Below are 288,358 nucleotides of genomic sequence, written 5' to 3'. Positions count from 1 at the left end.
ACCTCATGTGTTCACTTAGCCAGCGCAGGCCTGACTACACACCTATGTGTTTAGTGTGGAAATACAGTAGTAAGGAAAGACAAGACACTTGTGGTTGAGGGAGGAATGTGATTGGGAATTAATAAATGAGAAACCATTATGGAATCCAGCCATGGTGAGTGCTATAAAACGTATCAGGCACGATGGACGCACACCTGTAACCTCAGCAGTTCGGAGGTGGAGCCAAGAGGATGGAGAGTTCAAAGTCAGCCTTAGCTACCTAGCAAGCTGAGGTTAGTGAGAACCCATCTCAAACAAATACACAAATAATAAAAACCATACATAAACTGAAATAAGCACTGGGGGACAGGCATGTGGAGCTATAGTCACATGTGCACATACACTACACACACCGGTACCATATATATATATATATATATACAAATTGGGGGAGGGGGAAGCTGGTGCAGATGCATCTGAACCCCAGTACTGAGGAGGCAGAGACAGGAGGATATCTGGCTTTTGCTGGCCAGCCAGACCAGGCAATCTTCCATCTCTAGGACCAGAGGGAGACTCAAAATCTACTCTACAGAGATCTATACAGAGTGGAGAAGAAAGCTCACCCACCTTGGGGTTGCATCAGCCACGACAGAGAAGGCATCACTGGGAAGTCAGGGGTCTACAGAGGTAGACTCCAGGAATGCAGAACAGGTTCTGGGCAGAGCAGGAGACGTAGCCACTGCAGGGCTGTGTGGAGACTTGACTCTAGAGCAAGCATGAGGATTTTGTTACTACCTTTTCAAGCACACAGAGCTCTGTGACGCTATTAAAGGAGTTAATGACAGAGCTTGCCCTTTAAAAACATCTGCAGCTCCGATCTGAGACACTGTGGAAGGGCTCAGAGTGGCCCTGCTGGAGGGTGACTGGCCTGCAAGACAAATGCTGAAGGGATGGCAGAGGCCTGGGAAGGTCTTCCATGAGGGAAGGTGAGGAGTCAGATTCTGAACTCAGCCTGCCTCCCTCACTAACATGGCGTGGCAGCTGCAAGGTTGCCTGTGTGCTGATCTGCCTGAGGGTGATCAGCCCTCCCGTCCTAGTGTCTGTCCATGCATGGCCCTCACCAGATGTTTGAGAGACAAGAAGTGCCCTCTTCCTAGAAGATACACCCAGTAGTTTTGGGTGCTGAATCAAGACTTAGAATTCGAGTTTTAACAAATTCACCCTTAGTCTGCCCAAGCACCCACAGGCATTGGGTTTGAGGAAGGGCTGTCTGAGTGAACCTAGAAGAGGGCCTTTCTCAGGCACAATTCACTGTATGAACAGATCGTATCCCTAAAAACCTTCTGTCCTGGTCATTTGGTTGTTCTCAACTCAACACAGGCTAGAGTTATCTGAAAAGAGGGAACCAAGGTTGAGAAAACACCTCCATCAGACTGGCCAGTAGGTCAACTGGTGATTGATGTGGGAGGGTCCAGCTCACTGTGGGTGGGAGCACCTCTGGGCTGGTGGTCCTGGGTGATGTAAGAAAGCAGGTTGGTAAGCCATGGGAAACAAGCCTGTAAGTAGCATTCCTCCATGGCTTCTGCTTTAGTTCCTGCCCCCAGTTCCTGCCTTGGCGTCCATAGATGATAGAAGCTATAAGATGAAATAAACCCTTGCCTTGCATGGCCTTTGGCCATGGTGTTTTATCTCAGCAACAAAAACACTAACCCAAACAATGAGCTATTCTGAGTCCCTATCTTTGAGAGCTGGAAGGAGATTGATCGGGTACTTCATTATCCAGTCAAATATCTGACAGAGAATGGAGGTCCAATTAATAAACTGCAGAAGAGGGGCTGGGAGATGGTTCTGTCCATACAGTGAGCACCAGACAAGCTGAGACCTACCTCTAGCACCTGCGTGGAAGGCTGGGTGCTGGGGCAAGAGAGAGCTTGGTGCGTAAAGTGCTTGCCGCACAGTCATGAGGACCTGAGTTCGGGTCCCAGCACCAACAGAAAAAGCCTGGCATCCTTGGATGTGCCTGTAACCCCAGTTTTGTAGAGTGGAGACATGAAGGTCAGTGGTGCTAAACTGGCCACCAACCTAGCTTTAGGCTCAAAGAAATAAGATGGAGAGTGACAGAGTTGGACACCTGATACTCTCTGGCCTCCATGTCTGTGCCTGTGTGCATGCACCCACACTCACTAGTACACATACACTATATATATACCACAGTGACACACATATACACACAAATTAGAGAGAGAGATTGGGGGGGGCTGGTATAAATGCATCTGAAACCCTGGTGCTGGGGAAGCAAGGACTAGAGGATGGATGTCTCAGCTTGCTGGTCAGCCAGCCTAGCCAATCTTCCATCTCCAGGATCAGTGGGAGACTCATATACGACAAGGAGCTGGAGAGAAAGCTCTGTGATTAAGAGCACTAGTTCTTGTAGAGACCTGGATCCTCCTGGACATAATGGCTCACAGCCTTGGGCGACTCTAGCTCCTGGAGATCTGGTGTCCTTTTATAACCTCTTCTGCAACAAGCACGCACAGGGTGTACATACAGAAGTGAAGGCAAAACGCTCACACATAAAATAAACCTTTAAAAATAAACCAGGTGACGTGATTGAAACAGACACCGGATGTGGGTGGACCTCTGGCCTCCACGTGCCCCACACATGTATACACACAATGCACACACAGAGCCCCGGCAAAGCAGGGATCTCTGGAAAACGTGGTCACCTCAGGAAGAAGGGAAACTTGAAGGATGTACTGTCTTCCCCACAGCCTTTCTACCTTCAGTCAGATATTTTCTTCCATCGCTCAAATTACCGAAGAGCAATCACTGGAAAACAGGAAGCAGACCCCACCACCAAAGACACTTACATTCCTAAGGTTTTGGGCTTACAGGCAACGTCCTGAAAATATCCCCACCGCGATCACATGGGTGACTATTTGGCTTCACCCAGCAGACCACGCCCAGGAAATGGTCCTTCCAATGGGAGGCTCTACCCAGGTGCTCATTAAAAATGCAGACACTCCCAGCCCAGACCTACTGAACCAGAACCTGCGTTTTAGCTGAATTCACGACCCAAAGTGACTAATACGCACATAAAAGTCTGAGACAAACCCCTGGATTTTTACCTCACAGTGAGAATACAGTCCTTTACAACATGATCACGCCTGATTGCACATAAAACTGAAACCAAGCTCTCGTGAAGCAGTGCTTACCGTTATTTTATTAGGAAAACAATGTGTTTGGGGGTCTGAAGCTACATTTCCGAACCCCCCTCCTTGTTCTCAACGGAATTATGAAGGCCCCGGGAGCAATGCCTAGAAGGTGTGTGTGTGTGTCGGGGGGGGGGTGCTTGGTGGGGTATCAAGGAAAGTGGTATGTATAAGCACTTTCTAGCTGGCTTTGCAAAACGTGCACTTAGTCACTTCGGAGTTTGACTTGGAGCCGGGACCTCGGGCGAGGGGGTGGGGGTGCCTGGGAGAGCTGCAAGGGGGCAGCTGAAAGTTTGCACAGTCCTCTCAGCGGCCTTGATTGGTGGCAGGAGGAAGGCAAGGGCTGGAGCTGGAAGGCTCTCCGGCGGCGAGAGGTCCTGCCCAGCTGTTGGCGAGGAGTTTCCTGTTTCCCTCCCGGCGCCCGGGTAAAGTTGATGAGTGAGTCACTCGCGCGCACCGACCGACGACACCCCCCGCGCGCGCACACGCTCGCCTAGGGGACGGAGACCCAGCCTTCTGCGCAGCTCTCCTCGGCCGCCCGGGGCCTCCTCCGGGCCTCCAAGCTCCCGGGATCGCCGACCACATCTGGCCCGCATCTCTGCCCGGCGCGCTCAGGGCAGCCCAGGCACCCTGAGAAGACGAGGAGTAAAGGCGCAGCCCGGGGTCCCCGAGGCTCGGTTCGCGGCGCCCCAGGGGCCGGTCTATGACGAGCGACGGGGGCTACCATGGGTCGGGGGCTGCTCCGGGGCCTGTGGCCGCTGCACATCGTCCTGTGGACGCGCATCGCCAGCACGATCCCGCCGCACGTTCCCAAGTCGGGTGAGTGAGTGACCGTGGCGCGAAGCTGGGGGTCCACTAGGGCTCCCCACTCCTCCTCCAACCCCCAAGGCAGGGATTGACAGTCGGCCGCGGGTCCCAGCGAGAAGGCGGAAACGGGAAGTTTGTAGCGGCCCGAGTCGTCCCAGCGGCGGGGATCCGGGGAAGATCTCTCGCGAAGGAGGACAGTTCACTTGCGGGAGACTTGGGGACGCTCTTGACCCCTTTGTGCGCGCACGAAAGTCTAGGGCGGCCGCTAGGGGCCTGCACCCCCCGGAAAGGGAAGTTTAAGAAGTTGGGGCTTGGAGGAGTCGCGGCAGGGGACTGGCCGCCCAGCTGTTGCACACCTGGGCCGCGTACTGTCCTAGACACTCCGACTGAACCAGACTCTCGGTTCCCAATTCTACCACCTCGGGAGGGATTCTGGGCCCCGACTCACTGGATACAAGTTTGAAAAAAGAACTGCTCTCCAAGGGCTGTCATCTACCCCGCTGGCCTGCCGGCATGGGGACCCAATGAGGGTGGTCAGCTTGAAGGCTGATAATAATTTACTGCGTGCCTACTTAGTCCTGGACTCCAGAGTCGTGCCTGGAGCTAAAGATCTCAGCAGTTGCCATTTAGTAGAAACACCTAACCTAGGATGCCCACCAGGTCCCATAGCAGGGCGGCAGTTATGGCAGAAAAGCAGGAGCCAGGACTCCTTCCTAAGGACTTGCCTGGCAAGTGCAGAATCACTGACATTTTAACCCAAAAGTTAGAGTTGTTGCAGCTATTTGTGGTCAATGCCACGGTTGGAGTAAGTCACGTGACTCCGGACCTCTGTACCTTTGATATCTCTGTGGTTCAGTTTAAGTTTGCTTTTTTCATCATTGGCTTTCCATGCCCTTCTCTGGCGTTTTTGGTGACTAGGAGATGGCCAGGGTCACTCTGCGATGTCAGAGTAGGAGAGGGGATTCTGAGAGTTAAGGATCATGTTGTAAACAGCGGTGGAGCACTTCACACAGCACAACAGCAAACATCCTAACAGGGTTTCAACTCTACACTACAGTTTCTTCAACTCTGCTTTGGTTTTGCTCAGTCTCCGTTAAGCTGCTGCATCTGATGTTACCCTAGCCTCTTAAAAACTGACATGGGTGACTGGAGACTTGGCTTCCTGGATAAGAACATTTGCTGTGCAAGCTTGAGGAGCTGAGTTCAAATCCCCAGCATCCGTATAGAAAGTTGGGCGTGGTTCCTTGCCAATCTGGTGGTAGTGGGAGAAGACTGGAGGCCCTTTGGAAATTGATGGATGCCAATCTGGCTCTAGGTTGGGTGAGAAACCCTGACTCAAGGGGATCATGTGGAGAGCGACAAAGAGGTGTCCCCAACCCACACATGCACATAGACCCTCCCCCAACACATATAAACACAAAAAATTTTAAAAAGAAATGAAAAGAAAACCCGCTGGACGGGACACTCACCCTCTTTTTCTGTGTACGTAAAACATTTGCTTTAGACTGGGAAAGGACAACACTCAAGAGGCCCCAATTTAACTTTTGTTTACAAGATTAAGGTTTGTGATTTTCGAATCCAGGCTCTGTAGCTCATGAGTCATTTACACACACAAGTTTAAACAATTAGCTGACAGGCCTGCTGGGTCTTTTTAATTTGGGCTTTAAGTAGTTTTATAAAACTGAGACTTTTCACATTTCTATAGAATCGCCATTCTAGAATGTTTGGACAATTCATTTTGAGTTGTATCCATGTGGTCAAAAGTTTTCAGAGATGGTTTAGAGTTGGAAGACAGCTAGCTCCCAGAGAAAGCCTGCATGGAATTCCACTTGCCTTTTCATTTTCCACACAAGGGAAGGGTGTTGGGATTTCTCTGACATAAGTGGTAAATTGTGAGAACAGTTTTCAAGATAACTTGATGCAAAATAACATGTGAAGGAATGAGAAATTGTTTACAAAGTCTTACTAAGTCCTTAAAAGAGAAAATTAAATAAAACTCGTCTTATGCTTATCAGCCTGCCATGTGAGCAAGCAATTTCAGCATAAGGTATATATAATCTTTTTTTTTTCCCTTGTGTGTATCTGTGGGTGCTATACCTGAGTACTAGAATTGACTGAGCATGCACTTGGGAACTCATGGGCGTGGGAGCCGGGGGTTGACATCAGGTGTCTTCTTCAACGGCTCCACTGAGTTCACAGAGGCAGGTTTCTGTGATGGTGCAGGGCCTCTAGCTGAACCCAGAGTTCACTGTGTTGGTTTGTCCTGCTAACTGGCTTGCCTTAGGGACCCTCTGTTTCTGCCTCCTGGGTGCTGGCACCGAAGCTGACCATCCTCCTGGCTATTTATGTAGGTGCTGGGGATCTGAACTAAGGTCCCCACACTTGCCTGACAAGTGCTTTATGAGCCAAGAAACAGACAAATTTTAAGATGTGTGTGTGTGTGTGTGTGTGTGTGTGTGACTGTTCTCGTGTCAGAGAAGTCAGAGGACAACTTTGGGAGTTGGTTCTCCCCCTCTACCATGTGAGACCCAAGAACTCAGATCTTGGAGCTTGGCTGCAAACATCTTTACCAGCTGAGCCCTCCTGCAGGCCTCAAAAAATTAAAATGTTTGTTTTTGATGTATTACATTCACATTTGTAAATGCTCAAAAATCAGAAATGACTTTTAGAGAAAAACAAACTCTGGACATGTCAGACATGGGAAGCTTCAGACCTCAAAAAATAGGGTTTTTATTTTTTAGGTGTCTACAGAAGGGTCCTCACAGAGGACTAAACCTTGGTCCTAGTGTCCCAAGGATCACTGGTCTCTGCAGGCTCTTTAAGGATTAACTTACCTTGTCTAGACTGGGGACCAGAAATCTTTTAGTCTTGGAGTTTAATCTTTGGGCCTACTCTGCAGCCCGACCCCCCACACCACCCCCCACATCCCATAAGGTACATTTTCACCTCCAGGGCACTTCCTTTAATGGCATCTTATTTTTACCAAGTGGCCTTAATGTGGTGCCTCTGTTTTGACTTAGTGCCCCACACGAGAACTCCTCATTAAACACTCATCCTCTGTAGGTCTTCCGGGACATCCATGTCCGTTTCTTCTTCTGTCGTCAACCTGCCTTCTTTACAGTTTTCTTTACATTTGTGACTTTTTATTTTAAAATTTGGTTTTGTTTATTTGATCATATGTGACTGTGAGGCAGCTGTGGGATAGACATGAGAGTGTACTTAATGCAGGTGCCCACGATGACCAGAAGGTGTTGGGTCCCCAGGAGCTGGAGTTACAGGGGGGTTGTGAGCCTTCCAACACAAATGTTGGGAATGGAGTTCAGATTCTCTGCAACAGCAGTACGTGCTCTTAACAGCTGAACAAGCTCTCCAGTCCTTGGGAAAGGCTCCGTTTCCTTAACATTAATGGCGCCTCATTACTGTTATCTGCCAAAGTGCCTTATTAGTCTTCCTTCTCCATAGTATTTATTGAGTACCTCCTTCGAAGGCAGCAGTTCTCAAGCTGTGACCAACCCTTTCATAGGAGTTGCCTAAGGACATCAGAAAACACAGAGATTTACATTACTATTCATAATAGTAGCAAAAGTACAATTATGAAGCAGCAAGGAAATAATTTTTATGTTTGGGGGTCACCACAACATGTGGAACTGTATTAAGCGGTCGCAGCATTAGGAAGGTTGAGAACTACTGTTCTAGAGGGTTGTTAAGGCCCAGAGGACTCTACCACAAATGAGTGAGACAGACCCATTCTTACTCACTTTCTTTCTTTGAGCTCATACCAGCATTATGTCACAGACAGCACGGGACACTTCAAGGACTTAGAACAATGTTGTCTTGTTTGACTTTCTGGTCTCCATACCCCAAATCCCTCATGTTCTGCGGAATGCACCGAGAGGGTGTGCACATTGGATAGTTGCTTCTTGGAGCCTCTGCATGTGGTTTTCATTGCTGTGTTGTTAATTCACTGTCTGTCCAGGTTCAGACGAACCCTAGAAGAACCGCAGTCCTCACTCATCCTCTTAAACAAGCTGGACCAAGTGTGTCTAGCCTGACTTTCTGTTGGATGGGCTGGAGGTAGAGTGAGGGCCACACACTGAAGATAGGGTTGTCTTGAGTTCCAATCCTGCCTCTCCCTTACTGGCTATGCACCCTGTGAGTCCTTGGCACTCAGCTTGTAAAACTGGGATGGTAGATTGAGATAGGATGGAATAAAATAGTACTTTAAATGCTCAGCCCCATGTTCACGCCCTACAGATGGCTCTGGTCATTATTAACTCCAGTCACACGAGGCAATGGCTTCACTGACCCCTTTCAATCCGACTTTGCATCCTACCAAAGCCTAGAACATGCCAGGCCTCCATTTAGGTGGCTGTTCCTCCATTCACTCTCTGCTATGTCTCTCTACTGACTACTTTTTCTTATCTTTGAAGACCCACCTTGGACCTCATGGGGAAACCTGCTTTGAATGTGCCAGGTGGTCCAGTTGCCCCCTCCCCCACCCTCTCTCTGCTCCTAACAGTCATCTTTGTGTGATTTCCTAGTCCGTTGAGCCTTGTAGGCCCTCAAAGGCAAGCAAGATCTGTCACTCAGAGACCTAGCTCCAGCTTCAACACCTCCCCCCCACCCTCCCTGCCCCCACCCCCACCCCCTGCCACGCCACATCACTGGCTGATTTCAGGAAGGGCTGACCTGAGCCCGCCTTCGTCCTGCTGGGGAAGTGTGACTGGGGCCAAGCCTTTACCACCCAGGCAGTCCCTGTGTGTTGGGTTTGGTCTTGAATGGTTAGAGCATCTGATCAATGAGGCTTTGGGTCTGGTTTTGTAGCTGCAATTGAACCCAGAGCTTTTTGCACACCCCATCCCTCTCTTGACTCTGTATTTTGTAGCAGGGTCTCATGAAGTGGCCCCTATCAGCCGGAAGTCCCCTGGGGCAAAGCAGCCCCTTGGCCAGGTGTTGCTTTGCCTCAGCCCTTAACAGCCAGGCCCCGGCTGGGCCTCCCGTCCAGCCTGGCTAGTTCTTTGCTATGTCATTGATTCCTATATTCTGACCAAAGATAGAAAATGATGTTTTGACTTCTGACATATTCTTAAACTGGTATAGAGGCTTCAAAACCATGACACTTTAGAAAAGTTTTCACCTATAAAATATCCTGTGAGTGCCAGATTCTCTCTCTCTCTTTCTCTTTTTTTTTCCCCTCTAAAAGATTGTAGAAAAGAGACAATAATTGCAAAATATAATGCTGAATTTAAATGCAGGTTTTGTCATTTTGGAGTGCTGTTCTTTTGTTTTTGAGACAAGGTTAAACTGTGGCCTAGGTTGGCTTGGAATTTGCTTTATAGCCTAGGCTGTTCTCACACTCATAGTAATCCTCCTGTCTCACTCAGCCTCTCACATGCTGCCATTACAGGCATGAGCCCATCTTGAGTTGAACGTTTACATTTATTTTTCCACCCAATCTCTGTGTTTTGGTGTCTGAGCACTGTATTTAAGGGAAGCATTTCCCCTCAACACCAGCTGTCTATCACAGAGCATCCTCAGGATTATTTAGGTCAGATGCAAACCAATAAGGCACTTCAAAGTAGGCTGAATGGAATGGTACTTCCTGGCCCCAGCTCAGCATATTCAGCCAAGTGCTACATAAAAGTTTACCCTAACACCTGGCTGGGTTCCCTGCTCTAGCTCTTATGGATCTTTGGATGGCTGATTCATGGTTTTCTGAACCAGCCAAGCAGATAGATGAGCAGTAGTAGTACAGTGTCCGTGGCTTATTTTGTCCTTCCTCCTCCCTCCCATAGGCGCTGGTGGCTTCTTACGGGGCAGGATGTGATTGATCACTGTGTTTTTGTGTGGGGTGTGCTGAGGCATTTAGAAAGCTACATAGACAACTGGGCTCACCTCGAGGAGCAGTTAGAAAGATGGGTGACATTACTTATTTCATTAATCATAGGAAGAGACCAAAAGATAATTCTTACAATTCTCCATTTTTATAAACGAAGGCTACTCATATTCATTTAATGCGTGTGTGTGTGTGTGTGTGTGTGTGTGTGTGTGTGTGTGTGTGTGTGTGTTTGTGTAAGTGGGTCTCGAGAGAGAAGCTGGAAGGGCCAAAGAGATGTCATATTTGAGAGCAGGGGAACCTTCCCACCTCAGATACCCTCAGTGTGTCGCTCCTAATTGGTTCACATTCTTTTGTGATCTGCCATCTTTTTTTAAAATTTCATTTTGTACTTCTCCTTATGCATATCCATTGTACATAGTACTGTTGGTAGAAGGACATTTTTCATGGAAATATGCATTGTACCTCTTGATGATCTTTGAACCACAGAAAATCAAAACAGGAACAGTGTTTAGCACATGGATACTTTACTGTTCCTGGCCTGACGGTGGCATCATGGTAGTGAGAACCAGGATGACCTGGGCTTTGATATCCATAGCAGCTCAGCTGCATCATGTTCAATAAAGTTAATTATAAAATTCAAGTTCCAAGCATATAGGACCATCACATAGGCCCAGGGCTCAAACAGCTGCTGATGATCAAAAGCAGAATAGATTTGATCTGGCTTAATGAAGATGGGAACATTGCCTTTGGAGGTCCAGCTCACTGAAAGCCTGTAGATGGGTAAAATTCTCGTTTACATTGAAGCTTGATGGATTGTGACCTAGGTCCTCCTTCGCCCCCTTCTCCTCCTTCTTCTCTTGAGTCAGGGTCTCTTGAAGCCCACACTACCCTCCGATTCACTATGTAGCTAAGGTTGACCTTGAACTCCTAATCGCCCTGCCTCTAATAACTGAGATTACAGTCATGCTGTATATTATACTCCTGGTTTATGTGGTCTTGGGATAGAATCCAAGGCTTTGTGACTCTAAGCCAGCACTCTACCAAGTGAGCATCCAGATGCCCACCGTAGAGCAACTGTCCCTTGGGCTGCTGTTGACTCAGTCAGCCTCTGGCCTCCTGCCTAGGTCCTGAGGGGGACCTGGCATCTGTGTGTGCTGTTCCAAGTGCTGGAGCTGTAAGCCATCAGAAGAAATTAGTTGCAAGGCAAGAACTTGGTGAGATACTTACTACCTGGGAAAGGTCAGGCATGCAGGCTCGCCCTCTCTTATCTGATGGAATATTTTCTTTCAAATTCTTTCAGCATTGCAATTAAAATATGAGCCTGGTATATGAGCAAAAGGAACCCATGTCCTCAGGCCATGCCTGGGGAGGGACACTCTTCAGATTTCTGACCCTTGCTTTGCTCCCTTTAGGATCATGTTTTGGGTTATCTGGATTGCCAAACTTCTTTCCCCCAAACCTACATCAGCAACCTACAAGGATGCTTGGGTCATTGTGTGAAGGCCTTCCTAGCCTCTGGTTGGACATCTTATACTGTAGAGGGGTAAGAAATGAAGAGGGGCTTGGGGAGGGAGCATGAGGGAGAGAACTCATTAGAAGACATAATTGTTTATCTCAATGTCTTGCTTTTAAAAATTTATTTTTATTTATGTGTACATCTGCATGCTAGTATGCACGTGTACATGTGGGCACCTGCGAAGGCCAGAAGAGGGTGTCAGATGCACTGGAGCTGGAGTCACGCGTGGTTGTGAGCTGCAATTATAGTGTCTTAGTTAGGTTTCCATTGCTGTGATAATCACCATGACCATAAGCAATGTGCAGAGAAAAGGGGTTATTTTGCTAATACCTTCACTGAGGGAAGTCAGGGCAGGGACTCAAGGCTCTTAGGAACCTGGGGGCAGGAGCTGATGCAAAGACCATGGAGGGGTGCTACTCACTGGCTTACTCCTCATAGCTGCTCAGCCTCCTTCCTTATAGAACCCAGGGCTACTTGCCCAGGGATGGCACCCCCAACAGCGAACTGGACCCTTCAACATCAGTCCTCAATCAAGAAAATGCACCCTAGGCTTGCCACAGGACAATCTGGTGGAGGCATTTTCTCAGTTTAGGCCACCTCTTTCCAAATGACTTTAGCTTGTGTTTCATTGACATAAAAACTAGCCGGCACATGTAGTAAGTCTGTTAGAGGATTTGGTTTGGGGATCTGAACCCATAGTTCTTATGGCATACTGACTCTAGATGGACTCAGTCAATACTAGCAGTTCTCCACCTGTAAGAATTAAGAGAAATAACTATATCTTCAATATGTTTCTACTGCATCAGCATTTAAAATATAGTATCTTGTTTCATTTCCTTAGTGAAATAAAATAATGCCTGGTTCATGTACCACGTATGTCACCTGACAAATGGCCTTAAGGCGAACATGCACCCTGTACTGTAAATGCTGGACGCTAGCTGGATCCTGGAGGAGTTACACACCAGGAACACTGGGTAACTTTAGTAAGATGGGTGCTGGACTGGGAAGGACTGGGGAAGGGCAAGGCTGTAGTGAGTAGTTGAGGTTACATGAGGTAAACCCAGCAGGATTTGCCATGAAGCATTTTAAAGTTAAATTCACGTCTCTTGCCTGGTAGAAGCCCAGCTCCTGGTCTGGCACTGTGGCTAACAAGTATCATTAACGCAAACAATAATTAAGAAACCTTGCAAGAGTTTTGTTTTCCTAAGTCTGGAGGCAAACCAAAATATTTATATGGTATTACCTATAATGAATTATGAAATGGAAAGACAATTTTATAAATTATGAAGGAATAAATAATCAAGGGGTTGGAGACATGGCTCCAGGACTGCTCTTCCAAAGGTCCTGAGCTCAGTGCCCAGTACACATTTTTGACAGCTAACAAATAACTCCAGCTCCAGGGAAACCTGACGCCCTCTTCTGGCCTCCACAGCTTCTTCACTCACATGAGCATACCCACACAGAGACACATGCACACCCATAAAGTAAAATTAATTTTGAAGAGATAATAAACAATAAATTCTTGGGGTCTTAGGGGAAGGATGGAAGACTTTTTTTTTTCTTACAATAGAATATATAACAAGATCATTGGGTAAGATGATCAAAAAGCATGCACAAAATGTCAGAAAAATATTGAGAAGTTTGTCAAGTCACTGGTGACCAAAAATATTTTTTAAAATATTTCTATTCATGGGACTTGTGATTCTAAATAAAATATTCACTCTCACAGCTAAATTTCTATTCTTAATCATGTGTTAGTTTCTCAATAGAGTGCCTCTAAAATGTATAAACATCACCTTCCTCAAGACTTGAAGCTATGCCTAATGGTATTGTTCACTCACTGGCTTAGGAGATATAGTTAAGAATGCCCCGCTCTGTCCCCCTGCTGCACACATGCTGAAGTCTGCACTGTGGCGTCAGCAAACAAAAGCCTTCTCCTCACTTCCCCGCTCGGGTTTGGCTAAAACCCTTCATCACTTGCCTCACTTTCCAGCCCTGTGCCAAGGAGAAACCAAGTTGGAAATGTGTAATTACTACAAGACCTTGATCTTAAATGAGAGGTAACCCAGAACTGACCCTTATTTTGAGATCAAAGGGACAGACAGCAGGTGGGGACTGAGGCACCAGGCCCAGGAAGGTGTCCGGGCCGACCTGCTAAGTGTTGGCTTTACTGAGGCTTGTTCTTAATTATTTGTGATGAGAATTGGACAAGATGAGATTTTCTGCTTTTTTTTTCCTTTTCTTCCCCTTTCTTTTCGTGTGTGTGTGTGTGTGTGTGTGTGTGTGTGTGTGTGTGTGTGTGTGTGTTTAGTGTCAGAGACTGGTCCATCACTTTCCTTAACATGCTCTTAGAGAAGACAGACAGTGCCATGGCCTGGCAACTTCTAGACTGCTGTTTTAGGCAGGGAAGAGCTGCTGGGACCTGTAATTGCATTTCTGTTCAGTTTGCAGACACTTTTTAGGCACAAGGTATGGATGTGTGTGTGTGTGTGTGTGTGTGTGTGTGTGTGAGAGAGAGAGAGAGAGAGAGAGAGAGAGAGACAGAGACAGAGACAGAGACAGAGACAGAGAAAGGGAGAAGACAGACAGACAGACAGATAGGGAGAGGGAAAGAATCTGTGCACAGGTGCACATGGCACATGTACATGTCTGTGAAGGCAGGGGACAACCTTGGCTTTCATTCTGCAGGAACCATGCATCCACCTTGTGTTTTTGAGACAGGGTCTCTCACTATCCTGGTTGACCAGTGAGTGCCAGGCATCCACCAGTCTCTACCTCCTCAGTGTTGTATTATAAATTTGTGCCATCTAATGGCTTCTAGGGGTAGAGAGGGTCCATTTTCTTTAAGGATGTGGCTCCTGGTAGTTCAGCCGCACTCCAGTGGATGGCCCCATCCCCAGATGTATATGGACAACACCAATTGAAGTTGATGGGTTATGAAAATAATTTTGTTAAAAAGAGAGGATGAGGTTGGGGGGGGATAAGGAGAAGGGTTAAATATGATATGGAAGGAATTAAGGAAAAGAGTTGGGGTCAATGTGATCAGAATACATTGTCAGCAAATTAATCAAAATATTTAAAATTAAATTAAAAAAGCATTAAAAATGAACAAATAACAAAAGAAACCCAAATGCATACCATCATGTCCAGTGTTTTATATGGAGCTGAGACACAGCTCAGGTCCTCACATTTCTGAGGGAAGTACTTTATCCACATAGCCATCTTTCACCTCCAAGTATAGGACTCTCACGTGACCATATATTGTGTTCATATTTTATTCTCTAGAACCTATATAATGCTTGGAGGAAACAGTCATTTTGATATCATCTACTTTGCAAAAATACATACAAAGGAAAAGTGAACCACAACCTTTGAGTGGCAGTCTGGAATCTCCAAAGTTATGTGTTCTAGATGGAGCCCCAATCTCTCAGCCCATTATTTTTACCAGGACTGTTGTTAGAGAAACTTCTGTGGTCATCATTCACAGGGCCATTCTCATGACCTGCTTTTCTCTTCTGGAGGAGGGCAGGGGCCAGTCTGTGTGCGGTCCTGTTTTCCTGTCCCCTCCATCAGTGGCCTGGCTTGTTCTCCATCCTTCTGCAGCCTCCTCCCTCCCATGAGTTCATGGGTCAAGAGCTCTAATCTTGATCCCCGGGGCTTCGGCATTGAACATAGTAGGCTTCTGTAGTGGGTAGCCATTCCAGCTTTGATCTGGAAGTTCCAACCCCGATTGAGGCTTCGGGAACTGTTACACCTACAAGGCAGGGCCGAGAGAGGACCCTGAAGACCCGAGATCCAGATGAGCCAGCTCTCTTGGTTCTTGGACCCTGGACGCTGGAGGTAGACCGAGCAGAGTTCTCAGAGAACACCGCCGGACTGCGCTACACCTTTCCCAGACCCTGCAACCTACCCCTTCATTTGTAAGTTACCCCACAAAATAAACCTCCCTTTTAACTACGTGGAGTGGCCTTAATATTTTAACCAATAGGTGTCTGTTTCTTATTGCTGGTGGCAACTAAAGATTTTTCTAATGTTCACTGTTTCTTGTGGTCCAGCAGAGTGGCATCCCTGGGAATCTTGAGCCCTTCCCCACACCTACAACCTTAGAGTTTACATTTGTCAGGACCCCCACAAAACATTTACCAAGAAGGGTCTACTTGTCTGCGATGATTTCAGTGGGTCCCCCACAGGCTGGATCCACCACTCAGGAATGGGAGGGTTCTCAGGGGAGCTGCCCCCAGTGTCACCAACATCTTTCACAAAGCTTGTGCCCAGCACACTAAGCTTGGCAGGGGACTGTGCTCTGGCTAGCTGCCAGTCAACTGAGGTAGTTTCTGTCACTGGAGCCTCCCTGGGCTTTTCAGCCACCAATGCCCATCTCACCCAAGGATCTGATTCTCTATGAAATACACACCATTAGTCATGTCACCATCAAAGTCTGCCTTGACACATGCAGGCTTTATTCCATGCTGGGGCTCTTTGTACCACGGCATCCCTTAAAATGTGTGGCTTCATCCTCCATGCTCAGTGCCAAGTATGTGCATGCCCAACAAATTAACACATTCATGGCAGTTATTTGGGGAGTTCTTCTCAATCTCTCAATGTCATTACTTTTGAAATTATTTATTTACATAATTTATATAATAAATATCTTCTCTTTACACATTTATTATTTATTTATTTTGCTTGCACATCGGGGAGAGAAGAGGCCTGTCATGGAGAGCATGTGGAGGGGGGAGAGCACTCATGAGAGTGAGTTCTCTCCTACCGTGAGGGCCCCAGGGACCAAACTCAGGTCTCCATGCTTGGTGGCGGGTGAGCAAGCACCTTCACCCACTGAGCCCTCTCAGCAGCCCATCCCCCATCCTTGTCTAATCTTCCTCTTTTGTTTTGAGGAACTCAATTTGCTGAAACTCAGAAAGGACCCACTAGACTTTCCCCAACGCTGGGCATTGACTTCAAGCCTCTCTGAGTGTGCCCCTGGCACCAGCTTCTGTAGTTTACTCAATCCTGAGCAGTTTTTCAGCCCTGGCTACTTTCATCTTCTAGAATTCTCAGTTCCTGTTAGTGATTAACACCCCTAAGTAACACTGTAACAACACACAGTTCTTAAGACTAAGTTTCTGACCTTTCCAATTGTTTTCTCACGTTTTTTTAAATCCTTTGCCATCTGAACTGTACTTGGCATAGAAGAAAAAAGAAGAAAACATTTCCACTGCCTTCTCTGTCTCATACTGCTTCCTGTTGCGTCAAAACGCAACTTCTTCACCAGACCGACTTGCGATCCTTAGTGCCTGGACCCCTTTAGTGAGATGTGTGTTTACAGCAGAAACCTGGTGATGTGAACGCAGGGGTGCTTGCTTTCAGTTTTACTCTCCAGCTGAGCGGCCACAGCACCAACTGTCTGTCCTCGAAGACTCTCCTCCTGGGCTGCTCCTTGGCCACATTGGATTGTCTCTAATCAGTCCGCAGATATTTCTGTCAATTGAATCTCCCTTGACCGAGCCTTCTGGGGTTCTCTCCCTGAATCCTCACACATATGTGAGGTATGTGTGAAGGTGCATATGTGGGAGTGGGGATGTGTCTATGGTATGTGTGAGGGTACACATGTGTGAGGTGACCACATGACTTCCCTTTCCCAGTGAGGTCAGAGACTTCTTCTGTGAGCTGGATGCACACACTAGACAGTGCCTTGCAGATCCATTTCATGAGAACATGCACAGATCGGACAGGATCTCTCTCACAGCCCATTCTACTATTGCATACTTCAATAGTATGTCCTGGCTCCTATTTAACTAATTCATTGTTTTTTGGTGTGTGTTTATGATATCTATAAGGATATACATTTATGTGTATATTCACGGTATGTGTGAGGGTACATGTGTGGGATTGGGGATGTGTCTATGGTATATGTGAGGGTACACATGTATGTGTGTGTGTGTGTGTGTGTGTGTGTGTGTGTGTGTGTGTGTGTGTTTTCCTGGTATGTGTGAGGGGGTGTGTGTGTGTGTATGTGTGCACATGCATGCATGCTTTTGCTTGGGCACACTAGAGAACAACTGGACAACTTTGGGTATCATTTCTTAGATGCTATCAACTCTTTTTTTAAATAATTAAAACATTATTGTAAAGAACTTTCAAATAAAAAGGATTACTCAGTGAGATTAGCCAGACCCAAAGTTTATGCATCTCAATGAACTTCTGTAGATCTCTTCTCTATGGGCCTGATTTTGCCAAGTAGAGTGGCCTACCTGGCCAGAGTCTCACATATCTTCCTGTCTCCACATCCCCAGCAGGGGGTTATCCATGGAGGTCACTAATGGTTGTGAGTCACCATGTGGGTTCTGGGAATTCAACCTGGGTCCTCTGCAGGAGCAACAGTGCTCTTAACCATTGAGCCATCTCTCCAGCCCCTGGGCCACATCTTTAACTCCTGTGAGCTCATTTAAATCCCCCACTTCCTCCTGCTCACTGCCTCTCTTGGAAGCTCATTCACACAGCCTCTCACCAACCTTTGGTGTATGCCTTCTCACCTCAAGATGAGACTGCAAACTCTCCAAGGGAACGCTATCCGTGTCTGACTCTCCCCATCTCCACAGTCTCTCACGTGCTCATTTGTGTGCTGTGTAACTTGCTACTTTCAGTTCACTGCTTACAAAGGCAAAGGAGCAAGCTTGTGAGCCTAGAATACTTTCCTCCTTTCTATCAAGCACTACTGCTAGGGCTTCGCTACCTATAGCTACAGGTATGCTTCATAAAATTCTGGGCTTGGAGTGAGTTGGGAATGATCCACCCTGTTGCTGTCTACAGTGTAACCACCAGTCTTTCATTTTGTGAGTCTGAGGGTGCTGCATTGGGTGGAGAGGGTTTTAAGGCTTGTTATTCTTTCATACATTGCATTTGTCGTTGATATATTTATTCTTTTGTCCATCGCTTCAGACAATATGATTCTGGATGCTCATGGAACTCATAAAGTCAAAAGCCATATTGTTTAGGACAAATACTGGCCCCTGCTACCTTCCTTTGTATGGACTGTGTGTGTTGTCTTCTGCCACTGGGATTGTTGAAGAAGGAAGGGATGGGAGACTGTTGAGGAAGAAGAGAGAGTTAGGAGACTTCCTGTCTGTGCAAGTGTCCTTATCACAAAGGTGACTCTTTCTGGAAAGCCTTGATAGAATGACACATTCAGAACAATTGAGTATGAAGCCTCCTAGTCATACGCATGCTTAACAGGAACAAGCCGTGAGGGTGTTCTGGAAAGCCTTTAACCCTCTCCTCCACCACGGTGTTCTCAGCTCCATAAGGCAACACCAGTGCACATGCAGCCTGGGCACCAGGTGCTGCATGTTTCCTGATCTGCATGCAGGCAGATCACAACCCAGTTCCATCTGGATCATCCCTGTGATGTTCCCTCTCTGAGGAAGGCCTGGAGTAGCCACTAACATCATTGCATCCCTCAGGCTTGGTGTGAGTTAGTTTTTCTTACCACTGTGACAAAAATACTACACAGAAGCAACTTGAAAGTAAACAGATCCTTTGGTTTGGGTCCATTGTAATCAAAAGGCATAGAACAAAGGCCATGGCCACTCTGGCAGGGAGCCTGTAGCAGGACTTGTTCACATCTTGAAAAGATATGGAAGCCGAGTGTTGGTGGTGCACGCCTTTAATCCCAGCACTAGAGAGGCAGAGGCAGGTGGATCTCTGTGAGTTTGAGGCCAGCCTGGGCTACAAAGCAAGTTCCAGGAAAGGCACAAAGCTACACAGAGACACCCTGCCTCAAAAAACCAAGGGAAAAAAAAGACATGGACAAAAGGACAAGGGAGCAGACAGCTCAAGCCAGAGCCAAAAGCAGCTGCCACCTGCAAGGCTCTCTCTCTCTGTGACTTATTCTGCTAAGGTGGCTATGGTCTTGAAGATGTCATCATCTGGAGATAGTGTTCAAACATGAGCCTGTGAGGGACATTCCACATTCAGAGCAAACAGCAGGTGTGTAGGCAGAGGTTTCTCTGTCCAGCCAGCAACTCCCAAATACCCAGCAGCCACTTCCCATATAATTGACTTAGAGACTTATTATTACTTATAGATGTTTGGCCGATAGCTCAGGCTCATTACTAGCTAGCTCTTAAATTTACATTAGCCCATTTCTATTAATCTGTGTTTTGTCACATGGCCCATGGCTTACTTGTTCTTTCACATCTTGCTTCTTAGGTGATTCACAGAGTCTGCCCCGACTCTGCCATCCTTCATCTACCTCTTTAGTTTGAATATACTGCCTAAACTTATTCTGCCTGACTATTGGCCAAAGCAGCTTTATTTATCAGCCAATGAGAGCAACACATATTCATAGCATACAGAAAGTCTATCCTACAGCAGCAGGTGTGCACCACCCGAGCTTTTACCCACTCTATGGAGTCAGAGGAAAGGAGAGAAAAGTTAGTATCCTTAGTCTTAATAGTTTGACACTTTTCAGAAATGGTTGAGAGACAAGACTCTTAATTTGACACTTCATTGGTTAGCTTTTTAAACTGCTGAAAACATTTGTTTTTCAAGATTTTAATGATGGTTTTGGTGAGGTACTTGTGGCCATCATGGAATCACTTACACTGTTCTGGACATTACCAGGCATTTTCACAAGCTTACAGTGTCACCTCTCACTCACTTACTAATGCGATGCCTGGAGAGTCCCTAGGGCACAAGGACACCCAGTTTCTTTTTAATAATGATTACTTTTGTTATTTTACGATTTCATAATGCATATAATGTGTTCTGACTACTTCCTCTTTCTGTCCTCTCTTATCTCCCCCCTCTTCTGCCACCCTTCCCTATCCCACCAGTACGTGACTTGGTTTTGTGACCCATTTAGATAAGCAGGGCCACCCATGTGACAGTTGAGTTGGTGGCATCCAGTTTCTTAACAGTTCATTGTTATCTTCTTGAATCACAACTATAACTTTAGCTCCCATGAACCAAGTCCACTGGTTTTGTCTCTGCCAATGTTTAATAACAACTTCCCCTTCCACCTCTTCTTTTTCTTTTGGTGTACATATGAATGTGTTGCATGTATGTGTATGTAGTTCATCTCTCTCTCTCTCTATGTGTGTGTGTGTGTGTGTGTGTGTGTGTGTGTGTGTGTGTGTGTATGAGTGTGTGTGATGTGTATATGAATGTGTGTGTGTATGTGTATGAGCATGCACAAGGAGACCAGAAGTCAATAGTCAATGTTGAATGTCTTTTTCTATTGCTCTCTCTCTGTATATATATATATATATATATATATATAAAACTATTATTAATATAGAGTCTCTCTCTGAACTTGGAGCTCATCAACTGGGTTAGACATGCTGGTCAGCAAACCCCAGGGATCCTCATATCTCTACCCTCCCAGTGATGGGATTGTAAGGAAGCACTGCCATGCCCAGCCTTTTTATTGGACTGCTATGAATCTTAACTCAGGTCCTCTTGCTGACATGCAGACACTTTACTAACTGGGTCATCTTCTCATCCCTTGTAACTCTTTGTATATAAAAAACAACTGGCTTAGGTATCCAGTGTCTATGTGAGTCAGGCTTTGCCAATCAAAACATCTCTGTTCTCTGAATATTTCTTCAGATGTTCATCTTTTACAAGTTCTGGGAAGGGAAATGAAAAACAATATGCAGCGCCTGATACAAGGTTAGTTGTTATGACCAGTGCGGTATCAGGCTGCAAGAGGGGCTTTGTGGGCAGCCCTGGGAAGCTTGGGTGCTCATCATTGACAATGTCATTTCTAGTAAATCTTCACTATGTTATCACCAGGGTGTCAACTATTTGGCTCTTGTGCTCTCTGAATGGCAGGGTGTAGTTGAAGAGCTTCTCTCCAGGTTCCAACAAGCCGCCCCCCCCCCCCCCCCCCCCCCGGTCCCATAACTCATGTATAAAATAATCATACAGACATTTATATTATTTAAAATGCTTAGCCATTAGCTCAGGCCTACCATTGTCTAGTTCTTACTCTTATATTTAGCCCATTTCTGTTAGTCTATACTTTGCCACATGGCTTGTGGCTTACCGGTGTCTTTACATGTTGCGTCTCCTGGCAGCGGCTGGCAGTGTCTCCTCCCAGCCTTCCTTTTCCCAGCCTTCTCCTCCTCTTCCTTGTCCCGCCTACCCTATCCTTCCTGCCTGGCTACTGGCCAATCAGCACCTTATTTATACAGAGTGATATCCACAGCAGCAGGGTTCTAAAGTCAGAAGAAAATGGAGAGACTAGAGGGTCAGGTGACATACACTGGTTCCAAGCAGAACTTAGACCAAATTCCAGAAGGTCAGTGTGCACTCTGTTGGGAGTAACTGGGACACAGCAGGGCCACTCTAGCGAACTTCATACCTCTATTGGTTGTTCTTATTGCTGTGACAAATGTCGGAGACAGAAGCAACTCAAGGAAGGAAGGCTAGTTTTGACATACAGTTGGGTTTATAGTCGATGGTGATGGAGAAGACATGGCGGCCGGCGAGAGCATAAGGTGGCTGGTCTCGCTGACCCACAGTCAGGAAGCAGACATTTGCATGCTGATGCTTGCTTGTCTTCTCCTTCTCATTCAGTTCAAGGACCCAGCCTGTGAGATGGGACCTTCACATTCAGGGTGGGTCTTCCTGTTCAGTTAAATATCTCTGCACACACACTCACAAACATACCCAGAGTTGTGCTTCCCTGACTCCTCTAAATCCAACCAAGTTGACTGTCAAGAAGAGTCGTCTCAGTGCCCGTGTCCCGCTTTGTTCCATATAATCTAGGAACACATCAAATGTCTTCCACTGTAGAACAGGTAGAAATGAATATTAAAATAAACATTAAAATGAACTGATGAATATGAAAATGAACATTAAAATGAATGATGAATATTCAAATCAAACCCCTCATGAGGAGTGGGAATACAGCTCAGTAATGGAGCACCAGCCTAGTGTCTGTGAGGCCTGAGTCTCAATTCTCAGCACCACACACACACACACACACGAAAACGGCCAAAGTGGTTATTTATCCACCTCTCTAGTGGTGGGAAACCAGTGCCAGGAAAGCAGGGCAGAGAACCAACTTGAATTTTTTTCTCAGTGAAATGGGCAAAGAACAGCAGCCAGGCTTGGGAACTATTGATAGGTTTGAAGACACCCTATTGACCATCCCTGGCTGTGATATTCTGTACTTAATCTTCTGCATGAGTACAACACTTTGTTAATTAAAAAATGTGTTTGCTTGCATGCCATTTTAAATCTCAAAACTGCCCTCTGAGAGGGTATAATTCTCCATCCCATTTTACAGATGTGGAAATGGAGGTCCAGAAAGATGCTCCCATCCACCTAAGCTGTAATAGGACCATCTATCCACTGAACCGCTGTAACGTATTTCGAATTTATCTTCTCATCTTTCTAGTATTTGTAGTTATTAAGCTCTTTCACTGCTTACTTTATACGTAAGTCTAAGATAAAAACCTGTGATCTGGGGCTGGAGAGCTGGCTCAGCAGCTGAGAGCACATGTTGCTCTTAAACAGGACCTGAGTTTAGTTCCCAGCATGCACACAGGGCAGCTCACAGTCATGCATAATTCCAGCTCCAGAGGATTCAACACCCTCTTCTGGCCTCCTTGGGCACTGTACTGGTATGCACAAACCAATTCACAGACATACACATGTGCACATAATTTAAAGATGTCTATGTCTATCATATTTTCACATACTAGTAGCTAAACTGTAGGTGAGGTGGGGGAAAACCTAGTTCTCTCTTTGAAAGTTAGAACGCTGGAGAATTTCTTCTCTCAGGTCACACTTCTTTGGGGATTTTGCCTCTCCACCCCAATCTCAATGGAATTCACTGTGCAATGTGTCAATTTTTTCTCTGTTGCTAGTGGGAGCAGTCTCTCTTCTGGGCTTGTGGCCTTGTTAATCCCACTACTGAGAATAAGACCACCACCACAATTTAAAGCCAAATGGAGGCAAACTTTAATTAAATGCTGGCCAGGTGGATGGGCTCTGGCCAGGCTGATACCCAGTTTCCCAGGAAAATGGCCCTGAGTCACGGTTTGCAGGGGCTTAAGTATTTCCCATCAGGTCCAATCAGGGGGAGGTGTACATCCTGATGTATTTCCTGCCTGTGAACCTCCCACCCACATGTAATTAAGCACAGCCAGTGCAGATGGGTCAAACGAACTTGTTTAGGGGAGTGAAAACATGTGGCTTGTTATTGCCTATCAGCAAGAGCCTCCAGCATTTCAGGAACTATCTGTCCTTGGGCAAGGAGCTTGCAGATAAAAGACATTTTTGTTTCATGGATTTCTAAGACATAGTAACTAAAACTTAAAATGTAACTTATGCTCCCACAGTCTGCCCTCTTCAGGCTCTATCACCACTCCCAGGAAACACATGTTGCCATTTACAAATGACTGTGTGTGCGCCATGCTGGCAATGGTGGGACAATCCTAGAATCCCAGCAATTGAGTCATGGAGAAAAGAAGGGTCAAGAGTTCAAGTTCAAATTCCTGGCCAGCCTGAGTTACAGGAGCCCTGTCTCAAAATATCAAAATAAATAAATAAATGAATGAAAACATAACAGACAGCTAGTTGCTGTGATTCTTTGATCCCCCCTTTCCTGGAGCTTCAGGTGCCCACACATCAGTGAACACAAGCATCTCTATATAAGAAGGGCAGGTCTTCACCCTGGGGACCTAGAAGGCAATTATTTACTTTGTGTGTCCTTCCCATAGCTGCTTAATCATGCATCTCTGAATAAAGGTCTGAAGAAGAAGGAGAAGAAGAAAGGTGTTTCATCATCAGGACAGGAGTAGGAGAGATACGCAATGTGTCATCAGACTGCTTGGATAGAAAACAAGATGGACTTGGGAAGGTGGCACAGTTTCTGTACAGCTGTGGCATTTCCAAAGGACTTGGGATAAAGAATGACCTGAGAGACTGGGGAGATGGCTCAGTGGTTAAGAGCACTTGCTGTTCTCAAGGACCTGAGTTCAGCTCCCGGCACCAAGTCCAGTGGCTCACAACCACCAGCTCTAGGGGATCTCATGGCATCTTCTGACCCCCCTGTCTGCTTGCACACACACATCCATAATAAAACAAATCCTCTTTAAAAAGAATGACTTTGGCTAGCAGACAGTGCGTGGCCTGCCAGTTTACCAAGCTAGTTGGCACTCCCAGTTTTCCACAGATTGCTTGGCTAAAGCGTTATTATAAAAAAGGAGAAGTTGAGTCATGACATTTCATTTAATTTGGGTCAAAACATGAACTAAATGAGCTCTGATGACAGTGGCTTCATTCTCCCCTGTCCCACTGGTCCTCAGCAGGGTGAGTTTCATGTGGTTGGAGTGAGCTGGAGGGGCCTCGTGATCCTCCTTCCTGTTGCAGATTTTCCATTAAGGTCAGGCTTCATTAAGTAATGACTGGATTAATGGATTTATTTTAGAACTGGCAAAGTCTTCCTCAAATTCTTAGGGATTTTTCACTGTTATGTTTTATGTACTTCCTTCTTTAAAAAGACTGCATATTTTTTAAGTCTTCTGGAATAACCCTTTTTATATAATCCTTTAAAATTGTATTTTTACATACTGATTCTTGTATTAAGGAAGAATCTACTGTAACAACAACAACAAAACCCTAAATTTGAACATTTCAGAATGACCCTTCTTCAAATTGGGATAAAGAGAGCGCACAAAGGCTAAGGAAGTGAATGAAATTGCAGGGATATAGTGCCTTAAAATGCATCATGTTTGTGTTATATCTGTGTAAACTTGCACTTTTTCTGAATGACAAGTTCATTCACAGCTGTCACATCTGAACTGAAGGACCATTTTCTGTTGAATAATAGGAAGGTAGTAGAGTCCATGGCCAATATGGCAGGTTGTGTGGCAACAGACAGGCAGGTGTGATTCTGAAGTAGTAGCTGAGAGCTAATGTCTTGAGACAACCACCAGGTAGAGTAGATCTAACCCATCCCCCGAAATACCTCCTCCAACAAGGCCATACCTCTTAATCTTTCCCAAACAGTTCTACCAACTGGAAACCAAACATTCAGACCCTATGGGCGCCATGCTCATTCAAATTACTGTAGGGTCCCAAGAAGCCCAAGCAGGCCTTGAACTCTCTGTGTAGGTAAGAATGACCTTGAATAACTGTTCCTCCTGCCTCTGCCTACTGGGTGCTAAGATTACAGTCTTGCCCCCACGACCAATTTCTTGGATGCTGGGGATCAAAGTCAGAGCTTTGTACATGGTAGGCAAGAACTCTACCAGCTGAACCACATCTCCAGACCTTAGGACACATTTTCATTTTTAAAATTATTTGTATTTAATTTATTTATTTATGTGTGGGGCTGGTACACATGTGTCCACATGCATGTGTAGGTCAAAAGACAAATGCAAAACTTTTGGAAGTTAGTTTTACTCTCTTCTTTTGCTATCCTCCCTGGTACTTGAACTCAGGTCATCAGGGTTGGAGATAACCACCTTGACCCACTGAGCCATCTCACTGGCTTAAGAGACATTATAGAAGTTCATCTTTCTCGTGGATGGAAAGGGACTCACAGGGCTGCATATCTATGGAGAAGCTAGGGGCAGTTGATGACTGCTGGGGTGGTGAAGTTGCTTTCTTCAGGACTGAGACCCATGGTAGTTTTTCCCAGGCTACACAGCGCACAGCCCAGTATCCACATGCCTTCTGAGACCCATGGTAGTTTTTCCCAGGCTACACAGCGCACAGCCCAGTATCCACATGCCTTCTGATCCACTAACTGGCTATATCTATCTATCTATCTATCTATCTATCTATCTATCTATCTATCTATCTCTATATATCATCTATCTATCAATCTATCTATCTCTATATATCATCTATCTATCTATCTCTATATATCTTCTATCTATCTATCTTTCTATCTCTATATATCATCTATCTATCTATCTATCTATGTATCTTTCTATCTCTATATATCTTCTATCTATCTATCTATCTCTATATATCTTCTATCTATCTATCTATCTTTCTATCTCTATATATCATCTATCTATCTATCTATCTATCTATCTTTCTATCTCTATATATCATCTATCTATCTATCTATCTATCTATCTTTCTATCTCTATATATCATCTATCTATCTATCTTTCTATCTCTATATATCATCTATCTATCTATCTTTCTATCTCTATATATCTTCTATTTATCTATCTATCTTTCTATCTCTATATATCTTCTATCTATCTATCTATCTATCTATCTATCTATCTATCTATCTATCTGAAAGTGGACACAATGTAGAAAAATGGGGGAAGGACTTAAGAAGAGTTGGAGCACAAGAGGTGGATTTGACCAAAACAAGACACATGCATAGAAAATGAAAAAAACAAACAAATAAACAACAACAAAACAACTAAACAGAGAAGTTCAGCTTCATCAGGACATTTTCCAGGCCAGTCTCTCCAATGAATCTATTTGTGTCCTGCAGTCTCTGTGAGGACTGGCTAAGGAGTTCCACCATTTCAAAAGGTCACAACTAGCAGAACTCATTCTGAAGAATTTGCCTAGATTTATCTTCTTCAGAGAAGAAGAATGTTCACAGTGGGAAAAAAAAAAAAACAGTCCTGGAGTCATGTACTTATATTACCTGCCTCATCCTCAAACAGGATTAGAGACTGAGTCCTGTAGGAAGACACTTTGGGTTAGGCCAGACCACACCTGCATAGAACTCTGGAGGTGCTATCCAGACACTCAGAGAAGTACTTGTAGGCAGCTGCTCACTGTCCAGCTCTGATGAACTTCCATCTGTTAAATTCACCACTCTGTAGAGACTGTCTTTCTCTCCCTCCCACCTATGTTTTTAAATATTATTGTTTTTAGATTCATCGATTTTATTTTATGAGCGTTGTGTCTCTGTGCATGTATGTGTACCATGTGTGTGGCTGGTGCTCAGGGAGGTCAGAAGAGGGTGTTGGATTCCGTGGACCTGGCGTTACAGGTGGTTGTTGCAGGGACTAGAACCTGGGTCCTCTGCAATAACAGCAAGTGCTCTTAACTTCTGAGCCATCTCTCCAGACCAACTTCCTAGTGTGTATATGTGTGTGTGAACATTTGGATATACATGTGTGTGAGGGTGGGTGTGCCTGCTGCACATGTGTGTTCATTCCACTTCAGGCCAGAGAACAACTTCTAGTGTCTTCCTTAGAAATGCCTTCTACTTTCTTTTTGAGACAGGCGCTTTCATTGGCCTGGAGCTCACCAAGTAAGGTAGACCGGCTAAGAAGTAAACCCAGGGGGCCTTCTGTTCCCATCTACAAGCCCACCCCACCATGTCCAGCATCTTTACACAGGTTCTAAGGGTCCAACTCAGGTCCTTGTGCTTGCAGAGTGTAACCAACTGAGCGGTCTCCACCCCAGCCCAAGACTGTGTCCTTTGCTGAACTGTATTTAATTTCCAACCCTGGCTGTACATCTAAATCATCTGAGAAGTTTTAAAGTAATCGTACTGCCTCAGTCAACCCCTAAGTTCTGGCTCACTGGTTTGAGCAAGGCCTTGGCTGCATCTCAATCTTAAAAAAAAAAAAATCCCTAGATGCTTCTGATGTGCAAGCCAGGATTAAAAACACTGATTCAGCCAAACCCAGTGAGAGTACAAATAAATAAGTATGTGTCCAGGAATGGCAAGGTATTTAGGCAGTGTCCCACAGTAGAGAAATACCATTTCCTGGGTTCAGCAACTCCCATTCATTAACATTCTAACAAAAAATGAGCAAGGCTTCAGAACAGAACTGTGCAAGAATAAAGATTCTTTTATTTTGGAGACATCCACAGAATGGCGGCTTCCTCAGAGATGGGGTGTAGCTCAGTTGTCTAACATGTGTGAAGCCCTGAGTTCCGTCTCTAGTAAGGCATAAACTGGGTGGGAAAGCAAATACTTGTAACCTCAGCTTTCTGGAGAGTGAGGATTCCAGGATGAGAGGTGATCTTTAGCTGTAGAGTGAAGTGATTTCCTGCTCTTGATGCCTACCTGGGAGATCTGCAGGAGGCAGAAATGGGGGCAGGGTCTCTAACTGAACCTGGAACCTGCTGGTTCCTTTAGGCAAGGCTGGCTGGCCTGCTCACCCCCAAGAGCTTCCTGTCTTTGCCCCCCCAGTGCTGGGATTACAGGCATGTACTGCTGTTCTTATTTAAGTGAGTGGGTGCTGGGGATAGAACTTGGGATCCTCATGGTTGCAGGACAGGGGCCCTACTGACTGAGCCATCTCTCCAGCCCTTTAAACATTGTCTGAAAATGACAACATGTAACCATTGGCTATTGAAATCTTTTCAAATCTCACTCTTCTTAGATCCTAAGAGGGTATGAGAGGGACAGATTAAATTCTTTGTTCCTCTCTCTTCCTGTGTCCTAAACAATAGACAGCTTCTGTCTGGTCATCTAAGGTGGACAGTGACATGGTTGAGTAATACACTCTAACCGTCCTGCTTTTTTGGAGGAATGAATGTCCAGCCAGGACATGTAGGACTTTACCTGGGGACTGGGAAGGGCTCTACAAACAGCATAGAGGGACAGGGAGATGGCTCAGTGACTCAGTGAGTTAAGAGTGCTTGCTGGTAGGCTTGAAGACTTGAGTTCAAATCTCTAGCATCCCTGTAAAAAGTCTGGGTGGTGGTGAATGCATGTGTTTGGAACCCCAGTGCTTAGCAGAAAATGGGGGATCACTGGGGCTTGTTAGTAGGCAACACACACACACCATAGCATACCACACCACACACATGCACATACACCATACCACACATACATGTACACACACACCACAACACATACACATATACACCACACATACCACACACATATACACCACACACTCACACATATGCACCATACACTCATACATATACATATACACCATACACTTATACACAGTCACACACACACATACACAAACTTCAACACACACACCACAACACACATACTCACATATACCACATATACCACATACACTCACACATACACATATACACCACACATTCACATACACACATATACCACACACTCACATATACATATCTATACTACACATACACACATGCACAACACCACACACACACAACATCATGACACACACACACACACACACACACACACACACACACACACACAGGTAATAAAAAAAAAACAGCATTGTTTCGTGGGAGTGGAGTGTGCGTCCAATCTCAGCATCTGCCTATAGATGGGGATTATGGAATTATAAACAGCTCCAACTCATCCTGGACAGAAAAGCAAAAGGTTGGAACAGTTTGGGATGAGAAAGAGTCCAGGAAAGGCTGTGGGAGGGGATGGGTTAGAACAGGGCGGGGTGGCCCGATTGCATGAGAAAGCCATGATGAAACTCACAGCTTTGTATATTAACTTTAAAAACCTGTCCTGGAGACACAGGAAAGGAGGGAAAAGGTTGTGAAGGGAAGGTGGAGACATCTAGGGCTGAAGAATGCCTGCTTTTAACTGGGCTTGACTTCTATCAACTTGTCCTGCAGAGAATTGGCTTCCCTGGGACCTTGGGGTTTTCCCTGTGAGGTGCTCACCTCTCTTTCTGTCCTGGGAGCTCACCAGCATTGGCAAGCTGTGGCTGAAACCCTACAAAAAGCCTTGCACTTTAAAAAAAAAACAGACAATGTTTTCTCTGAAATATTAATTTCCTTGCTCTAGGCTGCCATGGACTTTGACTGGAAACTTAATCCCAGTGCCTCAGCTCTGCATTATGTTTCTGTCATTGAAATGAGGCTTAACAAGAATTACTTGATACCTTGGCAAGCCTCCCTACTCTAAACAGTCTTTTATCTTGGGCCGGGGATTTGCATTTGGAGAGGTTAGGCCAGCTGACTCTAGCCCTGGCAGGTTGTAACTTGTTGCATTGCAGATCTTGCTGGCCCATTTCTCTCACTATTAGAACCTTCTGGCCATGCCGCTCTGAGCTTATGGGGTTAGCAAGGAATGGTAGTCCCTGTCCTAACTGTCTTCTGCTTTTGCTCCACCAGGGACACCAAGGTCAGGGCCATCAAACCACCTAATACAAGCCACATTCCCCCAGAGGCAGCACTTTACAGATGACACCCAAAGCAGGAGCAGGTCTCTTCCCCCCTCTCCAGAATTCCGCTCCATTCCCAGTCCTGCCCTACATCTATGACCTCTCTTCTTGATGTCTTTGTTTATTGTTGTTTTGTTTTGTTCTTGCTGTTTTTATTTGCTTGCTTGCTTGCTTGTTTGTTTTGTGACAGGGTCTCATTCTGTATCCCAGGCTGGCCTGGAACTTCTTGCCTTCTGCTTCCCAGTGCTAGGATGACTACCAGAAGTCATTTTTAACCCCAGAGAGTCTTCATTTTCTGATCTCCCTGAAAACTGAGGCTACTAGTTTGACAGTTCTTTGACTGACTGAGAGATTGTGTAAGTGGTTGTAAATGTGTACACATGTAGATGCACATGTGTGCAGTTGTGTATATATGCGTATGCGTGTACCTGAGCATATGGAAGTCAGAATTAAAACCCAGGAACCATTAAACCACCCTGGTCCCCTTTTGGAAGGCATGCCACATTGGGCTAGATTGACTGGGATCTTCCTGGATCTCTCCCCTAGCACAGAGATTACCATCAAACAGGAGGTGGTTCTTTTCCTCCTTCTTTCCTTCCTTCCTTCCTCCCTTCCTCCCTCCCTCCCTCCCTCCCTCTCTTCCTTCCTTCCTTCCTTCCACTCCTCCTTCTCCTTCTCCTCCTCCTCCTCCTTCTTCTTCCATGGATTGTGTGGACTGAACTTTGGTTCACATTCATGCAAAGCAAACACTTGACCCCGTGAGCTGTGTCTCCAGCCCCGTGGGAGATCTTTTCCTGATGAAAATCTCTCTATTATTGACCACATGTGACAATTGGCTAGTGTGATACAGAACTGAATATGTGATTTTATTTACCTATTTATATTTATTTGTTTTTTAACATTGACAGTATTGGGGATTGAACCGAAGGCCTCAAGTGTGAGAGGTAATTGCTACCACTGAGCTACTGTGTCCAGCCTGATTTTACTTATCTTAATCTTAAGTGTAGTTTGATTCAGGCTGTCTTGCAGCTTGGGATCCTGCCCTTGACCTCAGAACTTCAGGAAGGTGCCTCTTGCCAGAAGCTGTTCTGATGGCCCTCTGCTATCTGGCTCCAGGGCCTGACCACTTCATGGCCAGCTCCCGAAGGAAAGAAACTCTCCTTGACTTCTAACCCAATGTTCTCTCCACTGCTAATTTGAACTGCTTAAACCTTGAGCTTCTTATCTTTTACAGATTATTTACACTCTTGTATCTGGATTTAACACCACCACCACCACCCTGCCATTGTCTCATTTCCCCTGTGAACATATTCCAGTTCCTTGGGCAACAACTATAAATACGATTTCATTTATTTTGAAGATCAGATGAATTTGGCAGAAGAGAAGACTTTTTTCCTGACACCTGAAGATATGGGGGGAGGTTTCACTGGACTTGGGGTAACAATCAACAAGTGTGCACTAAGAGGCTGCCAGGGCAGGACGGCCAATGTTAGAGAAGCCCGGAATAGCTGGTAACTAAAGCAAGTCTGTTTAAGCTGAAGAATGGACTCAAGTCAGAGGCAAATTTAGTGGGAAGGACCATTTAGAAGGGTTTATCAGGAATAGCCTGGGGCCATGACTCACCCTGTAAGTGCTCAAGCTTTGGAACCCGGTTTCTGCTTCCCAATGCACAAAACTGGGTGTGGCAGCTGAGCCTGTAATCCCAGCCCTGGAAAGGCAAATGCAGGAGGATTCCTGGGGCTTGCTGGCCAGAGAGTCTAGCCAAATCAGTGAGCTTCAGGATGGGAGAAACCCTGACTCAAAAGTTAGGTGGAGGGTGATAGAGGATGGCCCTAGACACTGACACCCAGCCTGTGCATGCATGCATGAGAATATATGTACACACAGGAGAATATCTGTCCACACAGGAGAATATCTATACACACATGAGACTATCTATACACACATGAGAATATCTGTACACACATGAGAATATCTATACACACATGAGAATATCTGTACATACATGAGAATATCTGTACACACATGAGAATATCTATACACACATGAGAATATCTATACATACATGAGAATATATGTACACACAGGAGAATATCTATACACACATGAGAATATCTGTACATACATGAGAGTATCTGTACACAGAGGAGAATATCTATACACATATGACAATATCTGTACACACATGACAATATCTATACACATACAAGAATATCTATACACACATGACAATATCTGTATACACAGGAAAATATCCATACACACAGGAGAATATCTGTGCACACATACAACACAGGCACAAGAATTTAAAGTAAAAGAAGTGAAGAGCAGCCTATGTGGTAAGGTTATACTTGAGCAGAGATTGGAATCAAGGTACAAAGAAGGGGGGTCTTGGAAGTGAGAACACTGCGGTGGGAGGGAAAACAGGATGTGCGCCCCAAAGCTGTGACTTGTCACCTCCTGCCTTCAGCCCACTCTCTATGGGCTTCTTTTTGCATGTATTGGTGCGTGTTTTTACAAAGGACTTCTCAAGAACTGGGATCTAGGCGGCCTGACTGGTCTGGACGAAAACATAATTAGGTTAAAGTTGATAGAACACTTCCTACCCAAATACATTCCTTAGTCACCTTCCAGTCACCTGGAAGGCCTCCCTCTCTCCAGCATGAGGTAGGTTTCCTGAGCAAGTTGTCTGAATGAGTGAAGAGGTCAAAGTTAAGTTGATGGTAGAGCTTCCATTGAAAGGCTTCTTCAGAGGTCTGAAGCAGAGCTGGGTGGTAGCTCAGTGGATGGATAAAGTGTTTGACATGCAAGCATGAGGTCCTGAGTTCAATCCTCAGAACCCATGTTAAAACAACAATAAAAACTGGGTGTGATGGAATCCTAGCATTGAGGCAGAAACACGTGAATTTCTGGGGCCCATCAACCAGCCAGCCTAGCCAAAGGTGAGCTTCAGGCCAGTGAGAAACCCTGTCACAAATAAGCAGGGAGGGATGTCATCTGAGGACAGCCACCAGGATTGTCCTCTGTCCTTCATACATGTGGTTACACATGTGAACAGGTATTTACAAGCACACAGGTGCCTCACAAACATTTCCATTCTTTGTTGTTGTTTTGTTTTGTGTTTTTTGTTTGTTTGCTTTTTAAGACAGGGTTTCTCTGTGTAGTTTTCGTGCCTGTCCTGGATCTCGCTCTGTAGACCAGGCTGGCCTTGAACTCACAGAGATCCGCCTGCCTCTGTCTCCCAAGTGCTGGGATTAAAGGCGTGAGCCACCACCCGCATGGCTCCATTTCTAGTCTTAATAAATGAGCCAGCCTTGGGTACTTTGCCACCACAGCTCAAATGAGCTAAAACACCAGCTTTAGTGAAATCCTTCTGGGTTGTTGCTGTTTCACTGTTTTGTTTGTGGGGGTGGGGGTGAGTAGTTGACTATTCCTGTCGGAGGGCAGCCTCCTGCAAGTCATACTTGCTTCCCTCAGAGAGACCTTTATGCTGTATATTGCAAATCATCTTCCTGTCAGGACAATGAATAATGCCCAGGGAAGTCAGCCGTCAGCTCACACTTTCTCATCTAAGCACTCTGTGAGAAAACAAGCAAAATCGCCCAATTTAAGGGCAGATTCTCAGATTTCATTTCAAATTTCCTGCCCTTTGTTGTCTTTTCTTGACGTCTGAACAATGCTGGAGACTCAGTTCTTTTTCCTTTCACTTCCTCTGCTTAGAAACCACACAGGGGAAGGTTCCAAAGGCCCCCGTGTTATCTCAGAACCCAAGGGGAATCTGAACTGCAGTCTGCCTTCTGAGGCCAGCCCGTCAAGCAGAGTTTGACTGCTGGAAATGACCATTGTCTTAAAACCACTCCAGGGCTGCACAAAGAACTGATTTTGCTCTCATTTCCTGAGAGAAGACTGCATCTCTGGCCTTTGATTTGCACTGAGAGGAGGGAGAGCAGCTTGACTCAGTGGTATTCACGAACAGGATTCACGTCCAGTTTTGACTTTTTTTTTTTCCACTATAAGAGTTTATTAGGGGAAGAAGAACAGAAAGGATGTGCTTGGGCCTATGGGAACGATTGTGTGGAAAGAGCAAGAGTTTGTGGGATTTTGGTTTGTTTTGGCTTGGTTTTTGTTTTGTTTTGTTTTTCAAAACAGGGTTTCTCTGTGTAGCCCTGGCTGTTCTGGAACGCTGTAGCTCAGGCTGGCCTTGAACTCAGAAATCCACCTGCCTCTACCTTCTGAGTGCTGGGATTAAAGGTGCGTGCCACCACTGCCTGCAGTTTTGATTTATAATCGCACTGGTGTTTGTTGGACAGGCTGGGGATGTGGCTCACTGGGTAGACGGCATCCTTAGCACACACATGAAGCTCTGAAGGTTCAGAATCACTGGAAACTAGATGTGAGTAGGGGCACACAAGCCAGGGACTCCAGCTCTCTGGGGGTGGAGGCAGGAGGATTAGAAGTTGAAGGTCATCTTTGCTCTCTAGTGTGTTCAAGGCCAGCCGGAACTACATGAGACCCTGTGTCAAACAAAGCAAAGCAAAACAACAATAACAACAAAAATGGGATGTCTGGGTAAGATGGCTCAGTGGGTAAAGATGCTTGCTGCCTATCCTGTTTCTGAAGTCAGCCTTCATGAAGGAAGAAGAAAACCAAATCTCACAGTTGTGTTAGCACTATGGCATGCATGTCCACATGGACACACAGTAAATAAATGTTTAAAAAAAAAACAAAAACAGAATCTAGACCTTAATACTAAAAATATATTGAGCCCATATGAGATGTGGAGCCAGGGCTGGAATAACCATCATTTCCCAGGAGTGGACAATCCTTCCTCAGGATGCTTACAACTGGTTGTCTGGGCCAACTTGAGCAAGTTGCTAAACCACACCCCCTCCTCTGGGAAACAAGAGAGCAGACATCAATGTTCTCCAGCCACTCATCAAACATAATGAACTCATTGATTATGAACTAGATGTTTATATGCAATCACCCCTGGGCTCCATCCTTCCTTATCATTCAAGTTGAAGCCACACGGCATCAAGTAGACGCTGACACTTCTAAGACTGAGGGTGTTTGAAATCCTTACAGTAAATGACTGACTCTAAACTGGAGCATCCTCCTTTGCCCTGGACAAACAAAAACTAAACAACACACACACACACACACACACACACACACACACACACACACACACACACAAATAACAAAACAAAACCAGAGGAAATGTCTACAGCTTCTGTGTGGAAAGTGGTCCTTTGTCACTTGGAAGAATTTCCCTTCCTCTGAACTCATGATACCAAATGATATGTGACTTCAGTCTTGAGAACATGCTCAGTTGCAGTGATTCAGTTTGTACGTGAGTCTTGGTGAGGGTGTGGATGTTGTAGAGAGGGAGTCTATGCAACAAATAAAGCAAACACAACAACATACAAGGACTCACTTGGGCTCCATGGCCTCCTTTCTTCTCGTCTGTGTATGTGCGTGAGTTAGTGTGTGCACATATGTGCTCTCCTGAGTAGAGGGCAGAGGACAGCTTTGGCAGTTGGCTCTCTCCTTATACCACGTGGGTCTCAGCAACTGAACTCTAGATGTCAGGCCTGGTAGCAAATGTCTTTATCTGTGGAACCATTTTGCCTGCTTCACTTGGTTTCGTGAGTTTCAGCTTACTGCTTCAGTAGGCTGGCTGGCCCAGCAAGCCCTGGGGACCTGCTGTCTCCACCTCCCCAGGTTTTGGGACTATAAGCTTGCACCACCACACTTGCCCTTTTTATGTGGGTTTTAACAACCAAACTTAGGTCCTTCTATTTACATGGCACAATTTACCCACTGAGTCTTCTCCCCAGCTCCAACCTCCCTTTTCTTACAGGCTAATCCACAGCATCCTATTCTGTTTGGCTGGGGCTGAAACACTTATGTTTCCTAGCTCTTGGGAGTTGAATTGAAAATGTTGTCCAAAACAAATAGACCTTGAAGCTCCTCCTAGACAACTGACCTGTTTGGTTCATGAAAAGACACAGAAAGTTGAGTGGCTAATTGCTCAAGCACCCAATGCCCGGTTCGGAGCCTTTTCTACTTTAGTCTGCTTGTATTTCCGGGCTGCCCCTCTCTCCTCCAGGGCAAATCAGAAGGCAGTATTATCAGTTAGCCTCCATGCAAGGAAATGGCTCGATGAGAGAGTAAGGAGTTGTTTTCTGTCTATCTGATGAGCAGAGCCCTCTTCCCTGGATACCCGAAGGTGAACTACTACCTATGTCACCTGAGTTCTTTTCCGATTCTCTCATGGGCTGTGAATCTGTGTGTGTCACTTCAGTATTTCAGAATCCCACCATTCAAAGGTGCATTATTGCCTTGTCCTGTTTACATTATCAAATTTTTTTTTTTTTTTTTTTTTTTTTTTTTTTTTGGTTTTTTGAGACAGGGTTTCTCTGTAGTTTTGGAGCCTGTTCTGGATCTCACTCTGTAGACCAGGCTGGCCTCGAACTCACAGGGATCCACCTGGCTCTGCCTCCTGAGTGCTGAGATTAAAGGCCTGCGCCGCCGCCGCCGCCGCCGCCGCCGCCGCCACCACCACCACCGCCCGGCTTTCATTATCAAAATTCTAATGAGCATGTCACTAAGCAGAGGAGTTCTCACCCGATAAATGTTCGAGAAGTCAGTAGAGGACCTCACAATTGATGGTAGCTCTTAAGTTGTCAGTTCCAAGCTGGTTATGAACAATCTAAAGAGACAAACAGATGCATCTAGGGACTGTACTCAGGACCTCATGTGTGTGTAAGGTGAGTGCTGTACTACTGAGCTGTGTCACACAGTTCAAATCAGTTGCTTTGGTTCTAGAAGGGTTGTTTAAAAGTCCTTGCACACACTTATTATTAGAACATAGAGGCTGCCCCTTGTAGAAGGGGCCAGGTGTGCCTTATGTTCTATCTAGAACTTCCCCTATGCTGCCAGACTCCTAGCATGTAGCAGCCCCTAGACAGGGTGGGACTATAGGAATAGTTTCCTAAATTATGATTTTTATATTCTATTTTAAACTTTCATTAATCTGCTAACCTCAGAGACTCCTCCCCTCCAAGCTCAGCCACCCCCACCCCCCAAGCTCAGAGTCCCCTTCCTCTCCAAGCTCAGCCACTCTACCCTGCTACAGTCTATATCAAGGTTCTCTGGGCTGTTGCTAGGTCTCTTGTCTCAGCCCCGCCTGTGGGGGATAGCCAATTTTACTGAAGGAGATTCATTTGAAATCCATCCAAGCACATTTTTCTGTTGAAGCTGGGAAGAATCTTTATAATTTATGGTTTTACCTGTTGAATGTATTGAAGTACAATAGTAACAGAACATGCTATGCCGCCATTGTCTGTCCACTCAAATTCCCAGAAACATTTGTCAGGGTCCTTAAACTGCTGCTTTCCATTAACATACAGTGACAGATTTACCATGCTCTTCATTATCTTGTCATTATTTTTTAATTTATTTATTTATTTATTTATTTTCATTAGTATGAGTATTTTGCAGCACGTACGTAAGTGTAACATGTGCATGCCTGTACCTGTGGAGGCAGAGAAGGTCAGAAGAGGGCATCAGATCCTCTTGGACTGGAGTTACAAATGACTGTGAATCATCTTGTAGATGCTAGGAATCGAACCTGGTCTTCAAGAACAAGTGATCTTAATCACAGAGCCATCTCTCCAGCCCCCTCTGGCCATTTTTCCCTATAATTTTCCTCATGGGGGGACTATTATATGGAGCATTGTTTATCCAAAGAGAGAGTTGAGGCATGCTTAGCGCCTTCTCACATGTTCTTCTTGTGTGTTCTCCGTCTTAACCCTGAAAGGTGCCTTGTCATTGCTCAGGAAATAGACGTTGCAGGAAATTGAGTGATGCTGTCCATGGCCCCACAGGAAGTCCAAGGCTGAGCATGAAATCACCCTTGGTCTAGTTAACTTTGTGGAGTTGACACAGACTAGAGCCATCTGAGAGGAAAGCCTAGTTGAGTAACTACCAAGATCAGGTTGGTCTGTGGGCATGCTTCTGGGAGATTGTCTTGCTGTTCACTAGTGCTGGAGGGTCCAGCCCACTGTGATGACAGCATCCCTAGGCATGAGCCTGTGTGAAACATCATGCATCCTCCTCCATGGTTTCTGATGCGAGTGAGTTCTCCAGTCAGACTCAATGCTGCAGGGAATAGCAAACAGGCCTGCCTTCACACTCCTGCTTGGAGTTCTATCCCGACTTCCCTCAGTGATGACTGTGACCTGGAAGTATCAGATGGAATAAACCCTTTCCTCCCCAAGGTGCTTTTAGTCAGTGTTTTAGCACAGCAACCTAAAGAGAATTAGAGCAGCCCTTTGTCCTCAGAGTGCCTGGGCTTCATTCACTGTGCCGCTCTGCTACAATCACATTGTAAAGAAAGTGAGGTGATGACCAAGGATTGATCCCTTGTCTAAGAATCCCACTATTAGGCTTGGGATTTAGTCTAGCAGATAAGAGTGCCATGGGCAAGCAGGAGGACATAAGTTCAAATCCCTAGCACCTATGTAACAAGCTACACTCCTAAAAGTCATTTTTTAAAACTTCTCTCTGTTTCTCTCTGCCTCTCTGTCTCTGTCTCTGTCTCTGTCTCTGTCTCTGTCTTTCTCTTTGTCTCTCTATCACTCTCTTTCACTGTGGTGTGTGTGTGTGTGTGTGTGTGTGTGTGTGTGTGTGTGTGTGTACAGACCAAAGGTCAGTATTGATTGGCGTACCTTAGGAACCATCCACCTTAAGAGTTGCTTTAAATGTTTCATGTTTTCCCCATTATGGTGTCCTGATTTGGGAACCTGTAACACCAAAAGGAGAGAGAAAAGGAGGGAGGAGAGAGAGAGAGAAAGAGAGAGAGAGAGAGAGAGAGAGAGAGAGAGAGAGAGAGAGAGAACAAGAAGGAGGAAGAGGGAGAAGAGGGAAAGAGAGAAAGATTCTCCTCAAACGCTCAGATAATCTAAATCCCTTTATTTCCCAAACCAAGGGAAAGCCAGGAAACTGTACTGCGGAGGTCTTGGAGTTGCTTGGGTTCTAAACAAGGAAGGAGGGAAATGAAACTCCAGTTCAGTTATTTGATGTTTGGGACTTAAAAGAAAATGATCACTTTTCCATTCACCTAGTTTGTTTTATTTTATAAATGGCTTCTTTAAAATGTCCTTGTCAAACATAGTTTTAAAAATCTTCAGGGACAGCCAGGGTTTCCCCTGAAGTACCTATTGGATTCATCCGTCTGAAATACAGATAATTATTCCTTAATCCCTAAATTTACTTGCTTGGTGAATGCAAATTTGTGTTTATGTGCTTTTCTTGAAAGAGCTGTAGAGACTATTAAACTCACGAGCTATTAATGGAAGTTCCTGAAACCCTCCCAGCCAAATTCTCTTGGTAGAAGCAGGTCCATAAGCCTGGAGGCACATGCAGAAGCGACTGCCCCTCTACTGATCCCCTTTCCAACAGCCTGTATCGTAGTGGGTTTTAGCTGGAGCCACAGGAAGGTGGTTTACATGTGGTGTATTTATCAGCCTTGAACTTGGACATTTTAAACCAGGCATAGAGTTTATACAAATCTGTCTACCAACAACTAATGAATTGTGCTTTTGAGATGGATTCGATCTGGGATTCTGCCTTTGTTATTCTACTTCTCTTGGGGCTTTTTCCTCTTCCCTTCCAGTCTTCTTGCATTTTGTAACTCTGATTTTTGCCCACAGTCAATCCTGTGAGTAGTGGGCAACCCTAAAGTATGACCTTCAGGTGAGAGACTCAGCCAGCCGGGGACCCTAGCCCAGGGATGGAGCTAGGCAAGGATGCTCCAAAACAACTTGCCATTGCCTCTGGGTAAAGTTATTGCGTCTCCCCATTGGCCAAACTTCCAGAAAGCTTGAGGATAACCAACAAGTGAGCATAGTCCAATGAAGAGCAGCCTCCTGCAGCATAGAGGCAGGATATGGTGGTGGAGAGCACATCTCCAGGGCAGCGGAAGCTGTCCAGCCCAGGTGTCCACTCTGTACCCCTGTCTGCATCTTGCCCTGAGTGCTGTAGCTTAGGCAGTGCCACTTACAAAGACAGAGCTGGCTGGGCGGTGGTGCACACCTTTAATCCCAGCACTTGGGAGGCCAAGGCAGGCAGATCTCTGTGAGTTCGAGGCCAGCCTAGCCTACAGAGTGAGTTCCAGGAAAGGTGCAAAGCTACACAGAGAAACCCTGACTCGAAAAACCAAACCAAAAAAAAAAAGACAGAGCTATCTCCTGCTTTTGGTCCAGTCTACTCTGTTGTTTGTGGGGGCCTTGTACATGCTGCTGTTGCATTGAAACTGTCAGTGAATGGACCGCATGCCTAGAAGTGAAAGAGCCAGGTGAGAGGCTATTTGCATTTGCTCTTTTCATAGATACTGTCAACACACCAGGAGTATAGGCCTACACTCACTCTGTGAGGATGTTTCTGCTCCACACCTTGGCCAGCTCACTGTGGGATCTGGGATTTGATTTGCTCATCTTTTCCTTCTTCATCTCCCTTTCCCTCTTTCTTCTTGCTTATTCTTTCTCTTTCTGTCTCCCTCCCTCCCTCTCTACTCTTCCTCTCTCCCCCCTTCCTCCAATGCCCCCCCTCCAATTTTCCTCCCAATCTTCCATTTCCTTCCCTCTGCTCCCCTCTCTCTTTCTCTCACTCTCCTTAAAAAAAAAAAAAAAACAAAAACATTTTTTAAATAAGGTCTCGACCTCTAGCCCAGGCTAGCCTGGAACTTACTATGTACCTCAGGCTGTCTTCAAGTTCACAGCACTCCTCCTACCTCAACCTCTTAAGTTGGGAACACAAGCACGAACCACACCATGCCAGACTTGGATGATCTTTGCCAGGACAGGGCAAGTGTGGTCGGTGCCCAATGTAGCCTGAGTTTCTCTCTTAGTTATGTAGTTCAGAGGCTTTAAGTCCTTACTCTCTGATGACAGCAACATGGGCTGCTACTAAAACATTTCCCTTTCACAGCAACAGGAGAGAGGAACAGCCCCAGTGGGCTGGGCCACTTGTTTTTAATGACCCTCGATTCTTGCATTATTCGTTAAGATTGTTTTACTTACAAAGCAGGAAACATAAGGCACTAGTATTTCAAATAGATTTTAAAGCATTAACTGTCATCCTTGCAAGGTTTTAACGAAGTGTTAATAAAGTATTTTGCATGTGTATACATACATGTTCATGTGTGTATGTTGGGAGCAGAAGATAACTCTGGGCCACATTCTGTTACTTTTGTCTTTTTTTTTTCCCCAGAGCTGAGGACCGAACCCAGGGCCTTGTGCTCTACCACTGAGCTAAATCCCCCAACCCCAGGGCCACATTCTGAAAGAAGGCCATCCACCTTTTTTTTGAGACAAGGTCTCTCATTGGCCCACAGATCACCCAGTAGGCTTTGCTGGCTGCAGATCACCAGTAGGCTTTTCTGGCTGCAGATTACCCAGTAGGCTTTGCTGGCTGCAGATCACCAGTAGGCTTTGCTGGCTGCAGATTACCCAGTAGGCTTTGCTGGCTGCAGATCACCAGTAGGCTTTGCTGGCTGCAGATTACCCAGTAGGCTTTGCTGGAGGCAAATCAGCCAGTAGGCTTTGCTGGCTGCAGATCACCAGTAGGCTTTGCTGGCTGCAGATCAGCCAGTAGGCTTTGCTGGCTGCCAGCAAGTTCCAGGCATCTTCCTGTCTTTGCCTCCCAGTACTGGGATCAGAAGAGTGCCATTGTGCTCTGCCTTTGAACATGGGACTTAGGGTTGAACTCAGATCCCCATGCTTTGCAAAGCAAACACTTTACTGACTGAGCTGTTACTATCTTCCCGGTCCCCTTAATAAAGTTCTATGACCACAAATCAGTTGTGCAAGAAAGTGAATGGATGCCACTGGCCACTGGCTGCTTCCTGCAGCCTCCAAGGTTTCCCCGCAAGCTAAGTAATAGCTGCCTGATACCAGTATCTAGGGAATCACAGGACACTGTCACCTGGAGAAATGTGCTCCACTCTCCCACATCAAACTATTTTAATTATACAGGGAAGTGGAGTCAAACACATTGTTTTTAAAAACTAAAACTCAGTGAGGAGGCATTTTTGCATTTGTTGGATGGACTTCAGTAATTGGCCACCATAGTGGGTAGAAAAGGGAATTTTTGATTCTCACTGACTTGCTTCTTTGCTCTGGGTGGGAGGTCATGTGACTGGCCAGTGGACTGGTCCACCTGGTCTCCTGAGCCGTGGGTGTTAGCTGCCTGCATTGCAAACCACATCTCTGTCTGCCTGGGTGTCTGACTCTGAAATGCCAGCTGCAATTAAAACCCATTCAGAGAGTGAGTCTTTCAGTGTGGGGCCAGATGGTGAGCTGGCCTCTGGGCCTGGGATCACTTAAAGAGGCCGAGCTCAAGAGAAAAGCAGATGGAAAAGCTGTGAGAGGAGACCCGCCTGAGAAATACGAGGAATCAGTCTTCCATTTTGTCAGCTCCAAAATCCACAGAGAAAGGGGGAAATGGCGAGTCTCCATGTTGCCTGCAGTGATCTCCTACCCCAGAGGAGAAGAACTTCCTGTGTGTGTGTGTGTGTGTGTGTGTGTGTGTGTGTGTGTGTGTGTGTGTGTGTGTGTAAGCCAGAACACAACTTAAGGTGTCATTCCTTAGGTGACAGACCTACATTAAAATAAAAATTATTGTTTGAGATAGGGTCCCTCATCCCTCACTAGTTTGGAGCTTGCCAAATAAGCCAGACTAACTGGCTAGTAAGCTCCATGAATATGCTTGTCTCCACCTCCCAAGTGCACTTGCCCACGTTTTCTTTCCTTTCTTTCTTTCTTTCTTTCTTTCTTTCTTTCTTTCTTTCTTTCTTTTTCTTTCTTTCTTTTTTGTTGTTGATGTTGTTTTCTTTAAATCATGGGATCTGGGGACTAACTTTAAGGCCTATGCTTGCTAGTCCCCCATTTCCCATTCAGCTTTAAATGAAACCTGAGTCTTGGTGCTGTCATGAGGCTATTTTGTAGATGTGATTGGCAGCTGGAGTTGGTTGGCTTTAACTACAGAAACTTGCCCTCCATCATGTGACTCAGTTACACACTAGAAGAGTGAACACTGTGGTTTCCTGGGGAATAACTCTGCTCAGAAACTTAAGCATGAACTCCTGTCTAGTTTCCATCCCTCCAGTCTACCCTACAAATGTCTGGTGCACCAGCCCCTACAGCTCTGTGGGCAGGTGCACTCCCTACACAGGCAGATCCAATGCTTCCCTTGAGGGCTTTTATGCATATTAATATTTGACAAGCACAGCTTCAAGGCACAGTAAGTTCTATTCATGGCTTGGTGCGAGTTATTCTTTGAGACGCTTCGCCTTTCTTTAACTGCATCAATGGCAATGATATTCTGAAACATACAGCACCGGGCCAAACATCACAGGTGTCTTTGGAGTAAATGAGCTGTCAGCTTCTCCCCAAACTGGGCTTATAGTAGTGCATGAATTCCGAGTTATATGAATGAATAGGGCTGCTGAAATGGATCATTGGATATAAGTCCTGTACAAACCCAAAGATCATAGCTAGATCCCTGAGACCATGAAGAACTAGAAGAGAGAACTAAGCCTACAAAGTTGTCCTGTGCCCATGCTAGGACATGCTGTGTGCCCACCTCCCATTCACAATTATAATCAATAAGGAGAACCAAGTTTAGTGACATGAACACATGTCTGGCAAAATGTTAAGCAGTCTTGGTGAAGTCCTGATTTCCCCCAACCTCTCAGACCACCGGTAGACACCATTTCAAAGACATGGACCAAGAAATCCTACTCCTAACTGAAAAATCTGACGCCTCCTTAGGCTGCTCACCTTAGACTCTTAGACAACAGGACTATTCTAGAAGTCAATGCCGGCATTCAGGGCCAGAACTTAGTACTGCAGGCAGGTTGTTTGGGGAAAATGTGAGAGAACGATGGTGTAACCTGGGGTGAAGGTTTTGATATTACTTAAGGGCTTGTTGGAAGAGAAGTGAAATGTGGTGGACCTTATGAGTCTGTCACATGTGGTGGCAGCTGTCCCTGTTTGCAGGCCAGAGTGAGGCTTTCTAAGTGAGAGAGCCTCTCACTGGAACTTCTTTTTCGAGAACATTTTGAATAATTAATTTGACTGCTAAGGGTAGAAAACTCCCTAAGGATGGCCAGCTGCTAATAAGAGGATCTGTAGCAATTAAAATGTGTTGCCTTAATATTAGACTGTTTAACTAAACACAGGAGAGTAATTCAGCTATCAGATTGGAAAGCATTTTTAAATTTGGTTAGAGGTTGTTGAAGAGTAAGTTAGGTTGTCTTGGTGGTGGCAGCTACTTTTTAGTGTGTGCACATAGGAGGTATACAGGCATATGTAGGTAGACATGTAGTGTGTGTGTGTGTGTGTGTGTGTGTGTGTGTGTGTGTGTGTGTGCAGGGCAGAGGATAACCCTGGGTATTGTTATTCAGGCCCAGTTCACTTTATTTTAGAAGTGAAAGTGAGGTCTCTCATCTCTCTGGATCTCACCAGTCAGGCTGAGTTGGTTGGCCAGTGAGCCCCAGGATTCCAGCTGTCACTGCCTCCCAGCACCAGAGTGACAGCTGTATGCATGCCATCATCCCAGGTTTGTTGTTGTTGTTATTGTTGTTGTTGTTGTTGTTGTATTGTTTTGTGTTTTTACACGGGGTCTGACGTTTGATCTCCTCAGGTCAGAAGTTTCTTGGTGATTCTAGAATTATATCTTTGTTCTGAGCTGTTTTTCTAGATGCAGTTCCTTCCATTTGGCCCCGGATGCATCACAGATTAAACATAAGGAATTACTGCCTGATGCTGCAGGGTGTGGCTGATGTGGTTTCTTCCTATGGACTGGGATGGGCAGTATGACTGTCTCCACTCATCCTCATGAGCTTACCAGGTCTTTAGGGATACTTGAGGACACAGAGAGAGGCTTGGAATTCCTCACTTGCTGCTTACAGGCTGCCAGGCACCTGTGGACCTTTTAAAACCATGAATAAAAGCTGGTGTTTCTCTGCTCCCTATCCCAGAGTGAGTTCATAAAGCTTTTATCAGAACTTGAGACTATCACAGATGGTGAATCATGTTGTAGTCTGAACGGATCTGTCTTACTACACAGTTTCATGAAGGCCCAGAGGGCTGCTGTCACATACAGGAGAGAGAAAGTTGGCCTAAAGAAAAGTTTGAAGGTTTATTGGCTTCTGGGGGCTGATGTTATTGTTAAAGTGGGCATGTCCTCTCTCAGCTATAACAGGGTTACTGGGTTGAGGTGAGTTGTAGCAGACGTGCCTCAAGTTAAGTTTACAAAAAGGAAGCCAAGGAGATAGTAAAGGAGATTAGGAGGGAAGAAAATATCCTGGGCAAACCTTGACAATGGTAGCTTTCGCTTTGTTGTAATGGTGGGAAAAAGCATATAAAATAAAAAGCGTGTCCCCAGCCAGATAGTGAGATGGTACCCTGTAGCTCCAGCCTATTTCTTACAACACACAGTGCACCAAGCAAGCACACATTCCCCTTACCCACCTCCCTCCTTCTCCAAATGCCTGTGCTTCCAAATGTGAGGTGTGGGCTGCTGTTTGCCTTCCCCCCAAATTCAACAAAGATACTGTCCCTTGGGCCTCCTTGGAGGGCAGCATGCATGCTGCATCTGTGCATGTCTAGGCCCTTGTCAGCTCAGACTGGTGCAGAGAGAGGGATGCATCAGAGAGGGATGCATCAAGAGTGGTGTGTGTTGCTGTCCTAGGCCCCTCTCCTCTGCTGCCCTCCTCTTCCTCCTCTTCCCCATCCTCCAGTCTCTCTCCTTCTTTCCCTTCCCCTTCCCATTTTCCTCCCCCCTCTCTCTTCCTTCCATGTTAGGTATGATGTTTTCCAGGCCCCAGACCACCTCCCCTCCACCCCTCCCCTCCCACAACCCTTCCCCCCCCACCCGTGTGGTGGCTGTCATCAGTCTCATCTGCTTTTCTTGCCACTGTGTCACTCCTGACTTTTGTCACTTCTCTCCCACATCTAAGCTTTTGCTAGCCAGGAACTGGCTAGCCTGGGAAAGGAGATGAGCATGAGCTAACCTTGTCTTTGCAGGCTGTTTTCCCAGGGGAACTCTTCCCGGCATTGTTGAGAGGCTTTCCTTTAGCACCACATACATTGTGTAACTGTTTGTAGGTTTTGCTTTTGGTTTGGTTTTGAGACAAGGTTCATGGTGCCCATGCTGGTCTTGACTTCCCTGTGTGACCAAAGGATGATCCTGAACTTCTGACCCTCCTGCCTCTACCTCCAGGGTGCTGGGATGATAGGCATGTACCCATGTGTTGTGTTTATGTGGTGTTGGGGGAACCAGAACTTGAGCCTACTACCAGCTGAGTCAAGTCACAGACTCGGTCCCTTGTTTGGCATTTGTTGTATACTTTCCCCCTGACTAATTCTGTCTCAGTGATCTTAGTCTCTGCTGCACATCAGAATCATCTGGGTAGCTTCAAAATCTCCCAAGCCTAGGGCTGGAGAGATGGTTAGTGGTTAGGAGTGCTTAGTTCAATTGCAAGGGCTGGAGTTCACTTCCCAGAACTCATACCTGGGATCTCACAACCACCTTTAACTCCATCTCCAGAGGGGCTCCAACTCATTCTCCCAAAGGTAACCAACAGCCACATGAGCACAGAGACTTTTCTGTTGCTGTGACAAAACATCATGACTATGGCAACTTATAAAAGAAAGAGTTTAATCAGGCTTATGGTTTTAGAGGGTCCGAGTCCATGGCGGTGAAGCAAAGACAAGGTGCAGGAACCACCGAGAGCTCACATCTTGATCCACAAGTAGGAGGCGGAGAAAGAACACTGGGAATAAGGTAGTTTTGAAAACTTCTCTGCCCCAGTTTCTCCAGATTGAACTGAACCTCCTAACCAGTCCAGTTTCACCAAGTGGAAACCAAGGATTCCAGTATACAAGCCTGTGGGGGTCATTCACATTCAGCAGACCACACCTAACACAAAAAATAAAATCAATCTTCAAGAAAAAAAACTAAAAATCCAAAACTCAATAACCAGGCTACCCTTCAGAACCATTCAATCAGGACATCCGAAAGCCACCCAAGACTTTGTTGTTTCTCCATCTGTGTTGATACTGCCCTGCCAAAGAGAAAGCTGATAACCACCCTAAGATCTTAAAATGCTAGGCTGAATTCCATCTCCTAAATATTTGATTATCTTTTGAGGAGACCACCAGAGCCCCCTAACCAGTAAATAATGTGTTTTTAGAACAGAGCCAATACCAAGAAAAGAAAGAAAAAAAAACCTGACTGTAGAAAATTCAGTCTTCTACTTCTTTATTGTATTGTCTTATAGGGAAATCTAAGGGATCAAATGCATTGTTTCACAAGTGGATTCGAACATAACCATTGCTGGGAAAAGTATACCCATTGTTGTGTTGGTACCAAATTTAAACAAGGCTCAGGGCTCTTGATGCCTATATTTTTAGCTAAGCAGAACAGTCTGGGAGACATTGAGGATTTCAAAATAGCTGCTTACCTAAAAATACACTTCCTGAAATGAACCAGAGGCCTGAGAGGGATGAATGGGCTTGCCTTTCCCTTCTGTGTTTACTGTCACCACAAAAAAGCAGACCTGAACTACACAAGCTTGTATTTTTAGAGACCCAGGAAGCAGGTGTTGTGCCCAAACAACAAAGAAGGTCACAGGGTGAAACGCTGAGGACAGAAATCTAAAACTCACATCAGGAGAGTGACAGGGGGCCCCTGAAGCTGGTACCCTCTGGGCAGGACAATCGAGCACGGGGAGAGTACATGGCGCCCTTCTCAGGCCTCTCCCAGAGGACCTCTTGGAGAAGCCCCTCCCAGTTCCTCGGTGCCAGCATCTGTCCTACAGCCACCTACAATCCAAGAGGTCTAGTCTCAGTGCAACAACAGAGAACACTAGTGTAACAGAGAACACTAGCCGATCCCCCTCTGTTTGGTTGAATCCTTAACAGCTTTGTCTTACTCCATCAACTCTGAACCATGTTTCTGATAAGCTCCATTCCTCTCTGCTTACTGACTTCACACATACCTGACCAGCTGCCTCCCAAGTCCGCTGCTGTGCCTGCCTCCCCGTGCCCCCTCAAACTGTGAGCCTGAATAAACCCTCCTTCCTTAAGTTGCTGCTTGCCAGGTATTTGGCCAGCAGCGAGAAACGGAACTGAAGCAGATGCTGTCTATATGGCAGGTGTCCTGTCATGCACCAGAGACACCGTGTTTAAACAAGGCCGACTGAGACTCCTGGAATTTCCGCATTGGTGGATAGGTTAGAGGGAAGTGTGTGACCTAAGAGCTTGGCCAACAGAATCCTGTGGTTGTCACTAGTGGTCATTTTAGGATGAAGGGTGTCATTTAATCAGAGACCAAAAAAGGTGACAAAGATGTGGAAACAGACACTAAAAGTTAAACTAACATTTTCCTAAAGGCTGCCATAGCCTCCAATGTAAGGAACAAGGGGTGAATGAGCGGCAGTGTGAGGGGATGTGGTCAGAGAGGTACTGGGCCACTAGTGGATCCTTAAGGTGCAATCAGTTTTCCACATAGGAGCAGTGGAGGAAGGGCAGAGGGCAATGGAGGAACACAAGATGGAGCAGGCAAAGTGTAGGGAGTATAAATCTAGGAAGACATAAGACCAGCCATTTTGTTCCTAGCCTATACCTCAAGAACTGTTAGGGCCTTTGCACAAGGGATGGTTCCACCACTGCCTTCTGCCCTGCTCCACTGTCTCTAGGTGAACTCACCTCAAGGACCTGCTAGTGGCCTGCCACCTCTCTAACCACAGGCCCCCACGCCAGCTCACTCGCCCTTCATTCCTCACCTTGGAGGATGTGGCAGGATGGGAGCACATCAGTTCAATCCTTCCTTCGTTTCTAACACTTGGTGTTTCACTTTGGTGGTGACCTCTCTGCCCACTCGGGTGATGACCCTTCTCTGGTGCCTCTGTCTTATGCACCCACCTCCATTTTGTTCCCCTCACCCTGGTCTGTTTTATTTATTTATTTAGTTAGTTACTTAGTTATTTATTTAGTTAGTTATTGAGTTAGTTAGTTTAGTCAAGGTCTCATATATCCTGGGCTGGCTTCAACCTCACTATACAGCAGGGGATAACCTTGAACTTGTGACCTTCTGTCCTCTACTTCCTAAGTGCTTTGATCATGGGTGAGCATCAACCACGCCCAGCTTACACAGTGCTGAGGGTGGAACTCCAAGTTTCTTGATAGTTGGGCAGATACTCTAGGAACTGAACAACATATCCAACCCCAGCAAAATAAATTTTCTTCAGAAGAACTTGGAACACCCAGGGCAGTGGGCCAATCTGTGTCTTCATTGATAAGGTTTTTGTAGAATTCATGCTTTATGCCCATCATGGACAAAGCCCAGAAGCCACTATGCATCCCTGTCACCATTCCCATGCAATGCACATTACTCCTTGTATGTATCTTAGAATTCTAATCTGATAGGGGATTACTTTTTTATTACTTTCCCCCATATTCTTTCTTTTATTACTTTATTATGGAGGGTGCATGCACATGCAGTTCAGGAGTTGCTTCTCTCTTTCACACATGGGACCTTGGGACCTAACTCGGGCCATCAGGTGCGTGTGGAGAGGGATAACCCTTTGCTCTTTCTTTCTCTGTCCTTAGTTAATAGTGACATGATGACCAGTGACAATGGTGGAGCAGTCAAGCTTCCGCAACTGTGTAAGTTCTGTGACGTGAGATCATCCACTTGTGACAACCAGAAGTCCTGCATGAGCAACTGCAGCATCACGGCCATCTGTGAGAAGCCACACGAAGTCTGCGTGGCTGTGTGGTAAGACGGCCTTCAGAGAAAGGGTGTCTTGCTTTTTGTATTACCTTACATGACCCTGTGACCAAATACCTGGCCAAAGTGGCTTTCGTTCTGGCTAACAGTTCAAGGGGGACCATCATGGCAGAGAAAACATGGCTGACAGTCACATGGTGTCAGCATTTAAGGAGCAGAGAATGAACCAGCTGGAAATCGAGTTTTCATACACTTGAGCCTATTGGGTGCATTTCACATTCAAATCATACACTTTGTCTTCCATCTTTTTAAGTCATGCACACTCACGGCAAGAGTCACTGTTTGCATCCCTTGAATACAGATACCGATATTCATGTCCTCCCTGTCAATTATGAAATCTGATTCCCAGAATACTTCTTATCTTCTTATTATGGTTTGAATCTGAAATGTCCATCTGTCCATCTGTCCACCCCGCTCCCCAGAGGCTGGTGCATTTGAACACTTAACCCCTAGGTGGTTCAGTTCACTTCTCAGCACCCACATAGTGGTTTATAACCCTCTGTAATTCCAGTTCTAAGGGATCTGCCACCCTCTTCTGGCCTCTGCACTAAACACCCACAGGTACACATAAGATTAAATCAATTCGTTTTTAAACAAATACAATGTACATGTAGAGCCAATCACCTGTGCATTTCTCAAAATGTATACCATGCCATTTATTCTTTAATCTCTGGGCCAAATTAGTCTCCAAAAATGTAGATGGCAAAAAGATAATCCATTTCCAACAGCATAAACTTTCTATTTTTCTGTTCTGGAAAGGTGGAAACCCTGTCATTTTCTCTACTGCTTTAATTATTTGTTTTCTCTCCCTGCCCCTTTCTCAAATTTCAGGAACTTACATTTTTTTCAATTAGGATCTTTCTTCCCATGTTGTTTTTGGAACTAGTTGTTGGCATGAAGTGCCCCTGTCTCCCCCTCCCCCCACACACACACGCACCCACCCCCACCACACAGAGTGACTTGTGGCCAGCAAGCAGGAAAAACAGATGATCATGGGTGATCCCTCTCCTCTCCATCCTGGGTCTTCCGCTTCCTCCCTCAGCCCCGCCTTGTGGGCGTGACCATTACCTAAGCCTCAACAGGGCTTGGAACTTCTAGGCCAAGGCTGGGATGGCTACCCACTATACATGGGCTTTAGAAATGGCTTAGTCAGTAAAGTGTCTGCTATATAAGCATGAAGATCTAAGTTTGATTCCCTGAAACAGCCAGATGTGGTGACATGCACCTGTAATCCCAGTACTCTGGAGACAGAGACAAGAGCATACCTGGGGCTTGCTGGCCAGCCAGCCTAGCTGAATTGGCAAGTCCCAGGCCAGACAGAGATGCTGTCTTAATAATCAAGGTGGACATCTCCTGAAGAACAGCACTTGAGGTTGACCTCTGGCCTCCACATGCACATGTGCAGATACACATATGTGCACACACACAAAAGATTAAAAAAAAATCTACCACTATGTTCCTAGGTAGCCTCTTAACGAACTCTCTAGTTAGACAGGACACCAACTCTGCCACATATGCCAGAGGCAGAAGGCACAATGTGAGCCTATAGTGCCTCAGGAGTGGGAGATTTAAATGAACCAGGTCCTCAGGAACCCGCTTTCCATACGTTTTCTGTATAAAGATTCCAGTAAGGCTAATGCTTGAGTTTTCAGGTGGAGATCCCCCAAGGAGAGCTGTCTTGTTTATAGTCATATGTGCTCTGAGATGAGCAAAAGGTGAAGGGAGATAAGCAAAGTTGATGCAGGAGAGTACTGGGACAGCTTAAGAACATTGGAGAACAGGAAGTGACTGCTGTTAGTGGAAACTACTTCCTGAGGAATGGACAGACTTGACTGTTCTATCCAGAGATTCTCCATTCATTCTCTTTCTGTCCTTCTCTCTTCCCTCGATGACCCTCTGTACCCCAGGAGGAAGAATGATGAAAACATTACACTGGAGACCGTTTGCCACGACCCCAAGCTCACCTACCATGGGTTTGTGGTGGAAGACTCCACTTCACCCAAGTGTATCATGAAGGAGAAGAAAAGGCCTGGTGAGACTTTCTTCATGTGTGCCTGCAACGTGGAGGAGTGCAATGACCGCATCATCTTTGCAGAAGGTGAGCTCTCTTCTCAGGTTGAGTCCTCCAGGAGAGCAGCAGTCAGAGCTCTGGGGCATGCTGAGAGGTGTGTCCATTCCTCCAGGGACAGAGCTCTCAGATTTAATTCCCCGGGGTTCATCTCGATATCCGGCCTCAACGAGTAGTTTCTTTCTCCTAGAGCAATGGTTTCTCAGGGCAGCAAAAACAGCAACTGAAGATTTGCTAGAAATGCAAATTATTATTATTATTTAAATTTTTTTCTCTCTGTGTATGCACAGACATGTGAATATGTTTCACCTGTCTACCTGCTGCACGCTGGACCCTCCAGAAGAAGGGACAGATTACAGAGAGACTTTGTCATCTAGTCAGAAATCCATCCAGCTATGAATACAGACCAAAGCAGTATCATAAACTTACATAAAACTATGTGCAATGTGCTTTTGCAATTTGTTTATTATTTTACTTGGTGTGTGACTGGTCGTGTGGCTCTCCAGTGTGAGCTTTGTAGTGTAGACGACAGCATGTCAAAAGGCTAGGCACGCCTGGAAATGTTAAAAAGCTGATGTCTTTGCTTACACTACCATCATCCATGAGGCCAGGCTTTGTGAGATGCCTGGAGGCTTCAATGCATTCTGCACTGGCCAAGGAGGAGGAGGATGAGAAAGTCTTTAAAATGTAGGGAGCAATACCCTGAAAATGCCTAGTTCTCACATCTGCCCATCAGCACATCTCCCTTCCCAGCTTGGAAGATCTCTTTAGATGCAAGATCTGAGAACCTACAGTACTCATCTAAATTCAGAATGCAAATTAGAAGAGGAAGCATTATGATGGCCTGGTGACAGCCATCCATCAGGCAAGACATGGTGGGTGTCGGGACTGAAGTGCTGACTACGGCGTAGGAAAGGAAAATGTTTTCAAGAGCAGCTGCCTAGTTCCTGGGAGATGGCATGTCAACTTTGCAAGACATTTATCTATTTCGTTTTTGTTTTGTTTTGTTTTGTTTTCTATGTGTGTATGTGGGACCTGTGTGTGTGTGTGTGTGTGTGTGTGTGTGTGTGTGTGTGTGTGTATGTTTATGCATATCTACACGTGTGTGCACTTGTATGTGCACCTGCATTCAGAGGCTCAAGGTTGACACTGGTTGTTTTCTCTATCACTTTCTACTTTGTATGTTGAGGCAGACTTATCCTCAACTCAGAACTCACCTTTGGGCTCATCTGCTTAGCCATCTCACTCTGAGGACTTCTGTTTCTGCTTCTAGAGCACTAGGATTCCAAGAGGGTTGGCCCAGCCACACCAGCTGACTTTTCTGTGGTTCGGGGATCCAAACTCTGGTCCTCGTGCTGTGAGTGTAGCAAGCACTTTGCCTGCTGAGGCATCTCTCCACACCCCTGCAAGACACCTACTGATCATCTCTTGGTTGAGTTCATTAGTTCCCTTCTTATTCCATTCCTTCCTTCCTTCCTTCCTTCCTTCCTTCCTTCCTTCCTTCCTTCCTTCCTTCCTTCCTTCCTATCTAGATAAAATCTTATGTATCCCAGGCTGGTTTTGAACTCACTATATAGCAGAAAATGACTTTGAACTCCTGGTCCCCTTGCTCTACCTCTCAAGAACCAGGATTATAGGTGGGCACCAAACCTACCCAGCTTTTATGAGTCTATTAGTGATCTGAACTCTAGTCCTTAAGTTTCAGCACTGTATCAAGCCACCACCCAGGCCAGCCTTGCTTTTTGAGACAAGGTCTCTTGATGGCCCAGAACTTGCCAAGGAGTTTAGGCTGCAGTGAGCCCCAGGGATCCTTCTGTCTTTGCTTCCCTGATGCTAGAATTCTAAGCATGTTGTTTGGCTTCAGGTCTATTCTGGCATCTGGTTCTACAGCTAAGTTCTGGCCAGGCCCTGCCAACAGAGCATCCTGATGTGTGGGTACCACACCACAGCACACTGGAAAGGCTTGCTTTGTTTTAATATGTGCTTCTCTCAGTCTTCTCTTTTCACCCCACATACCTTCCCCAGTCAAAGGGAGCATGCTGGCTGAGTATAGGATTTCTAATCAAAGCTAACCACAGCCCTTACGTTGCTGGATAATATTACAAATCAGGATCACAGCAGGAAACTGTTAAATAAGAGTGGAAGGTCTTGCAGGGCCTTTCAGATCAGTGGCTGGAGCAATCATGCTCCGGACCAGGCCCTCCTGCTTCATTACTGCCACAAAAAGCTCGCTCAGGGCTCCAGGGCCTTCTCTTGGTGTGGCCATGCCATGCTTTTGAATTTGTGTTGTAATGGCATCTTCCGAGTCCCCAGCAGCTGCCTCAGAGCCCATCTGTATAAAACAACTGTCCTAGTTAGGTTTCTGTTGCTGTGACAAAGACCATGACCAAAAGCAACTTGGGGAGGAAAGGGTTTATTTGGCTTACATTTCTCATCATTAATTCATCACTGAGGGAAGCCAGGGCAGGAACTCATGGCAAGAACCTCAAGGCAAGAACTGAAGCAGAAGCCATGAAGGAATGCAAGTGTACTCAGCCTGCTTTTTTTTATATACCCAGGACCACAAGGGGTTGCATTGTCCATGGTGGTGTGGTCCCTGCACATCAATAATTAATCAAGACATGCCCACAAGCCAGTCTGATGGAGGTAATTCCTCAGTTGAAGTTTCTTCTTCCCAGATGCCTCTTTCATGTGTTAAATTGACAAGAAAAAAACAAAACAAAAAAAACAACAACAACCAAACTACACAACATAACGTCTCTTGGTCCAAAATGAATGAAACTGTTTGTTCTGAGGCAAGTAGGAGTGGGCATGGTCTGGAAACAGATTCAGGTGGGCCTGGAGAATACGCTCCACGGTGGAAATGGTTACATTAGCCTTTTATAGTGGTAGCACAAAAAGTAGTTAAATATAGAGACATTTAGTAACTACATTGTTTGGAGGACACCAGGCAGGCTGGTTCGGACACAGCAGAGAAACCTCTCCAGGTGATTTCATGTTCTATGTGTTGCCATTCTTACCTTCTGGCCTAGTGGAACCCAGGAGCCTGCTAGCTGCTGAGCTCATTCCAAAGGCTTCATCTGATCCTCAAAGGATGCTAGGTCAGATCCTCAGGTGGGTGACAAACAGTGATTAAAGGGAAGCAAAGATAGCCAGAGATAATTGTCAGTCTGCATCTGCAGCATTTTATCTCCACCATGAGCAAGATTGAATGGACTACTCAGTGGCCCTTCTGATCTGCAGCAAAGGGGTATCTTTTCTAGAAAACTCCAGCTTAGCCAGGCAGTGGTGGCACATGTCTTTAATCCCAGTACGTGGGAAGCAGAGCCAGGCATATCTCCATGAGTTTGAGGCCAGCCTGGGCTACAGAGTGAGTTCCAGGAAAGGCACCAAAGCTATACAGAGAAACCCTGTCTCATAAAACCAAAAAGCTAACATGCCAGCCTTACCCATGCTTGGTAAGAGCGTGCTTCTAAACAGGACAGACTAGCTGTGTGACTCCAGCATCTTCAGCATCACAGGGCCTCAGGGACACCGAAATGTCAGAAACACTTAGAGGTAGAGGGGGGGGGGTGTCACTGAAATGATGGCTCAGCAGTTAGGAGTGCTTGCTGCTGATTCAGAGGACTGGAGTTCTGTTCCCAGTACCCAGGCCTGGTGGCTCACAACCATCTGTAATTGCAGTTCTTGGGGAGCAGCCACCTCTGGCCTCTAAAGCACCTGCACCCATGTGCACATACACATACACACATAAATGAAAACAAGATCTTAAGATAAAAGAAGCAGCAGGGGAACTCACCCAGGAAGGTAGAACCGGAGAGGGCTTTGCTAACATCATGCTCACTAAGGTAACAAGATCCAGAGCAGTCATTTGGGCCAAAAACAGAACAAAAAATACCCCTTCATTTGGTCCAGTTGGGTAATAGACTAGAGGGTGCATATCATGGGTAAACTCTTCAACTGTAAACATGTAAAAAAAAAAAAATGGGATGCCTTTGCAGTAAGCATTTCTACAGGCACTTCAATATTTCCCAGAAAATGTATGTGTTTGTGGCACGCATGATGTGTGTGATATATGTATGTATGACCCTATGTGTGTGCAGGGATAGGCATTGTGTGTGCACACATGGAACCTGGATGTTAATGTTTGATGTCTTCCTCTGTCACTTCCCTCCTTATTTTTGAGACAAGGTCTCTGATATTGAACCTGGGGCTTACTGTTTCAGTGAGGCTTGTCAGCCAGCAAGTTCAAGGAGTGCTCTGATCCCATGACCCTGTGTTGGGGTCATAAATGCACACCTCCACACTCAGCTTTAACCTGTACCCCTGCCGCAGTGCTGAGGTCATAGATGCACACTTCCATACCTACATTCTGTGTAGATCCAATCCCCCCATGCTGGGGTCATAGATGCACACACCTCCACACCTAGGTTCTGTGTATATCCAAACTCAGGTCCTCATGATTACACAGTAAGCAGTTTACCCACTCATCCACCTCCCCAGCCTTACCTTAAAATATTTCAATAGTCGTAGGAATTATACATATTTGGGGAGCAATGTGATGCGTTGTGTGCGATGTGACATTTAGATTACAATATATCACTTAAGTGCATGTGTAACCATCTTCAGTACAATTGGTGTGTCACTTACTACAAACATTCATCACTTCATTGTGTGAAAACTTCCAAAGCCCTCTTTAGTAACTATTTTGAAATATCCAATTAGTTTTTTTCAACCTAGTGCCTCTACTGTGTATAGAACATTAGATACCATTCTTCCTACCCACTGCTCCCCTGTGCAATTGGCTGGTCTCTCACCACACCCTTCCCAAGCTCCAGAATCTACTACTGCTGAGAAGTTAACCTTTTAGTTTTCGGGTGGAAGAATGCACACATTTATCCTTCTGTGTCTGCCTTATTTCACTTACCATATTTTTAGCACCATTCACACTACTGAAAATGGGAGAATTTCATTTTTAATCACTGAACAATGTTCCACCCAGAGTGTGTGTGTGTGTGTGTGTGTGTGTGTGTGTGTGTGTGTGTGTACATATTGTTGCATGACTTTTCCCAATAAGAGGAAAAGGCATCAACTACAGACCAAAGTATGATTCTACCAAAGTCCATCTTGGCAAAGCAATGAATGTATCAGGCTTGTCTACAGAGCACTAGTGAGGGGGAACTTACAGGATCATGGGTGACCTCCAAAGCAAAAGTGTAATCCCCAAATCTCTCCGCAGTATGGATGACAACTTCCTAAGACATACAAAGATGGACACCCCCACTTCCACACTTTATATGTAGCATAGACTTTAGTGACTCGAAACACTGAGACCCTGTGCAGTTGGAGTGGATGGGCATATGGAAAGAAGTGGCTGAGATCTCATTCAAGGGCTCAAGAACCATTCCCATTTCCTCCTTCTATGATGGAAGTCAATAGGCTCCATCTTGAGTTAGTGATGGCCTCTTAGGTCATCACAACTTCTCTGTTGAATGTAGGGAGGCTGGCATTCCACAACATAGGAATACTCATATTCACATTTTGCTCATCCATTCACCCATCACAAGACTCTTAGTTTCTGTATCTTGGCCATTGTCCATAATGTTACAATGAAGATGGGCATGAGTGTTCTCCAAAGCTCTTTAGAGATATTGGTTATGCTACCACTGGACTAATGGAACATATGGAAATTCTATTTCTAGTTTTATGATGACCACCATGCTGCTTTTCATGATGCCTATGCCAGTCTCCTTTTCTACCAGCAGTGCATGACAATTCTCCTTTCTCTCAGTTTAGCAAATATTAGTTTTGTCTCTTTTTCAGTGACAGTTATGTATTTGTGTAGGGGAGATGTTCACTGCCACTGTGAATCAAAGGACAGTTTTCAGGAGTAGCTTCTTCCCTTCTGCCAGGTGAGCCCTGGGGATGGAACTCAGGTTGTTCTGCTTGGCAGCAAGTACAGGTCCCAGTGCTTGCCTTATCTTTTTGTTTCTAGTGGTAGCCCTTCTCAATGGGATGAGATGGTATTTGACTGTGCTTCCGATCTTCATTTCCCCCATGATTAGTGATAATGAGCATTTACAAATTCAGCAAATACAACTCTTGAGTCTTTGTTTGTGTTCCTTTACCTGTGAGAATGCTTCTTCTATTTTCTAATAACAGAGGACATCTAGGCATGTCTTCAGGCTGCCCTTTACAAGCTGCTCTGCTGACTTAGATCTGCAAGAGAGATGCTTGTTGGCCCAGGAATCTCTCGGGATGACACACTGGTACTGAAGAGAGTGCTGAATTGTGTGGCTTCCCAGTGGTTTGTGATGTATGTTGCTGGGTCTTAGGATATGGAGAACAAGAAAATGAACCACAAGGCAGTAAATGAGGTGGCATCTAGAAGCTTCCAGATCCTAGTGACTATTTCTGATCACTCTACATTTGCTTCTCACATGGAAAAAAAAAGCTCATTATTCTGAAACACAGTCTAGGCACTGTGGGCATGTAGGAAAGGGAGTAACATTGGAGGTGAATCCTAGACATTCAATGAACTGGGTGGAAGGTGAACCCCTCTGTGCAGATAAGACAGAACCATTCCCAAGGCCCAGACTAAGAATGTGCAGAACCATCATGGTGATGAGGGCTTTGCCAGGTTGGAGCATCCTGTTCAGGTGTTCAGTGGGGCAGGTCCCTTTCAGACTTACCTTGTTTTCCAGTAGTGACTCTTCTTTTGGAGACAAGGTCTCCTTATGTAGGTCTGGCTGGTCTGGAACTCACCACATAGACCAGGCTGGTCTGAAAAATCACAGAGATCCATTTGCTTCTGCTTCTAGAGTACTGAAATTAAAAGCATGTTTTAAAAGCACCATTCCTGGAAAAATAATCCTTTTCTCTTTAATTCTTTAATGAATCAGCCATTTGAGACTAGCTATATTGGCAAGCTCTGGATGAAATTGAGAGACCCTGCTGTATAAGGTAGACGAGTGATGGAGGATGGTTCCTGACATCCACCTTGGGCCTTCACGTGCGCAGGCATTCACACATATGTACCCTTCCAAATACTTGCAAACATCTACCTTGGACCTTCATATGCACGGACACCCACATACATGCTCTACCTCACAGGCAAACATGGATACATACATACACATGCACACATGCACTCACACACACAGAGACGAGAATGGTGAACTTGAATGGGGTGCTGTGAGGATAACTGGGCTGTGGACTTTGAGAATGTCCCATAGCAGAACAAGCATACCTGGAGCTATGTACAGTTCCCATTTGGTCACTTGGGGTGCCAGCAGGTGACTGCAGACCATCACAGGTCATGTGTTCTCCCTTGCCCTGATGTTTTCCCATCTGAGCTGTGCTAAGGTAAAAAGGAGGGCGAGCATCCCAGATAGTCCTAGCAATGGTTTGATGTCCCAGAGAAGGCTGTAGAGGATGCTGTTCCCTGCAAGACATTAACTTTTGTTAATGTCAGTTTTGGTTTGTTTTTTGTCTTTTTGTTTGTTTGTTTGTTTTGACATTGCAGTATGGCATTGTCATTTATAGACTTCATGGCTGAGAACATTTCTGTGGAGTTACAAAATTAAATTTCAAAAAATAAAATTTCGTGATGGAGCCTGGGGACATAACTCAATTTTGGAGAGTGTTTGTCCAGCATGCATGAGGCCCTGAGTTTAATCCCCAACATGATGTAAACTCAAGGATGCTGGCACTCACCTGTAATCCCAACACTCAGGGGGTAGAGGCAGGAGGATCAGAATCAGAGTTCAACACCAGCTTGGGCTACATGAAACCTTGTCTCAAAAAAAAAAATGTAAGTGGATAATTTAGTATTGGGATGCTCATAATGGCTCTTCTTCACTGCATGTGGTCATACCCATGACTAAAGGTTGGAAGCTTCTCCTATGAAAGCCAGGAGAAGTTCCACACACTCTCTACTTGGGAATATTTGTTCCTCTTTTTTAAATAATAACTTATTTTTTGAAATTACAACATAATTACATCATTTCTTCCTTTCTCTTTCCTCCCTCCAAATTCTCCCGTGTACTCTCTTGCTTCTCTCTCGTTCAAATTTCAAATTTCTTTTCTTTAATTTAATTGTTGTTCTAGGAGCATGTGCACACACAGGGGCACATGGACACACAAAATGAATAATTATTTTTAAAGAAAGAAACCAGGACTTTCCAAATCACTTCTGACTCCAAGTACAGCCCTTCACAATTCTGTAAGGAAGCAGACCATTTCGTGACCCAGCTGTGTGTACTGTTGACCTCAAGCTGCCTGCAGGCTTTAGTAGTTAGCATGGAGACACATATGAGCTAACCTGAGATGCTGAGAGAAGGGTGGAGAGCAAGGACTCCTAACCACAATACTTCATTCCTTCCTCTCTCGTGGTAGATTTCTTTTTAAACTAAAACAGCTTTTTGGTCTGTGAGCCTTGCTCTAGCAGGAAGACAAATGATTTTTTTCTTTTCATTCTTTTTTTCTTTAAACAGTATCAGACATGTGGTTTCCTGTCTATGTTTAACTTTGTTAGCAGTACATCTCAGCCAGCTAGTTCCCTCTGGGCCCTTTGCAACCTTAATGGTGGTGTCGTCCGCCATGCAGTCAGTCCGTTCTGAGTGCACCAGATGCCTTGCACACTTTACTGTGTTCCAGTGCCTTTCCAGTGAGAGAGGTTTGGAAGTCCTGCCCCCCCTCCCCCAACTATACTCCCTGGAACACCAAGCTCATGGTGGGGCTCTCCAACTCCAGTACTGGGCAACTGGCTTCTTAGAAGAAATTCAGGGTTTTATGTTTGAGTTTTGTTTTGTTTGTTTTATTTTGAGACAGATTCTCATGTAGCCCAGGCTGGCTTTGAGTCTTTTACACAGTTGAGGATGACCTTGAAGCCCTTATCCTCTTGCCTTTGCTCCGTGCATGCTTAGATTGCAGGCCTGCACCACCATGCCCAGTTTATAACCTGCTCAGAAGCTAGCCCAGAGCCTCTCAAATGCTAGGCAAGTCCTCCCAGTCCTGACCTTGACCTTTCTGCTTCTCCTGCCTCCGCTTCTCAAGTGCAGAGATGACTGATGTGCTCCACTAAGCCCAGCGTTTGGGGTGCTGGGGCTGGGGATCAACTCAGGGCTTCCTGCCTGCTGGGCAAGCAAGCAGCTGAGCTGCATCCTGGTCCTTCTAGATCTTGCATGCATGCCACGAGAATAATAAGTGGCCTCGTGGCAACCCTGAAGACCCTACTCACATGTTGCCTTTGGATTGTACACTCAGCCCTCAGAATAGCTGCTTTCCAGCTGTGCACATTTGTTTTGAGAGGAAACAGGGCAGATTTACTTTCTAGACTAAATACAGATTTAAAAAAAAAGAAAAGAAATAGGTGTGGAAATATGGTTGAGAAAAATTGTTACAATAAGAAAATTATGGATTAAAATTGGTAGAGCTGTCTCCCAGAAGACCACTCCGTCATTTGAGTGGTGACTCAGAGCTGAAGGATCCTTTGGTTCTATATAAACTTGGACTTGAGAGTATATTCCAAATCCTTCAGTACAACCTGAGTCTGGACAAAGAAGAATCCGAACTGCATTTGGACTCAGTCAGGCCTAGCATAGGAAGTATTTGAAGTAACTTAAGGTAAAGCAGCTCTCTTTTGTAAATTATCTTTTTCCTTAGCAGGTGTTCTGAAGCTAGACATGGTGGGAGGTTGTGAGTGTATACTTATAGAACCCCATTCTCAATGAATAATTGCAGAGCGTGTCCAGTGTGTGCACCGCCTGCCCTGGATTCATATGCTGGATATGAGTGGCTGCTGCAACAACTGGCCACGAGGGCTGGTACAGCACTGGCTGCAGGTTTATGTCCCACCCAACTTGCCCATGTGTTTCACAAACTCCACACACAGGCCATGGCAAATGGTTGGTGTAAGACCATGCTTGCTACTTTTAGAGAGTCTCATTGTATAATAGGTTTAAAAAAATACTCCAAGAAGCTGGCATACTTTGTGAGCTGAATTTTATTTCTAACCAGGCTAAATTCCAGAGACTGCACATCTAAACTTCTCTCCATACGGCTACCTGGCTTTTGAAAGTCTTTTCTGAGAGGAAGCCACTACTCCTGCCTACTGTTATGTAACCCCCTTTTTTCCTTTGTCATGTCAATCATTATATCTATCATAAATGCTGATAACAAGGCTGGGGAAGATGGCTCAGTCAGTCAAATGCTTGCCTTGCAAACATAAGGACCTGAGTTGGTTGGGACCCTGGAATCCACATTAAAACGCCAAGTATAGTAGTATTTCCTTGCAATCCCAGCACTGGGGAGCACTGGGGAGCACTGGGGAGCACTGGGGAGCAGAGACACGAAGGTCCCTGGGGCTCACTTACCAGCTAGCTTATTCCCCAAGCTCAGGCCAGGGAGAAACACTGTCTCAAAAACAAGGTGGGCAACTCTGGATGAACACCTGACACACATTTATGCATGTGCCCTGGCTCACACACAAATATGCACATACTGCCCCCACACATAAACATACTCCAGAAATGTTGACTTTTAATAAAAACAATTTGCATTTGTCCTTCTGATTTAAGGAAAGCTATATATGGGGCTAGAAGGATGGCTCAGTGTTTCTGAACACTTGCTGCTCTTGCACAGGACCCAGGTTCAGTTCCCAGCATCCTTATCAGCTGGCTCACACCTGCCTGTAACTCCAACTCCAGACAAATCTAACATATCATTTCATACACCATGGATGTCAAATTCAGGTGTTAAATTTCTATTTTTCCAGGCCAGGCTGACATAACTGCCTTGGTGGCCATGCACAACCCCCAGGAGCTCTATAAGTTCTGCCTTAGCTACGCTTCCCTCCTTCAGGGTCTGGCTTAACTGCTCTGGGACCAGATATCAGGAGTGTTTACTAATCCTCCGAGATAGCCCAGTGTGTAGCCAACACCAGAACCACTGGACTGCAGAACGGTTGTTCTGCTAGACTTTGTGTCTATCTTCGTGCTCCCTGCGTAGCCTGGATAGAGACATTAGTGGACCAAGAGCATCTCCACAGCGGAGGTCAACATTCAGTTCAAGACTAAGGAGAAAGAAAACAAACCTCACGATCTCGAGAAGAACAGGATGATGTTTTCAACTAACTGTAAAAAGTTAGTTCAGGGAGGCCCCTAGGTCTGTGGAAACCACGCATCAATGGCTTTAGAACAAACCTTAAGAGTGTGAGTAAGAGGTAGGATGACGAGGATCCAGGAGGCAGGGTGCACGGTTTATGGTGGTGGTTCTAAACCTTCCTAACACTGTCATCCTTTAATACAGTTCCTCATGTTGTGGTGACCCTCAACCATAAAATCATTTTCATTACTACTTCATAACTGTAGTTCTGCTACTGTTGTGAATAATAATGTAAATATCTGATATGTAGAATATCTGATATGTGACCTATGTGAAAGAATCATTTGACCCCCATGTTGAGAACCACTGGTTTAGAGCATGACGTATCAGGCTAATGCATCTCTGCCTTTAGGATTCCTGAGCACAGGCAGGAGACTGGCAACCAGAAAATAATGTAAGGGCTGGAGTTCAAGGCAGCTGGGTCACAGTACATTCTGGGTCAGGAAGCTGAGGGAGATGACCCGCAGTTCTCAGCTCGCTTTCTCCTTCAAATTAGCCCATAGAAGCGTGGCTCCTACAGTCAAGATGGCTCTGCCCACCTCAGTTACTCCAGTCCAGAAACCACCTCACAGACATACCCAGAGGTTTGTCTTGTAGGTAGTGGTAGAGCCCGCCAAGTTGAAGAGTTAACCATCACAAGGGATCACATAGAGATAGGATGGTGCAGGCTTCTTGGCATAAATACTGTGGACTAGCCAGTGAAGAAGTAGCCATACTCTATCACTGTTGGAATTACCTCTATGGTTAGTTAAAGGATTTTCTGTGTGACTCCTAACCTGGGCATGTGTGCTGTAGGTGGTGGGGAATATCTCTTGTTTTCAGGTAGCCTTTTAGCTTCAGGCCAGTGATCAGCTGCCCTTCCATGGGGTCAGCTTTAACCTTATGGCTCTGATCCTCAAGCTGCTCTTGCTCATATTTTAACCTCACAGTGACAAGCTGTTTGAGGTTCTCTGGCCGAAAGACTAACAGTTCAAAGTTTTAAGCTGTGCCCTGGAGAATCTGCGTCTTTTCTCAATTCCCTAACTTCTTGCTACTCCAACACCAAAGATCATGCTGCACAGCAGAAGCCATATTGAACTCAACATAAAGAATGGTGTGTGAGTGTGTGTACATGCATACATGCATTGCTGAGTGTGTGCATGCATGAATGGAGGTCAAAGGACAATATCAGATGTTATTCCTCATGCACTGTCCGTCTTTTCTTTCTTCATTTTGGTTTTTCAAGACAGGGTTTCTCTGTAGCTTTGGGACCTGTCCTGGACTAACTCTGTAGACCAGGCTGGCCTCGAACTCACAGAGATCCACCTGCCTCTGCTTCCCAAGTGCTGGGATTACAGGCGTGTGCCACCACCACCCGGCCCATCTTTTCTTTTTGAAATCAGCTCTCTTACTGGCCTGCAGCTCACCAAGTAGGCTAGGCTGGCTGGTCAGTGAACCCCAGGGACCCATGTGTTGCTGTCTCCCTAGTGCTGGGATTGGGAGCACAGCCCACCATTCCCAGCTTTTTAAATGTGGGTTCTGAAGGTTGAAGTCAGGTCTTCTGGCTGATAAGGCGAGTACTTTACTGAGTGAGGTACCTCCCCAGGACCCATAGTGACTTTGAAATATCCCAGTATTTGAACTTTGTGCCAATTGTGGCTAAAATGGCGGACCTCTCCATTGTAGCTCTCAACTTGAGGTTTTACCCTCACCTTTCAGGAGTAAACCAGAAGAGGCAGTTGCATTGAACTGAACTTTATGCAAAGTAGAGTCAAGAAGAAACCCATGCAAAGGAGACTGTTGGGTAGGGAGGGAAGCTGGGGGATAGCTTAGCTTTGAGAAATTTGCAGTAGGAATTAAAACAAAGCATGCAGAGAGATAGCCTCTTCCCTCATTACAGGAAAATAACTATTCTCAAAATCTACCCAGAATGCTTAGCAGCACTGTCACCATGGTGCCAGTTAAAGTTGTCCTGTGTCTCCAGCCAGCTTACTCTCCTGTTGTTTAATTAAAATAATCTTTAATGGCTTGCTTGCATTTGTTTGCTTTTTGTGGAGATGATGAATGGGGAATCCTATCTCACTCCACACTCTTCTGCTGGTTAATTGACTGGAATGCACTTGTGGACTGTTTGCTTGTTCACCAGTCTGAACACAACTGTGCCAGCACTCTGCCAGTGATGCTACTAGGAGACTTAGTTTTAGGAATGCATCGTCTCTGGCAGAATACCAGAAAACCTGCTCTAGCTTTGTGAGATGGACTTCTGAAACTTTAAGGTGTGAATGAGCTACCCAGGGAACATCCAATGCACACTCTGATATAATGAAAATTTAGAACTGGGGCAAAGACTCTGCTTCCCAGTGAGCTCTTAGGTGATGTGCACTCATGTTGCTGGTCTGGGGACCTCACTTTGAATGGCAAGGTACCAGGAGATTCGGCACCATGATAACAAGATGCTTAAAGATCCAGGCAGCAAGATATGTGAACTCTAGAACTGTCAAATATATCCAGCACCATTACTGAGCTCACTCTCTTTCCCTCTCCCTATCTCTCTCCTTGTCTGTCTATCTGTCTGTCTATCTACCTACCTACCTGTCTACTTAGCTACCTACTTACACACACCCCCTCACACAAATTTATACACACAGACAAAACACATATGTGAGTATGTGTGAGTATACACACACACACACACACACACACACACACACACACACACATACATACATACATGGATATTTATACATAGAGGTACTTAGACAGAGATACATTAGTAAACTGAGCAGAACTGTTCTGGTTTGATTTCTAATGTGTGATAAATACGTAGCTGAAGCAACTTGGGGAGGAAAGGCTTTATTTGGCTTATACTTCCAGGTCATGGTTCACCACTAAGGGAAGTCAGTGTAGGAGCCCAAGCAGGAACTAAGCAGAGACCGTGGAGTGGTGTTGCTTACTTGCTAGTTCTCTGGGTCATGCTTATCTAGCTGTTTCATACAGCCAGCCACACCTGCCTAGGGATAGTGCTGCCCACAGTGGCCCCTCCCACATCTATCGTCAGTCAAGGCAATGGCTTACAGACATCGCTACAGGGCAAACTGATCTGGGAAGTTCCTCGATTGAGTTTATTCTTGCCTGGTGATACTAGATTGTATCAAATTGACAATAAAACTGACCAGGACAAGGCCAGAGCATTTCTTTTGTAAAGACACTTTCAGTTGGGCATGGTGGTGCACATCTCTAATCCCAGCACTCCGGAGGCAGAGACAAGTGAATCTCTGTGAGTTCGAGGCCAGCCTGGTCGACAGAGGTAGTTCCAGGACAGTCAGGACTATACAGAGCAACCCTGTATCAAAGTAAATATATAAATAAGTAAAAATTTAAAAAATAAAGATACTTTCAGAATTTATCTTATAGTTTCTTCTCAATTATATGTGATCAGATGCTCTGTAAGGCTCAGACAGGTTTTTTACTAAAATTGTAGGAAGGTTTTTAGAATTCCTCAAGAATAAAAATTCTACAACATTCACTCAATCCTGTTAGCACTGTGAGAACTGTGCATGCACACTTTGATGATGAAATCATAAAACAAAACAAAATAACAAACAAACAACCCTCAAACAAGTCCTAGCTCTAGGCATGAGGAAGAAGAGTTACGTTTTGAGGGGAAAGGGAGGCAGCTGTCTGAAGGCAAGTTGGGGATCATGAAGAGGCTTGCGGGGTGCCTGGAAAACATGTTTTATTATCAGACTGGTGGTTTTAAGATTGTTTGTCTTACAATAGTTCACTGACCCTGACACCTGTTTTATATGCTTTTCTGCGTTTGTCTCACTGGCCTGAAAGGGGGGTGCAGAGAACAACCAGAACAGTAATTTACAGAAGACAAGTTTCATTCCTGGGCTAAGTGTGTTGTTTGGGCCACCCTTACGTTCTAGTTTCACTTCTGTTGTAGTGATAAAATGCCTAACAAAAGGCAGTTTGTAGGAGAAACCTTGTATTTAGCTCACAATTCCAGGTTACAGCCTATCATGGGGGGAGATGATCTAAGGAGCTTGAGACAGCTGGCTGCATCATGTCTACAGTCAAGAGGGAGAGGAATGAATGTGTGTGTGCTCATTGCTCGGTTACTTGTGCTCAGCTCCCTCTCTCCATTCTCATATAGTTCCGGACCACCTGCCAAGGGAATGACACCACCCATAGAGGACCCGGTCTTCCCACAACAGTTAGCTTAGTTAAGACAATCTGCTACAGGCATGCTTGCAGATCAACCCTCTGTAGAGGATCCCTGGTGGAAGATATATTTTTCATTTTCTTTGGTTTTGCCTTAAAAGACAAAGATTAATATGCCATAAAATTACTCAAACTGACAGAAAAGTCAGGGTAGAAAGCCATGGTGTGCTCTTTTGTGCAATGCTTGAAAAGTAAACAACTTGTTTTCCAAATAAAGCCTTGTACATACACACACACACACACACACACACACACACACACACACACACATACACACACAAGATAGAAGCAAATGATCCCAGGCTCCTTATGTCCTCTGTCACGCTCTCATCTGATGCAAATGGCTAAAAAGAACTTAAAACTGAAACTCTGATTGTTTTGAGTCAAAGTGACTTAGTAAACACAAATAAGGAGGTTAATTAAAGTGGTAACAAAAACACTCTAAATGGAGGCTTGGGGGTGTTGCTCAGTTCATACAGGGCTTGTTTAGCATGTCCTGAGGTCCTAGGTTCAACCTCCAGCACCCCAAATTTAGGTATGGTAGTGCAAGCCTGTAATGCTACCACTTTGGAGATGAGGCCAGAGGATCAGAAGTTCAAGGTCATCTCCAGTTGTATATAGAATTTGAGGCTAACCTGAGCTATGTGAGACACTGTCTCAAAAACTAAAGCAAAAACTAAAACAAGCAAAAATTCTAAATGGATTACGTCTTGACAAAACCCTGATGATGAACATAGATGAATTTAAGAGATGGGCTCCTATATTAATATTTAAAGTAGTTGAGCAATTCTAAGGAAGGTATTTGGAGTGTAAATTCATTAGTGTAACTGTACACTAGGAAGGGATGTGGGTGGCAGTTTTCTGCTCACCTTGGTGATCTGGTTTGTATGTTAATGAAAATTACATGACATTTAGAGAGATCCTTGGAGAGATGTCCCTGAGTCTCCAAGTGCAAAGATGTTCATGTATCACCATGATCATTTGGAGCCACAGGATATATATGCAATTGTCCAGGAAGGAAGTGGAGCTAGAATGAGATACACTGTGGGAAGGAAGAGCATCCTGTTCCAAGTCACTGCCTTAATTGGGACTTTAAAATTGACAACGTTCATTTATTCACCTAGCACCTACTGGAGGAAAGTGCTGTAGGGACCTTTACTAAGTAAGCATGGCATGAGAAGGCCAATACCTACCTCCACATCATAGGAAAACAGAACCTGACTCAGGACTGCTGTAAGCAAAGCATACAGTGTTTGGGGATGAGTCATTTAGTGTCCTATCTGCCAAAGCTCACTGTCTGCTGCCTGTCTTTCTTGAGAAGAAAAATACAGCATGGAGCTCCTTCTCAGACTCAGAAAACTGTGAGCAGAAGCCCCAGTTGCTTATGTGGAAAGCCATGCACCAACCTAGGCAGGTCTACCAGTGGCATCTGCTACCCACATGCCAGGGTGATGGATCAGTCTTAGACCTGCTGTCGGAACGCTGTCAGAGAGGCCAGCACTCAGATACCTTCCTTTTTCCAAGGGCACTTTGTTTTTTGTGCATGTGCACTATGGAATAATTGAAGTCAGATGAAGCCTGTAGAAATGCTGAGAGACTTGTAAACACGTGTGAAATATTACCATTCTGAAATGCAATGATCTCATATTTTTATAGATGAATATGTATTTCTATAATAATGCTTGTGTAGGATCTAACAGCAGATCTGAAAAGAAAGAAAAACCAAGATGTCTAAGTGATAAGTAAAACATACATTTGCCAAGATATCTCTTCCAAATATACTGTGGTATGAACATGTCTATGATTTCTACTGGTGACATAATTATGGTACACTAAACACTTAGAAATGATTCAAAGTACTTCTGGGGGCAGGAGTGATGGCTCAGCAGCTAAGAGCATTTACTGCTCTTGCAGAGGACCTAGGTTCATTTCTCAGCACCCACACAACAGCTCACAACCATTTGTAACTCCAATTCCAGGGTATCCAGTGCTGTTTTCTGACCCCTGAGGACACTGCACACACATAGTGCACATGTATTCATGCAGGAACACACACATACACATGAAATAATAATTATGTTTAAAAATAATAAATGACACATTTTAGTTGAAGGTGAGGGAAGCTGAGGCCTTTGGCTCATTAAGTTCACAGAACCACTGGATTCCACTCACAAAGCCCAGGCTAAGAACATTTGCTATTGTAAACATAGAGCCTCATTAAAAAAAAAAAAAAAAAAAAAAACCTAACTTCAAGAAATTCTACCCAGAGCTATCCCTAATTTTATGTTACATAAAAAACTTTGCATGGAAACTAGTCACACTAGTTTCACAAGTGTGACTTGAGTGTCTATGTATGAGGCCCTGGAGCAGGCTCCCGAGTTCCTCTCTCATGTTAGAACCTTTCCTCCTAGCAGGAAAAAATGCCTACTTAGGAGCAGTACCCTGCTGTGGTTCGGAACTGAGAATGAGAAATGGTCTCTGTGCCTGTGGCATGGCCCTTTAGTCACCCCACAGAGAACTGACAGTGTGGCCCAGCTGCTTAGAGCAGTGGCTGCTCTTACAGAGGTCCCGGGTTCAATTCCCCGCACCCACTTGAGAGCTCACAACTATCTATAACTCCAGTTACAGGGGATCCCACATCCTCTTCTGGCTTCCATAGGTACCAGCCATGCATGTGGTGCACATATCTTCATGCAGGCAAACACTCATACACATAAAAAGAAAAATAATTGATCATATCACTGAGCAGATGGCCACCAAAATGCTTGGTGTAGCCTCCATGAAGACATGCACTGTATTCAGTTGAAAGGTTACTTAAAGCCATTCTTCACTGGCTCCCACCAGTGTCACCGGTGGGACATTCAGACACCATGCCATGCAGCTAAGCTCTGTTCCAACAGAGCTTGTGGCAAACATTGCTTATTGCCTGAGTCAGTCTTGGGAAATTAAACAGTATGAACTTCAGTTTTCCTCTCTGGGACATGGGTCTTAAAACACTAGCAGTTTCTACCCTGCAGAGTTTTCTCAGCAATTAAATACAAGAATTATGTAAGTCCTGTGAACCCAGCCAACACATGGTATGTGCTCAGTTTGGGAGTTTCTCTTATTTCGAGGTTGGCAGGAAGAAACACTTTCTGTGACTTTGGGCCCAGGAGACCCCTGTGTGCTCACATCTACAGCTCTGTGTCTGACAGAGAAGCCCAGAGGCCAACACGGGGCACGCCTGGGCGGCCCTTGTTTAGGTCCAGCCACATTGCAAGCTTCCTTCCGGCCTGAGTTGTTACTGTGACTCCCTTTGCCTCCTCTTTGAAGTTTCTAGATTGACAGATGCTACTCAGTCACTCCACACTCGTGCAGCTTTACGTGGAGGTTTAAAAAAGAAAAGAAAAAGGTCACAGGAAACTGGAGGGAAAGTGATGCTTGGTTTCTGACCTTAAACCAGGGGGTTTCTAGAACCTTCTGCAGTCAATGTCACATGTTAATTACAAGTTGGGTGCTCGCCTGTGACTTAGAAGAAATGGAAATGAGTGAGGAAACCTTTTCTCTAAGTAGCTAGGAATTAGACACTGATCAGTAGCAAATGAGCAGCTTGTGCAGACGTTTTAATGCATTGGAGAGGCAGGTAATTATTGAAAGTCTGAATTGTATTTCCTTATATGTAGAAAGCAATATTCACAACAGACCAAAAGTAAAGTCTCTCCAAATTCTTCCAGTGTATTACAGGGTATTAAAAATTACATTTATGGGATAGGGGGTACTGATTTTTTTCTATAAAACAGTACCAGATAGTAAATCCTTTTGGCTTCACAGAGCAGAGCTGATCTTTATAGCAGGAAGGTCTCTATTAAGAGAATCCACAGATGGCTTCTCTCTCCCTCCACCAGCCCCTCTGTTTAACAACCATTGAAAGTGTGGGAGTGTCTTCATCACAAGGCTGTATGAAAACTGACTAAATCTGCCTGCTTTGGAACATAAGGCAATGCTCATCTGGCAGCACAAACAGGAAATCATGGTAGTAACCCAGCCTGTGCCAGTGGCCAGGATATCTCCGTGGTACCAGATGACCTGACCATTGCACCTGCAGAGCTCCCATTGTCCTGAGAGGAACATTGAGTCAATTAACCAAACAAGGTGTCTTGTGTAGAACTTAGAGAAGCAAGCCTTCCCTTGTGTACAGGTCCACAGGCAGCAGGGATACAGGCTGTCATTTGCTGTGGCACCTAAACAGTATTTCATCTGTGACTTTAATTTTGCCATCTAGGATTTTGTGTGTGCTGACTATCATGTAATTACCGCTGCCACTCAATCCCTGTCCCAACACCCACATTGGGTATCAGAATTACCCTATAACTCCAGCTCCAAGAGATCTGATACCCTCTCTGGCCTCTGAGGGCACCTGCACACACACACACACACACAAACACACACACACACACACACACACACACACACACACACACACACACAATAAAAAATAAAATAAATGTTAAAGGGTTTATGTTTTGAAGGCTCCATTACCAAATTATATATATTTTACTATTTTTTTAAAAGATTTATTTTACTCTTTTTTGTGTGTATGAGTGTTTTTCTTGTGTGCATATATGTTCACTGCATGGTGCCCATGAAGGACAGAAGAGGGTGCTAGACCCCCTAAAACTGGAGTTAAATTGTAAATTGCCATGTGGGTGTTGGGAATTGAATCCAGGTCCTCTGCAAGAACAGCAGGTGCTCTTAACTGTGGAACCACCTCTCCAGCCCTCTTTTTCCTGTTTCTAAAGTGCATTGATGTATCTCTTCAGAAAACTATGCTTTTCCCACCCTGTTCCTGGAATTCTAAAGTTTCAGAGTTGCTTTAATTTTGAGTGGTAGAATTCTGGCCTTGGAGTTCAATCAGAGAATTCACAAACATTTCACTTGAAAGCTGGAGTCACACGGGAGCTGATCATTCCATGTCTCCGCATTCCCCTTCTTTGTGCAATGTCCCCGGAGTGATGGTGTCACATGCCAGTTAGGGACCAAGTTCCCTCTAGACATCTTTGTCATCATCTTGGCCATCTGGCTTGAATAATTGCCTCTCCCCTAACCCCAATAACTGAAGTAGCTGAGTATTATCAATTGAATAATTACAAATCTTATGTCTGACATCAAATCCGTCTCAGTTCCCTCTACCAACCGCTTCCCTCTCTGTCCCCTTATGGAGACATTCTGGAAAGGGTCCTCAGATCCGTCATGTATTTCTCCCTCCCATGACATTCTTTCTGTGCCTCATCGGTGGTTCTCACTGTCAGAGAACAACTCAAAGATATCCGTGCTCCTGTACCTCCCAAGTTTCTCTGATCTTCCTCATGCCCCATCAACTCACACATTGTACCATACACTTGGCTCCCTTCTGGAATGTCATATATTTTGCTCAGCTTTTGTGTGCATGCCCTAACTCCTCCGCTGGGTAGTTTGAGGACAGTGGCATGCCAATAGTAGACGTTCAGGAATGCTATGACTGTACAGTCAGAACCCAAGGCCTGCTCATTAAGGAGTGCTTCAAGTCCAGGTGAACAACACATGCCTAGAATTCTGGCATTCATGTGGATGTCTTCAACTACTCTCTGCCCGTTATAGGTTACTAATAATGTCCTTTTCCCAAGAGAACTAATAACACATGATCAAAGCTGGCAGATGAACTAAAGTTGAATATAAGACATTGTTAGGTCTCGGGTATGTTGTCTCCACCATAAGCATGGCAAAAAGAGGGACATTGAGTGGCCAGGAGACTTCCAGAGATCACGTCCAGGCCCAGAGCTGGTGTTTCAGAGTAGTCTGAGAGGGAGTCAGAGTGAGCAGAGTGAATTGGAGGTTAGGGTCAATAGGGACAACAGGACTGTGGCAGTCTCGGCAGCAGTGGTTCCCAGCCTCCCTAATGCTGAGACACTTCAATATAGTTCCTCATGCTGTGGTGACCTCCAACCATAACATTACTTTTGTTGCTACTTCATAACTGTAATTTTGCTACTGTTATGAATCGTAATGTAAACATCTATGTTTTCTGATGGTCTTAGGGAACCCCTGTGAAAGGGTCAGTCAACCCTTAAAGCAGTGGCGACCCACAGGCTGGGAGCCACTGCTCTACAGTTTTACCAGGTTCTATATGGATAGGCTACTTTTGCATTGCTATGACTAAATGACTTGACTAGAATTAAGGAAGAAAGAGTATTCTGTCTTGCAGTTTGAGTGGATACAGTCAGTCACGGGGTGAAAACGGGGTGGCAGTACCTGACCACAGCGCATTCATAGGAAACAGAGAGCACACTGAAAACAAAGTTACACATCTCAAGACTCGCCCTTAAAGACCCACATCCTCTAGGGAGTGAGGTTCCACTTGGTGACGTTTCTATAAGCTTCCAGAACATCACAAGCAGTTGAGAATCAAGTTTTCAAGCACATGGCAAGGCGGGGGAGGGGGCCACTTAACGCTAAATCACATGACTATGTAAGCAACCATTTAAAAGCAGGAGTCATGTCCTTTAATCTCTATCCCCATCTTCAACCTTAGTTATTGTTCAGAACATTGTAGTTACTCAGCTCTGACTATGCTGACATACATGAAAACACAGCCACAGAGGAAGAGCATAGAAGTCGTGAGATTATATAACATAAGGCACTTTACTAAGTTTTCTCGGCTTTTCTTAGAGAGTTGCATTTAAGCTAAACTTTGAAGAGTAGGAGATATTTGAGTGGATGATCTCAGACAAGGATTATATTTGTTCCTTCCCATGATCCCACCTGCTCTGTTGCACATCCAGGCCATATGTATGTGTTTGTGTCTGCAAGGTACACAAGTGTGCAGATGTTGCATGTGGATGCTAATGGATTTCTTAGGAATGACACATACCCCTTCTTAGGACAGGGTGTCTCTCTCCTTTAACCTGAGACTCACTGATTTGGCTGGACTGTCTGACAAGTGAGCCTCAGAGAGCCACCTGCCTCCATTTCCCCAAACCTGGAACTACAAGTGTGTGCATTTTTACATGGGTTCTGGAGCTTTAGCACAGGTCCTCATGCTTGCAAGGCAGGGGCCTTACTAACTTCGCCGTCTCCCCAGTACCGCCTTCCTGTACTCGATGGCTGACGAGGAAGAGACTTGGAACCAGTATTTAACAATGTCCTATGTGTCAAACTTTGGTTGATATGGTATCCTTGATCATATCTGATTTGGTTTTACCTTGGAAAGGACATGGATGGTGTGCTAGTGTGTAGCATCCCTGGAAAGAATCACTTTCTAGTGTCCATGGACACAGTTCAGATGCTACTGTGTGTAAATGGTAATTGTAGACTTGCTTCCTAATGGCTCACACCTCCCAAACCTAATCCTTCTCTCCTGCTTTATCTTGACATCAGAATACACCACCAGCAATCCTGACCTGTTTCTGGTCATTATCCAAGTGACCGGTGTCAGCCTCCTGCCTCCGCTGGGTATTGCCATAGCTGTGATCATCATCTTCTACTGCTATCGTGTCCATCGGCAGCAGAAGCTGAGCCCATCCTGGGAAAGCAGCAAGCCCCGGAAACTCTTGGAGTTCAGTGACAACTGTGCCATCATCCTGGAGGACGATCGTTCAGATATCAGCTCTACGTGCGCCAACAACATCAACCACAACACAGAACTGCTGCCCATCGAGCTGGACACCCTGGTGGGAAAGGGCCGCTTTGCTGAGGTCTACAAGGCCAAGCTGAAGCAGAACACTTCAGAGCAGTTTGAGACCGTGGCCGTCAAGATCTTCCCCTATGAGGAGTACACATCATGGAAAACGGAGAAGGACATCTTCTCAGACATCAACCTGAAACACGAGAATATCCTGCAGTTCCTCACTGCTGAGGAGCGGAAGACAGAGCTGGGGAAGCAGTACTGGCTGATCACAGCTTTCCACGCCAAGGGCAACCTGCAGGAATACCTCACGAGGCATGTCATCAGCTGGGAGGACCTGCGGAAGCTGGGCAGCTCCCTGGCCAGGGGCATCGCTCATCTCCACAGTGACCACACGCCTTGTGGGAGGCCCAAGATGCCCATTGTTCACAGGGACCTCAAGAGCTCTAACATCCTCGTGAAGAATGATTTGACCTGTTGCCTGTGTGACTTCGGGCTGTCCTTGCGCCTGGACCCTACACTGTCTGTGGATGATTTGGCCAACAGTGGACAGGTAAATGAGAGCTGGTGCTCCCGACCCTGACCTCACACCTGGCATCACCTCTACCCCTTTCTTTTATTTTCTTTCTGAAAAATTTCAATTAGAGATGTGTGTGTGTGTGTGTGTGTGTGTGTGTGTGTGTGTGTGTGTGTGCAGGTGCACATGTATGTCAGTGCACATAAACATGTATTTATTTGTATGGAGCCCAAATACATTCCTCCGTTGCTACTCACCTTGTTTTGTGAGACAAGGCCATTTGCCTTGAAACCGGAGCTCGTCAATTTGGCTAGGCTGGCTGGATACATAGCTCCAGGAACCTCCTGTCTCTGCCCCTCTCCACACAGTGGTGGAATTACAAGGGTGTTCCACCACAGCCACCTTTAGTATAGATCCTGGGGACTGAAAAGCTATCCTCTTGCCTATGTGGTAAGCTCTTTGCTGGCTGAGCCATCTTCCCAGCCCAGTGATTCCATTTTTGAAGCATTGTCTAAGATCCACATGGAAACCCTTTGACTAAAGTGCACTGGAGGATTTCCTTCCCAGGTGACAGCTGGTGACTATCACAGTGGGCCCATCAGGAGCATTGCTATTTTCCATAGCTGGCAAACAGAGCACACTCTAAAACCCTCCTCGAAATGAACAGAACTTGTGAGGTTTCTGCCTTGTCAGCAATCTGTCCACAGCACATGCAGTGTGGAGGTCATCTTGCGGAGACACAAACAAGTTAATATGTCAGGTCAATGACTCACAGAGTGCTCTGTTAAAAAGAAAAATGTCTTCTAAGACATGCCAATAAGAACTATTCTTTGGAACAATGGCATCAAATTATTTGACCTCTGTATGACAGAACAGTGATTGACATTGGATGAACTCGTATATGCTGCAGTATCAGACATTTCTGTTTGAAAAACTTCCCTTAGAAATAGCTTTCCCTTTTCCCTGTGGGCCCTGTGTTTGTTTAATGTCAATCATAAAGTTGATCACAAGCCTAAATAACCAGAATACAGCCACACATCACATTCATGAAATCTATATTTGGTCTTTTCATATGACTTTAATTTAGCAGAGATTTATGAAATTATGTCATATGGGTCACAGAGTAAATTAAAATTAAATGGTCATTAAGTGACCCAGATGGGTGGCAGTTATTTTCATCATGAGTCTTAGAGTTTCAAGAATGAAGAAAAAAATCTGATTTGTAAAACCAAAACTGAACAGGCAAGGGTGTGGGGAGATGACTTAGCAGCTAAGGGCACTTGCTGTTCTTACAGAGTGTTAGACTAGGAGTTTTGATCAGGTTCCTTTGCTCTGTCAGTTAAAGAATGAAAAGATAGGAAAAAGTCTTGAGGGTGAAGGATAGGACTGGAGAAATTGAACAACAGCAAACAGGAACGGGAAGAATCAGCAGTTGAAGAAAGGTGTTTATTGGACTGAGAAGACACAGACTTGTAGCAGACACACAGCAAAAAGGCCTGCAGAGCATAGAGGGGATGTGGAAACTGAAAATCCAGGCTCTTCTTAAGGACTGGGGGTTTGTCTTCTCTGAAGGGTCTAATTTAGGGTTGGTCAGTTTGAAGAAGGATAGAACGGCTGATAGAGTCAACTGTTAAATAACATGTCCTGACTGGGCCTTGAACTTGGTGACCCTCTCCATCCGGAGGCCTACCTTTGGGGGAAAAAAATTATGAGGCCTTTGTTTTAAGCTGCCAGGATCTTGTGTCAGGTCAACAGGTTGAGGAAGAAGGCAGCCATTTTGGAAGTTCACCACCTTTATTACTGAGCCATAGCTCCTCTCACTCTGTCTGCCTTGAATAGACTCTGTCCGATTCCTAGTCCCTCCAGAGGACCTGGATTTCTTTCCTTCCCAGCACCCACATGGGAGCCCACAGTTGTCTGTAACTCCAGTTCCAGGGGCTCTGGTGCCCTCTTGTGGCCTCTACAGGCACCATTCACACATGAGGTGCATACAAAATACTCATCACAGGAAATAAAACTAAATAAATTATTTAAAAAATTTAAGCATCTAAAATATTATAGATGTGGCCCTTGAGGTTATCTATAAGTATGTTGAATAATAGGATGGCATATGCAGCCAAATTAGTGGCTCTGGGTGGCGACACTTGTCTGAGCATGTTTGGTTTAGAGTCTTTGAAGAGTTTTCAAAGAGAGAAAATAACAGTATGTGTTGTGTCTGCCTGTGTAATTCTCATCATTTAAAACAGCACTATGATTTCTTTAAGAGAGTATCTGGACAGGGCTGCTGATGTAGCTCAGTCAGCAGAGTGCTTGCCAAGTGTGCATGAAGCCCTGAGTTTGACTCCTAGTATCACATAAAGTGGATGTGGTACTATACATCTATAGTTTCAGTACTCTGGAAATGGAGGGGGGAAGATCAGTGGTTCAAGGTGATCACTAGCTATAGCGTATGAGGCCAGCTTGGTCTACATGAAACTGTGTCAAAAAAGCAAAAGGAAGGAAGGAAGAAGAAAGGAAGAAAGAAAGGGAAGGAGGAAGGGAGGGAGGGAGGGAGGGAGGGAGAGAGGGAGGGAGGAAGGAAGGAAGGAAGGAAGGAAGGAAGGAAGGGAAAGGAGAGAAGGAAGGGAAAGGAGAGAAGGAAGGAAGGGAGGGAAGGAGGGAGGAAGGAAGAGAAGGAAGAAAGGAAGGAAGGAAGTGAGGAAGGGAGGGAGGGAGGATGGAAGGAAGGAAGGAAGGAAGGAAGGAAGGAAGGAAGGAAGGAAGGAAGGAAGGAAGAGAAGGACAGGTTAAGAAGATAGAAAATATCACACGTCAGGCTGAAGAGCTGTTGCCACTTGATGGCTGCTGGGGGAGAAGGGAGAGGAGCCATGCCCCTTCAGTGGTATAGCCACTGTTAGTTACCCTGATCTTGGAAAGCCCCCACCAATGCTTTTATGAGCAACACTAGTCAAATGCAATGGATCATTTAAAAAAGACAAGGAAGTAAGCAAGGGACTTGTTAGCAAGAAAGGGTTCAAGAAGTGGACAGGAAATAAGAGAAGACAGTGGGGGTGAATATGATCAGAATACATGCATGAACTTATCTAAGAATAAAAGAAGAAACTTTGGGAAACAAGCAAAACATCATCTGTGTATGAGAAACCTCAAGCTTAAGTCCCTTTAACAAGTTCCCTCAGAATTAAATTATGCGCTTCATTCTGTGTTGTTTTTTATTTTGTTTGTTTTTTAAAGGTGGGAACTGCAAGATACATGGCCCCTGAGGTTCTAGAATCCAGGATGAATTTGGAAAATGTGGAGTCCTTCAAGCAGACAGATGTCTACTCCATGGCTCTGGTACTCTGGGAAATGACATCCCGTTGCAATGCGGTGGGAGGTACGTACTTGGTGACAGTGCAGTCGGAGGTGGGTCCCCACTCCAGATGATGTAATGGTGTCTGTTTCAGGCATAATTCCAGGGTTCGGCACAGAGCAGTGAATGCCACACTGAAAGACAGTTGAGATCATGTAGTGCATAGTTCTTCCAGGATTACTCTGAATAGCCAAGGTTTCTAAGTGGAAATCACATTGGGAACATAAGGCTCCTTTCATACAGCTATTTAGAATTACTGTTCTCTCTACAGATATCTTAATATCTTGCAGGAGGTGGTCACTAGCAGCAAGAGTAAGAATGATTTCTATTTACCTAAAAGACAATAGTCAGATGGGCATTTTGATTTAAAGGACTGAAAAAATACTTGACTAATAAACATTTACTCTTGTAGACATGACTTCTTTTCCCCAAAATTAAGCAGGGTGGTTTGATATGTCTGTTTGGATTTTAAAACTCTGAGAACACTCATTGAAGATGATAGCTAGCCCCTAAGACTTCTCTACCTTTCCTCTGGGAACCCTAGAAGTTACCCACAGTCAGCCTTTCCTTCTTTTTCTTTGAGCATTCTCCCCAAGCAGAGTACCACAGCTTTCCCAGGTTCCCTTGCTCTCATTTCTGCATGCTGTCAATCAAGTCCTTCCCATGGTGACAGACTTCCTTAGGATTTCCACCACTGTGATAAGATACTGACCAAAAGCAAGTTGGGGATGAAAGGCTTTATTTCATCTTAGGGGTTCAGGTGAACAGTCCATTTTCCAGGGAAGTCAGGCAGCTCCTCAAACAGGGCAGGAACCTGAGGTGGGTGCTGATGTGAAGACTGTGGAGTAATGCTACTCACTGCGTTCCTCTTCACGGCGCTTCTTCTGCTTTCTTAGAGCCTTCAGGACCACCTGCCCGGGAGTGGCACTGCCCCCAGAGATCTGGGCCTCCCAGATGAGTCATCAACCAAAAAGATGACCCCACAAATCAGTGTGCTGGGGGAATTTTCTCAAGTGAGGTCCCCTTTTCCAAAAGGACTTCAGCTTGTGTCAAGTTGACATAAAACTAGCTAGCACTGAGGCTGCCATTGCCTTGACCTTGAGACTATAGATAAGAATGGACATCCCTTGAATGTTCCACTCCTACTTTATCTTGGGGGTATTGTTTCCAGATGGTCAGAAAGAAAAATTGGTGGTTCTCTACGTTCTGTCTCCATCACCCATTCTCCTCTCAATAGTTTCCATCAGGTCTCACCTGGAAAACGAGTGTGTCCCAGCCTTGTCTAGATGAAGTCAAGCTTGGCTTCATTCTTCTTGACTTTCTGTTTTATAAGAATATTAGACTTACAAAACAGCATCAAGAAGAACACAGAGAGCTAAGGAGGTGGCTTAATCACTAAAGTCTTGCCACACAAGCTTGAGGACATGAGTTCAGATCCTCAGCACCCGTGTTAAAGGAGGGTTTTGTGGAGGGCGTCTGTAATCCTCGTGCTAGAGAGGCAAACTCGGGATGGCTAGGCAACTGACCCCAATCAGTTTGCTTCAGGATGAGTGAGAGAAAGCCTGTCTAAAAACATGAAGAATGATGTCAGCCTCTAGACTACACACACACATCCCCTCACAAGCATGTCCACATACATATTCTCACAATTAAACAATCAAACAAAAAAATTTATCAAAGATCTAGGTGTGTAATTCCAGCACTCAAGATGCTAAGGCAGGAGGATTGAGGCAAGTTGTGGGTCAGCCTAGGCTATGTCGTAACTTACAGGCCAGCCTGGACTGCAGAGAAAATCTTGTCCTAAACACATAAACCAATAAACAACTATAACAACAACAACAACAATGCAGAGACTCCAGCCCACCCACCCACCTTTAGTCCAGTTTAAATTTAGCCTACATTCAAAAGAGAAGAGACGGTCTAACTCTTTTAAAGCCAGGACATTAACGTTGGTGCAGTGTTCTGTGTTGACCCCCTAGACCTCGCTTACACTCCAGAATCACCAGGAATGTGCTTTCCTGGAGGAGGACTCAGGTTAGGATTTGCATGGAGCTATTTCTGGAGTCTTCTATGACCTTAATACTTGTGAAGTTGAAACCAGCACCTCAGAGCCTGCACCTACTTTGGGTTCTGCTGGTGTTTTCTCATTAGATGGAGATGACATGTCTGGAATAAGCACACCACAGACACTGTGGTGACTTTTCTGCACATGGAACCAAGGCCAAGGTGGCTGCTGTCAGCTAAGAGGTCTGACTGTCAGGTTCCCCTCTGTAGAGATGCCATTTTCCAATTTGTAATGAGCACACACAAGGGAAGAGACTCGGGCTTGCCTATAGCCTCACCTGTTAATTTGAGGGTCTACTGAGAATTCCCACTTTAAAGGATCATCACTGTGATGTTGGCCTCATGCAATGTTTTTGTTTCTCTTTCCCCTTGTTAATTAGTGGATGTTTTACTCTGAGGGAATCTCTGCTCTTCCTCTCACTATCCCTTGGTATTTATCCATTATATCAGCTGGGGACAATGGGCATTTCTTTCCTTCTGTGGATGTCCAATAATGTTAGTACTTATTTTGTTGCTCAAATTGTGACCTCTCTGGTTACTAACCCAAACTTGCCATACCAACTGGACCCATTACTGGTTCTGAGTCTCATCCCTTGCAGAATATGTTTGGCTCCCCATAACCTCAAGGAGGATCTAGGTCACCTTTTCCTCATCCCTTATTGAACCACTGTCGTCTATATCTCTGACCTCTGTGGAGATGGTGATTCCTATCTGGCTAGCACAATTCTCTCCTGGTTTCCTGCCTAAGAGGTCTTTCTTCCATACTCCTAAAAGTAGCTCTCTCTCTCTCTCTCTCTCTCTCTCTCTCTCTCTCTCTCTCTCTCTCTGTGTGTGTGTGTGTGTGTGTGTGTGTGTGTGTGTTTTCCTCATAGTTAAATTTGTTTAATCAACTACCAGCCATTGTAAATGATTTTCTGCTTGGAAGCTTCGACAGCTCCAAAACGGTTCTGTAGTCTGATAGGAGTGGAGTCAAAGATAATGCTGTCCCCGTGCTCTGGGAGCCGCCTTGCTTCTGTAAACAGCCCCTGAGATCATGTCTGGTCTCCAGTTCTAACAAGGTAGTCAGCCCAAGGCTCTGGTGCGTTCTGCTTTCATTGTTGTCACTGACAAGAGCCCTTTCCTGTTGATATTTGCTGAGTGAGGAAGAGCTGAGGCACACATGAGGTCGAGCCAAGCTCGCCAACTTTTATGGGTTCTAAAAAAAGCTACGGGATAAACAAATTTCCCCATGGAAGGAACTAGGATCCATTTTCTTCAGTTCATCTCAGAAAACCCCATTACAACCTTTTGTGGTAAAAACGGGCAGGAACTAGAAGGAACGCCTCCTGGCACTCCTTCGTTTCTTGGTAACTCCCCACCCCAGATTCTCCAGTCTCCACTCTGGCCCTATCCACCCTCGTGGACATCACTAGATTGAAGCGTGTGACATCATGTGGCACGTCCCTGAGAGCATATCAGCCTCTTCTAATCATATCAGATTTGTGTGTGTATGTGTGCATGTGTGTTAGTGTGTGTATGCACCTGTGGAGGCAGGAAGCCAACCTCTAGTGTCTTCCATGGTACTTCTCTGCTTTATTTGAGAGGGAGTCTCACTGAACTTGGGCCTATCTGATTTGGCTAGGCTGGGTGGCCAGTGAGCTTCAGGGACCCATCTGCCCTTGCCTTCCCAGGACTGAGAGTACAAGTGCATGCCACCATGCCCACCTTTTTTTTTTTTTTAATTGTGTGCTGGGGACCCAAACTCAAGTGCTCATGGCAACTGAGGTATCTCTTTATTCCTTTACGTCATTTCTTTAAATGTCTTTTAAGACCGTTTAAAGACCTTGACGATAACTTGGTTAACCCAGGATTCATGACAGAAACATTTGTTTGAATGTGATTTTTATACATGGAAAGCACATGAAACATGAAATGTGTTCCCTGAAGGCACAGGCTTCTGCATCCTCAACTCTCCAGAGTCACAAGTGGACAGGCAGGTCCAACTGTCACCCCAGAAACTTGGAGTCTGCTAGAAAGATTTGCACTTTTAAAAAAAAGCACATGCTTTTTAAATATGTACACATACATATTATATTTATCACCTTTCTAATACAATAGATAACAAGTTATTCTACTTGCTAGGGGACTTTGATGTGTAAGTGTAAGAGGGGAACTCTAGCTGATCCTTCTAAAATTTGACCTTTACTGGCATGATGATGTATGATTATTCTTTTCATTAGCTGTTGAATTCCAAAGAGGAAGGGTAATAATAATAATAATAATAATAATAATAATAATAATAATATATTTGCAATAATAGTAAGCAATAGTAGTAGTAGTAAATGCAGGGCCTTTGAGATGGCTCAGGGGAGAGGTGCTTACTGATGATCTGAGTTCAATCAATCCTTGGAACACATGTAAAGGTGGAAGGAGGGAACTGATGTTACAGAATTCTGACCTCCACATACATGCCAGGGCACCCCCCCCAATAATAATAAGTGATAAATTTAAGTAACAATGCAGACTATGTTTCCTTATTATAGCGATCAAAGATTTCTATTTTATCCCACAATTGAGTCAGCTAATATCCCATCTACATGAAGCAGGATATTTGGCATCATGTGACAGATGTCCTGGGAGAATTAAGTCCTTCCTGCCTTACTTTAGGATTCTGTGATGATGATGAGTGTGACTTTCCTGTGGATGCCAGGCCCTGCCCCTTCATCACCTTAGGCCCCTCCTCCCTTCTCTGGCCCCCGTCTCCATGCTTTATCTTCACTCTGAGGATCTCACCATCAACTCCTTCCAGGACTTGCCTCTCAACTCCATTTCAAGCAATTTCTGTGACTAACACTGTGGCATGAACTTCCTTGAAGTGAGGGGCTGTCAGTTATAGCAACAACTGTTAAAGGAAGGGCCCAGCAGGAGACAGGGAGCTAATGTGCAGGCCAGCCTAAATCAATGGATGCTGAGGTAGGAAGGCCCATGAGGAGCAGTATGGCTCAGGTGTCCTTTTGTAAGGCTCCTCTCAGCAGCCAGCCTGGACTCTGTGCAGAGCAGCCCAAGGGAGGAAGAAGCGCACAACACAGCCCTGGGGGTGTTCCTCTCAGCCTTACCAGGAAGACAGTGTAAACAGAGGATAAATAGTTAATTCTGAAGCTGAATCTCAGCTTCCTTTTGCACGCAGTTCACCACAAAGCTCCACAGATGATCACAGTAAGGGAATAGTGGTCTGAAGAGGAGGAAGGTTTGGTCCAGGTTAAGAAAGCCCCGGGGAAACACAGACACCATTGCCAAGGCAGTCACTTCATCATCAGTGAAGTGAATCCCCCAGAATCGCATTTGGGGCATGCTGCAGTCAGCCTCCCTGCACAGATGAGAAAACCAATGTCCAGGAGTGGGACAACCATGGAGCCAGGAGCCCTGCAGCCACAGGCCCCCCTTCCTGGGACAGAGACGGCCTGATTGGTGGAGAACAGGGAGAATGAATACCCAGAGTAGTGTGTGGGGTTCAAAGTCCCTCTGTGCATCCTGCACTGGAGGCACAGCTCTTGAGAAGTACTGGATGAGGTGGTACTCCTTAGGGACCTCACTTCTGAACGTCTGTATCCCTGAATTGTCCTCTCTCCCTTGATGAATTCCTGAGTGTGCATGCATGTGTCTGGGTCTGTGTGTGTGTGTGTGTGTGTGTGTGTGTGTGTGTGTGTGTGTGAGAGAGAGAGAGAGAGAGAGAGAGAGAGAGAGAGAGAGAGAGAGAGAGAGAGGGAGGGAGGGAGGGAGAGGTGGGGTGCTAAACCAGAGGTCAACCTCTGGTACTGTTCTCAAGCAATGTCCATTTTTTTTTTTTTTTTTTTTTTTTTTTTTTTTTTTTTTTGACACAGAATGTCTCATTTCCCTAGAACTTGCCAAGTAGGTCAGACTGACTGGTCAGCCAGCCCCAGGTATGCACCTGCCTCCACCTCCTCTGGAATGACAGGCATGTGCTGCCACACCTGGGGTTTTTAATTTTGGTTTCTTCTGATGAAATCCAGGCCCCAGTATTTGCAAGGCAAGCATTTTACTGACAGTCTTCTTCCCAGCCCTCAGATCCCAGTTACCAGAGCCAAGGCTGTTAGCCTCTGTGCACGGATGCCTTAAAATCTGACTTCTTTATACTGCTTTCTCCAAGTATGTAGTCCTTCATACATTCTTCCACTCATCCATTCATTCACTCACTCAGGTGACATCTAATGAATAACTCTGTTTCCCAGCATTCTGCTCCCTACTGGGGACAGGAGTCCATTTTTAGGTTTGAGGCATGGTCTTGCTTGAAAGCTCACAGAGGTGTCACCCTCACAACTGCCTCAACTCAGCCTCCTGGTACTGGAATGTCAGGAAGAGCACTACACCTGGCAAGAGCAGAGGTCCAAAGGCTCCCTCTCTCGAGGTGAGCAGATCTAGTGAGGAGTGAAGCTGGGATAGGTCAGCAGCAGGTCTGGTGTCCAGCAAGGGATGGGTGTATGTGATCATCTTAGGAAGAAAATTACAGCAGATTCCAGACACTTTGAGCATTTCAAAACATACATAAGAAAAATGAAGAGAGAAAACTGAGTTGTTGAAGGAGAAGAAGATGGAAAGGTGGTTGGTGTGCCTCTGCTTTTGAGATCTCAGCTGGGCAACGGTAGAACTGAGATTGACTCTCTTTCACAAAGAACCTCTGTCCCAGGCCAGGCAGTTGGCCTGGGGTCTGGGTGAGCGTTTGCACAGTGGTGTGTGGGAGGCGGATGAGGGAGGTGTCTAAGGCCCCTCTGGGGAATACAGCAGGTACTGCATGTATTCATCCCCAGCCAGCACTGGCCCACATGCAAACCGACCCAAACCCTGGCCGCCAGGACCTCAGCACAGAAGCTGACACACAGTGATCAGTGAGCAAGGCTCTGACACAGACAGCTCCTTTTTGAAGAAGTATCAAAAGAACAATGGGCCAAGCCGAAAGGAAAAGGGAAAGAGGCTTGGAGAAACTTCAGGAAGACCAGGATGGAAACCATTTGCTTTGACTGGACTCCAAGGCAGCACCATTTGGAAAGTAATATAAAATCAGAGGAGCACTACCTCAGGGGACACTGTCCAACTCCAGCCACAACAGCTGTGGGCCAGATGCTGAGGGTCAAAGCCATACCAATGCTGTCTTGGGGACAGGTCTGTGGTGATGCAGAGAAGAGCAGGCTGTTTCCCTTCAGCGGAGATGGGGGACTTCCTGAGAGCAAGGAAGAGAGCTGCAGCTGGTCCTCAGCCTCGGCAGCAGGGGGAAGGGGAGGAAGAGACAGTTCTAGGCAGCAGTAAAACAAAGGTCTCTTAGAGAAGGTGTGTTTTGAACAGTGTGGGGACACAGGGCACTCAGTCTGAGAACTCTCAGGATGGGCTGGTTTAGCTGCGGTAGAGACATCTGCTGTAGTCTGAGCACCCTGGATCCCGCAAAGAGGAACCTGAGTAAACACTGTACTGGTGCCATGCCAACCCCATCCTCCTTTGCTGTCTGTGGTTAAAGAATGGGACTGTCTTGTTCTTTCTCCACCCCCAGCCTTACCACTGCCCCACCTTTCCCAAAGCCAGAATACACAAGTGTTTGGGTGCACTGCAGGGAAATCATAACAGTTAAGGGGATTTCTTTTTAATTAGTAGTTTTTACACAACTTGTTTAGAAATTACTAACTGTCTCTGTCTAGCAGACCCTAAAGAGCCCTTCCTGAGGGCCTATGCTAGAGAGGACCTCGCCAAGGTTGGCAGGGAGGGAGACATTTGTCAGATTCTCAGTGGGTGGAGTATTCCCTAGCAATGCATGCTGTGGGCAGGATTGGAGGAGCACTTTCTGAAATGCTAGGTGGAGAGAAGAAAGTCTAGCAACTTCTTAGCAAGATAAAGCCAGTCTGCAGGGTCCCTCAGACCCCAGGAGCAGCTCTGAATCCTTTGTTTCCCAGCCTCACTTTGTTTTTTATTCTCTCTCTGTCTGTCTCTCTGTCTCTTTCTCTGTTTGTTTTTCAAGACAGGGTTTCTCTGTGTAGCCCTGGCTGTCCTGGAACTAGATCTGTAGATCAGGCTGGTCTCGAACTCAGAGTATTGCCCCTGCCCCCCACCCCCACCTCCAGGAGTGCTGGGATTAAAGTCTGGCCCCACCACAGCAGCTGAGCCTCCCTTTTCTTAATGGTGAACTTCAGGTGTTGGATCACATCTCTCCAGGCTGCTCCTCAGCATCCTCTGCCTGGCTCTTTGACACTCTTAAAACATGCTGAGTCACCTCCATGCATTTTCCTTTACCATGCCCCAGCTCCCACTGCCCTGGCACATTTAAAGCCAATGTGCCAAAAGTGCTTGTTTCAGACCTGCTATTAGGATAAGGAAGGAACCCAGAATGGGTCTAAGTGACTTCACATTTTATGAAATTATTTATCGAGGAGGCACACATGTGCCATGGGGTGCTTGTATAGATCGGAGGACAAGTTGTAGAAGTTGGCTCTCTCCTTCCACCATGTGGCTCTCAGGATGAGACTCGGGACTTCAGGGTTGGCAGCAGAAACCCTTACTCACTGAGCCATCTCACTGCTGTACTAGGTGACTTCAATAGCAATGCGGTATAGCTAAAGATGCCCAACTGGCTTCATTTTTCCCACAATTCATTTCTGCTGCGCTTTGCTGAAGCCTCTCTCCATTGAACTGAGGGCAACTCACCCGGTCTTTTATGAAAAAATAAATTGAGAAGTGCTCACTTATAACCAAAAAGGTAATCTCACCGAAGCCACCCTGGTGAAAGTGATGAGGGAGATTGGGTTTTTCTAGAAACTTTCATTTAGTGATTTTTGTGTTTAAACGATGCACATTTTTAAAAATATTTTAAGCGCTGATAGGAAAGATAAGTAGATGGGCAGATTCCATGTGGGTTTAGCTTGCACTGAATGGGTGGACTGCAGTCTTCCAGCTGGAGATACCAGGAGCCAAAGTGGTTCAGGCCACCAGAACGCTGTGAGTCCTCCACACTGCTCCGTTCCTAGGACTATTTTATGTATGGCACAGAGTATGAGATTCCCTGGAAGGCCGTCAGGGCCCACGAACCAAGCATAGGATCCCTGCCTGAAAAACTCCTCCCTCCGAGGTCTGCCCTCTGTCCTTGTTTCTCAGAGTTCAGATTTTAACTCAGGGGTCTGCTTTCTTGTTCATAGTCAAGGGTAGACCTCTGCCAAAACATGAAGCAAATTTAGAACCAAGGAGCATTTAGAAAATCTCTGCAGGAGGGAATGGCCTTCCATGGTTCTCATGTAGGTTCAGAGAACAGCAGATGGGATCACCTGAATAGCCACAAAAGAAGTAAGCAGGACCTCTGCTGTAGTGCCCAGAGCAGGTGCTAGACACATCGGCTGGTGGCAGGGATCCACACAGCCAGAAGTGAGGCATCTCGGAACACTTGTGGGACACAAGAGAAGAGAGCAAGGTCAGTACTAGGGTGTTCAAAATGAGGGCAAAGATCCCAGAAAGACGAATCAACAAAGCCCATGATAAGAAAAAAGTCTAGCCTGTATTGTTATGTGCTGTGGAAGCGTCGTGGAAGCGTATAGTGTGCAAATGTGGCATTTTCAGGGGTTAAAAAAAAAGGTCAGTTTGAAATGTGTGCACAAGGATACAAGATGGCTCAGACAGTGGAGGCACCAGCCGCCACGCCTGAGCTCTTGAGTTCAAGTCCCAGGACTCACGTGGTGGAAGGAGAGAATGAACAACGGCCACAAGTTGTCCTCTGACCTCAAGAAGTGCACCCCAGCTTGTGCGCAGCTGAATAAATAAACAAATTGATGTGCTCACTTCCAATCTCCCCCCACTCCTAACCGGAGCCATTACTGAGTGATGATTGATTGACTAATTTTTGAAAGGGTCTCACTTGTAGCCCAGACTGTTTGCCTAGAGGTCTTGTGTAGTCCTAGCTAGCTTCAGTTTTACAATGTCCCTCTGCCTCAGCCTCCCCAGTGCTGAGATGACAGGCGTGCATCATGGTAGCCTCTGAAAGGTCACTGTCAAGGGACAGGCACCCACCAACTTGAGTCACATGATCTTCTTTGACACCCTCCCTCCACTTTTCCATTTTAAACTTAGAAGGCAGCATGGCCTTCAGATCCTCCTGGTGTGGCACAGACAGTTGTCTCTGCCAGCACCTTGCAGATGAATGACCCTTGACCTCCCTTCCCCATTTTAGCTGAAGAGAGGAAGTAGGACTTTAGAGCACAGGAAGTCTCACAGTTCCCAAGGTCTCAGGAAAAACAGGGGAAACTCGGTTAAGTTTCCCCTTGCTTTGGGAAAAAATGTATGCCTTATCTCCTTTTCCTCCTAAGCATCCATTACATCATCTCCACAGCCACCGTCTCCCATGCTCCATAGAAGCCTCCTTTGGCCCTCGCTGAACTTAATCATGAAAATAGTGCTGTGATTGACAGCTGTGGCCAAAGCAGCTTAAGAAGGGAAAGGTTCATGTAGATTCATAGTTTGAGGGGCCAGTCCATCATGGATATAGGAACATGAGGTGACTGGTGGTCACGTTGTGTGTCCATTGTCATGAAGCAGGGAGGGAATATATGGATTCAACTGGATTTCTCCTTTGTGTCTTTTGATTTACTTTAGGAGTGGAGTCCATTGGATGGTGTTGCACACACTAGAGCAGGGTCCTCTCTCCTCCCTGAACCTCAGGGACACACCCAGAGGTGATTCTCCCACATGATTCCAAGTCAGTCAAGGTGACAATGAAGATGAGCTATCACCAATTACTTTGAGGGTTAGAACTTGGAGTGGAATAAGCCAGCTCAAGTTAATGACTCAGCCATGGAAGTGTTTGCTCTGCTCCTTGGGCCTGTTGGCCATGAGGTGGACAGTGGGCCAGAATGTCATCCTGATATTTCCTCTCATTTGTTGCAATGTCCTGCCTGTCGTTTCTGAGCATGGGCATGAGATTGTGGCTTCTGGAACACTCTCTAAAGTGTTCCCTGGGAAGGAGAAAGCAAGGAAGCCTTCTGGACAGGCAAAGGCACTTCATCAGACCCCCATATGCTGTATGGTTCTGAGCATCCTTTCTATTTCTCAAGGAAGGGCTTTGCAAGCTCCCTCATGGTGGAGTGGCAGTTATCTTCATATAGGAAGCTAAGCAGACAGAAACCAAAAAAGAAAGATGGAAGCTCTTCATGGACAGCTGGCTTGGACCAGCATTGCCAAAAGTAGGACCCAAGTGAAGATTTGCGGGCCATTGTTTATTGAGGATCAGGTCTCATGGGAAGCAGGGGCAGTCAGGGAGAAGGAGCTGAGCTGTGATTTCTACACCATTCAGAGAGCCTGGCCTCTGCCTTGTCTCACAGAAGCTCTTAGAGTGGCTTGCAGAGGCATGAAGAGGATTGGACCAGTCAACACACATGTCACTTTGTGGCATGGCTGCCACTGGCAGGTGGGTGTCATGTCTAGGCATCCACAGGCTGGGGTATTTCCATCAGCCTAGTACAATTCTTCAGAGAAAGGGGAAGGATTGAGGCCCATGGGCAGCACTTGAACTGCTCTAGAGGACTTGGCTTGGTAAAGGGTGTCTAGTCAGGCAAGAAACACAGTTGCAAGAGCAGTGGTGAAAGAGTTAGAAATGGAGGGTCTGTGGCCCAATGCAGCATAGACTGAGCAATTTACATGTCACACAAAACCCGTGCCATCTTGACCTTTCTGTCTTGGTGTAATGCAACCAGAAAACATGCTGTTGGGTTGGATTGAACCACCGTGATAATCCTGAAGGGACGATGATGGTCTCTCGGGTCACTCCATTCACTCCATAGGAAGAAGAAGGTGATGAGCATGGTGTCTCATCTGGAGCTTTCTCTGACCCTCCTAGCTTCTGCTCTTGCTTGAAATCATCCCAGTTTGTGTTTACTGGGTGCTGTCTGTGTATAAAGCAAAGTTGAGAGCACCAAGCAGAGAAAGACATAAAATCCCACCTCAGTCTTGAGCCTCAGGATCAACAGTCTGATGGAGGACAGGGAATGGGAGAAAGAAGTGGTGTTCACCCTAAGACCAGTGCAGATTAATTTCTTGGGATGTTTGAAATCAAAAGGGACAAAGGGGGTTTGTGTTCATCTCAATGTCGTAAGTGCAATTGCATTCTAAAATATAATAAAAGTTAAAGATCTATGAAAAATAAGCTACTAAAATACCTGGGGGTATTGTTAACAAAGAAGGAGAACATAAAGTTAGGAATGGGAAGGGTCACTGGAGAGAGTTAGAGAGGTGGATGGATCAAAATACAATGTATAAATGTAGGACAATCTCAGAGAATAAATAAGAATACTATTTTTAAAAATCAGCAAGCAAATAAAACAATAAAACAAGGTCCTGACAGCTTTTCTACTGGGGTGAAGCTGAAAAAGGCAGACACAACTCCTGGGAAAAAGACAGAGAAAAATAAAACAGGCTAGTCCTCTTTCAATTCCATTTGACCATGGAAGCATCTTCGTTTCTTAGCACAGAAGGCGAAGTACTGATATTTTTGCTCATTAAGGAAAATTATCTTGAAGTTAAAGGCCAAAGATCCTGCATACTTTTTGGGGAAATGTGGAATGTAGCCCAGCCTTCCCCTTCCCCTTCAGTACTTTCTTCTCTCTCTCTCTCTCTCTCTCTCTCTCTCTCTCTCTCTCTCTCTCTCTCTCTCTCTCTCTCTCACACACACACACACACACACACACACACACACACACACACACACACACTTTCCTTCAATGGTATTGATGATTGAACTTGAACCCAGGACCTTGTGCATGCTAGGCAAGTACTCTACCACTGAGCTACATCCCAGCCCCAGAGCTTTCTCATCTTCCCCTCTGAAACTGTATACTGACTATAAGTACTAGCCCCACATTTCTATCCCTTCTCCCTGACATTCATCTCCTAACCCCTAGATAGACACCATTCTTTCTTCATCTCTGTGAATTTGTCTCTAAGGACATTTAGCCCCTTCTTACTGCCATAAAGCAATACTTGTGGCTGAGTCAGTATTGATAGAGGAAAAAGCTTTCTTTCGACTCAGGGTTCTGGAGACAAGGAAATCCAGCTGTGTAGCCTGATGCCGCTCTGCTCCCCACTACAGGGTGAGGAGACTGCCTGGTTTTGTCTAGATAGGCTCTCCTTATATATCCCAGGCTAGCCCTGCACTCATGACCCTCATGCCTCAGCATCCCAAGTGCTGGATGAGACCTTATACTTCCACAGTAGCTTTAAACTGGCTGTAATAAAAGACGCACTCTCCAAACAACCCATGGAGGCATCAGCCTGTTAATCCATGAGGAGACTTATTATGGAAGAACCACCCTCAGCCAACTAGGAAGGTCCCATCTGGTGCCTCCTGATGATGCCGAATCTTCAGTGAGTTCTGGGGAGACATTATGTGGAACCACATAATATTTACCCTTTAGTATCTGACTTACTTCCTTTAGCAATGTCTTCAGGAACCGTACAGGTTGCAGCCTCTTTCAGAATTTTGACATTTTAGGGCTGATGTTCCCATGAAATTGAACACATTTTGTTGAATTTGTTGAATTACAGAAGATTTGTAATACATGTGGCTTTTAAAAAGATTTTATTTTTATTTTTTTTAATTATGTGTATATGAGTGTGTGCCTGTAAAGGTATGCACATGAATGCAGTTCCAATAAAGGCCAGAAGAGGGCACCAGGTCCCCTGGAGCTGAAGTAAGTGAGACACCCAACTTGGGTGCTGGGAGCCAAACTCTGGTCTCCTGGAGGTGCATATGCTTACTGCTGAGCTCTGTCTCTCCATCCCACAATATGTAAGGTTTTTCTACCACCAAAGAACCCGTTTCCTTCCTTAGAAACAGTATCCCTTCATTGAGCATGCCTGCATTGATGGGAAAGCTGGGTCCCTGACTGCCTTATTCCCTAGGTATCAGCTATCAGCATGATGCCTGGAAGGACTAAACCATTATCAGTGCAATATTTCCCAGCATTCTTCCACCACCACCCCTTCCTTCTCATTTTATCCACTATTGTTAAAAGTGTTCTAGCAATGACAGATTCATCCTGCCATATTTCCTCATATTATCCAGCCAGGCACTCACCAAGCCCATGTCTCTCAGCCATGTGCTGCCCTGTGCTCAACTGGCCTGTGTCTTCCTGTTTTCTTCACAGAAGTGAAAGATTATGAACCCCCATTTGGTTCCAAGGTAAGGGAGCACCCCTGTGTGGAGAGCATGAAGGACAATGTCCTGAGAGACCGAGGGCGGCCTGAAATCCCCAGCTTCTGGCTCAACCACCAGGTAAGGAGTGCTGGCTTTGAAAGGTCAGAAGGTGCATGCAGAGAAGTCTGCTTGTGGGCCATAGAGAATTCTGGGAGATGGAGCTTAACTCTGAGTACAAGGGACCTGGTTCTCTGTAACCCTGTCACGTTTGTGTCCCTAAGGAAAATTTCAATATAAGTGGATGACCCTGTTCTCGTAAGTTGCCATCACCAGGCTTATACAGCATACTCAGAGAGCTTTCCGATGACTACTGTAAGACACTGGCCGTTCCCAAGCTCTCTTGTTTTGGTGTTAAGATACTTTGCTAGCTGTGTCTGCTGTCTACTCCTGTGCCTTCACACCAGGAGCCTAGATCTCATTCCCCCTGGGCTACGACTTTATTCTGCTGGGCTTCTTCAACTTCACAAATAAATACTTAGTAGTTGGAAACAAGCAGGGTTGTTGGGTAGCTGATGTGCTTGTATCTTCTGGCTGTTCATGGAGATGAGAGGGAAGCGTGTATGAGCATGGGTGGGAGGCCAGGAAATCAATGAAGAGGAGCTTGCTGGTAAAGGAGGAAAAGTTAAGCCTGTTGAGTGACATCCACACCACTCTCTGTCATTCCTTCCAAAGAATTGGAAGTTAAGACTGCTCATAACAGAGGTTGGAAGAGAGGGGAAGAAAAATTCAGTTGTGAATGAGAGACAGTTGACCACATGTGTGATATACTCAAGGAAGAGTCTCAATGAAGAAAGAGTGTTTTTCTATCTCTCTGGAAGAACAATTCTTTCCCACCCAGCAGAGCCATTTATCACTCTCTTGAAGTCCTTCATCCTTGCTGGCCATGGGTGCATAGGTTTGCCTAAAGGGACAGGGAATTCAAGTGAGAACCAGAAACAGTAAGCCAGGCTCAATCAGGAAGACAAATTAGGGCAGGAAGCCTGTTCAGAAGCCAGTCCTGGCCCAGAGCCAGCCCTGTGATCAAGGAGTAGGTGAGCCAAGCTTCCTAGGGTCAAGGTCTTCACCAGACTCTCTGACAAATTGTCTTTGGTTCTAAAAATGCAAGGCTTTTTGAAAAAACTCAGGAATTGGAAGGTGCAGGAATGGTGTGTTCTGTTGAAACTCAGTCACCATCTCTTGAGGTCTCTCCTGTGAAGTTCTTTTAATGAAGCTGTTATTCATTATGATAAAATTCTGAAAAGAATTTGCATAATACATTTTTTTTCTCTTAATGAGATTTGTTGCCCTATTGATTTCAAGGTAATGCTTAATATTTAATTTAATTCACTGCCTGTAATTACTGTGTCAAAACAAAATAAATGTTTCTGGTATAGCAACAATAACACTCTACTCTTAACAGGGCCATCAATCAATACCATCAGTTAGGTGAATTAGGCAATTAATTCCACATCAAGAACTGGGGGTGGGGGAACTCCCCAGATGTTGTAAAAATTGCTGGTATTGGCAGGCAAGAGCCAACTCTCCACAAGAGTGTTAGATGTATGTGTCCTGTCTGGAGGTCACCAGGGGCGATGCTGGCCTCTACATGGAAGGAGCTGGTCTCATTTCTACCTCTCAGACTATTTACTTATCTTCTGATTTTCTGAAAGGACTTAAGATAGTAAGAGAAACCTTTCTGATGCAAGATGAAACCCAGCCTGTGGAAGAACACTTTGCTATCTGGACCACCTTTCCTACTTGGGGGTGAGGCTCAGTGGGTGTAGCTGTCTGGGGGAGGACAGGCTATAAAATATCTTATAGTCAGGTATATTTGGAATACAAAGACAGCCATGTCAAAGGGCCTAGCTTAATGTCACTAGAGATGACTGGGACATCTTGGGGTCACCCTTGGCAGTCCTGGGAACAACTTCTGAGTCATTCTATGAGCTATAGACTTTACAAAGTGAACCCAGGCTAATGTCTGTCCCACTCTGGGCTTGAGTGTTTAGCCCTGCTCAAACAGAAGAGTACCTATGATCCAGCCATGTTACATTCTGAAAGAGTAAAACTGGAGAGATGGCACAGTCAGTAAAGGGTTTGCAAATGAGCATGTAAACCTGAGTTTGGATCCCTGGTACCCATGTAAAAAGCTGAGTGCCGTGGTGTGCACCTGTAAGACAAGTATGGAGGAAGACATGACAGAAGGAGCCCAAGTCAGTGGGCTCAGGATTCAGTGAGAAACCCTGTGATCAGTGAGCTCTGGGTTCAGTGAGAAATCCTGAGATCAGCTAGCTCTAGGTGCACTGAGAAACCCTGTCCCAAAAACTAAGGTGGAGAGTGACCCTTTGACACACATCTGCAAACTCATGACCACTTAGAGAGACTGAGTCTTACTCTGATAGGACATCATTTGATAATGATGTATTGATGCTAATTCCATGGAGACCACTCACTGATGATGCCCTTGGGACCCCTCCCTTCCTCTGCAGGGCATCCAGATCGTGTGTGAGACACTGACAGAGTGCTGGGACCATGATCCTGAGGCCCGCCTTACAGCCCAATGTGTGGCAGAGCGCTTTAGTGAGCTGGAGCATCCAGATAGACTCTCTGGGAGGAGCTGCTCCCAGGAGAAGATTCCAGAAGATGGCTCACTGAACACTACCAAATAGCTTTTTCTGGGCAGGCTGGGCCAACCCTCCAGAAGCTGCCCTCTCACCAAAGACCAGAGGCAGTGGGATGCTGTCTTGACTGATGCTTCTGGGAAACCAAGGACTTGCTCCCTTCTTCCCTGATAGCTGCTCCATGTTCAGAAACAACCGCAGCAACAGCAACAGCAGCAGCAGCAGCAGCAGCAGCAGCAGCAGCAGCAGCAGCAACAGCAGCAGGGGCTAAGTGACAGAGAGCATTCTATGTCTTGGACTTTGTCATGGCATAAGCTGTATTAGCACCTCCTCAGGAAATGAGATTGATTTTTACAACAGCCAATAACATTTGCACTTTATTAATGCCTGTATGTAAATATGAATAGCTATGTTTTATATCTATATATCTATATATGTCTATATCTTTCTATCTATAGCCATACTCTGCATGGAGACAAAGAAAAAGATCAAATGTTCCCGGGAAATTACTTTTTATTGGAGAGCTCCAGAATGGAGCAGAAGGGGCTCGGGACAGCATTAGCACTTGACAATCACACATGCAATGGTTCCCTGAATGTGGGGTTGAGGGGACAGCTGCATGAGAAGGATCCATGCCTCACAGACTGTTTTGGCCACAAAACACTTTGTTTTGCAATAATCACCCTCTACATGAGGGTGCTTCCTAGCCAGGGAGCTAAGTTCCAGTCCACCACTATGTCCCAGGGTCTCCCATGTGCCTTGCTTTTCATTTTATCATGGACATTCAAGCCTAATATCTGACTTGTGAATCTTCAGGCTTAGCCTAGAAACTTGGCCCCATCCTTCCACTTTCATAAACTACCAGAATCAAAGAAGGCAGTTTCCTCACCTATGAAATTGTCCCACCATCTACTAATCGATTGTGTCCTTTGATTTTCTTCTGTGCCTGAGTTATTATTATTCATTCCCAGCTGTTACCATTTTTTATTGTGTCATACCCCACATCCAGCACCGCTGGCTCATTGTGTTTAATTTTTCTCACTCTCCTGCTGGTGCTTCTAGCTTGCCATGGTAGCAGCAATGGGTTCTATCTTCCCAGGTTCCCAAATAGCAGACAGGATTTGAATGACACACACTGCCTATACTGTAAAACTGTGTCTGGGGACACTTTGAGACCATATTTTGCTTGGTCAGCACAATGTCTGAAAAAGTTGAGCTTCATTTTAAGTATTTGAGATGTAGCAGAAAAATCTTAATTCTAGGAAGGGATTCCTGGGTCCCTCTTCAGAGGGCATGATTTAGAGCAAGAAGGTATAACTCTGTGACACACAGCTGCTTCATTTCTCACTGGCAAGCAGTCAGTCTTCACATTACCCACACTCACCCCATGAAAACAGCCATGTTCATTGGAACACACTTTTAATCTCAGCACTGGGAAGGTGAACATCCCTGGGAGCTTATTGGTCAGCTAAGAAGCTTCTGTCTCCAAAGCAAGGCGAACAAATAACATCTATCTTGACAAACAACATCTATCTGACCTCTGACCTCCAGACATACATGTACCACATGTGCATCCTCACATGCATACACACACTAGAAATGTGCATTCATGCTACCTTGCTTTGGTAACATACTTACCTGCACATACCTTGTCTGATGTTATGATTTGAAGCTGACCATGAATTGGACCTCAGAGGACCTCCTGTGCATGATTTCCATTAGGTCAAGTCTCTTTTGTATGCATATTAAGCTCTGTTTGTCTCTTCATGGGAAGCTCTCTGCTCTATGAATCTTTCTTTATCGTTCTTGGTCTCTGCATGGTCCTAACCTTTGCAGAAACCATGAGTGAGGATTTGAATAGGGGTCATACAAGAGTCCCATGAAAAGTCTGGGAATATGTGTCCACTTGGATGAGAGCAAAGAATGTGCTTTAATAGGAAGCTTGTTAATCCACCAACAAATGTGGATGTTGCAAGCAACAGCTTCTTTTTTTAAAGTGTGTTTTTGAAGCTACTTATTTTCAACCAAATAGGAACATGATTGAAGGACCACCAAGGAGCCTTTTGTTCTGTCTCGACCATGGGATGCCTGGGATCACAGGGTGGTTTAGATACATGGTCAAGTTGGGGGTGAGACAAAAATCTATATACTCTGCCCCATGGAAGTGTGCTGTGGAACACCTTGGGAATCTCCCACACCCACTTGCACCTTAGGGCTTGCTGATGCCCTCCCAATAGCTGTTGTTCACCTCCCTCTAGTGGTCAATTTGTAGAATACCGGTCCACTAGAGGGATTTCTAGGGTTCAAAAGTGATCTCACTTCCGGGTCATCATCAGAAACTGGAACACAGTATCATGTTACTGTGGCTTGTTTTGTTTATGTCATTTTTTTTTATCTTATTCAAGAAAAAGACCAAGGAATAACATTGTTGTCATTCCTAAAAATGTTGACTTTTGTTCACTACTCTGCATAAAGGGAAGGTTTTATTCTTTTATTGAACACTTCAGCCATACTCATGTATTAAAATAGGAATGTGAATGCACAATATTCTTTTTATATCAAAATTTAAAGCACTTATTTTCATTCTATACCATTTGTCTTTTATATAAATAAAAATTTCTAGTAGATCAAATAAATCAAAAGTTCATGGACGAGCTTGGTTGGCCCTTGTTGCTATTCCCAGTAGCTGAACCCACTTCCCACACTGGATTATTCTGTAGCATGGCAGCAAATGTCATCGAGAAGTCCTCCCTGACTTTTTCACACAGGTTGTCTTGTCACAGTGTTGCGAGTGCATTTTTCCTGTGCACTTGCACACACCGTGTCCTGTCTGCTCACCTCAGATTACGGCCCCAGTGACAAAACAAAGTACTGATCTCATCAAAGGCCTAATTGGCGAGCAAGTGAGCTAGCATGCTTACTTATGGAGTGTGGTACAGGGTGAGTTAGAGGGGTGCAAATGCCCCACCAAAGAGTCTCATCCCTGCATGAATGATGGCTTCCCCAAAGCTGCATAGGTTGAGCACCCCCTCAGTTAACCTTCCTCCATCCATATACTCTAGCACATCCTGAGACCATGAGATCACTTGCAATTTGACCAGAATTACATACATCTGGGAGGGAGGTAAAGGAAGGAGTGGACAGACTGAGGAAAGGATTTGATAACCCTCCCCACGCCCACTTCTGTGAGGGGATGGCAGCAGGCCCAGTCTCGAAGGTCTCTTGAGGGTAGTCACAGCCACTCTGATGAAGATGGCATTGGCTCTTACATTGTGGGGGAGCATTCTACAACAGACTCCTCCGGTCCCTTTATAAAACAATCTGGGAGAGACAGGGCACTTATACAAGCACAAGGAAATGAGTTTGGCCCTCAGATTCCAGGCAAAAAAGCGACAGGTGATGTCACATGCTTATAATCCCAGCTGAGGAGGCAGAGATGGGCTCCTTGGGGCTTTCTGGTCAACCAGCCTCTCCTAACTGAGCCCCAGGTCTTGATGAAGAAACTATGTCAAGGTCTAAGGACCAGCACTGGAGGGTTACCTCTGGCTTCTCTGCCCATATCTGCATGTGTATACACGCAAGCACACACATAACTAAAAACCAATCCCTGACAGAAGCTCATTAAGAGATGAAGCAGTAGGGGTTGGCAGCCTGCTAGCCCTTGTCATCCCTGTGTCCAGGCATGGTGGCTCTTGGTATGCCAGCATGGCCTCTCTCCCCATCCCAGGAACTGTTTTGGCCCATATGCCTGTTAGTTCCAGGACTTTCACAGAGGGCTTCTTTAGAGAATGTGCCTCTGCCGTGTGTGCTCCATCCTCTTACTAGCATGCTGGTGACTGCCCATGGTGGTCCACACAGAGCTTTGCATTTGTGTTTTGAACTTGGAGAACCTTGCCTGCATCTTGGCAGATATTAAGTTGCTACTTAGCATAAAAGCAGGAAAAGTCTAGATACAGCATTAAAAACAGAGGGAAGGAGACATGTGGTACAGGCCAGGGGCTGGAAAGGATCTGCTTACCTGAGTGTTGGCAATATGAACAAAACACTTTCTCAATGATCATTAGCCCTGGTCCTCCATCAGGCCCAGGAGGAGGGAGCATGCCCATCTCCCAGGGGAAGAATTGAATTGCCCATGTACAATCAGGGGCAAAGCCCAGTTATCCAGGAACCAGAATTTTGAGTAACTGAAATGCTTGCTTTTCTGTATTTCATGTTGTCTCCTGATTAAAACTGACCAGCCCAGTGGAACAGAGGCCACACCATGGGGTGTGGTTGTCATTTACACTTCCATCTTGGTATCTACCTCTGCATGTGTCTGTTTGCTCCAGGAGAACCAGAATATTCTTTCTTCTCCACCTAATCTGCCTAGCATTTTGCTAACAAGGTCTGAAGAAATTCTTGCTGAGAGAAGGATTGTGGGGGTGGGGGGGGGAATGAGTGGCTGAGTGCACATAGCTTTTCTTCAGGTGTAAGCCATGTGCTGGTGCCTTAGACGATTTCAGTCTGCCAGCCATCAAGAGCATGGTTTGTTTGGTTGTTGTTGTTGTTTGTTTGTTTGTTTTTAGCAAATATGCCTTTATTTCAACAGGTATTAGAAAAAGTAGAACTTGAAGCCTGGACTTTCACAAATGTTCTTTCTTGGATGATTCATGAACAAAGAACTGGCTTTGTTTTTTACAGTCTTGGGAGATAACAGTACTTGGGAGATGAGTTTAGAGGACTGTCAATTCTTGTCTAAAAATAGAGACAGCTTATTTAAATCAGGAATGGAAGTGCCCTTGTGGGCTGAGGAAAGAGCCCCCAGAACCTCTGACCATCTGCTCTCTGGTCCTTTACAGGATCCTCATAGTCCTTGCCTCTCCCTCCTGAGGGGCCCCTCCTCACCTCAACCTTACTCCCTGCACATGCATGTATGTGCATGCTCTGTTCCTTGGATGAAGCCCAGGTAAAGATGAGCTTCTAGTTTTTCTTTGCAAGCTGGCTTCCTTTGTATGTTCATCTGGATGTTTCCATTCAGTTCCCATTCCAATTACAGGAGTATTCTATGATGACAGCAGCCAGGCTCTGGAATCAAACTGCCCTCCTCTTAGTGAGGCTAGAGCAGCAAGACAGGGATTACTTTTCTGGTTGCTGGGATCAAATATCTGACAAGCAGGGAGGACAGGTTTGCGTTTTCAGTTCAAGGTGGTATAGTCCATTATGGCTGGCAATGAACACTATAGGAGAGCCAAAGTTAGGTTTTAAGTTTTAATTCCTGTGCCTATGAGATCCATGGTTTCATGAATGACTCCAACCTGCAAGCCCCTTGCCCAAGGACAGATACTTCTTGAAATGATGGAGGCATTTGTTTTTGATCTCCCTAACAAGTTCATTTGGCTCAACTGCACTGGATGTGTTTGATCACATGGAGGCAGGAGGTACATGGACAGGAAATATGTCAGGATGTATGCTTGCCCCTGATGGGATGTAGGCAGGAGGTGCACAGGCAGGAAGTATGTCAGAATATATACATACACTGAACCTGGTGGGAAATGCATGGCATTATGGGTATGTCTTTTTAAGATTCTGCAAAATGTGACTCGTCACCATTTTCTGGGAACTCAGGAATGGACCTGGCCAGAGTCCATCATCCTGGTCAGTATTTAATTAAAGCTTGCTTCAAATTTCTTCAAATTTGGCTCAAAGTTGTTTTGAGATTGTGGTCTTACTCAAATCCAGTGGGATTAACAGATACAGCAGCAGGAAGAGGAGGCGGGTGGTCACACTGTGTCCGTGATCATAAAGCAAAATTCAGATGTGGAACCTTGCTACAAAGCTACAAGTGGACCCTTGATGACCCACTTCTCCAGTGAGCGTGCCCTCCTCCCTGCCCCCACACATGCTAAAGTTCCACAACTTTCGGAAATACCAGCACCAGTTAGGGCTCAAGGGCAAGCCTCAACTCACGCAAACCACAGCACCAGTCAAACAACAGAGGCTGGCGGGCACAGGAAGAGAAAGTCTTGATTTGGGGGTTTTTGTTTTGTTTTGTTTTGTTTGCAAATGCACAAGGTCTCTGGGCTCAGACACAAGAGCTTCAGCCCAAACAGGAGCCAAGGTCTTCTGACCTTCCTTCAGGCTGCTCCCACCAGTCATTTCAGTGCTGGATACTGGAGGTCAGGAGTATTGGCAACCGCCCTCCAAACACCCTCTGCAGGGACCCCATCCCTCCTGCCAATCACTGTCTTTTCAAGGCAGGGCTTGCTGGCTCCCAGGAGTTCCTGTTTTGTGGTGACCTTTTCCTTTTTATAAAAAAATCTGTGTGCAAATGACATGCTAATGGCCTCATCTTGAGGGAACTTGTTTTCCCAGGTGACAGGCAGGGAACTTTTCATCTAAGCAAGCTTGTCTATCCTTTTCCACAGAGGCTATCCCAGTTGACATCTGCTCATCTTGTTCATTTTCCCCCTGAAGTAACTGCCTAATCATTGCTTATCATATTTCTAATTAGTTTCTGCTTGCTTCATACTATATGGGTTGGGGGCCATGCCTTTCAGGCCTGCTTTGCAAACACTGCTGAACAAGACAAGATTGTGAACTTCCCACATTGCAGGGCCTGCCAATCAGTCGCACATGGCATGATCTAATTCTATATACCTCCTGATATTTGCCACACTTAAAAATAACTTGTTAATCATCTTCCGATTCTAATGAAGCAGAAATCGCACCGTTATTTTATCAGACTTTTTGAGAATTTCATGCATCAGTACTGTTTACATTCTCTCCCCCACCCTCTTCTTCCAGCCCCCCCACTCCTCCTCAACTCCATAATCTCTTCTTTAATCATTACCGCTACATTTTCAAAATAGTCACCTCAAAATAGTCCAAATGCTAAAGAGATGTTTGTGGTGTAGCATATTCTGGACTCCCACAGTCATTTTTAGGGTGACATTCTGGTCACCTACACTATTCAGGCTACATAGTAGGACAGGATGACTTTAGGCTAAGGCTATTAAACAGAAACCTAGGGAAATCCTTTGAAATTCCATATCATGTGCTTCTGAATGTCCCCGGGCAGTCTATAAGGGGCTCTGAGTCAGAAGACAGAAGGCAATGTCTGTCTTGAACACTAGTGAGCATCCAACTGTACACACATTATGATAACTAACAAATTTCTATTGTTGATTTACAAACAAAAAAAGGTAGGTGATGGGATTGAAGATGCACATCAAAAATGAAGAGCACTGGCTGCTCTGTCAGAGGATCCAAGTTTGATTCCCAGCACCCATGTTTGGCCCTTATGAATCATTGTAATGCTACTGACAGGAGATGGAGGCTCTTTACTGGCCTCTGTGGGCACCTGAACTCCTGTGCACAAAGCTGTGACAGACATACACACATATACATATACACAAAATAAAAATAAAAGCGGGGAATGCAGCACAAGCCCCTGAAAGGAAGCTTTTGGTAAAGTGGTAGCTAATCATTTTCAGAGTAATGTTTGAGACTGGGGCAGCCTCCCTACCAAGAATGTACATTAAAGCTTTCCTATACATAACAAATAGATATGTTGAAGTATTTGAAAGTAAATAATGGATCATAATAACTATAATTCATGTTCTGAGAAATGCTTTGTTTTTCCTTTCAAATCCCCACTCATGAGCACTTCAAGTTGATAAACACCTGGAATGCAGAGGTGGTGGTTTCTAGATGAAATCCCCGAGCTTCTCATGCTCCACACTTGAACTTGGTTGGGGCTGAATGGAATCTTTGAACAATGTCTTCTAAAACCAAAGAAGCAATGGCTGTACCCTGGCTCTTCCTGGTTGTGGGACAGACCCTAGCTTGGGGACAGAACTACATTTGTTGGAATGCCTCTTCAAAGCTGTGGATTATGCTGAGTCATGGACACTACCACCATGTGTCTGAGTTTGACACAAACGCCCCAGGGAAACCTGCTGATTTGAGTTCTGCCTTGTGCTTTGGTCTCACAAGACAAGCATTGCTTTAAGAAATATAACCAGCACTGCCTGAAGGAGTTAAATCATCATCATTGATGTCATCCATCATCACTAATCCACACTAAACGTCGTTTTTCATAGTGATAGTGCTGTGTTTAAACAGTGAGCATGCAAAATTGTAACAGAATCTTTCCCCCACTAAGCTGACATTGTTGGAGTATTCTTTCTCAGTTATAGGGAGGGTAGCAAAGACACTTCTCTGTAAGGAACTTGGCAGATTTCTCCTCCTTGTAAGCTGTGTCCCAAGCTTTTGCCTTCTGCTTGCTCCCCCTTTCTTAACCTTCAAATTTGGTCTGTGTGATCTCACCCAATCCTGTGACTATGTTGGTAGATCTGCAATTCAAGTCTTTCATCCCAACTTCCTCCCTGAAGCTGATATTCATAATCACCAATAAATCACCTGGGCTTGCCTGATTTATAGGCAGCTCAAATCTTGTACAGCCTACATCAGGTGACATTATAAATGTATTTTCTCATTTCAGGAAGTCACAACTCCTTCTTAACAGTTGCCCGACCTAGAGAATATGGAATTGTCCTGAATTCTTCCTTGCTCTATGGACACTCTCTACCATTCATCAATCCTACTGTGCCTTGAATGTGAGCCACCCTCTACAGGCTCTTACACTGGGAGGCTGGTTCCAATGACAGGCTTTGGAGCTGTTTGGACAGATGGAGTCTAACCTAATTGCTGTATTAATCCTTAACATGAAAAGATTACTGGAGGGAGAGGAAAATGAGAGGAGGCACCTGACAAGTGGCTTACTGTGGGTGTTACCTTTTGAAAAGGTTTACTTATTTATTTTTATGTGTACGAGTGTTTGGCCTGCATGTGTATCTGTCTACCATGTCCTTGCCTGGGATCTGTTGGTTAAATTATGGATAGTGGTGAGCTGCATGGAGATGTTAGGAATTCAACCCAGTCCTCTGGAAGAGTAAGCAGTGCTCTCAACCACAGAGCCATCTCTCCTACCAACTGTCAGTATATTCTTAAGAACTACAACTTGACCTTTCTGTATTCTTCCTTTTCCCTCTGCTCCCTGAGATGATCTGTCTTCTCCATCATGAATCCTTCTAGGAATGTTCCTCCCATGAGTCATTCTGCCACAACAGTGAGCAAAGTCACTAATATGCCTATCAATCCACCTATAAAAAGAAGCTTCTAGAATCAACCCACCAATCACCATTTACTCTGTAATAGCTCTAATATAAGTGACCAAATTTGCTTGCTCGAACTGTTTTTGTAGCCAAGAACTACAGTATGTCTAAAACTGAATTTAATAAAATCACTTTATAACAGGGAAAAAATTTGGGAGTGACCATGAGCAAATATATGAAACAAATGCCAAATTTTATCAGAAAACTGCATGGCTTAAGAATGCAAGATATCCTGGAATATACCTGTCTTAGTTAGGGTTTCTATTGCAGCAAAGAGACACCATAACTATAGCAACTCTTATAACGGAAAACATTTAATTGGGGTGGCTCACTTACAGTTCAGAAGTTCAGTCCATTATCATCATGGTATGACCTGGTGGTGTGCAGACAGACATGATGCTGGGGAAATAGTTGAGAGTCCTACACCTTGCAGTCAGTAGGAAGTAGACTGAAATACTGGGTGTTGTCTTTAGCATATATGAGACCTCAAAACCCATCTTCATAGTGACACTTCCTCCAACAGCAAGGCCACACCTCCCTTTATTTCCACTCCCTTTGGGGTCATTTTCTTTCAAACCACCCCAACATCTATGAGTATGTACACAGGGATATCAAGGCTTCCAATCTTCTTCTGAGCTACAAGAACCTTGAGCAGGTAAACTTAGTATACTATGGACTTGCTTATGTGAACTATCCAGACTGTAAAGAGTAAAGATCCCCAAAAATGCTAAGATGGCACACTAGAGTTCACCATCATTGACACACACAATGGTGTGTTCCCATCATGATGTGGGGATTTGGAAATACTTGGTTACTGCATGATCCAGTGGCTCATGTTATCCTCATTTTCTTTGAAAGGATAACTTGAAAGATCTTAACTGTGTTAGAGATTTCAAAATCAGATATAGAGATAAGGTTGCAACTTTGGTGGAGAAATGCACTCCTGGAAAACAAACAAACAAAACAAGCCAGATGAAATTGCTAAGTGCCTGGAGGTATGAAATTACTGAGCTACACTGGAAAACATCTTAATAGAAATTTACATGACATTCGTTTGCAAGGATTAAAAGCTATAGGAAATAAAGATGAGGGCAAACTGGATTTTAGTGCTGTGGAGACAGAGGTGTGAAGATAGATACAGCCTCAAAGAAGCTGGGGGAAAGAAGTAGAAGAAAGCATGATGTGTAGTGTGGAACACACAGTCAGATACATAGTGGAAGACACCATCCAGACTCAAGAACCAGAAGACAAGCCCAGAAGTAAGTGAGGTGCCAGGAACGGAGTTTTTTTCTATTCATTTTATTGTTTTCCTTCCTTTTCTAGTTTATTTTTTATTTTCATGTGTGTTTTGTGGAGTTGGAGTAATAATTAATCAGCCATGTTTGGGGGTTTTCTTTTTCGAAAACCAAATTTTATTAAAATTTATTAGAATTTGTTCTTCCTGTATCTGTTCCTTCCCATTTACATCCCAGTGTCCAAGAGTATGTTGTATGCTTCTTCTTACACTCATGTCAAATAGTCTAGTGTGCTTCAATGTCACTCTAGATCCCACCCACCCAGGTCTGTGTAACTGCCTTCCAAGATCTTCTTTGACTTAATCACATGCCAGTTATTCCCAACATTTGCCCCTGTCAGTTAGGTCTGCACTGGTCCTTGGATATATTGTGGATGCAATCATACTCTGACCTTCCTACCTCCTCTATGTGGCTCATTCTTTCCCAAGAAACTCTCTCCCATACTTGCTTAAACCCTCTGCTTAACAGTTCAACTATCAGAGGCTTGCCTGATCAACTGTTCTACAATTGAGTGTACACCCTACTCCCTCCACACTCTAGCCTTTATTCTCTGTTTCTCTTCATAATCTCACTGCTGTTACCAGACAACTGTCTGGGGTCATTTTGTTCCACACAGATGGAAATCATAAGTAGAAAAGGAGTACCTGGCTTTTCAATGCTGGCAGTCTTAGAATCTCTAGTTCAAACAGTTTTGGAATGAGCTAGCATACAGAGGCTCATAGACCCAAGCCCAGAGACGTAGAGGTTGTCAGCTTTAGAAGTTAAAGAACTGAATTCTAGATGTTCATGTCTAAGACTTCTTTCTCTGGGCTATACCAACTCTTGGCCTAGCCCTCAGTGTTTAGTACAACCCTCCGCTCTTAGTAGAAACTAGCAATAGTAGTGCTTGGCACCAGTTCGTGGCACAGCTCCAAAACCTTGGGCATTAGGACCCTTGACCCTCCACATAGCTTAAATTATAGCTCTTGAGCCTTGGAGCTCTAGATAGGTAGCCCTTACGACTTGACTATTCCCTGATGTCTTCAAGTAGCCAGGGCCTACAGTCTCCCATATTTGTTTTAATTGAGCTTTGTGCTTTCTGCTAACTTGTTTTTTTACATTCTCTCACTGTCTCTATATGCCTACCATCCTACACCATTTCTCTTCCTCACTGTCTCTGTCCTCCTTCCTCTCTCTAGAACTGTTCAGCTGCCTTCTCCCTACTGCCATGGCTGCTGCCACTACCTCAACAGTGGCAAGTACCACCACCTCTTCTGGCCCTGTGGTCTTCTCTTTGCATGACCAACCCAGCCTACACTACCTGTGCTGGCTAGTTTTCTGTCAACTTGACACAAGCTAGAGTTATCTGAAAGTACGGAACCTCAGCTGAGAAAATGCCTTCATAATTTCCCATTAGTGAATGATGGGAGAAGGTTCAGTCCATTATGGGTAGTGCCATACTTTGACTGGTGGTGGTAGGTTAAAAAAACAAACAAACAAACAAAAAACAAAACAAGCTTTTCAAGTCATAATGAGCAAACCAGTAAGCAGCACTCTTCCATTGCCTCTGCATCAGCTCCTGTTTCTAGGTCCCTGCTCTGTTTGAGTTCCTGTCCTGACTTCCTTTGTTGATGAATTACAATGTGGAAGTATATGCCAAATAAACCATTTTCTCTCCACTTTGCTTTTGGTCATGGGGCTTCATTGCAGCAAAACTAACCCTAATGAAGACATGATAAAGATTATAAGCAGGCAACTAAAACCATCTTGTGAGAATCAGAGGGGGAAACACAGGGGTGTTTCCTAGATGGCTAGAAAAATAAGCCAATCAGCCAAAGAGGGAGTGTGTCATGCAAATGTAAGACTAATTTGCACCAATCATAGCTGCTTCCAGTTCCACCAATCATAACACTTAGAAGAGAAGGACCTGTCACTGGCCTCAAATGACACCAATCTTGAGCTTTCTGTTGGGTCACTAGGGGAATGTGCTCCTTCCTGGTCTGACATTAGAAAGTTGAAAAGCTTCAGGGTTAACAGGGTCATTGAAAGTCACCCATACAAGTCACCTGCAGCCATTGTGGCTGGAGCACAGTCTCAGGGGTAGGAGGGTTTGCTGTAGCTTCAGTAACAGTGGCCCTTGCACCTGGGAGACAGTGTGTATGCCTCCTGGTGAAAGCAGCCCAATTGCTATGATGTTAGTCCTGCCTGTCCTAAAAGGGATTGCTCTTTTGTTGGCCTTTCTCTTTCTGGAGGCAACTTGACAACAGGAAGGTTCTGGCCACTGTCAATGAGTCAAACTGGTAAAACCCACAGCAGCTTAGCTCATTTAACGCCAGCATTGAAAGGTGCTTAAACAAAACCTCTTACTCCATTCTCAGCAGAGTTTGACTTTTGGGTAACTGCATTTGCCACCACTTGACTTCTTTGGCAATTCTGTCTTTTCCAGAATGAAGACTTTAAAGACAATTTCATCTGTTCTGTCCATTGCCTATGTTTTGGTTTAGTTTGATTATACTTATTATGTATTTATTTATTTACTTGTTTATTTATTTGTTGACATTGTTTGAGACAGAGTATCTAGTAGATAGGGCTGTCTAGCTCAGGGATATGACTGTCCCTGTCTGCCCAGGGCTGGATTACAAGGGCAGCTCACCACCCCAAGCCTTTTTTCTTTGTGAGTTCTGAGGGATCTGTCTCAGGACTTCATGCTTCTAAGGCAAATGTTTTACTGAGTGAGCTGTTACCCTACCCTTTCAAATGATTATTCTTATAACCATTGAGCCAAATGCTTGATTGATAGTGTTAGCAGAATATTTCAAGAAACAAACAAAAATAATGACATTGTAAATGATCTGATCCCAGTGGTATTTCCCATCAATCAAAAACCTACCACGTCTCATCAAAGGCACAGTGGGACCTGAGCTGTGGCTATCGAGTTTCCTGTGATTGCCTAGTAGAAAAAAATGACTAAACAACCAACCCATACTTCACTGTACATTCTTTTCCAATTTTTTTAGGTGTTGAATAAGCCAGACCATTTCTAGTTTCTCCCGTTGTTAAACTAAATTTCCAGTTGAACCCAGTTCACTTCTTAAAACTGTATTGATACTATCTATAGACGAAGAACTAACAGAAAAAGAACTGCCAATCACACACGGTGCTGACACGGCTTTTATTTCAGGACATACAACTTATTTCAAGCATTGGTTTTAGGAGCATTTTGTGTAGACAATTTTTAAAAGGCAACAAGAATCAAATCATGCCCAGATAGATCCCACCACCAGGGAGGTTGAAGTAATTCAGAAAATGAAGTGAAAACACCCTTGATGAGTAGAAATAGCAAAAGACTGTGCACTCTCCAATGAAAATGTTCAGTGAGCACTATACGGGGCACATCTGTTTCTCAAGATGTAAACATCATAAGTTAGTGATACAGTACAAGGTGGCGATCACAAGTCCCACACCTGGACAACTCTCAACACACAGCCTTCATTCTACACCCTCATCTCTAAATCCTGTCCGTTTCTCAGTCAAAGGAAATAAATCTAAGATGGTGGTCAGAGAAAGAGTTATAATCATCTACTTCCATTAACAATGGAGGACCACCATGGAAAGGTCTCTGATTCTAGAGTCTCTGCCAAGAGAAAGCACCAAACAAGTCTAAGTGGCATTTCAGAGTTTGAGGAAGAGAATGCTATACAGCCTTGGACTTCACCTCTGCTCACTTATTCTATTCCCTAAAAAGCCAAGAGTTAAAACAAGAAATGCGTTTGAAAGTCTAAAAAGAGGGACAGAGACCCACACAGATGTGCAGTGTTTGTTCTCACCCAGGGACATATTTGAAGAAATGGATTAGTGCTCATGTATCACTGATCAAAAGGACATACTACAAAGTGTTTGCTTTTTACCCCAGTCTCTAACTCAGATAAATTAGGATAGATAACAATTCACTTTAACTCCTTGGGGTGGGGGGAACAAAAAAACTTCAGCCCAAATAAAAATACATCTTTAGGCAGTAAGAATCTTGCATAGTCTCTCTCTCTTTGTGTGTGTGTGTGTGTGTGTGTGTGTGTGTGTGTGTGTGTGTGTGTGTGTGTGTCTTTGACATGTTTCAGGCACTCTGAACATCTGTAGTACAAACACCACAGTTGTATTCTTCAAATCCTGGCTAAGGGACTACTGAAATATTACATGTCCTTTTTCTGGCAAAGCATGGGTAAAGGTTTTTCCTGGACCATTATTTCTCAGATTTTACTGTGCATAAGACTCACTGACTGGGTTCACTAAAACTTGGGATGCTAGAAGCAGAGTTTCTGGTTTCGATGGTGTGGGGTAAGGCTGGAGAGTGTGAATTTTTAGTAAGTTCCTCGGTGCCGCTCTTGCTGGTGGCACAGGGGCTGCACTGGGAGGTTCGTTGCTGTAAGCTCTAACTGTGTGTTTCTGTTCCTTAAAGAACAATGGGAGCCTTTACAATCCAGTGTCCATCCATACGGCAGTGACTAAAGTCTTCTCAGGGTTGTTCCCAGGGGTAAAATTTGGGGGAACAGTTTTTTTTTTTTTATCACTTCTGCTTTCTCCATTCTATAAACAGTAGAAGCAGGCAGCCAAAGAACCCTTAGGACTATTCTCTTAGCATTTGGGCTTTCTGGTGGGAGTGGGGGTGTTTGCTAATCTCACCAGAAGGATTGTCATCTACCTAGTATGTCTCCAGATACACTGGATCTGTGTCCCTCCCCAGGACAGGATTGGTGCCTCTTGGGGAATGAAAGCCACGGCTACATATCCCTCCCCAAGCTGTCTATCTCATCTAGCAGGAAGTCCATGTCTTCCCGGCTCACTTGAGGGCTGATGACCACTTGGCGGAAGAAGTTGACCTTCCCTCGGTGGGGCTGGTAGCCCAGCATGAGACTGCCCTTCTTCATCATTTTCTCCTTAATGGCTGGAGCCACCTGCAAGGGGGAGAGGGCACAGATAAAACCAAGTGTCTTAGCACTTCAACTGACCTTCAGTCAACTGGTGTGGATCTCAGTTTTGTCTTCAAGCCTGATGTAAGAATAATTCATTGAGAACGTTATAGCATATATCCACCAAATCAAGTGGCTGAGCTGTGTTAGTTCACCTTTATGACACCATAAGGAGCTGCTGGCAGCATGTCTATTTACAGATGAGGAAGTCAGGCACACATTAGTCTTCGAGTTCTGTCTGTTGCTGGGATTAAATACCGTGCTCAAAAACAATTTAGGGTAGGAAGGAGTTTACTTCAGCATACAGATTACAGTCTTGCATCAAGGGATGTCAGGGCAGGAACTCAAACAAGAACTTCAGGCAGAAACAATGGAGGGATGCTGCTTGATTTCCCTTTCTTATACAGCTCAGGACCATCTGCCCAGGTATTGTTGCTGCCCACAGTGGCCTGTGACCTCCCACATCAACTAACCTCAGGACACTCTCCCACAGATATATTCAATATGATCTGGGAAATCTCTCAATTGAGACTCCCTTCTCAAGTGACTCTGGGCTGTGTCAAGGTGACAGTGAAAGCCACCTAGGGCATGGGGTCCCTTACTGAATCCGAAGCTTGCCATTTCAACTACACTGGCTGGCCAATGAGCTCTCAGGATCTGTCTGTCTCTGCCCCCTAGTGATGGCGTTACAGGTGCATGTGGCTGTACCTGGCTTGAATATTGTAGTTGATTCTTGGTGAGTATAGTTTATAGAATGGTAATGGGACCTTGAATCATCTTTCCTCCATGTAAGAGGAGCCTGAAGATTCTAAGCATTTGAAAATCCTCAATCTATGGACAAGAAAATAAAACAAAAAACCTTTCCAGGAAAGATGAGGAAATAAATTGTATATAACTGTGCAAATATGATGGGAAAGTATTTAAATGTAAAACATAAACATTATGTATGAAAATGTTACATGATTATGTGTCAGGGTTTTATGCTTTAGCTCATTAGCCCTCAAGAATTTGAGTAGGGGACTTCTCTGCTTAGATAGATGTACACAGATGTGCATGCATCACATATGTATGTAGGTGCTCACATAAGTAACATGAACTTCTTCTCAGTCATATATCACTGCGTGCTCTTCAGATCTCCCCATCTGGTCACCAGGTACTATGGAACCATGGTCTAACTTAGGCTCATGACAAAGCCATGTTTTATGTTTTTCTGTTTGAACAAATTGTTCCTGGCCTCCTGTATGTAAACTGGGGCTGTGAGGGAAATCCCACCATGGTGCCTGCAGTGATCAGTATTAGTAAGGCCTTGTTCACATGTCTGTCAAGGAGAGCCACAAAGCATCAAATTCAGAGCTTGCAGCTTGCAGTTCTGAGAACAACGGTTCTGTGATCACTTCCATACCCATTCCCATCGCTTCCAGTTGCATAGCACAGCACCAGCTCCGGCTCTGCCAATTTTAAATTGAAAGCAGGCATGCTCTTGGCTCCAGCCTCATTGGCATGTTTGTGCCTGCTCACTTTCAGAACCCCTATTTTTTTCTCTCAAAAAGGGTGTTTCCTGCTCCACCTATGGAAGGCCTTTGGGACCTGACACCAGCTTCTGACATTCCCAAGGCTCAGTGAAGCTATTATCAAAATGAATCTGCCAGGCTGTTGTGGTTCATAAGCAAACCAGAAATAATTTTGCTTTAATCTTTTTCACATTTTATTTATTTATTTTGGGGGAGGACAGGGTGCATGTCACTACCACATGTATGGAGGTCAGAGGACAATTTGTAAGAGTCAGTTTTCCGCAACCATAATCAACTTAGGTTTGATTTTCTAATGTCACAAACTGCAAACATAAGAGGCTATGTTTTAATAAAAAGATGTTTGAGAAGTTTAAATTCCTGCTGTTGTGTCTGGCACAAAAATAAACAAGCTTCCACAGGCAAAAACTCGTAAAGTAAGAAAGAAACTTCCTAACTCCAAGTTTGTTACTGGTTCTCTGAGATTACAAAGAAGTAATCAAATGTCTCTGGTCTCAGAGAATGAACGAGTGAAGGTTTGACAGTGTGCAGCAGGGAATTTATTAACCTTTCTGTGAACTTGAAGATCATTTCCTACAAGTCACTACTATGCACATAGTAAAAGGCTTCCTCTCTCTAAAATATCAAGTAGGTAAGAAAGTCCTGAGGACCTGCAAAGCCAACAACTTATTGAATCTCTAGCACAAACCATCCTTGTAACGGTAGCAATTATTATTGCTAATGAATATTTTGTCAATTCTTTGTGCTCTGACAGCTCATTTCAGACTAATTTGAAAGAGCCCTTGTTAATAGTGTAAAGACCAGGGTTGTTTTCACTAACAGGCAGATTATCACCTTTGCACTTAAAAACACCAACCATTTTCTGTTTATAAGGCTGCGAGGCAAGCTCTGTCACTGGGCAATTCGGACATTCTCTTTTCCCTAGCAAGAGCAGAGAAAACAGGCCTAATCCAGCAGGATGGAATATTCACAGGGGAAAGAAAATATGCACAAACTAAATGTAAGTACACGAGTCTCACGCCTAAATGGAGCATGCATGGTGGAAAGCAATTTGGCAAGGCTGAGATTGCTTTCCGGCTCTCAATTATTTTACCGCGGCATTTCCTTCAAATTGTAAATCAAATTCTTTCCTTGTGCCTCTGTGCGCTGGGTTCCTGAATCTTAAGTGGAGGCAGATCCTGACATTGCTATTTCATTGCACAGCTTCCGCTCCACATTTCCATAGGACTTCTGTTTCCCCCTTAAATGACAATCCAGTAATGACTTGGTCATTTCAATGGCTTTCTGTTGTCATCGCACTACAACATACAGGAGCACTGAGTCTTTAAAAGGTGCTTAAACAGAAGGGGACACAGTAAAATGGCTCTCTCTGCCCAAGTGTAGCCCTTTGATAAGCAGCTGGCCTAGCAGCACCTAAACCTTTGAGAAAGAACAATGGTCATGTCCAGAAAATATCTTTCTTTTGAAAATGTGTTCATACTTAATGCTAATGGATATATATCCCTGGGTGGAGTAGTGCATACCTGTAATCTCAACATTTAGGAGCTGGAGGGTGAGGATCAAGAATTCAAAGCTTACCTAGCCTACATGAAATTCTGTCCCTCCTCCCTCCCCAAAGAAAATCAAAATAAGAGGCCTGGAGAGGTGGCTCAGTAGTTAAGAGCACTCAGTGTCCTTACAGAGGACCCAGATTTGGTTCCCATATGGCTGCTCACAACCATCTGGACCTCCAGTTCCAGGAAGATCTGATGTCCTCTTTTGACACCTTTAGACCCCTGCACATTAATTCATAGCAGACATATTCACATAGATTTAAAAAGCAAATAGATCTTAAATCTTATCTTTGATTGATAACCTCTCATGAAGGAAATACTTGTTTTCTCCAATGGAGTCTTACTGGCCAAACAAACCACACTTAATGCCAGGTACCACGGCCAGCAGTAGATGACCAACACAAAATGGACTCAGTGGTAGTTTTGGAAATTTTTTTGTCTCATAGTGCTTTGTCTGGGCATTTTTAATGAAGCTTTATACATCATTTGAATATATGTGCAGATGATATACATATATAATATACATATCATCTGCATATATAAATATATATATATATACATACATACATATATGTGGTGATTGTATGTGCATGTGTCTTTTCCACAGGAAAAGTCAGACATCTGGATATGGGGTGTTGCCATGACAGCCTCCGTACAATGTCTGATAATAAAACTGTTACTTTTGAGACGGACTATCCAAAAGACAGGTCATTGAGCTCAGAATCTGTTAACACTCCTATTAGGAACTACATCACTAATTTCTTTAAATTAACATGCTTTAAGTCAATTATAGTTTGTACCTGGTCCCCTGCCCCCACCTTTTTCCCCATCTATGAGCATCTCTTGAGATCTGAATCTTCGGAAGTGCTGTGAAAACCACAACTTGTGACTGATTCTTTCTCCCCAAAGCCTCTACTGCATCTCTCTGTTCGTAAGACAGCCTTTGCTTCTTAGTGGTTTTAGACATGGAATCGCACACCTCACGCATGCAGTGACTGCATAGTCTTCCATTCTGGTGCCAACTTTGCCTCCAGCCTGGACAATGTGAACTTATTTGTTCCTTCAGGAAGTTGAACTGTCATTGGTTACATTAACACTGAAATTTATTATGGAGAGGAATGACTTTCTCTGGTTTTCTAGAAAGGTCTGTGTTTCCACAAGTTGCCAGAATAGTTGTGGGTGAACAAATTGATTTGTAGATAAACCAGCTATTTGTGGGTTGAAGAAATTCACAGAGCCCAAGTTCAAGAACATCTGTGTCTAGGTTTCCCCAGTTACTCTGTAGTCTGCTGCTCATCTTGCTATCACATGAAGCTTGAGGAGCAACATTGGTGTTGGTGTGTCCTACAAGTATTTTAAAGCTACAGGTCACCTGGCTTCAGACCGTCATCAGAGGAGCTGGGTTTAGATTTGAGTAGTTATGCCTGGTGGTCTGGAAATTTACAAAGGAGCTCAAACATTCTCTCTACCAGTTTGAGAAGCACCAAATAAAGAAGTCTTGCTGCTGGGTGTCTGTGGAGGCAGCAGTGTGGTAGATGGTGGGGAAGGGGGGAGGATGCATTCTGGGCAGGAAATACAATCTAAGGAGAGCAGGGGCGGGGATGAACCCTCCTCAGCTTGGATTGTTTATCTCAATTTTCCACAAGAAGAACTTTCCAAACCAATGACCTTTGGAGAAGTTAGCCAAGTTGTTGTCAATGGTAAAACTTGATAAAGTATTCAAAACACTTAAACATGCCCCAGAAAACAATAAGCATTTTCATTCTGAATGCTTGCAGAGTCCATTTTCTCCTTTCAGTGTGGTTTCTGCCCACATTTTAGTATCTGCCCTGCTTTAATTTTTTACCTGTCTTCCTCTTTGGCACAGTGTACTTGCCCTGATACCCCCGCCCCATAATTTAGAGTTGAAATATATCTGTGTAAATCTCTCAAGCTTAAGTGATATAAAATTGGTAATCTGTAGCCCATGAAATCATATGCATCTAAAAGATCGATTCAGCTTGGCAGAACACAAAGAAATGGCGACATTTCCTCTCTAGACACGCCTTTTTCAACTATGAATATTTGTAGCCTAATTTCTCTCGAGAGGACATCTGAAAATCAGAATGAAGTGTGCCTCCATTTAGAAGAACTGCCCTATTCATGCTTTCTCTAACACAAGTGAACAAATATCAAAATGAGGAGTTTGGAGTCTTGGAGAGTGAAGGAGGCAGTGAGCGTCCCTGGTGGTGTTTACACCACAAAGACAACTATGGCAGACGGTCCAATAAAACTAATGCCGGCCATATATTTGAGGCCAGCTGAAATGAACAGTCATAAAAACAAACCAAACTGAACTGAAAGCTTTAGCTGAAGAATGGACACAATAAACATTTTACACCCTATATAAAGCAAAGCTTAACACTCTGTTGTGTCCCAAGCAGCCAGTTGAGCTAATAGCAGCTGAAGAGCTGTTTGGAGTCAACACCCACATTTCAGCCCATGTTCAGAGATGTCCTTTGTGTGCCAAGAAGTGAGGTATACTTCAGTGAATTCCAACAGAGGCAGAAGCAGTGGCACAGGGGCTTGTTAAAGCAGGTCACGGGGCTGGGGGAGAGGATTAAGCGCTTACCACAAAACACCACAAGGACCTGAGTTCAAATCCCAGCACCCACGTAAAAACCAGCTGTGGTGGGTGTGCCTACAATTTCAGAAACTGGGAGGCAGAGACAAGTGGATCCCTGTTGCTTGGTAGCAGGCTGGTATTGTAAATTTGGTGAGCTCCACACTTAGTGAGAGAATCTGCCTCAAAAATAAAGTGTGGCACAACATCTAATGTTGATCTCTGGACACACACACACACACACACACACACACACACACACACACACACAGCACATCAAGCCATTTAACATTGCTGCAATGACCATGAAATGCTACTTGCATTTAGTGTTCCCAAGACCACGGACATTAAATAACTCAAAAGGCTTGAAGTAACCCCACCCATGGAGGAATGTCCACACTAAAGTGTTAACTGTTAAATATTAAAGCGTCCTGTTCAGCACCGCTTTTCAGTAGTCCTGTGATGCCCCAAGCCCTGTGAGTCCTTGTTTTTCACATGAGTCACTAAGCTTGCTGTGGACCCGAGAAAATAATTAAATGTGAGGGTCAGCAGAAGAAGTGGGAAGCTGAGAGTTGAAATGGATTTTCATGTTTCCTGTGGATTCCTAAATGATCACTCAGAAAAGATCACTCCTCCGGAAAGTGAGCAAACAAGAACACACTCCCATTTCTGTCTGGATCCTGTGGGGAATGGCCCATATCTCTGCATCCTTCAGCTGGCTATCTTAGCAGAGACAAGGGCTTTCTTCCCTGAACTGATTGATGCCTGATACAGTAAGTGGTTCATTGCAAGGACAGCATTCAAGCCTCACCTGTAGAGCCAGGGATGTGGTTCAGTGGCTGGATGCTTGCCTAAGACAAATACAGCCCTGGGTTCAACTCCCAAGGAAGCAAGCAGACCTCAGGGACAGAAGGACCATTTGAGGAGCGTGCTAAGGAGGATGAAGATGCTGAGTCTTCTCACAGATTATCTCAGGGCAACTTTCTCTGAGAATGATACCTGCCCCCATCGCTTGGCATGAAGCATCCTTGTGCTGAGATTTCAGTGAATGATTTATATTCCATGCCAACAAGCCTCTGACAGCAACTGAGGCTCTTTGGGGGGTTAAATGCAGTGCCTCTGCCTGGTAACTTAGGAACAAACCTGGGACCATTTAGACATGAGCCAAAACAAACTCTTCCTTCCTTAAGTTGCGTGTTTCCAAATTCCTGACCCACAGGGCACAGAGCAGAAAACAACCTTTAAACATGACAACACTTATGGAAAGCAGCTCCCAGGGGAAGGCGCCTGCCACCAAGCCTGATGACCTGAGTTTCATCCCAGGGACCAAGAAGGTACATCTGGAGGACAAAGTGCTACAAGTTGTCCTTTGACCTCCATTCATGCACTGCGGCAGCTGTGGACACACCTGTGTACATGCACATGAACACATAAGTGACTGTGATAAAATAAATTAAAAATAATGGCTACCATTGATAACCTATGTAACAAAAATTGCATCAGGCACATTAAGTTCAGGTTTGTATTATTTTTTGTATAAAAGTTTTACAATTTCCATCCTCAAGTACTATCTTTTCTTTAGGTTAGCTCTTAGTTATACAATAATATATAGTATTACCATATATATATATTAGTAAATATATACATACATTTTTTAATTATTGTAATGAAGTCATTTGGACTTTTGGGTTGCCAATTTCTTGCCTCTTGTTCTTACTCTTTGGGTAAGGAAATGCTTTCAGCCATCAGCTTTGTATGTTGATGATGGCAGACTTCTAAATGGCATTTTCACTCACTGCCCTTCCATTTTACACACACACACACACACACACACACACACACAGTCTGTAATAAACGTGTTTAGCATTTTTGCTTTTGAAGTATTGTAAGGCCCATGTCTCCCACCATCACTGTGTGGGCCAATGCTACATTAACTCCAGCAGACACTGCAGGCCCTCTTCATTCACCATTGATTTAGTGTGGAGGGAAGCTTTTCATATTGCACATATATTAACCCAACACATCACCCAAGCAAACCTCAGCAGGTACTGCAGGTGACCTCTCTGCCTCCTGTCGGGTTTGAAGGTCACTGAATGTGTATGTTTTAAGTCAGATTTTCTAAGGATCTCATTCTTTCTTCATCTACAGAAGTGGGAAACATAATTTTGGATTGTATTTTTTTTAACATGTTCAAAGACAGGTAGAAAAATGATGAAAATTGCATTTTAAGGCTGCTTTTGAGTTGGCTTCTAAAATAATGGATTCTATTGAATGAAGCCCTAAAAATGGGACCTGAGTGGGACACAGTATGCAGCAGAGGCCTGCCGATCCATCTCTCCAGTGCCCAGAAAACCCTACATAAATTGCTTCAACCTGGGTGAGTGGATTATTGTAAGATTTCTAAACTAATCCTCTCATCTTTTAACACATCTCTGACCCAGTTTGGGAGAGTACCTTTAATGCATCCTCCTGCTTCACTGCCCTCCAGGACAATCGGTCAGACATATCTGCATTTCACAGGCCACTTTCATCCTGGGCTCACAAATGGGGTCAGTTTTTCTTTCAAAAGGAAATTGAAACTTATACTACTAGGCAGCATTTCAGGAGATTTTGCCTTCTATTTTATAACCAAAGCAAATTGAAAGCGGAGATATGAAATAACAGACATGTCTTGGAACAACACATTGATTGGAGTAAAATGGAAAAGCCATCACTCGACCTGGGTTTACCTCGACGTGGATGATTCGCAAGCCCTAGGTTCTCACTCTAGACGGTAATACAGAAGCATATGGTAGATGGCGTGAGACTGGGTTGCTGGAATAAAACACAGGGACAGCCCAAGCAGAGAGAGGAGGGAAAGAGGAGGCCTTACAGGGAGTGAGAACTCTGTGTGGGCCCTGGAAGACAGCTATGGGCAAAGTGCTTGCTGCTCAAGCAGGAGGCTCTGAGTTCAATCCCCAAGGACCTACCTAAAGATGGGGTGGAGGGAGCATGCTTGCAATCCCAGTGCTGGAGGGGCAGAGGCAGGAGGATCCCTCCCAATGCAGGGGGAGCAGAGGAAGAGGCAGGAGGATCCCTCCCAATGCAGGGGGAGCGGAGGCAGAGGCAGGAGGATCCCTGAGCTTTTCTGGCTAGCCAACCTAGCTAAATTGGAGATCTCTAGACTCCGTGAGAGACTTTATTTCAGAAAATAGTGTGGAGGTGTGATTAAGGAAATGCTCTTCATATTTTTAATGATAGAAAATTGGTGAGTGGACCAGTTTGTGAAATCTCTAAAACTGTGCATCACAGCTTTGTCCCATGTAGACAACAATTAGCAAATAAAACTCCAGTGCTCCCTGTCATATGAAGAGGCTCTTGGGTTATATGATGATCAGTCTTGTGACTGATTTGACTGACAGGAGTTTTCTCCTTCTTTTGCCAAGCTATGAACTCATATGCTGTTCTGTGTTCTCTTGACTATCTTCTCTCTTGACTAATCAGGTACAAATGTGGCAGTCAGCTTTCCATTACTGTGACAAAGCACTTGAGGTGGTTCTCTTTCCAAAATGCTGAGATTCCTCTCCCTACATCTTGCCCTCTTGGGCAAAATAATGACCTAAGTCTTTAAGAACCACATTCTCTTCATGGATGACACTACCCCCGTTATCAGTCACTCATATGATCTTAATATAGGTGTGAACACTTCCTCTAGTAATGACGTGAACAGAAATGGGGACATCGTCTTCAGCAGCATATGTTGGTGGGATCGAAGAGACCCAGATCCACCATACAGAGAAGGTGCTGTGGCTTGAATGGGAAATGTTCCCACTGGCTTGTGTGTTTGAGGCTGTCCACAGTTGGTGGTGCTATTTGGGGGAGGTTATGGACCATTTAGGAAGTAGGGCCTTGCTAGAAAAACTGTGTCACTGGAGATAAGATCTGAGGTTTTACAGCCTGGCCCCACTTCCTGTGTGGGGATGGAGATGCGAGCTCTTGCTCCCCACTCCCACCATACCTCATTCAGAGCTGTCAGGGACTCTCTTTGGAAGCATAGACCAAAGTCAACTCTGTCTTCTCTAAGTTGCTTCAGGCCATGGTGTTTGATTATGACAGAAGGCATCATTTGTATGGTAGGTAAGGTTCCACAGAGCTGACAGTTTTACTTTTTGCTTTTTGTTTTTTTCTAAGACAGAGGTTCTCTGTGTAGTCCTTGCTGTGGATATCACTCTGTGTAAATAAAGTTCTGATTGGCCAGTGGCCAGGCAGGAAGTATAGGCGGGACAAGAGAGAAGAGAATTCTGGGAAGTAGAAGGCTGGGGAGAGACACCACCAGCTGCCGCCATGAGAAGCAACATGTAAAGACACTGGTAAGCCACAAGCCATGTGGCAAAGTATAGACTAACAGAAATGGGTTAATTTAAGATAGAAGAAGTAGATAACAAGAAGCCTGCCACGGTCATACAGTTTGTAAGCAATGTAAGTTTCTGTGTGCTTTCTTGGTTGGGTCTGAGTGACTGTGGGACTGGCGGGTAAGAGAGATTTGTCCTGACTGGGCCAGGCAGGAAAACTCTAACTACAAGTCCTGGCTGTCCTGTAACTCACTCTGTAGACCAGGCTGGCCTTGAACTCACAGAGATCAACCTGCCTCTGCCTCTTGGGGTGCTGGGATTAAAGATGTGCATCACCACCGCCCAGCTGACAGAGGTTTCTGTGTACTTACACACAAAGGGAAGAAACCAAGAAATGACAACACTCATTATCTCAATCCACTAACAATGGCTTTAAAGAACATGATTGGAGCCAGGCCTCAGACCATCCCGTGAACTATTTCTAGAATGTTTACAGGTAGTGTTGGCCTTACATGGAGGTGGCATGGAAGTCTTGACTTCAGAATCTAGTCATTGAAAGCCCGGTCCTACAACCACTAAGCCCTTGGACCTGGAAGTTCTTTCTAGCAAATTGATCTACACAGCAAGTAGGCACAAGGTTTTCACTGTCAACTTCCATGGGAGGGAACAGCATGGAAATAGCCTGAGCTCATCTTTGGACAGTGAAGAAACAGGAGAGCAAACACATTGTGTGGGAAGCAGCATCTCATTCTACTTTCTACTCTTCCCTCATCTGAGGGGTATTCTAATCCCTGTCCATCAGGCTTCCTATGGTCAGGCATGCCAACAACTAGAAACAGCACCTCAGGTGGGGTGCTGCATCAAAATGATTGGGAAAAGATGAGCTACATTTATCATACTATGGGAAACATTTTCTGTAAATGTGGTGCTGTGTTTTTCAGTGTTCTTAGTGGCCCTCAATGCAGGGGAGTGGAAATGTAGTAGTATGAGATTTTAAAAAAGATTTATTTATGTGTCTCTATGTGTATACCCTGTGTGTGTGTAAGTACCTGCAGAGGCCAGAAGAGGGTGTTGTTGGGTCCCCTAGAGCTGGAGTTGCAGTTAATTGTGAGCCAACCAATGTGGGTGCTGGGAACTGAACTTGGGTCCTCTGGAAGAGCAGTAAACACTGCTCTTAACCACTGAGCCATCTCTCCAGATCCCTGAAATAATATCAGTTTGAACACAGAAGGACAGAGGAGTCCTGAGACATTATGTGCGGAAAGAATGCTCCTTGGGTTAAAAAGTTTCTCCTCTCAATCCCCATAGGCTTTTTTTGGTAGTATGCACATAACCTGTGCTTCAGAACAAGTGTCTATAGCAGATGCCTTTCAGATCCTCCCAAGTTTGTCTTGCACCTCAGACGGGCCTTATCACCACAGGACTGAATTAAGTCACATGACAAGCAGATTATAAGATAAATCAATCAGAACCAAGCTTTGTTCTGTTTATGATGACAGACAGACCACAGCCATAAGCAAGCCATGTTTAATCCTAGGATTTTAGCATTCAAACTCTCAGGTGGTGTGAGACTTCTTTCCACAGACAAGCCTCTGGACATCAAGCACATTATACACACACACACACACACACACACACACACACACACACACACAAACAGGACAGACACACTCACACAGACATACACAGAGACACACACACAAATGCACATAGTATGAGACACACACACACACACACACACACACAGTCTCCTTGACTACTAACAGCCATGAATCAACTATGCATAGACCTGTCAAGACGATGATGTGTTCGGCTATCTAAATAAGAAAGAAAGGAGGGGGAGAAAAGAGGAGAGAAATGTGGAATTAAATTGAATTGGAAGCGCACACACTTTTATTCATACCGGCAAGTGATAAAGTCATATCAATTCATACATTGCTTTGGACTTTTTTTTTTTTCAAAAATCTTCAAATCCAATTTCTCCTGAAAAGACAGCCTCTGTTATATTTTTTGAATCAATGAATGTGTGGGTATTAAAGAAAAGTACATTATATTATCAGTTGCTTCAAACGGAAGGTTCTAGACATTAAAATGTGGACAAAATATTCAAATAAAGTTCAGGGTTTAATTATTTCCACAAATTTATCTCTTTTTAAAAAGATTTATGTGCATTTGTGTCCCTGTGTGTATATGTATGTATGCCATATGAGTGCAGGTAATCACAGAGCCAATAGAGGGCGTTAGCTCTCCCTGGAGCTGGAGTTCCAGGCAGTTGTGGGTCCCTGACACAGGTGGTGGTCCTCTGGAATGTCAACAGGGAGCCATCTGTCCAGTCTCAGATTTATTCTATTTTATATTTCCTTTCTCACCTATTTGTCCTTTCAATCTAAAATCTGAATTTCACACTTGTCACGATCATGGCCTGCAGTTGGGACTGACTGTTTCCATTACAGAGTCAGAGTGAATCCGCTCCTGATTCACAGTGCCAGCTAGGTCACTGGGGTCACTAATGATGGGTCTCGCCAAACTTCCTGCCAATCACACAGAACCATTCTATGATTTAAGAATGCTTCCTGTCAAGAGCCACCTCAAAAATATTTATAAGGACGGCCTACCAAATTCTCAGCAACATGCAGACCTCATTACTCATGTGCAGGCAGAAAACAGAGAGAGTGGAAGAGAAATCAGTCAGGAGGGATGGTTGTGTGTCTTCCTACCTTCCCCTGTTCCAAAACAATGGCACAGAGGCTATGGATTGCTTTGGAACGCCATCTAGTGAGGGACAAATGGAAGTGCAGAGATGTAGAGAAAAATTCCAAACTCAATCCTGAGTCTATTGTTTCATGCTTCCCTTGGGACTACTTTAACTAGTTCTGAAAATAATGACACGTCTGACATTGATGGTATATACCCATTGTCACAGTTACTCAGGGGGCTGAGGCGGAGGGTCACAAGGTCAAGGTTAGCTACTGAATGAGTCCAAGACCTGAGTGAGTGGGCAACTTTGGGAGACCTTGTCTAAAATAAATAAACGCACAATTAAATAAGCAACCAAATAATAAAATGTGTAGGGATGTGGCCTGATGCCAGAGAACACTTCCGTAGTATTTACAAGGTACTAGCTCCAATACCTAGTACTCTTCTACCCACAGCAAAAATGATGGTGTGTGTGCGTGCGCGCGCGCGTGTGTGTGTGTGTGTGTGTGTGTGCGTGTGTGTGTGTGTGTGTGTGTGTGTGTGTGTGTGTGTTGCACACGGCACAGGTACAGTTCAGAAGGCACACCTTTTGTTTGAGACAGGGTCTCTCATTGGTTAGAATTCTCCACACGAGCCAGGCTGAAGGGATGGCCAGCCTCTGTAGACTCACCTATACTGCCACCCACTTCACAGCACTAGGATCCCAGGCACAGGCAACTTACCCAGCTTTCTACCTGGGTTCCAAACGCAGTTCCTCATGCTTGTTGAACAAGAGCTTCACTGACTGATCCATTTCCACCTCCCCAGCCCTGGGAGGTTTTTAAGTTACAGGTAAGTCACAAAGCACAATGACCAGCACAGATCCAGCTCATTATCCTACCTGCCTCTTGGGATAGGAAGACCAGCAAGCTCCCTGGCTTAGTGCTCTTGCACGGGGCTTCTCTGACATTGGACATGTCATAGTCATAATTTCCTCCCACAGGAAAGTCAGCCCCTGTGACATGAATGACACCCAAGGGCCTGAGAAGCCAGACAGCACGGTGCAGGGATTTTGAGGCAAACATCTGCCAGCCATGGTGTTCTCTAGCTAAGTGGTTGGTGCATAAGAGGTCCTACCTATCACAAAATTAAAAATTGTCTAGACCTCAATAGTTTTTATCACAAGGAAATCAGTACCAACAGCAACTATTTTTCAGCATTCTGCACTCAAAGGGCACTCAATAAAAACAACACTGTTCAATAACTTGAGGTGGCAGATAAAATTTTTAACCTGGGAAGAGAGCTGAATATAATTCGGCTATTACATTTTTTTTTCTGTATAAAGCCGAGTCACTCATTTCTTTCCTTTTTGAACCTCTCACCTCACCTTTCAATGTCATCTCTCTGACTCCAGGTTTGTGCTCTCTCTGAACTGAATAAATGATATGTGGTTTTTTTTCTCAGATTCTCACTGGAGCGAGGCAAGTGGGCCAGGCTGGCTGGTCATGGAGCTCTAGGGATCTTCTGGTAACTTACTAGAGTGCACAGTGTGCTTGGCTGCTTTGAAGTAGGTGTTGGGAACCAATCAGGTTCTCATGCTTGCAAGCTGAGCATCTTACTGACTGAACTCTCTCTCCAGCCTTCCCATCCCCAGCCAGAGCTATTTAAGTTGACTTCTTATGTTGCTAGGTCCTACTTTTTGTGTGAAGCAAGCAAGGGTCCATGGTTCTCAGAGTCTCCACCAGAGCTTACAGGAAGCACCAATTTCTTCCTATACTTCATTCTTTCTTGCTTTACTCAGAACACTAAGAGAAAGCTGGTGTCTCTCACGCTTCCTTCTTTCACCAGTGGCTAATTAGATACTGTCTTTAATTTGATCACACATTTTCTACTGCATTCTTACTTTCAACAATAAGTACATCTTGGGGCATTTCTTCTGGAAGTCAACATTTCAGACCATCAGAAATACTCTGATCTCAGTGGTTGGAGAATGTACAGATATGTCAATGGAGGGAAACACCTGGGAAGATGTTAGGGCTGGCGGAACAGCTTGTTCAGTGTCTCTGAGCTCTATGATCCACTCTCTCGAGCTTCACCTAATCACCTGATGCAGAGTACCACAGTGAAGGGTGATTTAACCACGACACTGCCTAGGAGAAAGGATGAAGCCATGTGACAACCTCTATGATTTAAAAGGAAATGGGTTAAACATCATCACTAAAGAATACAGCTCAGTGGAAGAGAATTGGGACAGTGCTTAGGCCATTTGACAACATGGCTAATCTTTATTGTCAACCTGACTGGATTTAGAGTCACCTGGGAGGCACACCTCTGTGAGGGCATTTTCCAAAGCAATTTGCTGAGGGAAGACTCAGCATAATGTGGGTGGCAGCACCTCTTGGGCTGGGATCCTGGACTGAGTGAAAGGGCAAAAGAAGAAGACAGCTGTAAGCTTCCTTCACGGTGCTCTCCTTCCACGCCTCCCCCAGCCTGGGCCTGGCTACACATTCCTGTCGTCATGGCCTCTGTCAGTCCTGTCCCTCCATGATAGACTCTCACAAATCCTTCCCCTGATGATAAGTTTCTGTTTGTCACATTTGGTCACAGCAATGAGAAAACCAACCAACATTCCACGTGGGAGACTGCTGTGCTTTAGACAAGGGTTTGACACAGTCTGACACAACTCTGTCTTACAGAAACCTTACTCTATTTCAGGTTCAAATCTAGGACTTGCAAGTAACTCCTACCCCATCTTTCTTTTCCTTCAGGGTAAATTATCCCATAATACTCCCCTCACCCCTGATCTGACATACTTCAGTGAGTGGGAGAGTGGGGTTTAAAATTGCAGTCAGAAGAATAAATAATTAGGGCTGGCTTGTCCAAGGCAGTCCTGATTTATATGTGATCCTGCTCTCAGGGTTATAGCATCCACTTCACTTCTGAAAGTGTCCTGAGTTGGACCATTAGCACACTGTGTATTTAAAAAATTATTTTCATGTTTTCATTGTGTGTGTGTGTGTGTGTGTGTGTGTGTGTGTGTGTGTGTGTGTATGGGCTTGTACTCTTGAGTGCAGTGCCTGTGGAGTCCAGAAGAGAGTGCTGGATCCCCGGAGCTGGAGTTACAGGCAGTTGTGAGCTGCCTGACATGGGCCCTGGAAAGAGAGCTCAGGTCCTCTGCAAGAGCAATACTCACTCTTAACTGCTGAACCCTGTCTCCAGCCCCAACCCCTCATCTTATGGATGCTTCATTGATGGACAGAGTGAAAGAGTAGGCATGCTACACTGTGGGCTTCTGCTAGCCCCACCTCACTGTTGACCTCCTTCTCTTCAGCTCTCCTAAATTCCAGTTCCACCTGCTGTACCAACATCACCCACAGATGAATCTGTGTGAAATTTCATCGGAGACATCATGTGAATACCAAACGATGCATCCAGCTGCTGAAAAGATGTCCATCCCTCCCTCCTTTTCCTTTCTTCCATAGCCAATCTTTAAACATAACTGCTAAAACTAATTACAAATATCAGCACACCATATACATACACACAGGCCAGAATCATCCCATGGTTTCATGATGACTGAAATCCACATGGACCAGTTTATTTTAATCTGACTCAAAAGTTATTAATTCTGGGCTGAAGAGATGGGTACAAGATTAAGAGCATCTACTGCTCTTTCGGAGGACCCCAGCACCCAGTCAGGCTGCTCACAACCTTCTCTAACTCTAGCTCCTGGGGATCTTATACCCTTCCAGCCTCCCAGGACACCTATGCACATATGCACATATGCACACACACACACACACACACACATGATAAATAAATCTTCAAAAATTACTAATCCATTTGCCCAATTTAGCAATTCTCTTTTCATTTATAGTGAACATTATGACCCATGGGGCTGGTAATCAGTGGGGCATCATATTATTTTATACGTGACTGGGAATCATGGGAAAGTATTTGACCCGCAGGGCAACCTTGGACATGTGTGGTGTGCTGATATTAGTAATTAGCTGTAGCAAATTAAAAAAGAAGTGTGCTCTGAGACAAAGAAGCAGGGAACCTTTCCATAAGCAACTGAGGGCATCAGACAGAATCCTCAAAGCCCCCAACCGACTGGAGGTCTTTGCAGAAGACAGTCTAAGACAGAGATTTAAAGAGAGACAATTTGAGAGAATGTCTGACATGTTTACTGGGTTATGCCCCCCACCTCCATATGCTCTCTACTAAATCTGTGACTCAGTGACACTGAGGAAAGTCAATTAGATTTCTGTTTTGCTGGTGCCTCCCAATGGTCTCACCATTTCCCTGAGTTTAGGTATTGGAGAAAAGGCCTGTGAAAACCTCGGCACGGATTTTCACTGGTGCTTCGACACAAATGTAAAAATCAGTAAAGCAAAGTCTTTTTTCCTTCTTCCACTTCCCAAACACACACACACACAAACACAAGCTCATTTTTTGCCCTCTGTTCCCAGTGACTGGAAAGGAGTAGTGTTAAAAAATAGATACATAAAAGATTCAATGATGGTTGTTTGCATAAGGAGGGCAGGGATGCTGAGGGGACAGAGCACCTGTAAAGGGTGCCAGACAGCCAAGCCCATCGCATTATAAATACTGGCCAGGCTTCTCACGGCCTGCATAAATAGACACTGGAAGGGTAAGCCTTGGGTTGTCTACTTGGGGTTTAGAATCACCATGGAAACAGACCTTTGGGTGTGCACAGGAGAGCATTTCGTGACTGAGTTAACTGCAAGAGGAAGATCACCTGGGCAGCACCATCCACGGCCGCGTTACCAGACTTCACAAAAAGGAGAAAAGCGGCAGAGCACCAGCATGCACAGCTCTCTGCTCCCTGACTGGGGCTGCAGTGTGACCAGGACCTCAAGCTCCTCCCGCCATCCCTCCCCTGCCATGGGGGGCTGGACCCTCAAACCGTGAGCCAAAATACTCTCTGGTTTTCTTACATCGCTTTTGTCTCACAGCAGAACAGCACCTGTTCACAGGCTTCAATTTCAGGACTGTCTCCAAGGGTTTCCTCCTTCCAATGTGACAAAACTGAAACCAAATACACACCTGGGAAAGCCTGAGAGAAAGCCTTGCTTTTGTTTCAGATGCTACAGGGCTTGGAGACGAGAGTGAAAATGGCAGGAAGAATGTTCTAGAAAAACATCTCCTATCCCTCAGCTTAGTTGTGTGTAGTACGAAGTGCCAGAGTCCAAAGGTTTGTTTGTTAATATTGAGAGGTATCCATGACACACTAACGCAATCTAAAGCAATAAAAGGGCTTGCACTGGCAGGTTGCAGTGATGTACAGCACACCTTTTGTTTCAGCTCTCACTTGGCAGACAGGCAAGTGGATCTCTGTGAGTTCAAGTCCAGCTTGGTCAACATAGCAATTTCCCTTCCCCATAGTGAGGCCCTGTCTTCAAAAGCAGTACTTGTTCTATTTAAGTCAATGGGACGATTATTTCTGAAATTCTCAGATACCTAACTACTAAGTTATAGGTCCTACAGGTGTGCTGGCAGGGCCTTGGAGTCAGCTAGGAATTGGGATTGTTGCTGTGGCCAGCCCTAACCACTTCTGAGCACTCCGTTATTGTGCATATAGAACTATTAATGTTAGGTAGCTTCAGATGTGTAAAAGAGACATCTTAATAGTCACCTTCCCAAATCAACTTCCTTCTAAAAAACAAAAGATTGTCACTACCCATAAATAGTCACAGTGTCTCCTCCCGTGGGTGAGGAAGTAACTTACGGCCCTGCTGACTTCAGTCTCCCCAGGTGAACTGTCCAGAGTCACTCTGTTTTGTCTTAGTTTTAGGACAATCCATCTTGTGCTTCACTCCGCTGCTCCCAGGCCTGCTGACCAGCTGAGCACATCCCACTGAGCAGACCATTCTCATGCAACCGTACCTGCAGTTTTAGTTTTTGGGGGTCCATTGTTTTACAACTTAAAGCAAATTATTTTCATCAACTGATCGCAGCTTTTGAAGCCTTTGTAAACAGAACCTTCAGGCTGCTTGGTCTGACTCTAGTGTGATGATGCATTGTGGGGTTGGGCCTTATAAGGCACAGCCTGCCTCTCCAGGTAGGTAGTTCCTTCTGGACTGAACCTGCTCTCACCAATCCAACCTTCACTGAGCACCATTCTTCTGTGTCTCTCATGGGTACACAGAGTGACCTGGTAAAGTGTTAAGCACACTCCAAAGACCCCATCTCTGGTTGCAAGCACGTGGCCAGAATCACCTGAGGACTGAGTGAGTGAGTGAAGACCGTTCCAATTTACATCACACGCCCTGGATATAATAATATTTTCTCCCTCTGTCAGTTATTCCTTCAGTTCAAACTTCCTTCCACAAAAGATGTGTTTGGATCCCTGGTGCCATCTTTTAAAAGATCAGTTTCTGTACAATGTGCATTTAGCTTGTTACATTGCTTAATTTGGTTTCTGCTTATTGTTTATTTGAAATTTTCTACATTTTAACTTTTATAATTTAACATTTCTAAATGTGTAGAAAATGTCTACGTCTAACTTTTATAAGCTATTATAATGCTCTATATTAGTTCCTTTTCTGGAATAAACAGTGATAACCAGAGAAGGTTCCACTTCCTGAAGGTTCCACAACCTCCCCAAACAGCACCACCAACTGAGCATTAAGTGTTCAAATGGGGGCCATTTCTCATTCAAAACTGATGTAGTCTTCTGGACTCCACATTCATGCGCATGTGTTCACACACACACACACACACACACACACACACACACACACACATACACACACACATGGGGAGATGCCTTCTCATAACAAGGTATCTAATAGCCTTCCATACCAATTACTGCTGAATTCTTCCACTAAAACCACCAGAGATCCTCAGACCCTGAAAGAAAGCCATCGGATCTCCTCAGAGTAAAAATCACCCTCTCAACCATGTGTTTTGGCTGTTGAGATTTACAGGGGGTCCCCACTGACATTTGGCCAATATGCAACCAGTGGCCCAAATACAAACCATGCTGAAAAGCTATTTTCAACTCTACCTGCCTCTTAACTCTCAGACTCCACCAGGCAAGCATTCTCATGAAAGTTGTCTCTAAGTAATGAATTGCAAGGGGACTGGCAAGGCTTTCTCATCCTGTCACCCCATCTGTGAAGTGCATCACTCAGTTCCCTCACTGAGTACTACAGGTAGAATGGCTAGAAACTTGATGCTCTGAGATAAGGAAGAATGGCCGGAAAGGACATCTGGAGGTCACATCTAGCTAGGGACTGAGAGCCATTTGCATGTCCAATTTTATTTAGTATCTTCCTCCCTCAAGTGATAAACCCAGTTTGTGATGCACAGGGTTTTCTGAAAAGTTCTTGCTGGAAACTATGGCCTCCAGATGCATAAAGAGCCTTTACTTATTTTACTTGTTTTATGAGTGTGTGTCTGTCTAAATGTATGCCACATGTATGCACACTGTGAGTGGAGGCCAGAAGAGGGTATCAGAGTGCCTGGAGCTGGAGTTACAGCAGTTGTGTTTCATCAGACCCAGGCACTGGGAATCAAACTGAAGCTCTGTGGGCAAGCTGGAAGCTCCCCTAACTGCTGAGCTATCTATCCAGCCCCAGTAAAGTTCCTTCCAATAAGAGGCAGAGAAAGAAGTGTATTGGTTTGTCCTTCAAGTGTGATGTTCTCCTTTTACATGTTCTCCCTGGGTTACAAAGACCAGTGTAATGCAGGGTAGAGAGTCTATTGTTCTATTTTTATCGACATGTAAAGAGAACCCCACAGGGAAGTGTTGTGGAAAGCAAATGGTAATTATGTCTGAATGATAAAATAAGACTTTCCATGTAATAATAAATCTCTCCAGGAGAGAAGGGGGCATTCTGTGGCTTCATTTTCAGAGTTACATGGCCATGAGAAGCAGCACAAAGCCTCCATCCTAAATGGATGTGGGAAAGAGCCATTCCAAGGCTGTGGAGGGCCTCCTGGAGCATCAGGGGCATAGGGTCCAGATTCCGAAGCTAAACTGATGGACAACAAGGAGTGTGTCACCTCCATGGATAAATACTTAAGCTTCATAGAGTAGGAGATATTTGAATGTAAATGAGCCAAGAATACCCCCCCCCCAAATTTTAAGTGTCTATAAAATTTTACTGCCCAAGAGCTCTGGTTTTGTCAAAGTCAAGGCTTATGGAACAAATTAAGCTTCGACTTGTTTGCTGTGGTGAACAGACAGACACCAGCAAGTAAAGAAGTTTAATTATTAAGTATTTTTACTAAAAATGAACCTTCACCTTGCTGAGGGGCAACAACCATAGGGTAGTGGTGTGTTTGCTAGCTTGCTTCCTTCCTTCTTCCTCCCTTCCTTCTTCTTTCCTTCTCCCTTCCTTTCTTCTTCCTCCCTTCCTTCTTCCTTCCTTCTTCCTCCCTTCCTTCTTCCTTCCTTCTTTCTTCCTCCCTTCCTTCTTCCTTCCTTCTTCCTCCCTTCCTTCTTCCTTCCTTCCTTCCTTCTTTCTTCCTTCCTTCCTTCTTCCTCCTTCCTTCTTCCTTCCTTCTTCCTCCCTTCTTCCTTCCCTCCTTCCTTCTTCCTCCTTTCCTTCTTTCCTTTTTCCCTTCCTTTCTTTTGAAATACTTTTCTGAAAAATAGTCTGACATGTGCTTTGAGAGCACTTAAAATTGCTAACAGATGAAACATCAAATATGGACAACCCAAGAGGCTTCCTTGAGAAAGCAGAGGAGAGCCACTCCAACATCGCTGTAAAAGATACTAGAAAAGTTGTCTGCTCTAGCAAGAGTCTAGTGAGTTATCATTTGTACCAAGAGTGGACCCTCGCCTCAGGGTAGAAAAAGATAGGTATCATTGCATAGGATGACCATAATAATGCACTGACTATCTAATACCACACAGTTTGAGTTTGAAGTTCCTACACCATCAAAAAGACACAGTCTATTAATAAAGTACACCCTAGTCTATTCCTACAGTACACCCTAGTTTATTCCTACAGTACACCCTAGTCTATTCCTGCAGTACACCCTAGTCTATTTCTACAGTACACCCTAGTTTATTCCTACAGTACACCCTAGTCTATTCCTGCAGTACACCCTAGTCTATTCCTACAGTACACCCTAGTCTATTCCTACAGGACACCCTAGTCTATTCCTACAGGACACCCTAGTCTATTCCTACAGGACACCCTAGTCCATTCCTACAGGACACCCTAGTCTATTCCTACAGGACACCCTAGTCTATTCCTACAGGACACCCTAGTCTATTCCTACAGTACACCCTAGCCATCTTTGCCATGTAAACACCAAGAGATGATTGTTTATTGGCTGAAAGATCCATACAGAGACGCTGGCCCAATGAAACCATCAGCCTGATTCATTAGAGGGGTTAGATTTTTATTATTAAAATGACAAGAGAGTCTTGGAAGAAGATGCTATTATAAGAAATTCAGGGAGGCTGGTGAGATGGTTTCATGTGTACAAATGCCTCTTGTACATATGAGAGTACTAGAGTTCAAATCTCCAGCATGTAGGTAAATGCCAGGTGGTGATGGCAGCCTGTCTGGAATCCCAGCACCAGCAAAGCAAAGACAGGGGATCCTTGACCAAGCTGGCTAGCTAGATGAGCTGAGTCAGCCAGCTCTGGGTTCAAGTGAGAGACCCTGCCTTGATATATAAGGCTAGGAGAGATGGGGGAGACACCAGATGTTAGCACTGTCCTCTACACCCACATACACCTGCATACACACATACACATAACACACACACATAAACACAAATGCATTTAGGATTTGTTGCTTGCTTGTTTTCTTGAACTCTCTTGATTTTTTTGGTGCTCAGGACTGAACCCAATTCCCACGGGCTAGATAAATGCTCTACTGTTGAGCTGTATCCCTGGCCCCCAAATTTAGAATTTCTATGTAGAAGAAAAATGTTAATAAGCCCAATTATTCTCTATGCCAGCATTAGATATGTAAAGATAGCTCAAATATATAATTGTATATTAATATCATTAAATATATTAAGCTAGGGGGGTAGATGAAGATACCTCCTTCCCTCTGGCAACTTCTTGGGCCTGTACTCTGAGAGATACCTCCTCTGCAGTGCCATTGAGACAGGATACTATGCATTCTCTCTTTAAGAATGGCAGTGGTGGAGACTGCCTGCTGGGAAGGCCAGTAACATGTCTGTCTGCATTCTCCATTTGACCAGAAGGAAGGGAGCCCTTCTCATCCATAGCCTGGCAGCCTGGATAATCTCAATACAGATTTGACACATGTGTGAGTGAATGAAATGGAAAATACTGTTCAGAAATGTTACATTGTGACAGAAAAAGTTTAATTGTTTTTTAAGGCGCTCCTTATTCCTGGTAACAATGGAACTAAGTTTGAGTTCTGACTGTCTCCAGATTTGGAGTTGCTTGACTCCTTTGGATCTCTGTTTCCTCACATGCAAAATGCGAATAATAAAAACAAATGTATAGGACTCTTACATGTAGCCACTGAGATGGCGGATATGGAAACAATTGTCAAGCTACAAAATGCACTGTGTAACGTTATAAAGTGAAGTCTTCAGAGCACACTGATTGCAATCACAGTATTGATTATCTAATAATTTTAGTTGCTTTCATCATGCCTGTGACCAAAGGCCTGGCAAGAAGCAGCTTAAGGGGATGAGAGGATGGCTTAGCATCTAAAGGTACAGACTGCCCTTCCAGGGGACCCAAATTTATTTTCCAGAACCCACGCTGGGCAACTCACAACTATGTAACTTCAGCTCCAGGGAGTCTAACATCCTCTTCTGGCCTCCATGAGCACCTGTATTCACCTGAACACACCCACACATACACATCATTTTCAAACATTATTTTAAGAGGCAGCTTAGGGGAGGAAGGGATTATCTGGGCTCATGGCTTGAGAGGTAGAGCCCATCATGGTGAGGAAGGCACTGAGGGATGTGAGGCGGGGCTGGTCACACTGCCTGTGCACCTGTGCAAATCCTGGAGCAAGGGTAAGAACCACAACACGATTTTCAAATTCCTCCATGAAGAGACATCACAGTCTCTTCCTCCACCTAACCTGGGTTGGTTTGCAGTACACTTCAACCCATAGAAATCAGCAGAAGCACTGCTGTGTGAGTTCTGAGTGCAGACCTCAGGAATTCTTACAAACATCCCCTTGCTCGCTGGGGGCCCTTCCTGTTCCGAGACCACCAGCCTGGATTCCCTGTCAGAGGGTGAGCATTTGCACAGCTGAGAGCTGGCTGTCCCAGCTCAGACCCCAGCAGTCCAATAACAACAAAGCTTGCCATCTGACCCACAGGCAACTGCAGACATAAAAAACCAGGTCAGCCCAAACCAGAAGGACCACCCGGAAGATAGCTAGAAGACAAGACCTCTAGCAAATGCTGAGTGGGGTGCCTTATTTGTTCTGTGAAATAATAGCTAATTTATGGTTCCCCTATGAGTGTACCTTGAAATTGGTTCTGGAAGGCAGGGTGACACAGCAGAAGGTGTTTGTGTGTGTACATGAGTGTGCGCGTGTGTGTGTGTGGGGGGGTATGCATGTGCATGTGTGTGTGTGTGTGTATGCATGTGCATGTGCGTGTGTGTGTGTGTGATGAATTATTAAGGGTATGTTTCTGCTCTCCCCTTCAGCATCTTGCAGCTTTCCCAGAGCCGTCTGAGGCACAGCTGTAGGCTGACCTCAGTACCAGAGCTGAAAGCCTCCCCTCTCAGCAGAAAAACTGCCTTCCTTCACAGAACGCTGGCCATGGCGCAGTTCTGCTTCCAAGACACGTTTAAAAGGAAAGTAAGAAATGACTTCCTGGCCACTATCAAATCTCTCTTTATGTATGCCATTCCTTTCAAATATAGCTTCTGAAATCAACCTAACCTGTCTGACATTTAAAACGCGGCTGATATGAGAAGTCAGGAAAGTATTAGTTAGCAAAAGTGGACAGGGGAGAAATGAGACGCTAGCTCATCAGAAGCCCATAAAACCGCAAATGCACAGGGAAATGTGCATTGGAAGCGGAAAGGGGATTTGAAAAGAGATGGAAGGGCAGAAGGTGTATGTAGATGGCTGAGTCAGTAAAGTGCTTGCCACACAAACATCAGGCCTGATTGCAGAGCCCTAGCACCCACATGAAAGGCTGAGTGTGGAAGCATGCACCTGTAATCCCAGCAACCTAGCACTGCAAGGCAGGGAAATGGGAGATCCCTGGAGCTAGCTATCCAGTCAGCCTAGCCAATCAACAAGCTTTGTGCTTAATAAGAGCCATGGTCTTGGAAGAAAATAAGGTGGGAGTGACCAGAGAAGACACATCAGCTTCTTGATTCTGTATGAACACACATGCTACATGCATAGAACTAGAACACACATACATATCACACATACATACACATACACACACACACCACATACACACACATACCACACAATACACCATACACACACACACACACACACACACACACACACACACACGATAGCAGCAAAGTTGTTCAGACAAATCATCAAAATTGAGATAAACACCTGAGCTTGAGGCAGCAGGGCTGGTAGCAAGCCACAGAAAATGCAGGTGACTTTTATAGCCCGCTCTGCTGTGTACTAAGACGGTTTTCGTTGTTTGTTTCAGAGCCAAGAGTGAAATCAAATGTGGAGAACGGCAGAGAACTCTTCCCTTACAACTGTTTGAGCTCTAGCTAGCCCTCCGCCCACACGGCAGACTTTGCCTCTCTACCCAGCGCTTGTTGACAGTTTCCCCAGAGCAGCATGCATCCTCTCTATGGTGAACCCTTTCTTAGCAGGTTAGTGGGACACTCTGACCCCTGACAGGCAGCCTTGCTGATCACTTTTCTCTTCTTGGCTTCCTACTCTGGCGCTGCCTTCTTCCAGATCTTGGTGTCTCGTATGACACTCCATGTTGTCTGTTTCCTTTTCTCCTCTCATCTCCTTCATCTCACCCAAAGCCACAGACCCTGGACGTGACAAGTTGAGGATAAAAATGGTTCTGTCACTTACCCACTAGCTAACAGGAAATGTGGGAAAGTAACATCCCCTTCTGGGAATAACAATACAATCTACCCCAGGGGTGTGGTGGAGATGGAAACGGTATGTGAATAACACTGTGCAAGGAAAAGGACAAATGATCAGAAAGTGTCACAAAGAACACAGGCAAGTCCTCCATGGACATGCGATGGGAGGAGAGAACGCTTTTCCTGAGCACGTGCAGGCAGGTACGTACGCGCGCGCGCGTGTGTGTGTGTGTGTGTGTGTGTGTGTGTGTGTGTGTGTGTGTGAAGACAACCTGGGTGACATCCCTCAGGACCTGTACCCCTTATTTCTTTGAGACATGGTCTCTCATTGGTCTGGAGTCTATGGATTAGCCTAGGCCCAGGGTCCCATGTGTCTCCACTTCCCCAGCCCTAGGATTACAAATACGTGCCTCCATACCAGCTTTTTATAATGTGGGTGAACTCAGGTTTCCTAACCAAGCCACCTCCCCAGACTTTACCTTGGGTTTTCCTCCCTGGTGACCCTGTTTAAGAGAACCTATCCTCTTTAACTTCCATCAGTTAATTCTTCTCCATATTTGCTCCTTGCTCTAGAGGTCTTAAATCACTTTCACAGAGTACTTTGCCATCCTTGTCAAAGGCAGACCTTCTGAAGACCTGGTACTGATGCCAACCCTTTAATGAAGTCTTTTTCTGAGCCTCTAGTGGATGACATTAGGGTCTGGCTCAGCATTTCTCTGGCTTCTCTCCAAAATATCTTTCAGTCAAGTGTAGACATTGCTACAAATTTCTTTGTAGCTAAGGGATCTAACATGATTGACAGCTGCCTTGTTATTAATCCACATGTCATCATTTCTGAAATACGTGGGAGAAGCGCATCAGGAAGGAATACACTTTATCTAGTGCAGAACATGGCAGAGGTTGGGATCTAGGACTGGCATGTCTTGGAGCACAGACAGAGTTCAGAGGTGACTACAGATTCAAGTGGGAGGAGCTTGCTGGTCAGCCCAGTGTGGGGTATGCTTTTGAGTCACTGACCCTGTTAGCTTTCTGAGTTTATGTCTTTTTTTAAAAATTGATTTATTTTTATTTTATGTGTATGTACATTCCAGCTGGTCTGTATATACAGCATGTGAGTTCACTGCCCACAGCAATCAGAAGAGAGTGTCAGTCCCCTAGAACTAGAGCTGCAGTTGATTGTGAGCTGCCATGTATGTGTTGGGGATTGAACTGAGTCTTCTGCCAGAACAGCAAGATTTCTTAACCATTGAGCAATCTCTCCAGCTTACGTTCAATCTTTTTACTGATATACATGATGTCCCTGCTAGATAAGGATCCACATTTGTGATCAGAATATGTAATCTTACCACTAACAGCATTTTTCTAGTTCTTTTCCTATCAAACACCATGATCAAAAGCAATTTAAGGAAAACAAATTGATTTTGACTTATGATTCAGAGGGCTAGCATTCTTATTTGTTGGGAAAGCTTGGCAACAGGCAGATATGGTAGCAGCTGGTAGGAGCAGGAAGCTGAGAGATCACATCTCAATCCCATACAGGAACCAGAAAGAACAGGAATTGGGATGAGACTACAAACCCTGAAAGTCTGCTCCCAGTGGCACATTTCCTCTATAATCCCACACCTCTGAAGGGTTCATAACCTCTCCAGATAGTACCACAAACTGGAGACCAGGTGTTCAACTACATGAGCCTGGGGTGGGGGTGTGGCATAGATCATTCAAACCACCACAGACAACTGTCTATAGGGGATTTTTTAAAATTCCATGTTGTAAAAACCTAACCCCAACAGCATCTTAGTGTGTGTTTGGTTTGGTTCCCTTTCAGAACTATCATTTCTTCACTTCCATGGCAGAAATGCTTTTCACTGCACCACTGACACTGGATTTTACCCTATGGCTGGTTCTGGCTTTCCTGAGGGGTACAGCATGATCTCTACAGCCTAGCTCTGGCTCCCATAGGGTGGGGTGTACACTCCACAATCATTTAATGTTGGGCTCAGCTAGCCAACTTGCTTTGGTTAATTAAGTATTAGTAGTTATGAGATGATAGAGACTTGAAATGATCTTGTCCTTCTGCCATGTCCATCACAACCCCCTTCTCATGTGCACAGGTTCAAGGAAGGGGGTAAGAAGTTCACACAGCGCCATGCAAGGAAAGCCCAACACAAGGTAACCACCCAACATTATCCCCTTCCCTGCAGAGAAGGAGTGATGCAAGCTTGCTGCTTTGTGATTGACAATGCCACAGTGTTACCATGACAATAAATATTGCTTCTGGAAGACAAGAAAGGAAATTCTCTCCTCCAAAAAAAGGTTTGCTGTATTAGAAACAGAAGGCACAACTTGTATCAAAAGTTAGACACTGCCCAGCTCCTCTCTTCACACTTGGCTTCCTCTTTGAGAAGTCAAAGCCTTCTCCCCCACCCCATCCTACCTGTAGTTCCTTGAAATCATTATGTAGGTGAAAATGACCTCAGAACTCCTGGTCCTTCTGAATCACCTCCACCCAGCAGGGCATGTCTCTTGCGTTTCCACAGCAGCAGACATTACCAGCGCTCTATCTCTTTTCCAATATCTCCTTCAGCACTCCAGACTTTATCTACAGGTGCTCGCTCCTCTTCCTCCAGCCTTGTCTCCTTTAGTTACCACTTGACTTGAATCTCTCTGTGTGCAACACTCCACTCTTAGCCCCCTCAAGCTCTAAATGTTCCCTTCAGCCCTAAACGTTGTGTTCCAGCAGCGAACAGACCGCACCAATCCTGAGTTCTTCCTAGAATCCCTTACATGGATGGAATGCCCAGAACCACCTCCCTCAATGTCTCCAGATTTGTTCCACTATCTCTTTCTTCTGCTAGCCAAGTACCAGGCCAACCATGCACACACAAGCTCAGTGGTCAATATTTGTCCCTCACCAAGGCACACACAATTAATAACTATGGAACTTTTGGCAGCTGTAATGGCTGTGGCTTTGACAATCACTCTGTGAATTATTCAAGTTATGGAGGTTTCATATTAAGGAATGCTAATTTGCCTAATTTTGAGAAGCAAAGAGTAACCTTGATAATTAGACTTTGCACTGAATACATGCATTGCTTTCAAAATCCTACTATACTCATTATGTTAAAAAATGAGAAGTAAGGGGCCTGTGGGCAGATGCTAGAACCTCACCTCCACTAATAGAAAGGAAGACAGTCATCTGATGATGCAGAGAAGACACAGGGAAGCTTCAGCCACTCCTACTTCGGTTAGCAAGATTAGAGGCTGATTTCCCATGCTGCCCTACTCAAAAAATCAATGGCTAGTAAAAATGTGAACATTATTAATTCAAACTGGCCAAACAAGGATTAAACTGTACCATGCGGAACACAGCCCATAAAAATATTTTGCAACTAGATTTCTTCTTCCAGTTACCAAGGATACAACATTGTTTTTCCTGTAGGCATTGCAGGAGGAGCCTCTGATCACAGCCGGGATGTAAATCAGGTATCGCATGGGTGCTTTACTCACTTTGTAGGGCCCAGCTTTCTAAACTGGCTGAATGTTGACCTCTTTGTCCATCACTGAGAGATGCTGTATTATGGACTGCCACAAGAATTCTGAGCAAAGACTCCAGGGAGAAGGCAGCTAGAGTCCACCCAAGTTCCTTATCAAGCTGTGGAGTTGATAGCTCAGCCAATAGCTCAGTAGGTAGTCACACAGCATGAAGACCTGAGCTGGACACCCCAGAACTCAGGTAACAGGAGCCATGTGTTGGCACATGCTTCTAACCCTAATGCTGAGGATGCAGAGACAGCTGAATCCCTGGGATTCAGAGAGAGAACCTATCTCAGCTAACCAGAAGAATGGCATCTTGAAGAACAATGCACAAACATGTATGTAACACCACAAGCATGTGCACATACCAGCACACACACACACACACACACACACACACACACACACACACATTGACATTGACTCTGCATAAATTCATTTGGTGGATTTTAGGTATGAAAAAGTTTACCAAATATAGATGATATCATTAACAAGATGGGTGGACTGGGATCTCCCTCTAGCGGGCACTTGTTGTTAGGAAACATACACACACACACACACACACACACACACACACACACACACACACACACATTTTCCCATTCCAGGAAATGAACTGTAGAGTATGGGCTGCTATGTGTTTATTTTACATCATGGTGTGTTTTGCACATGTTGAGTCTACGTGTACGCACATGTGTACAAATGAAACCTGGATAAACATCCTTCCCTGATGCTGTACCAGATTCTTGCTCCTTAATCCATAAGTTTCGATCCTAGACCAAATTTTATCCCACTGAAAATATCCAGATTGAGCAGACCATAGAGCTCAAAAAGGGCTGGGAAGAGCTTCACATGGGGTGTCCGTGTGAAGGAGTGGACCAAGAGATAACTTATTTCAGTTAAAAGATTACACCACCACTCATGATGGTGATACTATGGTTAATGTCTTGCAAAGCAATGCAGAAATGGTACAGTTCATAAACATGCTATATGTTCCATACTGTACAACATAAAGCTCACATACGTGTGTGTATGTGTGACTTTATTTTCTACATATGTAGACACAGGGAAAATAAGATTGTAGAAGGAGTGAGGGTCTAAGAAAAGGAGGCTCCCATCACTGAGTCCTAAGGAAACTACTCAGATTCTGTCCACACATCTGGGTGCCCTAGTGGAATCTCACAGGCAAAGACCATGAAAGCATGGCTTCAGGAGGTAGTAAAGGCCCTAAATGTCTCAACTGTCCTCCTTACTGGCCTGCACTCTACAGAAAGGCATGGTGTATCCTTAGAAAAGTGACTCCAGTCATGTCTCTAAAGAACTGCTGGCTGTGCAGACACCTTTGGACACCAACCGACCTGGGTGACATGGGCTGTGGCAGTAATCTAGGCAGGTAAAGGAGGTGTCTGCCAGGCACTGTCCTTCTGGCTGTGACCAAACAGCTGACAGAAGCAACTTACAGAAGGAAAGATTTGTCTGGGTTCACTGTTTGAGGGTGCTGTCCATTGCTGGTGGAGGAGCAGGACTGCAGGAACAAGAGGGTACTGTCCATTGTTGGGGGGAGCATGGTGGCAGGACAACAGGATGGTGACACTGCATTGACACAGAGAGAGATGCTCGCTGCTACTTGGCTCATTTTCCCCTTTTACTTATTTCAGGCCCAGCCTCAGGGTGATGCTGCTGGCATTTAGGATGCACTTTCCCCCTTCATTAAAGACCCACACAGACAGACCTGCCCACAGGTGTGTCTCCTAGGCAACTCCAGACCCAGTCAAACTAAGATGAACAGTCATAGAGAAGAGAACACACTCTGAATACAGATTCCTTTCCTATTTGGTCCTTCAACATGTGTTCAAAGTTCTCATGGGATTTTTCTGAAACTTTTTTTATACTGTATAAAAAGAAATCAGATGAAACATACCTGATTTCTACAGTGTAAAAGGCTAACACTCCCTCCTCCTAAATCAGACACCATACATTTAAAAAGACTTTTGCAAGCCTATAAACACATTTTACTCAATAGACTTTCTATCTCCTCATAAAAAGGTATCTGTATGTCTATGAGTATGTGTACATATATTCAAATTTATGTATAATTGTATATGCTTACACATATACACAGGCATGTATAAATGTAAAAGTATTATCAACTTTCAATTATGATATTAAGAAATCTGAAGGAATAAGAAAATATAAAAATAATAATAATGCAGACAGGAGAAACCAACTTCTTGTTGATTTTTTTATCTTTGTAATCAAAAGAATGAACATTTCAAAGGCTATTCCTAGCTAAACTTTAAACTTCTGAGTATGGATAACAAGATTTAAAGCATATTCACTACACATTGTATGCTAAAGAGTGTAAAAAATTTTACTATAATAAATGTTTTATAAATATGATTTATATTAAATGTAAATTAGTTTGCATTTATATTAGAAATATATTAATCTTTAATCAATCATTAAAGCAATTTGATGTTAGTCTTTGTACCAAAATTGAATTAAAAATGAGTTGTTGGGGGCTAGAGATATAGTAGAGTGCTGACCTGGTAAGGTTCTAAGTTCAATTCCCAGCATGAAAAGAAGACCTGCTTGAGAAATGTTCAGAGTTATCTCTCTCAAATGATGACCAAGAATATGAAGGCAAACAGTCCTCTCAAAAGAGTTACAGCATGTGATTACAAATCCAAGGCATTTTCTCTGCCCAGAATGTAAGGAGATAAACCACAGGAAGTCATTTCTAAGACATGATTTGATGGAGTCTAGTGTTTAGGCTAAAACAAATCAGAGCTCAGTTTTGCAACATTTCTGTGAGACTATACTTACACTATAACAGTGAAACCAAGTGAAAACCGCAGGACAGCTATCACAGCCAGCTTTTTCCTAAGTCTGATTAAGAGCCATTCAATGTGGTCTTCATTTTTCACATTGTTCATAAAAGCACAGACCATAATGATAGTTTTCCTAAGCCTCCTGATGAGCATTTTATTAATGAAATTACATGATTAGGGCAAGGGTCCAAGTACATAGGCAGTATTTAATGTTTGGTTTTTGAGATAGGGGTCTTACTATGTAGCTCCAGCTGTCCTGAAACTGCCTATATAGACCAGGCTGGCATCAAACTCACAGAGGTCACTTGCCTCTGCCTCCCAAGTTCTGGGATGAAAGGTGTGTACCACCATGCATAGATAAATATGTTTACTACTACTACTACTACTATTACTACTACTATCATTATCATTATTATTATTATTATTATATCATTATTATTATTGTTTATGCGTCTATGTATGGGGGTGTGTATGCATGTGTCTATGCATACACATAAAGCCCAGATGAATACCTTTCTCATCATTCCTCAAGCCCTGTTGATCTTGATTTTTGTTTTTAAAGTGTTCATGTTTAGGTATGTTCATATGTGTACAGATGCATATGTCTGTACACAAGGATGTGGCCAGAGGCTGGTGGCAGACATCGTTCCTGATCATTTCTACCAGATTTACTGAGACAGAGTCTCTCAAACCCGAAGCTTACCACTCTGGCTAGTTTAGCTGGCCAGTGGGTCCTCTGCTTTTGCCCCTTGAGTTGGGGTTACAGTCAAGCTGCCTCATCTGCCTGGTTTGATTGGTTGGTGAGAATACCAAGTCTGTTTACACAGCAAGTATTCTATCCACTGATACACATCTCCAACTCTAGCTTGTTTTGTGAGACAGTGTCTCTCGCTGACCTGAAAGTCACTGGTTAGGGTAGGCTGTCTGGTTACTGAGCACCAAGATCTGCCTCTCTTCACTTCTCATGTTGTGAGCATATGCTGTCATGGTGATGTCTGGCTTCTTCTTCATATGGCTTCTGGGAATCAACCTGAAGTTCTCATCCTGCATGCCAAGTACTTTACTGACTGAACCATCCCCCAAGACCTTCCTTCACACTCTTGTTTGGTTGATTTTTGATACAGGAGTCGCATTCAGCCTAAGTTGGCCTTGAACATCATATATATTCAAAGCAGGCTGGTCTCATAGTCCTCCAAATCTAAAGTACCTGGATTCCAGGAATGTATAATTGTGACCAGCTTAATTTCCTCATGATCTTTTTTTAAATGTATATAAGATACTACTTTTTATTTTTATTATGTGTATATGTGAGTGGATTTGAGTTTGTGCATGTGAGTGCAGTTGGAGCTGGAGGGAGGGAGCTGGAGCCTCTGGAGCTGAAATTATAGGCGGTTATGCCACGTAACATGAGTGCAGGGAACTAGACTCTCCTTCTCAGAGGGGGCATCTAACTCTGTTACTGCTGAGCCATCTCTCCAACCACCACTTTTGTCATGTTCTCAATGAAGCCATATGGATAAAGAAATGCTTAGTAACTACCCAGGCCATGCAGGATCACATCCAGTGAATGGCAGAGGTACTGGAGCGTCCATTCATCTCTAGAGCCTGTAACTTAAACTCTGCTAAAATTCTTAACAAAGTTTCCTTTAAAAAAACACAAGAAAACCTTTTAAAGTTCTAAAATACATATGCCAAAAATTAAAAACTCCTCTCATGGGGCTGGAGAGGAGACTCAGTGGTTAATAACAAGTGTTGTTCTTGCAGTGGAGCCGGGTTTGATTCTCAGCAGCCACATGGTGATTCACAAACATCCACATCTCCAGTTCTAGGTGATTCAATGCCCTCTTCTGAACTGCACCAGGCACACACAGTGCACAAAGGTACTTGTGGGTAAAGTACACACCAAATAAAATGAATAAACCTAATGTTAAAATATTAAAATATCATATTTCAATAACCCACTTTACAATAACAACAACAAAAAGGTAGTTTGAACTGATTCCAGATTATATAATAAAGCAACATCCTTCAGACACCCATGGTTCTTGACCCCAAACCAGAAACACAAATCTCTAGAATGGATTGGGGTACCTAGAAATAGAACCAAGTATTTCTTAAAAACATAATACACAGAAAACACCAACTTTGCTAATGATATTAGTGGGAAGAATTGTTTAATAAATTGAATTGAAATATCAGTGTACTAATTTGGGGGAAATAATTAGATTGAATTAATTTTTTACTCTGTATACAAAAATACCCTCCACATGGATGAAGGATTTAAACACAGAATATTGACTGATGGGAAGTCAGCAGGAGATGGATTAGAATATTTATCAGGTTCATGAAACAACAGTAACTTCAGCTTTGAAGCCTTGGAATAAATCATGAGGAAAAAGACTGACAGATTTGAATACATAAAAAATTCAAAACTTCTGTACAGGGGAAAAATCCAACAAGACTAAAATAAAAAAGGCATTGTGATGAGGGCAATATTTGCATGCCAGGTGACAAACAGTGTTCTCAAACCCAAGCTATGTACACCCTCATTCAAATTTATCAGGAAATATCTGATTTCAAAATATGAATATGTAAAATATGAGAAAGCTAAATACATAGAGAGATACAATCCATCAAGAGGGGGGACAAGAAAACCATTTGGCTGCCAAGAATTAATACAATATACAGTAGGGCAGACCCAAGACAGCACCACTTCCCCTCTCTAAGTATACCCTCCACTGTCCACCAGTGATACCCAGTGTGGCCACAGCTATGTGGAAGGCTGTGTACTCTCTTCTGACTTTCAGAATTGCAAAGGGGTCCAAACTTATTAAAGATTAATTGCACAGGGGCTATAGATAAGGCTTACTGGTTAAGAACACATATTGCTCTTGCAGAGGCCCTGAGTTTGGTCCCCTATATCTATGTCTGGCAGCTCATAGCTCCCTTAACTCCAGAGGATTTAATTCTGTCTATTGTATATTCACACACACAATTTAAAAATAAAAAATCTTAGAATAATTCATAATGCATATGCACAACCAGGCTCAAAAGCCAGTGGCACATGCCTTTAATCCCAGAACTTAGGAGGCAGAGCCAGGCAGATCTCTGTGAGTTCAAGGACAGCTTGGTCTACAGAGTGAGATCCAGGACAGGCACCAAAACTACATGGAGAAACCTTGTCTCGAAAAACCAAAAAAAAAAAAAAAAAAAAAAGCCACACAAATTCCAGTCAGCAGCTACGCTACATTGGGGGCAGTTTGCACTATGGAAGTAGTAAAAATCAAAAGTGGATATGAGCATTCCAGGACTCAAGGCTGGGATGCAGCTTATTTGGTAGAGTACTCTCTTCACATATACAAGGCCTTGGGTCTGATGCACAGTACTGCATAAGTTGGTTAGAGCCACAACTATAACTGGCACCTGGAAGGTGGAGAAGCAGAAAGATCCGAAGTCCATTGTCTTCCTTGACTACATACCAAGGCTGAAGCCAACTGAGGCCCATGAGACCCAGACTCAACGGAAAAAAAGCAGTAGCGCACGCCTTTCATCCCAGCACTCAGAAGGCAAAGGCAGGTGGATCTCTGAGTCTGGGGCTAGCATAGACTAGAGAGAGATCTCCATGTGATCCCATCTACATAGTGAGACCCTGACCCCCCAAAAAAAGAAGGAAGGAAGGAAGGAAGGAAGGAAAGAAGGAAGGAAAAAAGGAAGGAAAGAAGGAAGGAAAGTGGATGCCAACATGAAGATGCCCATCAGTTGTTGTTTGCAGTGACAAACTATTCACGGCACCAAACAGCACACTTTCTACACCTATGGGGAATTGTCAGCTCTATCTATGGGATTTATTATAGACTACAGCATACTGTTAGCAGTGTTTGTGCCTTTTCATTCTAGAGTTTCATCTGATAGGATGGAGAGATATAGATATCTGATAGACAGACAGACAGACAGACAAGACACAGACAGATGGACTGGTAGTTGGAACTTGAGGGGGCACATCAGGAAAAGAAAATCACATCCCCATCTACACTTTGTCCAAGTCTGGGCACGTCTCTTAGTTTTGGTGAACAATGTATGAGATGGGGAAAGGAGAAGCATTTGGGAAAGAGGAGAAGAGAGAGAAGGTAGGAACTGGGGTCAGGACAGAAGCAGCAGAGAGCAGGCGGGAGAGGGGGTCCTGAGTAGGGGTGCAGCCCTAAAGGCAAATGAGGAAAGGAGACAAGGGCATGGCTTTCTCTGAGTCCAGAGGAGCACAGAGGCACAAATTTACATTTCTAGGGAAGTGAAGGAGCAGGTAGATCCTTCGAGAATTCTATCCACTGCCTCACTAGGTAGTCTTGGTGGCTGTCACCCTCAAATTCTGTACATTGTTTTCACAGGGCTTGCCAGCTGAGTGTCCATTCCCATCCAGGAACAAAGCAATGATCAGAACCGCCAGCAGAGGGCAGCTTTGGTACTGGCAAAGGTGCTTCAAAGATAATTGGGGAAAGTTTTTTTTTTCTTTAACCCAGGGTTCATTCTTTATTCAGCAACAATAAATTCCTCATTGTGTCCAGTGCAATTTCCTTAATGGCTGTGTTGTGGGTATGAATGTTGTCCTGTAAACTCAAGAGCTCAAGAAATGTCACAACACTTTATTTCCTCTAAATCAGTTCATGCCACCGTTCTAAAAGGCCAGGCAGAAATTCCATCCTCACTAATGACTATGGTTCCCATGGCCCCCAGGGGTCCTTCAGAGGCCTCACAGGCTGTGGTCCCTTCTAGGACTTAAGATGACTTCTCCCTCAAGTGGTGCTTGTCCCCCTGCAGCCCTGCTGCCTCCAGACTCCCTGCTCTAAGTAGCTTCACACATTCACCTTGGACTTGGAACTACCCAGGAAGAGAGAAAATCCTCAGGGTAAGCAAGCCTGAGGAGCAGCAAGGAGCCACGTCATCCAAGGGATGGGGAGATGAGGAAATACAGTGAGGAGATGCATCCAGATGCATCACAATCCAAAACACAGTAACTGGGTATCCCATTATCACAGAATATGATTGAAAGAAAATCAGAAGCAGAATTCCCAAAACTAGGAGATGTGCAAGTTCTCTTGAACACACGTACACTTGCATGTGTGCACATGTGTGCACACAAGAATACATTAAAGCAACCAAAAGATGGTCGCTAAAATGCCACTGGTAGATTGGAGAATGGAGTCTCAATGCTTGAAGTATGAAGGCACAGTGAGGACCTGAACAAGGCATGCCAAAGACCCTTGGAAAATCTGCCACAGCACTAAGAGGTGGCCTGTTTGGACATCTGTGGGGCTGCCCAGCTCATGCACCCTCCTCTTAAAGGGCTGCTCATTGAAAATCTGTTGAGGCAACATGGATTCTCTCTAAGGACATCTGGAGTCATCTGTCAAATTATATCTACAACTAAGCAATAAAACAACAAATGTGTAAAGGAAAGCCTAGAAAAACTAATTCTTCAGTGACTGAAAAGAAGGGACATTGCCAGAAATGGTCAGCATTAGTATTGAATCTGCATGTCAGAAAATCAGAACAGGTTGTTGTAACCACACAGGAGTGCAAAGGAAGGTGTGTTAAGTCCTTACAAGATGTTAGGATTTTGTTCATGGGACACAGACTTTGTAAATGAAATGTCCACAGAAAAGGATATTTTCATTAGAATGTTAAGGATGAGGCAAGGGGCCTGTTTCTCCTTTGTCTTTATATCCTATTCCCAAATGCCTGTCCTCAACTGGTCTTTCTGGGGCAGCTCCTAACCAACACACAATGAATAAACTTACTGTAGGCAGAGCTTGGCTTCTCCTCTCTGTTCTTAATCAAGCACACACACACACACACACATGATTTTATACACACTTAATATCTGTGATGGTCAATCTCCACTGTCAACTTGATGGGTTTAGAATTACCATGGAAAGGAATCTCTGGGCATCTCTATGAAGAACTTTTTAAATTAGATTAATTGAGGTGGAAAGGTTGTATCATTCCATGGGCTAGGTAGGATTCTAGACTGCTCAAAAAGGAGAAGGGAAGTGACCACCTTGACTCTGGATACAGTATGACTAGCTGCCCTTGTCCCTGCAGATACAATATGACCAGCTGCTCCCTTGGTCCTGTGGATACAATGTGACCAGCTGCCCATGTTCCTGTGGCTACAATGTGACCAGCTGCCCTTCATCCTATGGATACAAATGTGACCATCTGCCCTCCATTCCTGAGGCCATTGTCCCCCTTACCATAATAAAATGTATTCTCTTGAACTGTAAGCCCAAATCAAACCTTCCTCCCTGAAACTGCTTCCTGTCAGGTATTTCTTCATAGCAAAGGGAGAATAAACTAGTAAATCTCTGCTCCCTCTACATCATATACACATAAGTATGTATATATGTATACACACAAACACACACACACACACACACACACACACACACACACAGAGAGAGAGAGAGAGAGAGAGAGAGAGAGAGATCATTATATATGAACATAATTTTTCAAAATTGGTATGCTATAGTAGTTGATTTGGAAATTGTTTTTCCTAATTAATGATATATTTTAATTGTTTGAACATTAAATTTACCTATAAGTTATATACTAAAATTCAACTAGTTCCCTAGAGTTGGCTATTTAGTTACTTCTTAGTATATTGTTATTTTGAATAGCTGTGAAACTTGAGTATATTTTTATTCCTCACAATTCTGTTACTATTTGTAAGGGAACATTTTAAAGGTTGAAATTGATAAAAGAAAATGTGTGTAAAATTAAGATTTTCATGTATTTTATGTCACTCCAGTAAAACAGCAGATTTATATGCCCACAAGAAGCTTAGAGAATGGGCTGGGGAAATGGCTTAGCCATTAAAGTGCTGACTTTGCCAGCATGAGAGACCTGAGTTTAATATGCCAGAAACCACATGAAAAATCCAAGTGTGATGACAGGTGCCTAGAATCCTAGCATTGGGGAGGTATAGGTAGGACGACATGGACTCACAGGATAGACTGCCTATCCTAACTGGGTTTAGTAAGAAGTCCTGTATCAAAAAATTAGATGGAGAGTGATAGAGGAAGACATCTGATATAGAAGTTCTGGCATGCACATGCACATACCTACATGTGCACATACCACCACCCCCCACACACACACATAGTAAAAACAAACAAGCAAACAAAAAACCCAGAGGACTCAGCTGCTGCTTAATCTCAGGCAGCAACATTTAAAATGGCATGTGGGTACACACACGTGTAACACAAATTCCTAAATGGTCTTTTAACAAAAACCCAGAGCCAGAATATTGGGGTGAATGTTGTAAGATCGGAGAGACAAAGGAATAAGCAACCTCTTAACCTCTGGGACTACTCAACCTGAAAAGGCTCAGCCAATAGGTCTCTAGCCAAATGAGCTTCCTCAGCTAAAAGGCTTCTAGTTCTTATCTCCTCACACCTTATACACCTTTCTCCACCAACTATATCACCTCAATTTTAGTGCTGGGATTAAAGGCCTGTGACTTCCCAAGCAAAGGCATGAGATCTCAAGTGTTGGGATTAAAGGTATATGACTTATGAATATTGAGATTAAAGGTGTGTGCCACAACTGCCTGGCTCTGTTTCTCTCCTAGACTGAGTCAATCTTATGTAGTCCAGGGTGGCTTTGAACTTACAGAGATCCAGACTGATCTCTGTCTCCCAAGTACTAGGATTAAAGGTGTATATCACCACTGCCTGGCCTCTGTGTTTAATCTACTGACTTGTTCTGTTCTGTTTTTCATGCAAATTTTATTAGGGTACTCAATAGATCACCACATTTTCCTTTTTTTTTGTCTAAAATAATAAAATAAGGTTATAACTAATATAAGAAAAACTATATACAATAAGTACAGTAAGTATATACAATATATACAGTCAAGAATTACATTAATATTTGACAAATTCAGAGAAAATACTCCATTATTTATCCTACTTTGGTGAGTACAAAATGTTGTACCTAATTTACATTCTATCCTAACTTGTATTACCAACCCAAAACTGTCTTTTGATATCTTTCAAACTTATACACTTTATATCTCTTTAGTGAGCTTCTTTTCTGAATTTGTTAACAAGGAAAACTATAACTATCTAATCTTCAACTCCCTCAGAGATCTGAGAAGGAAATAATATTTACTGAGTAATCAGGAAGTGCAAATAAGAGACTTCCAAAAAAAATGTGAGAAATGACAGAAACAGCTGACTGCCTGGCCAGTCACCCAAGATTCCCTTGCAATGTTGGGCTATCCATCTTTGCCCTACAGGCCTAGCATAAATGACAGACTCATTTGTGAAACAGGATTTTCTAAAGGGTCTTCCTACTTTGCCTTGGCAAGAATTGGCAGTCCTTTTTTTATGTCCTGCTTGTCAATTTTCACAGCATACTGTAAGCAGTTGAGGCAAGGGAACTTTCTTGCCCAGTGGCTAACTTTTGTCACAAAGAAAGTAAACTCTATATAGAGTTTCTTCTATGCTCATTATTTTCTCTGAAGTAGATTGGTGCTGCCAGGAGCAGATATGTCTCATTGTCATTAAAAAAAAAAAAGAATCTGTGTTATTAAAACATCTTAAATGCCATATTCTGTAGATCTCTGAAGTGTTTAAAGATGACCTGTCAGTATCTAAGATATAGCTGTTTGACCTTGAAAATACACCTGACTACAAGTCTGATTATAATAACTAATTACTAATTTTCATTTCTTTATATCCTAATTAGTTGGTAATAATAACTTTCAAAGACTAGCAATTTGCATTGCATTGTCAAATGAGTTGTATAGGTACAACTTGAACAAGAATTAGAACAAGATTAGAAATGTATGTACAGTGTGTTCCAAAATATCAAATTTGTATCAATATACAAAATTTATATATAATATACAAAAATCCAATCCAATGTAAAATACTTAAAATTAGCAGTTGCTTTCTAAAAGGAGGTTCAATAATCTACCTTTTTAGCTTATCATATCCAAGTCCTCCCTTTTTTCTTTTCAGAGTAGATTCAATAATCTACCCTTTATCTTATCATTTTTATATCTTTTTTTCAGAGTGGATTCAATAATCTTTTATCTTATCATATCTATAGCCTCTTTTTTTTCTTTTCAGAGTTTACTCAATAATCTATTTTATCCTATCATTTCTATATTTTTAGAGTAGATTCAATAATCTATTCTTTTTATCCTATCATTTCTATATAATAATTTTTGTATCACATATGCATGCAGATGTATGTCAACATATGTGTAGAGGGCAGAGGGGAACCCCAGGTGTCAATTCCCACCTTTTAATTTAATTTTATTTTAAAAAAGTAAAAAGTCATTGGCAAGGTCTCCTGCTCTCCTGGAACTCACTAAACTGGCTGGCTTGTAAGCCCCAGGGATTCCTCTGTCTCTGCCCCTCCAGTGCTGGGATGCCATGGCTTTCTTCTAACATGAATTTGGGGAAGCCAGTTCAGGTGCTCATGCTTGCACACAATCAGTTTACTGACTGACTTTCTCCTTAGCCCCTCTATGACCATTAAAAATTTTGTATTACATTCATTTGTGTGTGTGTGTGTGTGTGTGTGTGTGTGTGTGTGTGTGTCCCACGTCATCAGTTTTGGCCAATAACCCTCATATGCTATGCCATCTCACCAATTCCTGCATCCATTTTTAATAGATGGCATTTTTGACTTCATGTAAATCAAGAGAAGAAGTATTTTCTTCTAAACAAACTTGTGTGCTGTTTTTTGAGAATGTTGCCACTAATACTATATCATCCTTATTATTTTCAAGACAGATATTACCTATTTGTAGTGTTCTGCCTTTGTGTATGGATCACACTCACTGTACTTCTCAGAGCACAGACAGGAATTTTATAGAGTCCAGGTGTCTTCAGAAGCTGCCATGCACAAGTATTGGTGTGATATAATGAAATATATATCTAATTATTAACAATTTTGTTCTTTCATGGCATATAAGTCCCCATTTAGCCCTTACAGAATTATGTACATTGGTGTACCACTTGGGAAAACAAAGGGAATACTAACAGTATTTGTTGTGAACAGTGGCCATTGGATCTGAAGGAGAAAATAAAGGGAATACGAACAGTATTTGTTGTGAACAGTGGCCATTGGATCTGCTGGAGATGATGGCTGCTGCTGCAGAGAATGGGGAATAGCTCTAGTCTTGCAGTATGCCAGTGCTAATGCAGCAGGACTAGAGTTGAAAATGTGCTGGGAGGAATAGAAAAAGAGGAAGGTGGCCAGGTGGTGGTGGTACACACCTTTAATCCCAGCCTTCAGGAGGCAGAGCCAGCAAACCTCGGTGAGTTCTAGTCCAGCCTGGTCTACAGAGTGAGATCCAGGACAGGCACCAAAACTACAAAGAGAAACCCTGTCTCAAAAAACAAACAAACAAAACAAAACAAAACAAAAATGAGAGAGAGAGAGAGAGAGAGAGAGAGAGAGAGAAGAGAAGAGAAAAGGAGATGTCAGGAGGTAAGATAGATGCAATCTAGGCAGGAAAGTAGTGAAGACCTGAGATACAGTACTGCATGGAAGGGGTCAGAAGGAGACACATCCGTAGAGGATGTTTGAGAACGGAAGTCACACTAGCCTGCTGACTGAACATAGTGACACCAAATGGCTGTCATAGTCCTGTGTTCTCAGAAATAGCCTCCCTCCCTCCCTGCCTCTCTCTCCCTCCCTCCCTTCCTCTCTCCCCATCTCTCTCTGTGTCTGTATCTCTCTCTCCCCCTCCCTCTTCCTCCTTCTCTCTCCCTCCTCTGTATCTGTCTCTCTACCTCCCTTTCTCCCCCCCCTCTCTCTCTCTCTCTCTCACACACACACACACACACACACACACACTCACACACACTCATACCCTATGATATGCCAGATTCATTTCTCAATAGCTCCTCTCCCTCCAGCTGCCAAATGAGCCCCATCACACCAGCAGTTCTGTGACTTGGCAGCTCACCCAGCTAGTATGACCAGAGGAGCAAAAACAAAAACAAAAGCCCCCTTTGCCTTATTTATTTGTTTGTGGTTCCCCATCCAAGATAAATGAGGAAATAAATTCCAAGTGTGCTTTAAGTGAGCTCCAGATTATAAATCATGCACTTACACTCTCATACTACAGTAAGCACAAAATCAGAGGGATCAACAACAGATACATATGCCTCACCTCTCCCTTTCCAAATTCATCTACAAACACCCATGCAGAGAGAGAATAGGATAACTAAGAACCTGAGGCCCCATGACAACTGCCTGCAGCATACGCATCACTAGCCAGAAACAATCATGACAAAAGGCATAATATTAAACCAGGCAAACGCAAGGGTGACATCAGAGGCAAAGAAACATTTGTTCTTTTGTAAAAATTCATTTCAATTTCTATGTGTGTGTGTGTGTGTGTGTGTGTGTGTGTGTGTGTGTGTTTCTGTCAGTATATGCCATGTGTATATGAATCCTTGCAGAGGCTAGACGATGACATAAGAACTCCTGCAGCTGGAGTTACAGTTTTGAGTTGCCTGATATAGATGAACTCAGATCCTGTGGAAGAAAAGCCAGTGCTCTTAACCACTGAGCAATCTGTCCAAGCTCCACCAGCAAAGACTAGGCAGTCATGGATACTAACTATCCCAAAACAAATGTTGGCCATTGTTGGGGATAAAAGAGAATGCCTTAATGTGTGTTTGATTTCCTGTGAAAGTGAGAAACACAGAGTATATGAATTTTCTGATTTTAACTTATATATCTGTGAAGTTTGAAATGAGAAATATCCCTTTTAGGTTTGTATATTTGAATACCTGGTCCCTAGTTTGGGAAGTTATTGAACTTTTAGGAGGTAGATAGAGCCTTGCTGGAGGAAGCTTGCTATGGGTGGGCTTTGAGACTCTATACCTTCATTCCGCTTCTAGTCTGCTCTCTCAGCTTCCTATGTGTGGATGAAGACATGATCTGTTTCCTGTGTGTGGATGGACATGTGATCTCTCAGCCTCCAGTGTGTGGATGGAGACGTGATCTCTCAGCTTCCTGTATGTGGATGGAGATGTGATCTTTCAGCTTCCTGTGTGTGGATGGAGATGTGATCTCTCAGATTCCTATGTGTGGATGAAGACATGATCTGTTTCCTGTGTGTGGATGGACATGTGATCTCTCAGCCTCCAGTGTGTGGATGGAGACATGATCTCTCAGCTTCCTGTGTGTGGATGGACATGTGATCTCTCAGCTTCCTGTGTGTGGATGGAGATGTGATCTCTCAGATTCCTGCTCTGGCCCCTTGCTACCACACCTCTTCACCTTAATGGACTTTTGTCTGTAAGATGCAGTTGGTCATAATGTTAGCATTCAGGCATCTATATAAGTCAGCCCGGGGTCCTACAGCCACACATGAGTTGTCAGTATCCGGCAGATGCCTAAACAGCCCAGGGTCCTAAGGCTGTAAGTCACTACATAATCTATGCACATCTGCTGCCTGGCTGCATAGTCTCTATACACATGAGCTAAGCCCCCTTTAAAAGCAAACCCCCTCTCTCTTCCCACAAGGCTGCGTTTTCATCCCCTTCTCTTCCTCCTTCCCCTCTTTCTTCCTCTCTTCACCTCTTATCTCCAGAGCATACTCTGTGTCCCTTCGTCTCTTCACCCAATAAATTCTCTGGGTGAGCGCTGTGTCTGCATGGTGTGTGTGTCTCTCTCACCCTCTGTGGGGCCCCCTGCATGGTATTTTTCATAACAAACAACAGTAATCAGGACAAGATCCATGATTGATTTTTGGTTTTCTCAGAGTAGAAGCAAAGGGGAAACACGGCAAAACCAACGCTACATTCCAGGAAACCATTTAGTGTTCTTCATCTCTGTCTGTGCTGGGGCACCGAGTCAAAGAGACACAAATGTCACATTCCATATAAATTCTCTTAGCAACCAAAAAATGATCTTCAGGCCTGTGACCATCTCTCTCAACTTGAAGCAGTTTCTCTTCAGGCTCTGCCCAACAAGCTCAGTCTCCACCTATCAAAGTGAAAACCCTTTGAATCCTCACTCAGATTCCACCCTGTATGGCCCCATTTCCCTTCAGCTTTTTTTTTTAACCATCTGCAATGTATTGCCACAGCACTTTCCTATTACACTCTGTGACAGAAAACAGACAGACCTCAAGGCCCGGGGAACCTACTGAAATGAGGGGGGAGTGTGAAGAAGCCAGGACATGGATGCCACCCTGACTTCTGTCCATCTGCACTCCTGAACTGCTCTCTTTCTTCTTGTGACTAAACCGAGGACAAGCAGCAACTTAAGAAAGGGAGGGTTTCTGTTGACTCCCAGTTTGGGGGTACAGTCTACTGTGCTGAGGAAGTCATGGCCTCAGGCTCCCGAGGCAGCTTCTCATATTGTACCCACAGTCAGGAGTTGGAGGGAGATGAATGCTGGGGCTCAGCTCACCTCTTCGTTCAGTCTGGACCCCTTGCCCAGGGAACGGTGCTGTTCATATTTAGAATGGGGTCTTCCCTCCTCAGCTAGATCTTTCTGGAAATGCCCTTACAGATATCCAGAGGTGTACCTTGCCAGTGACCTAGGTGTTCTTTAATTCGTTGAGTTAAAAATTAAAATTAACCATCATTCCATTCAAGTTAAAAATTAAAATTAATCTCCACTCTTCCTGAGCTCAGGTTTGACAGGAGATACCGTATGTATATATTGGTTAACCAGTGTGCCACAGTACATGAGGCATCAATGTGTACTAAATAAGAGAAATGGTTTGAGCTGAGAGTTCATGCCATCAGGTAAGGTCACAGAGGGTCATAGTTCATAGGCCATGAAATGCTTTCTCTCTCTTAATTTGCTTATGGAAAAAAAGCTCCAGCTCTGCTCGCCATCCTCACATCCATCACTGCCCCTTCCTAACCTGGGGCACGCCCCCTTCTCTTGACTCTTAGGATCTTCACATTCTGAACTTCTGTAAGATCTATTTCTTCTGGTTGTTTGCTTCCGGGCATCTCTACCATGCAAGACTGCACTCCAGTGTCACATACTGAAGCAGAGGTGTGCCCTCTGCTTTTGCTGCAAGCAGAGCTTATCCTCATCACTCTTTCCTCGCTATATCCCTGAACATGAACGTGTCAAGGGCATAGACCAAGTTCTTTTGATATTTGTCTCCCTAGTGCTTAATACATCCAGCCCTCAGTAACTGTTTACTGCTGTCTGCTTGGCAAGTCTTTTCCCTTTCTTTCAAAGGGCAAGTTGAAGGGATATCAACTGTCAAGAGCTGTTTAAATACTTAGTATCTCCTCCTGTGAGAGGAGGAGAGGGATTGCAAACCAGAGCTTTTATGAACTTGAGATGAAGTCTTCTCCATTTGCCTTGGGAGGAAAGATACAGAGGGAAGAGGGGATGACCTAGTTTTAAAGGTACCAATACATCATGAATTCTCACATGCCTGCTATATGTCCAAAACGCCCAAGTTAATTTTCAATATGCAGCTGGGAGAAGGGATGAGGATGTTGGCTAATGAGACTTCATGGTCCTTGGAAAGCAGGATAAGAGGCAGGATTTTATGTTTAGGGCCAGGTGAAGAGAAGCATGGATGAAATAGAAGCAGCCCCTGGGGCCAGGGGCTTCTCTACATCAGCATCTCTCTGCAGCTACAGAAGGCATCTATTTGTTTCCAGGGCTCAGTCTGTGACTCAGGGTTTTGAACCCATGAGGAAATGATAGGCACATGCTTTACTGCTGAGCTATCCCTCAAACCCCATGAAGACACATTCAAGCATGTTTTATTCAGTTGAAAAACCAGACTCAGAATCCTTTTTTTTTTTTCCTGAAAGTCCCTTGGGTATGTGGTACAAGGTTTTCTGGTAAGGAGAATAGAATATTGCTCACTGGGTATTGAGCCGGGGTAGGTGAAAAGTGAGATGTGAGGTAACAAAGGAACACAGCAGTTGGATATTAGCAATGATGTCTCTGGATGGTCAGCATGCTCCTTTGTGGTTAAGAATTCTTGAAACTGCAGTTAGCTTGTTCACTCTTCATCAGAACCTAAGGCCCCTGGCATTCTCCCACACATCATCATGTTCTTTGTGGCTTGATATGACCTGATTTTGTAGACTTTTCTAGACAGTCTACAAGGGATATTCTAGTTCATCACAATGAGGGAGGGCAAAGGGTTCCCTCATCCCATGAATATACCACCAATCTCATAAATATTCATTTAAAATGTCTTTAGAATATGCAACACAGAATTGAATGGACTCCCCCTGACTACCTTGGGGTAGCCCAGTCTAATTTCTCTTTGGAGTGTTTACTTACCTAAATAAATTTCTGCTCAGATTCTCCCCACCCCCCTATCAAGTTCTTTCTTTCAAAAACACAAGAAGCCAGAGACACCTTCCCCAAAGTAACAGTGTCTGATTTAGGGTTTTGCATGTTTTCAAGTGAGGTGACAGAGTACTGAGATGGTAATGGCATCAAACATTGATCCCACAGCTGTGAATGAACCCTGCAACCCCCTCACACTTGCAGAAGCTCATAGGGAGGTGGGGCTTCTCAGAGAGTCTACAGGTATATTGTGCACAGCATAGCTGTTTCTGCAAGTGTGTGTATGGACCAGGAGAGTCAATGTGCCAGATGTAAACACAGTTTACAACTGTTGGCATGTCATTCAGTTCTCCTGAGAGAAGTGCCAGAAATTAAGGTACTTCTCTGGGTCTTTAAGAGGAAATCACATACAGAGTTACCCACAGACCAATAGGCATGTGCACTGAATCCATCTCCTCAAAAGAAAAAACACAACCTACTCATTACTTACCAAGCTAAGCTTTTTCCAGAACTCTGGTCCCTCTTCCATCTCTCTGAGACTCGGTGGAATGTACCAAAAGCAAACATTGGTGTATTCAGGCTGAGGATTATATAAAAAAAGTAGAATAAGAAGAATGCTGGTTTTTTTTAACCTTCAGATTCATCTTAGAATGCAATTAAACAAAGACTTATAAACTCTATGCTAGTCTCTTAAGAATCACCAAGTGAGTATAACTTATAAAACAGCCAAGCTCTTGCATAGTAGCTCTTTATGACTTCTGACAATATTTTATCAGAGTTTGGATCTAGAAGGTTCTCTTTCTTCTACATAAGGATGGGCTCAAAACCCAGCACGCACATGTGCATGCACACACACACACACACACACACACACACACACACGCACACACACATGCACACGCACATGCACACACACACACACGTACACACATGCACACATACATACACACATGTACACACATGCACACACACATAAGCACACACACATGCATATACACTGTAACATAGACATTGTCACAGGATGAATCTCTGTCTTCATTGGAGCACAATGTAAGACAAAGCATGCCAAAGACCATCAAAAGACATGTACTCTACCAGCACTGAGTATATTTTGGGGTGGACTCTCAAGTGAGACACAACTCCGTTTACTCAGAAGTCATTGCAGATGATAGCCACTTTCTTCCCTGGACACTCAGCACTAACAGTTATTGAGACATCTTTGATACTTTCTCACTACAAATGTAGTTTGTAGCCAGTAACCAATGATTGTGGTTCTTAATAGCTCCTGGGTTGTCAGCACTCCACTATGAAGTCTGTGGTACTTCAGAAAGAATAAACAGCCAGCTTCTCATATCTTAAGATCAAGACTAGTACCACATGGAGTTCTGCTGTCGGTGGATTTTTAAATCATCGCTGAAAACCGAGGGATGTTTCCAGCTCACCATGATAAGTTCTTGATCCACTCACCCTTTCATCTTCGAAATTTCTAACATTCTCATTGGATTTGACAAAGAGAAAGAGTTACAAATCTTTAAACTATAGAGTAGTTTTACAAAAGAACTGCTGTGCAGTTCAGCTCAATTTCCACACCCCTTTATCATAAGACAATGCTTTATATGTTTTATAACACAAATCTACAAAATTTACATTTGGGCACCTGATTTATAGTAGATTTAGTTCCTCTAGATAGACTGTTCTGACCTTCTAAATTCTGTCATCATTTAAAAAGAATACATTTTTTCAAACACTAATTAGAAAGAGGAAGAAAATAATAGTTTGTTGGCATTTGCTTCTAGGAATTAATCTATAAATCAAAAGCACCCAACCCCAGTACCACTGGCATCAATTAGAAATGTATTAGCCTTCACCTCCAAGCCCACCCATTTTTGGTACTCCACAATAATGATGGTGGGCCCTGTAAACACTGTAAATGTTGCTAGATCTAATACTATATGTTGTCATCAGTGGGTGCTGGAGGGATGCTAAAGAAGAGGTGGTTCTTCCCCGGTCACTCTGTCCACTTCACGAGTCCCATGAAGAATCTGGATTGATTTCAACAGCCCTGAGAGTCCAAAAGCAAGCAGTTATATCTGTAGGAACATCACAGCAAAATGGCAGTTCTGCTTCCTGGCATACTGCCCAGGCAGGTTTGGAGGGTGGGAGTTGTCACTCACCAGCCAGACACCTTGCCCCAGTGACTTGAATGATGTATCCCATGAGTAGTCTGCAGCTACTTCTAAGCCATCACCCCTGCAGGAATATGGCTTCCTTCAGAAAGTAGAACATAGATTTCTCGTGAGTCTTGCCAAGGCAACATTTCAGGGAACTTAGCCACACTCAATCTGCTTCTCAGCCCTAAGAGGGAGTGGCCTCTTTTTCCTATGTTCCATCTAGAAGGGCTGAGGTCAGCTTTATCTGTACAGTTTTAGGGAACTATTTCATTCCTACAAGATCACTTCTCATGCCCCAGGTCACTGCTAATTATTGTATGTATGTATGTATGTATGTATGTATGTATGTATGTATGTATATATGTATGTATGTCCAATGTGTGTACAAATATAAATGTATGTGTGTATGTATAGGTGTGTATGCACTGCTGTAGCTATGTATCATATCTATCTGTCTACCCACCATCTATATATCTACCTTCCCCATCTGTTTATATATTTATCTACCTATATTTTTCTCACTTCAAGTTCCTGGGCCACTTTGGTTTTTCCTTTTGAACAGACCCTACTACACCATCAATTTTTATTCACTGTTATTTATGTGAAAGTACTATAAAACATGCCACAGCAGCTTATCTGTGTGGCGTACCATCTATGTCTCAAGTCAGGCCCTAGGCTGTTCAAGTCGGTTTCCTTGTGCAACTTTCTTTCAGCTATTGTGGTGGTAACATTTTCCACGGCCCCTTCTGCTTGACATTCTCTTTGAATGGCATGGCTCCCTCAAGTGAAAACTGACACAGTGTCAAGCCCTCCGACACTTCACTGGAGGACATTTGATCCTCCGTTTGGTGGCATAAACTCACTCTAGTCATTTTCAAAATGAGTGAGTAGGACAAAAGTCTTTGCATGTTCACAAAGAACATCCTTGAGTTTCCTCCTGTTTGTCCTTCTGAAGCTTCTGTTGCATGCAGTGACTTTCTCAAGGGTGTCAAAGCACCAATGGCCATTTTCAGAGCAGACTCATACAGATGCCACTTCCTTTTCATTCCCTTCATGTATGAAAGCATGACCTCTGACCTCTGACACCACAGGAGTACCCTCAGTCTAGAATGTCTACAAACCACAACGTTTTGAAGGCACATAAAGGTAAAGAGTGTGTTGTCTGAATCTTAGATGGTCTTATAATAATAATAATAAAATAACCTGGAGCTAGATATTGGGGTGAAAGCTGAAAGATCAGGGAAGCAGGACAAGCCATAGCTACCCCACCTCGCCATTCCTCAGATGATCCTGATTCCTCAGACTGAGAGCCTCTGAGTCCTGACCCAAATGGATCTAGCTGAACTACTTTAGTTCCTGTCTCCTCACACCTTACATGCCTTTCTCTGCCCTGACTCACTTCCTGAGATTAAAGATCTGTGTGCTTCCCAGTACTGGGATTAAAGGTATGTGCCACCACTGCCTGGCTCTGTTTCCAGTGTGGCCTTGAACTTATAGAGATCCACATGGATCTCTGCCTCCCTAGTGATAGGATTAAGGGTGTGTGCCACTACTGCCTGACCTCTGTGTCTAATCTAGTGGCTGGCTCTGTCCTCTGATCCTCATGCAAGTTTATTAGGGTACACAATATATCACCACAGCAGTGGAAAAAACTGCCCCACATGGCATGCATCTGCCCAGCATGTTTCCCTGCACACATTGGATACCCTCGGAGGGCCTCTACGTAATAAATCATAACAAATGGTAGCAACAAGGACATTATCAAAATCTTTTAAGGGTCACTTCCATTATAGTCTAGTTTTCAAAGAGAAAAACAAATAAGGGTTTTGTTATCAATACTAGGAAGGGTTATTGATGAATTAGTGGTCACCAAGAGTTATTAAATTCAATGTCTGTAAAACAAAGTTATATCTGTTCTTTTACACTATCTTTCAAACAGAATAACAGTAACATGATATATTTTATTAAGTATAAATGCAGACTCTGTAACCCAGATTAAAATAATCAATTATGCAAATATAGAATGAAGGAGAAGCTGATAAGCAGATTTCAAAAGACTTCATATTCCTGCTTTAAAAAACAAGATTGTCGAACTAACAACTGTTTAAAGATGGCATCAGGGATAAATCCTAGGTTTCAGAATCACAAGATTGGAATTCCAAACTCACCAGGTCACATTCTCATGTGTGTGTGTGTGTGTGTGTGTGTGTGTGTGTGTGTGTGTGTAGACCAGAGGTCAACTTCAACATCATTTCATAGGTACCTTCAACTTCTTATTTGAGACAGGGTCTCTCACTGGTTTGGACTTTGCCAAGTAGGCCAGGCTGTCTGGTCAATTAGCCCCAGAGATCCATCTGCCTATACCTCCCTAGTGCTGACATTACCAGCATGCATTACACATCAAATATTTTACATGGGTACTGGAAATCAGACTCAGGTCCTTTGGCTTGCACAGTAAGCATGTCACTGACAGCCATTTCCCCGGTCCCTAACCATGTCTTGTCTTAGACAAATGCCACATGTTCCAGGCCTCTGCTTTCTACACTGTAATGTGGGGGTGACACTGTCTGAACCATGGCATCAGCTGGATGAGCAGAAAGAGAATTTATTTCCAGTGGTTGGTAGCATATCTGCCACACAGCAGGCACTGTGTAAGGTTAATGACTATTCCTTAGGGCCATCCCAGTAGAAGGAGATGTCCTTTTCAAGTGGATGTACAGCCTCATTAAAATCTGCACTAGCTGAGACAAATCACTATGAACATTTCTGGATACCATATTTGAAAGGAAATCCTAAGATGTATTGAGTATCTCAAGAAGGCCAACCAAATTGCTCAGCATCAGAAGCAGGATTTCTATGTTGTAGAAACTGGAGGAGAACTTAGAATGAGAAAATGACTTCTGTCATATGTCTGTGCCCAGAAACTCAGAGACTCCTGAGGAAGTGGGGTGGAATAATCTGCAATGAATTTGTGTTATCAAAAGAGATTTCTTATATTGTAAGAAGTGGATAGTGCATCAGTGGACACCAGAGTCTTCAGAGGACTGAAAAATAGGAAGAGTGAGCAGAGGGCAGAGTTTAATGGCAAGAAATTAAGCTGGCAATAGAAACAAGACTTGCTTTGCAATTGGTTTCTCCATATGCCATGCTTGGGGGTACTCAGCTTGATTCTGGAGGCAGTGTGGAGTCACGATAGAATGGCAGTCTAGCTACAACTTACATTTTGGAAAAGCATTCAAGCTGTGGTGTCTAGAGATGGGCTAGAGAGGGTGTAGGCGAAAGCAGAAGACACTGTCCACCTGAGAAGTGATTGGCTCTGAACCAAGACAGGGAGGAGAAGAGCAAGTAGATAAGCAGAAGAAAAGGGGTGTGGTGAAAGGTGCCATTGATAATTTTGCCTGGGCGGATCATGCTTCTAATAACCCAAAGAAAATGTGAGTTTTTGTTAAGAAAAATGGTTACACACCAGCTTCCAGAAAGGTGAGTTGGAGGTCAAGTTTCTATGGAATCTAGGGGAAAGTACAAGATGAGCAAACACAAAAGTCGAGGGTAAAGCCAAATACAATGATAATGGATGCCAAACACAGAGGACAGAATCTTTCAGGAGACTGCTGATGGAATAAAGGATGAAGGACAAAAGAGTAGAAAAGAATATTCAAATGATATTAGACAAAGAGGACCTCACAGCAAGGCTGAGAAGAGAAAGTCATTAGGAGAAGGACAAAGAAACTATGGCAGATGAGAATATCAAGTTGGAGTGGGAAACTATGTAAAATATAGTAGAAGTCCAAGAAGTCTAAACGAGATGTGTTAGACTTCAGCAAATAAAGAGGTCACCATGATCACATCAAGCTGTGTGAGATAAGTGATCTGAGGTAATTCATAAGGTGCTGGGTACACATGGGGGTGGTAAGCATCCATAGCTAGAACATGAGCATTCAGAGCTATCTGAAAGAAGAACCAGTGAGCTCTCCATAGTAGGAAGCTGTTTGAGTATAGTTTGATGCCTGTCATACAGGCTCTAGGGTGAGGCTTCCTGCCATGCACAGGAGGTTGGCAAGATGTCCTTCATGCCTCTAAAAGTCTATGAATCCCAATAAGACTTTCTAATGTAGAATTCAAGAAGACAAAAACAAAAAGGTGAATAATACAGACTTCCCCATGAGATTGAAATGAAAATATGAACAGGAGTCTAAGAAGGAGTGTACCTCTAGGAAAATAACTATCAGATTTTAGATCCAACACAGAAAAAAAGACAGGACAGAGTTATGGTTTTCAGGGGACTATGAATAATGCAGAATTCATTTGAAATGATAACTTTCAATCATCTTCAAGAAGACAGACATTACTTTAGTTCTTTTTAGGAAAAGACATTCAAGTGCTGGCTGCTGTACTTTCCTATGCTCACTGACAATTTCTAATGTTGTACTTAGTGTCTCTCTCGCTCTCTGTCTCTGTTTCAGTCTTTCTTACTCTCCTCTCCTCCTCCTCTCCATCTCTCTCTTCCTCTCCATTTTAAAATTAACTTCATACTTAACATGTGAAATTCAAGGACTAATTCTACTTGATTTCTTGAAACAAAGGAGACAAATGAAAATCAAATATAAAAGTCCTTACAGCAGGGCTTGGCTGGAGCCCAGTGGTCAGGCACATGCTGTTCCTGTGGACTCAGTTTCAGTGCTCAGATCCAGTAATGAAGAAAACCCAAAACCCTGTAGTAGAAATTCTGGAAGGGTCATACAGGAAGCCTCCTATCCTATAGGAGCCAGCTAGCTTCCACAGAAAAAATAATAGTCATGGGTTTAAGGAGATGGCTCAGCTGTTAAGAGCATGTACACTTGTGGAGTGTCTGAGCTCCAGCATCTTTTAAGGGCAGCTTACAAACACTTATAACACCAGCTCCATGGGGTCTAACACCATCTCCTGGCCTCTGTAGACACTACACGCAGGTGCACATACCCACACATGGACACACACACACACACACACACACACACACACACACACACACACACACACAGAGAGAGAGAGAGAGAGAGAGAGAGAGAGAGAGAGAGAGAGTTAAAAAATTAAAAAATAGTAAATATTTTTAAAAAAATGCAGAGCCAAAGCCTACCTAACAATTAAAGCTCACCTTACAACAATATGAATTTAATTCTCCAAAGATGGTGCTAAATGCACCTCCCTCCCTTTCCAGGCCCTGTAGGAAGACATTATCTGTGGCATTTAAACACGTCATCTTTTCCCTCAGCACTTTTACTCTCAACCTTACAAAAACAAACAAAATCCATCATGCAGTTCCAAAGTGCATAGTGCTTTTCCTGAGTACTGTGGAAATAAAGCAACTCAAATTTGGGAAAATAAGTGGTAAATTCAAAGTCAGGAAAATATAAAACATGACTCTAACTTAACTTAAACCCACAGTGTGACCATTGGTTCTCCTTTGTGTGTGTGTAGATATTCATAAGATACAGAGCCAGCCAAGAGATTCACCAACATGAAAATAGCTAAAGAAGACAGGATGTATCTGTTCATCTGTAATGAATGAAATGATATTTGCAGAGGAGAATGGGTAGAACTAGAGATCAGTATGTTAGGCAAATGAGGTGCTTAGAATTTTATTGTCCACTTGACAGCCTGTAACTCCAGCTCCCAGGGATCTGACACTATCTTCTGGCCTCCCGAGGCAACTACCTGCACTCATGTCCCTAAACCTTCGCACATGCCTGTTGGCATGTCTGTGCGGTACTGTTTTATTGATGGTTGATGTAGGAGGGCCCATTTCACTGTGAGCAGTCCAACCCCTAGGTAGATGGTCAAGAGTTGAATAAGAATGAAATCACAAACATACACATTGTTTAAAAAAAAATACAGTCCAAATAAAACAGGGTTCTTGGGCTGGGAAGATGTGCCAATGGGTAAATGTACTTGCTCAGGAAATATGAGGATATGAGTTAGGATTCCATCACTCAGGTAAAAAGCCAGGCATGGCTAAGCAATCCTGTATCTTCAGCATTGGGTGACAGAAACAGGCAGATTCCATGAGATCTAAGAACAGTCACTCTGGTTGAAAAGACAAGCTACTAGTCCAGTGAGAGACCCTGTTGCAATAAGGTAGCACATTTTATAGAGGATGTCTTGCTCTGGCCTTCTGCATGCATTTGCACATACTCATGTGTATGAATTCCGCCTCCTCTGTCTCTCTGTCTCTGTCTCTCTCTCTTTGTCTCTGTCTCTGTCTCTCTCTCTGTCTCTCTCTCTCTCTCTCTCTCACACACACACACACACACACACACACACACACACACACACACACAAAGAGGGTTTTTTATATTTCTTTACTTGATATTTTAGCAAAAAACATTCATCTTCAGAATTACCTGACTTCTTATACACAGCATGAGATCCAACATCTACAATGAAAGATCCCATTTCCCATTGCTCTGAAGCTCATGCGTGCTCATTATTCCATCAAAAGAGAGCATGTGTGCATGCTTAACCCCCCCTCAGTTGGTCTTGCATACACAGGCACAGTATTTACAACACAATCACTGCGCAATTTCTGTACCAAGAAAGAGGCCATAATTTATTCAGTATTATCCCAGCTAATTATTATTGAGCATTTTAATTTTCAACACTTAAAGGCAAGTACATTCTCTGTGAATCCAACCAAGGAAAAAAATGTTCACTAATATGGTAAATTAACATAATGGACTGTATGAATTAAGCTAATGACTTGTTTCTTAGCCTGCAACACAAAACCAACACAATACAACAAATTAGACAATGACTGCCTTCATCACTGTTGACTGACAAGGCCAGGAGCACAATCCCACAAGCACTTACTTCCATTAGTAACTTGAATCCTTCTCTTTTCTTTATTTCATCTACCAGGTACCTAAAATTAAAACAATGTAATTTTAAAATAGTAATATTGATACTGAGCAATCCCCAAATACTGTGAATTGACTTCCGTGGTGGTATTGTGTTCCCTCAAATACTGTGCACCCTAATAAACTTATCTGAGGTCAGAGACAGAACAGCCACAATATTAAACATAGAGGTTGGCAGTTGTAGCACACGCCTTTAATCCTAGCATTCCAGAGGCAGAAATCCATCTGGATCTCTGTGAGTTCAAGGCCACACTGGAAACAGTTAGGCATGATGACACATGCCTTTAATCCCAAGAAGTGAGCCTTTAATCCTAGGGAGTGGTGGCAAAAACAGAAAGGTATTTAAGGTGTGAAGACCGGAAACTAGAAGCATTTTGGCTGGTTAAGCTTTTAGGTTTTTGAGCAGCAGTTCAGCTGAGATCCATTTGGATGAGGATTCAGAGGCTTCTAGTCTGAAGGAAACAGGACCAACTGAGGAAATGGTGAGGTGAGGTAGCTGTGGTTTGTTCTGCTTCTCTGATCTTCTAGCATTCACCCCAATACCTGGCTTCAGGTTTGATTTTATTAACAAGACCATTTAAGATTCATGCTACAGACTTCCATAATCCAAAGCATGGTTTCTGCTACAGAACTGCAGCTTGGGTCCACAAGGATCAGGCAGAGCTATATATGTGGACAAATCTCTCTGAGGACATCTGTAGAACCACACTCCAGGTCTCCCTGGGAGGACACATCTTGTTAAGGAGATGTGGTCAATCTCACATTCTAATATGAGCTTCAACTCTGGCATGAAAGTCAAACAGAGTGAGCCACATCATATCCCATTTCTTTAAAAAAAATTTTTATTGGATTTATTTATTTTATTTTATGTGTATGAGTGCTTTGCCCACATGCATGTATGTGTTCCATGCAGTTCCTGTGGCGTCCTGAAGAGGGTATCAGACCTCCTAGAACTGAAGTTATGAATGTGAGTAGCCATGTGGGTGTGGGGAACTGAACCTGGGTTGTCTGCAAGTGCCCTTAGCCATTGAGTCATCACCAGCCTCAGTTATATCCATCTCCTTGATGGAATTCAACATAGATATTTGAACAACTTTGCTAGATCACAGGGAGAAGTTCTGGTGTGTCACGTTTGCTTGGACTTTAAATTTAAGGTCAAAGACTCTAAACTGATCATTCTATGGCTAGAACAGAAGGCAAGAAGTGCAGTGATCAGCACTGAGTCATAAGCAAGGCGATGAGGATAGAGCTGCGGTGTCTGTGATGGCCCATTGAATATAGAGAACACCATTTTATGATAAGCAAAGACTTGGGATACGATCAGAGCAGTAGTACAATGATACCGAACAAAGTGAATACTAATGCCCAACTCTTCTCCTGTGGCTTGGTTTTTATCTACATTTAAACAGGGACATGTCACAAGGTCCACTCCTAGGTAAAGAGCTACAGAGAGGGGAAAGCTGTTTTCTACAGGAAGAATCCCCAGATAGGTTATCTAAGTCCAAGTGGTCATCCCTAAACACATGTATATATAAGCAACAGTAAATGGACTTGGTAGGGTGTGTGTGTGTGTGTGTGTGTGTGTGTGTGTGTGTGTGTGTAACACTAACTGAAGAAAGGGAGGTCATGTTTGAGAGGGTGGACATAGGAGAAGTCGGGGGTAGAACTAATACAAACACCATACTCATGTATGAAACTCTCTGAAAGAATAAAAACTATAAATGTAAAATCCTAAAATATTTGATCCTGGAAACGACTGATTTGGTCATATGCTTAAAAATCTCAGTGTTTGACCTAGCATTTCAAATTTAGGGTTCAAATGCATTTAAGAAAATATACAAAACTTTGGAAATAATAGTGTTTGCCAGAGAATTATTGTACTCTACTCTAAACAAAAAATGAGGGAAAAAAGGAAAATAGAAAGAGAGAAGGAAGTAACACACTCATCAGCAAGAACTGACTTCACAACTTATGAACTCACCATGTAGCCACAGCAACCTGAGCACAATATTAAATTACATATATTCAATTAACTCTTGGGAACCTCCCCACAAGAATTTTGCACTCAAGTCTCATTTGATTACTTCAGAAACCAAACTAATACAATTTTTTTTCTAGTATGGAATTGTCACAAGTCAGGAAAGCCTAGAATCCATGTGAAGGGGGGGGGGTCTTGTTTGTTTGTTTGTTTTTATCATTAAATTACTTGCTATAGACCATTAGACTGTGGATACTAAGTATTAGTTTATAAAATTTGGTCTGTTAGTTCCTCTCAGTTTTATTTACATATATATTTACTGAAGATAAAAATATTGATCCTTGCACATAGATATTACTTTTAAATATACAAAATTTTACAAAATTCCATTGTTCACTAGTCACATAAATCTTTTATTTTGCACAGTTATGTTGCATGCACACACAGAGAGTCACAGTTGGATTGACATTCTACATGCATATTCATATCCCTGAATATTGTTTTCAGGACATGGTGTAAAGTAGCCATAAAGTCTTGGAACCTTTAGCACACAGCAAAAAACAATTCCAGTCATCACTAAGTACCAGGAAAAGTGCTTAAGATCATTTAAGAGCATTGGCTGAGTAATCATGAAGACCAGAATTCTGATCCCAGTACCCATGTAAAAAGGCAAGTATGATCCTGCGCATGCCTGCCACCCCATCTCCAACAAAGCCTGAGTCAGGAGGACTGCTGTGGCCTGCTCGCTGAGAAACTGAGAGCTCAGTGTTCAGGGAAAACTTTGCCTCAAAGTTTTGAGCGGAGGGTGATAGGGGAGGGGCACCTGGTGCTTCTGGCATCCCTGAGCACTCAGGAATGTATACTCCCCCAGCACATGTGCCCACACACTCACATACATACACTCATAAATGAATAAGCAAATCTGTTAAAAGTTAGATAAAAACAAGCCCTATCTACACGGTCTGCATGAAGATACAAGCATGGAGTAAAATTCTAAGGGAGGTGTCATATACTGTTCAAGATTGTGTACTTGAATGCGGGAGAAAGGACACAGTAGGATTGGGAGTTATTCTATTCATTTTATGTCTTTGGGCAAAGTTTCATGAGTAGTTTAATGCCTAGCTTCTGAAAAGGAACTTGAAGGAAAGATGTAAGCACACCAGAGAACAGCTGCAAACCTCTGTCTATACCACAGAAGATTTGAGAATCATTCCTTATCTCAGTCTCCCAAACATAAATGCTACACTCAGAATGCTGGGCTATGATCACCCCAAGTCCCTGTCAGAGCCTGTAAAGTGTCATGGTTTAGCTGAGCCTGGGGACTAAGGTACCATTGTGCCAACAGAAGTCTAACAGCAATGCTCTCAAATATGAATCCTGGAATACCTGGCTAACAGGGTTTCCATAAGAAAGACTTCCATTGTCGGACTGCTTCGAGCACTGCCGGGGGTAACATGCTGATGCATTGGTCCAGAATGAAAAGCCCCTTACCGGCATTAACTTACTCTGTCACTTCAGTTATTGAGGTGGCGAGATGGCTGCATAATGTTAACTGAAAACCAGGCACTGGCTAACGTTCACTGGCTGCACTCAAAGTGTGAGAAAAGCATCTTCCTGTGCTCACAGGGCAGCCACTGTGGCAGCATGCATGCCATGCTTACACATATATGTCCCCAACAGGGACAACCAGGCCTAGAGCAGACATTCTCTTCATGCACCGGGCCCTCCCTGTGTAGCAAGACTACCTTCCCCCAAGGCCTTATGGAAGTCTTCCTGTGTCTTATTGGCTGAGTCACAGACCCAGCTCTGCACTAATTGTTAGCAAAATAATGTTCTCAGCCAGAACATTGCTCCCTCAATTACGTCAAGCTCCTGTCATCAGTGTCCCTGACTGGTGGAGGCTGAGTGAGGAAATCTTTAGTTACAGACCTTCCAGAGCCTTCCACATCCTCATAGGCATATGACTCCCCAGGGGAAGAGTAGAGAAGTACATCTTGCCCAAGCAAGTTAGACCATGTTGATGGCATTTTTTTTTCTGACAGATCAACTAGTCATAGCTCCTAGATGCCAACTATCTCATGGAGCATGGCTTAGAGACACTGATTTAGAAGCACTTCTATGAGGAACCTGGATCTTCTTCATACATGAAATGGGGTGTCAGAAGAGAATCCCAATAAGTTCTGGGTCATGTCTGTCTGCATTTATGAAGGTGATTTGTTATTTATAACTCTTAAATATATGAAATCAATCTAAAATTTATAACATGTTTTTTATTTTTTAGAAAGCCTATTATTATATGGAAGAAGCCAGATAAGAGATATACATTCAGTTTGGAGCAGATGCCTTTCTACTAGGATCATACAAGCAATCCTACTTCAGAAGGAACCCCAATTTCAATAACTTCATTCTTGTGCCTCACAGTAAGTTTGGCATAGAAGTCAGAAGAGAAAAGATTTATACATCAGCATCAGGGCACAAAGCTTACTGTAGTACTCTGGCTGGATGCTGCGTTGTACAATAACCAGAATCATATCTAAAATATTGCTCATTTTATGGAGGCATGCCTTCCTAGTGCTATATAGGTCTTCTACTCTCCAAGCTGTTACATTGAAATATTTGGCTTTGGGGGTTGTAGAGATGGCTCAGTAGTTTAGAACACTCACTGCTCTTCAGAGGACCCAAGTTCAGTTCTCAGCACCCACACAATACCTCACAGCTACCACTAACTGAAGTTCCAGGGAATCTATCAACCTCTTCTGGCCTCTAAGGGTTCATAACCATCCATAATTCCAGTTCCAAGGGACCCAACACCTTCCGCTGGCCTCTGTAGGTATCAGGCATAGAAACAATGCACATACGTACATGTAGGCAAAACACTCAGACATATAATGTAAGAATGAATAAAATTTACATGCTAGTATTTTACTTGTCCTTCTAGCAGCCATTATTTTTTTCCTGAAAACAACAATTCCAGCCTTGTTCTCAATTCACCAGCCACTTAAGAGTTTCCCTGAAACACTCCAGGCTGAGTTTATCTCTGGGTGTCTCCTCAGAATTTCTTCTGATTGATACATGGAGGTTCCCAGAGCTCTGGTGATTTCTCCATCTGTTCTCTGTATGCTTTGGCTCTAACAGAATATATATCCAAGCTTCTGTGGGGGTACAGCAGTCTCATGCTTGATTCTATTGCCACTGCATTTTCTTCCAAATTATCAAGTTTTTTTTATTATTTGTGTATGTATCTGTGCGTGTGTGTGTGTGTGCACGCGCATCCACACTCGAGTTTTTTTTTTTTTTGTTGTTGTTGTTGTTTTGTGTGTGTATGCCACATATATGTGGGTTCCTACAGAGGCAAGAAAAGGATGTCAGAGCACCAGTGCTAGAGTGAGCCATCTAAAATAAGTGATGGGATTAGAACTCGGGTCCTCTGAAAGAGCAAATGTTCTCAGGCTCAGGGCCATCACTCCAGCCCATTAAATGTTCAGAGAAAATAAATATGACAATGTTGGCCCCTCCAGTTCTGCCCTTCCTTCTGACAAAAGCCCCAAAACACTAGGTAGCACCTCTGGCTTTCTCCAGACAGGAAATGGTTAATCCCCCAGCATTCACACAAGTCTATGAGTCGGATTCTGCCTGAGAGACTACAGATTGTGTGTCAAGGGGATTAATGAATGGCACGCTGGAGACCCCATAAACCAGCAGAATGGAAGCCTCTGCAGCTTGCTGTTGTTGTTGAGACTCACATAAATGCTTCTTCTAGCATGCCTTAAAAATTGCCCCCCAGTGAACATCCATTTAACCAGAATGCCGCAGCAAAGGCCTAGGAGGGGCTAGAAGCAACAGGTAGCCCTGGCTCTAAAACAGGGCTGGCTTCTCTAGACAGGTATCAGAAACACATAGTCATCCACTCCTCACACTCCCTCCCTCTCCCTCCCCCCACATGAGTATATGTGTGTGTGCATGTGTGTATGCATGTATACGCATGTATGTGCACATGTGGGGATGCATTGTGTGCACGTGGAGGTAATAGGTCAACACTGTGTGTTTTCTTCAGTTGTTCTCCACCTTAATTTTTGAGACAGGATCTCTTACTGAACCTGGAGTCACTGATTCACCTAGACTACCCGGCCAGCAGCAATTATAGGACCCTCCTGTCCCAGAGTCCTTAGCCCTGATTACAGTATAAACAGTGCACCTGGCTTCTTTTTCTGTTCATTTAAAAAATATGTGCATGTGTGTGTATAGGGGGGGGGATGATATGTGCACACATATCTATGATGTGTGCATGTGCCTGAAGGCCATAAAAGGGCACCAGATCACCTGGAGCTGGAGTTATAGGCAGTTGTGAACTACCTCACAAGGGTGTTAGGAACAGACTTCTGATCCTCTGCAGGATCAGCAAGCACTCTTAATATTGATCCAGTTCTCCAGCCTTATGTTGACATTTGATGTGGGTAGTGGGTCCTCATGCTTTTATAGACAACACTTTTCCTACTTAGCCATCTCCCAGTCCTAGAAGAGGTGATGTTAAGCCCCATCCCCACCCACCCCCAACTCAGGGTTTCAGTAATGCCCACACCTTGCTGCTTTGGGCTCATAAGGCACTGATTCCTCAACAACCCAAAGAGAAGGGATTTGGAATCACTGCTATTTCTGGAGAGAAATGCCATGTTCCCAGTCGGAATGGGAGGGTCACACGGAGAGGAGAAGAATCCCTAGCAGTGGTCCCCTTCCCTTCTTTCCAGATTTCCGATAGCCCACGTGATCAGAGTCCTTCACCTTTTAAACATATCTGCTCTTCAAGTGTCGGAGAGGACTGGGACGAAACAGTGTGTTCTAAGCACTACGTGCCCCGTGCCCCGATGAACGTGCAGTAGCTGTGGTTGCTGCACAAGCCAAGTCAGCCACCATTCCAGCATGGGTGAGGAAAGGCTTCCTGGCTGAGGAGCTCCTGAGAGCTGAGGGCTGCTGGGGAAGGATGGTCAGTTTTCCTTAGGGGTGTGGCCCTGGTTGGGAGCCCATGCTGGTAAATAGTTGTACACCTGTGCCTTCATGGGCAGCACTAATTAGACTCGGTGGGTTATTAGAAAAAGAAAACAAAACAAAACAGGAGGTTATGAAGTGGGTACGAGGATATGGCAGAGATGCAAGAGGAGTTGGAGGGAGGGAGTGTGAGATGAATATAAACAAATACTATATTGTACATATGTAGGAAATGATCAAAGAATAAATAAAAATCTTGTTTTAAAATGTATCATCCTTGCTTTGCCAGGGAAGGAGAGGTAATTATTTGGACACTGTTCTATCCAAATCTTGTCCTTCCATCTTAAGGCAAACATACCAATTTCAGAATGAGGCCCTGTTTAGATTCAGGAATGTGGAAGGGTGATTATGGCTGGGCTGGGCAGGGAAAATGCTGTATCTTCAGTATCTAAGACACCTGATCGACGGCCTGAGGAATAATATCTTAGGTACACCAGAATGTTAATGATGTATATGTAACACAAATTGCTAAATGGTCTTATTAATAAAAACCTGGAGCCAGATATTGGGGTGAAAGCTGAATGATCAGAAGAATAGAACAAGCCAGCTACAAGTCCTTACCACTAGGAAATCCTTAGCCCAAGAGAGCTATTGCCAGTATACTCATGCCTTATATACCTTTCTGTGCCCTGCCATCTTATTTCCTCTCTCCGCCCAGATACATCACTTCCTCTTTCCGCTCAGCTCTATTACTTCCTGTCTGTCTGTACAGACCTCCAGGCCTCTATGGTTAACTAGTGCTGGGATTAAAGGCGTGCACCACCATGCCTGGCTCTGTTCCCTGTATGGCCTTAAACTCTCAGAGATGCCAATGAATCTCTGCCTCCTGAATGCTGGGATTAAAGGTGTGTGCTACCACTGCCTGACCTCTATGTTTAATATAGTGTCTGGCTTTGTCCTCTGATCCCCAGGCAAGCTTTATTTGTTAGAGCACAAATAAAATATCACCACATGTATGTGCCTCCTCAATTTGGTCCCCTCATCAGGCCCACCTTGCTGTAATCTACTGGGGGATGTTAATTGCTCTTGATGGTAAAATAGCTGACTTTACTCAGAGTAGAGTAGAAACAGAGAGAAACAGAGCTTTCTGAACATGCACGATATCAGGTAAACTCTGGACTGAATTCCCATGGGCTTACAGACAAACAATATCAGAATTTTTAGTCATGTGATTAAAGCAATAATCTGACTCTTGTCATCAATGAGTTCTGGGACCAGTTTGGGGAGGCTGATGAGAACCCACTGCTGAGTGTAAGGGATTCTGAAAACCCAACTCATGGTAGTGTTTAGTTCCCACAATAATGATATTTACAACACTTTAAAAGGCTGTGGTGGTTTGAGTAGGAATGGCCTGCATAGACTCATGTAATTGAATGTCTGGTTTCCAGTTAGTGGAACTATTTCAGAAGGACGAGGAGGTGTGGCCTTGTTGTAGAAGGTATGTCACTGGGGGTGGGCTTAGAGGTTTCAAAAGCCCATGCCAGGCCTAGTCATGCACTCTCTCTGCCTCCAACTTTGGGATCTGATTTGTGCTTTCAGCTACTGCTAGAGCACCATGCCTTCCTGCCTGTTGCTGTGTTCCTAGTCATGAACTAACTCTCACAAACAGTAAGCAAGCCCAAGTTAAATGCTTTCTTTTATTCACTGCCTTGGTCATGGTGTCTCTTCACAGCAATAGTAAACCTAGGACAAAGGCAGATAGTGTTAACTGAGGTGTTTCTCCTGACAGCCAGTCTATCTGCCTTTAATCTCATGGTTCACACCCAAAGAATACACACCAGAATTGAGATAATAGCCGACTTTAAAAAAAAAAAAAAAAAAAAGGAAAACAAAACAAAGCAGGGCTACAAGCCAATCAGCAACTTCAGAAAGAAATTAGACCAGGATTCTAAGATTCTTAATCCTAGAGAAACAGTCTCCAAGCTTGTCATTTCACAGTCATTTGGAGGAAGGTGAGGAAAAGGACTCTGTCCCCTCTCTTGGCATTGGGCACAGGAGGATAATGTGACTTTTGCTGACCCCAGGAATATATTGTCATCAGGAGCATGGAAAGATGAGAGGTACAAAAACCCATTCTGAATAACAGCATGAAAGCAGGGGGATGTTTTTCTCAAATATTTAAATATAGGTCACAGAGCCTGCAGCGCTATTCACTGAAATGTTAATTCCACTCAATTCAACTTGACAAACGTTTACAAACAATAAGGATTTGTTGAATTGAATTGAAATGTTAACATTTATCCTCCTGTGATACTGCGTCTGAAAGAATTAGAAAGTATCCTTCGACTCTAAACTCCAATCCACCCTGAGATGAATATTAACTTCAGAATAAATACCATCATCAAATATTTATATCTTGCCTTATTTCAAGACACCTGTCATTGAGTCACTGGGAGGCTTTGGCAAAATAACACCACATCCTGCCACATTTAAATAGTACAAGAAAATAGGAACCAGGGGCACAGCTTCCTGACTTTTATTTTAATTTAATGGGCAGGTATGAATATTTATTGTAAACAGTCCCCTGTTCTCATTGCTGGGTGATTGTCTCTGTACTTCTAGCAGGGGCACATTAACCCCATCTCTAGTTAAGGCACGTTCCTCCAAGGCTCAACCGATTTTTTAAAAGCATTTTTATTTATTTAATTTTATGTGTGTGTGTGTGTGTGTGTGTGTGTGTGTGTGTGTGTGTGTGTGTACATGTTTGAGTGCGGCCACTTGCATGTCAAGGTCAGAGGACTGCCATGGTGTCAGTCCTTGCTTTCCACATCGTTTGAGACAGGGAGTCTTTATTGTTCTCCATTATATATGCCAGGGCTGCATGTCGAGGACTCTCCTGTCTCTGCCCATCTCTCCTGAGAAGCACTGGAATTATAGATGTTCACTAACCACCACATTTGGTTTTACTTAGGTTTGGGGGTACCCAAACCCCGAGTCTTCAGGCTTGCACAAGAACTGCTTATCCACTGAGCTATTTCTCCAGTCCCCTTGGGCTATCTCTAATCTTAATAGCCGTTATTGCCCATGGGGTCCAAATGGCCTGCAGTTCCTTTCTGAGACACAAATCCTGCAGAGATGTGGCCGTATGACTGCAGAAAGCTGTAGGCATGTGCTAACCTCTGATGAGGAACGTCCTCACCAGCAATCAAGACCAAAGGGCAGGGAAGTGTGGAAGAAGGAATTCAGACCAAGGGGTTCAAAAGACAATTTGCTCAATTTCTGCTTGCAGAGCTACCTTTAGTAGCTAGTTAAACTCTGTATAAATAGCAACATAAAAATTGTTCATTCCTGAAATGAAGCCAGAGTCCTGTGTCTCTGATTACCACTACCCTCCTTTCCAGGTCCCCTTATGCCCACAGCTGTGCTGGCCACAACAGTTGTTCACCTCTGACCTAACACCACTTTGGCTATTAAACAAAATCTTTAAAATCTATTTTTAACAAACTTTAATTTTCACTAATCCAAAAGCTAGACTCTCATCACATGGCCTCTAAAAGCTAGGAGGAGGTTTACACTGTACTGCTATAATCTGCCTCCCTGTGATTCCCACCAATGTTTTTGGTAAATGTCTTGACTTATGGTTTTCTTTTTGATTGCACTTGTTCTGTAACTAAAGATCTCATGGACTACTTCTATGACAGAGTAAGTCTTACAGGACAAGCTTAATCTGTGTTCCAGAGTGATGGCCACTAATATTTGGCTCAAAACCAACCATTTCTTATTCTCTTTGTGCTAAGAATTGTGTTTTGCATGGAATACATCCATAGTAATACACTACAATATTTACAGGCACTAAACTAATTCTTTTTTCTTTGATTATTTAATGTGCATGTATGTCTGTTTATCACATGTGTGCCTGGTTCCTTCAGAGGTCAGAAGATGGTGTCAGATTCCCCTGGAACTAGAGTCGCCAACCTTGTGAGCTGCCATGTGGGTTCTGGTAGCAGACCTGGGTCCTTCAGAAGAACAGCCAGTGGTCTTAACTACTGAGGCACCTCTACAGCCTCCTAAAATGCTTCTTAAAGAACCATCACCTGAATTACTGACTCCTGTCTTCTCCAAGTGCCAAGGCCAACTCTTTACCTATCCTGGTAGAGGGTACTTCCTGCCCCACTGAGGTAGACTCTGTGGGCATTGAACACACACGGTGTCTATGCATAATGTAGGCAAACACTCATGTACATAAAATGAAAATAAATAAAATCTTTAAAAAGTTATTTGAAATAATTTCCATTATTTTTACTTTGCTGGATTAGAACTGAGATGCAAGGAGTCCACACACTTTCCCAAGCTACACAGCAGGGTAAACAGTACCACTAGTTCTGAATTGGTTTGTCCCACCTGACACGATGGTACAAGCCCTAATCCCTTCACTCAGGAGGCCAAGGCAGGTAGATCTCTAAGTTCAAGGCCAGCTTGGTCTACAAATTGAGTTCCAGGACAGCCAGAGCTACATAGTAAAACCATGTTTGAATAAAAACAAAAATTAAAACTGAATTGGTCTGTCCTTCCATGCTTAGCAATAGGCCAGATTTTAAAGGATAGCAGGAGGAGGTGGTAACCATGGTTCTCCAAACACTCAGCATCATCAGGTTCCCATGGCTGATAAAACATAGATGAAGAAGTTTTTATTTCCTTGGGAAAAAAATATAGATTCAGGAATGCTAATTTTGAAAGTATGTAATTAAATGTATTTATTCATTTAAAAGACAGGTTCTTTCTATACAGTCATGGCTGGTCTTAAACTCCAAGAAGTCCTGCTGCCTCAGCCTCCCAGATACTATGGTTACAGGTATATGCCACCATTCAGGCTTTTCAAGAATTTTTATTATGTTTCATTGATCCTGCTCTCTCACCTGAGTGTGCCCCTCAGTGGCTTGAAGGGAAGGTAGTGGACTTCTCTGCACATATTCTAAGACATAGTAGGTACTAAAGAAATGTTTACTGTGTGTAAAAAGAAACTCAGAAGTAAAGAGTATATATAGAATCTAGCAACGCAATTTTCATTTGGTCTTTCTAACACACACACACACACACACACACACACACACACACACACACACACATACCTAGATAGAGCAAAGGCACGATTAACTCTCTCCTCCAGTCCTAATGTGCCCAGAGCCTTCCAGGTCATCCAGAATTTGAATGCATCAGGTCTCCTGCTACACTGGATGGATTTGTCTCCTGTGTCGTAGCTGACATCATAGAATTTATCCTGCTGGAACAGGTAGGTCGCTTTGGCAGAGTAGCACTTCTTAAGAAGATCCTTTGACAAAGAAAGTAAAGGAGAGTCTGAGCCCATTAACTTTAAAGAAAGTTCCATGTCAACAGAAACAAACCCTGCTTGACATTCTGCTACTTGTGCCAGAGGTACACACCACTTGATGGTAACACCTTCCAAATGAAGATAGGTTTGTCCCACCAGGGACTCACCTACCTGCCCACATGGCATGGAGATGGGCTCCTTTACTGCTATACCTAGAGATCAGTGCATCTCTTAATGCTCACCAGAGAAGCTTCTTTCTTCAGTAGATGATGATTGACACAGACTCACAACTGGTTACACAGCAAATAAGGCATCTATGTCACACCCTCCTCCCAAGGCTCACAGACCATTTTGGAAGTAGAGTCTGAATGCTTGTAAGAAGCCCTGGATGGCAGCAAGGAAACCACTTTCTAGACCTGGTGGATGTGCTTGTGAATTCACAGGGGTTACAGCAGCACATACTAGCCCTGCATAAGCTTGAGCCAGATAAATCCTAGCAGAGATAGGGGAAAGTGGGCATGTGGTCCTACCTCTAGCTGAGAAGCTATTGACAACTAATATTGAAGAATCAGTTTTCTTTAAGGGTGTTATTCCTGGCAGGTTGATCATGTTTCAGTGACAGCCACTCACCCAAGTATATGGGCAGCTCAAACTGGACTGATGAGTTTAAAACAAAAATAAAAAGGAGTTGGGAGAGGAGAATAAATAAGATCAAAACACATCATACAAAAATTCTCAAAGAACTAACAAAAATGAAAAAAAGGAAAAAGATGAGTTTCCAGTTTTAATAGCAGTATTGTCTTCTGTGAGTATTAATATGGGTCTAAACATGTTTTATTATAAAAACATGGCTTTATATAATGTAAAACATTATATAAGAAGTGTGAGGAGGAAATCTCAAATCTCTGTAAAACAACAATTGAAGGCACATTGGGCAGCCTTCAACCTGGCTGGGATGGCCATTCATGGTGGTCACTCCACAGAATAGGTTACTTTAGCCTGAACATCAAGGTAGTAAAAGTTCCTAGCTTAAGGCTACTTGGGTTTTCCCAAAAATCTTGAGGCTCATCACAGCTATGGCCACAGAATCTCCTCACTGCAATGGTCAGAGAATATGGTTATAGTTTCCACAGCACCTCCAGTCTGGTGGCAAGACATCAAAAGACCACTGCGTATGTTTTCATGACAAAGCATGCATGATCCTCCACAACTCAGGGACAAGTATTTATCCTCCCATAGTAACTGTGAGGTCACTTTTATCAGCTATGAAAGATTGGAAAAGAATCTCAATACCAGTGAGCTTCAGATGCTGGGGAAACAGCTCAGTTAAAATAAAGTGTTTGCCACATTGTCACGAGGATCTGAGTTCAATTTCTAGAACCCACATCAACAGCAACAAAACAGGCTGGGGCTGGGGTTCTCAGAGTGTTTAGTGACCTTGCAGAGGACCTGTGTTTAGTTCCCAGCACCCACATTGTGGTGCATAACTGCCTCTAACTCCAGTGCCAGGGGACCTAATGCCTCCATTGGTTCTTTTTATTTTTTTAAACATTTGTTTATTTATTATGTATACAGTATTCTGCCTGCATGTTTGCCTGTAGGCCAGAATCTCATTACGGAAGGTTGTGAGCCACCATGTGGTTGCTGGGAATTGAACTCAGGACCTCTAGAAAAGCAGCCAATGCTCTTAACCACTGAGCCATCTCTCCAGCCCATCCATTGGTCCTTTCATGTACATGTTACACATAAACCCTCACAGGCATGCACATTACACACATAAGCAAAGTAAGTAAGGAGATAAACCTTTAAAAACAAACAGGCTGATTTTTTTCTAGATCCATCCATTTGCCTGCAAACCTCATGATGTCATTGTTTTCCTCTGCTGAGTAGTACTCCATTGTGTATATGTACCATATTTTCTTTATCCATTCTTCAGTTGAAGGGTATCTAGGTTGTTCCCAGGTTCTGGCTATTACAAACAATGCTGATAAGAACATAGCTGAGCAAATGCCCTTGTGGTAGGATTGAGCATTCCTTGGGTATATGCCCAAGAGTGCTACAGCTGTCTTGGGGGATATGGGGTCTTGGGGGATATGGATTCCCAATTTTCTAAGGAAGCGCCATATTGATTTCCAAAGTGGCTGTACAAGCTTGCATTCCCACCAGCAGTGGAGGAGAGTTCCCCTTGCTCCACATCCTCTCCAGCATAAGCTGTCTTCTGTGTTTTTGATCTTAGCCATTCTGACAGGTGTAAGGTGGTATCTCAGAGTCATTTTGATTTGCATTTCCTGGATAATTAGGGATGTTGAGCAATTCCTTAAATGTCTGATCAGATGGCCAAACACCCTAATGGTCATGCTGGAACTCTCATCCAATAACTGATGGAAGTGGATGCAGAGATCCTCGGCCAGGCCCCAGGTGGAGCTCTGTGTGTCCAGTTGTTGAGAAGGAGGAGGGACTGTGGGAGCGTGAATTGTTGAGCCCAGGATTGGAAAAAGCATGGGGACGAAAGGCCAGACGAACGGAAGCACACGAATTGTGAAACAAAGGCTGTGGAGCCCCCAGCTGGATCAGGCCCTCTGGATAAGTGAGACAGTTGAGTGGCTTGAACTATTTGGGAGGCACCCAGGCTGTGGGACTTGGACCTGTCCTTAGTGCATGAGCTGGCTGTTTGGAACCTTGGGCTTACACAGGGACACTTTGCTCAGCCTGGAAGGAGGGGACAGGACCTGCCTGTACTGAATCTACCAGGTTTAAATGAATCCCCAGGGGAGTCTTGGCCCTGGAGGAGATGGGAATGGAGAAGAGGGGATGGGGGGAAGGTAGTGGTGGGGGCAGGAGGGGGGAGGACAGGGGAACCCATGGCTGATGTGTAAAATTAAAACACAAATATAATTTTTAAAAAAGGGAGAAAATAAAAAAAAATAAACAAACAGGCATGTGTATGTAATATTAGCACCAAGGAGGTAAAGACAATAAATTCTTGGGTGACTGGCCAGCCAATCAGCCTAATCACTGAGTTTCAAGTGAAAATGAGAGATCCTTTGGAAACAAATAAAGTGAACAGTGGCTAAGGCATGATACTCAAGATTAACCCATGGCTTCCACAGCATGTGTGCTCAAATTCTTTCTTTCTTTCTTTCTTTCTTTCTTTCTTTCTTTCTTTCTTTCTTTCTTGCTTTCTCTCTCTCTCTCTCTCTCTCTCTCTCTCTCTCTCTCTCCCCCCCTCTCATCTTTCTGTCTCTGTCTCCTCTATCTCTATATCTCTGTCTCTCTCATGTATGTGCACACATGCACAAATTCCTGCACACAAGAACACATTTATATACACAATACACACATACACATGCACACAAAACAAAGCAAAAAGTGATGACTATTAGCCATGTCTCATGCAAGCTTTGGGGGCTGACATGAGTGACTGAGACAGGGGAAACTAAATCAGAAGACAAACCACTTGGTCACAGGTAAACGCAACAAAAGACGACGAGGAAACAGAGCACAAAAATGTGAGGGTTCTTCAGCAGCGGCACAGTTGATGTCACTGCTTGGAGAAATCCTCTGGCCTGGGAAGGTTTCATTAAAAAAAAAAAAAAAAGCAAAAACAAAAAACACTGAAGGCTTGAGATTTAGTTATCAAAAATAAATGAAATAATTTATTTCACTAATAAGTGATGTGATGTCTATTAGTTTCAAGACATACATCAACTAGGAGAAGAGACACATAGATCCAGGGAAAATGACATTTTGTACTACATATAGTAAAATTCAATATTTAAAAAAATCCCCTTGCTTCCTATTGTGCTAATGGTCAGAAGAGCTATGTTTGAATGTTCACATTCACACCCTTGGTCCTAGCAGGGTGGTATATACTGGTAATATGAATCCATCTCCAAGAATCCAGAGAGGATGTCAGGTGCTGTATAATGGGAGATTAACTCAAATGGTCCTTAGGGATTACTAGACAAGGTATTAGAACCTACACTGTGGCAAGCGAAAAAAGCCCAACCAAGTAGGAGTTTGTATAGATTTGATTATGACATCTATATCTTCAAGCCCAACTGGATCAGGATGGAATGGTACCAATCCTCAGGACTGTCCCTTACTCTCCTCTTATCGTCTGTGTTGGCTCCATTCCTAACAAGGTCAGTAGCCAGCCTCGGGACTGGGATGGCTGAGGGAGACCTGTGATCCTGAGGAGAAGCTGTTTGCAGAGAACAGACTGCAGGAGAGACCTGTCTGCTCCTGGCACTGCTGACAGAGCCCCTCACCTCAACTGCACAATCAGCTTTTCCAGGCCCCAGAGGCCCCCATCAGCCTCCATCTTGGTGGGGCTGTATTGTCTATTGCCATAGAAGCCGGCCTGAGTCAGCCTAGACAGGAGGTCCTGCCCCGATCTCTGACCACTGACATTGTCACACACAATCTTAACCCCTTTCTCTTGGCTCTAGCTTTTCCCAAAAACCCAGTTAATTCAGTTTAACTTGTTTGTCTTTGGTTACCAATGCTTTCTTTCCTGCCCCTTCCCCATGCTGTGTGACCACAAATCCCTCACTGAGTCACTCTGTGTTTGAGTTAATGTCATTTCTCTGATGAGATCTTCTTTCCCTATGGAACTGGTCCCTGATAGCATTCTGTTTCTACTTTATTTTATTATTTATTTATGTGTGTATGGAGGGGCTAGTTTTTATGAAAACTTGTTACAAGCTGGAGTCACCTGAGGGAAGGTAGCCTCAATTGAGAAAATGCCTAATAATTATATAAGGCATTTTCTTAATTACTGACTGATGTGAGAGGGCCCAGTCCATTGTTGGTGGGGCCACCCCTGTGCAGGTGGTCCAGGGTTCTATAAAAAAGCAGGCTGAGCAAGCCATGGAGAACAAGCCATTAAGCAGCACCTCTCCATGGCCTCTGCATCAGCTCCTGCTTTTGATCATAAACTGTTATTGGAAGTGTAAGCAAAATAAACACTGTCATCCACAAGTTGCTTTTGATCATGGTACTTCATCACAGCAACAGAAACTTTAACTAAGACAGTGGGTGTCTGTGCACATGTATACAGAGCCTACATGAGGAGGCTGAGTGTCCTTCCCTGTCACTCCCCACCTTACTCACTTCATACAGGATCTCTCACTGAACCTGAGCTATGCTGGGGACTGCTAAACCACAGCAACCCTGCTGTCTGTGCTCTCCTGGGTTGGTAGGGATTTGAACTCATGTCCTTATGTTTGTCCAGCAAGTGCTTTTTCCTAGTGAGCCATCTCCCCAGTTAGTACATTTTTCGGGTTTTTGGTTTTTTGGGGGGTTTTTGTTTTTGTTTTTTTGTTTTGTTTTGTTTTGTTTTTAACACTGTGTTGCCTGGTTTCTGTTCTCTGATACCACACAGATAGAGGGACATGGCCTCTCACCTCCAACTTCTCATCTGAACCTTCTGCTGGCCAAATCAAGACAATAGCTGATCTGCAAGGATGCCTGGTAAACACTTGGTGGAAGAGTCCAGCCCTTTTGTCTGCCAAGGGCTCAGGATATATTACCCAGCAAAGATAGGCAGGAGAATGGAGTTCAACTTTCATTTTCACTCTGTGTCACAACGCCTAATCCAGCATATTTGATAACCATGGCCAGAGATGACACTTACTGAAGTCAGACTCTATCTAGACACTGTATGGTGATGGCATTTAAATTTAAATACCCTAGATCATGTGTCTGCCTCTGAGATGATGAAGTTGGAGTTCAAACCAAGGCTGCTTAGTTTTGAGGCTTGACCTCTTAGTTTATTACTTTCTGCTGCTTAAGCAATGGATGTTTAAATAAGTGTAGAAAGAGTGCTTGGATCTGGTAAGATTTTCAGATGTCATCCAAAGCACAGCTCAGCCAGCGGATTGTATCTTCTTGTCCAGATCACCCAAGACACCTTTGACTTCCAGGGGAAACATCCAGCTTAGCTGTCTCTACTCCAGCAGTCAGTGACCAGACAGACTACTTTGAGTCAACGTTCTGCATTGCACACACACACACACACACACCTTCCTATTTCATCAGCAATCTTCATTTTTAGCTTGCCAAATAAAAGCTACCAACAATTCTTTCCTATTGCTTCTCCCATATTCTGTCCCATGCCATCCTTATTGACATGCAAAATTTTTCTTAATTATTTAGCAAATGGGCATATTAATATAGTCTTTATAGTAATTAATCCACTCCAAAATTGTGTATCTTTTTATAGAATTTATACTATGATGCCAAGATCCTTGGCATACAAACCCCAGGGTGGTACAAGGTACTTAAGCTGATATTTGATCATGTAATATATGAAACAAAACTAAGCCTGCAGTAAAATAAGGGCTTGGCTTTAACCTAGAACCTTATCCAGTAAAAGCCAAACGTGGAGAACAGTGTGAAATACAAACTTCTGGACTTGACATGGGCATCACACCATGAACTCACTCTAGCTGCAGTTACCTCCACAAGATCAATCCAGCCAAAATTCTGGCATGGATGGAGGAGTTCTCCAAGCTGTCATATGCTGAGTTGTGGGCCACTAAAAAGTACTGAGGTGGGGAAAATAATAATTCTTCCTCTGTAGCCATTGGTAAGTTTCTCCACATTGCCCAGTAGATAGCCTCATCCTCATACACATCAGAGCAGCACTAACTTGACTTAGTAGGTTATCAGAAAAAGTAGGGCATAGTGGAGAGATGGCTCAGTGGTTAAGAGCACTTCCTGCTCTTGCAGAGGACCCAGGTTCAGTTGCCAGCACCCATGTTGTATATTTCACAACTGTATATAATTTCACCTCGAGGAGATCCAACACCCTCTTCTGGCCTCTGTGGGCACCTGCATACATGTGCTACACACACACACACACACACACACACACACACACACACACACACACACACACACATACAAATTAAAAAGAGATTAAGTTGGGAGGGACCATGATGCAGGATTTTTGAGGAGTTGGAAGGGAAAATTTGAGTGGAGTAGACATGTTCATGTTGCATTGTATACATGTATAAAATTGTAAAGAATAAAAGTACTTAATATTATACACAGAAAGCCATGCCCAGCTCTGGTTATGACATGGTGAATCAGAAAGTCACTGTCATTAAGAAGTTTCTGATGGGAACAGGAGACAGAGACACAAACTACACAGCAGGTGCTGTCCAGGAAGAACAAGGAGCCACAGAGTTCAGTGGAAAGGTTCATCACTTAGAGATGTCACACGGGGCTCTTTGGAGGGAACACATCAGCCCAGGGCTGAAAGAGGGGAGTTTGGGTAGGGTGGTGTTAGCTATTAATTCTGTGTGACTAGCGTTAATTAACAGGGGTGGTGTGACTAGAGAGCTGGCTAAAAGGCAAAGAATGGCCAAGGGATCGTAACTGCCACACTGAGAAGGATTCGTGAGGAAATCCTTGCAGGTAGGCTTCTGCAGACATTAAGCTTTGTTTCTGATTGGGGGAAAATAGAGAGAGAAAGAGGAAATGTGGAGTCTGCTTTTGATGTAGCTATAGGTATCAACTCAGGCAGAGTCACTGAACAGCTGGGCTGGATTTTCCTGTGCCCAGTGGAGGTGAGGATGATTATTCTGGAGAAGCTGTGATCTGGTGCCCACTGGGAACACTCACTCTCTGAGCCAAGCCCTGTCCCCCTTCTGTCTGGCACATGCCTCTGCACTTAACTCCTCCCAGGATTCTTACTCTCCCTCAGATTCTCCAGTTCACATTCATGAAGAAAGAAGGTTGTGGGCACTCTGCTCCTCACTGTTTATCCAATGAACGCTACAGTCCACACTCACCTCTCCTATGGAGTGACGTATTTGCCCAGATAGTCATAATAGCACAAAACAGCAGAGAGAGCTGACAGAATATAATAAAGGTCTTACAGGGAGTCTACAGAGTTGCCCATGATCTTCCTCCAACAAAGGTAGCTGAACCTGACTACTATCTATACCTGCCTTTCACGCATGGCCCTTTAGATGTCTCAGCTCAGAGAGAGGTAAATCTAGCCTTCTCCAGGGATGAACCTCCTAACAGGTTATCTAACTTCAAGCAGTCAATCCTAAACACATACAGATACAAGCAAAACTAAATGGACCCTCAGAAGGCTGTATTTGTGTGTGTGTGTGTGTGTGTGTGTGTGTGTGTGTGTGTGTGTGTGTGTGTATAATAACAATTGAAAAAGAGGTCCTAAGTTTGAAAGGGAGTTGAGGAACACTGAAGGAACAGAAGAGAGTAGAGGGAGAAAATGACATAAATACAATACTCATGTCTGAAACTCTCAAAGCAAAAGGTTTATCATTATCATTACTATTGTTGTTGTTAAGAAAGAAGCCTCAGCATGCTTTGAAGAAAAGTCAAGGAAGGCATCTTGTGAAAGGACAGTGGACCTGAGAAAGAAGGAAGCGGGGTGAGGGGGAGAGACAAGGGAGCAAAGACATGGGAGACAAAGGAGAAAAAGGAGTGACGTGGGAATCGAGGCAGTTTCAGTGCTGAATCACAGGTCACTTGGAGGTGTCAGGCCAGATCGAGATGGGCAGACAGATGCCAGGCTTGGTGAAGAAGATTGGTGGTGTCTAGGGACCTTGTGAGCGTATTTTGGAAGAGCTGGTGAACAGTGTGCCACTCCCCTGCACAGGTGGATGAACAGGCCACCTTGCCTTTCCAACCTCTCATTTCGTATCTTCCAGTCAGCCACAGCCACTCAAGATGACCTGTCAGCCTTCCGTGGCCTGGCTCAAGCTCTGCCAGTGTCCATGTGTGTGGTGACTGCCTCCCACGTCAGTTAAAATGCCATTAATTCCACAGCGGTCAGAGAAGGAATGCTGCATGACAGTTTAATTGTGATGCCCTGGAAGGAAGGTTTAATCCACTCTCTTTGTCTTCCACCTTCAGCCTCTTGCTAACCTCTTGAGAACTGGAGCTGCTTTTTGCAACTCAATCTGGTTTGTGTCCCTTTTCCAGGATGCTCCAAACATGATTTGGGAAAGCCAGCACAGGGAAAGTGACTGTATGTTTTGTGAAGGTAGTGGGCACAGCTCTGCAGGTCCTTCTGATGGTTCCCTGGCTGGGTCCAGCTCTCTGCTGGATGGAGCCCCCATGGGCTGACTCTTCCCTCTTTGATCCCCTGGATCCTTTCCTCTCAGCTCTCTACAGCTGTTCACAGAGGGTCTCCAGAAACACCAGCCCTCAGGACAGGGGTTTCTTAGCCAGGAAAGGAGGAGGGGAGGAGAATGGAGAAGAGAGAGAGGGGAAAGAGAGAGGGGGAGGAAAATGAGGGAAAGCATAGAGGGAGGGAGGGAGGGAGGAAAGAGGGAGGGAGGAAGAAGGAGACTAAGGAGAGAAAGGAGGAGGAACTGTGAGGGTCGGGAGGGTCGAGAGCGTGAAGAAAGGGCGTGGGGTTGAAGGGAAGAAGCAGCTTCCTGGCTTTTACGACAGGCATTTGTGTGTTGCCAGCAATGAGCGGACATCACAGGTGCTGAATCCGTCTGACGTCTCTGGGAACCGTCAAGCATCATAGACTGTCGGGGCTTACTGTCGTAGGAAGACCACCTACCCCTTCTCCTTACAGGAGGCAGTGCTAAGTTTTCAGCCTTTGATCTCACATGGATTTTCAGAGAGTTGCTAGAACACAGGCTGGAACACATTTTCTCCTGAAGTGTCCACAATTCTCCTCTAAACTCCTCTATCTAAGGGTTGGCATGAGCGAACTTGAGAAAAGGCTGAACTAAAAAGATATTTTTAAGAAATGCAATTTAATAATTGGAAACCATGACACTGCCTACATGAGACAGAGAAGTTAGACTCCGTTTCTTGGAGGCCTGTGAGTGCTTCTATAAATAGGGAGACATTTGACAGGGCAGGATCACTTGGCAGTCCTGCTTCTGCCCCACTAGCACTTAAAAATAGCCCAGTTGTGCTTCTCTCAGGGCAGAGGGGGTGTTCCATTTCCCCTGGGTGTCTATTAGCACACCTTCTCTGCTAATGATAATCTAAAATGGTGGTATTCAAATTCTGACGACAACCCACCATAAGAAATTATTACAGACAGACACAGCGCCCGCCCTCATAGACACAAGCTGAGACACAGTTTCACGGAACGGTGCACTTTACCACTGCAGTGAATGCACCCTGGGATTTTCTCTTCCATTCTGTTTTGCTCCATTCATGAAAGGAAAAATCAGACAAGCTGGTGCCTCTGATAATTGACTCTATAACTCAAGACCAATTGGGACAATGGGACTTAATGTCAAGTCACATTAAAGTTACTCATCCTGTTTTTACAGATGCTAATGCAAAGATCTTATTCCATACCAAAAATGTTCAAATTTTCCATATGTATTAAGGGTAATGTGATGATGGTGATGATTATTATTATTGCTGTTGCTATTATTATTATTATTATTATTATTATTATTATTATTATTATTACAGCTTCCAGATGATGCTGAGGACAAGTCACTCTTCTGATGGGTCTTAGCTTTACATTGAAAAGTCCTGATCTGGAAAGGGGATAGCTCAGTGGCTAGAGCTCCTGCTCTACAAGTGTGAGGACTTCAAATCCCCAGAACCTATATAAATGCCAGGAGGACACAGCAACCTCTCCATAATTCTGACCTCAGGAGGGGGTCTCTAGATCAAGCTGACTAGTGAAACCAACCTTATCAGTGAGCTCTGGGTTTCTGAGATACTGCCTCAATGAATAAAGTGAGAGAGTGGTTGAGGAGGATTCCTAATATAATTCTTGGGTTACAAGTCTTGGGTTTCTATATGCATATGCATGCTTGTGAACACACACAAATATGCATACACACACACACACACACACACACACACACACACACACATGAAAAAATGGAAAAAGAAAATGAAAAGTTTCATCCTAAAACTTTCAATCAGCATGATGTCAGGTTTGTGCTGTGTCTAGACTCAGCTGGCATGCCAAGTCTTCAGGAGAACATGAAACTGGGGTTATTGCATGGATCATTTCTGTGCTATCAGTGCCTACACTTTGGTTTTTTTGTGTGTGCACATAGGTGGAGCTCGACACTCTTCTCTGTACTCAGACAACAGAAGATGGATATCTCTGCTATCTTCCTCAGAAGGAAGATAAGCTCCAAGCTATGAAAAATGCAGGTTGGTGGGCTGTAGCTCAGAGATGACACCCAGACAAAGCCAGCAACACATACCCATTCAGCATTCATATTTGTTGTTCTTGTGATGTGCATGACAGTCACTTGTGTTGAGCAGCTAGAAGCACATCAGCAAAGGTGGGAGTGGTTTTGCACACTCAACTCTGCAGTCGGGAACTGTGATCTTGGTCATACATGGCTTCTAACCCTGACATTGTGTGATTCCTCCTGGCCCATGCTGGCTTACTGTATTTTCTCACTACTGTAACCAAATAACCCAACACAGGCAGCTGAAAGAAGGAAGAGGTATTCGGACTGATTTCAAGAGATCCAGTCCATCATAACTGGGAAGGCCTGACAGTGAAAGCACTGGGAAGGACATTGTACCATTGGCAGGAAGAAGAGAGAGATAACTATTGGGCCAGCTAGCTTCTGCTTTTTTTTCCATTTTTATATAGTCTGGGACTCCACCCGTGGTGTCACTCAAATTAAAGCATGGGCTGGGAAGGGCCTTCCTTCTCAGTTAAACCTCGCTGGAAATGTCCTCACAGATGCATGTAGAGGTTTATCTCCTTGGAGGTTCCAAATTCAATCAAGTTGAGAATGTTTAACGATTATAGTTTGCCCTACTTTATTGCAAAAGACACAAAACAGCCAGCTTACAATACGGCAGGATTAGGAGAGCAAAGAAGGAAAGGGGGAAGAAGGAAGATGGCAGGCGAGATGAAGGAGGAGAAAGACAAAGAGGAGATGGAAAACGTGATGGGCAAGCTGGCAGAGCTCAGATTGGTGGCTGCATGTGAAGGGCACTTAGCATGGGGGCTGAAAGTGGAAATGATGTGACAGTTTTTAGCTATATCCTTTTGCTTCATCATATCACATTTCCACTCGTCTGTAATTGAGGATAATGACACCGAACTGCAGCCCACCTCCTGGGAATATTTTGATTATTTGTGGCATGTTTAAATGAATGCCTGGAAACAAAAATTTATTAATACCAGACATCATTTTTCAGTCCAGATGGATTAATTGCGTCTGCCTGAAATAGGTGGACAGGCATGTGGGGAAATGCTCTCATTCAAATTGGACACAACTGACAGAAAACAAGTATGCTACTTGGCATTGATGCTAGAAGATTCCACACGGAGAGCACAGTATGAAATGAAATCAGTCCGTGTCTCCAGCTTACTCGAATGCCACTAACAAGGGCATGGCTCTTTCTCACAGAGAATTTTACACATTCCCAAGCAAGGCCTCTGGCCTATATTTCTTGGAGGCCAAGCATCCTCTGGAGGTCTGGCCTCTGAGGCCCAGAGTATAGGCAGGAGATTGATTTTATAGAAGTGAAAAAATGCAAGGCAGGAAGGCAATTTCTAAAATGTGATTTTCTTGTTCTTCATTGGAAATTGTTGATGTTAGTATAGCCATGAGAATTCTTACTTAAAACTAGCCTGGGAGATCAGTTGAAAATGAATGATGGAGGCTGGAGATGTGGGTTTGAACCCCCCTGGACCACATTAACCACCAGGCATAGTGGTGCTCACCTATAAATCCAGCACTTGTGAGGTGGGGGCAGGAAGATCTCAAGTTCAGGATCTTTGTCAACAATGAGGGACATTCCAGGCCAGCCTGGGCTATACCAGACCATGTCTCAAAATAAGTAAGTAAATAAATAAATAATCAAACAAACAAATAACATGAGCCAGACAGTTCATTATAAAACCTTTGGCAAGAACCAAAACCATCAAGTTAAAAATAAAAGTGTTTCTTTCCCTTAGACTTAGGATAAAATGCAGTAATTTGCTGAAGTGACTAAGAATTTTCTACCCTATGAGCAGACATTTGTTCAGACAGAAAAATCCATGTGTTCATTTATGACTTACTCCTAAGTCTGGGTAGAGCAAATGGCATTCATACTCCCTACATGCCCAGCAATGTGCTGCGCACTCAGTTATTATCTCATTTGATAAGAAAGTTGTTTTTCAAAACAGTGTCTCCATTCACAGTGGAAACATCCTGCGGTTGGTTCAGAAAACTACAATGACTTGTTCAGATTTTGCAGGATAGGGCTGTCCCAAGCAGAGGCAGAATTTGAACAGAGACTTTTCTGGGCTTCCAGGTATGCAGGCTGACTGATACACTGAGATATTTTCCAGCCCAGAACTTCCTGGTTCAAACTGAAATCCAAGTGAGCAGGCAATGCTTTCTCCTCCAAAGAGTGGGACGAGCATGTGCTCTCAGCATCAGAGAGTCAAAGGCCTCTGCTTCTGTCACAAAGACTGCAGTCTGCAACTGCATGGGGCAGGCCACCATTCACCATGTTCAGATGAATGTTCCTGGCTACCCAACAGCCAAGTTCAACTCAATGGCCACAATTTTTAGAGCTCTGTCCAAAAAAACTAAACACTTACACGAAATTAGAGATACTGTCTTTAATTAATACAAAGAGGAGGGTAGGGCTGTGGCTCACTTGTAGAACCCTTGCTGAATCTGTTTGAAGGCCTGGATTGCAGTGCAGTACTATAAAAAGGGAGATGGGACAGGGGAGGGGAGGGAAGGGAAGGGGAGGACTCATCTTCATTAAGGCAAGTTTTTGATCTTTTTCACACAGTAACTACATGGCTTCTAAGAAAGGTATTTGAATTTGGAAGATAAGAATTGCCATGGTTTGGCTTCTTCTTTGGTTTGAGGAGTACCACGTAATTTCCTTAGGGAATGAATTTGATGGCATAGAACCGCACGGAACTATCTTTTCTAATTTCTGTTGACCCATCTGCACTCGGAGAAGAAGCACAATTGTTCTGTAATGAAACTGGCTGAGTCTGGGTTCATTTTCTGCTTTCTGCTGAAGTTGTTCTTGGCCATTTGTAATGCTTCTGTGAAGAAAGAGTGCGTTTGGAAGGACTATGAATCTGAGACTGGAAGCTCATTACTGGCCAACAGCAGGGGTGGGGGGAGATGGGGAGGAAGGGGAGAGGGTGGAGAAGAAGCAGGAGAAAGAAGAAAAGGGGGGGTACACAGAAGGGTTCTCCTGGATGCCATGGGGGACCAGGTGGCTCCCAGGACCCTCTGGCCCAATCGGTCTCTAGTTACCAGACTTAGAGTTTCTAACCAAATAGTAGAAACGGCAAATATCCTAAAGGGACAGGGACAGCGGGTCTAGAACAGCCATGACACCAGTCCTGGGAGACAGTGGCTGCCTATAGATTTCCTGTGCAGCCTGGGCTAGAAGAGGAAAGCCTACAGAGATAAGCCTACAGGCAAAGGCCCAAGGAGCTGGCTGCATTCAGGGGAGCCTAAAAGGGACCTTGCACAGGCTGGGAGACTGGAAGTGGCTGAATTAGTACAGCTATTGGCACTATAATTTCTCTGTGGCTTGCTTCTGAGGAGACGGAGCAGGCTCCATCTTCTAAACCAACATTCTCTACTTCTGCATACCACGTGGCTCTCAAATCCAGAGTTTCAGGAGAAATGAGGTTAATCTATTATTTGGCATCTGTCTGCCATCTTGATTTGAGAACTCATAAGCTTTGGAGATTCAATGGTGGGCTGAGGTGGGGGCCTGAGTATTCTGCTTTGCTTACCCAATTGTTTGCTTGTCTTAGACAGGGTCCGTGTAGCCCCAACTGCCCTTGAACTCTACAGAATCAAGGATAACTCTAAACATCTGATCCTTCTGCCCCAGCCTCCCGAGTCCTGGGATCACAGGGGGCACAATCATACCCAGTTTATGGGGCTTGGGGGATTAAACCCAGGGCTTCATCTCTGCTAGGCAAACATTCTACCGACTTGTTACCTGCCAGTCTCACTTGACAGGTTTGGAATCCCAATTTCATTGTTCCCTCAAGGTGCCCTTTGTGAGAGAAAAAAGAAGACCCAGGCAAAGATGATGGACTGTCTGTTTTCAACTTGCCCATGAGAAAGGAAGTGAACTTTTAACAGTGTGTTCAGAGCCCTCCACAGGAGACCCATGCTGAGCTGGCTGGCAGCCCCATCTTCTGGCAGAGCAGACTTACTCCCTAGTGCTAGACCCTGATGACCCCACTCTCCAAGAGATCCTATGTTGTCAATATCTGAGTCTAATACTCTGAAATCAAAGAATAACTGTATCTTGTAGCACCACAGGGTGACACCTAGTACATTCCTGCCCTACCTCCATTTCAGATACCAACACAGTCCTCAAATCTGTCCATGTCCTAAACCTCCTCTGGGAAGACACTGTGAACTGACAGATAACACAGTAACCAGACTCAGGGATCCCAAATGAACCAGAGACAACCCCCCACCTCCCCGCAGCTTGTTAGCTTGCTTATGGAGAACACGTCTTATGACCTCACGTGCCCTGTCTCCCATTTCTGGCAATTTTCACTCTAAATAATTATGACAAATGTTTTGAAAAATTAAGTGACAACGTTTCTGCTGAGTACCTAAACCTATGGTAGTACTGAGTTAAAGAAGTATGCCCATATATGAAAATTCAACTTCTGAGACTTTACATGAATGCAGTACTATAGTGTGCAGCCAACACCAAACAAGTATGCTGCTAAGTGAACTCAACCTCACCACAAACCACAGCTGTCTCATTCCCTCAAGCACCATCATTTTTACCCAAAAGAGACATTTAAAGAATCCCACCCCTGAGGTTTTCATTTTGGATTTCAATTGAACCCTTAAGTGAGGGGAGCCCCCATGGCTTCCATAATTGGGAGACCAAGCCCATTAGGGCTTCAAACCCCTAGAAGCTGCTATCTTACTGACAGAAGCAGTCCTTTCCTTACTACACACAGATTCCTGTTTTCCCTGGCTCCGAAAGCTGCAACTGACTTCACGGCGTCTTACAACACATCTGGGAAGCTGGCTACAGTGACATGGAGGTACTGACAGCATTTTAAATGAAAGTATCTGAATTTCTGTAACAGGATATTGACACACAATATGCACGTGGAACTGTCCAAAACTGGTAATAAAGCAGAGAAATAACATGTCAAGATACCATCCACATAGGACAGTGACATGTGCTGCCTCCCGATGTGGCATAATGAAATGCTCTGGGAAGAAGCAGCCTGCAGAGAGATGCCCTGAGCTGACAATTGCTATGGAAAAAGCAATAGGGAAGACACAACCCATCTTCCTCCTTTCTGTCCTGCTTCTGGGCCAGATTTAAAACCCCAATCCATCAGGGCGCTGTCACGATGTTTCTACAACCAAGGCTCTCATTCCAGGTCCCATTGACCTATCATGTCCCTTCTCATCCATAGAAACAGACAAGTAAGCTTCTCCCCTGGCTACTTCACTGCTCAAAAGGCCAGAGAAGATTGGGAATTTGGAACTAACCCTGAGACTCTCTAATTTAGCTTCAGGTCATAGGTCATAGCTTCTTAAGGTGTGGTTCTCAAGCCCAGTTGGAAAATGGGGAGCTGTGAGAGATCTCTGAATATCCAATGACCAAAAATTAACTAAAAATCAAATGCATTATGGATTCAAGGTAAATAGGTGGTGCTCATCCATGCTGTATCTCGGGATATTACTTCAACCTTTAGGTTTTCCTGCTCATTCTCCCTCCTGTCCCCCCCATCACTGCTTCCCCCCCCCCCCACCGTGTGTGTGTGTGTGCGTGTGTGTGTGTGTGTGTGTGTGTGTGTGCATGTGTGCACTTGTGTGTGCGTGCGCACAAGCCACAGCATTTGTGTGGAGGTCATTACCTGTGGTAGTCAGTACTCTCTCCTGCCACCATGTGGAAGGGTTGAAATTGTTAGGTCATCAGACTTGGCAGCAGGTGCTGTCACCGGCTGGGCCATATCATCAGCTGAAAAGATTTGGTTTTTCTCGCTTGTCAGGTGGTGCAGGGCCAGTGGTGGGAAAGGTTTAAGGGGATGCGATGTAACTCTTACTGTGTGTTCACACCATATCTAATGTATAGCTTAACAGCAAATATCTTTGTCACAGATTTCAATTATGTCATGATGGAGATGCACAAAATAAGATTTTCTTTTTCTTTAAGTGAACTATTAGTATGATGAAGCCACATGACTTCAGACTCATAATATCTATTCCTATCATTTCCAGAAAAATTCAAATTAGTGATCCCCCAGGCCAAAATACATGGTTGACAAAGACCTTTCTTTAATGTTTTTTCTTTCTTTCTTTTTTTTTTTTTTTTTGGTCTATTTAGTACTGCTGAGAATTTTATAAATGCCACTGAGAAGCACCAGTTAAATACAGTATTTTCACTAAATTTAAAGTTCATATAAGCTTACATAGTTATACTTATGTAATTGTGCTTATGTAATATTTGGGATCCACTTAGAGTAAAATTTTACATATTATTTAGTTGAATTCAAAGTTTTAAATAAAAAAAATTATATGTATATTTTGAGGTATATGAGTCCATGAGTACAGTATCCTCTAAGGCCAAAAGAGGGTGTTAGACTCCCTGGAACTAGAGTTATAGGTGGTTTTGAGTTGCCTTATGTGTGCTAGGAACCGAACATTGGTCCTCTGTAAGAATAGCTGGTTCTCTTAATCACTGAGCCATCTCCCAAGCCCCTTGAATTCAAACGTAACTGAGCATATTACATTTTTACTTTCTTGTTATATGCTGCAGAGCTACAGTGAGGAATGAAACTGACTTCTGCAGTGTGGTCACAGGTGCCCTGGGCTGACAGCTGCTCCATCCACAGCTCCAGCCAATTTGCTCTTTCTGTTTCTCCTGCCTCTGCCTGTCAGAACCCCAGTAGTTGATCCCCACCTCTATTTCCAGACTCCTTTGTGCAGGCCTCTTAGTCCCCAGGCACTTTGCATGGCCCACCTCAGTACTCTGGAGTCTGCTGGGAAAGCAGGCTACCCCAGGCACTCTTGTGCACCAATATCCGGCTGCCATCATTGCCACATGCAGACTGACATGACAAAAGGAAACAGAGACTCCCCTCCACTCTAAATGTCACAGTGAACTGGATTACTGACACACACTGGAAGGCGCTGCCTCCATCCCTGCCTCTGAGCTGACACAATTAAATTCGGCAGCTGTTCCCTCTACCCACCCTCACCCCTCCCACCCCTCAGGTCCAGGCATCTACTCGGGAAAGAGGGAGGAGATACAAGTGTGTTCTCCATGATGAGATCTTTTCCAGGAGTTACTGCGGAGTTGAAAAAAGAACTCTGTCCCTCAATCTCCAGTTTCATGCTGCTCATAACTTTACCACAGCAACACAAGGCAGCATCTCATGGCATACCTGTAAGCTCTTGAGGAAGTCACTTGAATAAATCAGTCTTGGGTAGAAAACCAAGCCAACACTCTTATTATAGATTAATTGGAAAAGGATTGACATGAAACACTTCACACCAAAACCTAAGAGAACCCAAAATACCCTCAAATATGAATTAGCATTCTTACAGAACAACAGTATAAGGAGGAAAAATGGTGAATTAGCATTCTTACAGAACAAAAGCATGAAAGGAAGTGATGATAATTAAATAAGTTTAATAAGGATAGCTGTAAAATAAAAGATGTAGGGAAATAGCCACTAGGAGATGGTAAGATAAGCCAATTACTTCAGGAAGGAAATGTAAAAATATTTTTAAAATTAAGCTGCAAGGTGAGAACACAAGAATGACACAAAACATACAAAAACAATTATTTTGCCTACATGCTCAAGATATTAACAAAGTAGATTAGATATTTTAGAAGATGTTACTGAACGTAACTTATGTAGAACCAGAAATTCTTCATTGAATTTTTTTGAAAAACTAATTCTCTGAGAATTTCATATGATGTGTTTTGATCATATTCACTCTCACACTCTTCCCCTAATCTTCCCGATGTACCCCCAACCCCACACCCCCAAACTTCATATCCTCTTACTGATATTTTTCAAAACTGTCAAGTCCAACTTGTGCTGTTTATGTTTTCCTGGGTGTGAGGCCTTCCACTAGAGTGTGGCTGATCTACTAGGGGCCACACCCTTAAAGATGGCTGACTCTTCCTCCCCAGCAGCCATCCCCCAGCAGCTAGAGGTAGGACTACATGACTCCATCCTCCTCCACTCACTCAATTTCATGTGAGTCAGAAATTGTCAATATGTCAGTTCAAATGTAGGTAATAAACACATTTCTCTCTGAAAATTTCTCAACAAGAGAGTTTCAGGATTCATTTTTCTGGGCATTTCTAAAGGGTGGTCATTCCTTTACCATAGTAATTACCTCAGAATAAATAAGTATTTTAAGACTGAAAACCAAAACACAATTCAGCTGCCCTTGGAACTCAACAGATCCCAATCCACTCCCCACCATGGACTTTTCCATCTGACTTACATGGCTGGACACCTAGATTAGCCTGTCTGTCAACCCTCCTCAGAGACACTTCTTGTTGCAGTGGGCAAAGAGCAAGAGATTGTGGAATGCTCAGCTCAGACTGGGGTATCTGCACTACAACTCATTCCCCTAAGGCTCAGGGATCCCTGTGGAAGAGAAGGAAGAAAGACTGTAAGAGCCAGAGGTGGTACTACAGGAGGCAGGGTCTTCTGGACACAACAGAGCAGTTGCACATACTGAACTCACAGTGGTTGTGAGGTAGTCTGAACGTCATTGGCCCTCATAAGCTCATGAGGAGCGGCACTATTAGGAGATGTGACTTTGTTGGAGTAGGTGTGGCCTTGTTGGAGGAAGTGTGTCACTGTGGGGCATGGGCTTTGAGGTCTCTTTTGCTTAAATTTCACTCAGTGTCACAGACCATTCCCTGTTGCCTAAAAGATGTAGGACTCTCAGCTACTTCTCCAGCACTATGTCTGCCCGCATGCTGCCATGCTCCCTGTCATGATGATAATGGGCTGAACCTCTGAAACTGTAAGTGAGCCACCCCAATTAAATGTTTTCCTTATAAGAGTTGCCATGGTCCTGGTGTCTCTTCACAGCAATTGAAACCCTAACTAAGATTGTGACAGTGCACACAAGACCTATGCAAGTTTGAGCTAGACAAAATTCCAGCATGGAGCAGTGAGATGAACTTGAAGTCCCACCCAAACTGATGAGCTATTGGCAATTCATGGTTGCTGGGAAAGGGAGAATCAATTTTCTCTAAGGGTGTGGCCTCCCATAGGTTAACCATGCCCCAGTAGAAGCCCATATGGACAGCATAAACTGGACTTAAAAAATGAAGATACAAAGTTGGGTGGACAGAGAAGGAAGATGGATCAGGAAGAATTGAGGAAGTAAAAATGATCAACATACATTGTATGAAATTCTCTAAAAATTAATGAAAAACATAATTCAACTAAGAAAACAACACACACAAACACACACACACACACACACACACACACACACACACCCTGGGATGGAAGGGATCAATCAAAATATACAGAGGCAAAGTTCTAAATACACAAATCCATTGATACATTAAAATAATAGCTCGTGCTCACTTCGGCAGCACAAAAACTAAAATCATAGCTCATTGCAACAAAATGGGGTTAATCCGCAACAAGAAAAAAACTATGAGCACGTGTTTAACTGCTTAAGAAATAAAATGATGGAATCTTTATAAGCTATCATAAAAAGGAATGTGGTAAAATCCAATATTTATTCCCAGATTGTTTCTCAAGAGGGTTGATGAAAAATATATATCCCAGGGCAACTCAAGTTATACATACAAGCATGCTCTCCACTTAGATGAAAACGGTCTCCTGTGGTACCTTATGGCTGTAACCAATGCCATCCTTGGAGGTTAGAATCAGAACAAAATGGTAAGTTACATTGATGTGACTTACTTCTCAGAAATGACAAGACATTGACTTTATACCACCAGGAACTAGTAAGAGATCTGGTCAAGTATTTAAACACAAACAAATCCATCGAAAGTTTCTTGTATATCAGCATCACAATCAGAAGGTTAACAAAACACCAAGATGCTGTACCTGGTGCAGCCATGTATAAGTCAGCTTAGCAGGTGCATTACAATTTCCAGAAAAGAAAATATGGAAACTCCTCAGCATTGAAATGCTTATGAGTAAAATCATATGGCATCTACAACCATTTTACATTTAAATTTCTTTTTTACTTTGATCTTTAATTATATGTGTTTGTGTGTGTCTGTCAGGGTATGAGTATGTGAGTGCAGTTTCCCATTGGGGCCAGAAGAGGGTGCCAGATACCGTGAAAGTGGCATCACATGTAGGTGCTGGAAACAGAATTCTGGTCTTCTATAAGAACAGGAAGAACTCAGTAGCTGTTGAGCCATTTCTCCAGCTTGATCTTTATCTTATTTTAATAATACAAAAATGTGGAGGAAGGGGCAGATATTAGTGGGTTGAACATACTTATTACTCATTGAAGGAACGTGATACGCTCCAAGGATTTCATTTCTATTTTGTTTATGCTTGAAATTTTCCATGAATGCAGGTAAATTTTCATAGTGGTTAAAAAAAACAAACAAACAAAACAACAACAACAACAAAAAAAAACCTTGTCATTCAAGACTAGTGTTCTATCCCAGAACCTATGTAAAAAGCTGTAGCAATTATAGGTGCTCACCATGGAGTGAGCATCTTCAATGTCAGGACACCTACAAGGAGACAAGAGAATCTTCTGGAAGCTCCCAGACCAGCTAGCCTAGAATATGCAATACAGAAGAATCAACAGTAAGATTGTGCCCCAACAAGTTGGAAGGTGAGAACCAACTCCCAAAAAAGTTGTCCTCTGGTGTTTACACATGCTATGGCACATGCATGTCTCCCCACCTCATGAGCACACTCTCTGTCTTGCTTTTTCCCATGCACTTAAACATACACACACACACACACACACACACACACACACACACACACACACACACACATGTATACACACACACACACACACACACACACACACACACACACACGCACATTTAAAACTTTCAATACAAAGTTTGTGAACTTAAATATTTCTGGAACACTATTCAGAAACATACATAGACAACAGATGGGAACAATAACTTAGTAGTAAATGGCACCAATATTTACCAGGACAAATTCTGGGGCCATACTAGTCACAGCAACACAGACTTCAGGAAATAATTAATAGCATTTAATCCCTTGGAAAGGAAATGCTATTAATTATTTCCTGATACACTGGACTCAGTGAATCAGGTTAGGTCCTTGTCTCTCCCTAGCTTTTGTCCCCAGACCCTTAATCAGTATTTTTCTACTTTTATCCTCTGATTTATGTACTGTTACATTTCTGAAGTTCTTGATGTGAGCAAAGGTTAGTTTTCATTGTGGGCTGGGTCTCAGATCCTTGAGTTGGGATGAAGGTGGTACACTACACTGGCTCTCAGCTGGCGTCTCTAAGGGGAAACTTGTACTATGTAAGCCTGGTTACACTTGAAAATTTCCTCTAGTGATGCGAAGTTCAGATGCCAGGAAAGGTGTCAAAAACTCACAGGAATAAGACAGGAAGATGGGATGAGATTTTCCAAAGACTTTACCCGCTGTCAGCAGGCTTAGCTTTCTGCTCTTTCCAGTGTAGCCACCGATAACTCTAACAGCCATAGCTTGAGAAGTACATGGATGAAGATGAGAACAGAAGGCTTCTGAAAACACACGTGGATTTCCATACAGGACATAGTTACAGAGGTGCATTCCAGGACTCGTTGAACTAGTTGCTTCTATGACAGTGATAGAAACTGGGGACGGGGGAGAGATTCTGGAGCTGGACAGATGGCTCTGGGTAAAGTGCTTCCTGTGCAAACATGAAAAACTGAGTGCAGATCCCCAGCACCCAGAGTGGGGTGCACCTGTAACCCAGGGCTAGCTAGAGGTGGAGATGGGTGGATCTCAGGGGATCACTGGCCAGCAAGTCTAGGTGAAATGGTGAGCTTCAGGTGCTGTGAGAAATAACTCAGAGAATGAAGCAGAGTAATAGAAGAAAGCACCTTCAGTTAACTTCTGGCCTCTACAGGAGCACAGTACACACACACACACACACACACACACACACACACTCACACACACACACTCACACCTGTTTAAAAAAGGAAATTCTCATAAGTGTAGTTAGACTTTGTTTAAGTAGTATAGAAAATAATACATTGGTTATGGAAGAAAAGTACAGCAATCCGTACATGTGCACTATACTAACATGTATATATTTAATATGTGTACTAATATGCATGCACTATCATGTGTATACCAACAGACATGTACTAACACAGATGTACTAAGACATATATATTAACATGCATGTACTAAATTATGTGTACTAACTCATATATACTAACATGTTAGTATATATGAGCAAGCATGTACTAACACAGATGGACTAACATTTATACTAATATAGTAACACACATCCATTAGAAAAACTATGTTTTGATTTTTGAGGTAAAAGCTCATGTAAGACAAACTGGCCTTGAACTCCTAACCCTAGCCCTCTGGCTCCAGAGGGCTAGGGTGACAAACCTGGACTCTCAGACTTGGTTGATCTAACATTGGCCAGTGGCCACACAGGAATTTTATGATCTTTGTTGTGCTTGGCTCCCTGTACTATCATGACTGTGTGATGCTTTTGACTTACAGAAAGGAAATATCAAGAATTGGCCATCTCCAGGTCAGTTTTAGGTGGGAGGAATGGGTCAGTGGATGAGAGCACCTGCTCTCTGTAAGCTTGTGGTCCTGAGCTTGAATGTTCAGTGCCCATGTCAAAAGTCTCCCATAGCTAAACTGCCTGCAACTCCAACTCTGGGGTACAGAGCCAAATGGATCCAGAGAGCCTGGAGGTTGGCCAGTCTAGTCCAAATGGCAAGCTTTTGGTTCATGAGATACCCTGTTACAAAGCATGAAGGTGGAGAATTATAGAAGACAAACACTCAGTTCCCTGCTCTGGGCTCCACATGGTTATATCTGTCTATACACTTACATGCACGTGCACACACACACACACACACACACACACACACACACACACACACACACACACCATCTTTGATGCAACTAAGTTTTCTGTCCAACCTCTGGTGACATTCACTTTCCTGATCCACATTTCTCTAGCACCTACCCCCATTACATTACTAAAAGCAATCATAGCTCAGCTGTCCACTTAAAGTCTCTCCTGTTAGCATTTGAGTTTACTTAGGGACTAGATAGATCCAGCTTCATTTGAACACACAGTAGGCATCATAGTTACACAGGTTGAACAAAAGGTGATTGGAACACTGCACTTGATCACCCCCAATGGTCATATTGAGCCAAGGCTGAATATTACAAATCAGAGCTTGCTGTACATCAACCAGTTCATCAGAGGTCCTCCCACAGAACACAAGAAGGTAAAAAGAAGAGGTGGAGTGTGAGGAGGAGGTTTGGGGATATTTCTCTCCTAAGACTTGGTCAGACTCGGGGAGGTTCTCTAAGGCGAGAGTCAGCAGATGAGGAGTTCCGTGGCCACAATGAGGGCAGCCTGTTGTGACTATCACTTCTCACTAGTAGACACTAGTAGGCTGTAGGAAATAGTTCAGGGGGTTCAATGTCACCATGGCCAGAAAGGAAGTTCCCTTTCTTATGCAGTTTCCCAAGGTCCCTACCCTAAGATGGAGGAACAGGCCATGTCCTAGAAAGTTTTTGAGCTCCTACCTTTGAGTGCTAATTTCCCCTGAGGCCAAGAAGAAAGATAATAAAATCTTCCATGATGTAAATTGTTTTATCTCAGGTCTCAACTTATTCCATAAGGTAAAATTTTAAATACAATATCCTGTGACCATTGTGAGGAATGAGTACTCTTCAAGTGATATGGTAACCAGGGCACACACAGAGACACGCACAGAAGAAGCAACAAGAAGAACCTGGAGAGAAGTTGAATTTAGCAAAGGCAGGCTAGAAGTCTGGCTATAGCAGTGGTCTTCAACCCTCCTAATGCTGAGACCCTTTCATACACTTCCTTTTGTTGTAGTGACTCCAACCATAAAATTATTTCATTGTGACTTCGTAACTGTAATTTTGCCACTGTTATGAATTGTATTGTTAATATCTGTGTTTTCCAATGATCCTGCATGACCCCTGTGACAGGACATCCAACCCTCACGGGGCTTGTGACCCACAGGTTGAGAACGAATAGTTTACAGTGTTCAGGGAGGTCAAAGCTCACCTTAAAATGTCAACAAGGACCTAGAGACATCATATAGGTAAAAAAGTATCAATAAGAAATCCAAAAACACGAGGGACATAAAATAAGGATGCCAGGGACAGCTTTGACAGGATTCAGATGGCTAGAAGAGCACATTGGTCAACTTCAAGAGAGGTTAAAAGAAATGCCCCACAGTGAAGCATGGAAGGACAAAATCAGCTATAGAGATCGCTCAGTCAGCAAAGCGCTCCCCCAGATAAAAAATGTCGGACACGGTGGTACATTTTGGACCATCTCTGGGTAAGTGGAGACTGGCAGATCCTGTGATCTCCTGGACAACCAGCCTAACCTAACAGGTGAGTTCCAGGGCAGTGAGAAACCATGTCACAATAAACAATGTGGACAACATCTGAGCGGACATATTTGAGGTTGTCCTTTGACCCCCACATCCATGCTCCCATATGTGCGTGTGTACCGGTGCGCACTCCCACGCACGTGCACACACCCACACCCACACCCACACACTCCCCACACAAACATGCATATATATGGATATACAAATATCTTTTAAAATGTCACACTTGGGGTGGCTGGGCAGCCTGTCTAACAAAGGCACATGTCATCAAGCCTGAAGTCACCAGCTCGATTTGGAACCCACGTGCCAGAAGAAGAGAACTGATGCCTGCAAGTTGTCCTCTGGCTTCTACAGATGCAGCACTGTGGTGCATGTGTATCAACTCACATACTACATAAAGACATAAATATAAAAAGGACAAGATTATGAAACATACACAGTAGAGCATAGGAAAAAACAATACATGAAGAATCCAATAGACATTTAATTGGGGTGCCAGAGAAAGAGACAAGGATACAGAGGCCATAGCTAAGCACATGCTTTCTGAACTTATACAAAATATCACTCCATAAACTCAAAAGGCCAAGTTATGGTACATTCAACAAAACTCATATTTAGAACACTGTAGTTAAGTAGAAGACATTAAAAAAAAAAAAAGCTTGAAAATGTTAACAGAAACCAAAGGGAAAAGTCATTTCATCATGAAAAAATGACAAATTGGTAACATTTAAACATATACCAAAAAGCTGGGGAAAAGTCTGTGTAAGGCCATGCATCATCAAAGTACTGAAAGGAAATCACTCACTGGAGCTCCATATGTGGGAAAAATAAATATTTTTTAAAAGTCACAATATGCTATCAAGTGAGCCAATAAGACATTCCTAAGTATAGTCTTCAAAAAGGAAAATGATTCCAGATGGATTTTCCAAGATTCAGCGAGCAATAAAGATATGTACACAAAAATGTTGACAGCAAATTTATGTAAAAACCCCAAATTGGAATAACCCAAATGCTCACAAACAATAGAATGGACAAACAAATTGAGTGTGTGTTCATATGCTCTAGAGTGAAAATATGCAGCAGGTTATTCCATGATATGGGGGCTCCTAAGGACATCGCTGGAATGATAACTTGTGCTCAAATCTCAACAGCTTCAGAGGCTGAGGCAGAAGAATCATCTGAAGTTTACCAGTTTGAAGCCAGCCTGGGCAAGATAGTGAGACTTGGACTTAGTTCTGAACACAGAAACAAATGGCTGGAATAAACTAGACTGAAAACAAAAACTGAAACTCAAGAAATACATGTTACAACTTCTACTTAAAGAAAACCCAAAGGATGGAAAGGAGATGATGCTCTTCAGACATCTGACTACAGAGGGAAACTGAAGGCAGGGAGGGTGTCTGGGTTTCTGACCACGCTCTTCACTCTAGTGTACTTACTCACTTTACAATGTTGTAGGTTTACATTTGAGGCATCCCATTGTCTCTCACTCTTCATGGACAGTTGTTCTAAGAACACCCCATACTCAAATCTGCAGATCCTTAAGATCCGTATATAAAATGGGTGATCCTTATGGCAAACACTCGAACCAGAGATCAGCCAATAAATGTTCTAGCAGCCAGGCCTGATGATCTGATTTCCATCCTACAGCCCACACAGTGGGAGGAGAGAACTGATGCTCACAAGTTTCTTTCCACTTTCACAGGTGCATTGTGGTACTTACACACACACACACACACACACACACACACACACACACACGCACACGCACACACACACACACACACACACACACACACGCACACACACACACACGCACACACACACACACACACCATCCTCTTCACACACACACACACACACACACACACACACACACACACACACACACACACACCATCCTCTTCACACACACACACACACACACACACACACACACACACGCACACACACGCCATCCTCTTCTGATCCTCCAAACAGCTTTCTGTTTGAATGAACTACCAAACTACACGGTGAGCTCTTTTCACACTTTGCAAGTCTCCCTAAATTGTGATTTTCTTCTGTGTCTCTCACTTTTCAAGACAGAACTTCACACTGCAGCCTAGGCTATCCTTGAACTCACTATGTAGCCCAGGATGACTTCAAATTCACAACAATCCTCATGACTTACAGGGTCAGTGTTAAGGGTATGCACCCCCACACCCAGTTTCCATCAACACTCACTCTATCCACTGCCTCACAGGCAGGCATGCTTGCTGTGTGCACTACTCACGGTTTTGCATGCATGGGTCATTTGTAGCCTCACAGCTTGGAAGCAGGAGCTTCTTGACTAGGGTACCACATCTGTGGGCATTCTTTCTGTTGGTATTAGGATCCCTCCATAAAAGATAAGAGTCTGTCTTTTTTTTTGATAATATATTTCTTTTCTTCTTTTTTTCTTTATTATTATGTGTTTTAAATTTTACACATCAGCCATGGGTTCCCCTGTCCTCCCCCCTCCCGCCCCCACCCCCACCTTCCCCCCAACCCCTCTCCTCCATTTCCATGTGCTCCAGGATCAAGACACCCCTGGGGATTCATTTAAACCTGGTGGATTCAGTACAGGCAGGTCATGTCACCTCCTTCCAGACTGAGCAAAGTGTCCCTGTGTAAGCCCAAGGTTTCAAACAGCCAGCTCATGCACTAAGGACAGTTTCTGTCTTTCTGCCCAGGTCACAAATGAATTATGAATTCATCTTCATTATATGCCATTAGCACTTTCTGTACAAACCACAGCTTAAGAACAATTACTAAATGTCTTTATAAGGACACTAGGTTTATGGCCATAGAGACATTTGCCACCTTCCTATTTGGAGTTCATGGGAGTAACCCTTTGAGTAAACATAGAAGAGAATACACAGAAAATAATTGGTAGACTTCTTGAACTAGTCAATCTTTGGCATCACAAAGCTACAAAGACCCCACTCCCGCCTCTGGTACTTTCTCAGATATCTGCTTTGGAAAGCAACAAACCTGACAATTAGACACACACAAAGGAGAAACAAGTGGAGTGATTTATTCCAAGGAGTCGTGCCAGAAGGTGGAAATAAGATTAAGACTTTGTTGTCATGTGGCAACAAGGAACTAAGAGCCAACTACAGGCAGGCATTTGGCATCCTTGAAACATGCTAAAACTGAGGTTTAGCCTACCCACGGAGACAGGTGTGCCATGCTAATTATAGACTACATCTTTCCATTACCTACATCCCAGCCTTTCTTTCATGTCCCCCTTATGTTTCTCTTTTGCTTGGATTTTACCTTATATAATCTTCCCTGTTTCAGGATTGTCACCCTCTTTCTTTCAGGGACAGTTTTCTTCTGCTGTTTTTTTGTCAGATCAGCAATACAAAAAGGGCACAAAGCTGAATTATTTCATGGTTACTTCTTAGTAAAAAGAAAGTCACTTGTGATGATTATCATTGAAATGAAGGTTAGAGTTTCAGGCTGACTGGAACTGGCTTCCAAGTGGAGTGAATTCTTCACCTGGAAGGGCATCAGAGAGATTCCCACACCCTTGAGGCTCTCCAGAAATAGACAGGCAGAAGAGCTGGTATTCAATAGAATGCCCCAGCTCATCTATGCCAAGCTCATGAAATACATGTAGTTCCAATCCCTAGGACCAGGTGGCACTCACCCAAGAGCTCATGGGAATTCAAGGGTGAATTTAGGAAGCTCTAGGCCAAGAGGCTAGATGCAACATTCCTAACAGCCACAGCCAGCAAACGGGCAGATGGTGGATGTCACTCTGCTCATTCGAAGGGGTCAAAAGGGATCAAGTAAACTTTAGAAGAGCAAGCCTCTCTTCTGCTTGTCCAGCCTCATTAGACTCTAAAGCAAAAATAACTTCCTGGGGGAAACACACTCTGGTGTCTGGGAGGGAGAGCATGAATCACGGATTTATTATTGGGCTATGGAGCATCTGAAGCAAACGCCCAGCGCTGGGAAGGAGCCAAGGCTCTAAGTGCTAACCTGAGCCGGGATGTGGGGAAGTGCTGTAGATACCACCATGTGGATGAGACAGACATCAGTTAGCACACACCATCAGGAGAAGGGATGGCTGTTGCAACTCATCTTTGAGGAACCCACATGCATATTTTGGGGTGTGCCTTGTTTTCTCTCAAGTCACTTCTCTTTCTCTTAACTCCTGTGCTTAGGTCCTATGTTAAAGTGCTTTTGATATTCCCCATCTTGCCCTCAAAAGAAGCAGCTGTTCATGAGCTATAAAATATCAGGATGCCTGAGAAAAGTCAGTGGTTTACACTGAGGGTTACAATCCTGACATGCATTAGTACTAGGTAATGTTGGAGAGAGATTCGAATTCAGACACTTCTGGAAGCTTGTCCTATTAGTTAATTAATTCCTTCAAGCATTTTTCATGCATATGTATGTGTGTTCATGAGCCTGGGGGTATATGGAGGTTAGAGGATAGCCTCATCTCTCATTCGCCAGCATTCTGGCTGCCTTGTTTACTGAGTCCTGGAACTCACTGACTCAGCTAGTTTTGGGGTTGAATCCATGTCCTCATGTCTGCAAAGCATGTATTTTTCTAACTGAGCCATCTCCTCAGCCTAAGAAGTATCTTTACTGAATTTTAATTGCGTGACAGTGATTATACAATGGAGAGGGACTACAAGGTGAATAAGACCAATTCTGTTCATAATGACGTCATGTTATAGTCTCTGACTCTAGGGCTCTGACAGTGGCTCATTCATGGTTTGCATTAGGACCTGAGTTCATCTATGCCTAGTATGATGGTTTGAAAGAAAATGGCCCCCATAGGAAGTGGCACTATTAAGAGATGTGGCTTTGTTGAAGTAGGCGTGGCTTTGTTGGAAGAAGTGTGCCACTGTGGGAGTGGGATTTGAGGTCTCCTATGCTCAAGCTACACCCAGTATGGAACACAGTTTATTTCCTGTTGCCTGTGGACCAAGATGTAAAAACTTCAGTTCCTTTTCCAACATCATGTCTGCCAGCATGGCACCATGTCCTGCCATGCACTAAAACTGAAACTGTAAGATATCCCAAATTAAATGTTCTCCTTTATAAGAGTTGCTGTGGTCATGTGTCTCTTCAGAGCAATAGAAACCCTATCTAAGACAGAAGTTGGTACCAGGGACTGGGGGATTGCTGGGATAGGCCTGACCTTGCTTTTGACCATGCTTTTGTTTGTGGGAATATGAACTTTGGGAGTTGGGTTAGGAAAGCAGTGGAATGCTTTAAGCACTGCTTAATGGGCCATACTAGTAGAAATATGAAGCACAGTGGTGCTTAGGGTTATTTGAACTGTGGGGACCCACTCAAGAGGTTTCAGAAGAGAAGAATTTTATTATGTTGCCTAGAAATCATTCTTGTGATATTTGGGTGAAGAATGTGACTAATTTTGTCCTTGTCCAAAGAGTCTGCCTGAGGCTAAAGTGGAGAGATTTGGATTAATTTCACTGGCAAAGGAAATTCCAAAACAGCCTACCATTGACTCTGTTGTATGGTTATTAGTGTTAAATCTAATGAAGAATTATAACGAAAAAGAGCAAACTGAGAAATTACAAAATGTACAATTTGAGGAGAAGAGGAGCATCAGGAAGTAGAATGGAGCTAAGTTCTATGTTCAAGGAGATAATCAGATTAAGAAATAGAATAAAGGGAATAGTGACCTCAGGACAAGATCCCACCCAGCTAAGTTTCCAATTTGTGAAAAGGAATTAAAGTAAAGCTTAGAGCCAGGTGTGGTAGCATATACCTGTAATCCCAGCACTCCAGAGGCAAAGGCTGGTGGATCTCTGAGTTTGAGGCCACTCTGTCTACAGATTAAGTTCCAGAACAATCAAGTTTAGGCAGTGAAAGAAACATCAAAAACAGAAAGCTGGTGAAGATGTAATTGAATGGGGGTGGTGGGGTGGGGGCATGTTCCAGTCCCAGCAAGCAACAGAACTTGGCAGTTTCAGTTATATGATTCTGGCTTTAGAGTCAGGGATACAAGAAAGGAGTTATGGAATTTTCCTCCACAACTAAGAAAAGCCACTGATGTAAGGTTCATGTCAGGGGTGTCCCTGAATGGAGGTCTAGAGAGGCCATTTAGTGAAGCTGTGAAGGAGAAGCCTGGATTGTCTTGGAGACCCCAAGATGTTGGAGATGCCAGAGTCATGGGATCCCTGCCAAGGAGAGCTGCTAACGGGGAGTGGAACCAGCCCAGAGAAAGAGAAGTGTGTTGCAGTCAACAAAGCTGAAAGGAGTTGGAGATCTGAAGAGTGTTTTGACATCAGACAGGGAGATGCAAAGTTTGGAGTTTGTCTAGCTGGGTTTTGGTCTTGTTTTGGTTCAGTATTTCCTCACTATGCTCCCTTCCCTACATTTTGGAATGGTAATTATGTCCTGTGCCATTATATGTTGGAAGTATGTGATTTGCTTTTTTGTTTTGATTTTGTAGGGGATTACAGTTAAGAGACTGTATGAATCTCAGACGACTTTGAACTTAAGACTTTTAAATAAGTTTGAGACTATAATAGACTATGAGAACTTTTGAACTTGGACTGAATGCATTTTTGCACTGTAGTATGGCTACAAGCCTGTGGAGGACTGGGTGTGAAATGTGGTGGTTTGAAACAAAATGTCCCCCATACAGAGTGGCACTATTAGGAGGTGTGGCTTTGTTGGAGGAAGTGTGTCACTGCGGGAGTGGGCTTTGAGGGCTCTGCTCAAACTACTCCCAGTATGGAACACAGTTCTCTTCCTGTTGCCTGTGGATCAAGATGTAGTATCCTCAGCTCTTTCTCCAGCACCATGTCTGCCTGCATGCCACTATGTCTCACCATGATGATATGGACTAAACCTCTGAACCAGCCCCAATTAAATCATTTCCTTTATAAGAGTTGTATGGCAATGGTGTCTCTTCACAGCAATAGAAATCCTAACTAAGACACCTATATAGTAAGTAGTCGTTGATATTGGAGTGTGAGATCTTGGGTGTGTAATAGCATACCCTCAAGACACTGTGAGCAACAGAGTTAATGTGCTACCCTCAATGAGCCTGGATCTGAAATAAGTACAGACTCCCTTATTAAAATTGATGACAGAAGCAATACCAAAGTCCAAGTACCAAACCCCAATTGTACAGGTTTGCTGGTTGGAGATGACCATAGTGGATTTTGAGGAAAGACTGATGTTATACAACCCTTTTCTTAAATAAAAGTAAAACATTGGGGTTGGGGATTTAGCTCAGTGATAGAGCGCTTGCCTAGCAAGTGCAAGGCCCTGGGTTCGATCCTCAGCTAAAAAAAAAAAAAAAAAAAGAAAAAACCCAACAAAAACCATGGCAGTCACTTATTGCTGACTGACAGCATTGTGCTTTTTCCTGTGATTCATTTATACATCAGTTGACAGCTGTATGAAGAGAATATGACCAGTCCCCTCCCCTTCTCCCTTCCCCTCTTCTCTTCTCTTTTCTCCTTTTCTTCCTCCTTCCCTTCCTTTTTTGTTCCCTCTCCCTCTCTCTCTTTCCTGTTCCTCTCCCTTCCCCTGTCTCCCCCCCCTTTTTTTCTTTTTAGCATTGCCCTGCATGATTCACAGCACATCCTCAAGTGCTGGATAAATTCCCTTCCTTCTTCCTCCACCCCTTCTTATCTACAGCTGAGCCTCCTCCAGAAGAATACAAATGGAATGGAATCGAGCCCTGGTCTCGCCACACATTTGAAACACTGGGAGCCGAGGATTGCATGTCGATCGATGTCTTGAACCAAGGATGATGCCTAAGAAGTCAGTATAAAATGTCACCAGATAAAATTGGAAGGAAGATGTCTGCATCCATGTCTACAAGTGAACAGACATCTTGCCTAGCACAGTGTCATCCCTAAATACCCCTTGATGTCAAAGGTTACATACGCATATTCTCCTAGTGAGAATGTAACAAAACAAATACAGAAAATCATCATGAACACTGATCATGATTATTCAGCTTCTAGGAATTGAGTCTTGAAGATGGTAACTAAATTTGTGATTACAAAAAGTTAGCACAGGGGCTGGAGAGATGGCTCAGTTGTTAAGAGTGCAGACTTCTTTTGCAGAGGCCTGAGTGCAGTTCCCAGCACCCACAGACAGCTCACAACCTCCTGTAGCTCTAGCCCCAGGGGTTTCCAATGCCTCTGGCCTCCTTAGTGCCTGAACTCACATGCAGACAAATACATGTGCATATAATTTTTAAAAAGTAGAAGATTAAAAATTAAAACCATCTAATAAGTCAGTCTTAAGGGGTTGGTCATGCAAAATACAGAATTATTAAATGATAGGATGCTTTTCAACTATTCAAAAATTCACAGAAAGGTATAGAACAATATTCATAACTGCATTTGAAAGGGTGTATGCCAAAAGAAAAGTGTGCTGCATATTTTGTGGATTGATGATTAGGAGAGTATGCATCCTCTTGAAGGTGTGGGCGCTGTAGGAAACAGGCAAAGGACATCTTCAGGTAAGCAATGTTCTTTTCTTCATCTTTCCTTCCTTTAGCACTTTGGAAATAGAAATATTAAGATGGGCATGAGTTTCTAAAATCCACTGTGTTTATGGCTGGAGGGCTAGCTTGATGACTAAAACACCTCACTGGGTAAACAGAAGGGCCAGAATTTGAATGCCCAGAGCCACCACAAATGTAGGAGCCCTCCTAGAGTCCCAGTGCTCAGGAGTTGGAGACAGAGACTCATTGAGCAAGGTGGATGTCTAGATTAGCCACATCAGCAATTCCTAGCTTCAAATGAAAGGCCCAGCCTCAGGGTTTAATGTGAACAGTGATCAAGAAAGACATTCACACCCAACATCAACTTATGCCCCCCTACACACATTTGCACATAAATTCACCAATGTGCATGCTCACATAACACTACACACAGAACAACAATAACAAAAGATCAATCCATAGTGCCAGCATTATGTTCGAAAATATAAAGAAAGGAAGCCACGACCTGAATTCCCTGTGGTTGCTGGGTTTAACACAAGGCTTTGCGGGTGAAGTCAGATGAGATGATGAAGTGGGCAAAAATGAAAAGGAGTTAGTGCTGCAAAGGACTTCTGATGAGCCGTTCCCTGTTAACATTCACTTGTGAGTCTTTAACAAACTAAAGTCCCTCCAATAAACACTCAGAAATTAGAAAGTGGATGCTGAGATTTTTCCACATCTGTACCACCCATACAGTACATGCCTTTTATTTGCCATCAAAGGGCAAGAATATGCTCTTTGTTCCTCTGCAGCCACACAGGCACACACCTTTTATATTTGCAGTCAACCTATTTATAATCACGGGTCTCTGGGGACAGCTCACCTTCTTTTCATCCTGTGGAACAAAGGCAGTTCCTGAGAGTACTGTTTTAAGAGTGGCAAAGTGCTTTGTTCCTGCAAAGGCCCCTGACCAATGCAGGAAATTAGTCAGTGTGCCCACAATGAAACCCTCAGAACAGCCCGGTGAACACTCTATGGAGTATAAATTAGGGAGCTCATTTTCTTACTGCTATATTCACTAATTTGCTGTCTTTCAACTAGAGTTATCCCTAACATCAACTGCAGAAGAGAGTCTAAATTAAATTGCTATTCATGGGGTACACTCAGGCCTGAGTAGGGCTTAGCAATAAGCTCAGTATCTATATAATATGAATGTTTGTATTTCCAAATTCCCAAAAGGAGAATTTGGAGTGAAAGAAACTGAGATGCCTGGTTCTCCCTACTAAGGGAGCCTCTCCGCTGCGTGAGGCTGTGAGGGTAAAGCCTAAGTTGTAATGGAGACCTTGGGATGATGGAAGGCCCAAGACAGGTAAAGGCATCAAATGAAGCTTCCCCAAGAGAGGGGCCATGGATGTTAAAAATGGCAGGGACATAGAATCAAAGTTTTCCAAGCTCATTGGTGCTCAGATGATATCTCTGGATATCCTGGAGATAAGGCATGGACTGAGCTGAGCTGCAGGGTTTGGTGTGTTCCCTGCTGAGTTTCCATACTGCTTTGGTCCAGTGAGGGTGCTTACTCTGTATCATTGTAGAATGGAAGTATGTAACTTAATTGCTAATTTTGCAGCAACTTATAGCTGAGAGTAGGCCCTGAATCTCAAAAGATATTTGAATTCAGACTTTTAAGCAATGTTGGGAGTGTTTAGAATCTGAGCCTCTTCAAATTGAATTTAATGCATTTTACATCATGAGAATACCATGAACCTTTGGGAATGTGGTTTGAGTCTGTAAAGTGGCCCATAGGCTTATGTGTCCGACTATTTTGTCCCTAGCTTGTAGCACTACTTGGGTAGGTTGTAGAAACTTTAGGAGTGGGGACCAAGTGGGAGGAAGTAGGTCACAGATACAGGTCCTTTTGGGTGTCCTTTCTCTCACTGCTTTTTGTGACATTCTTTCTGCTTTCTAGCATGCTAAGTTGTAGACAAGTGGTGCCATGCCCTTCCACTGCCATGCATCCTCATAGCTTCTTCTCCACTAGGATGGACTGAAATCAGGAGTGAAAATGAGTTCTTATCCCTTCAGTTGCTTTTGTCTGGGGTTTTGCCACAGTGACAAAGGCAGGAACTGATACAGCGATGATAGACAAAAGTCACTCACCATCCTAAGAATAAGATCCCATGGTGGGACAGCTTCAAGGTCACTCAGACACTCTTCTCCCTCAAGCAGTCATAAAAGAACTCCTTGACTTTCTTCTCATATGGCAGGTCTTCCTTTCTCAGGGGTTCTGCCCGGTACCAAGAGGAAGCTGAGCAAATAGGTCACGCTGAGTCACCTTCATCTATTACTTGGTCCTCTGGTTATAGTTCTGCATGGCCAGCCACAGAAATATCCTGTTTTCCTTTAATCTTGAAGTCTGTGGTGGTTTGAATAGGAATGGCCACCATAGACTCATGGGTTTGAATGCTTGGCCCATCTGGAGTGGCACTATTAGGAGGTATGGTCTTGTTGGAGTAGATGTTGCCTTGTTGGAAGAAGTGTGTCACTGTGGGGGTGGGCTTAGAGGTCTCACATGCCCAATGTGGTACACAGTTCACTTCCTGCTGCCTGTGGATCAAGATGTAGAACTCTCAGCTCCTTCTCCAGCACCATGTCTGCCTGCATAACACCCGCCATGATGATAATGGACTAAACCTCTGAACTGTAAGTCAGCCCCAGTTAAATGTTTTCCTTTAAAAAGAGTTGCTGTGGTTATGGTGTCTCTTCACAACAATTGAAACCCTAACTAAGACAAAGTCTTTTATCCCAATGCCAAGTTGAACTCAAGAATTCGCAATGTTAGGTAAGCCCTCTACCACTGTGGGATATTCCTCAGCCCCAAATTCCTCATTTTGAAGGGCTCCTCTGTCACATACAACTTTGCCTAAATAGATTTGTTTGGCTCTTTTCTTGTTAGTCTGTCTTTTGCTATAGAGCTGTGGTTCTCAATCTTCCTAATGTTATGACCCTTTAATACAGTTCCTCATGTTGTGGTTGTTACTTCATAACTACTTTTGCTACTGTCATGAATAGTAATATAAATATCTAATATGTAGGATATCTAATATGCAACCCCTGTGAAAGGGTCATTTGACTCCTCCAGGGATTGTGACCCACAGATTGAGAACTACTGCTGTAGAGACTTCAATGACAAAATATATATATTTCCATATGTGTTCATTCTTCAAGTTCATTACATCACTCCTGTTCCAACTATCTTCCTGGCCATTCTGACCCGGCCTTCACCAGGAGTTCTGACTCTTCTATTCAATCCCCAACATTCTTCAAGATTGTGAAGGAAGTTTTATGTCAACTTCACAGGCTAGAGTCATCAAATAGGAGGGAGCCTCAACTGAGAAAAATGGCTTCATAAAATATGGTATAGGCAAACCAATAGCACATTTTCTTAATTAGTGACTGAGGTGGGAGGGCCCACTGTGGGTAGTACCACCCTGGACTGGTGGTCCTGTTTCTATAAGAAAGCAAGGTGAGTGAACCCATGGGGAGCAAGCCAGTAAGCAGCTCCCTTCCATGACCTCTGTGTCATCTCCTGCCTCCAGGTTCCTGCTCTGTTAGAATTCCAGCTCTGGCTTTCCTCAGTGGACTGTTGATTCAGGACATGTAAGCCAAATAAATCCTTTCCTCCTCAAGCTGTTTTTGGTCATGGTGTTTCATCACATCAATAGTGATCCTACCTATAACAAAGACAGAGGTTTAAGCATCTTTTTTCTAATTCCAAAGGTCCCCTGAAGGCTTCCAATCACCCCTAAGACAGCAGGTGTCATCTATGTTGACTTTTCTAGCCAAAACCTCTTATATATCAGATGCCTTACTTAAATGGATGGTATTCTTACATTTTAGATAGCCAACACTATGAGATTCATATATTTATATATTAGGTTACCTATTGGTATATTACATATATTATTAGTACATTATATATTACATATTTATATACTTATATCTAACACTGGAGATTTCATGCTCAAATTTTCCCTTACTTCACCTCAACAAAGAGCATAAGCCACTCAATTGCCATGTCAACACTAAGAGAGTCAACCATGACACTGGCTTCTCCTTCATCTCTCATAGGCAAGTGATCCTTCAGCCCTGTAGAGTTGATGTAATATAGACCAAGATATCGTAACATTTTATCTAGCTTCCTTACTGTGATGGTTGACATTGGTTGTCAACTTGACAGGATCTAGAATCATCCAGAGGACAAGCTTCTGGGCATGCTCCAAGGGACTATCTAGATTAGGTTAGCTGAAATAGGAAGACCCACCTTGACTGTGAGGGATACCATATCATGGGCTGGGCTTCTTGACTGAACATAAACAAGAAAGTGAGCTGAGTAACAGCCTCCATTGCTCTTGACTTCTCAGCTATGAACACAATTAGACCAGCTGCCTCATATGCCTGCCACCATGACTCCTCTACCATGATGGACTGTAGACTCAACTGTGAGTCCAGGAAATCTTTCCTCCCTTAAAGTTGGTTTTGCCAGGGTATTTTTCACAGTATGAAACAAGTAACTGGTGCATTTGCCATCAACTTGTGCTTAGATGTGGCATTCCTTCTTTCTTACATCCATTGTTGCTCCCTTTTAATTCATTGCCCTAAATAAAAATTATTCAGAATATTTTCCATTTTTTAAAAGATTTTTTATAAGTGTTTTTCTTGCATGTATATATGTGCACCACATGCATGCCTGGTACCCAGAGAGGCAAGAAGGGGATGTAGGATCCCCTGGAACTAGAGTTACAGTTAGGAGCCACCATGTGGTTGCAGGGAACTATACCCAGGTCCTTTGCAGAAGTGCTCTTAACCACCGAATCATCTCTCAGTCCCAATACTGTCTAATTTTAAAGTTCTCTCACTTTCTAAAGATCAAGCCTGAAACCATTAGAATGATCTCTAAGTCATGGTGTGGTCTACCCACAGCTTCAACTTTTCATCTCATTTCCTGTTCATCTTCGCATTTTCATCTTGCTCAGTCAGCCTCAGTGAACTCCTTTCAGCTTTTGAAATTGAACAAGGACTTTCTTTTCTTAGAAAATCTGCACATATTGTTCTTTGCACCTGGGAGAAGCATGTGTCTCTCTGCTGTGAATTCTCAAAGTCTTACATCCTTTTCTGCATTAGATGGAAGTGCATTCAGCTGTGCACACAGCTTGCCCAACAGAGATGGTTCCAAGGACACTTCATGCCACTTGCATCCTGTCACAGAGTCTGAAAACAGGGTTTTTTTGGGGGGGATTGTCACAACATTTCAAAGTTATTACCCAAGTGCAAGACTTTCTCCTTTCTTTTTTGACACTACGGACATGTTGGTGTTTCAATCTAAGGTCATTGCCTTATGTTCACAAGGTGGTTGCCAGAAATCAGTGTCTCTGGTTCTATTCACACTGCACTCAAATGAGAAAGGAAAGGAGAATTTTCATCTCATGTCTATCATCTTTATCAGAGACACAAAGCCTTCACTTGAGTTACCCTACATAGAATTGGCCAGATATCTGACATAGAGACCAAAAAGGAAGCTATTTGGTGGGTACTAGGGATGACAGAAATGGAACAAGAATGTAATAGTTACTGCTCTTACAACCAAAGCATCTTGATGTTCTTCTATGTTCTCATCATAACAGTGATCACAGAGTCAAATAGGTAAGGCTGGGAAGATGGCTCCATGGTTAAAGTGCTCGCCACATAAGTATGAGGACATAAGTTCAAATCTCCAGCATCCACATAAAATCCAGGTACAGTGAATACCCATAATTCCAGCACTGCAGGGGGTGAAGGGTAGGGGTGGGGCTGGTGGAGCACAGAGGCTCACTAGCCAGCTAGTATAGCAGAAACAGTGAACTCTGGGTTCAGTGACAGACACTATCTCAAACAATGAAGTATAGAAGCAATTAAAGAAGACACCCCATTGCCAATTTCTGTCCTATTCTGGCTATTGCATGGTGAGTACACATGCACACATGTATGTACAGGAGCACACATCACACACAGAGGTAAATATACCTATTTTGTGGTTGTCTTGTCTGCACATTTATAAACTCTCTGGCTGTGAGAAATGTTTCACTGCTCAACTTCTAGAATAAGCACAGTGAAGAGCCTATCTGGGTCGGTCAGGTCAACTGGCTGAGAGACTGTGTAGCGTGAATATCAAAGAGTCTCATCAATAAACTCAAACCCGAGGCCAGGTATGGGGTGAACGCTGGAAGATCAGAGACACAGAATAAGCCACAGCTACCTCACCTCGCCAGTTCCTCAGCTGGTCTTGTTTCCTCAGACTGCAAGCTTCTGAGTCCTCATCCAAATGGATCTCAGCTGAACTGCTGCTAGAAGCCTAAAAGCTTAACCAGCCAAATGCTGAACCAGCCAAATGCTTCTAGTTTCTGGTCTTCACACCTTATATATCTTTCTAGTTTCTGCCGTTACTCCCTGGGATTAAAGGCGTGTCTCCATGCTGGCTGTATCCTTGAACACACAGAGATCCGCCTAGTTCTGGGATTAAAGGTGTGCACCACCACCACCCAGCTTCTGCTATGGCTTGCTCTAACCCATTTTCTGGCCACCATTTTTGGCTCTGTATCTAGTGACTGTCTGTTCTCTGACCCCCGATAAATTTATTAGGGTGCACAATATTTTGGGGAACACAATACCACCACAAGACTGACTGAATGAATATGAAGCAGAACAAAGAGAAAGTGGTGCAAATGTGACAGAACCCCTCCGAAACAAAACTCCTGGATGTGATCGCCATTTCTCTCATCTCAGGGCTGAGCTTTCTATTCCATGTAAATGAAAAATGAATTTGTCCTCAAGAAAACTTGAATAGTTGCTTCAAGTGCTCAGTTCCTTGCATGGTGCATGAAGCTCTGTTAACCTCTCAGTCACTCTGGGCGAGCAGGTATGTTGTTATTACTGAAATTTAGGAAAGAATTATTCATTTTTAAAAACATAAAGATGTAAAGATGTAACCCTTGTTAATGAGGTGCATGATTCAGAAGTGTATTGTCTACTGACATAAATGTGAGCCAATGCTTTGGGAGGTCATTCAACTATGGAGAAAAAGAAAGGGGAGAAGAGCTAGGAAGTTATATAAAGAGTACTCGGAACTTTCTGTCTAAATTTTCCATTGCTGAACGAAGTCACTCCAACAGATCATTTGTCATTCGGGTCTGATGAGGGAGAAAGAAAATGCCAAATGCCTGGCACACAGTGTGCATCTGGGCTGTTCTGTCCCTGAATCTTGTCCAAGAGGAAGTTGAATTTACACCTATTTCTATCATGTCCTAAATATGCATCTGTGAGTAACTTGAGTTTTCTTTGGCTCAAAATGGTACTATAGTCTTAAACTACCTCCAGTTATAAATGCAGTCAATGCGCAGTTTTAAAATTTAAACCAAAGGCTGGATAGTATTGAATACAGTCACCTCTAACCAACTTGTGAATACAGTCAACTATAACCAACCGTGAATACAATCAACCTATGAACACAGCCAACTATAACCAACCTGTGAATGCAGTCAACTATAACCAACCTATGAATACAATCAACCACAACCAACCTATGAAGACAGCCAACTATAACCAACCTGTGAATACAATCAACAGCCAACCTATGAATAGTCAGCTACAACCAACCTAACCAAACATTTGGAGGCAGATCAAATCTCTGAGAGTAGTTATTCCTGTAGATACAAAATCTTTTTTTTAGTTTTGGACAGACACTCGGCTTGGCCATGTCGAAACATACAGGGTGCTAGCATACAAATATCACATTTATTTGTTTTTTTTTAAAACCATTTAAACATCTCCACAGGCAAGAGTAAAACTTCAAGTTTTAAATATGTTTTCATTTGCAATAAAACTCCTTTAAAAAAAAAAAAACAGAAATGATTTTCAGATTGGCAAAGGGAGTCCCCTCTGATGTAAACAGATGGCTGAGAAAGATCACCCACATGCTGAACACAGATCTTGAAGAGGCATTTCTAAGAATGAAGTAGCACTTCTCAGCCTGGGCCACTTCCCACAGGATCCTTATTTAACCCACAAAAAGCATGTCGCTGATGCCTCTGGCCAAGAGGAGCTCAGCAGCCCCTGTCCCGCTTGCCTAACAGTCACCCTGAATAGCATCCAACTCTTCCTTTGTGCTCCAAAAACAGCTTGAGCAAGCCATTCCCAACAAGCCAGTGTCTGTGATCAGTCCTTAACTAATATCCTCCCATAGAAATGGTCTGCTAAGTCCCAGCTGAGCATATTATTAAGCATTTGAGTTAATGTGTGACACACAGATGTTCCACTTTCCCAGTGAGCAGACACTTTGAGATGACTTAAATCCCAGAATCAATCAATGAGAAAGCGGGGTGGGGCAGGGGGGGGGGGGGGGGGGGAGCAACATCTAAAACTAAATTTTAAAATATAATCCAAATGAGGGTGTAAGAGACCATTTTGCTCTGACTAATAAGATTGTATAGTGCCTCATTCAAATCCACAAAGCTACTAGGGAAGAAATACAAGCTCTTTATCTGACTCTATTTTTCATTTTAAGGTCACAGCCATTTTCTGGGGATCATCTTAGCCCAAGACAGCAAGGAATGAGCAACAATGTAGCTTCCAAAAACTTGGGTTTGAATACACTGGATAGCTGAAGAACACAGAGAGAAACTTACAGATTTGTCCTTGATGAGTAGAGCAGAGCACTGGATTCCAGCCATCAGCATCTTGTGCGGATTCCAGGCCACAGAGTCAGCCCTGTCATGTCAAACGGAGAGAGAGAGAGAGAAAGCTTGGAGAGGGGCTTTGCTAGCTACTGTAGGGAGAAGGATGAGGCCTCAGGTACAAGTTACCGATCCACTGGTTCCTCATTTGAGGGATGGGAACAATTTGGGGGCTGTTTTGTTTCAGAAAAGTAAGTTTTGTAGTGTGCGTGTGCGTGTGCGTGTGCGTGTGCGTGTGCGTGTGCGTGTGCGTGTGCGTGTGCGTGTGTGTGTGTGTGTGTAGAGAAAGAGAGAGAGAGGCTAGAGGTTGAACTTGGGCATCATTCCTCAGGATGCCACCCAGCCTTTTGGATTTTTGAAACAGTCTTGCTGGAGTGGAGCTTGCTGATTAGCCTAGGGCGTATAGCAGGGAGTCCTTGGGCTCTGCCTATGCCTGCTTCTCCAGCACTGGGAGTATATGTGTGTGCTACCAAACAAGGCAAGTTTTCCTGTGGGTCCTGGGGGATGAACTCAGGTCCTTTTTTAAGTGCATCACTGAGTTATCTCTCCAGCCCTCATGGTCTGTTTTCTAAAGGTCACACAGATGGAGATGTGCCAACAATTGTGTATTTTTCCTAAATAAAAGTCAACTGCAAAGCAGGAAGCTCAATTTACCTGTGGATTCCATGAAGGAGTTGGCGGTGCTTTCTTGACAACAAAGCTGAGCCACCCCAGGAGGCCTGTTGAGATATTTAGATACCCAAAGTTACTTCTCTACCCATGAACTACCATGGCAACCCTACACATGTGTCATTTGGAACTTCATTTGATATCGTGTTCACCGATTTGCACTCTGAGGAGTTTGATTAGGCATTCTAACTAGGTAATCAGAACCCCAGTGTAGTAGATGGGTCCCCATTGACTCATAAATGTGAAGTCACACAAAAGAAATGGGTATATTAATAGCCAATTGAGCTTTGTGTAGACAAAAAATGGTTAAAAAGATACAGCCCATGCCCATGCCTTGGATCCAGAACAGATGACATCTTCACAGTGTCACTACACATACTGTACTGTGAGTCATGAACAAAAGGCTAGAATTCTATCCGATGAATGAGAACATTGTTGGCAAAGTGGCTAGAAGGTCAACAGGGGTAAGGTAGGAGGAGATATTAAGGAAGATGAGGTCTTTTTAGCCTACTGGTTCTCAGAAATATTTGCCAGCATAATATAGGAGGAGGATAAGAGAGAGGGCGCTTGAACCTTAAGAGAGCTGCTTATTGGAAAGATGACTTCCTGAGCACCAGAGGATGGAGCAGAGGAAAAGAACAGGAATGGGAAGGCTTGTGGGGAGGGGTCAGGAAAGAAGGGAGGAAGAATCCAAATAGGGACACTCAGGAGTTAATATGGCTCTTGAAAATTGTTCAGAACAATGACGGGTAGCTGCAGGGGGAGACTCTGGAGGCACTGGACCCTGAGGCCTGCTGAATGCTCTAAGATCCCCCATGAAATTCCACAGTATCCTGTGAAGGACAGAGATATGACCATCTCTATTTCTGCAGGAAAACTAAGTTTCAGATGTGCTAGGCAGATTGTCTGGGGTATCATGGGCAATCAAAATCAGACTGAGGATCCCAAACCTGTTCCTTTTACCTAATAGCATCATGGTTTAGTTGGAGTGATCATTTGGCCAAATTAGAGAGTATAACATGGGAGGTTGAGGGGAATGGGAATGCTTCAGGCAAGAGTTGAGCTCAAGAGCTGCCTAGCAGGCAAACACCATTTTCCTTCAATAATAAGTTTAAAGGAGGACAGATGCCATGGTTAAAATGCAGCAGGATGTGTGCAATCTGGAGGTTGAAGACGTAAATGAGATACTCTTACAGCTCTCAGAGTACTGCTACCACTGCCCATTGGTAGCCAAGATAGCACAGTACCAGCCACCACATGGCCGTAAATTCCTGCAAGCACAACTCTTCCATTCAGGGAGGGGCAAGGCTGAGGCTACTGGGTCATGCAGTATAAGCTTGAGGATGAACTTACTCCAGCATCAGGCTCCTGCTAAGAGTGAACATATCACCAAGGTTCAGACTCTGGACCCAGTGGACCCAAAGACTCCATGACCTCTTGTGTTTCCTGAATTTTTGTGAATGCCCAATTCCCAGGAAAAGGGTTAATAAATTGGGGTTGTTACTTAGAGTCCTTCCTACCACCTTCTCCATGCTGCCACATCCCACAGGCTTCACAAAGACCAGATTTGACTAAGGCTGGAAGCAAACAAGACATGTTGGTCACAGCCCTTTCTGGTCCCATCCAATTAACCAGCCTCATACCCTACCCCTCATACAATCCCTGACTCTTCTCCACCCCCAAATAAATACCTCCCACCCTACTGAGCCACACTTACATTTAGAATAATGAGAATTGAGAATTCTTCTATTGGTTCACAAAGTCATTGTACAGGATAGGGAGCATCCATGAACAATTTTATTTCTCAATAGATTTAAAAGGAGAAAAAAAAAAGAATCCATTGCTGAGAGCAGGGCCCTACTTCTCCTTAGTTCCCTTTCTCAACTCTTAATCCTGGAATCTGCAATATCAAACCACTTTTATGGTGAAGAAGCTTGACTTTCTACCCTAGTAGCGACTGTTATTGAGTTCTTAGTACATGCTAAGCATCACAAGATATTTCTTTCTTATTGACTGGTTGATAAATAAATAGAGTTAACCTTGGAATACAGGTGGAGACAGGAGTAGAAGCAAGAGCTCACAGCTTCCAAAGCCCATGAATTTAAAGACAATATGGGCTGGAGACATAGCTTAGTTTGTAGAATGCTTGTCTGTTGTTCACAGGACTCTGAGTATAATCCTCTGCGCTGCACAAATAGGGAGTAATAGCATCTGCCTGTGATCCCAGCATCTGGGGGATGGGGACAGGAGGATGAAGGATTTTTAAGGTCATCCTTGCCTATCTAGCAAGTTCATGAGACCTTATTTAAGAAATAGAGAAAAACAGGATGCTTATATGTTCCATGTGAATTGTGGCAACCAGTGGGAGGGAAGGGGAAACTCTGCTGGGACCCTGAGGGCTGGTGGATGCCACCAGCCCCTACTTCAGAGGAGACCAACCCTTGAGGAGTCTCGCATTCATTCTTACAGAGGAAAAACATGAGAAGAGACATCAACAGAACTGGAACAGATTAAATTCCCTTAAAAATGTATAAGAAGTCAGAACAATGACTGTAACTTTTAACATGGATGGACTGTGTATATGTATGAAGTTCCCTGAAGATAGGTTATTTTCTATTGTAACCAAACTGTCCAACATATTAGACACCTGCCACAATCAAAGATTAATAAACACTGTCTTGATGTTAGGATGTGTTTGTTTTAGTCAGATATCTTTCAACTATTCAGAGAAGCTGTGGTCAAATTTAATCTAATATGCTTGAACTGTTTGGGAGGCACCCAGGCTGTGGGACTGGGACCTGTCCTTAGTGCATGAGCTGGCTGTTTGGAACCTTGGGCTTACACAGGGACACTTTGCTCAGTCTGGAAGGAGGGGACAGGACCTGCCTGTACTGAATCCACCAGGTTTAAATGAATCCACAGGGGAGTCTTGGCCCTGGAGGAGATGGGAATGGAGGGGAGTGGCTGGAGTCAAGGTGGGGTGGGAGCGGGAGGGGGAAGGACAGGGGAACCCATGGCTGATGTGTAAAATTAAAACACAAATATAATAAATAAATTTGTAAAAAGAAAAGAAAAGAAATTTAATCTAATATGACACACATTGCTAAATGCCTACTGTGTGCAAATAGAACAAGGTGCTGTAGCTTAAATGTGTTCTTAATTAAGTATTTTCTTCAAAATTTAACCCTTAATTCTGACTAAGCCTCATGAATCTCTCCAGGTCATTTCTAATTTCAAAGCTCCATAGCCGCTATATTCTGCATAAACTTAAAACCCCACTGATGTTTTTCTTAAGAGAGTGAACTATTTAAGGAGAATGTCGATGTATTCAATTGTTTCTCCTTATTCATATGGTTAACAAAATACTCACTTCACACTATCTTTTAGGACATTAAATATCACCACATTTCTATGGTGATAAAAATCAATAAAGTGTAAGTTAAAAAGTGAACAGCTATGACTACTCAAGCTCCATTAAGCGAAGTAAAAAATAATCCACTTGAAGCATAGCTATTGGTGTGTTAATCATGTCTGTGACTCCTGTGTCTGGTTCACCCAACATTACCGTCAACTTAGAGAAAACCTTAAGGACTCAGTGCTCTCTCTCGATCATTCTATACCCAATTGACTTCCAAAGAGTAAAATGCTGTGAACTATAAAATCATATGCAGGGATCTCCTTAATGATTGGTCATTTTCTGCTCAGCAAGTTGTTACATATTTCTTCTGATCAGGAGCATCTTGACTACTCTCCTGCCCAGGAAGATGCACTGTAGTCTCATGAGCATGTTCAATCATCCCTTTTCTAAGCTACATTCAAATCCTTGAATGTCTGACTTCATGTAAAATGAAAGAAGAGAGGAGGGAGAAGGGAGACTGGAGGCAGGGAGAGAAAAATAGAAGAGAGAGAAGGAATAAAAGGAAGGGAGAAGAAGGTGAGGGCAGGGGAAGAGGGGGAGGAAAGTGCAAGAAAAAGAAGAGAAGGGAGGGGAGGGGAGGAGAGGAAAACAAAGAAGGGGAGGGGGGAGGGAGGAAAGGGGGGTGGACAGGGAATGAAGGAGCAGAAAGAGAAGGGAGGTAGAAGGAAGGGGAATGGAGAGAGGGAGAAGAAAGGAAAAGGAAGGAGAAGACAAGGAATGGGAGAGAAGGGAGGGAATGGAAAAGCCATGTCAAACACACTTAGCTGGCTGGATTCAACTCTGAATAAGTAGACCTTTAATAAAAATTACCTTTAGCTTAGAGGAAAATGAATGTGTTCTGAACAACCCCAGGACTTATGAAATGAATTAGAAAAAAATCCAACCCTTTAAGTTGGAAAATTATGAAGAATATAAATTATATCAATTTCCCTCAAACAGTTATCTATTATCGACCCAGCTAAAACCTGCTTTAATTAAGACATGCAATTATATAATGCAGGATAGGGGGTTTTTGCATTTTCTTACTGACTGGAATCATATCATTTCATAGCTGGAAGATATATTCTCCTGATTTTATCAGCATTCTCCCCCTGCAGCTGAAGCAACTGCAGATGCAGAGCTGAGCACAAGGAAGATGATGCGGATTAGAACTCAACTCAGGACCTCCTGCTTCTGCTGTCACTGTTCCCCTAACACTGCATTGCCTTGCTGATTCAGGGGCCAAAAGGATGGCTCTTGGGAAAGTCCCATGGAATCTGGAGAACAAAATCAAAACAGATCTGAGGTCTTGGGATCTTTGGGAAGCCTTAAAGGAACACATGCTCATTTCCCAAGTGAAAACCACAACTGAAATTAGGAAGCTTCTAGATCCTAAGAGTAGGTGAAGCTGGGAAGGCAGGAGAAGATGAAAAGGACTTGGAAGTTAGACACAGACACACAGATGAACTTACATCCACGTGGAGCCAGAGGGCATGCCTCTCACAGACCTCAGCAATCTCATCCAGGGGGTCGAAGGCACCCAGCACAGTGGTGCCAGATGTGGCACAGACAAGAAATGGCACAGCCCCCTGTGGAAGGAAGCCAATCACAGACAGAAACTTTACCGTCTTTGTGAAATCCGCCCTGTTGGAAGCTGAACACAGGGGTTATGCACCTGGAGCCAAACAGGGCCTTTTTGGAGGTCATGGTTGATTCAATGAGTGTTTGGATACTTCCATACTATGTGGCCTCGGGTCATTATAAAGAGGTTGAGCACAGTGAGAAAATGCTATAATGTGGTCCTCCATTGGTCCAGATCAATGGCTAGAGTCAAGATTATTGCTGTCAGTTTCTGATGGTTGCGTTCTGTCTGGTGATGGCTAGGTCCAAAGTTGATAACCCCACCAGTAATGACAACATGTCATTCTGGGGGCTTCCTGCTTGCTCTTGAGAAAAGAGTGTGGGCTTCTATCAAGCTGCACTGCCCCCTTCACCTAAATAATAGAGACAGGACTGATGGGCAAAATCCTGGCCCCAAGGGTGAACCACACAGGCCTGTCTGCTTATCCAAGCAAATACAGCTGCCAGGCAAAGAAAAAATCAAGTGCAGACCCAGAACAAGCTGGGAACAGAGAGAAGGAGGCAATGTCACAGGGGAGGGTTGTCCATATGGGGACAGCCCTGGACAAATTCACAGCATGTGATGGGAAGAGGACATGCCTCATCCTTGTCTCCATACCCTCCTCACACAGCTGATGCTTGCATCTTGTAAACTGAGCAGATGTCAGTGGACCATGGGCAAGAAAAGGAGATCATGGGTGTAACACAGAGATGAAAAACAATTGCAAGCAAGTTAGCCAGGAGCGGTGTGCACACCAGCAGATTTCATGCCAATCAGGTAAGGAAAGGGAGAAAGGGATGTTTCCAAACTTATTAATGCCAGCATGGTGGCAGAGGTATGTTACTTACTGTGACAGAGATGGCTTACAGACAACTATGGGATTGTGGGTAGTATGACTCTAGGGTTTCAAAACATTTGAGGAATAAGACACTCCTAACATTTTATTTCCTCTGAAAATTGTTTTACTCTCATTTAGCTTAGAGCTGATTTCCCTCAGTTTTATGGTGAAGTTCATTGTTATTGTAATAGACTCTTATCTCCTTGCATGCTGTAGGCACTCATGTTTGAACCAAACTTACTACAATGTAACTGACCTTTTGATAGAAAGATGTTATTTCTCAATGGAAAGTGGGGCAGAGCAAGGTCACTGGGTCCCACACCCCCAACTGAGGCTCCCAGGGGTCAGAGTGACAGCACAGGACGAGTCCAGTTGCCATCTGGGGGACAGCTGTGACACACGGGTGGGTCTACCCCACCCTTTCAGAGCCAGGCCAGGAGGTGACAGAGCCCCCACTGGGGACCATGAGCTTGGGGAATTCTCCCCTGTACTCAACCGAAATTGATTAAGTCTTTATCATGTCAGTGACCTAAACAGAATGAGAACAGAGTCACATCAATCATGCAAAACAACACACAAACATTATCTGCTAAAGACTGTTTCCAGCAGTTTGAATGGCGGGCTCATCCCTGTAAACTGTATGATGCTCTGACAAACTGGAGAAAAATACCTGTAAGAGCTAGCAGAAGAGTCTAATGGGTTCTGTTTACCTATCAAATCACATGCTTTTAACAGGCCCAGAAATCACATGTTTATGTGTGGATTTAACCTCTTCTGTGTTGTTCTTTCCTCACTTCTTGCCATGAACTACAAAGTTCGGGGAAACAGTAGTGATCGCACACTGCCTGGGAGCCGTATTCCATAAGACAGTTTGTCGCTTCAAACATGCATGTTCAAAACTACCTGGAAATATTCAGTGGTCCTGCTTGCTGGGCTGGTCAATAACTACTTTGTTGGTGCACTGTCTTCATAATGGTATCGAGCAAAGGTCACTCTCTAAAAGATGTTTCAATGGGTTGTCGTGGCTCAGAGAGTTCATCCCCAGCACAAAACCCCATGCTGATGCTCAGCTCCGTGTCTGAAGTAGTCAGAAGGAAATAGTAAAACACAGACAAGCAGGTCTGAACCACTGAGGTCCACAAAGCCTCCCATCATGGGGCATTGTCTCCAAATGGGTGTGAGGCTGGTGGCTGGTGAATCCATGCCCATGCAGGCACTGACTTAGAAGGCAGCCGGGCAGAACCACCAGTATGCCCCTGCTGCCCTCCTTTTCGATGTGCCTGAAGCAATTTTCACTTCTCACGAACTCCTGCTCACGGGTTCTCAACTCAGAATTATGTCAGGTTCCTAGACCTGGGGTGTCAAGACAACTGAAGATGAGAAGCAATGACTGTGGTGGAGTCAAAGCAACCATGTCAGAAATAGGAATCATTAGTGACACCGGCACAGGAGGCTGTGTTTAAGGGAGGGTGGATAATGATCTCAGAACACTGAGGATTGGTAAATCAGGCAAAACAAGGAAATGTGCATCCTCCTCGCCTGGGCATTGAAGTAGTGATGAGGAAGCAGGTTTGTGTGTAGTGGAAGGGCTGCCAAAGAATGAGGGGAGAGGGAGAGTGAGTTCCAAAGTTACCTAAAGAAGGAATGCTCCACCGCTGGGCAGTAGTGGCGCACGCCTGTAATCCCAGCACTCGGGAGGCAGAGGCAGGCGGATGGATCTCTGTGAGTTTGAGGCCAGCCTGGTCTCCAAAGCGAATTCCAGGAAAGGCATTAAGCCACACAGAGAAACCCTGTCTCAAAAAACCAAAAAATAAAAAAATTAAAAAAAGAAGAAGGAACGCTCCAGCCAATGATCTGAGAGGTGAGGGTAAGTGGGGCTTGACAGTGGATGGGTGGAGGCAAGGGTGTCTCCACAAAGAAGGACAAAATGTAAAACACAGAAAGAAATCCTGCTTGAATCCCACAGAGGTGAGCACCACAGTACAGGAGACTCAAGGACAGACAGTGCAGAGGAGACATTAGAGTCTCTCAGCCTCAGTGTGAGCTATAAACCCAGGGACATGCATGCTTCTCCACATCAATTCGGGGCATCAAAGTAGAGGTGGAAGACACTGTGGATTAGCAAAAATGTATATGACCCACCAACCATACGTAACATAGCAGCCTTATGTGAATTCTTCCTTAAGTAAGCCAGCTATTGTTTTTTTAAAGTAAAGAGAAATTTTTAAGATAGACTGAATATTTGATTATATTGATTACCTTTAAATATAATCATAATACTAGTTAAAAAATAAAAATGCATCTTCTTTGCAAATATATACTCAGATATTTATGGATCAATGGAATGATGCCAGGGGTTTGTGTCAGACAGATCTTGAAGTGGCAGAAGGGGCTGGGGTGGAAGCTGAAGAGAAAGTAAACAGTCTCAGTGAGTGCTAAGTATGCATGGTGAGTGCTAAGCGACATGCTACATCTGCTCTGTAAATGTCCGAGGCCATCTACAATGAAAAATGTAAAAGAACAGAGATAAACAGATGGATGGATAGGTAGATGGTAGATAGATAGATAGATAGATAGATAGATAGATAGATAGATAGATAGATAGATAGATAGATGGATGACAGACAGAGAGGGGGAGGAAAGGAAGAGGGAATGGAAGGGATAGGAAGGGAAGGGAAGGGAAGGGAAGGGAAGGGAAGGGAAGGGAAGGGAAGGGAAGGGAAGGGAAGGGAAGGGAAGAGACTGGGTGGCTAGGGAAATGGAGGGAATAAGGAAGAACATGACCTGTGCAAGCAGGATACTCAGCATCCACAACCATTGAGCATCCCTAGCATCATACAAGTTCTTTTCAATAGGAAATTGGGTAGGAAAAGATGAAAGTAAACCTAGAAGGAAGCATCTGAGGTTCACTGTAAAAAAGACAAAACTAAACAAAACACCTGACGGTATTTTGGAGAATTTTACCTAAAGTGAGAGTGTGACAATGTGAACCCCACAGACGATGATCATGTCTACACAGTATTAAGATGTTAATTTAAAAGACGTGTTGGTTTGAGGGTGCTCATCTGAAGACAATGCACTCACAATAATCACAGACTTTAAGTATAGACTCCAAAGCCAGCAAGATGGCTCAGAGAATAAAGACACATGCTGCCAAGCCTGAAAAATCTAAGTTCCATCCTCAGAACCCACATGGTGGAAGGAGAGATTCAGCTCTCAAAAGCTGTCTTGTAGCCTCCCTGTGTGAGCCATGACATGCACCCCCTCCCCTCCAAATAAATAAAATGTAGTATTTGAAAAGGTTAGCATAGACTGTGGACCAACTATAGTAATTTAGAATATCCCAAGGTGAAATAATGTTATGAAATCTGAAAAGATGAATATAATAGCAGAAATGTAATATTAAGGCTTAAAGTAATGAACGCATCCCATCTTCAAGTGCCAAGGCCTGTGAGAATAGACCATTTGCCTAAACCACTTGTTTAAAGCATATCTGTAGCTCCATAGAAGTAGGGGAAGGGGATGGTAGAATGGGAGGAAACAGTAGAAAGACAGCAGAGGTGCAACAATGCGTTTGGGCCCAAGCAGTTATCAGGTGAACAGAGCAGCCAGGAGCATTTTCAGAATCCTGTGTCAAGGCCAGCCTTGCTGGGTCATAGCAGAAAAGCACGGTCAGACTTCCTCTATTCCAGCAGCTCAGGAAGATAGAACATTCTGGCACAGAAGTGCTACAGCAAGCAATTCCCCAAATGAGGACAGGGAGAGATGGAGACCCACCCTAAAAGCGTCACAGATATGCATGTTTGAGCCTCCAGGAGGAAGAGCTATATAGGAAACTGGATATTGGAATTCTTCAGGAAGACTCAATACGACTTTAGGGACAATCGAGCCAAGAATCCTAAATATCATGACACCAGTACTGACAGACTCCAGCCACCTAGGAATGAGAATGACTGAGAAGGTGGAAAGCCAGACAGCGGGAAATAGGGCGGATGTAAGACAGCTACTGAGGTTTCCCATGGTAACCTCAGCACTCCTCTTCCCCCACAGAGTGCTGCTGGTGGTCTGCATTCTCTCCACTATTCTCTGCCTCCTAGGCAGATGCCCTCCCCACCCCTTCTCATCTCTCATTCTCACCTCTTTTCTTGCTTGCCAGACTTGTTTCTCCAGCTCCTCGGGTATCATTTTACCTCTGAGGGATAGAGTTAAGACATTGAGTTATGCCCAATGGAAGTGCTTTTAGATGGCTGGGTTTCTTCCTTCCACCCACGACCTCTACCCATGAGGCTTCTGCCCCTGCCCCTGCCCCTGCCCCATTACCTTCCATCTGTTTCCACAAAGTACACGTTCTGGGTACCAATCCCAAGGAAGGAGGCCGCTTTCTTCATGGAGTAATGACACTGAATTAGAGGGTGAGGGGGGACAGAGGTGAATGCAGATCATGGAACATGTATTATTTATTATCTAAACCACAGTGTGCCTTTATAGTGCAGCACAATCTTTGAGTGCATAGAAGAAAAAAGAAAATCATAATTGAACTGAGCTGTTTAATGAGTGGCAGAGACTGTTGACTTTAGGGTCAGAGAAAGTGGCAGTTTTGGAACCTTGAATAAATAATGAACTCTTGAAGCCTAGGTCTTCCAGTCCAGAAAGTGCTATGTCAATAAAGCCGATACCGTCAGCTTGTCACAGAGAGAAATGGGTTAGCATGTGAACCCAGCTTAATTTATGGCACAAACGTGGTCATCAGAGACTCTTGGCATCTGTAAGATTTTAAAAAGTTTCTATTGACACTTCTATTATGGGTGAGCTCATGGAAGCTTAAAATCAAGTCTACTCCAACTGGAGACCATCTGAGGAGAGACAAGTGGTAAAAGAAGGTTTAATTATTTCCCATGGAAAAATGATGGATTTTAACATTGGTCGGACTATTGACCAATTTTATGACGTGGAGAGCAAGGATGAAATTAAACCTATGGGAATATGGCTAACATCACATGAACCAAAGTGATCCCAATAGGTAATAACTGTACTCCAGCATGGTGTGAATGAGGTCAATAGTTGGTTCTGCAGGTGTAGCCTATTTCTTGTTGACAAACACTGGCAAGTGGAGACAGTGAGCTTCCACCCTTACCACTCAAAGCCTACAACATAATTACACTCAAACATTGAAGATGCTGTTCTTTGTATGAAGGGGGACAGGTGGCCAATTCATTTCTTTTCCATGCCAGAAAAACAAAGGTGATAAGGAACATTATTGTAAAAAAATAGCTTTAATTTGTAGGGATGAATGCATTAGAAGAATAGTCATGCCTTCACACTTAACTTGATATATTCCCTCAAATGTGGTAATTTTTTTTCTCCTTTTGTCAAATGGAAAGTTCTTTTTCAAAAACCCTATAGAAATAAAATGCAGAAGGAGTCATACCATCAGGAAAAATGAGACCATCCTAAATAATTAATTTCCAAATATCAAGCAGGACACATCCCAAGTGCCCACAGGATGCATTTATTTCAGGGTGTCATAGAACATATGCATATTGGACGGCAATAATTGTACACAAAAAATGTAATTAATATCTACTGGCTACAGCTGCCTGTGCTGGCTGGAGGTAGCATGCCTGCTATAACAAAGGTGACATAGCCAGGGTGAATTATTTCTCACCAGAGATGTGGGCTCTGCCAGCCGAACAGCTATTGATTTCCTAATGATAAATGCTAGCCTGCCTCCAGTGACGTCTGACTGTAAAGAAAAGCACAGCCCTTTCCCCAGGGGCAACAGCACACTGTCTCCAACCAATGCTTTGCTGAGTAAAAATCTAGACTCAGAACCAGAACAAAAGTCATGGAGTTAAGGTCCAGGACGTCAGGGCCAGAATCAACCCAGTATCACCCTCAAATGCAGAGCAACAGTTTTTTGGTTTTTTTTTTGTTTGTTTGTTTTTTGTTTTTTGTTTTTGTTTTTAATGTCTACCAACTAAAATCCAGAAATCTGAGTGTTTTATAGAAGGGCCCTGAAAGTGGAAAGAGAACAGTGACACTTCATTTATGTTGACTAGTTAATGGGAAGAGAAAACCTAGATGGCTTGACCTGAGAAGTAATAACTGCATTCTGAAGTAAACGGCAGTTGTTTCCATGACTGGCCAAAGAGAAATAGGACTTTCTAAAACTCAGATTCCCATAGGCTTTATAAATCTACAGATGGCATACCCACCCCAGTGGGTACCAGTTTCCATGAAGACGAAACAACAAACAAGCTCCAATATGAAAGTCAATATTGGAGCTGAAGTTTCACTTTCTGGATCTTGTGAGGATACTTTTCTGTGACCTTGGATATTGTCCCTGTGATCTTGGCTCTCAGGGCGAATTGCTGATTTCACCTTGGTGTGTGCTGTGTCCAGAATACAGTGAGTCTAGTGCTGACTAATTGGATGCTCAAATTTTCAAGTAGGGAGAGCAGAGTTTATCAGTGTTATCCTTTCATGGAGGGAGATCAGAAGCACTCTGGTGATTTCTCCAAGATCATAAAATTAGTCCCATTCCTAATGATGCCAGGGTCAACCAAGATAGATGGCCTTCACCTTCATGATCTACAGTACATTTTAAAGGGCACTGGTTTTCCTGTTGAGAAGGCCTGGGATCCATCCCATTCCAGCTCAGGGCCTGTTAAGCAGCTATATCCTCTGAATGAAAGCATTCCTAGAAGGCTCAGGAAGTTAGGAAGACCAACAGGACTCAGAGAGCTCCTGAAACTTAGGAGACTTGTGAGGCCCCTCTTCATCAACTGTTGCTGGGCGAAGGAATTCTTCAGGCAGCTGATCACCTGAGAGTCAACCCTAGGGTTTCTGCTTTCATGAGTCCCACCATGAGTCCCACCATGAGTCCCACCATGAGTCCCACCATGAGTCCCACCATGAGTCCCACCATGAGTCCCACCATGCTGGATTGGCTTTTCAAATGCTGCTGACTTTGGGGCACCCATGCTCCTGGATGCAACACCCTACCCATCACCCATACTCCTTTAAGTAACCCCAGTAAGTTCACTGGTTCACTGGGGAGACTATGTGGTACTGTTTCTTTGCTGTGTCATACACGCTCTATCTGGGGTGGGTAGATGTTTGGTCACTGTTCCTCAGGGGAAATAGCTCACTGGGGAACCACTAAGGCACAGGGCTGAAGGAAGACCAGCTCTGAGTCAAGCATCCTACAGCTCTCACTTTCTTCCCCAGAGCCAGCCATGCTTAGGAGGAACTGGTCAGACCACGGCCTGGAAGGTAACGGTTTCTTTTTTACCCTCCTCATCTTGTAGTGCCAGACAATGATCTCTGTTTTGTGTTGGTTCTAAAAATAATCTGCTCTGCTCATAAACCCATGATCACCGTGTACTGAAGACACTCACAGCAAAGTACTCACCCAGTCACAAAAATAAAACTTTATTACTTCTCTCCAAATATCTCCTTTTCTTTGATCTCCTATCAGCACTAGAAAGGATATTGTGGATTTAGTGACAGCTCAGGAGTCTACGGTGATGATCTTGCTGGTAGATAGCAAGAGGCAAATTACAGACAAAGAGGGGGAGTATGAGAAAATACTTTCTGTGCTAGACAGATGCATTCTATAACCCAAGGTGCAAGACAAGGATGCAGGAATGTGGGATAAGGTGAAAATAGAAAAGAAACTGATCAGCCATGGAGGGTCCGTGGGCTGCTGAATGCCTGCTAACTAAACTCCTAAAAGCAAATGATGATGTACAACCAGTGACTACCCTAGGCCTTGAGAACTTCATTAAACACAACATTGAGTAGTTCTGTTTTCTAACTAAATAGTGGGTAGATTAGTTATAATAAGCAATTAAGGGATGGTCATTAAAATGGAAATGAAAGCAATGCTTATGCTCTGACCCCAGCAGGGAAAGAAAGAAACTGTGGGTAGCATGGGGATGAAAAGGTTGACTCTACAAATGTATACTCAAGGCAAAAGTGAGTTCACAGAGATGGGATTCACACTTCTTTGCTTTTCTGGACACAATTTCTGCTGGCATGTCAGCCACCAATGCCTCCTGGAAGACTTAGTTCTGGCTTCATAATAACATGAGAATCCAGTGTCTTCTCACCCCCTTCACCTAGACTACTGGTCAACCCCATCACCATCTTCCTTCTCAACCTCTATCAAACTTCTTCCCTTTTCTGGGGCATCTCTTCCAGAAAAAGACTCTAGTAAAGAAGTATTAAACCAAGTGAAGATGGAAAGTGCAAAAAGACATGGAATTGAAGGCAGGAACAGGATTTCATCAGCTTGCCCAGGGGATGAAGCAGGACTGTATCTCCAATGACTTGGGTCCCTAAGTCTGAAATAGATGGAGCTGCCTCAGAGAGAGGGGAACTCTATCCCATAATAATCCTATGAGTAAGTATTTCCACAGTTCCAGACATCCTCCTCTGCCTACAGAAGACACAGCTTATGAAGACCACAGTGCCCACAGTCAGATGCTAACAGCGAGGTACCACTCAGGTGAGAGTCTTCAAAGGGGCCTGCCACCCTCCCTCCTGCTCTCCTGTCAGTGCAGAGCTAGCAAGAGCCAAAGGCAGGAGGAAAACACAGCACTTGGCTAGGGTCCTATCTTCAGGGACCCCTCAAGGCACAAACCCTTGCAAAAATAATGTTTTTCTCTTTGAAAAAAAATGAATGCCCAGGAAAGCCCAAGTGGAAGTCATAGAAAATGTTCAGATTTTATTTCATTTTTGTTGTTGGTGGTGGTGGTAGTGGCGGTTTTGTATTTTTTGTTTGTTTGTTTTGTTTTTGTTTTTCTATTTTAAGTAGGATAAAAAGTAACAAGTCTCCTTGTGACATTTTCATACATGCTCTGTTTTGGCAGGGCTTACTCCTCAACTCAACTCCTCCTCACCCATATAACCTCCATCCCACTCTTAACTTTCCGGCCTAGTATTATACTTTCCACTTTCAAGTCACGTGTGTCTGTGCCCTGTCTTGTCTGACCTTGGAAACTAAATAAAACCAGGCCTGGTTAGTACTTGAATGGGAGGCCACTGCAAGCTTTTGATGGGATAGCTAGTGCTCCTGACCTGGGAATGAACAGAGATTTCCACTGGAAATACATGAAAGTAGAACACAGCAGGTAGGACTCTTTCTGATAAGACTGCTCTTAATCTGGACCATCCCATTTATACCCATCTCACTGGGGCTGGCTCTTTCTTTTGCCATTGACAATGGCTACTTCCTCTTCTAATAAGGGCCAGATTCCACTTAACAGGCAATAACCCATTCAGTTTTTGCAATCATCTACTCTTTGGTGAGCACTATGTGACTGTTGGATTGCTTTTGTGGGTCCAATTTGCTCAGGAACCCTTGACTCCAGACCCTTTGCAAGGAGACCTTGCATAAGTTCATTCAGCTCAGATTACACTTTTTCAACACTTGGATCTGAGCCTTGTCTTGCTTTTCTACCAAAATGAGTCTGGAATGACAGTGTACCACTCTGACTCTAGAACTCAGTGGGTGGTATGTCCTCAGCTTTCTCAGGGAGTACTTGCACTGCCTGGTGGAGTGCACTGTGCACAGGACACACAGGGTGGAGAGAGGTCCCTGGGACCACTCAGCTGGGCCACTCCTGTACCAGCCATGTGAAAAAGCCCAGCCATGAATGTCACAACTTGCCAGGTGCTAGGAGGCTTAAAATTGCTTACACAGCTGCAAGTCTAGGCTGATGGATTTTGGGGGTAATCTGAGACAAAAGCCAACTGATAGACTGTTTTACAAACTAGGAAAGCAAAGCACAGAGGTGGCAATCACCTTTGCTAAGGTCACTCAGATAATATGTGCGGGAGACTGGACTCAAATCTGGCCTAGTTTCATTGTCCATGCACTCATCCTCACCCTCACCTTATACTTCAGGTGACAGAGAAATAAGATGCAAGAACTTGGGTGTCACTGGATTATATGTGTGTGTATCATTTTATGTCTCTCTCTCTCTCTCTCTCTCTCTCTCTCTCTCTCTCTCTCTCTGTGTGTGTGTGTGTGTGTGTGTGTGTGTGTGTAATCAGTGGCTACTGAATCCCCCTGCCTTCCTCTATATCTTGAAAGGAAAGATAAAAATCCCTTACACTACTAACTTTGCAAAGAATTGGGAGTAGACAATACATCTGATACCAGTCCTGATCTGAGTTCTGATAAAGCAAGACATAAGGAAAGATTCACAGAGAGAGCTAGCACTTGAAATGAAATCTACTACACACACACACACACACACACACACACACACACACACATCTTGCTGAGTTCATATATTGTTGTGCATATGTATGTGTGTTTAGTGATGACCACTGAGAATCAGCTAAGCCATCAGGCGCCTTGTCCCTAAAGAGACTGATTCCTCCTCTTGCAGCAGCTATTAACTACCTATAGCTCTTCATCCAGGCATGTGGTCTTGGTAGATTTCCCCAATCCACATTGGCATGTCATGATGTTGTCATGGTAAAGGTCTCGTTTAGGCAACTATACTGTTAAGATTTCATTGGTACAGCTCCCTATTATATGTAGGAGATGACGCTCTATGGAAGACATCCTGATCCTCTGGCTGTTATAGTCTTTCCACCCCTCTTCCTTGAGGCTCCCTGAGCCTCAGGTATAAGGGTTATGGTAGGTAGGAGTGCATTAATTGGGTATGGGCACCTTGTGGTCAGACTATAAATTTAAATGAAGTTGCTATACCAAAACCAGAACAAAATCTGATCTCCCTTTGAAATAAAACGATACATCATACATAGGTATATCGATCACACATAGATAGAATAAAAATCACAACAGGAATCCTCAGGCAAATGAACCCTCTTAACTAACACATTCTCAAGAGGAAAAATGTATATAACATAAAAAAATAATGCTTTACCTCTGCCGATGTGAAAAGGATTAATCGTGGCAAACCAGACAGGCCCTTCTCCTTAACATCAGGGTAATATCTGTATCTAGCTAAATTCATTGCACACATATTGGACACTGAGCCACCTGCAAAGACAAAATTTAAATGTCAAACTTACAGCATGAAGTCTTAACACCCAAAGAAACAAATAAACTGGAAGCATTGGACAGCTAGGTCTACCCTGTCTAACAAAAACTCACTGTGAGAGTCACCCAAATACCCCAAATGTCCCATTTTTACTCTTCTGGATGTCTACGATTTCTGAACTTTTTATCTCAGAAAATAAGGAAATTTAGGCCTATCTTTTTGGCTTAGGACTTTTTTTTATTTCCAAACTAAAACTTTCAGCTTCTGAGCCTGAACTTAGCAGGAGCATCCAGAGTTGTGCTGTTTATGACACCCTGTCTGTCACCCTGTCTGTCACCTCTTTGGTGACACTGAAATGGAAATGCATGCTCATCTCCAGACCTAGAAAAACACTGTAGAATAAGCCAAGATGGTTTGGAAATCTTCTGAAGAAACATTGCCTGAAAAACATATAGAGGACTTAGAAGTATCTTTGTAAGCTCCCAGCAGCTGAGGAATTCCTTTGTGCTAGTTAAAAATCATAAGTGTAGATATGCAAATCCTAAATTGTAGACATCTCATTGTTAAGTATGCATATCATGACCTAGCATTTATGCAAATTTCCATCACATTATGAAAAGGTGTCAGCTCCATGGTAAGCCAACTTTTGGGTCATGTGCATGTCTGCAAGTAGAGGTTCCTCAACTGGATAGATGTTTAGGTGCTCCAAGTGGAAGGGTGATGGAGGTCACCAGTGGTACTCACCTGGGTTAAATATTCCATCCCCTTCTTTCCAGCCAACAAATTCAATCATTTTCTTCAGAACCGCCTCTTCCACTAACAGAAACACTGGGGACACCTCATACGTATAACTAGACAGATATAAAAAACACTTCACTTCTATGACTAGAGTCAAAACATCCCTTTGGGGTCCCGAGAGAAATGCACAGAGAGAGTTCCATGAAACCCAATGGTTGCCAAGGAACCTTCAATTCCATGAGGACAGAAGATTATCATCTGTGTGTCAGCCATGGGAAATAGCCATTCCTTTGCTTGGATGCTTAGTAAGTTGGCTGCTGATACTAACTAAAGAGAAGCTATTGTCTTGGTAGCCATGTTTTTCTAGGTCATTACCACAAGCACACTGTCTCTACATGGGGGCTCTGCATCCTGAACATTGCTTCTTGTGCCACATTAGCTATATCTGCACATGTAGGAAGTGTTCTATGAGTATTTTTCATTGTGTGATGGTTTTACTGTCCTGATTTACTGCTCTAGGCTGGGGTGACATCATCAGAGAGCCTTGCTATGGTGATCTTAGCTGAAGGTGCTACCTTACATCCACACTCCCTGTGGTATCTAACCTTGATATCTGGTCCTTGTAGAGATTTCTCTGGCATCAATGAAGATTGTCACTAAGCCTGTATGACAGTCTGACTTACTGCTTTGCCTGTCCCTTCATGCTTTTCTCTCACTCTCCAATCCCTCATGTTGATCCCAGCTCCAGTACCTCAAACTCCATCAGCTATAGTGCCTGGTTATGTAACATGTAAGTATCTTCTCTCTCTAGATAACTGAGTGGCTCAATATCCCCAATCTGTTTTATAATTAGGTGATTACAATAAATCATATTTGAATAAATGTGTACTCCAATATGTAGGCTAAGAAGATGTGTTTAAATTTATAGTTGTGGAAATTTTTTTTATATGAGTATTTTATCTGGAGGGGACAGCTTTGCAATAAAGGCAAAAGAACCAAACATCCACTATGTAGTACCTGCCTGTGTGCTAAGCACTCTGCAGGTGTTGGATTCTCTTAAACATAAGACAGGCTAAATTTCCAACCCTGGTGTGTAACCAGTTTACAGAAATGTTAAAGGCTGTATTTGTTTATGGGGAGCTGAAATACATATAAAATAATCGCTCGACTTGTTGTAAACCTATTACTGAAAATTAGATCAACTCTACACGGTAATGGACATGCAGCTGGAGGAGGGAGGTATAGAATGCACAAGGGGTGGGCACAGTATGAGTTGATGGTCCAGCAGGGCAGCAATCTAACACATCATAGACCTCTAAATGTTCCAGGTTAAATAACTCAAGTAACGAGTTGTAAAACTCTGTGAGGAGAGATCTGAAGAGTGAAACTTGGCTGTCCTTTCTGATGATCTACTGCTGATTCTTCCACCTCCAGAATCTAGTCCCTGTGTCTGCCTTGCGTGGAGGCACTGTCTTTACCCCTGACATCTATATCAGTAATCCAGCCTTCACCTTAGTTATCTACTCAATAACTCCCTGTCCTGAACACATCCTCTCCCATGGCTTCTACACCTATACTCTTGACTTCCCGCTCTTCCCTCCCTCCATCTTGGCTGACTCTCCTCGCCCTCCTAACCATTAAAGGTTAGCTATCTTCAAGTCTTGCTCCCAAGGTCCTGAGTCCTGTTCTCTCTTCACTCTGTCTTTTGTCCTTATGATGTGGTTTTCCACACTGGCTGCTCATTGAAGCTATTAAACGTGCACATCATGTGCATGCCATTAGTCTGCCTGGACCCCAGGGGTCCTCGGGTTAATTCCAAGTGGGAATCACTAGCTTGGGGACTCTCATCCATTTTCACTATGTAACCATTCTTCCCCTACTCTCTTCCACATTTACACATTTTTAAATTCATATCAGAATTCCAGGCCCAGAGATCTTTCAGTGTGGTTGACTATCTCGAAGTCATTCTAGCTTTTAAGGCCCACAACTGAAATGGAGATTTTAATATTGGCTCGTCCACTACAGTTGAAACCTGATGTTCTCTCCCAGTGTTTTGTACCATCCCATGGGATGGCCATGAACCCAGCCACAAAGGGTGGAAGCTTAGGCAGGAGCTAAGAATTCTCCCTCTTGTAGTTAGAGTTTTCCTGTCTGGCCCAGTCAGGACAAATCTCTCTCACCCGCCAGTCCCACAGTCTCTCAGACCCAACCAAGAAAGCACACAGAAATTTACATTGTTTACAAACTGTATGGCTGTGGCAGGCTTCTGTTATCAACTTCTTCTATCTTAAATTAACCCATTTCTGTTAGTCTATACTTTGCCACATGGCTTGTGGCTTACCAGTGTCTTTACATGTTGCTTCTCATGGAGGCAGCTGGCGGTGTCTCCCCAGCCTTCTACTTCCCAGAAACCTCTTCTCTCTTGTCCCGCCTATACTTCCTGCCTGGCCACTGGCCAATCAGAACTTTATTTACACAGAGCAATATCCACAGCACCCTCTGAACCTCATTTCCAAGATCTAACACTTAACCACCCCTTTGCACATAAGCTTCTAAGTGTGTGTACAGAGGTATATGAATGTCACTGTGTGTGCAGAGATACACATACACACATGTACACACACATGCTCAGGGAGGCCAAAGGTGCTTTGGGGGACAGGGTCTCTCACAGGGCCTGGGCTTGGAATATGACTATACTGCCTGCTCACCAAGTGCCAGGGATTCAGCTCCCTCCATCTTTTCAGTGCTGGGATTACAAGTGGGTGCTGAGGCTCAAACTCAGGTCCTCATGTGTCTACGAATCACTGCAATGATGGTGCCCAGCTTCCATGCTTTGTCTTCTAAACATGCTTTTTCCCTATTCTTTCCACTTCCACTTCACTCAGAATCCAAACTGCTACCATCTTTCATTTGGCAAAGGAAATATACTCTAGATTCATCCCATCTAGTCTATTCCGATACTTCAGTGTGTGTGTGTGTGTGTGTGTGTGTGTGTGTGTGTGTGCGTGCGTGCGCGCATGGAGATCAGAGGATAATCTTTCCGTATTTATCCCTTCCTTCCACTTTGAGACACGACAGCTTAAGCCAGGCTCATTGGCCCAGGAGTTTCTGGAGATTTTCTTGTCTCTGCCTTCTGTTTCCCACGGATGTGCTGAGTTCTAGACATTTGTGTTACCACATCGGCAAAAATGTGAGTTCACAGATTCTGAACTCAGGTTGTCAAGCTTACCCACTGAACCATCTCCCCATTCCTCATCAAAAAAAAAAAAAAATTCTGACAATAAATGTCACCAAATAATGTTGACTTTCAAGGGCTTCTTTCCTATGGACCTGGAATGATTCATAAGTATGTTTCATAGGCTCAACGTGTTTATTCTCTCAGTCTCTTTGGCCGTGTTTTCCACTATAATCCCTGTCACTCTGTCAACTACACCCACACTGACCTTTGAACATAGAGCGGCATGCTGCTGCCTCCCACCAAAGGACCTTTAGATATTATGCGGTTCTCACTGTGCCATGCTGCCTCCTATCACAGGGCCTCCATACATGCTGCTCCCACCACTTGGAATGTGTCCCTCTCAATTTCACAAGGTTAACTCACACCCATCCTTCTCTTAGCTGTCACCTTTTCTCAGAGACTTCCCTGGGACTAACTAGGAAATATCCCTCCATTTATGTTTACAGTATAACACACCTGTCTCTCAAGTATGCATTTGGATTTTATATTCATTCACATTAAAGCCATTTAGTACATGTATTTCTTTCACCAGACTTTATCATTTCTAAGGACATCATCAAAGGTAGGTGTAGGTGTGTGAGTGTGTGTGTGTGTGTGTGTGTGTGTGTGTGTGTGTGTGTAGATCAAAGGACAACCTTGAGCATGGTTCCTTAGGAGCCATTTGCTTGTTGTTTCAGGAAGGATCTCTCACTGGCCTAGAGTCCACCAAGAAGGCTAGTCTGGCTAGCTGCGAGTCTCAGGGATCCTCCTGTGCCTGCCTCCAAGAGCTAGGATTACGAGAGTGTATCAGCATCATACTTGGGTTCTGAGGTCTTCATGCTTGCCAGGCAAGCACTCTCCCACCTGAGCCATCTCCTTGGCCTAAGGCTTGTTTTTATTCTGCCTCTAATATGTAGCATAGACATGGCTTCTTGTGCAGGAGTTAGTGGAGAATTGCTTAACCAGCTTTCTCCTCTGATTGATGGGTATTCCTGGCATTATCTCACAGCTCTACCTGTCAAAAGCACCTCCTCCAGCATGGCTTGAAGTCTTGGGACTATAACATTTCTAATGATTAGACTTTGCAAAACAAATCATTACAGTGAAATTCACAAAACAAACCTTTACAGAGTTAACATCCATCTCTAACCTCCAGTCACACAGTACTTACATGCTTGGATTAAGTGCTTCTGTTATAATCCGGGCTGCCAAGGAGTAGTAATCAAGGCCAGCATACAACTGGTTGAAAAATCTTGGATGGTCTGTAAAGGGAAAACAAAGTACTCACTTACACAGCAATGGAGCACCAATGGCTCTTTCAGATGAGGAAAGCAGCTGGCCACAAAGGTCAGCACAGTGTGAGTCCACTTACAGGACCTTCAGAATCAGCATAGACACCTGTAGAATAGAGGGAAGGATTTGCTGCATCAAGATGGGCTGTTCAGCTGGGCAGAGGCTACAAGGGGCCTCTGGGTTCTAGAAATGGTCTGAGCCTCTTCTGATCCATAAGCTGAGAAAGTCATATTTGTGTACCTTATTATACATAATTACATTTCAAGTATTTTAAAAATACTTAGCATATATACAAGGAAAAGTGTTGAAGCTCCTTTTCTGTGTGTGCATTTGTACATATAGTCATGCATGTGTGTGTGCATATGTGTGTGTGTTTGCATAGGTCAGAGGTTAGCAGCATCTGTCTTTCTTAGTTTTACTCCACCTTAGTCTTAAGAGGGAGTCTTTCATTCAACCTCAAGCTTGCCCACTCAGCTAGACTGGCTGGCCAGTGGAGACATGCGATCCACCGTCTGTCTCCCCAGAGCTTGGATTACTGGTGTGTGAAGCCTTGCCTGTTTTTTAACATGGGATCCAGGAGGTCTGAATTCTTGTCCCTATGCTTCTGTAGTGAGCAGGTTATTAGAGGCACCATATCCCTACCTATGAAGTGCTTTGGCATAATTTTTTCTCCAAGACAAGCAAGACAAGCTTTCTCAGTAAAACTGGAGAGATTGAGAGCATCACTTTTATTTCTGGTCTCTTCTGCCATTTACCTCCACCCAAGCCCTTGAGAAATGGGTCTTAGCACCCAAGTGTCTGCCTACAGTGACAGTCCAGGAGTGGCCTTTCTGTTCCTCCTGCTGCACAGCTTGTCTGGCATGAAGCAGATGGGTACCAGCTGTGACTCACCACTCAGTTCAGACACTTTGGGATTCAACCTACTTCAAACACCATCGCCATCTCCTATATAACTCCATCATGCAGTAAGAACTTCCTGTCTGGTCTTTCTCTCCCTCCCTCCCTCTCTCCCCATCTTTCTCATTTAAAAGGTCTCATAAAAAAAAAAAGTCCCCAGCCTTCCAAGTGTGAATATTCACACCAAACACCAGGCTAACTGGTTTGACATTCTTAGGCAAAAGAAACCCAGTGTGACAAAGAGCACAAAGGCAGAGGCCCTTCTAATTCGGAATCTGTGGGAAACTGGTTTGGATGGAGAATTAAATATGTGGGGTTTTTTTTCCCTCTCTCTTTCAACTATGGGTTCAATAAAGAAAACCCAAATCGAACCAAATGCCTTCAATTAAAGCTGGAAAACTCCCTCTGATCTGGCAGAGACAACCAGACATTGCTACAAGTAATTTTAATAGGATTTTTTAAAGTTCTGTGTTAATTTATGATTGATTTCCATGGTAACATTATGGAAAATACACAGTAAACTGAAAACAATCTACTGCATTAAATGTCACTCCAGACTTCTGACAGGCATGATAATAATGAAGTAGGCATCCCTATTAGGAAATTCTAACTGAGTTTTAGATATATGCACCAGGCTTTCCCAAGGGAATTTAATCCAATTATTTTTAGCCAGGATTTTATGGCGTTCTTTCCACTAAATTTAGTCCAGTGTCAGAATTCACGGAGCATAATGGCTATGTAGATTAAGATACAGGATTACCTTCTCAGCACGGGAAGATGTGCATATTTTAGAAAAATCAGACACACACACACACCAACAACAATAACAACTTTGACATGTCTTCATTGGTTATTTGTCCCATGGTAACAATCAAGCCAGTGACACAGTGCCACTGTTTACTGGAGCCACAGAGTGATGGCATTCATGTGAAAGTCATAATAAAACCTAACATTTACTGGGCTTTCTTTTGCTATTACTGTTTTTAGTTTTTAAGACTGAGTCTTTAGTAGCCCAGGCTAGCCTTGAACTCACTATGTAGCTGAGGATGACCTTGACCTCCTGATCTTCCTGCCTCCATCTGTGTGCTGGGATTACAGGAGTGCACCACTGTGCCTGATTCATGCAACACTGGGAAGAATCCAAGGCTTTGTGCATGCCTGCATGCTGGGCAAGCACTCTGCTAGGAGCTGTACTCACAACCATCATATTTCTCTTATATTTACCTAAAGGTTTTTATTTTTATTTTTATCCTGCCAGATTTGATCAAATGAGTTGGTAATTAGCAGTTGTCAAGAGTACCAGCATCTAAATAAATCTAGTTTTCAACTTTTCCTTTTCTTTCTTTCTTTTCTCCTCCTCCTTATCCTCTTCCTTTTTGCACGCTTTGGACCACAGAAAAAAATTTAAAGTCCCATAACATAGTCATACCATCACAATAACTTGCCAGTTTGCTAACTAATTCATAGGAATTTCTGTACATAACTTGGTTACAAATGGTGGACAGAGATTGACAAGGAAGAGTTCATGTTTACAGGTCTCTGACATTAACAGATCCCCATCAATTCTTTGGCCTTGAAAGCAAATCTGCATTAAGGATTAAAGAGACCCATGCAGTAGTCTGCATCAGAGCCCTGATTAGTCTGACCCAGGTTTCTTGTTCCTTAGACACTGGCATCATTATTTTCACTATGAGGTGAACATCAGGGAAAGGTCAGGGACATGACAAGGGCTTACTGGTTTTGACGCTGAAGTGGATGACATCTTGGCAGAGTTTCAGCAGCTTGTCCTGTGGCTCTCCTGTGTCCCTCATCTCCAGATCAAGGAGTTGCCTCAGCTGCTCAGGGGGCTGCCATTCACACACCTGGAGATTGAGTGACAGCTCATGGTTAACTAAGTTCCCAGGAGAGCCCAGGATGAGGGCATTGGATGAGCCAGAACTCTGGCCCCAGGTAGCTCCAAAGGAGCAGAAGACATGGGGATTTCAACCTGCTGAAGCTGCAGGCCACCATAAAAGGAGCTGTGAGGCTGTGAGAACAGCTTGGATCCAGCGGGGACCAGAGAAGTCCATTCAGCTCTCCTAGGAGAACTAACATCAGACTGGGGACTATGTAAGAACAGAGTGAGTCAGTTAAGGTTAGGGATGAGTCCCAGAGAGCTCCAGGTGGAAATGTCACAGGATGGAAGGTCACTAAGATGTCATGGAAGCATGTTTGACTGCAGCATAAATCAGAAGGATAAGGAAAGGCAGCCATGAGTTAAGCTAGACACTGACTGTTCCCTGAGATGACTCTCTTCCTTCCCACAGTCTGTCAGCCCAGCTGCCAGAGTGGGCCTCTCTCCCTCAAGCCATTACCATAGATTCCTGTGCAAATACCTTCACTACTTACCATCTTCCTCAAGGTCAAACAGAAGTAATTATGCAGTCTATGTTCTACCAATGAGCTCTGCCCCCTCTTAGTAGAAGTAATTATGAAGACTCAAAACCACCCTGTTGGGCAGCTTCTTGGCCTGCATTTCTTCTCTGGTACCCCTATCTCCTAATTTTCTCTCCTCCTCTTCCTTGGACACACCAAGAGTGCACACACTGCTGGGGCTTCACATGCTTTGTCCTCTGCCGAGGATGTGTCTCTTCACCTGCTTCTTTTCATAGTGAACTCCCTCAGTTTTTGTATGTCATTGCTGAAATGTTTCAATTATTTTTCAATGACAGTTTTGTCTCTTAATGTTCCCACCTGCCCATGACCCAGTCACAATCACTCTCTCCAACTTCTTCCATTTTCCACAGCAGGTATCACTAATATATTCACTCATCTGTTATGTCCTACATAATCTTCCCAGGGGCAGAGCTGTTGGCTTGTTCATCCATGAAGCTTGTTCAACACTGCTTCACAGCTCCTCAGTAAAGATGGATCAGGATGCAAGTTTAATGATGGTGCTGAGGTTACAGGGGTGTTTTGGAGAAGATGGAGATTTACTTTAAGGTACTCAATGGAGATGTGTGGAGCAAATGAATGAGTAAATGGAGAAAGCTAAATCAAGGTGGGCTTTATCAAACTCTGGGAAGAATCAGGGACAAAATTCTAGGCTTCCTGTGATGATATACCAGGGGGACAGGTGCTCTCAGCTCAGAAAGATGCTATAGGGATCCATAGAGAACACTGCCACTTAAGAGACCACACAGATGACCTCTGACAGGGAGAATGCTGATAAGAGAAGAATGCAGACCTCCCTTCTAGGGTGGTGTAGTGGGGCCATACATTAAAAGAAGGGTCTGGTGCCAAATGATGCTGAGAAACCAAATTAACAACCAACCAGACACCATGGAATTCATCACCACAGAGGTGTTCTTGGCACTAGCAATGTGACTAGAGAGGTGGGGTGGAGGAGAGATCCTGGAGGAGAGGAGAGGTAGGAGGTGAAGAAGCAGAGGGAGGGACCAAAGACATCTTTTAAAAGCTTGGTGGTACAGGGGAGGAGAGGCTGAGGCGAGAGACCAGGGAATAGAAATGGGTGAGAAGCCATGGAGGTGGGCAGCGGAGGAAGCAGGAGGAAGTAACATGTTGTGTGAGAGATGTGCAATTCAACTCCCATGGTGGCTCCCTGACAGAGAGAGGTGCGTCCAGCATGACAGAGGCCACCCACAAGAATGGCCGTAGGCATACACGGCTGCACACATGAATCTCGAGGGAACTTTGATGAGGGAAAACTGTCTCAGAGGCTGCTTAGGACAGGAATCCATCTGTATGATCTCCTGGTCCCAGGAGCTAGAGAGTCAGCAAGAGCAGTAGATGGCAGGGGCTAGAGGGGCTGGGCTGGGCAGACTATGGGAAACACAAGGGAGTCTGGGGGAGTGTGGGATTGAACTGCATCTTTTCATGTGTGCTTGTGTGTGTGTGTGTGTGTGTATGTGTGTTGGGGAGGGTATATGTGTGCACATGTAAATTCAGAAGTCGGAAGACAAGCTTGGGCTCCCGAGCGCTGTGATTACAAGCATGCACCTCCATGTCATATCTTAAATTTCAGATCCTGGGATGAAACTGCAGTTCCTCACGCTTGCGCAGCAAGTGCTTTACTGACATCACTGTCTCCCTGGATGTCCTCACCGACCCTCTCCCTGCCACCGTGTCACCTGTTGGAGATAGAATCTCTTATAGTTTAGGCTGTCATTGAACATGCTATGTGGATGAGGATGACCTTGCACCCCTGATCCTCCAGCTCCCAAGTACTGAGATGATGTATTCTGTACCGTCATGATGGACACCAGACTCCGTGGAAGCAAATCAAAGGAGAAAGCTTTATTGAATATAAGCTTCGATGCCCATTTATAAAAAGTGGCTGAGGTCACCAAGAGTAAGGCATACCACTGCAGTTCATCTTAGAATGGTGTCCTGATGGTTCTCAGGGAGTATAGACAAGTTAGTGTCAGAAAAGCTTCACGTGCTGGCCCCAACCCCAGCTGGCTTGCACACTTACTCCAAATGGACAAACAGCTTTCATATCTACAACATTGGTCACCTTGGGACTCTTTAGCTGGACCCTAGAGTCCCTTCATTGGAGGTCCTATGTTCCTTTCTCATCTAATCCCCATGGGTCTCCTCTGTCAGTGTTCCTTTGCAATCTCTTCCACAAGAGGAGTCCCCTTGCTCTGAGCACATCTTGCCCTTCTGTGGTGTGATTTCCAGCTTTCCTTACTGTTCTTAGCAATGAGAGCATCCCTGAAACTTCTCCCTGCCTTCCTACAACTAATTTAACCATTACCCTACCCCAATGTGTCAGCTCCTCTCTGAGCTCTTGAAATGTCTGCCCCAAACTCCCAGCACTCACTGCTCCCTCACCGGGACCCCCTATTCTCTTTACAAATGAAAATGTACCTATCTAGTTGGATTATAAATTCAGTTTGAAACTGGGCTTTTATTTTCTGTTTCTTTATTTCCTCAAAGGCTCAATTTAATGCTTTTCAAGTAGCTAGCATTCAGTTAATATTTAATTACTGAAAAAAAGCCTAGCTTTAAAAAAAAAAATACAAACTTAGCCACACATGGTTGGTGCCTCACACCTCTAATTCCAGCACTCAAGAGGCTGAGGGAAAGGAGATCAAATGGAGGCCAGCATGGGCTACATAGATCTTATCTCAAAAAACAAATCAAATCAGTCAGCATTCCAGTATGGGTTGGGGAAAGGCTCATGAGACTCTCACCTAGCTGAGGAAATACTGGCAGCTGATAGATATGAGGGACAGTAAGTTCTCTTCAGGGGTGTGGATCCTGCTAGGCTGCCTGTGCTCTAGTGCATGGCCAGCTCCACACAAAGAAACATAGGGGGAGCAAAACATAGAGTAATTAGGTTCTGAAAAGGGAGGAAGAGAGTAGGAGGAAGAGGAGGATGATAATGACATGACATTGAGAGGCGGTGTGGTGAGGCAATCTGGGAGGAGCTAGAAGGAACCGTGAGGGTGGATAGGATCAGAATATGTTGCTGAGGGTCTGGAGAAATGACTCATGCTTAGGAACACTAGCTACCCTTCCAGAGGACCTGGATTTGATTTCTAGCACCAACATGGCAGTTCACAGCAGTCTGTAACTTCAGTTCCAGGGGATCTAACACACCCTTCTGGCCTCTGTAGGTGTAGGTATTACATGAACATGGTACATATTTGTATATGTAGGCAAACACTTATACACATGCACATACACTAAAAAAAAAAAAAGATTAAATTTTTAAAAAACATTGTATACATGTATGAAATTCACAAAGAATAAATACATTTTAAAAGCATAAAAATAATAAAAACAACTTTCTGGCAGAGAAGTGTGTTCCTAAGCAAACAAGATTCAAAGTATTTCAGAGAAATGCAGAGAAGTCTGATATTAAATTATAAATACACGAACAGATAAAAGCTGCCACAATCAATTTTGTCCTGAGCATGACTATTCTGTCCATGTTCAGAGATCATGACAATCTCATCTATTAGCTTTCTAATTAGTGACCAACATTTCAGAATAAATACTATCACCTCCAAACTCAGTTATAAGTGGCATTTATTTGCTACTAATATAATTGGGGAAGTCTCACCTATGTGTTCACTCATTGGTAATTCAGTTCCAAAGGAGAAGTTATCGGGATGATAAATGTCAATTTAGCAGTTGTTAGAGGTTCCTGGGGTATGTGGAGAAGTTAGGAACATGGATAGTGAAGCCATACCACTTGGATTTATCCCCAGCTGACATGTATTAGCATGTGTTGTGGTTGAGATACATGACCCCATGTACCTCACTTTCTCCTTCCTTCCCAAAATAGGAACAATAACATGTCTGCTGTTTAGAGCCTCATGTAATGATTGTGTGTATGTGTGTGTGTGTATCTATGTTTGTTTGTGTCTGTGTGTTTGTGTATGTCTCTGTGTGTGTCTGTGTCTCTGTATGTTTGTGTATGTCTGTCTGTGTGTCTGTGTGTCTCTCTGTGTGTCTGTGTCTGTGTGTCCATTTGTGTGTCTCTCTCTATATATATTTATATGTGTGTGTGTGTGTGTGTGTGTGTGTGTGTCTGAGTGTATCTGTATGTGCATTTGTGTGTCTGTGTATATATGTCTGTGTGTCTGTGTGTCTATGTGTCTGTGTATGTCTATGTGTCTGTGTGTGTTTCTTGTGACAACATATGTGTGTAGCTGCATTCACATGTTTGCCTGTGTGAGTGAAGGTCAGAGGACAATGTTCTGTCATTCCCTAGAAGACTTCATCCATTTTTTTAATTTTTTGTCATTTATTTTTTGAGACAGTTTACCATTGCCATAGAGCTTTCCCAAGTAAGCTTGGGTGGCTGGCCAGTGAGTCCCAGGGATTTAACTGTTTCAACCACCACTGGCTGATATTCCAACATCATGCACCACGCCCAATTTTTGTATGTGGATCAAATTCAGATCCTGATACATGGTAAGAACTTTGTGAAATGAGTTAACTCCCAATCCCATCGTGAAGGGATCAAACATGCTATACACATGGCCTGGGCCTGAGGGTGAGACTTAGCACACAGCACCCACTCCCTAGAGCACATGGCCTGGGCCTGAGGGTGACACTGGTGGCAAGTCTAAACTTTACCTGAGACTGAACCTGAGCCTGTGTTTTAATCCTAGACCACAATGGGCACCACCCAGCAGTTGGATTTAACAAGCCATGATTTCTAGTGTGAGCTTGGGAAAGCGTCTAAGAGATTGTTAGGTAAATACTCTTTAGTTTTTGGCATCCCTGTTGATTTCCACCAGTGAAACAAAGATGATGTAAGAGACAGAGGAAGCACATTCTGTGAGGGCAGAGTGGATATAATCCAGGCAATCAAACAGGGCGAGGCTTCCTCCCTGTGTTTCCTGACCTCACTAGGCAAGCCCTGGGACAGCCTTCGACAAGACCCCAAAGGGAGAAACAACCTGTCCACAAGCTGATGGGACATGGAGGCCAGGGAGGGGAGTGGTCACATCTGTGGCATCTGACTGCCCCTTTAGAGAGAAGAAAGTGTGGATACCCTCCTTATTCAGTCATATAGATATGGAAAACATATCTGGGATATTAAGTCCCCACCCCGTGTGTGTGTGTTTGTGTGTGTAAATGAGGACATGTGCATGCCATATGTGGAAGTCAAAGAAGAATTTCAAATGTCTGTTCTCATCTTCCTCCTTGCTTGAGATGGGGGCATCTCAGCATACCCCAGACTAGGCTGCTGGTGGCTTCCACATATCTTGTCCCTACCTCACCTTCTTTAGAAACACTAGGACTTCAGATGTATGCCACAGTGTCCAGCTTCACATGGGCTCTAGGCTTCCGAACTCAGCTCCTCACCTCTGCACAGCAAACTCCTTCCCTACTGAGCCATCTCCCAGGCCCTGTTCCTGGGACTTCCTGTGTGTTTTCTTACCTTTTCATTGACATCCGTAGCTTTCAAAACCACCTCTTCCATTACTAGCCTACAGGCTTCTTCAACAAATTTTTCTCCTGCTTTCACATCAGTTTGAGGTCCATTAAGTACAACCCCATCCACAAGGACAGGGCTCTTCTTACTAGGGGTCATCTCCTTCTGGACAGTGTCTCCTAGGAGGGCACAAACAGAATGAGCTTGAGAGCTCACACCACAAAACACAAAGAAACACAGGAAACAGACTTCACAAATTGCATACTCTGTGTGTGTGTGTGTGTGTGTGTGTGTGTGTGTGTGTGTGTGTGTGTGTTAAGTTCTCCCATACGCCTGTATTGTATGTGGAGCTCATTCCCCGTCTCTTCCTCTCTTGCCCCTCGCTGCTCCTGTCAGTCTTCCTTGTCACGTGTATGTCTTCTTTTCACAGATGAAGGTACCATGTGGGGTACTGATGCTCACAGTTGCTCACACAGACCAAACTTCATGAATTACAGGATAGGTGGAGTATCTTACAGTGTGTGCTCCTTCATATTGGGCTGTGTTGGTCCATGGAGTTGAGAGCTGGTCCATCAGTACTATGCCAAGTCAGGCTCCAAAAGCTTGTCACTGTGTACAGTGCCCATGCTGAATGGAGAAGTTCAAATACAAGGCTGTCTGTAGCAGATAGACATCTCACAGAACACTACCTCTTAAAGACAGTGAGACACTTAGTAACATCCCCATGGGGTACAAATGATTGGCACAAGACCCTTTCCTTAGACACACCCCTGCTCCCACCACAGCAGAATAAGAGAGAAAAGGAGTTGGGTATTTGGAGAAGGGGAAACGGTACTTCAAACCTCACCTATAATTAACTCTATGCTGTAAGCATCTTCATTTTGTTTTGTTTTGCTTGCTTGTCTTGTCTTGAGACAGATCTCATGTAGCCCAGGTTGGCCTCAAACTTGCTCTGTAGCTGAAGGGAACTTTGAACTATTGATCTTCCAGGACTGAGAGTGGAGCTGAACACCACCACAACTGGTTGATGCTGATGGGAGCTGGAACCCAGGGTGCTGTGCATGCTATGACAACCACTCAGTCAACTGAGCTGTGTATCCCGCCCCCATCCCTTAACATGTAAAGCATGTATTTGTTCAACCTGTCAGAACCTGCTTTACCAAGCAGGGAACCGTGTAACGGGGCACAAGCCTCCCTCTCCCTTCCTCATGTAAGCTCAGCACCCCCTCGGCCCTAGGCAGCAATGCTATGCAGGAGTTTACAGAAAAAGGCTCCGAGCCACACACATTGTCTTCCCAAGAAAGCAAGAATGTACTGTGAAATTGGAATACCAAATAGAATTTTATAAAAACCCATCTCATATTTGATGTCTCTGAACAAGAGAAGAGGCCTGAAGGGTCATCCAGACATCTTCAAGAAAGTAAACACTGAAATCTTCAAAGGCAGAGAGCCAGCCAGGCTAGCCGAGCTAGCCACCACCTCCATCAAGGCAGGCTTCATCAGCACACCTCTCTAAATGGAAGTGCCTGCATCCTTCCAGGGCATGGTTCCTGGGCTGCTTTCCCAGGAGCTGAATTTCAAAGACTTTGGGGGGAAGAAACTTCCTTTGCTTTCCAAGAAGTGTTTCACTCACCAGATGGGAGTGCAATGGGGCCTAAGGAATGAATGTCCTGTGACTCAACTGACCCCCACCCCACCCCAACCCAAAACACATTATCAAACACATACACAAAAAGGCCCATGTAAACGAGGCGTGGTGGTTCATGCACTTAGGAAACTGAGACAGAGGCATTTCCAGGAATTTGAAGCCAGCCTCGGCTAATTCGTGAGTTACCAACCATCCAGGGCTACAGAACGACACTAATGTGTAACAGGGGAAAAAGGGAAGGAAGAAAGGAAGGCGTTTTAGGGTTACCATTGCCATGATGAAACACCATAACAAAAGTAACTTGGGGAGGAAAGGGTTTATTTGCTTACTCTTCCACATTACTGTTCATCACTGAAGTCAGGACAGCAATCTGGAAGCAGGAGCTGATGCAGAGGCCATAGAGGGATGCTGCTTACTGGCTTGCTTCTCAAGGCCTACTCAGCCTGCTTTCTTACAGAACCCAGGACCACTAACCCAGGTATGGCATCACCCACAATGGACCCGGCCGTCCCTCATCGATCACTAATTACTAAAATGTCTTACGGGCTTGCCTACAGCCTGATCTTATCGAGGCATTTTCTCAATTGAGGCTCCCTCCTCTCCAGTGACTCTAGCCTGTGTAGAGTTTACATAAAACTAGCCACCATAGAAGGAAAGAACAGAGGAGAAAAGGAGAAAGGAAAGAGGTGAGAGGAGAGGAGAGGAGAGGGGGAGAGAAAGAGAGAGAGAGAGAGCGAGAGAGAGAGAGAGAGAGAGAGAGAAAGAGAGAGAGAGAAAGAGAGAGAGAGAGAGAGAGAGTGAGAGAGAGAGAGAGAACTTTATGGCCCATTGCATGAGTACTCCCCATCACATAGTTTGTTAAATGTAACCATATTTCCCCTGCCAATTATTCTTTTGTTTTGTTTTGTTTATTTGTTTGAGACAGGGTTTCTCTGTGTAGCCCTGGCTGTCCTAGAACTCGTTCTTTAGACCAGGCTGGCGTTATCACAGAGATCTGCCTGCCTCTACCTCCTGAGTGCTGGGATTAAAGGTTTAAGATGTGCACTGCCACTTAAGATTTATTTGTTTTTATCTTATGCACATGGGCATCTTGTCTGCATGTAAGCCTGTGCATGCAGTGCCCAAGGAAGCCAGAAGAGGGTGTCAGGTCCTCTGGAACTGGAGTTACAAATGAATGTGAGCCACCATGTGGTACTAAGTGAACCCAGGTCCTCTGCAAGAGCAACAATGGCTCTGAAGCACAGAGTCATCTCTCCAGCCTCCAGCCCCCATGGTTCTTAAGGAAGAAAGAATAACACAAACATGTCTTCATTCATCTTCATTTTACAGCTGAAGACTTAATTTCAACAACCTTACATCAGAAGCATCGTGCTGACCGCAAGAGCCCCTTCCTACCCTCACAGCCCATCTCCCAGGAAAGATATTGATAAAGTGCTGGCGACCACCCTGTCCACTGTGCCTTCAACCTTTCACAAGTGCTGGTCAAGCCCAGCCTGAAGGCAGGACCTGAACTGGCTCAGACCATGTTAGCCAGACTCGTGACTGGTAGCTCAGTCACCCTGGAAATCTGTATCTGGGGGGTGGTGGTGGTGGTGGCTGCTTACCCAATATAGCCTTCCAGAGAAATCACTCTGCGCACCCCACCTAGTTATCAAAGTATATTTACCACAAGCTTGGATTTTATCGTATTCTCTTTCCCTAGACATACATCCTCTCTCCTGTTGATAATCCCTGGGTTCAGTTAGCTGTGGAAATTTACAGAAACAATTTCTAAAAGGCAATTTCAGCCCTGGGCTTCTCTGAGTAGCTCACATTCTAAATCCACCTAAATATGCTCCCACGGTCTATTTTCAAAATTCCCTAAAATGTATGTGTTTTTGAATATTTTCTATGCTTCCTTCCTGGATAATCAAACAATATCCTCATTTATTTATTTAGTATGCCTCAGACAATTTTCTCCCCAAAATTCAATGTCCTGGTAAAATTCTGTGGCCAGATAAACCTTTTAGTGTCATTACTGACAGAGATAACAGATGACTTTGTTTTGGGCAGATATCTGGAGTATGGCGGGGAGGGGGTTTGCAGTTCCTGGCTCCACCTCCATTACCCATGAAAGTGGCTGGTGCCTGATCCTTCCAAGCCCTCCATTTACCCTCTACTTGAAAGTTGTGTGGTGAATACTGGTGAGAGAACACTGAGGAAACCCCAGTGGGGAAATGTTTTACATGGAAATGCCTTTCAAGGGAAGAACTTTCCCCTCAGGGGAAAAAAAAAGTTTTCTGGGTTTTAAAAATAAAGTGGGAAAGAGGGCAATTATTCCGGGAACTGTGGCTGTGTCAGAAGATAGTGCTATTATTAAACACATAGGGAAGTGAACTTTTTTTCAACCTCATTAGTGGGATTTCTGGCCTTTATTGCCAGGGATAAAGAATAGTTCTTCAGCTCTTCTAGGTTCTCTCTCTCTCTCTCTCTCTCTCTCTCTCTCTCTCTCTCTCTCTCTCCATCTCTCATAAAAAGAAAAAAAATGTCAAACACCCACTCACAAGCAGTTAAAATCATGGCTGCCTTCACACCGATCTGTTTAGAAATCCTTGTCCTTCACAGAATTGATTAGGAACCTTATCAAGAAAAGGCTGGAGAGCATGGATGCTCTGTGACTGCATCTTACTCTGCTGATGGTTAGGACAATGTGCTTCTCCTGCATGGGTCCAGGACAGAAAAACCCCTGGCGTCTCTGATAGGCTAAGCTGGATCTGCGGCAAATGCCCATTCAGGACCTTCTTCCTCTCTGTCATGGTTAATCAGATTAATAAAGAACTTCAAGTCAGAGAGATGGTTCATAAAGAACATACCCAGGAACAGAGGGTGCTCAGCACCCCAGTCCTTCCACCTGAGTCCTGACTATCATCAAGGGCTTATATCAACACAGTTGCCCTCCAGCTTAGCCCAGCTCTATGGCTGTTCTCCATACAGCAGCACCAGCATCCCTGTGAGGAGACAGGTGACAGCATGGGCTAAGTGGGTCATGACTCCTCACTGGATCAAAGCCAGTGAGAGTACTCATTATGTCCTCCCTGGTCCCACATGATGCTTGTCCCTGTTACCCCATCGGCTTCAGACTTCACATCTCACCATGGTTTTCCAAGTTCACCCTGTTCCATTATCAAACTCTTCAGTGTCCTTAATGTCTTCCCTTGAATGTCACTTTCTCAGGGAGGTATTCCTTGACCCCAGATGCCATAGCAACCACCTGTCCCTAGCTGCCTTTATCTTCCTTGACTCAAAAGTAGCGATGGCTGTGTTACTTACCAAAGCTGTGTATCAAGCCTGTTGAGTGGCACTCTTCTCTTGGAGTTCTTTCCCCTTCAGTGCTTGAACTACTCCAAACCATTCTCAGTAAAGGGCTGACATCCACATCCCTCTCACATCTGCATGTCTACCAGCCCCTCAACTGCATGTCTTTCAGTGCCCCCACAAAAGCTCAACATTTACTTTGGTCAGAGGTCTTCTTGCTCAAAAACAACAACAACAAAAAATAAATCCAACGTAAGTCCTGCTTCAGATAGAGATGGCCTGTCCTTTCACAGAGGATCAAATGTACTAATATATCTAAAGCCTTAAACAGCCACAAGTACACATTGGGCACTCTACAAACATTGGTGAATATCAGCTGTCACAATAAATATGAGCCAATAGAATGATGTCACAGGGGGTATTTAAATGTACAAACACACAAGAGAAATTTGCCTGTGTTATTAGGTTGTGACAGGGGCAAGAAGGTTCTATCAAAAGGTAAGAAAGTGGTTGGTGAGGTGCCCAAAGGCAGAGGATGCCCATGTGAAGGAGGCAGAATTTCTGCACAAGGCTCAGGATCCAAGATGGCAGAGGAGTTTTTCCACCTACTTAGGGTAGACATCTGTGCAAGAGCGTCATCTTGTCACTTCATGTGGTTGTCAGTGGAGAGGCTTTACTTCCTGTTCTAGATCACAAACTCCCACAGGGAAAGAGCCATGTGTGATTCTTCTGAGTATTCCAGGAACAGAGTTCAGACACTGGCTTCCAACAATGCTCAGGGACTAAATTATCTTCAAGATAACTGTTGAAATGAATCATCAGCTTGGGCTGACTCCATTCTCTTGGAGGCTATCTTATCTATTTCAGACAAGCCCTCAAATCCCCTCCACAACCCAATAGCCTAGATAGTGAGAGAGCTGAGTCCCCATTTCACTCAGTTATTCCAAGCTCTCCGATCCTGGTACAATTATAATACAGCCTCTCTTTGCCTCAGTTTCCCCATTTATAAAATGGGAGAGCCTCTGATAAAAGGGATAGCGCTGCCAATAGAAACCATCTGGAAACATTGGTGAAGGCTCATTTGGGTGCCTGAATTCCTGCCTGTGTGTGTGTGAAGCATAGAAAATCGGGGCTTTAAGCAAGCACTCCAAACTTGTATCTAATTTTAAGAATATACACATTGCTTTGGAAATCACAGTTCTAGGTGACCTTGAACTCCGTCCAAACCCTTAGTTGTCCAGTTTCTATCACCTTTTAGTGGTTATGCATTATTCCAGCAGATGTGTATCAGTATCAGTCTTCTGTCCATGATGCTTGCCAGGTTAGTCTACAAAGGCATCACTTGAACCTTCCTCTTAAACACCCCAAAGTCTCAGCAGGGAGGGGAGTTCAGAAAAACTCTAATATGCAATGGGTATAGTGAATCTCACATGCTGGGTCTTCATCTGAGGGTCTCATAGGTTATGCAGACTTAACTGCAATAGAAACTCTGGTCAGTTACTTAGTCAGAATCTCAGATCAGTTACAGATGAGGGAACTAAGACACAAAAGGTTTCATGGGCTTAATTGATTTACTCAATGTCATGGAACTTGTAACAGGGAAACTGAGATAAATGCTACCCTGGAGCTCAGTTAACAGGCAGTATGATTCTGTTCTGCCCTCAGTCTGCAAGGCAGTATGAAGGAGTTAAGAAAGACAACAAGAGGGATTAGACTTAAGACTTGTCCCCAGAGTTCCCAGTTATTGAGAGCCTCTAAGGGCTGAGTGACTGCTGTAGACAGTGCCCAGTGCCACATGCCAAGAGAAAGATTCCAATACAATATTCTGCATGTAAATAGCATAGACATTTGGGAGTCAGGATCAGAGGTACAGAGGTTGTTATGTGTGGGAAGAATTTTAAATGAGAATATTTGTCTTGTTTTTAAATACCTGCAGTAATAAATAATACTTTTAAAGCCTCAGTACATCTTAAGTTATTGACTCTGCAGACAATTACAGTAACAGAGTCATTTAAGAGTGGCTTCAAATGCAGGCTTGTGTCATTTGTGTAGGACTGTACAGTGACTACCTAGATGAAGCAAGTCTGAATCCCCTTCCACTAGATATTGATCCATCAGTTCTCAAGGAGAGTTCTTATTTTGCCAGTTAAAACATTCACTTGCCCACTAGTTTCTGACAGTCTATTATCTTAGATGGGACCAGTTTGGTTTGACTTTGTACACTAAGCCATGGTTCAACACTCCAAGTGTGATGCCCCCACTGCCAATCAGTGGATGTCCATTTTCATCCTCTGCTGCATGAACTTGTTGAAAAGGCTTCCATTCATATCCAATGTATGCCAAAGCTAGAGCTTTGAAAGTAGGTAGACCCTAGCCCAAGTTCTAATGCTGTTCCTGGGCATATCTAACCTCTAGGGGATTCATATTTCTTAGTGGTAAATGGAGGAGGCAGCTGGCCAAGTGCCTGGAGTATCTAAAGGAGAGGAATGCAGGCAAGGTGTTGAGGGAGAGTCAGGAAACACAGTAAGGAATTCAGTAAACAGTAAGCACCAGCATAGAAAAGTCTATATTCTCTGTCTCTTCAGCATGTATCTCTTTGTCTGTGTCTCCCTCCCCACACCCCCATCCCATCTCTCTGCATTCACCATTGGCTCAGATGGAGGTTATTATTATCAGCCATTGGGTTTTGTTTGCTTTTTTTGGCTCTGTGTGTGTGTAAAAGCTGTCAAAGGGAAAGTCTCCCATCTAAGAATCTTATTTGTTAAGTTATTGTTTACATTCAAAGATCAGAAAGACAGAGGAACAATGGATGAAGCGTGAATTCATGTCCCTTGGTTCAGGACTAAAACGCTCTCTAGAAAACTCATGCAAAGACACTGGGGACTGAGAAGAGCCAGAGGGGTCAGGGTCTGCAGAGTATAATAAGCCCATCCAAAAAAGGCTGAGGACCAAGGTAGGGGTTGAGGCAGTGTAATTAATAAATTAAGGAGAGCCTACTGTGCACCAATAACTCAACCCAGTGCCTAGGGACATAGAAGCAAGCCATACATGGTCTCTCTCTTCAGTACTGCTAAGCCTCAAAAGGGAATATTTGGGTAGCAAGGCAAAGGAAAATTGAGATTAAAAAACAAAACAACAACAACAACAACAACAAAAAAAAAACCCTGAACATAGCCGGGCGGTGGTGGCGCAAGCCTTTAATCCCAGCACTCAGGAGGCAGAGGCAGGTGGATCTTTGTGAGTTCGAGGCCAGCCTGGTTTACAGAGCGAGATCCAGGAAAGGCGCAAACCTACACAGAGAAACCCTGTCTCAAAAAAACAAAAACAAAAACAAAAACAAAAACCCAAAACTGAACATGTACTTCTAGAATGTTCTCTATCAGGAACCTCTTCTAATCATGAATGGATGTCTAATTTCACCAATGTTCTTGGTGCTGTTTGCACACCTTTTAGATTCCATGCCTGTTATCACTATTTCTGCTGTCGCTGAGAGGGTGACTGTGGACAGCCTGTGGGAAGAAACCTGAGAGATAACACTATAGCTAGGCTGCTGCCCTGTAACCTTTGAGCCTGTCGGGTGCAATGTCTGGAGAGAGCTGGAGTGGAGAGGGAATGCTTTTACAGTGTCATTGCCAATACAAATAGATTCATAAATGACAAAACTATGTGCTCCACTTTAATCAGCAGGAAATTGGTCAAGCAAGGGAGAAGAAAAGACCAACACAACCTGAGTCAAATTGTACTGATTGGTTAATTACAGTGATAGTTATAGGTATGGTTAAATTTCCCTTAGCTGAAATCCATAATGAATAGATACTTTTCAAATGTGATAAAGTGGTTATGGAATGTTCCCTGACCTTCTATGATGTACACTATCTTGGGGCACACAGCATGGGAAACTTGGGTGAGACATACTGGCAGAGATCTGAAACCCCAGGGAAGGTGTGTTTATGAATACTTGAAATCTCACCCAGAAAAAACTAGTGTGGTGTCTGAGGTTAGTCAATCTAGAAAAGAACACCATGACTGCCCATGAAAAGTAGAAGGTTCTAGGTAAGGTGGCAATCAGGACTATTCAGATATCTAGTTGCCTCCTTCACGAACAAGCCAGGTTCATCAAGATCACCCGACTTCAAGAGGACAAGGCCTGGGTCAGCCATGGAAAAGCCAGCTGTCGATCGATAATGGTCAGGGAGGTACACTGCCACATCTTTTGGTTAAAAGAGGGTCTCATGTGTCCCAAAGACTCATCAGGACATGTTAGGTATTCAATACCATATGTCATAGTTAAAGCTGTGGAATGAATGAAAGGACAGAAGAGGCAATGTGGGTGGATCAACAGGTGAAGACCCAAGTTCAGTCCTCAGGACTCACAGAATGAAAACGCCAGGCAGCATACTGCGTGTTTATAATCCCAGCAGTGGGGATTGGGGTGTGGAGTGGGTGGAGACAAGTGGATCCCTGGAATTAGCTGGCCAGACTCCCTAACCTACTAGGTGAGCTCTAGGCCAGGGATCTCAAAAACACAAAATGGGTAGCAACTAATGAACTGTACACATACACACACGAACACATGTACGCACATACACACACACACACACACACACACACACACACACACACACACATTTAAAAAAGCCTGAAAAATTTGCATTTAGTTGAGGTGACAAAAAAACCAACAGAGAAACAATTAAGATCATCACTGACTCTTAGAGATGTGTTACAGGAAATTCCTTGACTTGTCAAAACAAGGATGAGATGGTATTTCAGATACAGTTAGGGAAAGACATTCCGTAAGAGCTGTCTGAATTAAGACAAGAAAGAGAAAAAGGCTCCAGACATGAAAGGCCACAGAAAGAGAAAAAACACAAACCATCGACATATTGGCCTCTGCAAGAAACAGAAAGAGAGAGTCAGGGCCCAAGTGTAACGACCAGCAGAAGTGGAAAGAAAGTGAGATTTGGCTAGGCAGCCTGGAGTCAGAGTAGAAAGGCTGCCTTGTGTTCTAAAGTCAAGCAGGAAGCCACTTAGAACTTCTGGCAGGTTAATAGGAGTACTGAAGAAAGATGTGGATGCAAGGGAGAGTTCAGATAAGGGAATAAAGGCCTAATGTAAGGATCCAAGCTAGCGCTGATCCCAGCCAGGAAGATGGGATCACAACCAAAGAGCAGACTGGCTGGCGAGCCTGTGCTCATGTGTACTTTCCCCTGCAGTCATGTTAGTGGAATGAGCTCCACAGGTTCTTGGAGAGGACTGGTTTTCTATCTCCCACTGAACATAAGCTCTTCCAGTGAACTGTAGGTGAAATGCTGACAGAGTAAGTCAGAACAAAGATCCATGCACACATGAGTGCTTCGCCTTGTAGCAGAGGACTGGCGGCTAGAAAAAAATTTCTGGGTGGTGACATGCTCCCATCACCCACGGTTTTATTTAATGGAATCCCATTGTTAGCATCTGAGATGCCAGTTCAATGACTCAGACTCAAATAACACTCAAATATCAAGTCATCTCCTTCAACAACTAAGCTAGGCCCCAGCTTCAAGAGGACAAACTCTATAGAAGAGAGCCATGAAAATAGCTAGCAGTCCATTGCCAATGATCAAGGATGCATGCTGTCCATCACACATGTTTCTTTCTTTCTTTCTTTTTTAAAATACAGGCCTTGTGTGCCTAAGGCTGCTCCCAAACTTGCTGTTATATAGTGAGCTCCACAAGAAGACTGGTCTTCACATCCTATGACATCCACCTTGTCCTCATCCATCAGGCTTGTCCCATGCTCTAACTTGGTACATTTCTGGGAGCTCACTCTGACTTTCCTCCGATGTTCATTAGCACTGTCTTCCCAGGAGTGCAGAGCTTTCTGGCACTGTCCTTCCCTACCCCCTTGCTGTATGATGCTCTGACTCTTTGCCGTCCCATCCACATAAATTTCTGGGCCTCTATATTTCCTTTTTCCCTATAATTTTCTGAGATTTAAGCCTGAGTGGAATGAATGCTATTTTAGTTAGAGTTACAGTTGCTGTGATAAAGCACCATGACCAGAAGCTACTTGGAGAGGGAAGGGTTTATTTCACTCACTGTTCCATGTAACTGTTTATCAACAGCAGTGAGAGAAGAATTCTGGAGGCAGGAGCTGATGCAGAGGCCATGGAAGAGTGCTGCTTACTGGCTTGTTCCCATGGCTTGTTCAGCCTGGTTTCTTATAGAAGCCAGGACCACCTGCCCAGGGATGGCTCCACCCACAATGGGCTGGGCCCTCCCCCATCAATCACTAATTAAGAAAATGCCCTACAGCTGGATATTATAGAGGCATTCTCTCAATTGAGGTTTCCTCCTTTCAGATAATTCTAGCTTGTGTCAAGTAGACATGCAACTAGCCAGGTGTACTAGGTGGTTTTGTGTAACAACTTGACACAAGCTAGAGTCATCAGAGGAAGGAACCTCGGCTGAGGAAATGCCTCCTTGAGATCCAATTGCAAGGCATTTTTTCATTTAGTGATCCATGGCAGAGGGCCCAACCATGGTTGATGGTGCCATCCCTGGGCTGCTGGTCCTGAGTTCTATAAGAAGGTGGGCTGAACAAGCCAGGGGAAGCAAGCCAGTAAGCAGCTCCCCTCCATGGCCTCTGCATCAGCTTCTGCTTCTGGGATCCTGCCCTGTTTTGAGTTCCTGTCTTGACTTCCTTCAATGATGAACAGCAATGCTGAAGCATAAGCCTAATAAACCCTTTCCTCCCGAGACTGCCCTTATGTCGTGGTGTTTCATCGCAGAAATAGAAACCTTAACTAAGACACCAGGACAAATGCTTATTTGGTTTCTGACTTACTTTTTCTATCACTGTGATAAGACACCATGACCAAGATAACTTATAGAAGAGTTTATTTGGAAATTACAGTTTCAGAGTCCATGACCATTATGGGGCTGTGGAGCATTGTCCCAGGCAGGCAGACATGATGCTGGACCATTACTGAGAGCACACATCTTGATCCACAAGCACAAGGAGAGAGAGAGAGAGAGAGAGAGAGAGAGAGAGAGAGAGAGAGAGAGAGAGAGAGAGAGAATGAACTGGGAATAGCATGGGCTTTTGAAACCTCAAAGCCCCTGGTGGCACACCTCCTCTAACAAGGACACACCTTGTAATCTTTCCTGAACAGTTCTATCAACTAGAGACCAAGCATTCACATATATGAGCCTGTGGGGCCATATTCATTCAAACCACCACAGTTTCTTGGTAGCATCGTAGAAAGGTTCTAAGTATTTATAACTGTGGGGTGGGCATGTATGATATGTGTGCAAGAGCCATGGTGTGTATGTGGGAGATCACAGGACAACTTTGTAGAGTTGGGTTTCCTTCCACCTTCCCATGGGTTCCTAGGCTCCAGCTCAGGTCACCAGGTTACTCCTGAAGCCATCTTGGCTGCCCAGAACTTCAGTGCTCACCAGCGTTCTGGCAGGCAACACCTTTCCCCCAGGGCATGGCTTTGGCAGCAATCTGATAAACCAAGGCTCCTCCATTTGGGACATCCAAGTCCCAACAGTCACACTCCCCTTGGCTCCTCTACATTATTTACATCTCTCCATGTCTGTCTAATCTCCACAACTCCCGCTTTGAGCAAGCAAGAGCCAAGTTCGAGTTCTGTGGAACTAGGAAGCTGTGACTAATATCTTGAGAAACTTGGCATCTGTAGCCAGTTCCAACTAAGGAAAGTTAAAGTCAAATAGTTACATATACCCTACCCAGTGGACTCTTGGGAAAATCAGCATTTCTCTCTATTTTTATTGTTCTCTGAAATGAGGAGGCCACCCAGTTACTGCCAGAAAGTCTCTGCACGACAACTTTGGTTCGTTTTTGTTGTTGCTCTTTGTTTTGTTTGGATCAGTTTGGGTTTGCTTATTGCTTTTTTTAACATCCCACTTACATACAATTCCATATACTGGATATCAGTGAGAACTGTAAAATCATAGGAGAAGCCGGAAAAACATGGCCAGACAGAAATGTAATGCAAGCCATGGTTTCAAGCCATCTGGGTAACTTTATCCATTGAGTATTGTTTAATAGTCTAGCTACACATGAAACAGATACAATGTTCCTGCATTTTAAAACAAAAGCAGTTAATACTGAGTGATTACTTACAATAAGCTAGATATGAAGCAATGTTCACATGGCTGGCATTGAATCTTTACTATGGAGACTCCTTGTTACCTCTATTTCCCAGACAAGAAAACTGCAGCCAGAGAAATGAAAGGAACTGACTAAATCACGTAGCTACTAAGTGGTGAGGCCAGAATGGCAAGTCAGGCAGCCTAAGAAGACCATGTGCGTCAATTCTGGGGACAGCGCGGATGGCTCACCAGGTAAAAGCCCTTGCTACCCAGACCTGATGAGCTGTGTTCATTCCCAGAACCATATAAAAATCCAGATGCAATGGTGGGCAGCTGAACACCAGCACTCCTACAGTGAGATAGAAGAAGGAAATAAGAATTAGCTGGAGGTCTGTGAGCCAGCTAGCTAAGCATGCTGGAGCAGAAAGGAGAGAGGCCCAGCCTCAGCAATGTGGAAGGAGGGAAAGGACTCCTGAAAGCTGTCCTCCAACTGCCACATGTTGCCAGTGTACATACATGGCCTTACACACAGGCATGCACACATACAAACTAAATACATGCATTTTAAAGGACCACATTCTACTGCCCTGCTCACAAAAGATACTCAAAAAGATATTACTTCCTGTGTCTCATCAACCACACTAAACTATTCGGACACGTATTTTGTACTCTTAAAGCCATAAGCAATTACCTTGGAAGTATGTATTAAATTGCAACGTGCTGCAATTTAATATCTAGTTTTACAACCAATTTGTTCAAGTGTTGACTTCAGGATTTAAAATGTATTCCATTTAACCAGCAATTTAAATGAAAATTTAAATAAATGCTATAAATGGGTGCCTCATTTGCATGATCTGTTGATTAACTCTGATGTGATATCATCTGTGCCCAGGACTACGCTTCCTGTTGATGGCTCTGACGTGTCATCTTGGAGGTGAGACTTACTCTTAGCTTTTCCACACCTCAGGACACATGTTGGGGTAGTCACACATAGCCACCCTTACATGTGGGAAGTGGGACTTACTAAAATGCTTTTATGGCATTCTTGAGTATGGCTTTTTAAAAAATGCATCAAAAAGCTGTTTGGAATGGTGATGTGACCTTTCCTTTAACAGCCTACATCGTCAAATCTGCCTTTTAAGGAGGGGGACTCTGCTAAGACATTCCTGAACAATAGATTCTGGTGTGAGACTGAAGATGAATTGCTGAGTCTGCCCAAGGTCTGCCTCACCTCCACAGAAATTTCAAGCACTGAAAAAATGTGTCAGAGAGTCACCACACTGGTGTAGATGATGCTACTGATGGTACTCCTGTGTGGCACACGGTACCCATATGCCTCTGAGTTCCCTGATGTTGAGAAGTTAAGTATTTCTAAAACACTCCAGAGAAGGTCACCATGACACTGTCCTGGGTTATATCCATCAAGGCAGACCCACTTCTATTTAAGTTTGGATCCATCTAGAATATACCTAAATGATTTATTTGGTTACATGTGGGAATCTGGGACCTTTGAAATTTAGAGGCACTAGTGAATCATTTAGTGAATGTCCCCATTTTTTATTTGATACTAAAAGTTTAATAGCACAGATTGTTAAATGAATCCATTGAAGACTATCCATGCTCCACTTTTCTTAAGTATCTTTCCCTTAAACACAGAATCTTACTCTGTAGCACAGGCTGTTCTAAAATTCACTGTTTAGCTCAGGATAGTCTCAAACTCACAGCAGCATATCCACCCTAGCCTCCCTGGTGCTGGGATGTAATCATGAGCTACCATAAATGGGATACCCTAACTATTTTGAATGTATCATATCATTGTATGTATCACACTGAATGTATTGCATCACTCAGGTAGAGCTATGTCAGGACTGTGGCACATCCTGTATAAAGCTATCCATTTCCACAGCACAATACTGTGAAAAAAGCTAAGTGTATATATCTATATCTATATCTATATCTATATCTATATCTACATCTACATCTACATCTACATCTACATATACATATACATATACATATACATATACATATACATATACATATATATATATATATATATATATATATATATATATATATCCTACACAGTATATCTTATTTACCTATAGTTTCATAAATAACAATCCCAATTGCAGTAGCTTAAATCCACAAGAGTGTTTTTACTTGCGGTTTAGTGGGCTCAGATGGCATCTTCTGAACTCACTGGCACACCATATCCAACCAACACACTGTCTCAGAGCCAAGTTCAGTAGAGGTAGCTGAGCTTGCTATGGCTCTTCTCATTAGTCTAGGGGTTGACCAGGCCTGCTCACAGATGGATGGCAGGGTTAAAGACAGAAAAGGGAAAAGCCACCTAGCCACTCACAGCCTCAGATTAGATGTCACACAGTATCACTTTGTTCTATTCTGCTCTGAGAACAAGCCACCAGCTCAACCAGATTGAAGGAAAAGCTCACCTCTCCACAGAGAGCAATGCTATATCACAAGGTGGGATGTATTCAAGGAAGGGAGAAAGCCACATTTGCAGTCTATCAACACTCTCATACCTACCTTCTCATTTCCACATCAGCATCTCCCAAATCCTACTCCATGCCGCATTCAGGCCTGAAGTCAAGAAATTTGTGACCTAAATCTGGTCTGCAGGTAGATAAGCCTACTCTGTCGAGGCTAATCTTGGCCCAAGTTCCCATAGACTAAAAACATAGGCTGTCAGATGCTATAGGCAGCATTCATTAGTGATCTGAGACAGAAAGACACGGGACCCACTCACAAGTAAAAACAGGAGGCCCAGGACGATTGAAGGCCCATGTCAGTCCTGAGATCTAGCAGGGCCTGCGTGTGTTCCTCACATTGAATACAATCTTGCTTGGCTATCCTAGGTGGTTTGCTGGCCCATTGCTCTCCAGTGCTCGGGCAGAAATCGAGGCAGTACCCTGGCTTCTCTCACAACCTGAGAGCTCAGATACAGGGATGGGTAGGCACAGGCAAACCAGCAAGTGGGGGCCTGGCCTCTCTCCCTTCTGTGTAGACAGTTGGCTGTGAACCCTAGACTTCCCTTGATGAGTGAGGCAAAGTTGCCCCCCCCAAAAAAAATTGTGGTACAAAACAAGCCCTTCATTCCTGAAAGTGCTTCTTTTCAGGAGTTTGACCATGGCAATGGGGAGAGTAACTAATGCCAGCTCCAGATAGGCTAATTCCAGCTAATACCAAAAGGGCTGGGTTAGCTGGGATTCAATTCCCTGGGTTCACAACAAAACCCAGCTTCACAATTTGCTATGTGCTCATTCACACTTACACCCTTGCTGCACACAGCTTGCTTCTGGAAAAGCCATGTCTGGCAAAGAGTTCCTGTATTTTGAATGCCAATTGTTTTAGTTTGATTTCTGTTTCTGGGTAGGGAAGAGAGAGTTGATTTAAGCTCACAATTTCAGGTTGTGGTCTTTGGTTGTGGGGAAGTCAAGGCAAGCACAGTGGAGAGCAGAGAGCAATGGATGCACACATACTTGGTACCCAGCTTTCTCTGCTCTTATACAGTCTAGAGCCCTAAGCAGGGAAGGATAAAGGCCTATTTTCAAGCCTGGTTTTCCCACATCAATGAAGGCGGTTAAGACAATACCCTGAGACTCATGCCACAAGAGTGAGCTCACCCCTGACACTGCCTGGAGCATCGAGGCCTAGAGGGCCAAAGACTTAGGATAGAGCCAAACACAGCTAGAGGGAGGAAAAAGTCAATGTAATGACGCCTAACTATATTCTGCTATACTCAGATTGGTGCTCAGCCCAATAGTCATCAGAGAGGCTTCATCCAGAAACTGATGGAAACAGATGCAGAGCACCACGGGCAAACATTATGCTGAGCTTGGGAAATCCTACTGAAGAGAGGTAGAAAGGATTGTAGGAGCCAGTGGGGTCAAGGACATCACAAGAAAACCTACAGAATCAACTATCCTGGGCTCATAGGAGCTCACAGACACTGAACCAACTACCAGGGAGCCTGCCTGGAACTGACCTAGGCCCTCTACATATATGTGACCTTTGCGTAGCTTAGTCTATTTGTGGGGTTCCTAACAGTGGGAGCAGGGGCTGTCTCCAATTCTTTTGCCGGCTTCTGGGACCCTACTCCTCATACTGGGTTGCCTTGTCAGCCTTAAGACAAGGGGAGGTGCCTAGTCTTACTATAACATGATATGTCATGTTTTGTGGGTATCCCTAGGAAGCCTGCCCTTTTGTGAATAGAAACAGAGGAGGAGTGGATGGGGATGAAGAGGCAGAGGAGAGATGGGGGAGGGACTTGGAGGAGAAGGGGAGAGGGAGAGGAAACTGCAGTCAGGATGTAAGATGGATGGATGGGTAGATAGATAGATAGATAGATAGATAGATAGATAGATAGATAGATAGGTAAGTAGGTAGGTAGATAGATAGATAGATAGATAGATAGATAGATAGATAGATAGATAGATGATAGACAGACAGACAGATAGATAGATGATAGATAGATAGGTAGGTAGATAGATAGATAGATAGATAGATAGGTAGGTAGGTAGGTAGGTAGATAGATAGATAGATAGATAGGTAGGTAGGTAGATAGATAGATAGATAGATAGATAGATAGATAGATAGATAGATGATAGATAGGTAGGTAGATAGATAGATAGATAGATAGATAGACAGATAGATAAAAAGACAATTCCCGGCCAGTCTGTTGTAGGTAATTTCTCACTTTGACTTTCTTCCCAGGTCATTCTAGATTATGAAAGTGGACAGTTAAAACTCATCGTCACACCATGAACCTCATAGACACTGTTACACAATTTTGGACACCTTAGGAAGTTGGGTAACATATCAATTCTGCAAATCCAGAAATGAGGATCAGAGAAGTTGATTAACCTGCCTAGGGAGCACACAGCTCAGATAACCGATTCAGAAGCCCTGTTCAGACTATGACTCATTACAATGCAGCTTCCCTTCCCACTGAGCCCTGTGGTCTCTCTCCAAGGGAGGGGAGACTCGCCCACAGAACAGCAGAAGAACAATTAGGTGTGAATTGACATGCTGTATCGAACACTTCTGGGCAAAGCCGTCATCATCTTTCCATTGCACAATTACTTTCTGAAATTCTCTTTTGTTGTCCCATCAACTTGAAAAATAAGGACACTAGCTAGCATTACAAAACTCAATTTTTCATAGATTTTCTTTCTCCTCCATCACTACTTCATACAAATTAGGCACTGAAATAAAACTGGGTAATGGCATAATGGAACATTCCATGGTGAAAATGCACACAAAGGAGATATGCTACCTGCATGGTTTTTTGTTGTTGTTTTGTTTTTGTTTTTGTTTTTTGTTTTTGTTTTTGTTTTGGTTTTGGTTCAAGTCACATCTGAAAGAATAGATATAGCATAAAAAACAATTAAGTCTGAGATGATTCTAAAAGTCAATACACAATATTCAGCGATAACACAGCACACCACCCACAGTGGTGAGCTGGAAAGATCTCCCTTGTTGAGAACTCCAAACAGAGTCCTTCAAGTTACATTTCACAGGAAAAAATAACAATGCACAAATCCAAGATTTTCCAATACTATGGTTAAATTACCAATATGTTCTAGTTTTCTTTTGGAGACAGGGTCTCATGTAGCTCAGGCTGTAACTGAGGTTGGCCTTTGAACTCTTCTGATGGTTCTGCCTCTACTTCCTGAGTGCTTGGGATCACAAGCATGATTTCTGGGGGTGCTGGGATTGAGTCTAATGCTAGGTAAGCATCCCACCAACTGAGCTACATCCCCAGTCCACCAAATGCATTTTAACATCTAACAAAGGCTTTGCTAACACCAGGTGACTTAGAGAGTTGTCATGTTTAGCACTGAGAAGCTTCCAAATGCTGCACTGCTTAGCCTTGCCCCTAGAATCATGAAGCACTAACGGATGCAAATATAAAGGTCGGGGACAGCAAGATGCACAGGTGCTTGCTGCCAACGCTGAGGACTGAGCTCCAGTCCGAGGACCCAGAGAACAGCAGCAGAGAACCGACTCTCATAACTTTTCCTTTGGCCCTCTACACATGCACCACGGCATGTGCACATGAAAGAAAGAAGAAAGAAGATACATGTGATTTTATCAGCATTTTTAGGCGTGTTTCCTATGTTTGTTTAATCACATGCCCTAACAATATGCACATAAAGAATATTCTGGGATGAAGGTGTTGAGAATGCTTGAATTTCCCTCGTAAAGATATTTCTAACTAAATATTTCTCTGTGTTATATATCACTGGTCAAACAATGGCCTTATGGGTAAAGCTCAAGTAAAATTTTAGTTGTGTAACAAAATTATAGCATGTTAGGGTTTTGCCTTTTAAGATGGGGTTTTGGGGTTGGGGATTTAGCTCAGGGTAGAGCGCTTTTCTAGCAAGCGCAAGGCCCTGGGTTCAGTCCTCAGCTCTGGAAAAAAAAAGACAAAATAACAAAGATGGAGTCTTACAATGTAAACCACACTGGTTACATACTCAGGACAGTCTTTCTGCCCCAGCTTCCTGAGTGCTGGAGTTATAGGTGTGAGCCACCACATGTGGCTGTGAAGAACACTGCCATCCAAACATTATGTTTATTGCCATCTCAATCATAGCAACTGTGATCACTAAGAAGAGACCTTCAACAAAGTTGAGTCCATTGGCCTTCCTCCATAGAAGGTGGGGCCAGGGAGGGTCACTGGAACATCAGATGAGATTCAGTCATCTGTAACTCTGCCCTAAATGCAAGGTCAGAGGTGCCAGAGTGTTTAGACGGTGGAAGGTTAACCAGAGGGGTCAGCTTGTATGAACCCTCAGAGCATAACAGCTGTTACCATCTTAACCAGAGCACTGATGGGGACAACCCTACAAAATGCTGAAAGTATGACCTGTGTTGGGTTAACTTATCCTGGGATACCTGGGCAAACATCAATAACAGACCAATACAATGATCCCATTCAAGTCTAGCCTGTTGATTCAGTGGCCTTATTGGCTTAATTTATATGTAAAATGAAAATGAGGATTTGCTTCTTGGACCATGAATGAGGGGTCACTGATAAGAGCACTGGTGAACCCCAAAGAGCTGTGCCTCTGAAAAAGCCCATCAGGCATAGATGATGATTCCCCATAGCTGCATAGGCAGAGCTCTCGCCCTTCAGTTTGATTTTCTGATTCTCTGTCACCTCTTGGGATTGTCATTCTGATGACACCACATGTAGCTTGGACAAAATTTCATAGAGCTGAGAGGGAAGAGAAGGAGAGGTGAAGTAACAGGGATCTCAGGTTTCTCTCTAATGACAATTTACTCTCCCTTCTTCAACGGGGGAAGGTCCACTGGCCTGATCTTTAAAAACCTTGGTGGGCTTATGTGACAACCTCCTGACTCGCCAGTAGAGTGGACCACCATTTATCCTTACCTCCATCCTCCTCAGAGAAGGACCTTGGAAAGTTCAAGGGTACATGACTCATCTGAGTCACCTTGAGAACATCAAGGTGACCCTCCCTCTCCATCCAGCCTCAGAGGCCATCACCTCAGCATTGACAGGGCTATCAGGTGACCTCGTCCATGAGGAAGTGGTCCACAAGTCTGTATTAGCTACTTTTCTTAGTACTGTGACAAAATAGCTAACCACAGCAACTTAAGGAAGGAAGGAGAAAAGGAAGGAAGGAAGGAAGGAAGGAAGGAAGGAAGGAAGGAAGGAAGGAAGGAAGGGCATAGGGCATATTTGGGCACACAGTTTGAGGTCATCCCCCATGGTAGAAAAGGCATGGCATCAGGAATGTGGGGCAGCCTGTCACACTGCATCCAGGCAGGAAACAGAAATGAGTGCCAATGCTCAGCTTTTTCTCCTTCTTGTACAGTCCCAAACTGTATAGCCCAGGGAATGGTGCCACTACATCCAAGGTGGGTCTTCCCACCTCAATTAACCCATCTAGAAACTCCATTTGACAGTGAAGATGAATGCTGTGTGTCCATAGGACATCATAGAAACCAAATGCTGTCGCAAGTGTGACTTGATCTCAGATAATGGGATATAAAATGGAAGGTTTCTCTCTGTCTCTGTTTCTCTCTCTCTCTCTCTCTCTCTCTCTCTCTCTCTCTCTCTCTCTTTCTCTCTCTCTCCACCTTTCTCTGCTTTGTCACTTTATTCTACAAGTGAAAATGTTCTGTTGACTTATTGACACTTTCTCCCTTCTTGTCCTTGGCCTCACAGATAACCTTTCAAGACACAGTAGACTCTCTTTGCACTCTCGACCAATTGTGGCTTTGCCCTTTAGGCCTGGTATGTTGTGGTGAAGGGAAAATAGAATTATTTAGAAAGCTCTGCCTCAAGGCAGCTGCCTGCCTTATGAAGCTATCATCTTGCTTGAAAGGGCCCATTTTGACTGCTGCAGTCTACAGTACTCACCTTTCTCTTTGTTTTCTACCTACAAAAGATCATAATCTCTCAGAGGCAGAGAGGTGAGTTGCATGCAGAGAGCTGCAGTGACCCAGAGAGGGTGCAGAAGAAGCATGTCATAAGTCTGAACATGTCCTATGCATGGAAATGCTATCAAATTGGATCATAGTAGGATTCAACCACTCTTCAAATAAACTAAGAACAGAATTATAGTCTCCAGTAAGTGAAGTTCATAGGTGTAAACTGTGTCTCCATAGAGCCTTTTGACTCACTTACAGTGGGCAAAGGACATGTGTCATAGTGAGCCACCTTGTTCCTGCCTCTCGTTGGTACTGCTGATGGATAGAGGGGAAGTGAAGACTGCCAAGGAGAGGCTGAAGAGAAGGCTTGGAGGTTGAGAACACTTACTGTTCTAGAAGACCCCAGTCTGGCTCCTATAACCTCATAGGGCTGCTCACAACTGCCTGTTATCTCAGCTCCAGAGGACTAGACATCTACACTCATGTGCACACACCTACACACAGACACATACAGACACATGCACTCCTGTGCAAATAACCTACACACAGACACATACAGACACATGCACTCCTGTGCAAATAACCTACACACAAACAAATATGGACACCTATACTCATGTGCACACACCTACACACAGACACATATGGACACCTATACTCATGTGCACACACCTACACACAGACACATACATACATAAAAACAAATCCTTAAAAGTGGAAAGGCTGCAAGGTAGGAAATATTGGTACCATCCTCCCCCAAGTCAGAAATTGGGTGCATGTCCAGTGCCATGTTACAAGCAGAATGCTAGCATTTCCCCTCAACCTGGTCATAAAATGTTATCAGTTACTTCAAATCAAGATCTATAATTATATATGCAAACATTTACATAAAATGTTGCTTCATTTTAATGTGCTTTCTATGGACCTCTCTTATCTGATAAAAAAATAAATCAACTATCTAGAATATAAAAAAAGAATGGAGAAGGACACAAGAAAATGGCAGAGTGATGTCAGTGCAGCAGATGTGTATCACCATTAATTCTTTCTCAGCTGGACTTGTGAGCAACAGCCTGACGCTGTGTCCAATCCCAGCCTTCTGGGGGCTGAACCACCAGAACAAGAGATGGGAATTCACATTTGAAAAACACACAACTAAGAAGTGTGCCAAGTAGTGTCATCTTGTTCATAAAATAGAGCATCATAGGAGTTGGGGATTTAGCTCAGTGGTAGAGCGCTTGCCTAGCAAGTGCAAGGCTCTGGGTTCAGTCCTCAGCCTTGGGGGAAAAAAAAAAAGAGCATCATGCTGAACTCCTAGGAGAGGGCTCCTTGATTCCTTTCCCAGGGAAATCTGCTTTAGATTTGGCCCAGGGAGATGGCATCAGAGGCAGGATGATCCTGGGTTCCTTCAATCCATTAGAGGTAAAAGACCTTCCCAGCTACTCTTGGAGAGGTGCCACCTCCACCATCTTAACTGTCAGGAAAAAAATATTCTCCTTGGTTTTTGTTTGTTTGTTTGTTTGTTTGTTTGTTTGTTTGTTTGTTTTTCTGCTGTGTTCTTTCTGGGTATGGCTTCAATTCTGAGCAGGAAGAATCCTTCATGTTAGCCCCTTTTCTCTGTCAAGGTAAGGCACATGCCCTTAATCCCAGTACTTCCCTTGGGAGGTAGAGATAGGTGGATCTCTGTGAGTTCAAGGCCAGCCTGGTCAACAGAGAAAGTTCCAGGACAGTAGAGAAACTGATACAGTAGAGAAACCCTGTCTCAGAAAAAAATGACAAAACTCAAAAGTCTCCTACATCATAGAGTATGTTTGTTCTTCACTTGATTGAGAGGATTTAGTCAAATGAAGCCATATTTAAAACCTGCTCCCCAAAGAGACGCATACTTATTTATTCATCCAACTCAATACCGTAAACATTTGCACAATGAACAGGGGAGGAAGCATTTGTCTGAGTTGGTGAAGACTTGGGAATGGGTAGCTAGGAACTTGGGAGTAAGCCCCCAAAGACATAGACACAGCTACTCCAAGAGTTCCTAAGTGTCTTAGTTAGGTTTTTATTACTGTAAAGAGACACCATGACCATGGCAACTTTTATTAATGAAAACATTTAATTGAGGGGGCTTGCTTACAGTTTCAAAGATTGTCTATTATCATCATGGTGGAGAGCATGGTGATGTGAAGGCAGATGTGATGCTGGGGCTGAGAGTACTACATCTTGACTCAGAAGCAACAAGAAGTTGAATGACATCACACTGAGGAAAGCTTGAGCAAAAGAGTCTTCAAAGCCTGACCCCACAGTGACATACTTCCTCCAACAAGGCCACACCTCCTAATAGTGCCACTCCCTTTGGGGGCCATTTTCTTTCAAACCACCACATTCTATTCCCTGCCCCCCAAAGGCTTATAGACATATCATAATGGAAAAATGCATTCAGTCCAGCTTCAAAAGTCCCCATAGTTTATTACAGTCTCAGACTTATTTCAAAATCCCAAGACTCTTCTGAGATGCATGGCAATCTCTGAACTGTAACCACCTGTAAAAAACAAAATCAAAAAGAAGAGCACATACTTCCAAAATATTATGGCATAGGATATACATTACCATTCCTAAACTCAGGGAAATGAGCATAGCAAAGAAATACTGGACCTATACAAGACCAAAAAACAGCCAGGCAAACTAAACTTTGCACATGCATGTCTGATATCAAAACACTCTTCAAATCTCCAACTCATTTCATTTTTATTGGCTGCAACACACTTCATTCTCTTGGGCTGGTTCTACTCACTGTTTGCATCTCTCCTTGGCAGGTATCCCACAACTCTAGTGTCTCCAATATTTGGGGTTCTCCAAGGCAATTCAGGCTTCAACTTCAAAGATTAAAAAAAGTGGCCTCTCTAGGCCTCCATTCAGGGACACCCTGACACATGCCTGGCCTCAGCAGCCGTCCTTAGTCATGGAGGAAGGTTCTATAACCCCTTTCTTCTGTACTTAACTCTAAAGCCAGAACCACATGGCCAAAGCTGTCAAGTTCTGCTGCTTGCTGGGGCTGGAACATAGTCCCCTCATTCAGTTACATCACCAATTTTCTGTCTTTCACTGACTAAACTCAGCATTCCTGAAACTTGCTCTTTAGACCAGGCTGGCCTCAAACTCAGAGATCTGTCAGCCTCTGCTTTCCCAGTGCTGGGATTAAAGATGTTCCCCACCACACACAGCTCTAAGCTTTTCTTTAGTTCCCTTTCACAAGTTGGAACCTTATCTGGGTGGGATCTTTCCCTGAGGCCACCACTCTATTTATTCCATTTCTTAATCTTTTTATCTGCTTGAACACAGGATTTAGTTCCATTTTACTACCTGGCCCTCTTTTTCCCCTCAAAATTTACGTTTTGTAATTTACCCTGCTTGGCTTGCTCCTCTTCATGATAAATCTTCATTAGACTTACTACTAATATCCACATGACAGAGTCTATATTGGGCTGTTTTGAAATTTCTTATGTCAGGGGAATTAATCCAAAACTCTTCACTTTAGCAGACTCTTTGGGCAAGAGCAAAAGCAGCCACTCTCTTTATCAAAAATATCACAAGAATGATTTCTAGGCAACATACTAAAATTCTTCTCTGAAACCTCATAAGCCAGCTCCTGACATTTCAAATCATTATCAACACCATTGTCTTCCATGCTTCTACTAGTATGCCCCATTAAACAGTGCTTAAAGTACCCCATTGCTTTCCTAACCTGAAGTATCAAAGTCCATACTACTCCAAACAAAAACATGGTCAGTCCTATCACAGCAATACCTTAGTCCCTGGAGTCAATTTCTTAGTTAGGGTTTACTGTTGCTGTGAAAAGACACTGTGACCATGGAGTCACCTTCATGCATTCACTCAGTCTACAGCCTCTGAGCTCCCTGGAGCTACACTGTGTAGAAAAGACCATTCTCTATATGGTTTCCTTATCCACCCTCCACATCCATGACGTAGGGCATGTTGTCCCTGGAGCCTCCCACTGTATTGATGAAGTTCAGCCAGAAACTTCACCTCATTCTCTGCTCATAGCACCAGTACGGCCCTAACAGCCCCTTACTGTTTTCCCAACAGCAATATAACTAGTGAAAAGTGACAAGGGGCCAGTCAGTGATATGGTTCAGCAGATAACGGCACTTACAACCAAGTCTGATGATCTGATTTTTATATCCAGGATGCACACAGTGGAAAGAGAAAACTGACCCCTAAAAGTCATCCTTCGACCCTCTTCTGTGTGCCCCCACACTTCATGTGCACATACTCACATGCTTACGGATGCATGCATACACACAACAAATAAATAAATAAACGTGTGGAAAGAAAGAATGAAAAGTGGCCAAGGTGGCCACTTGTCAAAAAGCTAAATACTTGCAGTCACTCAATTTCTAGGAATTGGCCACTCTAGGCAGCCTTTCAACTCTATCTTATAACTTAAAACACTGTTAATCTTTCTCCAGAATGGCAGGACTCCCTTCCCAGATTGCCGTCTATGTTTTTAATTAATTTTCACCCAGTTGTTTCCCTCTGTCTTGTTTATGATAACGGATGCTGAAAGGGCATCAACGTTTAGTCCTGAGAATTAATTAAAACACATTTCAGAATCCAATGAAAGTCCATTGTTTTGAACAATAGAAATGACATTCATGCCTATGAGAGAAGGTATAACCAGGCAGATGAATACTCTGGTGAGGCTGGCTTAAAATGAATGGGAAAAACATCCCACACAGAATAAAACCCTCATCCCCAAACCTTCCCCTCCAAACATTTTTAATTTTTTTTTTGCACCAATGGTAGGAATTCACTACAGGAAATACAAATTAGTAGAAGAAACTAAGAGACATCCACGTTCCACCTAACCGTAGCCATGATTCTGACTCTCTGGGCAGACCTCCTTTTCAACTGTAGTTGCACTCGTGTAAGTGGGTTATTCCTTCCCAACAGATTGCACTTATCAAACCTACTATTTTGCAATCTACTATAATTTAAATATCTCAACATTTGCATTTTCAACAGAGTCCCTAGTGCTAAATATTTAATGCCTGCCAACATTTTACTATTACTATTGAGTGGGAGAAAAAGATAATCGCTTTAAATTTTAATGAAAAAGTTCAAAAACAAACTATAAGAAATATTTGAGAACTTTTGAGCAAGATCCACAAAAGCCTAAAATATCAAAACTCTGCAAAATTACCCCATAATATATCCCATTAGTGCTATTTAAAATAATCAGCAAATGGAAGCATGCATTTTAACTATCTTGTTCTAAAGCTTAATGAAATTAATGGAAGAAATGAGGAGCTGAATATGAGACATTTAATAAGATGCTTGATTGTCTAATAATAAGCCTGATGGAGAGGATGATTTTTGTGCCACTTTCTAGAACTTCAGGATAAGTTTTAGGAGTGTATTACAGGGGCGGGAGGGGGTGAGGGAAGGGGAAAGAGGATCCATGTGCAGAGGAATCAGGGCAGTGAACACATTTCTGTACGCAGAAAGGTGAGCTGATGGCTGCTGTTTCCCTACTGTGAATCCCAGGATGCAGGGGTCTGCAGAAGGCAGACAGGACATCTCCCATGAGCAGCTACAAAGGGAACAGGAGTTAAACTTCTATGATAGATAGGGCCTGGGAAAGATAGAGTTAGGATAACAATGTCTAAGAGGGGCTTCTCAGAGAGGTGGGGGGAAGGGAGACAGACAGACAGACAGAGACAGAGACAGGCAGAACACTGAAGCCCCAGATGCAACTGTTCAGAGAGCCAGCTGAAGTTGCTGATGTAGCCTGCTGCAGACTTCTGCCATGAGAGCCGCCTTCTTGATCTAATCCCGGAGGCAACCACCCTGGAGCCTCCGGCTCTTGTAGCCATGCTCTACAGAGAAGAGATGAAGGGAAAGAAGCTGGGGAGATGGTTCAGTGGGAAAACATGCCCCCTTGCAAGCATAAAGACAGGAATTCAAATCTCCAGCATCGTATGAAATGCTGCCCAGCACTTCAGCAAGCATTAGGGACAGGGTGAGGAGGTGTGGGTGGGTAGAGACAGGGTCAGTGCAGATTAGTGGCTGTGGATCTAGCTCCAAATTCAGTAAGAAACCCTATCTCAAGGGAATAAGGGGGAGAGTGATAGATTTCTGTAGTATTCCTGATCCAAGGTCAAGGCCAAGAGCTCCAGCAGGCAGTTAGAAGTCAGGTACTGGTTATCATGAATGGTAGCATTGCTATGCTCCATTGCAGCTCCCGTGATAAACAGCCCACCAAGCCTCTGCATCTAATAATGAGAATCAGCAAAAGCAGTTAAAGAGAGTGAGTGTGTGCAGAGAACAGGCCACTGGTAGGTGTCTATATTTCTCTTAGTCTTCCCCAGAAGTCTGAGGCCAGACTCCATTACAGTCCAGGACGCTGGACCCCAGGGTCTAGCTGCTCTGCTCAAGAACTGGTCCTCAGCTGTGGCTGCCTTGAAACTCTCAGGCACAGGCCCCAAACAGACAGGAAACAGTTACAAATCCATGCATTCCTGAACTGTCATAAAAGGTCCACATCACAAAGGAGGGAATGTGCAGGGCAGTGGGAGAACAAAGGCCCCCTTAACCGTGATGCCAGCAAAGTCGTGCGTTCAAGACGACAAGAGGTCGGAAAATTAATGTTCTTAGTCACTGGCTTTGACTGTTTGTCTTATTTACTTCTTTTTCAATTACTCATCTCTTTTAAAATCAGGTACCCTAGGGTCTGTTTGTTTGTTTGTTTTACTTTGTTTTGTGTTTTTTTTCTTTTAACTTTGTGTTTGTTTGACACAGGGTCTTATATAGCCCATGCTGGCCTTGAACTCTTTATATGGCTGAAAATGACCTTGAATTCTGGATTCTCTTGCTTCTATCTCTTAAGTGCTGGGATTACCGGCTGGAGTCAACACGCCAGCCTGCAGTGCTATTTTGTATCACTGGGAAGTCGGAAATGAAATGTTCAAAAATAATTAGAGGGTCAAGTTCAGCAAAGTCAGCTGAGAGGAGGGCCTGAGTGCTCAGTGGCTGGTGCTGTGAGTCACAGTGTGTGCATATTGCACCCAGCTGCTTCCTTGCTAGGGCACAGCCAGCTCCAAAGACTAAGCGAGACAATGATCTTGAGGAACTCCCACCAGAAGAATAACTCTCTTGGTCCTTTGCCACAGATCTTCCTAAGTCTGCATGATTTGTAATCATTCCCCCCAAATTAGAATGCATTCCAATAGTTTATACTCTACCATAGCTTGGTTAAGTCACTGAACTGTATGTGAACTTGGGTTTTCAAAATCATGTCTATTGTTTGATGTGTAAAGACTTAGACATTTTTCCTGTTGTGATTAACTTAAAGCAGAAAAAAAGGAAATACATGTTCAATTTTTTGTTTGTTTGTTTGTTTTTGTTTTTCGAGGCAGGGTTTCTCTGTGTAGTTTTGCGCCTTTCCTGGAACTCGCTCTGTAGACCAGGCTGGACTCGAACTCATAGAGATCCACCTGGCTCTGCCTCCCAAGTGCTGGGATTAAAGGTGTGAGCCACCACCGCCCAGCTCAAATTTTAAATGCAACAACAAATAGAGATAAATATATGCCCAAGGAACTATGCATTATTACCTGAAGCCATCTACTGCTGCCTTTCCTTTTCCTCTTGAAACAGGGTCTCACATAACTCAGGCCAGCCTTAAACACACACTGCAGCTTAAGATAACCTTGAACTTCTGATCCTCCCCACTCTAGCTAGGATTACAGTTATGAGCCACCACACCGTGTCTTATGTGGTGTTGGGGATCAAACCCAGGGCTTCACATGTTCTGGGAAAGTGCTCTACCAGCTGAGCTGCAACCCCAGACCCATCACTATCCTACTCATTCATTTCACCAAGTAAGTGTACTTTGAATGTACATTCCTTCTATGCACCCTGCTAGGTGCTGGGGATGCAATCCCTATAAGCGATCCATATCCTCAGGCTTCAGGAAGGATCACAGAGGAAGGAAACAAGAGAAACATTTACAAACACTTTGAAGAGATCTATATATGGCCAGGGTGACGCAGTGCTTACTAAATTACTCATATCCCCTCAGAGCAGCGGTAAAACTCTAGAAGCTAGCTGCAGCAGAAGCTCCCCTATGCTGGAGTTACACAGATCAAGTTGTTCCTGGAAAATCACCTTCCCGACAGTCGTTCTTTGAGTTCATTCTTCTGCTGTACTCCAATGTATGAAAAAACTTCTCAGCCCCACGGAAAACCCAGACAACAAAGACCACTAGTGGTTTCCAAGTGTGTACTGACGTCGACAGCACTCACCAGAGTGTCCAAGAGCATGGAGGAGCACTGCAGAGTGCCCAGGAGCATGAATGAGCACTGAAGAGTGCCCAGGAGCACAGGGGAGCACTACAAAGTGTCCTGGAGCACTGGGGAGCACTACAGAGTGTCCAAGAGCATAGGCGGCACTGAAGAGTGCCCAGGAGCATGGGGGAGCACTACAAAGTGTCCAGGAGCACTGGGGAGCACTACAGAGTGTTCAAGACCATAGGAGGCACTACAGAGAGCCTGGGAGCACAGGGGGAGCACTGCAGAGTGTCCAGGAGCATGGGGAGCACTGAAGGGTGCCCAGGAGCACAAGGGAGCACTACAGAGTGTCCAAGAGCATAGGAGACACTGTAGAGTGCCTGGGAGCATAGGGGGAGCACTACAGAGTGTCCAGGAACATGGGGAGCACTGAAGGGAGCCCAGGAGCATGGGGGAGCACTACAGAGTGTCCAAGAGTATGGGGAGCACTGATGGGTGCCCAGGAGCACGGGGGAGCACTACAGAGTGTCCAGAAACATGGGGAAGCACTACAGAGTGCCCTGGAGTGGGGTTGGAGGAGGGCGACTGAGCAATTAGCAACATGATTTGGTTCTCCTAACTCTCAACAGTTACTTCCTTGACTTCTCCTACAACTTCTGAACATTAGTTGTCTACATGTGCAAAGCCTACTACTGCCACACCCTCTCCATGCTTTCCCGATTGTCACAATAATCTTCAGGAGTAGCTAATTTTATTCCTCTTTGCCAATTAAGAAATTGAGTCTAAGCTAGGGAGATGGCTCACTTAGTAAGGTGTTTGCATTACAAGTGGGAATTTGATCCCTAGAACCTATTAAAACAATATCAGAAATGGGGAGGTGGAGACAGGAAAATCCCTGGGACTTCCTGGCCAGTCTACCCAATTGGCAAGTTCTAGGCCAATAACCAACTCTGTGTCAGAATAAGGTAGAGAACAGTAAAGAGGAAAGGCATCCAGAGTTGATCTCTGCCCTCCACATGCTTGCATCCACACAGGCACACACATGCACAGAGAAACAGGCTCACAGGTCTTAAGCCATATATCCAGAGACATGGAATCAGAACATACTGTGGGCCAGAGAATTCTCCATGTCTTCTTCTCTTCTCTCTATTCCTACAGTTACCCAGGAGAAGAGTTACGGCTCTCCGGAGCCTGCCTGCTCCCAGAGCACTGTCCTAAACTTGAACTCATCTACCATGGTCAAAAGAAATAATATCTGTGAGTCTGCCCTGAGAGATGAACTATTACAGAGTATGTCCTGCCCCTCAGCACCAACTTGTCTACCATGCCCAGCAACCAGAATCTTTCCCATAGGAGCAACACCCACTGCCTACCCTGTCTCCACACGTTGTCTCCCACTCCAAAACTGCCACTCCCATGAAATGAGAGTCTCATTTCAGGGTCCTCTCTGGTACCTTTTCTGTGGTCCCTGAGAGGCAGGCAAGAGATGTCTCTCCAGGTGATTTGCTCACTTTAGTGCCCTGCAGAGTCAGAAGTTAGCTGCTAGGATATTAATGTTGAACTAGAACCCTAGAGTGGACACCCAGAGTAACCATGTGCACTCATAATAGCTTCCTTCCTACCATCTTACTAATTGTCTTAGATGATCCTGGGAGCTTGTCAGAGCAAGGGCAGAATCATTTGCCACATGATGGCTTTTGCCCAGGTTGGGTTTCATTCAAAGGAGGTCAAACCCACACCCCACGGGACATATGCACACCAGGATAACTATGAATGCAGCCCAAAACAAAATAGATTGCAAAGTTACTTAAAATATTGACAGTGCTTTTGGCAATAATTTAGAAACAAGACTTAACAGTGCCTATAGCAGCATTGCTATGAATGTGACCCAGTATCACCAAAATGTAGACTACCCCTGAAACAAGGCTGGAAAGGTACTCAGTAGTTAAGAGCACGGGCTGCTCTTCCAGAAAAATGAGATGATTCCCAGGCCCCATATGGGGCTTTAAAACCAACCACCTGTAATCTCAAGCCAAGGGATCTGATTCTCTTCTAGCCTCTGGAGGCACTAGGCATACAATGTAAGCAAAACACTCAAACATAGCAAATAAAATAAAATTTAAAGAGGAAGACACAAAAAGTGAAGGAATCTCTCTCTCTCTCTCTCTCTCTCTCTCTCTCTCTCTCTCTCTCTCTCATACACACACACACACACACACACACACACATACACGGAGAGGTTAGAGAGGGAGAGAAAACTATCCTGAAGTCTTGTTATCAAGGTTTCAATTTCATTCCAATATCTCTGTATACAGCACAGGCAAGTGACGTTTCACAAAATAGAAAACATTGCCACCCACCCATCACACTCAGACAGAAGTCAGATTTCCATTGTAAATGTATTTTTCAATAATAATCAAATGTAATCGCACAGCACTCTATGGGTGGTGATGTTACTATTTCAATAGGGAGAACTATAATTTGAGTAAAAACCATCTTTGAATAAAACCATCTTTTATTGCTAATAAAAATGTAATGGAGTTGAATATAATTAATACCCCAACTTTTCCTGGATGTGAGACATCTAGACCATAGTATCTATCAAAATGTGAAGAAGAGGTAAGAATTCTTTATCTGCACTAGGATTCCTTACGGCCTTTTGCCATGACGGACAAACCTGTAACATACCGTGAACAAGCGAGTTGAAGACAAGAACACTACCATTCAGTGTATTTATCATATGTCACTCTGCACTGTTGCCTCATAAATTCTTGAGGATGTGAGAAGTCTGACAGGCAGATCCTATACCTGTTAAAGATGCCATAACAAGCTTAATGTGCAACTCGGGGCCATTAACCACATTTTATCATTTTATCAGCTGCTCTGGTACAGTCAGACAGACTGAGAGTTAAGCCTGCTGGTCTCTCAGGAATTCAGATTTAAAATTAAAGGGGCTGAGCCGAGTTTGATCCCCGGCATCACATAAAACTATGGTGGTGCTGCAGATTCATAATTTGAGGACTCTGGGGGTAGAATGGAGAATAAGAATTTCAAGGTCATCCTCAGCTATCTAAGAGTTTGTGGCCAGCCTGAGCTACCCAAAAGATGAAGATGGAGAGCTACCTCTTAGTTGGCAAAATGCTTGCCTTGCAAGAATGAGGACCTGTATTCACTCCCCAGAACCTATATAAAATATAGTATATAAATAGACATATGTAGAACATTATATACATCAGTGTGATGGCACAAGCTGTGATCCCAGAGCTGGAGAGCTGGAGACTAGAGAGTCTCTTGAGCTTGCTTGCTGGCTAGCTGAGTCTATTTAAAGTATTCTAAGATAATGTGAGAGAGGATGTCTCAAAAAACAAGGTGGATAGCTCCATAGGAGTAAACAACACCCTCAAGACTGATTTCTGGCCTCCACATCCACACTCATGTATATGTACATCTGGATACAAGTGTACCTGCATGTGCACACACATGTTAATATGTTTGAGTACTCAAGAGATCGCGCACGAGCACGTGCATAAACACACACACACACACATACACACACACACACACACACACACACACACACACACACACACACCAAATCATTTGTAAAGTGTATGGAGGTAGTTGTGGTAGGCACTCACCTTGGAGCAGCAAAGGGCAGCGGCAGCGGATGAATTAAACAAGGTTTCTCTCTGCATAAGAGTCCTGCCTGGCTAGCCACTGAACAAAATACCCAACTCTGAAAGTGGCTGGTCCTCAGGGTCCCTTAGCATGGTTACCTGACTACCTGAAGAACAGAAGCCCAAAGGGAGTTTTTCAATTCCAAGGAGGCCTCATTAAGCCATGCTCAGTGCCCTCCCACAGGGTCTCATATAGAGGAGTTACTGCTGCTGGAGTCCTCCTAAAAGGTCAACAACTAACCAGT

At 44.0% G+C, this 288,358-nt stretch overlaps 2 protein-coding genes and 1 pseudogene across 2 annotated transcripts; 2 read left to right on the top strand and 1 right to left on the bottom strand.

Annotated features, from left to right (window-relative positions):
- The first annotated feature begins 3,515 nt into the window (after nt 1-3,515).
- On the top strand, nt 3,516-98,761 carry Tgfbr2 (transforming growth factor beta receptor 2). The gene is made up of 8 exons (XM_036194174.1): nt 3,516-4,010; nt 22,650-22,724; nt 50,118-50,286; nt 52,206-52,396; nt 75,131-75,930; nt 79,126-79,267; nt 93,469-93,596; nt 95,987-98,761. The coding sequence occupies exons 1-8, from the start codon at nt 3,917-3,919 to the stop codon at nt 96,164-96,166; spliced, it is 1,779 nt and encodes a 592-aa protein (XP_036050067.1). The 5' UTR covers nt 3,516-3,916; the 3' UTR covers nt 96,167-98,761.
- Nucleotides 98,762-104,993: 6,232 nt separating this feature from the next.
- LOC118587666 lies at nt 104,994-106,402 on the top strand (annotated as a pseudogene).
- A 4,920-nt stretch (nt 106,403-111,322) lies between these two features.
- Gadl1 (glutamate decarboxylase like 1) lies at nt 111,323-254,838 on the bottom strand. Its single transcript, XM_036194121.1, has 14 exons — nt 254,671-254,838; nt 248,500-248,626; nt 245,746-245,836; nt 241,364-241,470; nt 240,503-240,618; nt 233,916-233,995; nt 233,733-233,787; nt 228,609-228,725; nt 223,725-223,789; nt 223,023-223,104; nt 180,067-180,266; nt 167,930-167,981; nt 159,403-159,492; nt 111,323-111,496 (listed from the first exon to the last, which is right to left on the bottom strand). The coding sequence occupies exons 1-14, from the start codon at nt 254,821-254,823 to the stop codon at nt 111,323-111,325; spliced, it is 1,509 nt and encodes a 502-aa protein (XP_036050014.1). The 5' UTR covers nt 254,824-254,838.
- Nucleotides 254,839-288,358: the final 33,520 nt, after the last annotated feature.

This window comes from Onychomys torridus, chromosome 7 (assembly GCF_903995425.1).
Source record: "Onychomys torridus chromosome 7, mOncTor1.1, whole genome shotgun sequence".
NCBI lineage: Eukaryota > Metazoa > Chordata > Mammalia > Rodentia > Cricetidae > Onychomys > Onychomys torridus.
The sequence above is the reverse complement of the archived record's forward strand: the minus strand, read 5'-3'. Positions and strand labels throughout refer to the sequence as shown.

Excerpts from the sequence above, each read along its gene's own strand:
- Gadl1 (XM_036194121.1), bottom strand. The coding sequence starts at position 254,823 with ATGACCCCTAGTAAGAAGAGCCCTGTCCTTGTGGATGGGGTTGTACTT. Across the intron at positions 167,982-180,066 it reads CGTGCCTTTGCTCTATCTAG|GTACCTGGTAGATGAAATAA; the intron begins GTATGTGTGTGT and ends TTTTAATTTTAG. Across the intron at positions 159,493-167,929 it reads GATTCAAGTTACTAATGGAA|CCTGAATACACCAATGTTTG; the intron begins GTAAGTGCTTGT and ends TATAATCCTCAG.
- Tgfbr2 (XM_036194174.1), top strand. The coding sequence starts at position 3,917 with ATGGGTCGGGGGCTGCTCCGGGGCCTGTGGCCGCTGCACATCGTCCTG. Across the intron at positions 75,931-79,125 it reads ATTTGGCCAACAGTGGACAG|GTGGGAACTGCAAGATACAT; the intron begins GTAAATGAGAGC and ends TGTTTTTTAAAG. Across the intron at positions 93,597-95,986 it reads GCTTCTGGCTCAACCACCAG|GGCATCCAGATCGTGTGTGA; the intron begins GTAAGGAGTGCT and ends CTTCCTCTGCAG.